A 264,756-nucleotide genomic window follows, 5' to 3' on the forward strand; every position below is an offset into this window, starting at 1 on the left:
TCTCCGACAGCGCAAGCCAGTAGTCTGCGCTTGGTCCTGCGGGAATGCAGGCCAGGCCAGCAGGGCCCCTTCTGGAGGCTCAGGGGAGAATTCGCTCAGCTCTTGCAGCTTCCAGAGTCGCCCAGGATGCCTGTGGGTGCCCCACTCCAGTTCCCGCTTTCGCTGTCACACTGGCTTTGCGCCTTCTGTAGACAAACCCTCCCTCTCGTAAGGGCCCCTGAATTACACCGGGTCCAGCCCCACAGTCCAGGGTGATAGATCCGTATCAATACCTTTAACTCAATCATAGGAAGAGGCCCAAATTGCTCTTCCTTACGAATCACACAGTCACATGGAACCTCTGTGGCCTCCTGTCTGGCTTCTTTCCCAATCTGGGTCTGCCCATGTCGTGCTTCTTCTCTTTCTATGGCTGATAACACCCCACCGTGTGGACACAGCGCGCGTGGATTATCTATTTGCTGAATTTACTGTCTCCAGTCCCTGTGGGCCTTTCAGGATGTTCTGTGTCTACATCACCTGAGAGCTGGAGTGGCTTCCCTCTCTCCAGCCTGGACGCCCTGTATTTCCTTTCTTGCCCAACCACTCTGGCTGGAACTTCTAGCCCCAGGTTGACCAAAGTCATGAAAGTGGCATCTTTGTTTTGTTCCTGACCTTGAGGCAATTAAACATATTTTGATTTGGCCAAATTTTCTCATTTTCTTCAGTGTACATGCACCACTCATACACTTGTGTAATTAAAAAAAAAAAAGAGAGAGATGAATTTCTAAAAACAAGTCAACGCCTAAAAATGTTTGGGTAAATCGAAAGACCGTCCTTCCTCCAGAGGGGAAAAGAACCTAAAAAATGATTGTCTGTTTTTATTGTCAAATTCAGCAAAATAACAAACTAATGTCAAGTATGATTTAAAAGCTTTAACAGATGTACAGCCCTCATCGGTGGTACACAAACCTGGTCAGACCTGGGCTCGGAACATGGCAGTCAGCCCCACCGATGGGACCCCGCACAGAGAGGCTGAGCTGAGCCCGCCTCCTCTGAGGGTGCCCGCTCTCTGGTCTGAGGGGCAGTACCATTCCAGGCGGGGGCAGGCGTGCGGCAGCAGGAAAGAGCTGGCCCACCGAGGATACAGGGTGAATGACTGCGCATCTGTGAGCCGAGCCACCGACAACTGAAAAGTCCATCTGCCGCCACGTGGATGGGCCTAGAGATGATCACTCTAAGTGAGCTAAGTCAGACCGGGAAGGACAAACACCGTGTAACATCGCTTACCTGTGGGGTCCCCCAAAGTGATACAAATGGACTTATTTACAAAGCAACAGACTCACAGGCTTAGAAAACAAATTTACGGTCACCAGAGGGGAGATAAGTTAGGAGTCTGGGGTTAATAGAGACACACTGCTGCTGCTGCTGCTGCTGCTGCAGTCATGTCCGACTCTGTGCGACCCCACAGACGGCAGCCCACCAGGCTCCCCCGTCCCTGGGATTCTCATACATAAGAATAGATAAGACAACAAGGACCCACTGTTATCTTAGTTATACTCAGTATCTTGTAGTAACCTGTGATGAAAAAGAATCTGAAAAAGAATACGTATATAGTGATAAAGAATCTGCCGGCCAACACAGGAGACGTGGCTTTGATCCCTGGGTCAGAAAGTCCCCCTGGAAGAGGAAGCGGCAACCTTCTGCAGCATTCTTGCCTGGAAAATCCCATGGACAGAGAAGCCTGACAGGCTACAGTCCATGGGGTCGAAAAAGAGTCCGACACAACTTCGTGACTCAACAATAACAACCTGTGTGTGAAACAATGTGAATCAACTATACTTCAATTAAAAAAGGGAACAGAAAACACGACGTGCACACCCATGTTAAGTAAGAATAAGAACATTTTGAAACAACAACATCAGAAACATAGAACAGGAATACACTAACGAAAGGTATTTAAGACCTCTATTCACACTGAAAATAGCAACGCATTACTGAAATCAAAGATTTAAAGAAACAGACATATTAAGTTCACATTTTTTGAAGACAAAATTCTCCTCAAACTAACCTTTAAAGTCAATATAGTTCCAACGACAACCATTCTTTCACCAAATTTTTGGGTAAGTTGACACTGGCGTATAGTTAAGAAAGTAAACAGCCATGTCCCAGACTGGGAGAAAATGTGTGGGCACAAGAATCTAAGAGACGAGTATCCAGGACACCCGTGAAGCCCTACTGCCCAAGGGCAGAAAGACAAACGGCCTGATTTTAAACAGGGCAAAATATCCGAGCAGATACTTCCCAGGAAAGATATATAAACGGCCAGTAAGTATAGGAAGAGCCTGCTTGACATTATCGTACATGAACACAAACTAAAAGGAGATGGAACACAGGAAGCCTTGCGTGTATCTGGCTGGGGTGGAAAACGGTTTCTACACAGTAAACAGACTGGCAGTTCTTAATCAAGTTCACACTTAGCCTAAGTTCCAGAAGTTTCACTCATAGGTGTCTGCCCATGAGAAGTGAAAAGACACGTGTTTGTATGCAAACGACCACGGCGGCTTCATTCACAGTAACCAGAGACCGGGACTTTCCCGGTGGTCCACAGGTCAGGACTCCACGCTCCCGACGCACAGGGCACGCGTTCCATCCTGGTCGGGGAACTCTGCCCTCACATGCCGCGTGGCGCAGCCAAAAAAAGAAGAACTGGGAACTGAAAACAACTCAGATGTCTCCTCCACCAATAGGTGAACAGCTGCGAGGCTGTCAGACCACGAAGCATCATCAGAAACAGAACGAACCCTGATGAGCAGAGACAGGAGTATCCTAAATCACGGTTCTGAGGAAAGAAGCCAGAGACCGAAGGGTGTGAGCAGCAGTTCCAGAAGCTACATGCAGGGCAAGACCAGCTCTCCGGTGCGGGAGACCTGGCCAGCCGCTGCCTCGGGGGTGTGGGGACCGGCTGCCCGGGGGGCTGGACGTGCTCGTCTGAAGACAGCGCTCCACCTATTCCCTCAGCGGGCTGACAGTGCGCGGTTATGTCTGAGAAGAGTCGAACCGAAAACGGGGGGCTGTAACCGCTCTGTAGAGGCAGTGGCTGGGGGGGGCCCTGGGACTTCGGGGTGCTGTCCTGCTCCTGAGTCTCAGTGTCGGTGACACCAGTGTGCTCCTTTGTGAAGAATTCAATAACCTCAATGTATTTGTGCCCTTTTCTCCGTCTAAATTACTCTTTAATTAAAATAGCGTTAAAACACATGCATTTGGAGAAAGAGGTGAGGTTGTGAGCAGGCGCGTACTCACTTCCCTCACTGCTTCTCCCGCCCAGTGTGGACCAGCGTCAAGCTGCCTGGTCAGGCAGCCGTTGCCTGCAGCACAGTGAGGCTGAGTCCCAGGACAGGCCTTCTGACCTCAGGGCCCCGAGCAGGCGCCCAACACATTCACAGTCTGTCTCCACCCACTCTCACAAACAAGATGGATCTCCTGACCGACAGGACCTCTCCAGACTCACCTGCAGCTCGTGGTGCTGGAGGGATGAACACTCAGGCCAGGAGGCGCAGGACAAGCACTGTGGCCGGGCTCACAGCCCCGCCGCTGAACCCGAGATGCAGGCAGGACAACCCCGGCGTGTTGTATTCAACCTTACAATCACCAGCTTAAACATGAGGACGTGCGGACTCAAGATCCCGAAAGAGACTCGGGCGGGCAACATCCCTGACCTTCCTTCCAGGTGCGGAGGACGCCCTGCAGCCCAGAGGGAGGGGCCGAGCCCTGGGGACCTGCCACACCCCAGGGACCTGCGTCCACCTGCTTGCTGGGCCCTCGGGTCCCCGCACTGGGCTCTGCCTTCTCCCCTGGGGTCCCCAGCACTACAAACCCCAGTCTGGCAGCCCAAAGGCTCCAGGAGATGAGGCTGGGCCTGGGGCCTCATGCTGACGGTCCCCTTGAGAGAGCGAGATTCCCGACAGTGCTAAACAGGTGGTAGGCACGGCCAGCCTGCAGAGCTTGATTTCCCGTTTCACCGTGAAGATGGAGGAAAAGCTTAACTTAGGCCGGGCCATTCTTCTGAGTGGTGTTCCTGACTTGTCAAGAGGACAGAGAGTAAAAGAAATGAATAATTTTTGGGAGCTTGCCTGTATATTACTTGATCTGACAAGTTATCTGAGAAATTTCAAACGATCTGAAGGAACAGAACCAAAAGAAAGGATATTACACCAAGAACTTTACTGGCAACACCTTTTTAATAGGTCAAAGTAACTGTACAGTTCATTATATTCTTCCTGAGAATAATTTATATCCCCCAACAAACTAAAGGGAGGGTGTACTTTTCAAAATTATGTAACAGAATGGATGGTAAAACTGGACATCAAAGGGAAACCAAGTCTGTTTCACCCGATTCTCTCCTGGGAAGACAGACATGATGAAGGGTTAGTTAACTCCAGTGGCTGTAAAATAGTCAACATGGCTTTAATCTTTCTTTATAAATTATATAAAAATGGAAAACAGGGATGGTTCCAGAACTTCTTCTCAATGCAGTTTGGAGGTGCTCTGGTACAAAGCATTTCTGCTTCCGAGAGAAATAACATCGCTACAAAAAACTGGCACATTATTCTGGTGAAAAAAGACAAAAGTTTTTAGTGTGTTCTACAGCTAGTTTCCAACCAAATGTTTCACACACCCACATGAAAGTAAAAGGCAGGAAGGAGGAGAGGGTAGTTTTTTTTTCTGAAATGACTCAAGTCTTCAAAATATAGCTTTTATATCCTTCCTCTGTAAAGTGGTATTAGCATATTGCAACTGGAGAACGTTCTGACGACAAAACTCCAGTCTGGATAGCAAGTCTGCGGTTGGCAAAGGGCTTCTCAGCCCCGTGGTTCCTGGAACCCTCCGCTTCCTCCTCTTCTTCCAAAGCGAGGTCTGGCCAGTTCAGGAATCAGCGTGTCACTGCCTCGGCCATTTCCACGAAAGCGTATCCTGACGTGAGCACAGCCTATCCTTCATCGTTCTTGAGCTTCTCACATACAACTTTTACTCTCAGAAAAATGCTGCACTGTGGATCCCGGACTTTTCTGAACACCATGATTAAAGAGCTGAAACAACAACAACCCAAATCAAAACGCAGTTAAACTTATGAGATTTCCAAGCAGCCGTCAGTCAAAACGTTGGCGCTGGGCGTGCCTGCGCCGGCCGGGGGGCCTCGTGGCGGGTGGGGCAAGGGCGGGTCGTGCTCAGTGCGGCCTCGGCTGCCCCAGGGCCTTCAGTCTGGCCTGGTCGATGACGTCGAGCAGGTTCTTGGCGTCCACGGCCAGTGCGTGCGCGGCCGTCAGCATCTGCTTCTTGTACTCCTGCTGCAGGCTGGTCATGACGTACTGCTGGGCCAGTTTCATCTTGTTGATGAGCTCCCCCAGGTCGGAGTTCAGCAGCTTCTGGGCCATCTCGATCTGCAAGGACAAGAGGGTCAGGAGAGCTGCCTGTGGCCACTGCTCAGGGGTCTCAGGAGCTCTTCTTAGGTGCCTCCTAAGAAAGAGACTCCTTCTTCCCTGGAAACGAGACAGAACCGGGTCTCCGCCGCCAGGCCTGCATGCCTCTACTGCCCCTGCCGTGGGACTTTCCTCTGCTCCCCGGGAGGTGGTTCAAGGGTGTCAGGAGGCCCGCCCCACTTGGATGTCAACTCCAGACCCTTCCGAACAGATCAGAGGGCGAAGTGGGGGTCGCAGTGATCTATCCACCTGCTCTTTAAACAGTCAGCGAGCACTTCCTGTGTACAAGGCCCCCAGAGCTGTGGACACAGGGACGATGAGAGAAACCACCCCACAGAGACGGACCCGGAGAAGAGCAGGTCCCAGCTCTGAAGAGCAACAGAGACGCCTCGGGGGGCGCGCCCCTCAGCCGGCCGGGACTGCACCCGCTTGCTGGCTTCCACCGTGAAGGGCTCACGGCCCCCCACTCACCGTGCTCCTGCGCAACGCAGCAGGGGGAGGCCCAAGGGGTTTCAGGAGGGGGAATGCCGTAACCCAGAAGGGGCGCTGGTGCGTGAAGGGACTGAACCGAGGTGGGGAGAGCTCGGAGGCAGCGTAAGCAGCTGAGAGAAGCTGTGGCTCCTCAGGGAAGAGGGGCGAGGCCATGAGGAGGAGAAGCAAGGCCTGACCCGAGACGGGACAGCAGGCTGTCTGTGCGCGTGTGCGTGCGTGTGTGTGCACGTGCATGTGTGGTTCATGCTGGGCAGGGTGGAGGGTGCACACTGGTCCCACTGACGCCGCAGGAAGAACGTGCTGTTGGGGCAGACTCCCGCAGAGAGCCGGTGCCCAGGGCTCGGGGGGCGCCCACTGACAGCAGAGGGGCGGCTCTGAAACATCGGGACCTGTAGGCGTCGGGAGAACTGCCGTGGAGAAAAGGTGTCTGTGAACACACACTGGCGGGCAGCTTGGGGTGGTCACACTCAAGGCAGCAGAGAAGAGCTGTGGGGGTGGGGGGCAAGCAAGGTTGAAAGGAGGGAAGTTCTGAAATCCAGGGGTCTCACCGGGGAGTCAGGACTGGGGGCAGGGGACGGGGGGTGGCCTCCAGGATCCCCGGCAGGAGAAGTAGATAAATGCTAACACTGGGTCCAGAGGGACCCAGCCAGGCAGACGGGTGGGAAGGCGGGAGAGGAAGCAGGAGAGCAGGAGGCAGGGAGCTGTGCACAGGAGAGCCAGCGACAGGGCGGGGCCGTGGCAGGCCTGGCAGCTACGGCTGCGGTCAGACCTGGTCATGTGGGGCCTCCCCGGGCGCTCAGGCGGTAAAGAATCTGCCTGCAATGCAGGAGACCCGGGTTCGATCCCTGGGTGGGGAAGATCCCCGGGAGAAGGGAATGGCCACCCAGTCCAATATCCTTGCCTAGAGAATCCCAGGGACAGAGGAGCCTGGCAGGCTACTGTTTCCTCACTTCTGGTACCTGGAGTTTCCTCATTCTGATGCAGAATTCTTGCTCACTGTAGAAAACCAATTAAAGTTCTAATAAAGCAGACAAAAGAGCTAATCTAACTGGAGAGAAACATAAATCTACACGGTGACAATGGTCAGAACCATTTTCCAAAATGATATTAAGTGGTGTCGTGCAAGGGAATCGATGTCACGTACAGAAGACCCGCGCAGGAGCTGTGCCCAGCTGCCCCGCACGTCCTGACACCTGCCTGGGACATGGCTTCCCGAGGGGATGCAGCGGGGAGGGGGGACCCCCAGCCCTGAGGCCTGGTCCCGTCGTGGGGGACAGCGAGTGCCTGAGCAGCTGGCCCAGGAGAAGCACACAGACACGTTGGGGTCAGGGGCCCCGCGAGCCCCGGGCTGTCGCCCACCAGAGGGAGAAGCCAGAACGCGAGCCTGCCAGTAGGTGTGAAACCCCAGTCGTGGCGACCGTGCCAAGTAAGAGAACAGCCCCGCCGTCAGGAAAGGCGAGCGGAAACACCACAAGCAGGGGGGTGACACAGCCCCTCCCAGGGGGCCCCAGAGAGGCAGACGCCAGCGAGCAGACACACAGAGACTGCAAACGTGGCCCAACGGGGAGACTGGGGCGGGGGGACCTGAAAACTCCTGGTGCTGTTCTGGAAACTTTCTGTAAGTCTGAAATCATTTCAAAATAAAAAGTAAAGAAAAAAACTAACAAAACAAAAACAAGGCCTGCTGGGCTGAAGGACAGACCATGGGCCCCCAGACAGAAAGCAGAAAAGTGAACACAGGAGACAGGGCCGGCGAGGCGTGGGAAATGAGCAGGGCCAGGTGCGGGTCCCCAGACGCTACTTATTTACTGGTCACAGGTTTTATATCGCGGCTTTCAGCAGGAATCCAGGACCGCTCACAGAGGAACTCGAGGAAACTCCGCCCAGCCCGCTGCTCCGTCTGTGCTCCCGAGGACTCCACGGGGCCCGCAGTCCTGCACCCCTGCTCCTACCCGCCCTCAGGACGGCCCGTTCTTCAGGGCGTGGGCGCCAGTCACCCATCGCGGCCCCCAGGATGGACGGGTGGTCCTCAGAGTCCCTGACTGGGGCGCTGGCCGGAAGGTCACGCCCTGCAGAGCAGTCACCACAGCCCCCCAGGGCCCACACGCTGCCCCCTGGATGAGGCCCTACCTCTCGGTGGGTGCTGGCGGGCAGAACAGGAATGGTCTCATCCACCGTGGCCAACAGCGTCCTCAGGGCCAGGCCGACTTCCTAACAGACAGGAGACCACACCAGCGTTAGGATGCACACCAGGCAGCTCCACGCCAGCCGTGACGGTGTCTCCTTCCAGCGACAGGACTTTCATTTCCTTTTCAATACTTTGGGGGAAATTTCTGTATTTCTTTTCCACAGTCCTGAGCCTGATCTCGTTATGAGGCAGATTCAGATCTCTGGACACCCACTGCTGTCCTGTCCGGGGAACAGGGGCTCAGGCAGGGAAAGCGGGCCGCGTGTGCAGAGAGACTCTCTTCCCTCCCCGGTGCTTTCCGCAGCCTCAGGGGCCAGCCGGGAACGCTGTGGCTGCTGCTACACGTGGGAGCAAATGCCAGGTGGCACCAGCTCTGGGGGCCTCGCCGACCCCGGGGCTTCATCCACTGTGCACACGGGGCACAACAGCCCTCCCCTGGCCACTCAGGGTTTAAAGGGATCAAGTGTAATCAAAGGTGGTATGACGCCACGGGGTCAACTACGGAAAGACTCAGGTGCTAGGTTATGCCCGCAGCATGGTGAGACCAGTGAGGACAGGCTGCTTATTACCGCTCGATCAACCGACAAGAAGTATCACACAGCGTAAGATGCAGCTTCTATAAAATCACCCTAAAAAGCTTTATTATGTACCAAATCCTGGCTGCTTTTGTATACAGTTGAGTTTATTAGTATTTAGGGAAAAAAAAATGCCTGTGGTTCCTGCAAGTTGACCCTTAAGAACGCTGGCTACAGTTGCTATGGGAGTAGGCTACAAACTCAGCCAGAATGGATTAACTGGGCTGCCCACAAAATAGCACGACTTCCGAGCAGCTATTCCACACTGGGGTTTAAAAACAGCTGTTCCAGAGATGGCTCACTGGTACACTAAAAAGGTTGTTCAATCCTGGAACTCTACAGAAAAAGGAATAATCCTGTTAAAAAATGAGCAAAGGACTTGAACAGACATTTCTCCAAAAAAGATAAATCGGGAACAGAATGACCACACAATCCAGCAATTCCACTTCTAGGTGAATGCCCTACAGAGCTGAAAGCAGGGTCTCCCCGGATTACCTGTCTGGCCCTTTAAAACGTAACCACCTGCCCTGCCATGGCGGCACCAGACTGTCGGCGTTCTCCTGCCGCTGTTCTCACCCGAGACCCCCTGAACCAGCAGCCGCTGTTGATGACTCCTCTGCACAGGATGCTCCGGGACCGAGGTCGGGAACAGCAGTGGTCACCGTGCGGCACGGGCCTTCTGAAGCGGCGGGATGGATGGGCCTGAGGGCCGCAGGGACCGCAGCCGTGCGCGTGACGGGGCTCAGCTCACCTTCACCATGGGGACGTACTCCTCCGGCGGGGCGGGCTGAATCTTGCTGGACATCTCGATGACCGCTCTCACCAGGCCTGTCACGTTCTCATACACCCTGTCGTTGGACCGGTCCAGGTTGGCCGTGGGAGGGGGGCTGATCTCCTGGGGCTGAAGCTGCCAATACAGAAGCCAGTTATCTTTCCCTCGTCCAGCAGATGGCAACGTATCACCGCAATGCGGCTAGGAAGGGTCTTTAAGAGAGATCAGAGCAGATCACTTAAGGGATCTTGTCTTAGGGGACACACTTCAGTCTGAGGATGATGGAAAGCAGTTCATCCAAGTGACAAATGACTAAGGCACAACTTTTTCTAACTTTGAGCTCAGTTAAAGGAAATGAGAGGGAATCGCACGCATTGTACTCAAAGCCCCAGTTCATTCAGAGAGGTGATTCACTACCCTAAACCCCCAAAATCATTCACCAGAAGAGGAAGAACCCGGGAACCCCACGCCTCTCTGAGGACTTATGGTTATAACAAGTGGACAAGTGCAAGTCTCCTTTAAACGGACAACCTCTGTGTGCTGAGCGCTGCTGCAGCGGGAGCTGTGCGGGTGTTGCTCTGTGGGGGGCCCCTGTTCCCTCACCCACAGTCGAGATGGGGGTGAAACGAAGGAGCACATGTGAAGGTGCCCACCACAGGGCATGGGCACACAGGCTTCAGCAAGTGCTACCCAAGACAACCCGAGCCCTGAAGGCTGCGCTGAGGCCCCGGAGGAACCGCCAGTGCGTTAAAAGTCAAACCGGCCGCCCAGGCACGGAAGGACAGCACGCGTCTATCCTGACGAGACCGAGGGGCAGCAGCAGCACTCGCCCATGTGGACCTGCTGCCAGCGCTCAGCCATCTCTGACCCCGGGACAGAAAGTGAAGGAGTGCTCCACCACTGCCCAGATGCTCGTGGTCACTCTGCGGCAAACACACGTGCTGCTTTGGGGGCAAACCAAGCGAACGCGTCCTCCCCGGGCTTCCCGCCTCCTGGTCCAGATGAGCATGCAGAGCAGGGTGTGACGGAGAGCTGGACAGACACGCAGACACCATGTGCTTACCCTCCATGGCTATTGTCGAACGGAAGGTGAGGACAAGTTAAAGGAATTTGTCAGAGAGAGGGAAAAAAGAAAAACAGTATTAATAAAGGCAGCAGACAAAACCCCCATAAAAACACACGAGCAGAACAAGAGGAGCAGGTTTCCGCCTGTTGCTTGGCTCGCGGGCGAGCCAAGCGCAGCCGCCGGGCGGTCTGTTCAGGGCACCCGCGTACTCAGTAGGGGCCTGCCATGCACCATGCTTGCTTTCATGAATAAATGAGGAAAACAACATGCAAAGCCCGAGCGTGACAATCCGGCAGCCGTGCAAGGATCCACAGAATTGGGGGTCTTCTATAAAGAAAGAGGCGTATCTATGCTGTGTTCACACAACACTGCCCGCTGGACTCCTGAGGTTCAGGAGGAACGGCACACCCTCAGTCCCTGAGCGCCCCCGACACCCGACATCCTCGGAAACAGGCTTCGACCCAGCCGTCCCGCTGTGACAGAGATGCCCGACTGGGGGCTGTATTTAAAGATACCAGGAGCTTCATTTAAAAACAAACGAACAAAAAATACCCCTCATTTGAACCAGTTCTTATGGCTGGGTTCTTCCTTTATTTTAAGTCTAGAAATTTTATTTAATGTTTTCTTTTCTCTATAGCTTTAGAGCTATTCTACTGTAATATGACCGACAAAGTTAACTGAGAGAAATATGGATTTCTTGACTTTTCTTTAGAACTGTCTGAATTCTGTACCCTTTGGTATAGAAATTCAGCAGAATCCTAAATTCTGAGGTCCAATCCTCCACGCTGTGTGCGCGGGAAAGGGGGAAGTTGTTAGTAACAGCATCACTTCCGAGAGCAGAAGCGTTGGCACTGAGATGCTGAATGTGGCGGGAGAGCCGGCTCAAAGGGCATCAATCAGGATGGAGAGGGGGGCTTCCTCAGGTGTGGCAGCCGGGGCTCCGACAAAGAACCACGACTGGACTCCTGGAGGAGAGGGCGGTCCGTCCTACTCTGTTCAAAGCTCGTTCCTTTGTGTTCATCCTTTGCCCAGCTCTTGTGAGGGCAGCACTGTCATCACACAGCCAGGGGCCACTCCCGGGGACCCTCCCACAGCACCAGCTTGCTTTGCAGACAGCTGACACTGGCCTCCTATTTTCTTGAGCTTGACCACTTGGAGGCCCCTGGAAGAAGGTTAGGACACACCACCAACCCACAGAGACACAGGTAATCCAACCACTCGCGGTGGGAGGGGTCGTCCTGGAAGACTTTGGTAATTCAGAGCCGAAATGTAAAGCCACCAAGCAGAAACTGAGACTGGTTTCTGGCTATTATTTGGATGAATACCAGGTAAAGGTAAGCATTTCTGTATTAAAGAGAGAGCTTCTTTCAGACTGGATTTGATAATAGAGATAAATAATTCACACTTATCAATCAGAGTGTATTTTAAGTAAGCACACTCTTTCCACAAAGACTTCTACTTGTTCAATATCCTATATATACCCTGTAACAAGGTTGTTTCCCCATTATATTTATTCATAATGTTAGTCCACATGTTAAAAATGAACACAGGTCAGAGGTCTAAGCTGGTGTCTGATCTACTTTTAAAGTTGGTTTTTCACTGCAATACAGGCCATTTTGAAATTTTCTTCTTTTGCTTATGAGAATGAAAAAATTTCCCTAACCCAATTTCTCTCTTCGTTTTTAAAATTTATATAAATAAACCACATCAGGAAAGGGTTTGTCCTTTTCTGCTCCTCTGTGCTGCTAGCGGAGTTATGGGCCCGGAGGCCTGGCAGCTGGGGAAGCCAAGCCCCAGGCCGTCCCCAGGACCAGCACTCTGGTTTCTGGGAGCTGGTGACCTGTCCTTGGACAGGGGTGCCTCTGGGCCCATGCTAACCTCCACACTGCCCCTGCAGGGGCCAGGATGGTCCGAGAGAGCAGCCTCTAGGCTGCAGGCAGATGCGCGCCTGGACATGACGTTTTCTCTGCCTGGACAACCTCTCTGACTCTCCTGCCTCTATGAGGAAATCAGCCCCTTGGCTTCTGGTGTAAACCTGGAGAGGCAGCACACAGCATGTGGATGGAAAGTCAGGTCTGCAGCTAAATGCTGGGTCAGCTATAGGGAGGCTGTACCTTTGAAATGCCCTTTAACCTCTGGGAACCGGGGTGTCTCACGTGAAAGCTGAGAAAAACGGTAAGACCACCGATCCCGTGAGGCTGATGTGAGCTTTAAACTACACAGGACAAGTTCTGCCACAGCAGCTGGCACTCAATAAATGGTGGTTGTCAATGAAACACAGCTTATCAGGATTGATCACAGCTACTGGGTTCTAATATGTACCTTTTTCTAGGCACCATGAAGAAGGAAAAAATACCAGTCAACATACCACCTTGATTTTAGAGATATATTCTGAGAGATAACTGACCTAATGGGGAGTGGAGGTGCCCCTCCGCTTGAGCGGGCACACAGCAGGCAGCTGCAGCCGCAGCACACGCTGCTGGGCATACACAGTTGCGGTCCCGGTCGGGGAAGGATCGAAACCCACACCCCACTCCCCCGCCGCCCCAAGCCACGTGGACGGACTTGGAGACACTGTGCCTGCTCAAGGTCTCGCGTCCCCCAGGTGTCTGGCTCAACTCCTCTGTACCATCAGAAGGTATCCTAGCACTTTACCTCAAAGAAACATCCTGTCTGATAAGAAAACACTCTTGAGATAGGGTCTGACTGAGGCCCTGGACTATCACGTGAGAGAACACAGGAAAAGAGTTCCCAGTAAGGCTGGTCCTGACTCCGAGCGGGGTCTGGAGCTGATGGAGGAGCCCCCCACCCCACCGCACATCACTGCAGGGTCGGCACCTGGGATGAAAGCTGCTCACCTTGACGCCCTCGTTGTAACTGTCCCCAGGGCTGCCGAGGCTGGCCAGGCTGCCCAGGTGCCCGGGGGCTCCGGGACGCGGCGGCTTCTTTGGTGGTGCTGCAGGATCTGGTAAAGGAATGAGCCCCATTGAGTAACGTCCGTTAATGGAAAGGATGGAAACGACTCCCAAATAAACGGAGTTATTACAACAGGCGCTAGTCTGAGAGAGGGCCCCCTGCAGGGGTGGGGGTGGGGTGTTTCTGGCGCATTAGAGCTGTAACTCCTGTTTTCCAGTACTTCAGGCGTGGGCTGAATTTGGTAAACATCACACATGCTGTGGTCTGCAGCGGGAGAAGCATGAACACATCACGAGGCATTCCAAAGCTAAGAAACTACACTCCCTTCAAATTACACAAACTGTGTGATGCACAATCCATTTTTTAACTTACCTGGTTTGCCCACAGGCTGATATATGTGCTGGTTTCCAGTCTGTGGGGAAAAAAGACACGGGGTCAGTGCAGTAGGGTGCTGCGCCACAAGGCAACAGCCGCCCCGTCCAGGACGCCTGAGCTAAACACTGGGTTCAAAGGCTAACGAGACGGTTGTACCTAACATCCAGGGGGTGTGGGGTCAAGGTGGTCACAATTTCAGCATTTCTTTAAAGAAATTATATCCACAGACGTCTCCAGTTGGCCTACAGGAGTGTGAAATCTGTGTCTGCATCTGGATGCACGGCCCCCCGCGCCCCACCCCATCACAAGAAGGGGAGCTATTGGGGACAGCAACGAGAAGAGGTTTCACAGCACTGGGACATCTATGTTGTCACTATCGCCTGAAGGAACTGGGGTGACACGCCCTCTGCTCTGCACTAGCCAGAGGCCAAGCCAGGAAGCCAGACCACCCCAGGCAGGCGCACAGACAACCAGCCCTCGTCTAGACCGCTGTGCCTACAGCTGCGATCAGAGCCACCTATCCTAGGCTGACTGAATGAAAAGAAGTATGTTCAGAACCCTACCCTACTTTTGAAGAGAGACTTGCCTTGGTTACTCTAAAACAATAAACTGGCTACGATACAAGTATTTTAAGGTGCTTTCCTTTTTACTGAGCAGAGACCCACTTCTTTAAAACACAAGGATCAGGAGACAGCACACAGAGCCACAACTGCTCCTCACCCAGGACCGCAGCAGCTCCCGCCAGGTCACTGAACACTCCGTTTTGAAGATGACCTGATCACAGTATGGGGCTTTATTTCAGGGTACTCTGTTCTATTCCACTGACCTACGTGTCTGTCTTTGTGCCAGGACCTTACTGTTTTGATTACTGCAGCTTTGCAGTATAGTCTGAAGCCAAGAAGGTGCTTCCTTCAGCTCTGTTCTTCCCCAAGGCTGTTTTGGCTACTCAGGGTCATTTGTGTTTCCATACATGTTTTAAATGTATCTGTCCTGGGTCTGCTAACAACGCCATTAGTGTCTTGACAGGGGCTGCACTGGTCGTTTTAGCCGCATCACTTCTTCCAGTCCAAACCCACAGCGGGTCTTTTCAGCCATTTGTATTGTCTTCAGTTTCTTCCATCAGCATCCTAGTGTTCAAAGTACACGTCTTTTGTCTCCTTACGTTAAGTTTATCCCTAGGTATCTTATTCTTTTTGATGTGGTGGTAAATGGGATTATTTCCCTAATTTTTCTTTCAGATAGTTCATTCTTAGTGTATAGAAATGCAACAGATTTCTCTATGTTAATTTTGTATCCTGTAACTCTACTGAATTCATTGATGAGTTCTAATAGCTTTCTGGTGGCATTTTTAGGATTTTCTGTGTATAGTATCATGTCATCTGCAAACAGTGACAGTTTTACTGACCTGAATTCCTTTTATTCCTTTTTCCTGTCTGGTTGCTGTGGCTAGGACTTCCAATACTATGTTGAATAAATGTGAGGAAAGTAAGCATCCTCGTCGTGTTTCTGATCTTAGAGAAAAATGCTTTCAGATGTGTGTCATCTTTTCAACATAAGGAAGGAGCCCTGTGTGTGGAGATGTTAAATGGGGGACTGTGTGATTTTGCACATGTGGACTAAAGAACCCCAACATTCTGTCCGTAGAGCCCACTGTGTGTGTGTGTGTGTGTGTGTGTGTGTGTGTGTGTATGAACACCAAACACTCTGTAGAGCCCAGTGTGTGTGTGTGCGTGTGCACACGTGTGTGTGATGGGAGAGGCCAAACCCTCACATGCTGGTGACTGGCCACATCTTCCAGGGGCCAGGTATTAGGGGAGCTGGATTTTATAGCACAGACTAGGGAAAACTATGCATTCTCCAGCTGGCTGACAACCTGGTCTCATGTATGTATGTTTTTACATATGTATGCACACATGTGTGTATGTATGTAGGCAGGCATGTGTCTAGAAATGAAGTGGTTTATATATACCCAAAAGCCTTATTAGGGTGGAAATTTATCTCCTTAATTCCATTACCCAGCAAGTGGCAGTTTCCCTTTTTTACTGGGAATTTAAGTTTTTTCTTTTATTATTATTTTTCTCTTAATTTATTTTAACCAGATATCCATTGATGGAAATCCTAATAAAATAATTTTAACTACTCTCCCCTAAAGAACAGGGAATATTTCTAGCAGGCTTTAAATGTATTTAGAATAATAAGAAGCTAGGTCTTCAAAGAGAATTTCAGGCATTTTCTCCTACAACATCCAGGAGAAAAATTTCCTGATTGAACAAATTTTCTCTGACTGTGGAAACTTTTATAAAACACGAAATAAGAGTATACAAATTTGGCCAGATGACAACTTGTAGTAACAGTTAACGTGTGCACGTATTTCAGTATTTCAGCTTACTACTGAAAAGACTGTGTTAGTGATGGGGAGAAATTCTGTGTACTGTATTTTTAATAACCTTGGCTGGAATGCCGGTTTCAGTTACGGAACGAGTCACTGTGTTCTGTATGACAAATACTAAAAAGCGTGGACACCCCAAGACACAAAGAGGTCCCAGTCCTGACAAGGATGCAGGCAGCTGCTTACCAGGCCCTGAGGACCTCCGTCCTCCCTGTCGATGCTGCCTCGAGAGAGCCGCACGTCAGGTTTCTGGAGAAACAAAAGCAAACCACACAGTTTCATTTTCGGCTTGAAAACCACTGATGTACTTCTGTACTAAGCGTCTTGAAGAGTTGAAAGTTCCAGAGTTTCAGAAAGACTCTCAAAGCCCATGGGTGACAAGTGCAAGTCAGTGGGCCCAGCAGAGCCCCCTTCTCTGCACGTGTGCACAGCTAACAGAACTGGCCTGCGCCCTGCCCCACGTGACACACGAAGATGTGGGCCTCACCTCTCTTCCTAGCAGCACGCTTTCTTTCCTGAGAAACCCCTGCCCCGGGAGCAGGCACCGATGACGTCTTCCTGGCAGGTGGAGGCTTATTCCTATTTGGCTGTCTTGCCAAACCAGCAAATGGTCCGGTGATGGGTACCCCCCACCGCATGGTGCACCCAGAATTCGAAACCAGACAGAGGAATCTCGACTTAGTAAGAGTGGGTGAATGTCACTAACAGAAGACTAAACAAAGTAGGCCACACGCTGTGAGGGTGTGGGGCCTGGTGGGTTTCCTCCTCACGGAAACAACGCCGCGCAGTGGCCCCAGCCTGCCCCACCACGGTGCGGGTTTCACGCAGCCCACAGGCAGACACGCCGACACCTGCCCTCTGTGCCAGACACACTGGCCGAAGCCCATCTCAAGGTACGTTCCCCTTGCCCTCTCCAGGCTGACCACTCATTTCTTGGTCTCCGTCAGTGCACCGTCTCTTTCAGAAACCCTGTATTTGGCAGAGATGACACAGGAAAAACGACTCTTGTAAAGGAAAGAACGTCCTGATGAGGGCCAGGTGCTGAGGACACTAGCCACAGGCGCCTGTTAGAGGTGGTGACAGAGAGATGAGCTTGGTCTCTCGCTTTACTTAGATGTGTTTTCAAAAGTGAAACCATGTCATATAATTCCGTAGCCTTCATATGACATCACACAGCGGAAACTGGCAAACATGGGAAATGTTGCACAGTATTCCAGAGTGTGAATGTTGTCACACACAGAACAAGGTGGAAGCAGCCTGGGTGCTGGCACTAGCCATCTGATGTACAAATTCACTCTCAAAGGAAAAAAAGTACTCAAGCTCCACTGTCCTCAGAGTAGAAAATGCCACCAAAGCAGAGCAATGTATGTATGTAGGGTGTGGGACTTGGGTCAGGCCCCTGCGCTCTCGAGCTGTGAGACCTGGGCCTCAACCTCTTCATCTGTAACACGGGTAGTAGGTGACACCACTCGCTGCATACCACCCCAATCCTCGTCAAGATTAAGCGAGGTAGTGCTGGCAAAGCACTGAGACCGCCACGTATGTGTGAAGCACAATAAAACAGCTCACCTGCTGTTTGCTGAACATTTGGGCCGTTTTCAAAATTTCACGTGCATGAACAGGCTCTGGGTGAACAGCTCTGTGTACAAACCTTTGACTAAATTCCTGAGCACTTCCTGGGCACATGTTTCTGACAGCTGAGTTACTGAGCCACAGGGTTTGAACATGCGAAAAGCAGAATGTGTCAGCCACCAGGTTGCATCTCTGTCCCGCGCCTGCCTCTGTCCATGAGGCCCTGTGCCCCAGCACCGCTGGACTTCACTGAAAACCCGCGGCCAGTCAACAAGCGAAGTGCCACCTGTTGGGACTCCCCCGCCCCTTCCCTACATGGCACAACGCCTGCTTCTTCTCACCACACAGGTGCTAAGCTGCCATGGACAAGGGGCTTCACTTCTCCTGATCCAGTTCACCTGTATGATTATTACAAGGACTAAGTAAGTGTCTGGCACAGAAATGGTTTTTCCAGTAGTCATGTATGGATGTGAGAGTTGAACTACAATGAAACCTGAGCACTGACGAATTGATGCTTTTGAGAGTCCCTTGGACTGCAAAGAGATTCAACCAGTCAATCTTAAAGGAAATCAGTCCTGAATATTCATTGGAAGGACTGATGTTGAAGCTGAAACCCCAATACTTTAGCCACCTGATGTGAAGAAGTGACTCCTTGGAAAAGACCCCGATGCTGGGAAAGATTGAAGGCAGGAGGAGAAGGGGACGACAGAGCATGAGATGGTTGGATGGCATCACCGACTTGATGGACATCAGTCTGAGCAAGCTCTGGGAGTTGGTGATGGACAGGGAAGCCTGGTGTGCTGCAGTCCATGGGGATGCAAGAGTTGGACACAACTGAACGAACTGGCACAGAAATGGGCACATATGAGATGTTTAGCAAATATGTGCTGAAGGAAGGCTTCCAACTTGAAGTCCTCTCCCCGTGCACCACCCTGTCTTCAGACCTGGACCATGGAGGAAACACGGAGGGCTGTGTCCTGGGTGGGAGCAGAGTCCCGTCTGGGACTCTGTGACCCCGTCCTGATGCTTATCTTTCACTCCCGCTAGCTGACTCTGCCACGAGGGGGAAAACAGCTCCAACATTCATTTCCTTTCTCAGAACACAAAGCAGCTTTTATATACTCAAAACGTTCTCATTTTAAAGTTAAAACCCTGCCTTCAGCACAGCCCTGCATTAGAGAATGACCGTGCACACAGCAAGCAAAACAAACAGGGAGCAAAGCTTTTCTCTTTGAAAGCAGCACCCAAGAGGAAAGCAGGACCGCCCAGCGCGCTGAGGCTCTGATCAAGGCTGCTGGCTCTCTCCTGCCAGTTTGCAGGACAGCTTCCACCGCCGTGGAGCCATCTCAGAAACTGCACAGGCTGCATGACATCAGAGAAGGAGGTGGGGACATGCCACCAAGATTCCACTGTAGGTCGCGGCCCTGTGCTCTAGGCAAGAGCCTGCCACCCTGACAAATGTGTGCCAACAGAGGGGGAGGGACCTGAGGGATGCGCGACTCTCCAAAGTGCTCGATAAAAAGTCACCTCACACAACGAGGTAGGGCCTAAAATTGGATGCTTCCATAAACAGCTGCTGATTCTGATCTATTAGAAAAGAATCTGGGAATCACTACTGACAAAGCAATGTTAAGTTTTCAAAGAAGAAGGTGACTCCTCCACCAGGATGCAAGCTGACCCCGGAACGGCATGGCAGCTCTGCACCCGGCACAGACCGAGGACCAGGGTGGGTCAGAACAGACTTGTTGGTACCAGGGCGTTATGAGACAGAAGCAAGAGGACGAGCATCTTCGGAAATTTCTACAGCAATCTAAATAGTAATTTTTGGGTCTTTTGGAGCTCAAAATAAAACTTTCTGTATCTTTAAAAAATTTTCCTTTTTTCTAGTAACTGCTTTTTATTTCACTAGAGTATCAGGTCTATAATGGTTTAGAAAAAAAAAAAAAAAGGTTGGGAGCGGCCTGCAGGTATTCTGGTTGAGGTGCACAGTCCAGACTCTCAGCAGCACCGCCTCCCAGCTGATAGAGAGAAAAGCCCTTGGAGAGATTAACGGTGTACTTCCCCCCGCTCCACTGTTCACAGGTTACATGCTTAATCCTCAATTCCACCCAACAGAAAAGTGCCCTTTACAGAGGACATTGTAGCTACTTCACAGATGAATACGTTAAAGCGTAAAGCGGTAAACAGCTATGTGGGTCACAACAACTGGGACTCTCAGCCCTCATCCGGCTGACCCCGAGTCTAGGCTCCTGCGCTCAGTGTGCCCTTGCCCCGGAACGCTCTGCAGCTGCTAGGCCGGCCCTGCACGCCTCCCCGGCTCCGTCCTCTCTGCCACAATCGGGGGCTGACCTGGGGGGTAGGCCCGGACGGCAGGAAGGATGGAGGGCCCCGGGCGGTCACCCACTGGTGGCCACCAGCAGACTCTGAGTCAGAGAAGGACAGGATCAGAGCCAAGTTTTAGAAACATCACCACGGCTGGGGCAGGAGACACAGCTGGGAGGGGACAGGACTGCAGAGGGGCCAGGCGTGGCATTCATTCCCCCACCTCCTCACCTTGCTCCCCGGTCGGTGGGGCTGCGCCTCGCCCACCAGTCACCCAGGCTGACGACTTGCTTGCTCTCAGCTCCCCCGCCCCTACCCCGCTACCTGACCCAGAGCTGATGCGGCGGCGGTTAGGCAACTTGTCTCATGGCACCAACACTGTTTTGATCTTGAAACCGTAACAATGACAATGATAAACCATTCTTGCTTATGAAGATCAACAGGAAACTCTAATGAAACATCACAAACAAGATAAACCAGGACCTTAAAAGGATGTCAACCATGACTTACTGGGGACTCCTCTCTGGAATGTGATTCCAGCATAAAACCAAGCAAAATGCTTCACACACTTCATCATGTTAAACCTTTTAAAAGGTTTTTAAAAGTTATTTTTTGAAATACAAAGCCAACATTATATTATAGACGTTAACTTTAAAAATAAAAGCAAGAAAAGCAGGCAAGGACTTATTTAACACCAAAGTTGGCAACAGATGCTTCAGGCAATATGAGATACATAAGATAGAAAATAAAGGGAAAAAATGTTTTTAAAAAGTGACAATGGTGCATTCAGACAGCCCAAGGAAGTCAGTCAAAAAGATTTCATGTGATAAATATTGTTATATACAAGGTAACTTCCTAAAACTCAATGCATATTCATATACAAAAATAATAACTAAGAATGACTCAGATGGTAAAGATCTGCCTGCAATGCAGGAAACCTAGGTTCGATCCCTGGGTCGGGAAGATCCCCTCAAGGAAATGGCAACCCGCTCCAGTATTCTCACCTGGAAAATCCCACGGACAGAGGAGCCTGGCGGGCTACAGTCCATGGGGTCACAAGAGTCGGACACGACTGAGTGACTAAAACAACAGTCAGTGAGAATGAGACACCAAGCTGCCAGTGAGGGGAACTCTGAATGAACAGGCAGTGATTTAGCAAGGCAAGAGCTGGACTTAGAGGAGATTCCGAGGCTGTATGGGAGGAATGAGGGTCAGGAACAAACGGCGCAAGTGTCATGAGTTCAGGGGACCAGGACACCACGCCTGTCACAGGACGCGGCACTGACTGGAGCCCTGTGGCGCAGGTTACACGGCTCACTAATGTGTCTTGAACATGAGTTGGAGGCTACTGGACTGACAGAAAAGCTCTACGTACGGAGAGGAGGGTATGCGGACTTACACATTTACCAAAACTCATCCAACTGTACACCTAGGATCTGCATGTCTGTGGTATGTAAAATCTCAGTTAGAAGGAACAGACCCAACAGCTGACAGCCGGCAGAGTCTCCACTCTTGATTCCGGACACCTGCCATCACTCAGACAGTGGAGCTGGGCTTAGGCATCCAGCTTCCCCACAGACCAGCTCTTCACGAGGCTGAGCACGCCTCCTGGGCCTGTCCGCCTTGAAACCCCAATCTGTGTGCGCCTGGGCACCACATGCACCCAGCTCCACACAGTGCCCCCGGCTACCCCGGCTCAGAGCAGCTCACAGCCTTGGCCTTCCTCAGCCCCCAGGAGCAACCACAGACCAGACACCGGTACTGCAATACATTCAGCTTAATCTGGAGAGTTTGTGACAGTCACTTTTAAAATACAAATCAATGAGGGCAAATAGGCTATCTGTCTTATAAACAACTGGCTGTTGATTTAAGTGTTTCTGTGCCTGAAGGACTCCCAGAGTCCTGAACACGGCTGTATCCCCCTCATCGATGGTGTCCTGTCCCTCAGCACAGAGGGTGATGAGAGGCCCCAGGGGATGTTTACGGCCCAGGGGACCAGCCCTGGACCCCCGGATGTGGGGCTGTGTGAAGGCTCCCCGAGTCCTGCTCCATCCAGCCATCCTTCTCTTCCGCTACTTCGGGAAGGAGGGCTGACAGGGGAGGGCTTGGGAGACTGAGGCCCCCGTGACACACAGAGACTGCTGTCACCACTCCTCTGTCCCCAGGGACTTCTGAGGCGCTGCTGGCAAGAGCTGTCCCAGGAAGACGCTTCCTGCCAGGAACCCCAGAGGTGTGTGGGCGGAGGGCTGTGCCCCTCAGACCGTGAACTCGAGGACCCAGGAAGGCAAGCCTGGGGCCTGCCCGTCTAGCCACCGGCCTGCAGTGGCGAGAGGCAGTGTCTTGTGTGCAAGCGGCCGCTTTAGCGGGAGTCGTTTCTGTGTGAGCATGGCAGCCATGCAAAGCCACAGAAACGGTTCTATGTCTGAGCCCGCAATGCCACTGCTGATGTCCTAGAAATATACCCGGAAAAAGTCAGTTGGGAAAAGCAAACAAGCAAACAACCCACTACTACAAGTCTGAGGGCACCAACGCTCCTGCTCTGGACAAGATGGACCCTCCTGCCATCTGGCGGGACAGCGGGTGCCCCGGGGCTCGAGGAGTGGAAGCATCGCGCGTGCGTCAGTTACCAGAAACCTCTCCTCCTTCTCCAGCCAGCGCTGGTCCTCCTCCATCTCCTGCTGCTGCCGGATCAGCCGCTCCTCCATCAGGTGTGTGGGCAGCGCCTGCCCGAGGCCGCGCAGATCCAGCGCCGCCGAGTCCTGGGGGTGAGGGAGGGGCGGTGAGGAGGGTCACTCTCAGGCGTCCACGTACGGTGCTCTTACTTTTTCTCTGTATGTCTTTCCAAAAAAAATTAAGCAGAGCAGCAAGGGTGGGGGAAATAGGCTCTCATGCTCTGCTTGTGGGAGCCGCTTTTCCTTGGGCTTCAGGTTAACGTGGCTGACGCAACTTTAACAGGTATACAACTGTTCTCTTGCAGGGATATATTTTAAAGAAGTAATCCAAGATGTGTGCACAGAACGCTTCATTAAATAGAGCAAAAAAAGTGGAAACGATCTGGAAGTAAAACAGTGGGAGGAGGGTTAAACGTGACACACGCATGTTATGAGTGTAAGGCATGTTTACTCCAAGGGAAAGAACATGAACAGCAGACAGCTACAGACGTTCTTGGGATTTAAAGAAGTGTTTTTTAACACTACAGGAGTGGTTCTTGGTTTCACCAGGAAAACTTAGTAAAAATTAACATGGGTGGCTGAGCTGGAGGCTCTGTCTGTCCACTGGCCTCATGTAGGGCTCTGTTTTTTCAAATGAATGGACTAATGATGGTAGCATCTCTTTATTTTTTAGTTAAAAAGATTCACAGACCCAGAGAACATCTGATCTTAGAATCATCTAAACCGAGAAATCTTAGGATTCAGAATGAAAGGTGCCTTGGGTACAGCCTCATCAATTAACAAGGCAAAGCCCAAGGACGTCCAATTTACCTCCACGCTGGGCTGCCACATGGATATCTCCTGTGGTCTGTGATTCCACGAATCTGTTTGGTCCAAGAGAGATGCCTGACCTGGGTAGATGCTGCCAGCCATGGCTGTGACTCCATGTGGGCCAGGGTAGCCAGAGACCTGCGGATGAGCGAAGCGGCTAGGTCACGCTCTGACACAGTGTGGCTTCTGCATGGTCCGGCTTCCAGGTGACAGGAAGTAACCAAGACTGCAGAGGACAGTGTGGCAGCGGAGAAACGGCTCCCCAAAGGCCTGATGTCCAAGGCCTGATCCCTGGGACCTGTCAACACCTTACTCGGCAAAGGGATCGCACAGACGTGATTATAAGTCAGGACTCCTTTCGGGGAGGTTGCTCTGGACTACCCCAGTGGACCCAAGGAGATCATAAGGTCCCTAAAATGCAAGTGGGAAGCAGAAGGGAAAAGAAAAGGGGGTGTGACTACTGAAGAATGGTCAGGGAGATACTGGGGTTTGGATGATGGAAGAAGGGGGGTCTTGAGTCAGAAGTGCAGGTACCTCTAAAAGCCAGTAAAGCAAGGAAATGGACTCTCAACTATGGCCTCAAGAAAGGTCATCTGTTAGCTTAGACAGCCAGTGCAAATGTACACTAGGAAAGCACACATTCTCTACTTTGCACACTTCTTACAATGCTGAGCGCAGACCATCCTCGGATGCAGAAGCAACAGGAGGCCAGAAACACGGCTAAGCTGTCGCTCTATAGGCCCCTTCCTGCCCAGCTCACCGTGATGCCCCCAGCGAAGAAGAAACAAGACCCCCGCAGGCCTGTCCTCTCATGAACCAGGGCAGGTGGTGGGAGAGACACGGCTGCACAGGCTGACAGTGATGGCGCAGGCAGAGAAAGAGTGTTTAGTTGGATGTGGAGAAAAACAGCAAGGCAGAAGGAAGTAGGAGGCGTTTCTCTGTACGGTTCTCGCTCAGTCAAAAGAAGGAGAGAGAAAGGAATCTCTCTCCTTTTGCTTCCCTAACTCATCAGGCTGCTTCTGGATGGCAGGACTGTCAGCAACTTTTTAATGAGATAAAGTGCAGTCAAGTCTGCATTTCCAAACATCAATACACCCTTCAGTGAAGATCTCTAGGTGCTGATTTATATCAAAATTCCATACTGATGACACTCAGTAAACTTTTAAATAACTTATATAGACAGCTCTCACAGTTTATTTGAATATTTTAATCAAAAAATATTTTACTAAACATGAAATGCTATTATCAGTTACTATGTTTCAGTCAGAAGGGATATATTACTGCCAGAGAACTTTTAGGAATTTTCACAACAAAGAGATTTCAAACCATCTAAGGCAGTTTTTCTATATAACTCCTAACCACGTGCAAGGATCAAATGGCAAAGGATCAAGGCAAAAAGGCCTGCGGGAAATGCCTTATCACTGTTCTTATCAAGGTGAGGAAACCTGGCGCTTGGCAGAGAATTGTTCATCTGTTTGATGACAAAGATATACGTGTCAACCTATCAACATCAGCGTGTATAGCGTACTCCCCACTCTGAATGTGAAGAACGAAAGAATGCAGCTGGCACCTGGCGTGGACGCATACCTGGTAGTGATTGGTCTGTACCGTGTGCTGCGGGCTGGGGTAGAATCCTTCACTGGACCTCGGACTGGGGTAACCAGGTCTGCTGGGCTGTGGACAGATCAACAGAGCATCATATGAATAGTGTTCTGATTGTTTTGGTGAATCTGCCTTTTGTTAAAAAGAACAGAAAAGAACAATTTTATATAAGAGCTTAGTTGGAAAGAATGACATAGGGTGTGAAGACATTTCATTGGGGGTAACAGTCTTCTCAACAAATAATGCTGGACATCAGGATACCACATGTGAAAATGAAGCTGGATCCTATCTACACAACATACACAGAAATTCATTCTAATGGATCATATCTCTAAACCTAAGAGCTAAAACGATAAAACTCTTCAAAAAAGAAGGCTCAGGAGTAAATCTTTGTGACCCTAAAGTGAAAGTCGCTAATCACGAGGCTTTGTGACCCCATGGACTAAACAGTCCATGGAATTCTCCAGGCCAGAATACTGGAGTGAGTAGCCTTTCCCTTCTCCAGGGGATCTTCCCAACCCAGGGACTGAACGCAGGTCTCCTGTGTTGCAGGTGGATTCTTTACCAACTGAGCCACAAGGGAAGCCCTTTGTGACCCCGGGTTAGGCAATGGACACCAAAAGCTAGTCAACAAATGAAAAAAAGATAAATTGAACTTGGTCAGAATTAAGAACTTTCGCATTATAAATAACGAGGTTAAAAAAGTGAAAAGACAACTCATGAATGGAAGAAAGCTTGTGGGATCTTAGTTCTCTGACCAGGGATTGAACACGCCAGGTCCTAACCACTGGATTGCCAGGGAATTCCCATAGAGTAGTTTTTTAATCTTTTTGAGCCACACAGTAACTGGACCACTTAGGTTCACTGTGTAGGGGGACCTAGTCATGAACAAACACAAGGGAAGGGGTAAGTCCACACAATAGAATAAATTTTCATCAACAGCAAACAGGCAGTGGGGCAGTCTGCTGACCCGTGTTAAAGGCTAGAACAATTTCCGATTACAGAAAAGAGCCTCAAAATATACACTTTGAAAATGTCCTAAAGAAAGAAATGTGAGGCTATTTAAAATTTTAAGCTGGCTTCACCTTTATTCTGTAATACAAGGAAGCCAAACTGCCTCCACCTCTGCCCAAGAACTTATTTACTAGCCGAGCTTTCAAAACTCAAGTCACGTGAAAATTATTAAAAATCACAGAGATTGAGATACAAAATCATGTTTAGGTGGAAAAGGTTCTTCAATTCTGTGAGTTTTCGGGGACTGCTGTATTGTTTGTGCTCATCACCATCCACACAGAGTTCCTCACACTTCTGGAACCAAAACACGTGCTGAGAACACACAATCTCATCTGGTCGTCACGACACCCCTAAGAGGCAGGGAACACTAGTACCCCCACTTCACAGATGAAGAGAGTGAGGCCGGGAACAAGCAGGGAACCTGCTCGGTCATCTGAGCCACTGGTGAGTAGATCCACTTGATTTCTGGGCCTGAGAAATGAACTCCGAGGCTCTCCAGTGCCGAACCATTCCACAGCTGTGGCTGAGAAAACAGGCAAACCTCTATACATGCAGGAGGCCTGTGGAGGCCGCAGGAGCTGGGGTTTATAGCTTTCTGGTGGGTACCTGTTGTTGCTAAATGAGGAGAGACAGAAATTTTCTGGTCTCGTCACTAACTGCCTCAGAGGGACCCCTCAGAATAAAGCATGTGGCCCTCCTTCCCTGGGCCTCAGTTCTCCCACTGCTGGAGGAAGCCCGACTACAGAACCCTTCACCTCTAAAGTTCTGAAGAACTTGGTCAATAGCCTGCATTCACTGTAAATGTGTAATAATATTTCCTGTTACACAGTTTAAAACAATGACCAAGAAAAAAAATAGGTACAATATTTACTAGCACATTGTGTTAAAACAGATTTCTGAACACTTTTCAAAAAGGGAATGAACTGTCAGAGTTCTTTTAATATATTTTTAGCTCATCAAATGTCAAATAGCAGTTCGCCATTAACTGCAAAAAAGCCTTTTATGTATACTGTCCAGAAAATGATCTGAGCTGTATTATTCTCTGCAAACAAGCTGGTGTGTGAAAACACCATTCTGTCCACGGCAAAAGGAGGACAAAAAATCCTGACCTGAGGGGAACGATCGAGGGCCTCCCAGCCCCAGCATGGCTGTGCAGCGCGAAGGTCTGGTCACCGGCTGCAGGCCGGGAGGATGGAGGACAGGGCCGGGATGCTGCTGACCGACCTCAACAAGCGGATGCAACGCGCTGCCTGCTCCACAGACAACCCAGCTGCTGGCCACAGGCGAGAAAAGGGCAGAAAATGTGCTCCAGGTTCTCAGCAGAAGAAAACCAAACCCCAAGGGACAAGGTCAGGTGGAAGCAGACTCCTCTCAAAACAAAGCAAACTGCAAAGCATTTACGGCTTAGGTCCCCAACTTCTGCAAAGAGAAACCCCTGAGCCAGGCATGCTCACTTCAGCCTGACGATGAGGGCGGGGGGCGGGTGGTCAGGGAGCTGGGAGGTCACATCTAATCCAATCATCCGTGGCTTCAAACAGCTGGAGGCTGCAGCACAGATTAGGAAAATGAGTGCACAGGAGGGTGGTACTCAGAGAAGCAAATAAGAAACCAAAGTTGCAGTGCTGACCCTTAGAATAACCTGCTGTTTGGTTTTCTCCACAGATAGCATGCAGCTGCCTACACCAAACCCTCAAGAGTCAGCAGGAGGAATGCCAAGGTGGGGTGGGGGCCTCGCTACCTTGGGCGGCGCTTCGTCGGACCCTCCAGAGTCCCAGGACGCGGTGACCTGCCTTCTGGACTCCATCCTCATGCGCTCTTCTTGCTGGACCTTCTCTTCCTCCAGGATTGTGCTGGGGAGACAACACAGGGTATGAGGGAGCTGCTGCTAGGAGCTGAACACTCGGGACCCGCCCTGCCGCCAGGAGCCCCAATGAGAAAGGGAGAGAGGATCGGGTTTCCAGCTTCCCAGAAGGACTCCAGAGAAGCCTGGATGCAAAGGGCAGGTCCGCTTACAGCCACAGCCCAGGTAAGGAAGGACAGCTGGCTGGGAAGGGAGAAGCTGAAAAACCAGAGCGGAGCCAGGATGGACGGTCTAGACGTCCAGCTCCCTTCAGCGGGACTGCTTCCCTGAGCAAGCCCCACGGAGGCACCACATCAGCGCTGTAGGAGACACGCCCCAAACGGCCCGGACGACCTTCCTGCCAGCTTTCACTTTAACCAGCACTTCGTCTCGTCAGGAAGAAAGGAAACTCTTCTGAAATTCCTTCTGCCTTTGCACACGCAGCTCAGCACCGGGTCTCGCGGCTGCTCACCCGCCAGGCAGCTCAGGGCTCGGAGCCCAGGCGCCGGCCCCCCACCCGCACCCCACCACCCCGGCCCCGGGCGGCAGGGACCTCGGTCCTCCGGGCGCAGACAGCGGCCCCCACCAGCCACCCTGCAGCTGCATATGGAGGCTGCTTCAGCCCCAGCCTCCCAGGGAGGCGTCCGTGAGAGGGTGAGATCAGCTGCCCCAGAGCCTCCCCTTCTAATCTGGGAATCGCTCGCCTGTTTGCAGAAGAGGCTCTGGCTGCCCTGCCCGAGGTGAGGGCAGGCTGCTTCTCACGCAGCTACAGCAGGAGAAGATGCACAATCCATCTCCCGACCGCCCTGAGTCAGCAAGCCCTCACTACACATGGGAGGTTTTTTTTTTTTAAAGGGAAGGGAATGTTTTCCTCAATGACCACATCAGCACTTAGAGAAAAGCGAAATTTAGTCAGAAGAGCTCATCCCCTCTTCAAAATATGATTTCGGTTTCCTTCCCACTCCATGTAGACGATCGTGGCTGAGAAAACAACACTAAACTTTTAAACGACAGGGCAGGACCGGTGGCACCCTCGAGGCCGCTGTGCCCGAGAGCCAAGACCGTGGGGACCTGGCTAAGATCCCACGATTCACGGGTCAAAATGTGCCGTGTATACCTGTCTGAGAGGCTGTGGCCCCTGCTGCACTGAGAACTCCCCGTTCCCACGCGCCCAGAATGAGCACAGACCCTGGATCACACTGTTGCAGTGATGACGGGACGGTGGGCACTGAAGCCGGCACGGGCCGAGTGTGCGCGCGGGCCACCGAGGAAGACGGTGCGCCTCAGGCCCACGCCTCACAGGGGACACGGGCATGCCAACGGGAGCAGGGGTCCACCGGCATGAGAGAGTGCCCCCTCCGATCACGAGCACCCTGCTCTCAATCACTTGACCCTCAAAATAAGTAACAGACTCCAAATCAGAATTTCCAAAATTTCTGTAGTTTTAAACAGCTGAAAAGTCCCAAAAATCCAAACAAAAAAATCAAGCAAAAAATAAAAGCAAACCAAACTGTCCTTATTTCTAACTTCCTCAAATTGTTAAAATAAGGCAAGCTGTGAGAAGGCCAAGTGTGACATATTTTTAAAGGCAATGGGAACTCTACTTCAAACAGCCCCATGAAGGCACTCTACGTCTGTCTTCTGGACTGGGTCACCGTGACCTGAAGCTGACTGCCCCCCACAAACACCTCCAAATGGGTCGTGGGAGGCCCTTGCCGTCGGGAGACCCCTCGGGCCCCCCCTACCCCGACCCTTGCACCCACACTCACGGTGCCCCTCTTCTCTGACCCACTGACTCCCTTCTGAGTCCTCCTTCTCAATCCTTCACCACCTGCTACACTGGACAGGAACGCAGGGTAACCAGGCGGCCTCGTAACCAAGATAACATGTCAAAGTGTTTCTGAGAAGAAGTAATTTGTTGCTTAGAGCAGCTCAGAACATAAATAACTCATAAAGAATCTGGTTTTACAAGGGAAAGACTCTTCCATAGATGGAGTAAGAGTGCCCATGAAGACATTTCTGAGCTTTTCTCTTTACAGTCGCTGCGGAACCCAGAGCAAAAAAACTGGAATGCGCACAGTGTCAAGGAGGTCAAATTTAAACATATTTTCCCAAACTACAAATATTTTTAGTAGCAATACATTCCATTTGAGAGCTTTTAGCTGCCTAATGTGAACTGGCAAGGAGCCCACATGGTTCTTCCTGGGACGGTGGTTTCTAAGTCTCAAACCCGCCGAGAGATAAAGCAATAGAAGATAGTAAGACTTCTCATTTAACAAACATTAGAGCATGTGATAATCATTCTTTGTTTTATCCACGAGCCTTATCTAGGAAGAGAATTGGGAAGAGAGGGAAAAAACTATTTAACGTGAGTTTTGTTTTTACTTTCCTCACTTTAGGAAAAAAAAGTCAAACCAGTCGCCGGCTCAGAGTAAAAGGACGTGAACATGTGAAAGCACGCTCTGACTCCCGGCAGCACCCGTGCGAGCCTGGCCTCCCAGGCTCCGCAAGCTGCCGTGGAGCGCTTTCCCAGGATGTGACTTCACGTCTAAGGTATTTTCATGGAGAGCAAGAAAGAGGTCTGACAGCTACTTCGTTCCCACCACGAAGCGGAGATACTAAAGCAAATCTCCAGCGCGAGCTTTCGAGTGGACAGGGTGACCGGTCCTGAGGGGGGACCAGCTGCTCCCACCATCCCAGCAGAAGGGACAGAGCTGGGAGCTGGGTAACCACAGGCAGCCAGGGCATCTCAACTTGTGTCCTCGTACATAAAGAACAACGACGCTGCCCATCCCATTCACTGTTAGGATGGAGAGATAAAGCAGGGGAAGGAAGCCAGTAGGGCATTTCAGTAAATGCTATCTAGTTCTGTATTTTTACATGCCTTGTTTTTTTTTTTTTTTTAATCTATTTCATTTCTACAGTGTTCTTCCTGATAGCGATTACACTGCTATTCTTTCCTTTGAAACCACATTTCTTCTATGCTTAAATAACTTAAAGAAAAAAAAAAAAAGATCGCACTTTGATCACCTAAACATAATGATTTTATGATGACATCACAAAATTTGCTTTGGATAGAAAATCAGTCTGGATTCATAGCTACTTAGGCTAATCTGGAAAATACCCAGAGAAAGAGCACCAAGAAACCGAAGGGGAAAAAAAAAAAAGCCAAGAGGGAAATGGCTTGTTTTAGCAAGTTCATGGGAATACCAGTTTTGAAACATGATCTCTTATAATTACCCAACACTGCCTCACCACAAAGGAATGGAATTGACCTTTCAACAAGCACTCCCCCCACCCCCGCCTGGGGATCTTTGCAGAAAACAAGTCTGGAGGCCTGAGACGAGGCTGGAATTGTGGGATGGTGTCTCTGCAGCCACAGTAACCTCTGCAGCACGGGGTTCTCCTCTCCTTCTCTTATAAACACACACAGCAGACCCAGCATCTCGTTTCACGAACACAAAATCTGCATTTCGCTCTACTTACTACGAGCCTCAAACTTCAGGAAGTTATGCACTTCTGCTTGGCTACTGTGTCACACGTCTCAAAATTTTTAAAAGTTATTTCTACTAGAAATCTTACTTTAAAATGGTAACCTCTCTGGTATTTTGGGCAAGTTGGAGAAGCTCCTACGTGACCCCTCCTCTTGCAGAGACTAGGTCAGAAGAGAGAACCTAGACAACACCTAGGACCTGAGACAGCACTGAGCAGTCAGGTCTGGGGGGAGGGACGCTAGGAGGAAAGAATGGCACCGGGTGAGGCCCATGATGATGGCCACTGGCCAAAGAACCGGCAGCCATCCTAGTGGTTTGAAGAACCAGAGGACTGAGTTTGGGTCACCACAGCTGGTGGAAAATGAGGGGGGAAATGCCAGGAAGAAGACAGCCAGGGAGGGGGTACTTCAAATTCTGAGTATAAATTCTGCCTGAATCACTTGCTGACCCTTGTACCATGCACATATAGGGCAGGCTCCAGGCGGCCCAGCTGAGACTGAACTCAGCGGAACTGAGACTGGAGCTCATAGAATGGAGAGAGCTTGCAATTGAGACCTGCCTAGTTAGCTGCCTGCTAAGTCAACCAACCAACCGGTCTTCAGAGGAATGACACTGAATCCGGAGTTGCCACAACTTATCAGCCACAAGTCCAGGGCATAATCTAAAACCACGTGATACACAAACACACACTAAAATGTAACCCAGTCCAAGAGGAAAAGAAATCTAAAGGAAGCTGACTCCAATGGTGACTCAGAAATTGTAATTAGCAAGCAAGGACTTCAAAGAGCTGTTATTTTCAAGGACATATAGGAAAATTCGTTCATAGTTAATGAAAAGATAGGAAATGTCAACAGAGAAATAGAAACTATAAAAAAGAGTCAAATGAGAATTTCATAACGAAAACCAGAATATCTGAAATAAAATCTCCATGGGACCGGATGATCAGTAGGATGGAGATGAGAGGAGAGTCAGGGAGACTAAGGATAAATATATCAACAAAATTTATCCAGTCTGAGGGACTTAGAGAAAGACTGGGGGAAAAGAGAGAAAGAACAGAGTCTCTGGACTCTGTTGAAGGACGCTATCAAAAGATTTAACATACACAGAATGAAAGTTTTAAAAGTAGAGAGAAAATGGAACAGAAAAAAACAGCTGAAGAAATGACACATTTACAGACTCAAGAGGTTCAGTGAAGCCCAAATACAGTGAATAAACCCCACCCACGCACATCCTAGTTATAAACTGGTGAAAACCAAAAATAAAGAGCAGATCATGGAAGCAGCCAGAAAAAAAATGACACATGACATAAGTTGAAGAATAATTTGAAAGACCAGTGACTTCTCCTTGGAAGATAGTGAAAGAAAGCTTTAAGGTGGTGAAAGGAAAAAAAAAAAGGAAAAATGCCATCGGTTCAGAGTTCTGTATACAGTGAAATGAACCTCAATTCATTTTCAGATTAAAAAAAAAAAACCACCACCCCAAATTAACCAACAGGTTCATACCACAAGAAATGCTAAAGAAGTTCTTCGATAGATAATTCAAGAAAGGTCTTTAGGGAAGAACAAAGAGCACTGTTTGGAGTTAAATATAAGATTTCCCCCTTCAGTTCAGTTCAGTTACTCAGTCGTGTCTGACTCTTTGCGACCCCATGAATTGCAGCACGCCAGGCCTTCCTGTCCATCACCAACTCCCAGAGTTCACTCAAACTCACGTCCATCGAGTCGGTGATGCCATCCAGCCATCTCATCCTCTGTCGTCCCCTTCTCCTCCTGCCCACAATGAATCAACTCTTCGCATGAGGTGGCCAAAGTATTGGAGTTTCAGCTTTAGCATCAGTCCTTCCAGTGAACACCCAGGACTGATCTCCTTTAGGATGGACTGGTGGATTTCCTTGCAGTCCAAGGGACTCTCAAGAGTCTTCTCCAACACCACAGTTCAAAAGCATCAATACCACAGTTCAAAAGCATCAATTCCTCAGTGCTCAGCTTTCTTCACAGTCCAACTCTCACATCCATACATGACTACTGGAAAAACCATAGCCTTGACTAGATGGACCTTTGTTGGCAATGTCTCTGCTTTTGAATATGCTATCTAGGTTGGTCATAACTTTCCTTCCAAGGAGTAAGCGTCTTTTAATTTCATGGCTGCAGTCACTGTCTGCAGTGATTTTGGAGCCCCCAAAAATAAAGTCTAACACTGTTTCCACTGTTTCCCCATCTATTTCCCATGAAGTGATGGGACCAGATGCCATGATATTCGTTTTCTGAATTCATTTCTTTGAGCCAACTTTTTCAGTCTCCTCTTTCACTTTCATCAAAAGGCTTTTTAGTTCCTCTTCACTCGATTTCCCCCTTACTTTCCTTGAAATGCTATTTAAAACACAAAGTGGAATCTTATGAGATTACTAACAAATATGAATATATATGACATCTAGAGCAGAAAGGATTGAAGTGGTAATTTCAAGTGAAATACAAAGATTAAGTCTAAGTAGACAGCATCACCAACCAACGGACAAGAGTTTGAGCAAGCTCCAGGAGACGGCAAAGGCCAGGGAAACCTGGCGTGCTGCAGTCCACGGGGTCACAGAGTCGGACATGACTGAGCGACTGAGCTGAACTGAGCGACTGAACAACAAGACGGTGAAAAGTTAAAGATGTACAGTGTAATACTTAGAGCAATCACTAAAGTCTGACACAAATGGTATTTCTAAATTGCAAGTTTGGGAGGGGGGGCGTTAAACAAGAGGAAGAGTCGCAGAAGGTAAGCCCGTGGCTTTGCAGCACCAGCCCCCTTCACCGAGAACGGACTGGGTGCCCCAGGGGCTGCTGCGTCCTCCAGTCTAGGTGAGGTGCCCGGGGACCCGGGACCCACAAGGAGCCAGCGCTGCTCCCACTGGTCCCGGAGCCCCTGCACCCACCTCACCTGCCTGCCCCCTTAACCTGCAGCCACTGGTCCTCCACTGTCCAGACAGGAGGGCAGATGTCCATGTCTGCTCCATTCCTTCTCCAGGTTTTCAGGGAGAACCCTGAAGACGGCATTCGGGGAAAGGGAATTAGGAACAGAGAGAAGAGAACTGTGCCAGAAACAGGGGTGAAGGGAGGGGTGACGGCAGCTGCCCCGAGAGTGTGAGGATTTCGCTGTGGGCACCAGGGGCGGCCTTCGGATAGTAACGGGTAAACGTGTGGATTCCAGCTGCGCGGGGAGCTTCATCCGAAGTTCTCTTACAAACAAGACCAGGCGGGGAAGCCAACAGAGTGAGGAGGAGTGCAGGGGCGGGGCAGCCAGCGACCCCCCTAGTGGGGAGGGGCCACCCCAAGGTAGAGACCAGGACACTGGTCCTGGGCTGGGGAGAAGAGGGCTTGGGTCTTGCACCCATCCTGTGTTGGCTGCATGATCCAGGCAAGTCACAGGGTATTTTGAGCCTTGAATGAAAAGGGCAACGGTATCTCATCCTTGAGAATTATGGTGAGATCAGCAAGGTAAATGGTCTGTGAAGCCATGTAAATACAAAGGGTTAACTTTTATGAAATTTAAGTTCAAATCTCACCAGAAATTTGTTTACTTCATGCAAAACCAAGCTGTGGAGCTGAAGGTAAAGCAAAGCCACACCTGTAAAGGTCTGAACATCAGGGTATGGGGTCCCCACAGGGAAGGAACAGGTATGATTAATTTTTCATGGAAAACAGTTTAAATTGTACATTAAGTTCCTATTAAGTTTATATTTACTATTTATTTTTTATTACTGGGAAGGCTAAGGCCCCAGACACTTTACACTGTAAATACAGGAATAATTGAAAAACAGGCTACTCTTCTAGATAAGATCGAGACCAGCAAGATGGCAACGAGAAGGAAGACGCTGGTATGATGACTAAGGGGGAATTCAGACACCACCTTTGAGAGGAATTTTGGGAGCAGATACAAAACCACCTGAAAAATACACTGAAGAAGCACAAGTAATCTCATGTTATTAGTTAAACCTAGAGTTTTTAATCTAGAGTTCACATTTTAGGATAAATGAAGAATCAGAAAGGATTTAAAAAAAAATTACGCCTGTAGAAGACGTCCATAAGACATCTACAAAATGTCAAAAAGATGTGCCTTTCATTTTGGTATCTGGACAACAATAGCTACCACTTTTAAATGTGAATAATTATGTTTTTTAAAACAGCAACTGATCATTTTCTGTGCCCAAGACTTTCAGGTCCCCTGTGGATGTTCAGATGAAGCTTTGTTTTTACTATTACTTACCAAGTATGTGTGCCCACCACAAGTATGAAAACTAAATGCATTTTAGATGACTTTATTTAGTTCTGGAGTATAGTAGGACTCCTGATTCCACTCTTCCAGGGAGTCTAAGTCACTCGCCCAAGGTCATGCATGTGTGCTCAGTCGCTTCAGTTGTGTCCAACTCTTTGTGACCCCATGGACTGTAGCCCCCCAGGCTCCTCTGTCTATGGGGATTCTCTAGGCAAGAATACTGGAGTGGGTTGCCATGCCCTCCTCCAGGTCAAACAGATTTCTCGAAGGCCAGTTTTGTATAATAAAGTTAAGAAGCAAACACGACAATATCAAGTTGTAACAACAAACACACAACAGCCAGCACTGCCCCAGACCCAAGCTGAAGACAAGGCTATGTGTTGCGGACACGGGATGAGGACCCAGCAGGCAAGCGCAGGCCCTGGCTGATGCACACCGGGCAGCTGCCTCCAGCTGCCACAGGGCCCCCGGAGACTCACCCTCACGGAAACTGACAGCACTGCTCCCACGGACTCGGGGACCACAGAGGGCCACAGCAGCCAAGCGCAGCACACGCAAGACGCAACAGCACAACAGTGATGGCCCATGGGAACTATGCCACCCTTCAAAGTCCTTGGGGGGGGCCCCTGTGCCTAAGCCAGAGACGCTGCCTTTGTTCTGCGGGACTTTCTCTGACACTCAAGCAAATTTAAGAAAACCAGCTGCAGGCATTCCGTGTAACAGTGTTTTTCTTTCTTCTTTTTCCTTTTAAACTAAACAGTGTTAAGAGTTTGCCCACCAGTCATAATCATACCCAGGGAGCTTACTGACTTTAGCTGGGTCTCAGATCAAAGTGCAGAGCGTGACAGTTGACAGCCTGTGCCCCAGACTCAGGTGGACTTGCCTTGAATCCCAGGTCGTGACCCGCGGTCAGTCAGCCACGTGGCCTGTTTCCATTTCCCCACTTGTAAACTGATGATGACAACATCATCCACACCTCCAAGGACCATGAGGGTTCAGCTGAAGTACTGTGTGAGAGTTGATGGCACTCAGTCCACACTGGTTTTCAACGCTGTGATTTCTACAGGTGACTGCAGAGGATGCAGACCTGCTCCCAGTGAACACAGTGTCGGTTTACCGGGCTTCCTGAAGCGCCCAGGGACTGGGGAGCCTTCCCGGCAGACACTTACTAGGGCAGTGTTCTTTAGGATCGAAAAGATCAGGTAAATTTTTACATACCACTTATATTTGTTTGTTTAACCTACCCTTCACACGTGAAAGTGACATGCTTAGAAACAAGGATCAATTCCCAAAGGTTCAAAGAAACCACGGCTGGAGCAACAGGAGGTTTCATCACTGCTGGGGATGCTGCACAGGCGCATCCACTTAGAAAAACAGGCGCTGTCGGTACATAAAGCTACAGCCTGCACGCACGCGGATGCGTGAACATGCACCCACCAGGCACTTGTGCATATGTGCTCCCCAAAGACACGTCTGCTATGTCCACACAGCAGCAGTCTTGATGCTGTCTGTGTCTCAAAGCTCCAAGATGCAAAGTAGTAGAAGAGAGAAACTACGGTAGAGTCATAATTGGTGCACATACAGCAACGAGAATGAGGTACAACCAGCTAAATAACACGGTGATCTCAAACTAAGTCTTGTGCAAAAATAAGTCATAAACAAAGAAGTACACACTGAATGACAGCATTTACGTAAAGCTCAAAACAGGCAGAACCAATCGATGGTGAGCGGTTACCCTCGGAGGGGGCGCTAATTGGAAAGAGGTCTCTAGTGGGTTTCTGGGGTGCAGGCAGTGCTGTTTTCTTGTTCTGGTTACTGTGCCCAATTTATGAAAATTCAATAAGTTTACTTCTTGGCATGTCTCTAAGTTCGCATCTTTGCATGTCAACAAAAAATTTTTTAAATAACCAAAATTAAGGTACAAAATTTAAATGGATAACTTTATTTATTGCATTCATTTGTTGAAAAGGGATTAAGAAGCCGCGCGTTAAATGCTTTCCTGCGATAAAGCTGACAATCTCTTCCTATAAGGAAGCACAGATGTCTTAAGTCACACAGAGCACTGCTCACTATGCTAACTTTGAACATAACCTCCAAAGGGGAAAATACACCCGTGGTTTATGTGGTCTCCTTGGCACAGTATCCGCCACATGATGAACTGAACCAGCAAGGGACTAAATGATTCCTTCACTCAAAGAATACTCAGTGCACTCTTATAACTTGTCAGGAACACAGTGCGAAGTGCTAGGGCATACACTATGAGAAATGTCCTACTGAGGGATTTCTTACACTTGCCAACAGGCTGCTGAGAGTTGGATCTCATTCTCCTCAGTGAGGCACATTTACGAACAAGGACCCAGGACAGGAGGAAGACCGGCCTTTCGGTCAGAGCTGAGCCATCCCAGTAGGTCCCCTCTGCCAACAAGAGTCTCTGAGAGCCACTGTTCTTAACTTAGGACACAGTGAAAACAAGCGGCAGTCCTTTCCCAGAGGAAAGGAGCCCCCAAGAACCTGAGTCTGTCTGCAGTGTTTCTCTTACGGCAGACAAGGAGAATGGGATTGGGGAACATTTTTAAGTGACCTGGGATAAGCATTACCCAAAATTTATTATTTTCTCTGAATCTTGCATATAATAAAACTTTCAGAAAAGTCACCAAGATTCTATTTTTTTGTGATTCATTGTTACATATAGCTATCCAGGCAAGCTATTATGTTACAAAGTTGTATTTTATTTGGCTTATTTGGTAGCCATATTCCACATGTTCCAAATACAAAGTTAAGTTTCATTTCTGACTAATACAAAACAAACAGGATAAACTAATACTCAAGGACCTGTGCTACCTGTTCACAAGAAAACATCTATAAACTGGGACCTGATGTTTTTATACATGTGCATGTGTGTGCGTATAAAATACTTGTGCTTCGCCCTCAACCCTCACCCGGGACGCTCTGGGGAGCTACCCCACCTTCATGCCATCCTCCGGCCACGTCAGCACTGCTGTGTGCCGAGCATGGGCTCGGCGGCTGTGTGGTCCTCACTGGGTCCCAGAGCCTGGCCTGGGGGTTGGGCGACACCAAGGTGAGTATGACGATCCCTGTCCTCAAGGAGCTTCAGTCTAGTAGGGGATGAGACGTACTAGACTGTGAGCTCCTCGAGGGCAGGAAAAGTGTCTGGTCCTCCTGCCCAGTGACCAGCACTGGCCCAGCCACGTGGTGCCCAGTGTTGGGGCAGCTGGCTGGACCGGGCCACGGCCGCCTGGGGCTGCGCAGGGCGAGCATGGCCAGAAGCAGCCAGAACTCCGGGCAGCCTGCGGGCAGAGCAGGGAGGAGGCCGAGGAGGATGCCAGGGCCCATCTCGGCAGGTGCAGGCAGGTGCCTTCCAGGTGGAGACGTGGGTTAGCGTGGCCCCAGTGTGAGAAAGGGCAGGAGGGCACCGGCCGAGACTCAAGGAGCCCCAACTGCTACTCTGGAAGCCTCTACCTGACGGGGTGGCAGGAACCCACTGAAAGCTGTCCTAAGCAGGGAGCTCGGGTAAGACTGACGGGTGAGGCGTGCGGGGCGAGGGGAGTAGGTCTGTAGACACGGAGGTGAGGATTCCCTAGCTGGTCAGCTGGTGTGCGCAGGCAGGCAGGGAATTACTGATGGCTTCCCGATGCTGGCGGAGACAAAGGCCCCACCATGACCCACAGAAGGCATGGGCAAGAGCCAGGCAGGAGAAGCCACAGCAGCTGTGCTCCAGGATACACAGTGCCCTGCAGCGGGGAGCCCAGGCCTGGGGCCGGTGAGAAAAGGTAGAACAGAAGCCAACGGCAGATGCAGCTGGGAGCAAAGCCACAGGGGGTTAAGACAATGAACCCAGAAGGGGCTCAGGGGATGAGGAGAAGTTGGTCGATACCCTGAATGACGGGGAAGGATGCGCCGCGGAGTCCAGCATCAAAGTGGAGAGGTTCAGGGACAGAAACTGTCAAACTCTGAGGAAAGGTCAACAAGGAACCAAACACATGTAGGAGCAAATCATGAAATACAGCATGTTTCAAAGTGGGCCCCAACACTGGCAGTGCATATAGCTGAACCGTATGGAGACTTTCAGCCTGGAGAAAGCTGTCTCAAGAGACCTGAGGGGCCATCACAGAGGGGCCCTGCAGCAGGACGGAGGTGGGCGGGTGGTGGGCGTCGCGGGAGTCACGGTGCGGCCAAGGACATCGGCCCCCGCCTCCGCCGGACTTCAAGATCCGGGGTCAGGACTGTGCCTGCTCCCTCTGGACCCACAGAGCCTAGCCTAGAACGAGGAGACACAGCACAACAGCTGCCGACTGGACAACTGGCTTCCACCTCGCACCCAGGCCCTGCTGCTCCCTCCTGGAATCATTTTCTGTGTTGAGCCGCCTGTACTGAGCCAGGCTGGAGGGTTCAAGCTCTGGTGGTGAGGGCAGGCTACAGGAGCTGCCCGGGATTCTGCACCCTGACATTCAGTGAGTTTTATGAAAAAAGACTGAAATACAGCAAATAAAGAAACTTACCTAAGATCAGGGAGTACCCCAAATAGGAGGCAGGTGATTTGGCACATTAACCCATGGTACTGGCTGGCTGGCTTATGTGTTATATTAAAGTGTCCTGCTGACTCAAGTATTAAGCCTCAATCTAGACTTAATTCAACAACTGCTTCCTGAGCACGGATGAGGTACTGGTCCTAAGCTCTGCCTCGAGGCTACAGGAATGCGTAAGCTGCACGAAGGCCGCCCAGTGGACGGTCAGCTCTGCACAGCCCCTCCGGACACTCAGCACACTGAGGAGCGCCGTGTGCTCCCCCCGGGGACGGGGCTGCTGTAGGCTTGGGTCTAGCGGCGCCTGGCACAGAGCAGGGGCCGCAGGAGGCAGCCCCGGAGCGGGCAAGGTGGGTGTCTGAGCTACGGTAGATAACACAAGCTCTGAGAGGACACCACACGGGTGGGTCTGTCTCTTTTGTGGGTGGGTGGGATTAGGGAGGCGACACCTGAGCTGGGCTGTGAAGATTGAAGAGGGGCACCCCGGGGGCAATGGGGGTGCAGGGGGGTGGAAAGAAAGGCAGAGAACAATGCGGGAGGTCCAGGCGGTCAGAGGCGGGGTGCGGCTAGAGCGGAAAGCGGAGTGTGTGCAGAGAGATGAAGAGCTGAGCGGGGACCAGGTCAGGAAGGACCCAGGAGCGGTGCCGAGCAGTCAGGCCAGGGAGATCTGATCACCTTCTCAACTTTAGAAAGACTCTAAGACACGTGCTTAAGACTAACGAGGTATAAATAAACACAAATCAGTAACGTAATCATGCTTGCCCAAGATGTACTGAGAAGAGGATCTGCCAGGGAGAGGCGGCCAAGGCCTGCCCCCACCCCTGCCCCAGCCCGGCCCCCTACCCCACTCCTACCTGAGCTGAGCCTTGAGCTCAGTGAAGCGGGGCCGCCGGCTGGGGTCGTACGCCCAGCACTTGGTCATGAGGCTGTAGAGAGTGGGAGGGCAGTTGGGAGGCATGGGCAGTCTCTCCCCGTTCTCGATGCGCCCGATCACGTCATTGTTCTTCACGCCTTGAAAGGGCTTCACGCCATGCATCAGGATTTCCCACATACACACACCTGTGGGGCAGGAGCAAAAACACAGCCGTGAACTTAGCAGGAGGAGGGCAGTTCCCATGTTTCAGGAGTGACTTCAGAGCTGGCACACGGGCCAAGTAAGGCAGCATTCAGTTAGCTCTGCTATCAAACAGAAACGGGAACGTTAGTTTAGTAGGATGGGAATGATGAAACAGTATTATCAAGAAAAAAAAGAGGTTTGTAAGAGGTTTATCTCTCTAAAAAAATCTACACTAGAAGACACACCGCCCCCCAGCTACAGTGGTATTTCACAGCATACCTCAGTGAACCAATTTAAAGAGGCTGAATGCATTTTAGATTTCCCTCCACTTTAGTCCAACCTGCTCACAACCACAGCAGCTGACCCGAGGCCTGACAGAGAAAACCCTACAGTTCAAGTCTTAACGCGTTCAGACTCTCAGATTCCTCTCAAGGCCCCATCACTTGGCGCACTGGCCAGGCAGATGTGCCTGAGAACACGCCCCTTGGAGCTTCTGCTGGTGCTGAACTCTCTAGATTCAACACTGCTCATCATCTTCATCACAGCTCTCCTCTTGCAGGTGCCTTTGTGAGTTCCTCGCCCTGCCCGCCACCCCCGACCCTGGAAACTCCCGTCTGCCCCACCACAAGCGTGGCCTGTACACCTGTTGCCAGGGCAGGGGCAGAGGGGCTGTGACTGTCTTTCGGCATCTTCAGCACCTAAGCTGGTGTGTGCCTCAGACAGGAAGGCACAACTTCACGTCAATGTGAATTAGATCTGAAATTAGCCAAAAGCCAAGGATTTTGAACAGTGTATGACCGCCCCCCTCAAAAAAACTGCCTTACTTCTGTTTTTTTTCTCACCAGTAATTATGACAATATCACTACTAATGACAACACCGGGTATCATTTCTTGAGACTTCAATGCGTGTCTGGAACCCTTCTTTGAAATTTACATCATCCTTAATCCTCACACCTTACATCTTTTTAAAAACTGTTGTTTATGAAATCTAAGATGCTATGGATTTTAAGATGCATTATTATATTACCAGAAAAGGAGGGAATATGCTGCCAACTAAATTATAATGTGATCCTTTGTTACCTCTTAGAATTATTTTACTCTTACCAAAGAGCTCTTTTAAACTCATTCAGATAAGAAAGTAGCACTGATATGAACAAAACCAAGTCTACACACGTGCATGCGAGTAACCACATAAACACCCCGAGTGACACCAACTGTGAGGTGCCACTGATGCATCACAAATCCTAGTTCCAGAAATGTGAAGAAAAACAAAAAACAAATAGGCATCTCAGGCCCCGAAATGAGGAATTCCCTTGAGACGTTAAGCAACCTGCTCCATGGGTCGCAAAGCAGACAGTGAGGTCTTAGGATCTGAAGCCAACTGGACTGCAGCCCCTTCTCCAATCTCAGGGCACCGTCTCCTGTCTGACTGAATTCCTTCTTTCACCTAATATGGGTTAAGGCACTAAATGGTTGTTGAAAGGCAACAGCAAGGAAGCAGAAGAAAAAAATGAGAACACATACTTGAGAAACATAAAGTTGTTTTTATTTACAGGAAAAAGAAGGTGCATAAACTTAACAGATCATCTCCTGGGAAGCTGTCTGAAATCCAGCAGAGGAAATACGCACAGAGGACCACGCACAGGATCGACGCGGGAGTGTCGTGACTGAGAGAGGAGGCGCAGGGAGAGCGGAGAAAGGGAGCCCACGTTGGGGTGGCACACCTGCCGCACACGTGGAAAGGGGACAGTCAGGTGACCCTGAAGGTCAGAACCAGTTTCAATGGGAGGAAAGGATGTCAGGATGAGGTGTCTGGAAAGTAGGGCGGAGACGGAGCATCATCCACACCAAAAAGGTGAGTCATTTAAAAATGCGGCTGGGAAGAGGGAAGAAGTGCTGCAGGATGAACGTCAGCCACACACACGCATGCCTGGGGGCTCTGCAGGGACACAGAGGGCAGGAGGCGGGCGGCAGGGACCACCGGGGCTGGCAGGGGGGACATCGGAGCAGCAGCGCTACAGGACGCGAAGGACAAGCTTTCAAGCCTTGAGACAAGCTGGGAAGGAGGTCAGACTCCAGAGAGAGGTGAAAGGCAGTCAGTCTCAGACACGCCAGATTTGGGGGCCATCACGTCACCCGACGGGCAGGTCAACCGTTTACATCACTCACGTAAAAGTAACGCCACACAGAAGGCTGCAGAGAGGAGGGAAGGGAGCAAAGAGCTTACCCCATGAGGGAGGAAGAGGTCCGCGCTAGATGGGTGAGGACGGCGTGTGATGGTGGGGGTCGGGCAGGGAAGGGCAGACCAACTTCCGACTCTGACCAGACAGCGCGAAGTTTATTCCGTAGAACATACGAACTGTAATTTTAACCACAGAAGTTCTCAAATACTCACCAAACATCCACACGTCACTAGCTGAGGTAAAACGTCGAAAATTGATTGACTCAGGAGCCATCCATTTAATAGGCAATTTTCCTTTGGAAGCTGGAAGATTAATTTGAGAAAGTAAAACCTCCCTGTTATCTGCTTAGGGACCTCACAGTTAGAGCCAGCTGAGATTTCCACTATGGGGTCTTTGGGAGAACCACTTTTCCCTTCCTTTCAATGCTAGTCACTTGGGTGATGTGGGGAGGCGGGGAGAAGGGCAGGATGCAGCCAAGAGCTCACAGCCAACAGACTTAACAGTCCAAACCTTAGCTCAAGTACTAAGAATATGAAAATTAATAATAACTTGAAGAACCAAGTCAATCTGATTCTGAGATTGGCAAAATTAAAGAAAAAAATCACATCAGCTAAATTTCAGCTCAAAAACTAAAGGATGGAAGTCTCTAGAGTCAGTAGATTGGAGCTCTTTAGGAAGGCTGGGAGGAACTGTGTTCACTGAGCCAGGGTGCCCACCCCTCCGCTGGGAGGTGGCGAGCTGTGTCTACCAGGCAGAGGGTCGGGGGCTGGACATCTGAGTTGATCCCAGCTGTCAGCAACTAGAGATAAAGCTGCAATGAACAAACACCAGTTTTGTGTAAATGTGGGCTTTCCTTTCTCTGGGTGAGATGGCTGGGTGTCTCTTTCTAGGTCAAATGAGAGTGCATGTTCAGTTTTTTAAGAATCTGCAAAACTCTTTTCCAGAGTGGGTGTATCATTTGACATTTAACACCCTCACAAACAATTCACAAGTAACTCGCCTTGCCTTCTCCATGTCTGCCAGCATTCCATGTTACCACTACTATAACCATGGCCGCCCCAACAGGTGTGCCCAACACCCCCAGTGGCTCACTCTGCACTTCCCCAGGGGTAACGTGCCCTGTGCCACCTGAATAGCCTGCGGAGGAATCTCTCTTCATATCTTTTGCCCCTTTTCTACCTGTGTTCTTTCCCTTTTCACCTGTGAGTTTTGAGCGTTCTTTCTGTAGCCCAGGTAACAGTCTTTTGTTGGGGATGTGGTTAGCAAACATCTCCTCCCACTCTGTAACTGGTGGTCTTTCCATCCATCTGCCCAGGTCTTTTGCAGAACAAAAGGTTTTAACTTCTGATGAGGAACAAGTTATTATTTTTTCCCTTTTATGCATGTTTTTGTTGTCAAATCCAGGGACTCTTCGCCTGGCCCTAGATTCAAAATATTTGCCTCTATTTTTCTTCCTAAAAGTCTCACAGTCTTAGGTCTTGTAACTAGTCTATGATGGGTCTGAGTTAATGGAGAGTAAGTGTAGGTTGTGGGCCATTTCTTGCCCAGGGATGACCAATTGCTCTAGCGCCTTCACCGAAAAGGCTGTCGTTGCTCCACGGACCTGACTACACACCTACGTCAAAGCTCAGCCGAGCACATTAAAAGGTACTTTTTTTAAGAGCTAAAAATCACTGAACATACTTCCTACTTGTCGCTCTGGTTTCTTACCTTTATAGTAAGTACTATCTTCCATATATCGGGATAATCCAAAGTCTCCTAATTTTACGCAATCATTTGAGGACACCAGAACGTTCCGAGCAGCAATGTCCCTGATAAGGAAGAATGTGGAACAATAAATTTTAATACGAGAGGAAAACCCCACAAATTGATCTATGTTATATAAAGACACATAGGTACTCTGAAAGACAGCTTATATATAATACAAACAGGAACTTTATTATACATTGACAAAGAGAGATGCTTTTATTGTTTTACTTCAAATATATTCCTTTTGGCAGATATTTACTCACTCAATAATATGGTGATTAGTATCCTGAATAATGGCAAAGAAAACTCTCAAATAATGAAACCACTTACTACTTTTCATACAATCACACTGCCCACTGCAATAACTGATGGACAGTACAGGGCAGGGTGTGTAACCCTACTGTCACTAACAAATCTCATTAAATACAATTAAAATGATCTTCAGAACACTTCCAACAAAAAATACTAGGCAAATGAACTGTAAGGGCTTTCACTTGTACTCAAATGAGAGACCCAGATTAAGAACAGAAATTCTGCACAAGGCCAACAGATGTTACTTATGACGCTATGGTGTCCTAGAAAGTTCCATGACAATATGTTTTAGGTCCACAGTGCCACATAGAGGCTGTCAACAGTATTTGTGGAAGGAACCAGTGATCTGCTTCCAACTCCATGTGAGGAAAACCCCTCAACTCCATGAGTCCCATGCCATGGCACTACACAGGACTTTCAGTGCCGTCTGTGTAGGAGTCAAGAGGGGCAAAGGGTCTCAGGCACCGTAAGAACCTCCTTCCGCCCACCCCCCCACTCAGAGGCAGCTCACCAGCTTCATGACTGGTCTCACCTGTGTACAAATCTTTTACTCTCCAGATACGCAAGGGCTGTACTAAGCTGATAGGCATATAGGATCAAAGACGCTAGATCCAAACTGTATTTCCTTACTTGCAGAAACGACCGCAGCTTTTTCAACAATGACCAAAAGGAACAAGAAAAATAATTAGTGTCAGAGACTAAAAATCAACAGCAGAAGAGCTACATTCAACAATGATCTGGAAAGGTCCAAATGCATTTTTATGAGAATGCCTTCAATTCTATCCTAAAAGAAAAGAAAAAAAACCCCAAAAAACAGGCATAATGAAAGAGACACATCATCTCAGAAATCATGCCTAATTATTCTTCATTTGAGATCCAATTGCAAAAATTAGAGTCCTCATGATTACAGACACATTTCTGGAAAAATACAGAAAGATGGTTCCAGGGAATGAATTAAACCTGTGGTATAAAATACCACCAGATAATGAGAGCCGGAGAACAAAAAAAAATCTAGTTACAAAACAAGCCTCCTCCACAACCACGGTCAGCCCACCTCCCCAGAACACCCCCCACCCCAGGCCGACCTGAGCACAAGGGTATGAGGACAAAGGGGAGGCAAGAAGTCCCCCCTTCGCCGCCAGGGAATCTTGGATGAAGAAGGGTAAAATGGTTACGTGTTTACAGGTGTTTAAGCACTAGGCTTACGGGTCCATACTACGACCAACAGGACTAATTCGGCTAAATGCTAATATAGCAAAGAAGGGAGATGAACTCCAATCCTACACAATCTCCCTACACATAAAGTGAAGTGAAGTGAAGTCGCTCAGTCGTGTCTGACTCTTTGCGACCCCATGGACAGTAGCCAACCAGGTTCCTCCGTCCATGGGATTTTCCAGGCAAGAATACTCGAGTGGGTTGCCATTTCCTTCTAGCATTACTAATGATCTAAGCCAGAAGAATTAGCAAATTCTCCAAAAACAAAAGCAGAAAAATAATGTGAACAAACAATTTACTATGTAAACACTCCATTTTATGTAAACACTCCATTTTATTTGGAAAGGTGTAGGAAAGGAAGAAGAGAAATCCTAGAGGCCTTAAGATATTTCCTTCACCAGAAAGCTTTGTCAGGACTGGAAGTGGCAGGTGACCAAGTGGTTATTTTTTTCCCCTCTCTTGCTGTTGCCTAAAGAACATGCCCAGTGATTTGAGAGTGAAAGAAGCAATGTTAGAGAGGTTTGGGTAAATGAATGCTGAATTTAGGTAAATCAGAACCACTGTTTCACCTTTGGGGGATTTCACTTTGCAGTGTCTTTTAGACCATCTAATGTTAGCCACAGTTTCTTCTTAGAGCCTCACAGAGCTGTCATCAGAGCTGGGGAGGAGATCAGGGGGGCCACCAGCAGCGCCCTGTTCCCAGAAGGCAGGGCCGACACCATCGTGAGAGGACGACGGGCCCAGGCCATCTCTGATTCCCAGAAACTAAAACCCCGATTCTCACTAAAAGCAAAACTGCCTGGTGTCCTTCCAGAAACAAGTAATGTGCACAATGTGTTAGACGGTTAAACTAGTAGATTTCAGCACCAACGTCACGTGCAGACATCTGGAAGGTTTACCCCAAGCAGGGCCCAGGGAGCCGCCTGGAGAAGGACAGAGGGCGGGGCCCAGCCGGCCCGCCCATCTGTGACTCAGTGGCCTGGGTGGGGCCCCGCGTCCAGGGGGTGGTGACACACCAAGGAGCGTCTGCATCCTGGAGGAAGTCAAATAAGGACATCTGCTCACGCTCTGCTACATTTTAAGAAACCGGGACTCACGTTAGTTGGTCTGAAAGACACTGCAAAGTGAATTCCCCCAAAGATGAAGCAATAGTTCTGATTTACCTAAATTCAGCACTCATTTACCCAAACTCCACTAACATTGTTTTTTTCACACTCAAATCAGTGGGTGTGTTCTTTAGGCAACAGCAAGAGAGAGGGAATAAAGAGAACCTCTTGGTCACCTGCTGCTTCCTGTCCTGACAAAGCTTTGGGGTGGGAAGACCCTGCTGCCTGCACTGAGCTAGGGGACTACTTGGGAACTTAATGAGGACACTATACTACCATAGTGAAAGTGAAAATGAAGTCGTTCAGTCATGTCTGACTCTTTGCGACCCCATGGTCTGTAGCCTATCAGGCTCCTCCATCCATAGGATTTTCCAGGCAAGAGTGCTGGATTGCCATTTCCTTCTCCAGGGGATCTTCCCGACCCAGGAATTGAAGCCGGGTCTCCCACATCGCAGGCGTATACGCTTTACTGTCTGAGCCACCAGGGGAGACCCTTGGCTTCCCTGGTGGCTCAGAGGGTAAAGCATCTGCCTGTGATGTGGGAGACCCGGGTTCGATCCCTGGGTCAGGAAGATCCCCTGGAGAAGGAAATGGCAATCTACTCCAGTATTCTTGCCTACAGAATCCCATGGACACAGGAGCCTGGTGGGCTATAGTCCACAGGGTCACAAAGAGTCGGACACAACTGAGCGACTACACTATTACACCATACTACTATACTACGTATACGCACACATACACTCTCCTATGTATACTGTGAGAGTGTACGTCACACACTTTCCTGCGGGTGCAGGCGCGGCAGATGGGGGCGGGTACCTCTCCGAGTGTGCACTAGTATACGCACACACACAGACACTCATATACTGTGAGAGTGTATGTCATGCACTCCCTTGCAGGTGCAGGCGCAGCAGGTGGGGGGCGGGTACCTCTCCGAGTGTGCACAGCTCCATGATGATCCAGACCGGGTTCTCTGTGATGACTCCGATCAGCTTCACAATGTGAGGGTGGTCAAACTGACGCATTGTTACTGGGGAGAAACAGGTGTCCACCGTCATTGTTTTGAAGATCTTTCAGTTTCCTGAAGACGAGTTCAGCTAAGACTCGGGGCTAACGGGAGTTCGCTGGGGGTCCAGTGGTTAGGACTCAATGCTTTTCACTGGCTGAGAAAACCTCCTCCTCTTTTCCAGGGACAAATCTGACCTGAGGCTAACTTTCCAGGTTTTCCTCTGGAAAGCTGACCGAGCTGGAATGTGTGATTCATTTTCTAAGAAATACCCTTCATGGTAAAACCACCTGATTGGTAAATTGCTGGTGGGGCAGCAGGCGCTTTCCTCAGTGTGAGTGCCGCTGGGCGTCCCCTGCAGGGCCCCAGAGTCCATGCCAGTGGCTTTGAGAGGATTTCTCCTTGACCCGAGAGGCTCTGGCATCCATCGCTGTGGCCGCATCACCTCCCAGCACTATCAGGGCTAAGTAAGCAGTTCCTGGACCACTGTGAGGACTTCCCTGTGGGGAAATGCCAGCATGTGGCTTCCAGGCCTGAACTCCTCTCAGAAAGTCTGACGCCAGATGTGGCCTATGGCCGTCACGTGAGTGTGACTGCTTTGCTGAGCCTAGGATGACCAAGAGGGCCCTGCACAGGTACACATACCTAGATGTGGGGACCTATTTTTAAGCATGTACACATTTCTAACATCAGGTTAAGGAAGTCACCTGCACAGCACGCTAGAATGACTGAGACGCAAGACAACATTCCTGGAACTATAGAACCTCAAACCTGGAAGCAACCTGACAGGCAACCTAGTGCAGTGCAGTGGTCCCTCCAAAGCACCTGGATTTCACAGCCTACTGAAATGAAAAAAATTTTTTTTTAAATTTTGGGGACCAATTCAGGGTTGACTTTTATGCTGCCAAGCAAGGACACGAGCAACAGAGCAGGAGAAACTGTCTCGTCATACCCACTCTAGTACGGAGCCCAGTGTGGACTGCAGCTCAGTGCCGGCTCCATCTGGGGAAGACAGGCCTCTCTGCTTTCACTCTGCACACCACACAGCTGACCCTCCATATCCACAGGGGATGGGTCCCAGGACCCCTGGAGGGGAAGCAAAATCTGAGGACGCTCAAGCGCTTCTGAAAACAGCGGAGTATTTGCATGTAGCCTGTGCACAGCCTCCATGCACTGTGCCTCCTGTAACACCTAATGCAACGTAAACACCGTGTGTACAGGCGCCAGAGCACAGCACAGCCAGGTTTTGCTTTTGGGACTTTCTGGAATTCTTATCAATATTTTCAACCCACAGTTGGTTGAATCTGTGGATGTAAAACTTGTAGATATGGAAGACTGTATATCTTTATCTATATCTATAGATATATGTATATATCTATATCTATATATATATCCTGCCATTGCACCCAAGGACCACACTGGCTCTTCTTGCAGACTGACCACACCCTCACTTAACAGAACTCAAACCCTTAAGGTATTCTCCCCTCAATTTTTCCCACACATCCCCAAAATAGGACCTGTTAGTTTAAACCAGAGAAACAAACAAAAAACACCACACACATCAATACCTGGTGCAAAACCCACAATGTACTGCTGACAGCCACCTCGTCAGCACAGCTCATCACTTCAGTGCAGCGTGATGGCCTGGGACAGACGTTCAGGAACCCGGCACATTTACTCTTATTTTCAATTGACTTACCATCTCTTTCAGTTTTGTGCTACCCTTAACATATAGTTAACAAGCTTTTCTATTTCCTCGGGGTAATCATTAAGAACACTGCACAGAGCAGGGCTAAGAGGAGACGGCGGCCGCCAGGAAACTCTATCCGCGGGACTGAAGCCTGCCAGGCGCAGCAGTCTGACTCACCCAGGGCCAGGAGCGTGGGCCAGGGTGGCTGCTGGCTTCCACAAACCAGAGTCACTGCAACAGTCTTGCTCGCTCCTTTTTGAGTTGTTTGTGGCTCTTCCACACTCTGACGGCAGAGCTGAGCAGCCTCGACAGGGACCACCTGGCCTGCAGAGCCCAGGATATTTGGTACGTGGTGCTTTATAGAAAGAGTTTAATGACCCGATCTAGTCCACGCTGCCACACTTACATGTACAGCCTGTCAAAGCCCTACAGAATTTTAGGTATACTGCCTGTAGCATGTTTCTCTGAAATTTCAGCCTTTCAAAAAGAACAAGGTTAGTTTGACCTGACTACTTACAAAATGCTAAAATTGATTTTTGTAATAATGATTCCAAAGTCTTACAAAAATCACAATACCTACTCGCAAAAATTTTAGAGAAAGGTAAGCAATTTTTAAAAATGTGCAATTTTGAAAATATATAATGCACTTTACCACCAAAGGAAAAGCACATAGGCTGTTAGGTAATGATGGCTGATACACAGTCTATGTTTTCTCAGCCTCGACGCCCTAAAGAAGCACACTAGTTGAGATGGAAGTCATCGCCAGGCCCTCTCTCATACTCCAGTCAAAGATCAAAGAACAGGATCAGGACTTGCTCTGACTTGACTGATGAAGTGACCATCTGGTTTATTCCATGACTTATCACTTATTGGGCTGCTGGGTGGTAAATATTTATTGAAATTCCATGTACATGTGATGAAAGACACCAAGATTCATTCATGCAACCAAAAGCTACAACCACCTTCTGTGAGTTAAGCCCTGTGTTGGCTCTGGGGCTGAGCCGTGAGCAAAACAAACACGGTCCCTGTCCCCACTGGGACTTACAGTCTAGAGGGAGAGAGAGGCATCGTGTATTTAATTATGGACACTTGGGAAGGGAAAGACCAGGCTCCCGTGACAAAGCCTCTGAACGAGAGACCCTTCAACTCTGCTGGTCGGGAGGAACAAGCCCAGTGGAAGCAGGATGAAGGACCCAGCCAGAGGCAGGCGGGAAGGAGCCGACAGGTGCACACAGGCAGGACCAGGGCCTGCTTTCCACAGGGCTGTCCTCAGGAGAGGACCTGACTCTACAGCGGGCCCTCAGGATGGTCTGGGCCCTGCTCCCCACTCATCCTCGGGTTCCATCCTGCAGGGACTGTCTGTCCTGCTCACCATCCAACTCCTGGACCTGCGGGCATCACTACGTCTGCCCAAGCCCAGAGTGGAGATAGTTACGGTACAAAGTGCCAGGGGATGAAGGGGCAGTTAGTCAATCTGCCTTCACACCCCAAATGTGACAGCTGCCCTGGAGAACTCTGTACCCATGAGCCTCAACAAATACAGGTATGAACTGCATGGCAACAGAATAAATGCAGCTGCCTCATAAAAGTCAAAAACATTGTTTTTCTTACTTCTTCAGAGACCGTTTGGATTTCACAGACAGAAAGTCAAAATGGAGTCCCACAGAAATGTCTAGAAACTTACAGGCTTCTTGAAGGAACTTCTCTCTCACACTGTCCGAAGTACAGTTTTTACATGTTTTAATTGCAACTGCCAAAGCTGGATTCTCCTGTGATGGGGACACATGGAACAAGAGGTCTCTATGTTAATCAGTGGGCACGTTTAGGAAAGGCAGTTTATTTTGCAACTCTGTGGATTCTGGATCAGACAGAATCAGAACTATAAAATCTTAACAGTGGGAGGAACACTTAAAATCCCCTGTAGAAAATCCCCAGAAAGCAGACATGCAAGTGAAACGCTGCAGGTGACTCATGTCCCACAAACACCCACCCCCCTCACCCATGGTGCCTCCGGGACTCCTGCAGGGGCTCAGGCTGCACCGGAACAAGGGCCGGCAATCCTGTGCACCACCAGCTGATGTCCCAGCGGAGGATGCAGACAGACACCATGAACAAGACGCTGAGACGTCGCAGAGGTTAGAAGGTAAGCTCCTGGAGAGAGAGCGGAGGGGGGACAAGAGCAAAGACCTGCTGGAGGGGCAGGGGTGGCCCTGTGGCTTCTACCCTGAGTGAGAGCTCCCCGTCCCGGGGCAGGGTCTGGGCAGAGGAGGGCCCTGTTGACCTTGGCCAGGAAGGAACACTCCAGGGAGGTGAGGGGAGGTGTGGATGTGGAGGGCTGGGGGGTAACGGGGGAGAGGATGCCAGGCTGGGCAGGAGAGGGCAAGCTGGGGTCTCTGAAGCTGACCAGAAGCCCAGCTCTGAATGTGACGGGCTTGAGATGTGGTTGGGACAGCGAGTCACACTGGGGAGTGGGCGTCAGCACTGGGTGGGGCAGGGACGGGTCCTGGAGGCAGCCACAGTTCAGACAGTGTTGGAAGCACAGGCTAGACAAACCCCACAGGGAGAAAAGGGTGTGAAGACGGCACCCCCCAGCCCCTCCACACCGAGAGGTCAGGGAGAGGGGCGACACGCCAAGGTGCAGGGGGTGGCGAGAAACCTAGAAAACACGTCACCCTGGGAGCCAAAGAAGCTGAACTTCCTCATCCAAGTTCAAAAGAAAAGCAAGAAATAAGAGGTCACTTCACGCAAATCAATTCAAAAAACACCAGGGAAGATTTTAACTGGAAATGTATGTGTTTATCCTATCCTTGGCTTTGGGTGGTCCCTTCCAGAACCATCTATTTCTCTTATTTCAGGTGCTCTGTTCACCACCCTCAAAAAAAAAAAAAAAACCACCTCATTAGAACAGCAACCTGATTCATAGTATGTATTCAATAAATATTTGTGGAATTAACAAACACTTTGAATATTATTCTTTTAAATGGAAAGGCTCACTTACAAGTCATGGCCAGGGTGTGTCTTTTTTTTTTTTTTTGCATATCTTAAAAGTACCCTCAATTGCATTAATTTGTTTTAGATTTCATGCTAACTGCACACTGTGATTCTAGGACATGCTCTCAAGCAAGAGTGACATAAATGGCCACAAGACTGTAACACAGACTCGGGGGACCGCAGTCCCTCTCCAACCCTGAGGGAGGTGTGCCCATGTGGCAGGACCACCCCGGAGGGAGCAGTCGCCAGGCCCCCAGAGGAGAGGTCTGTCTGCTGAACGCCTGAGCTTGGGGCCTTCTGACAGTCTCCAGTGACACACCACGCTGCTCTGAATTTGAGACGGCAAACTTCTAGGACCAGAACCATGACTTCTACCTCTGTGTGAACCTAAGGCTGACTGATATATTTCAGAAATGATACAAAATGCCCATTTTTACAAGAGAACTGAAAAACAACAAAAACTTTTCTAAGACCATAGATTAGTCACTCCTGTCAATTCACACTCAAATATTGAACATGGTGCTTTCTTAAGACAGTAAAGAAATGCAAAAGAAGCACTGCCCTCTAAAGATGCATGGCTTCAGATGGATGCTAAGCCTGAGATTTCGGGGCAGCATGTGGGCAGAGGGCTATAGAACTGTTACTGATGACAGAGGCTGAATGAAAGATTAGAACGAATAAAAGACAGACCCAGCTCTCAGGAGCTAATTTTGCCAGTTTGGGTTTCTGAACATAGCAAGTGAATTGACGTATATGATAAGCCTTGCAGAGGACAATGGCAAATACCCTGAAGAAGCAGGGCCTCATGAGGATAGACAGGAGCAGGCCATGCAGGAGGCGGCGCAGGCACGGCAGGGAGCCGCCCGACAGGACCTACCGGGCTCGTGTAGGTGCCCTGGTGCACGTCTCCAAACTGGCCCTCTCCGATGCACCGGCCGAGTTCTATTCTTTCTCTCTGAATCTCGTAGTCCCTGGCTGCAAAACACGATCCACACACCAGAAGACACTTCAGTGCAACATTCCCAGTGCAGAAAACATGGGACACATTTCATCACCATCGATGAGTAAGAATTTCACTGGTGGCACATCATTCTATGAAAATGCTTTAAACAGAGTGGAATTCTCTTAAACGAGTATTTTAAAAGGAATTTATGTAACTGTTACGGCACTGCTTAAATTATCAAAATGATGAGTTTTACACAAGGTAGGGTTTTTTTCTCATATTTTTGAATGTCTGATTCAGTTGATTAATTCAATAGTCTGCTAAATAATTGCTCCAACTTTAAGTTTATATATGTTTGATTAATATATACTATTAGTTCAGGTATTAATATATGAAGTCTAAAAAATGGTTATTTAAAGCAATTATTTCACAAGTAACTAAAGTCTGTAGACATGGAAGGAAAAAATTGTGGCATGAATAAGTTTGTTTTTTAAAAGTTTAAGAGTGTTCCACTTCATTATAATCCTATCTATATTATTCACAGAGCTAAACGAGTTTAAAGAGGTAGCTTCTAGGACCAGCTTTAAGTCAGAAAATTTGGGAACGAGGTTGAATGTATCACGTAATAGATTACGAGTATTTTATATTTTTGACAGCATCAGCCTCAAATTAATGTAATCAATTGTCATGATTTATACAAATCCAATTATTTGGAGGCACATGGAAAGAAACTACCCACTGGGGACCTAGGTGATGATTCTAATCCAATGACCTGCTTGGTATTTTGATTTCTTCTAATTTGTCAAATTAGAAATCACATGGAAAATTCAACCCAAATTTTAGATGGTCATTTTCCTCTTTAAAATCACTTTAGCTGGTAGTTCCATTGATTTAACAGCATGAGTAAACCAATGAAAAAGTTTAAAAATAAAAGTTAACTGGAAACTGAGACATCCCGTATCATTCCATGGGTTGCAATTGCAAGCAAATGCAGTTATTTTAAAGGAATCCTGTTACCTTCATCTATTCCATAGCTTTCTGTATAGCAATTAAGAGAGAAAAAAAGTGAAGACCTTGCTTAGAAATAACTAATAGCAATCAGGTTAACAACAACAAACTTGGAGAGTACATTTCAATATTTACTTTGTCAAATATTTTGACTACTAACAGGAGTTAAAAAAGAGGACCAAACATGAGTGACAACACAATATCCTCAAGCTAACGCAATGTGATACGCAACGCTTTGCGTTTCTATCCCACAAACTCCTTATACCATAACCCGTTTTTCTGGGGTTTAGATAAAAGCTATCATGTTGGACATCTACTACTCAACTATGAATAATATACTAATAAAAATTTGGATAGTCTGCAAGAATGTACAAAAGACTAAGTGGCTAACCAAACCTTGAAACCAAAATTTAAACATTTCTCCAAATTGCTACCGTGAGTCACAGTAAACCCATTTAAGTCTCAACTCTTGCCTCCGTTTCAAATCACCAACCCAGGAGCCCTTAGAAAGAAGTTCAGCCCCCCCACCCCCACCTTTTTCCCCGCAGGATACCCACAGGGTTGAGTTGGACTGGGCTATTTCTCTCTATTTTGGTATATCTCAACATGTGTAGGAAATCTATTGAGAACAACTTTCAAAATATTTATATAACAGGGTAAAGCACCTGAAACATTTTACAAACACACAGAGCTTTACTAAAACCAGGATATTAGATGCTGAATTATTAGGCCTTGAAGGCTTAATGAGGACTCCTAGTCAGGCCTCTTTAACAGGTAGGGTTAACTTTTTTTTTTAATTGAGACACGCCCTTGAAATTTCCCAGAGCTGGGACTATATACACCCGACCTGGAGAGCTGGGGCTCCCAGGCTCTCCTCACCAGCATGCCGCATGGCAGAGAAACAGAGGGTGACACTGCCGGGCTGCTGCGGGGCGAGGGGCGGCGAGGAATCCTGCTCTCCCCACACCTCCCACCCCAAGCTGGAAGGACTGGACGCAGGAAGCTCTTTGTAATTGCTTAGTCAAGGGCAATAAGAAATGAAACCTCAGAGGGGAAATGTGATTCATTAAAAGGTGTGCATTCAAAGAACTGTATGTGTGTGTGTGTTTAAATACTAATTTCCTACAGACAGGAAATGCTTTAATCATTAAAGGTTATATATTATCACAGAGCAAGAACATAAGATTACAAAATCCCCATAACTGAACTGACTTACGATAGATATTTGAGTTTCAGGCTTCTGACCTGGCAGTGGGCACGGAAGGCTGCAGAGAGTATTTCTACTATGAACTCAATAAGCTATTAAAACGACAATAAACATCTAAAACATTTAAACACAAGATATTTAAAACTCTGTCAAATCTGAACAGGAGCAAAACCAAAAGCTACTCACTGGAGGGCATGGTGTAAGTGTCCTCTTCATCTATGATCTCGGCATAATCGTCCGTTTCTGTAGGACAGGAAACATGTATGTTGGAAGAGGTTAAATCTCCGACCCCCTGGCCTTGAACTAATTTGAGAAGGCAAAATGATCTGCCTGCATCCCCTGCTATGCTGACATATTCTTACAACACTATGACTCAATTTTTGTGCACACATGAGTCATTTATGGAAATAAAGGTGACATCATGGTCCACCATGTCATAATACACAGACTCGTTCCTCAGAGAGCACACAGACTGACACAGAAAACCCTTGTGGAAAACAGAAGACAGGAAACGACTGTGTGCACGACTCAAACGCACCGAGCAGCTGGGCTGACCGTGAAGCCCGCCTCCCTACACCCAGCACACGTGTAGAGCCCCACCGCCGTCTGCTGGGGCTTCTCCAAGCACAGCTCAGACTTCATTCGCAACCAGACCTCACAGCATATTCTCCATGTTCTTCGGAAAACAAAATGGCATGTGGACGTTTGAGATACCTTACTTTATCTGTTCAGGGTGAAAGCAACCCAGGAATTGCTCTTGTAACTTTTCACTCAGATATTTGAACAGTGTCTATTCATGTCAAAAGGGTAAAAGATGTGTCAAAAATAATAAAATCAGAATAGCATAGAAACCGAGTTCTTCCCTGGTGTAAGTTCCAATGCTTCCACCAATTCCTCTCAGTAATGCAGGAACTTAACGACCCATTTCCATATTAATGGTGGGAAAACTCCTTTTGAGGTAAACACGCACTCACTTGGATAATAATTACACTGGAAAATCACTCGGGTCTTCTATGTTTTTCTCGTACTGCAAAGAGGAAAACCTTGAGTAGCTCTGTGCACAGGGTTTAAGCTGCTGGGCCAGGAGAGGCTCTAAGTTCTAAAGAATTAAAAGTGCTCTCTTCTGTGCTTCCATTATTACTTCATTCAGATATTAAAATTACAGAAACCAAAGACAACAGAGACTATATACTGTTTATAGTCACTAGAACATCAACTATTCTGCATACTGCTATGCTAACAACTGAGATCAAATGTAAAAGTAGTTCGAAGAATTCATTTCTCAATTTGTCATCATCATTAAAAGTAATTCAAGTAACAACAAATTCAACTGGCAGAACATAAAGTCCATAAACAGGCATTCCTTTAGGTATTTGGCAAATGTGACCTATTCCTAAGCCCTGTATGACAGGTGGATAATTTATATTATTCTTATGTGTTTATAAATATTACTACTTTCAGGATTAAAGAAAAAAATTATTTAATCTATCCCACACCTTACATTCCTACATTTCTCTCTCCTATCCTGTTCTCAGTGGATACCAGGAGTGGTGGTGGTTTCTAGGTCCACAGCCTTGCTTTCGGGTAAGGTGGCTGAGCGGAAACTGCGAAATGAAATTTGGGGACAGAGTGTGCCGCCAAGGCTGGGGTGAGGAAGAGGACTAAGTGGGGGACCGTGTCAGGCTAAGGCCACACAGGCGGACCTCAACCGTCCACACTGTCGGCAGTGTGGCGACTTGATCTCCTGCACCCACAGACCACCCCCACGGTCCTCTTTCACATACACCACACACCCACCCCGCTCAGGGGCAACACACATCAGCTGACCCTGAGGAGGCTGGATTCTGCTGCAAAACTGCCCAGAACTCTGGCTGTGCCTCCCCTGCCAGCCGCCCTGTTACCACAGCTGCCCTGGAGTCATCGTCAGCCCCTGCCCTGGGCTCTTGGCTCCACTAAGATGTCAGGGGCCCAGGACTCAGCGGGCTTCCCAGGGCCGCTGGGGCCACTGTCTGCCTGTCCTTTGTTTCCCTAAAGAACAGTGTCTGCCGTCTGCTCAGAGACCCCTCCTGGCCCCCAGCCACTCTCAGTCGCGCTGCCCAACGTGCTCTGCTCAGGGCCTGTCACTACCAGCTCTCTGCTGGTCCTCTGGATCTTGGGAGCGGAGCCCCCGGGCAGCGGGCCCTGCTGCAGCTCATCCACTGTCCTGTTCTCAGCCTGCAAACCAGAGCTGGCACTGGGGAGGCACCGGGCGAGCGCTCACTGAACAGAAACAAGGCGTGCACTCCAGGCACGCAAGGGGGGCTGCGAGCCTGAGGCGGCGGGGCCAGGCCAGGCAGAGCTGCATGCGGGCGCCCACAGCCCTGTCTGTGCTTCAGCGGTGCCCTCATGTGTCCGATGAGAACATGTCTGCCTGCGGGGATTGTCATGAGGATCACAGAGACACACATCAAGCTGCGGTGGGCCCTGAAGACAACGGGTGACTGAGGGCTGTGATCTCCTTGGTGCCCTCTGCTTCTGAGGCCTCCCTGGCAGGAGCCCTCTGGGTGGGGCTGCAGCGGCTCCCAGGACTGCCTCTTTTTATAAAACCCTCGGCAAACAGACAACCTCTGAACTGCTCTCAGGGAGAAAGAAGAAGAAGGCTCATACATCAGGCTGGCACACAAAACTGATTTGGGAAAAAAACAAGCTGCATACACTTTTGTTTACACCATCACAAGAAAGAGTCTGCAGTTTTTGTGTCTTGGTGTGATGTGAATGCTACAAAAAAAAGCTCTGGGGATTATCCAAAACACCCGGGCATCACTCGTGATGAATGTGGGTGTGGATACTGTGACACCAGGTGAACAGGGAGCTCTCGCTGCTGTGTTCTTCTCAGGCTGGTTCTCACGGGGCAGGGCCAACATTGGTGAAGGCACATGCACCTACAAAGGTTTACCGTGACCTTCTACGTAGGGCTTTTCAAGTGAGATACTTGGCGGATTTCCCCAAGAACTCTTGATATGGATTTGGTTCTACTTTCCATTTTTCTTTCCTGGTTTTTAGGATGATGGGCTAGTACGACACTGATATGAGAGGTACTTTTTCATACTCAACGGTCCCTGAACAACTGGAGTCCACTCTGATGAAACCATCTGGCCCCCAAATACGGTAGGAGGAAAACATAAGGGAAAAGGAGGCAGGTTGAAAGATCTCGGCACAAATGAAGGGAAGAGCTGAGTGTGCTCCACTTAATCATGGTGGCCACGGCTAACGGAGACCTGGGCACCTGCCAGACACCATCACAAACAATACACGCACCATTGCTTAACCTCGGGAAAATCGTACATGGTGGGTCCTGCTCTCATCATCCTGTTTCCCAGGCTGGAATCTGAGGCCCCCAGAGGCCCTGGAGGGGCCCTGTAGGAGGGCGCCCGGGCCACTGCGTTCCAAGCTCTGCTGTTTGTCACCTTCCGCATTTCTGGGGGCTTCGTCTTGTGAGACCAGACCCCCTCCGTCTTGAGACCTCAGCGTGCTCCCCTAAGTGTGCTTGGGGACTTCACCCCCAATGTGGGTCCAGCTTTTGTTCCAGGGCTGTGCCCAGGTAGGCTTTTGTGGATCTGTGTACTTGGGAGACAATTTCAGACCATGAGTTGAATATTTCAAAATGAACACTCTGAAAAATGGAGGCCTCTGAAACCATGGGTAACACTGTAATCTGAAAGGTTTTTCAGACCATGAGTTGAATATTTCAAAATAAATACTTTGAAAAATGGTGACCTCTGAAACCCTGGATAACACTGTAATTTACAGTGTTTGTTTTCATAGTATGTGGTAAAATAAAAATGATGGGAAGACATGTTAAAAGGACAGAAACTGACAACTGAAATGAGGAAAGAAAAGTATCAAGTTCTCATTCTCAAAGATGGTGAGCGAGACCTAGTAAAGTCGCTCCAGAAACCTGGACACGCACACGGGTTCTGCTCTGTCACCCAAAGGCCTGATGCATCTTGGAGGCCCTGGGAAGGGCCAGTCTGGAGCAGGAGGGACGGGGCAGCGGACACTTGGATGTAAATATCAGAACTGGACCAGGATCTGCAGCCCACCAACCTCCTGGGTGCCCTCAGTCCCCTGGTGGGGAAGGGGGCGGGCGGTGTGAGTCTGTCCCCACTTACACCGCCAGGCCTGTTGCCCTCAGGGGGCCTGAGGACGCACCGCCCCCAGAGCAGCGCATGCAGGGGGACGCCACTGCCCAGCAGTGCAGTGCGACTGAGCGATCACAGCTCCTCACACCACCTGGACAGGCGAACCTGCGGTCAGCCTTGGAGGCTGCACGGACAGCAGGCGGAGGGGGTGGGGGCCAGGGGGAGGAGGGCCTTCAGGAAGCCAGGAAGGGTGCTGCTTTGCTCTGTGACGTTAACCAGTGCTGTGACCTGCACCAGGGTCGGCACACTTTTTCTGTACAAGGTCAGAGAGTAGGTATTTTAGACTTGCTGCTCACAGTCTCCACTGCAACCACTTAACTCTGCCGCTTAAATTGCAGGGGTGAGCAGACTGGTCATGACCGAAGGTATGACTGTGTTTCGATGAAACTTACTGATGGACACGGAAATCTGAATTTCACATAGTTTTGATGCCACATTCTTTGATTTTCCTCTCAACCATTTAAAAATACATAATAAAAAAATACATAATAATCCTTTTTAGCTCAAGGAGCAATACAAAAACAGGGGTGGGCTATAATTGGACTTTGGGCCTTAGTTTGTGGATCCCTGCCTTAGACTCAGGGATTAAACCCTTAGGGCTCAGCAGACTCACCTGTAAAATGAGGATAATACTCACCCTGATTCATAGTACTGGGAAATCCAAATGTGGGGAAAGTGCACCAAAAAGTTTTCTTTAGATAAACAACGTGGTAATAACCACTTGCTTGTACTCATCTGTTTAAATTTGTATGTTTTCACAGTAATCCTCAAACCACCACCGAGGCCTCTACACATGAAGCCTCCAGGGGGCAAGTGCTTTGCTACAGGTCACCCAGCTGGTGAGCTGGCGAGGCTGGAGCCTGGGCCCTGCCGCCCATCCAGAAGCCCTGGACAGTCAGTCTCTCACCCCTCTGCTCACCAGTGAAGACAACACCTAGCTACACTCGGAATCCCTGCTGGGGGACTCGGCAGTCACACAGATAAAGGGCAGACACACAGGGAACCCTCCACGGAGGAGCTTCCAGCCAGCCACCACCAAGCAATTAGCCGGGACACAGAGCGCAGAGCTTCCGGCTGCAAGGCCCGGGAGGCTGACACCCTCCCCGTCACACGTAGCTCAGACCTTTCGCTGCAAGCACTTTGCCCATAAGGATCACGTCACCAACCCAACAGACAGGAGCACAGACGGAAGCTTCAGTCAAAGCATTTTTCTCATTGAATAGTGAGGAAAAGTGTAATCCCCCTTAATTTTAGTTTATAAAATCTCACTCCTTATTATAAAAGAGTACAAAGCTTCATGCAGGCAGCACACAAGGGAAATGAAAACAAGACACTGCACGTGACTCTTAACTTTCTAGTTTATGGAGTGGTGTCCTCGACTGCCTGAAAAAACAACCGCTACAGACAGTTCCGCAGCTGCTTCAGTCTCTGTGACTCTTAGAAATACTTTTCCTCCTGTCCTTCCTGCCACGCCACTCCCAACTATACACACGAATGTGGCAAAGTGTGTGACCCTCTCCCATTTACTGAGGAATCACACAGTTTTGACAATTTCCCTTTACCTTTAGTTCTAATAATGAGATCCCTAAAATTCTCTATGAACATGCACAACTCAAGTTTACCAGTGAGACGTGGTAAAGAAGCCGACGGTGACCCTTCTTCGGTTGAAGCCCTGAGCAACTCTAAAGAGATCACCGGTTCACACCATCACTGGTTTCACACATGCTCTGTTGGATCTAAGCCACATTTTGCCTTTCATTAAAAACTGAGTGGTATTTATATCCATAAATAATCATCTCACATTAGTAACACAAACGTGAAAATAAATATTACCGTCCCCACTAATTTCATCTGTGGATCCGGGTGGCATGCAAAGAAAGGGAGAGGAAGGGAAAGGGGAGGGGAGGAGAGAGAGGAAGGGAGGGGGAGAGAAGGGAAAACACTATTAAAATGACAAGCAAATCAAAGTGTAAGGAAAACACAAAAACCACCCCCACCCCAGTCTAATTCAAAAGGTAAAAGAAAGACTGCAGGATGGAGGAGTCAGCATGTTTACTTGACTTGAGGGCATTAGTGCAAGTGTGAAGCCTCCTCACATTACCCCAGGAAAACAGCAGTTTAGGTGCATTTCTGCCGCATTAAGCAAAGCTAATTTGATTGCTTCTCACCATTAAATGTTAAAGACAAGTCTACTATCCTCAAAGAACGTGCATCCTCTTGGACAGAAATGGGAACCGCGGGTCATTAGTGTGTGCGCAGGGAACAGCCCTCAGAAGGCCTCCGCAGGGAGCCCCGGGGCTCCGGCCGCTCCTCCTGGGGCTCTGCCGATGCACTTCCACTCACATCTACACAGCGTCTGCAGAAGAACCGTCCAGGTTGCTACACCCTCACCATCTCCCTCTCCTAGATAACGCTTCCGGGGCCCTGGCTGCCCGTCCTCTGCAGCATCCCTGAATATCTGCCCACGAAGCAGGCAAGGAGACCCCGGGGCTCACTGGGACCATCCTCCTCCATCACTCACATGCTGTGTTAGGACACCCACGAGGCAAAGGTGTGGTACCTGCCGGCCCCTTTGGGAAAACACTGAGATCACACAGGAAGAGACTCCTCTCCCTGTCATGCATTTAAACACCAGCGAACAGGCAGAGTCTTCTATCAGGACGGCCCACAGACAGTCACCTTGAACCCCAGCCCACAGCCCCTGCCGGGCAGCACTACACTGACCCCGGGGCAGGCACCATCTATAAGCATCATTAGGCTGCCGCCTGGCCGCTGTGATCAGCTGTGGTTAAGAGGAGAGCCTGTGCAAAAGCTGAGTGCAGTACCCGCAGAAGAAGGTTCGTGGGCACAGAAGACCAAGGGGAGGAAGCGCCTAGCCTTCTTAACCTTAGGTTGGCAGTGACTGACTCCTTATACAGAGGCAGGAGGAGGGAAGAGAAAAACAGAAACACATTATTTCAATACCAGAGAAAACTTATGTTACATTGTAAGGCATAGCTATAAAGACAAGTACAAAGTTGCAATGCTTTTATGTGACTACTGGTACACTTGATTTCTTAATATAATTGACTTGAGAGACATTAATATTTTAAAATGCAGTTTTCCCTCTTAGGAAAGAGTAGCACTAGATACTGAAACTATAAGCAAGACATGAAGAGGTTGGCCAGATCCACAAAGCCAGCGGAGCGAGCAAAGGTATAGTGCCTTTACGAAGAATAAAGCTGACACACGACGGCACAAGCAACAGAGACCGATGGACACAGGCTCTCGTGAGCAGCTAACGTTCAACTGCAAAGAGAACAGTGCAGAGAACTAGCAGCTCTTGATTTGTAAAAGAGCTTTATCAGCACTTTCCCCCAAACCATCAGCAAAGACACAGACCTTAAGTGTACACCTCAAATAAACTGCTTTCACATAAAAAACTGGAGCCAGGGTATCTGAACACAAGGCTCCGAAGCCCTCCGTCTACCAGCATCCGCTCCTCATTCACTGTCATTCATGTACTGAAAACTCTCTTGAAAGTCAACTCTCTATCAGGCACTTGCTGGATGAAGGAGACACATGCCAGCCCTCCTGGAGCTGGAGACGTGACAACTGCGATGCGGTGAGGGCAACAGCGGACACGTGGCAGTGGGGTCAGTACAAGGGCGGCCCCACCCTCTGATATGCATGGGCGACACCACGTGACGGAGAAGCCGCAGCTCCACAGGCTCCCGTCAACAAAGGTGAGGACTCCAGGGGCAGGCCCGGGGAGGGCAGGGTCAGGATGAGGATGGCGGCAGCTTGCTGCCATCAGTCCACGTTAGGAGCGGAAATGAGAAGAATGGAAACAATTTGGTCACATTTCCGCAGGGTGTGTTGTGATCTCAACAACCTGAGTCCTTGAGATCTGCCCACCTGCCTCCCTCAGCCCATACCCAACTCCCTGACCAAACTCCTCTCAACCTTAACGACCAGAGTACAGGAAATTCAGGAATACAGGGGCCAGAGAGCGACCTGCTCAGCACAGCGTCACAGAACTGCAATCGGCCAGACTCAGGGCGTGGGGCGCGGTGTGAGGGACGTGATTTCCTCCACAGATACATACAGACAGTGCACAGAGACTGGAGGGGTACACAGCCAAGCTCATCCAGCACCGCCTGTCTGACCCCCAACTGGACACCACCAAGAGTGACAAGGCCTTAAAACTAAGGAATCGCAACACGGAATGACAGTTGGCATTAAGGAATTACTGTTAGCTTTCTTACAGTATAATAAAACTGCTTTTAAAAAGTCTTCATCTTCTAGAAACACTTACAGATGACTATGCCTTAGAGGTGCTTTAAGACAATCAGAGGCGGTGGTTTAGTCTCTAAGTCTTGTCCGACTCTGCGAGTCCATGGACTATAGTCTGTCAGGCTCCTCTGTCCACGGGACTCTCCAGGCAAGAATATTGGAGTAGGTTGCCATTTCCTTCTCCAGGGGATCTTCCCAACCCAGGGATCGAATCCAGGTCTCCTGCGTTGCAGGCAGACTCTTTACCAACTGAGCTATGAGGGAAGACAATCAATGAGGAATAAGAGGGTGGAGGCAGGGATGAAGTGACTGGATTTTAGTTACTGAATCTGGGTGATGAGTATCTGGAGATTCACTACCTAGTTCTACTCTCTCTACTTCTGTATTATATTTGGAAATTCCCAGGATAAAGAGTTAAGAAGCTAAAAATTCAAAAGCACAACAATATCCATTCATTCACATGATCCCTTGCATGTAAAAATATCATATACATTTTATCTTATATCATGCAGTTTGATTTTTAATAAACCCCACAATTATTATGCATCCATGACACATGACTAGAAAGCAATGAGGTCAAATTCCGGAATTTATATTTTAAAAGTTTCAAGCCTTCCTTTAAAATTTTTCTCTATGAATGAAAAAAAGAAAAAACAACCAATCCCCAAAATTGGGTCTTTGGACAATATCTGTTTTTATATTTAATACGATGATACTTGGGCTTCTTGTATTAATAATAATAAATTTTAAGATTATCAAAGTTTATTCATTCAGTTCAGTTCAGTCGCTTAGTCGGGTCTGATTCTTTGCAACCCCATGGATTGCAGCAGGCCAGGATTCCCTGTCCATCACCAACTCCCGGAGCTTGCTCAAACTCACGTCCATTGCATCGGTGATGCCATCCATCCATCTCATCCTCTGTTGTCCCCTTCTCCTCCTGCCTTCAATCTTTCCCAGCATCAGGATCTCTTCCAATGAGTCGGTTCTTCACCATCAGGTGGCCAAAGCATTGGAGTTTCAGCTTCAGCATCAGTCCTTCCAATGAATATTCAGGACCAATCTCCTTTAGGATGGACTGGTTGGCTCTCCTTGCAGTCCGAGGGATTCTCACAAGTCTTCTCGGACACTACAGTTCAAAAGCATCAATTCTTTGGCGCTCAGCTTTCTTTATAGTCCAACTTTCACATCCATACATGACTACTGGAAAAACCATAGCCTTGACTAGACGGACCTTTGTTGGTGAAGTAATGTCTCTGTTTTTTAATATGCTACTTAGGTTGGTCACAGCTTTTCTTCCAAGGCTGCAGTCACCATATGTAGTGATTTTGGAGCCCCCCGAAATAAAGTCTGTCACTGTTTCAATTGTTTCCCCATCTATTTGCCATGAGGTGATGGGACTGGATGCCATGATCTTAGTTTTCCGAATATTGAGTTTTAATGCAACTTTTCACTCTCCTCTTTCACTATCATCAACAGGCTCTTTTGTTCTTTGCTTTCTGCCATAAGGGTGGTGTCATCTGGGTATCTGAGGTTATTGATATTTCTCCTGGCAATCTTGATTCCAGCTTGTGCTTCATCCAGCCTGGCATCTCGCATGATGTACTCTGCATATAAGTTAAATAAGCAGGGTGACAATATACAGGCTTGACATACTCCTTTCCCGATTTGGAAGCTGTCTGTTATTCCATGTCCAGTTCTAACTGTTGCTTCTTGACCTGCATACAGATTTCTCAGGAGCAAGGAGAATAAGATGGCTCATCAGCCAAATATTCCCAAACCCTGGCCACCATGAGGGACGCTTTCCTACAGGCCAGAGCTTGGAACATACAGGTCAGAGTGCTCTTGAGGAAGCAGCAGCACACAGCCCCTCACTGAGTGGGGCCAACAAGGAGCAGCAGGGCACACTCTACTCTGGAAACTCCGTCCACAGGGCCTGAGGACAGATCTGTGGCCTGGAAGTTTACCCGAGTAAATATCCTCTGTAAATTTCTGTTGCACTCATGATTGCTCCGATCTCATTCGGATTCTTTTTCATCTGAAAGTGTCCCCGCTGGGGGTCCTGTATGTGTCTGCCCATCTCCAGCCTGCAGCTGAGGAGCAGGAAACCAGCCTGGCTCTGGGTGCTTCTTCAGGGCATTAGCCTACAACACACGCTGTGGGTAGTTCAGAACCCATGGGACTCCTGTAGAAGCCAGAGAGGAGAGGGCTGCAATCAGGCAGCAGCCTCAAATCTCAAGAGAGGCAAAGGGAGTCCAAACGCTGTAACAATAGTGCGAGGAGGGAGAGTCCAGATGCTGTAACAATGGTGCAAGGAGAGGTCCTGGGAGGAAGAAGACAGCACAGGGGGTGGGGGGTGGGGGCAAAGGTATTCTGCCGATCACGACTTCCTCATTCAGGTACAACACGATCAATCACCCTGCCCCCACCCAGCCAGAGACCTCTAAACGTCTCTCCTAACCCCACACTGACCGCAGGACTCTAGTTATGACTGTCGGAATCAGAAGCATTTCCAGTAAGACAAGTACTGTGAATAAGTCAAACCCCCAATACTTACCACATGAGTGGGTGAATGAAAGTCGCTCAGTCATGTCCGACTCTGTGACCCCATGGACTTCTGTCCGTGGAAGTCTCCAGGACAGAATACTGGAGTGGGTAGCCATTCCCTTCTCCAGGGGATCTTCCCAACCCAGGGATTGAACCCAGGTCTCCCTCACTGCAGGCGGATTCTTTACCAGGTAAGCCACCAGTGCACATAAAAACCATCAGTTGCATTAGTTTGATTAAATTATGTCATAAGACACATAATTTACAAAAATTAGCCTCACAGGTAATAGGCCAGCAACCTCCAACTTTTTTGGCAACAAGAACTAGATTTAAGGGAGACGGTATTTCTATGACTCAAAGGGAGGGGGTGACTCAGGCGGTCATTTGAGTGAAGGGGGGCAGAAGGTGAAGCCTGGCTCCCTTGCCTGCGGCTCACCTTTTCCTGGTTCCTAACAAGCTGAGGACCCAAGGACCAGGACTGGTCCGCAGTCCGGGGGCTTGGGGACCCCTGTACTAGGCGACAGTACTCTAAATTAGGGCACTTAAACAATTCCTGAAAGCTTTCACTTAAAATCAAGCTTTCAGTATAGATGGAGACTACCTTCTAAATCAGTTACCAAAAGTGAAACTAGGCTGTAAACCAGATGAAAAAAACTCATTCAAACTTGAAGGTAGGGCAGATATTTGGATTCCAACAGAACAGTCAGAAATGAGTCAACACTATGCTATTGCTATTCCTGATAAATGGAAGAAGAACCACCCTGAAATCGGACTCAGACTCTTCCAGGAAAATACTCCTCCCTTCTCACACCGACACCTCCTGCCTTCCAACATCTCGGTGTGATGTGATGAGAAGACAGTGGGTTTCAGAGCCCAGATCTGGGTTTCCACCAGACTCTCTGCTTTGGCTAGCTACGTGAGCCACACCTCACCACCCTAGCTCACCTGTGAAGTGGGAAAAGGAGGAAGACTGTCCTGAGGCTTAAACAAGACAATGCTTGTGAGTGTGCATAATCTCTGAGCCTCACTCATAGGTAAGTAACTACTTGTATTTACAAAGCAGTGGCAGCGCAATGAATGAATTGCAGGCTTAGTGCTTCAGAGACAGTGAGAAAAAAGGAGAAAAAAACGCAATTATTAAAGATAGCATCACTGACTCAATGGACATGAATTTGAACAAACTCTGGGAGACGGTGGAGGGCAGGGAAGCCAGGCGTGCTGCAGTTCATGGGGTCGCAAAGAGTCAGACATGACTTAGCGGCTGAACACCAACCCACATACCACCTAATATTTTACAGAACTTCACAAACTACTTCTACATATATTAAGTAGCTGCTTTAGAATTTGTAACGAAGCAGCTTAATGCAAATGACATTTATTTTGTCAACTTTTAGTTTAGGATAATTTTTAGTCACTATGTGTAATTTTAAATAGCTAGAATGATGCTGCAAGGTTAACAACTAAACCAGAAGAATCGGTTACAAAGCAAAAAAATTTTTTTTTTTAATTTATAATAAACATCCCATTGCAAAGTATCACTACAGAGTGATACATGTGTTCACCACCAAGGGCTCAGCAGAGACAATCAAACCAAACATTTCTAACAAAAGGAAAAGGTCATGGCCTTGGTTGTGGTGACAGACACAGAAGAGAGAACACGGTCTTCTGATCTCCAGCCCCGTTACCACAACCCAGACATGTGACAGGAGCCACGGGCACAGTGAAGTGGTTGTCACAGACATCAGCATTTCTGTTACACTTAAGGTCCCACTGCTTCACTAGAGGCCTGGTTATTTAAAACAGACAAGCAGAACCTTGAAACACAAAAACCAACCGAAAACCAAAGTTTCTGCTTTTGGAATATTTAAAATTCAGCTTCATTCAGTGAACAAAGCACCGGCATTCCGGGGAATCTTCATCCACACAAACGTTGCTCAACCCCCCCACCTACTCCAGGTGCCCCTCTGACACACACAGACCCCTTAGGACAAGCGAAGGCCTTTCCATGTACTGCTAACTGCGCTCCAGAAGAAACACGGTTCCTAAAATCATACACATAGGCTAGAAAAGTTGACTCTAGGCCCTCCGAGAAGGTGCCCAGGGAAATGCTCTATTCTGGGGGCTATTTCTATAAACCAGCTCATCTCACGCTTACATTAGAGTGAAACTCTAGATCTCAGAGACAAGACTGCATATACTGGACATGGACTGTAAACTGGCTCATCTCACACTTACATTAGAGCGAAACTCTAGATCTCAGAGACGAGACTGCATATACTGGACATGGACTGTAAACTGGCTCATCTCAAACTAACGTTAGAAACTCCAGCTCTCAGAAACAAGACTGCGTATATTCAACATGGACTGAAACTGGACCCTACTGAGGATGGTCTGAAACTCTACTTCCTCACAAAGAGATACGCAGGAGGGCCTGGAACCCGTGATCATGAGCTGGGGACTGTTTGCTGACATCCAGACTTCAGCCTTCCCACTGGCTGGCCTCTGGACCCCTTGCCCCAAACTGCCTAGGGGTGCATGCAGAAGGGTTCATCATGACCAGCACTTGGGGAGTCTGTGAGCCCAGCAGCTCTCGAGGCCACTACCCACTCTGAGGGTCCCTGCCTTTCTCCCTGTCCCCCCACCAAAGTGCAGTCCTCCAAGCCCTAGCACCAATCTCCGCACCTTGCTCAGGCAGCCGATTCACCTAAAAACAATCCCTGAGCACTCTGTCCTAGACAGGAATGACAAATAGAACATGTCTTTGTCTATGATGGAGTTGTGGTCTAGGGGATAAGGTTTCTAAGCTCGTATCTATTTAAAGATTATCCACAATAGTGGCATGTATGGCAGGCGAGACAACTCTGAGGAAGGAGGGTCCTGGAGTAGGCAGGGAGGGCTTCAGGAGGGGGTGGCATTTGAAGCCAGCCTTAAAGACTAGGGAAGAGCTTCTCAGTTGTGACTGTATAAAAAATAGAGGAATCAGGCAGTCCCACTTTCTCCATCTTCCCAGCTGATTCTTCATCTGTACTTGGGGTCATCTCCCTTAAATTATTACTGAAAGGCAACATAACCTAGAGGGCAATAACGACCTGAGTTCAGTCCTTGCTCCATCGTTTTCAAGCTGTGTGACACTGAACAAGCCCTCTCTGTCTTTCCTCCTGTCTGTGAAATGGGGAGACGATAAAGACCTGGGCGGTCGTCACAAGGATTAACAAGGTAATGTCTAATGCTATGCACAGCACCTTGAGTGCCTAATAAGGAGAGAGCTGTCACCTCTCTGCTGGGTGTGCCCTTGCTTGCCCTGCCCCGGCCTCTCAGCTGTCTGGCTGGTGCTGAGTTTGCCAAGCTCCCACTGCAGGGCCTGGCGCTCACTGTCCCAGTGTCCGCAGGCCCCAAGTCTCACTGTATTCAGTCAACTGCTCAGAGGGACGTCCCTGGACCCCTACCCTCACTCTGCATCTGCCTGCTTGATTTCCATCCAGCGTCTCCGTCTCCTGCACAGAACATCAGGTCCACACAGGAGCAAGCTGGCTCCGTCCACCAGTGCACCCCAGCATCTGGAACAAGGCCTAGCACAGAGCAGGCACTGAGCAGCACCTGATGATGGACTTTCTAAGACTGGACTAATAGCCACCTTGCAGGGTTTGCTGGGGTGGGACAGGATAGACTATGACAGAAAAGCAGGTCATGACTGCTGGCCACAGTCAGGCTGAGCCTCAGCCACCACCACACCATCCTGGAGACAGATCGGCTTGTGGCGTGGGGAACCGGCGTGGCGCTCCACTGAGTCTGCGGGTGGCTGAGGTTAACCACAGCACACCCGCGTGGTTTCCAGGCTACCAGATAAAAAAGAATCTTGAGGTTTGGCAGAAGTCCTGGTCATCTAGGTGTCACCTTAACAGCTTAAGAGCTAAGTGCAAGGCGCAGCTCTTGGCCAGCCATACTGCTGGGATGGCGTGTTCAAGAGTCTTTGCACGCTGTGAGTCCAACTCCATGGAAGGGAGCAAGTCATGAGCGGGGTGACGGAGGAGTGACAGGAATCTAAGAGGTACGTCCAGTCACTAAATATTCATGGGACATGGAACGTTCTTTGTGGCCTGTGAATGAAGGTTTGGTGGTTCCGTGAACCACCAAAGTGGTGGCCACGTGTGGAACAGCATCACTGACTCTGAAGAATGGAAAGATTTTGACGTGTGATGATGAAAAGGCTGTGCTGGCCGGTGGAGCAGTCTGAGCAGAACTACAGGGGGAAGGAGGTGAACAGAGGGGCCAGACGCTCGACAGAACTGTGTGAAGACCTGTATGGAGGACGGGGGCGGGCTGCGCAGAGACGCTGGGAAGCCTCGGGGCCGAGCTGAGCAAAGATTCTGCCAAGGGAATCGCCTACCTACATTCAATAAAGGGGGGAGTACCCGGAGAGCTGCTGTAGAGAAGGGGCTGCAGCGTGAACTCCAGTCCAGGGTGCCTGGGGAGGACAGTGAAGGCGGATCAGGACGGGGGTGCTGGGAGAGGTGACACCCACAAGTGTCTTAACGGGCAGCTGTGGAAAAACGCTGAGGACATTAGGAAATGGAAGAAATGAGACCCGAAGCTTCCGTGAGGCCTGTCGTGTGATGAGCTTGGCAGGGTGTGTCAGCTCAGCATCGCACAGAGCGCCTGCAGAGCACAGGGGCGCCCAGGTCGGTGAGGACCACCGGTGCCTCCCAGCTGGCCGCCCAGGCTCGCTTCCAGTCCAGCGGGGGAGGGCTGGAGCACTTAGGAATGACTCAGCGCTGGCTGGATAGCTCCTCTTCTGTGGAGCACGGTACAAAACACCCTCTGATGCTGACAAGTTCTCCGCCACCAGGCCACTCGGGTGGGCGGTGGCATCTCTCTCCAACTAGATCACAACCCCGAAGGGCCTGCTCCCTGCCTGCCAAATCTCCTGTGCCACCACAGACTGGAGATGCCAAGCTACTCAGCCCCCGTGCGTCACCCTGGGCTGAAGGGAGGCTGCCGGCGTCCGGCACCGCCCGGCAGCACAAGCTCCGGCACTAAACAAGCCTCTCCCCACATCAGGAAGGGGTTGACTCCTGAGCCGCAGGGCTCCCCCTACACACCTGCCTCACGAGGTTCCTCACTAGAGGACCTCTGCTAAGCACAAAAGCATGAATACCAACACAAATATTTCTTGAGAAGGGGGTTGTGGGATGTTTATGGATGATAAAAAAAATAAGCAATTATATTTGTATGCTGGAACATTAACAAATAATTCAGTCATCAACTAGGCAAATGCACAAAACTAAATTTTAGGTAAAAATTCACTCAAGGTAAATTAAACTAACAAGAATTAGACTTCTTCTAAGTCAGACTGTCAGACAGTAGAGTTTTAGGAATCTGTTATTTTAGAAATGTGACATAGATGAGAACATACTATATATGTGTGCATATGGATATACACGTGTATATATACATGTATATACACACATGTTTAGCATGTGTATTTTAAGATGCCAAACCTGGGTCCATAGAAGATGCTTTTTCCCACCTTTCCTCTATTTTCTACATTTTTAAATGGGGGGGAAAAGGCACATGTATTTTGAGAAACATATCAGAGAAAGCACACCATGCTCATCACACCAGTAAATAGTTAAGATACTGCTTATGTCAATATCTTAACTGTATCTTTTAAAAAGCAATATTCAAACACCATTTTATGTTAATTGTTAACAAAAAAAGCTGTTTATAAATATTCCACATCTCTTGAACTTCAAAAAATAATAAATACACAAAGCATATTATGTTAATTTTTGAACTGCAAGCATAAATTATAATGGCAGCTTCGAAAGCAAACATTTTCACTCTATAATTAACATGGCATTAAAACTGAAACATAACTTGGAATTCTAAGTAATTTGTGAGTAATCTACTACTGTAAAATTATACAAATTTTAAAGTTACTTTTAAGTTTTAAAAATTAAATAAATTTACTCTTTAACATTCATAAGCTAGCCTAGAAAGACATAATCCTCATAAGAATGAGCAGAGGTCAGACACACGGGGCCCCCTCCCACCGCTGTGGGCACCCCGCTGCCGCCCACGTGGCCTCTTACCTGACACGGAGACCGCATGGGTGCGCACGCCCTGCTTCTCGCTGTTGGCCAGCCTGGAACAGAGGTGCAAAGCGTGAGCGCCCCACTCTCCAGACCACGCTGCTGGCATTCACACGCACGCCAGCTGCCCAGAACCATGACGGCTGTGCCCTCTCCCAGGGAGACGGCACAGTCCAGAGGGGGACTTTGTGAAATACCAGATTCTATCACCCGAGGTCCTTAAAGCCTGCTTTAACGTTTTAAAGACCAGAAGTGCAGGCCGACGAGGGAAGGAACGCTGAGCCACAACACTGCTGAGCGTGTAGCGCATGGCCTGAATCACTTCAGATGCTGGGCTGCCGAGGGGAGACGCCCGCGACTGAGGAGTCCTCTGGACACGGCACTGGCCCTGCCGCCGTTTAGAGTGTGATCAAGAGCAGGCAGGATGGTGACACATACTGTCATTATTTACAGACTGACACAGGTAAGGTTAACACATCTGGTTATTCATTTCATGAAATGGCTCAACAATGGTAGTGTTTTACACACACATCCACATAAAATCATATTTTGGTCAAAGGTTTTAAGCACATTAAAAAAAAATCCAAGTATAGTTCAATTCAAACTTTTCGAAAAAGCATAAAACAGAGAGGAAAAAGGAACCCTATAGTCTTCAGGTGTCAAAATTATTTTGCTCTTTTCATAAAAGAAAACTTTTTTTCTGATACATAAATATTTACTCTAGAAATACTGAACAGGAATTTTCCTTAGTAAACAGAATTTATATTGGAAATCTTGGAGCTTAATATATCCCTTCTGAGAACTAGAAATATTCAATGTGCAACTGCACAACCTCTAGGAAGTGTTAGTCGCTCAGTTGTGTCACTCTCTGCGACCCCACGGACAGCAGTCCACCAGACTCCGCTGTCCATGGGGTTCTCCAGGCAAGAATACTGGAGTGGGTAGCCATTCCCTTCTCCAGGGGATCTTCCTGGCCCAGGGATTGAACCTGGGTCTTCTGTATTGCAGGTGGATTCTTTACCCACTGAGTGGGGAAGGTTTACAGCACAAAGCCATACACATCAGTTCTTTTACTGAATTTGCTACATGTTTGAAATGGTATGTCTATAATAAAAGTTTAACCAGAGTGTTCTAACAAACCACCAGCTCCTCTTCCACTGCAGCCACCTGACTGATCGTAATTCCCTCTCAACTGCATTTATTGGGAGGTCACAGGTGCACGTTCCTAATACACAGGCCACGGTCCTCTGCCTCTGTCCCACAGACAGCATGTTGCGTCGTCCTCTGCTGTCGGCTGGGGCACTTTTCTGAATCAACCTGCTCACAAACACCTCTCTGATCAGTGGTAACAACACGTCTGCCGCTCTGTGATTTGTGGAAATTCTGCTCCTTTCTAGTATCTGTTAGCACTTCTAATCTACTCCCTTACTCCTCACTTTTATGTCTATATTTACAATTCCTGTGCATTTAATCCACAAAGTCATCTCTCAAAGACTTTCTACAACTGAAAATATTATGAGCACGAATTTCTTGCCTGATTTTATAATTAATAAACATTAATAATTTTAATTAGTTAATATCCATTAATTCATAACATTAATACATATCTATTAAATGTTGTTGGGTTTGTGAAACAATGCCTAAAAGCTGAGAGAAATGGTCTCACCCCCCCACCACTTGCCTGCTCAGCAACTGTGTACCTACTGGGTGCCACCTACTGTCCCGTGTCAGGCCTACAGGCCCCCTGACCCCGGCCATCAGTGAAGCCCAAGAGTGAGAGCAGCAGAGAGGTGACTGTTACTCAGATAAGTTACGGAAAAACACAGGGCTGCTTCCAGGACTGGAGTGATGGGGGGTTTTCAGATGAAGTGATGCAGGGTGAGACCTGAGCAGGGCCCTGCTGAAGGAGGGACGTGGGCTCCAGGAGCCGAAGGGCATTCAGTGTGGCTGAAGCTTGAGCGCGGGAGCAGAAGCAAGGCTGGAGAGGCCGCACAGCCTCTCCCCAGACGGCTGAAAGATATGGGCATTTATCCAAGAGCAGCAGTATCCACACAGGACTTTGAGAGGAAAGCTCCCTCCCGATGCTGCAGAGAAGACAGGCAAAGGCATGCAGAGGATGGGAGCCAGGGGTCTGCGGCGCTGTCCTCTGAGGCTAGCCCCTGGCTGGTGTCGAGGAGGGCTGCCACCATCCCTACTGATCAGGACAGCTCCCTGTCCTGAGGCCAATGGTGCAAATCATATGGCCCATGCTGAGCTCTTGCCTTCCGTTTGGGAGACTGGAATCTGGGCACACGCCAAGCACAGGGTGCACACGGGACCAGGCCCACGTAAAGGCGGGGCGCTGAGTCTCTCACGAGCTTCCCTGGGAGACCACTCTCCATGTGTCCTGCCTGCGCCCCTGAGAGAGGGCCCCCGGGGCTGCCCGGCCCCTCTGAACACCAGGCCGTCGCACTCTCCCTGGGCTGTCATGCATCGCAACCATGAGAGCCTTTATGTGCCGAGTCCTGGGCATTCCTTCTAGAGAATCCCTGCACGAAGTGGTCCAGGGGACCCCGACACAGGAGTCTGCTAGTAGAGCCCAGACAGGTGCTAACAGCTAACAACCGGGGAGGGTGGTGGGCAGGTGAAGTGCATGGGCCTGACAGTTCGGAAGCAGAAAGGGAGGGACTGGTAGTGGAGGAGAGGGAGTGACAGGTCAGAGGCGCCCAGGCTCTGCTCCCTTAGCCCCTGTGCAGCGCCAGGGGCATCTCCTCAAGTCCCTCCCTCTGAGCTCTCGGCACCCAGCTGCATACCTGACTGTGAGCGTGGTGCCTTTCATGTGCTCCCCAATCCCTAGCACGCTGGCTGAGGACAGAGAAGCTTGGGCCTTCTTCACTTTTACAGATTAAAGTATCTACTATGAAATCCGTGACACAAACATGTTTTAAAATTAACCTAAGTTGCATATCTTTAATTTTCTCACTTGTAAAATAGCCAGAATGGTACTGACTTTCAGGTCTCTGTGCAGACTGCCATTGCCTATATAGTAACCATCTGACAACAGACCCCTCTCCTGTTATCACTACTATTCTTGAGCTTCTTACTGAACTTCAAGGGAAGATTCACTTTACACTTCTGACTAAACCTAAATACTTGTAAAGCAATTATCCTTCAATAAAAAATAAATGAATTAAAACAACAACAACAACAAAAAACCTAAATACTTTAGATGATTTACAACTGATTTCTTTCTGGAAATACTTGCTTTCTGATTTCCTAATCATACATGCAGAAATTTCATTACTCAGGCAAATGTAAAATAAAGCATGGAGACTTTCAGTCTCTAATGCAACGGACTAACAAGGCACACAGAGTGGTACTTACTTTGGTATCGATGGCAAAGCCCGTTCACCTTCTGTGGAAAAAAATGAAAAGAGAGAGATGAGATTCCTTTGGAAAAGACTGTATGTACAAACCAAAGAAGATGAGTCCTATCCCAGAATTTTAGCAATAATCCTTTAAACGCAGCTGTTATATGCCTGTGATGGGTTAACACAGCTTTATTTTCAGTATTTATGACAAACATGCTGTCTGCAGGTGCAGACTACAGGAAAGGCACTGCCTCTCAAAACCAGGCTAAGGGATAAACAGAAGAAAGCTGTTCTTCCCAGGAGACGTTAGAGAAGAAAGAATTTTTCATAATCAAAGCCAACATTCTTTACAAAGACTGAACACCCTGCATAGGTTTGGCTACTCCAAAACCTATACAGGGAACACAGAAATTCAAAGGAAACAAACCCACCGGCTCTGTAGCTGCCAGAGGAACGTGGGTCCCGGGCAGCCGAGGGGCCAGCAGCCTCAGAGCCTGAGGAGGCCCAGGGACGCAGCTGGGGGAGGTGCTGGGGCCCCTACACAGGGGCCGACCCCCACGATGACGGCTGGGCTCCAGCCGGGGCATCACAGGGGAGCTCAGGACTTGCTCAGGGGCTGGGGAGACGCGTTCCCCAGCTGTCCTTAGTGAACCAGGAAGCACGGAGCCCCTGGTTTAACCTCTCTTATCTGGATTAACCTGGTGGTAAAGCCAGGTTAATTTCCCACCAGTCCCCTGGCTGCCTGGGAAAAGGGTTACTCTTGTCTTGGTAATGTGAAATTATGACCCTAATTTGCACAATTCTTTCCTCTGAGGAGAATTTAACTAAAAATTGAAAAACTGCCACTGAGTTTTCTCTAAATTAAAGGAAAAGTTAGGTAAGGCCCCACAAGAAGGTCCGGGGTAACAGAGCAACTCTGGTAGAAGCTGGTTCGGGCACGTGGCTTCTGACTCTTACAGTTTTCTGCCCCAGTGATACCACCTATAAAAGCACTTTCTAAATTGAAGCAATTATGGTGGATCACAGAGCTAACAAAGTGCACCTGGGCAGAGCAGCACTCACGTGTAGAACTGAGACGTCACTTAGAACTGTTACACTCACAAACACATGCGTGTTGCTTACCATGAAGCAGCTCATAACCTAGAGAGAACAGACGGGTATGTATGCAACTGTTCCTTAATGCGTGTACCAGGAAAATGGTGCATCAGAGTTGTAGAAACATATTTTACACTTATTTGAAATTTTAAGAAACTAAATTAGAAAGTGTACATATGCTCCTGTCCACATATTTCTAATTATAATCCATTAAAAACATTTGACTTTAAATATTATTTCAAAAAAAAAATAAGTATTATTTCAATTAGGCAATATAACTTAACTTTAGGAATCTATTATAAAATAGTCACAAGCACATATGCTGTGATTTAGAATAAAGTAAATTATCAGGCTTAATCATCTATAAAGACCACATAAAATTGATAAAAGCCTCGGACCCACTACGTTTTTATGAGAAGCGATTTCATTTATGCTGTCTTCATATGAATGAAGAATTTAATGTGTCTCATTTCATGAGATTTGATATCAAAATGTTTCTTCCAACAGGGGAAAAAAGTCAACTAAAAACCAACCCAAGAAGATGTTAAAGCCTCAAACATTTAACGCCTAACGTCTGAATGTTATTTTTTCATATACCAACAAATTGATGAACAATATTTTGGCAAATTAGGGTGAAATAAAACAATTATTTACCAAAAAGAAGATAGGTGCTATAGTACATTTAACATTTTTAACACAATACTATCTTTATGTGAAGCAACTTTCCCAAAACATTTAAACAATGCTTGCAAGGTATATACCTTCATTTAAATGAAGCACAAAATGAAAACTCAAGAGCTCATGAATGCAAAAATTTTAAATGAAAGGAGCCTTTAGATATTTCTAAAAGCAACTTCACTACTGTATTTCACATTTAAAAAAGCTATCATAACACACACTCCATTTTAGGGGGAAAATAAATAAATAGATTTTATTGGTTTGATCATGGTGGAAAGAAACAGTTCTGCCAGATTATTCATGTCCTGGAATTCATGCACTCACTGGCCTTTTGGCTGATGGCTTTAGTATGACATCCTGACACTAACAAAGGTTTAAACAAAGATTCCAGCGATGCCTCTGCTTCATCCCCCACCCCCACGCCCTCCACCTGCTGTCAGCACAGAGAACTGGACCGCTGGGCAGCACGACTCTGCAATGTCTACACCAGGAGTGCAGGGCCTCATCTGCATCCCTCATGTCTCCCCGACTCCTCCTCTGATCGTCCTTCCCACGGGGTGGGGGTGTGCTGGCAAGGATCTTGTGTCTGCCTGCCCAGAGCGGCAGCCTGATGGGGGCAACTGTGGACACGGACCCACCTCCCACGCTACAAAGCAGGTACTGCTCCTCCTTAAGGATGAGAAGTCCCCAAGCCCAGGCTCATCCAGTGCGTCATGATCACATGGGAACAAGCAGATATCTTTGAAGTGTGTGACACTGTGGGTGCCCTGAGCCACCTCCAACGGAGGCCATTCCCATCCTGCTTCCCGCAGAGACCACAGAAGCAAGTACCACTCTTCTCGCCTTCCTGGACGGAACTGAGGCACAGGAAGCTAAGTACTTAGCAGATGGCACGCGCTCATGATGTGAACCCATCGGTCAATGTAATTCCAAAGCCTGGTTTTTTCCTGCTTTGTTTCAGAAATCCAGACCCTCAGAAACACTGTGTCTTAACCCTTTGCAAAAGGCTACAGAGACTCAGCCCCGTTCCGAGGATTCAAGACATCATGCTTCAGACCGAGTTTGTTCTCTGACTGCTCTAAGCTTTTGAGAGCTTTAACAAATAGGAGACTTTATCTATACGAGTTATAGGGGCTTAAAAAAAAATCCCTTGAACATAATCCCAAAAGTTTATTTAAAAAACACTAATGGTAACTGAGACAATACTTTAAGGCTGTCGCTCAAATCAAAAGGGTCTGAACACAAACCATGTGTCCTTTAAGCTCTGTCCAAACCCAGCTCGTAGGCTGTGAGCTGAGTCGCTGCCCTAGAAAAGCAGGAATACAGATTTGCTGGGCTGAATTATTTGTTCGCTCTTCACGTTCAGAGTGGCCTGAAGGACGGGCTCGGGCTGCGGGCGAGCCTGGCGGCGGCGTGGAAGGCTAGGGCAGGGGCGGCTCACCTTTCTGGGGCCGGATGATGAAGGACTGCGTGGCCCCGTGCACCAGGCGGCAGTACCCGTCGATCAGGTCGGCCATGTTCTCGGCGATGGTCAGGGACGGGGCCGTGACCGTCAGGGGCTGGACAGGGGAGAAGAGCCAGAGAGAGCGGTCATTGTTCCTTCCGCTCCTCAGAGGGCCAGCTGTGCCGTGACATCAGATCGAGACGCACTTGAGCCCAGAGGAGAGTGGGAGTGAGACGAGATCTGTCATCAGGTCTCAGTGAGAAGAGAGGGTGGTATTTAAGGATCTTATTCCTAGAATATGTGACAGAAGGCAAAGCCAGACAAAAAAGAAAAAGACACTTAAATCGCTTAGAGTCACTTTCTAGAACAAAGAGGTGGGGGAAAAAAAATGTTTCCTACAGAAGGTCTGGCCCCTTAGGCATACTCTAATTAAGAATTTAGAAAATTAGTAAGCTCAATTACGGCTTCTTTTAGAAACTAGACAAGTGTGGAGTAGACTTTTATCAACCATCCATAATTTTTCTAACCTTAAAGAAAATTAGTGGAATTTCATTATTTTGAGCATGCAGAGCATGCTCTACCTAAGAGCTTAGAAATCACTTTTTTCAAGGCAAAACACACAATTATGATACATTTCCTAAAAGACCTGTCATTAAATGTTATCCAGGAGATAATCAGAGTGGTATTTTTACTTTCAAACACAATTACGTCCTAACTCACATAGTCTTCATAACTTCCTTCTAAAGGAACAACTCAGCTCACCTGCATCATCCCAAGTATTGTTTGAGGGCAGCAAACAGAAAGGAGGACAGCCTGAAAATCATGGTGCAGACAGGAAATTACTGAGAGATTTTCAGGAAATCTGAAGGTTTCAATATTTCAGGGCATCAGTGGTATAATTCTGAGACTCAAATGTACTGCCCAGAGCCTCAGAAATGCCAGGATTCCAAAGCAGGAGGAGCAAGAATGAGATGAGAGAAGCCTCGAGAACAAACCTGCCCTAGCAGGGGCGGCAGCAGCACAGAGCCCAGGGGTGAGAGTGGGGCCAGGGCAGCGCCCCAAATGGGCTTCATGCAGAAGCAACCCTGTGTGCGCTGCTCCCACCCCCCCACAGTGAACATCACATATAACACCGTCCAGGAAATAAGACAGTAGCACAGTTTACAGAATGTATATAATTTTAAGAGGTTGATTTTCTTGGTAATTCATGATAATATTCTAGTTTTTCCACAGAAAGACTACATTAGTTTTTAAGTGAATCGATGCATTTGAACTATGGTGCTGGAACAGACTCTTGAGTCCCTTGGACAGCAAGATCAAATCAATCAGTGAAATCTAAAGAAAATCAACCCTGAATATTCATTAGAAGGACTGGTGCTGAAGCTCCAACACTTTGGCCACCTGATGCAAAGAACTGACTCACTGGAAAAGACCCTGATGCTGGGAAAGATTAAGGCAAAAAAAGAAGAGGGCAGCAGCGGATGAGATGGTTGGATGGCATCACCAACTCAATGGACATGGATTCAAGCAAACTCTGCGAGACAGTGCAGGAGAGAGAAGCCTGGCATGCTGCAGCCCATGGGGTCACAAAGAGTTGGACACAACTTAGCAACTAAACAACAACAATTTGTTATGCAGGGCTTCCTAGGAGGCTCAGCAGTAAAGAATCTGCCTGCCAAGAAGGAAACACAAATTTGAGCCCTCGGGAAGATCCCCTTGAGGAGGAAATGACAACGCACTCCAGTATCCTTGCCTGGAGAATCACCATGGACAGAGAAGCCTGGCGGGCTACAATCCGTGGGGTTGCAAAGAGTTGGACGTGACTGAGCGACTGAGCACACACACACACATCTGTTATGTGATGCTCATTACGTAAGAGAGAGCTGAGATTCTGATGATCCATGAAAACTTCATCTATATCCTGAAACAATCCTTTCAATAAAGGGCTAGTTTAGAAATAATGATTGTTTCAGGATATGGCAACCCACTCCAGTATTCTTGCCTGGAGAATCCCATCGACAGAGGAGCCTGGTGGGCTACAGGCCATAGGGTCACACAGTCAGACAGGACTGAACAGACACAGCATGAGCAGAGGCTATCTCCTTTATCCCCCTTACCTCGGGCGCCCCTGCGATCTTCAGCTGCAGCGTCCCTTTCCTGTCCTTGTCTTCACTGTTTGAATACTGGATAGTCTGCACTTGGTTGAAGTCGGCCAGGTGTGTGGGCTTTGGGAAGAAAAGGCAAACATTTGACCACAGATGCCAGACACTCGTGCACTATCCCGTGTAATCTCCGTGGTCCCCACCCCACCTCGCTGACAGGGTGTCTGGGGAGCCTGACTGTCCACCTCGCCCAGGAGGAGGGGGCCTTTCTCACTCTGAGGAGCTGGCGTGGACCTGCCAGGGCCGCCTGCTCACCTCACGGTCAGGGGTGTGTCTGCCCTCTGTGCTCCTGGAGGCAGAGGGGTGCTCGACCTTCAGGGGCTGGACGAGGGGGCGCCGTGCCCCAGCACGAAGACACGCAGAGGAGGAGGGAGGGAGCCCCTGACCTGACTCTCTGGGTGACAGTCTCGGTCTCAGGGAGCATTCTGCCCTGCTTCTCTCAGAGAGAGGGACCCATGCCCACTCCCAACACACCATGAGCAAGGAACGTCTCTGACCTGTTCTGGGGTTCTTCTGAGGGTTTTGGTGCTGGGGAGACAGCGGGCATCTAAAGGACCCTTCCCACAAGGACACACCACCAGCTCATTTCCCAAGAGGAGTGGGCTTTTCTTCTCATGCAGATACAACGTGCCCATCAGTCCCCACCCTCAAGCATTTCATGACAGCCGTCAGTCTGCAGGGCCAAATCCCACGCATTTACTCAAGACTCTCGGCCTGCTCAGGGCCGCCTCCTCTCAGGACACAAGTGCCAGCCCCTTCCTGCCGAGGTGAAGCACACTTACATTGCAGCCCTTGTCTGTGAGGTAACTGATTCCTTCCTCGGGGCCAATCGCCAGCTCTACTGAAATAATCCAGCTTGACTTGAAGGTGAAACAGGTGACGGCAAAGGCACCAGGAGGAAAAAAAGGTATTTTAGATGAAGAACCACTGAAACATTAAAGGACCAAAGCAGGGGCCAGACAAGCTTCTACTCATCTCTGTCATCAAATAACACAGAACGTGCCCAACGCCAGGCCTTCCTGCTGGCACTGGTGGTGGAGAACCTGCCTGCCACGGCAGGAGACACGACACAAAGGGACTCAGGCTCAGTCCCTGGGGTGGGAAGATCCCCTGCAGCTCCAGGATTCTTGTCTGGAGAATCCCACGGACAGAGGAGCCTGGTGGGCTACAGTCCAGGCACAAAGTGTCGGACACGACTGAGCGTGCACACATGCATGTACAACTCCATGGTGCAGCACCTGCTGAGCCTGAGCAGGGACAGACAGACTGAGCTCATTCTGGTGAGCCTCAAGCCAACAGTTTCTTTGGGAAGATTATCTGCGTAGGTAAACTAGCCCTGAGAGAACAGTTAATCAACGAATCGCTGGGATGGGATTGAAATAAATCTAAATATGAACACAGGCAAGCTATTAAAAAAGGACTGTTTTAGTCTCACGTTGACATATTTTCTTTTTGTATTGTTCTCCCACTGTAGAGTGGTAAAATATTCTCATGTTAAACACGGGACAAATTAGATCCCAATCAGAAACTGAGGTATTCATGGAAAAGACAAAGAGATTCCACCGAGTCCCCTACTGCAAATCCCCATACTTACACCAAGGGCACACTTGAAGCATTCTTTATCAAATCTGTACACCGGGGAGAGGATCTCAAAGAACTTCAGAATACTTTCTTCCCTGTTAAGGTTGGCAAACTGTCTAAATGTTTGTTGGATCAATTTTCTTAGTGTTTTGGCCTGTGTGATAAAACCACAAACATCTTTTCAGAGTCAACAGTAAGTGAAGACCACAGCAGTAACCCCCAACACCCAGGAACATCTCTTCCCCAGCACCACGTAATACCACCTGCATTCACCAAACATCATTATTTATCAGAGTCTGGTCCTTTTTAAAAAAATAATTATAGTAAAATACACACAACATATAATATACCATCTGGTGGCTCAGATGGTTAAAAAAAATCTGCCTGCAATGCAGGAGATCCAGGTTCAATCCCTGGGTCGGGAAGATCTCCTGGAGAAGAAAATGGCAACCCACTCCAGTATTCTTGCCTGAAGAATCCCATGATCAGAGGAGCCTGGTGGGCTACAGTCCATGGGGTTGCAAAGAGTCGGACACGACTGACTAACACTTCACTTTCAACTATTTTAAAGTATACAGTTCAGCTCTGGCTCATCGGAATCGGGGGTTCCTGCGGTCGGCAGAGGAGGGGGATGACAGCCCTCACACACCCCACACTTCCCGGGCAGTCGACACGTCCTTTCTGAAGCAGTCTGGTAACAGAAATCAAATACCTTACAACTATAGCCTTTGAGAGATTATCCTTTGGGAATAATGAAAGAACTAGGTGAAGACCTAGCAATGAGGAGGCTCCGTGCGGAAGTGTGCAGAGGACCCCATGTCGGGGCACACACACACACACATGTGAAAATAAGACAGCCCGGCGTGGTGGAGACACAGTCACAGGAGCGCACAGGAGGCGGGCCTCACGCGGGGGGCACGCATGAGGGAGGCAGGGTGGGTCGGCACGTCTGTCCTGGGCGCATGGGGCCGAAGTGCTCCCACAGGTAAAGCGGCCGCGGGAGAGCTGCGTGGGTGGAAGCCTGCACAGGAGGCCGACAGCTAGCTGTAGCCAGGGCCGGGGCTCAGATAGGCAAGCCAGGGATGGGATCCCAGGCAATCTGAAGAGGCCACAGAGGCTAAACCAAGGAGAAGCATAGTGAGTTCCAGGGCAGCAAGGACTGAATCTCAGATGTTGCCTAGAATGTGAGTGGTCAGTCGTGGACGCTCTGCAAAAAAAATCCAGGGAGTGCATTTTGGGGAAGACCCATCCAAGCTCTGGGCCACAAACCCAGGGCCTGCAAAGGGCCGCTCTCACCATGGCTGAGATGGCGTCCAACCACCGTTCTAACTCGAGGCTGTGCAAACAGTCTCTGACTCTCCTCTGGAGGATCACACTCACCCACCTGAGATCTCCACGACACCTGAAACCTGATGGGCCGCCAAGAGAACCTCCCTCCCCACTGGCCGGGCCAACAAGACTGTGCTGATTGGCTCTGCACCCCGATGTCCCTCGAGGTGCCCAACCTCTTCGGCTCCGCCCCCTCGCCACTTCTGCTGCAGTGTCCCCATGTCAGAGACACAAAGGGCCGTGCGCTGCCCCTGGCGAGCAGGGGTGAAGTCATCTGCCCCACACCAAACAGAGTCCAGTCGATGGCTTGTCCTCTTTTCCAAAACCCTCAGCCACAGGACACGCATGGGGTCAACTAACAGCACACCTGATCACTGAACCTGCTAGAAAACTTCCGAGTAACTGAGCAAAGATGTTTGAAAGTAGTAATTATGCAGTGTTAGCAGACAGTCCGAGCTATAGTTTACGGATCTGCTCGCCCAGCTGAACCTGGGGGAAGCGCAGCATGCTTACTGAGCGCCCACCCCGGCCCTCGCTTTGGCTCGCTGTGCACGCATGCCGCCAGGCGAAGGTGCAGGGAGGCACAGTGGCGAGCAGCGGCTGCACAAGCTGGCGTGCCAGCTCGGGCTAGCTTCCTGGGACACAGGGCCACACCCTGGCTTCCCGCCAGCCAAGAGGGGCGCCTGGTCAGGAGTACCTAAGCTTTCTCGGGGTCTCTGCTTCAGTGAGGCCACCCAAGAGGACCAAGAGATCTCACATACAGCACCAGTGCTGGGCAAGAACTAGAAAATGCTTGCTGTCTGAGAGGAGCCCCACATTCATTTCTAAGAAGGATGTCTTAGAAAGCATCAGTTCTTTCCTTCTTTTTCAGTGAGGAAAAAGTTTTACAAAAACTGACTCCCTAGAATCTCTTAATATTAATAAATATACCTCCCTATTTACAGGGTTTCAATATCCTCTCTGTGTTTGAAACAAGGCATCTGTCAGTGACAGCTAGTTGGTTTTCAACAAGTCCATACACAAAGAGAAGGCAGTATTACTAGGATGAAGCATCAGAAATTGTTGCTATTCAGCCTTCTGAACAACATTTATCAGATGCTGCTCTTAGTAGAACAATGGCCTCTGAGGGCCTCCTGGATGAAAAGGTTAATATAATCCTAAAGAAAATATGCCAGAAAAGAAAAATACACTAAGAAACAGGAATCGAGGAGTTACGTTATCGCCCCCTCTCCCAGATGCCAACTCTAGGTCTGTAAACAAGTGCGTGTCAAGTGTGTTTTTCTAAATTGAGTTGTAACTGACATACAAGGCTGTATTAGCTTCAGGTGTACAGCATAACGATTAAGTACTTGCACACATCAGCACTGTGAACCGACTGCCACAATGTCTGGTTAACACCATCTCACACTGTTAAGCTTTTTTTTCTTGTGATGAGCACCTTTAAGACCTGCTTTCCAGCAACTTTGAAGTATGCGACACAGTGCTAGTAACTAGTCAGCGTGCTTTACATCACATCCTCGGGACTCACTTGTAACTGAAAGTCTGCACCTGGTGACCCCTGCACCCATCACACTCCCCCCATGTCCCACCACCTGTTCTCTGTATCTAGGAGCTTGATGTTTTTTCTTTTTCTTTTCATATAACTTTCTCCGTCTGACTTCACTGAGTACAACATTCTTAAGGACCATCCATGTTATTGCAAATGGCAAGATTTCCTTCTTTTTACAGCTGATCATATTCCAGTGTGTGTACGTGTGGATCACTAAAGCATGCCTCCTTTCCAGCTTCCATGTGTGTGCGTGCGCGCGTGGGTATGTCTGAAGAATGCCTCCTTTCCAGCCTCCACGTGCGTGTGTGTGTGTGCACACGTGCGTGTGTCTAAAGCATGCCTCCTTTCCAGCCTCCTTACAGGGGTCTAGACCGGGGGGCACTCTCCGTGCAGAGGCCAGGACTCAGAGGCTGAGTGAGTGCTGAGCCGGGTACTTCTGTGCTCACCACTGGAACGGGAATGATGAGTAACTTAAATGCTTCTGGGAGGGGCCTAGGAAATCACTCTATTACTCTGAAGTACAGATACTTAACTGTGGATCTCGTAACATTTCTAATCCTGAAATGAGATTTCTACTGTGAATTATACTCAAATAAGCTGAAATCTGGCTCTTTTATTTGTGACATAATTTTAGATTTACAGAAGAGCTGTAAAGACAGTGCAGAATTCCCATCGACCGCCCCACCCCATGCCCTGAAGAAAACAACTCACACGACACTGACGCAGCTGTTAGACACGAAAGCAGTGCTGCCAGGAGGTCCTCTCTGAGACGCTCCCGTCTGCCCACGGACGCCCCGCTGCTCCCAGACCCCACGCCACACTTACGCACACCCCCCGCCCCCACAGCTGTCACAGCTCCCTGATACTTGTGAAGAGTAATAATTACAATTTCGTAGACAGTTAGTTCCCTCATGTTGCGACTGACTTAGTTTTACTGGTCCGGTGTTTTTAAAAACGTGCCTCTGGCACTAAGATCAAAGAGAGAGAAGTTTTAAATATCTTATAAATTAATTTTAATAATCAGGCACATACACCCCAATCCTATTTGCCATCAATCAATCAATCATAGCTTTCAGTTCAGTCGCTCAGTCGTGTCTGACTCTTTGCAACCCCATGAATTGCAGCACGCCAGGCCTCGTTCCATCAAATATAAGGTAAACTTTTGACACTTCAGGGTCAGCATTAACTACAAAGGATCTTCTAGAAATCCAGATATGAAGGGGAAAGGCACAGAAGACAAAGTGGCTCTTGGAGAACCAAATATTAACTGATCAGGCCATTCTATAGGTTAGTCTGGAAGAAACAAGAAGGTGTGTCACGGGGGTCTCTCACCTCAGCTACACGTGTATCGCAGCGCCTGAGGCCGGCACCTGGGGTGGCCTATTTTGAGTATGAGGACCCATTTTAAAAGCAGGATAACTTCTTGAACTCCCAAATGCCAGCAGCCATGCCTCTGGGGGTTACTGCTTCCCTGCACACAGCTCTGACCAGACTCTGCACGATTCTGAGGCCGCCCCGGGATGCACACATGGCCACTGGAGGGCCTACCAACGTGACCCAGCCACCTTCACACCCCTTCCTGCTTTCTAAGGCTGCACTGGGCCATGCGAGATTCTGTCCAGTGACGGGGCAGACGCCCTGAAGAACAGTGTCTGACATTCGTGAGCACCTCCCCTCCAGTCCACCCAGCAAAGGGCAGACGGGTGCACAGGGCAAGCTTCTGTGCCCATGCTAGGGCCTCAAGCTACAGATCAAACTGAGCCCCACGCGACTCAAGGTGTCAGGTCAGAACCTTCACCAAAGCAGGCCAGCTCCAGAGCCAGCTTCTGAACCACTGTGCTTGGGCGTCAGTGGACGGGATGGTGTCCACACGGCTGCTCCAGCGTGGAACGTGACCTCTGTGACACAAAGTCACAGCAGCAACAGCCACAGTTCCAGAGTTTATAAGTTAGACTGCGACAGGTGCTTGTGTTATGTGTGTGTGACCCTTGGGTCAGGAAGACTCCCTGGAGGAGGAAATGGCAACCTACTCTAGTATTCACGCCTGGGAAATCCCATGGACAGAGGAGCCTGGCAGGCTATAGTCCATGGGGTCACAAAGTCAGACACAACTGAGCGACTAACACACACACACATATGCACACACACACACACACTGATGTGCTAAAAAGCCACAGCAATCCTACCTACCCTATTTCCTTTGTTGTGGAAATAAGAAACCAGGTCCCAAATCATGAGGCTAGGAAATGGCAGAGCTCCTCTGAGTTGGACTCTAACTTGACACAAAGCTCTATTCTCACAACGCACTCGACCGTGTTCTGGAAGGGCTGGGGAGCCACACATCATATCCCCGATGTCCCCTCCCCTGCGGTGGGAGCTGCAAACAGAGGCAGGAGCTGACATTCTGCAAGAAGTTACTAACAGGAAGGAGCGTCCCCCAGTCAAGAGAAGACAGACCTTCAGAGTGCACGTCTAAGCAAGCAAGCACGCACACACACACAGCAGCACCTGTGGCTCTGCACGTGCTGCTGCTTTACTTCTCTGAGTTGAAACTGAGACTGTGAAGACTGAGTTGATGCATTCACCACTGTGAACACAACGCTCCTGGTTTTGTACTGAGTGCACACACAATCAAGACACAAAACCACGGTTTTCTGGGAGAAAGCTCCACCTTTAAAAGTCTACTTCCCATGAATACGACTAGAGTAACTGTCAGCTTCTTATGTTCAGACTTTTACAGGTAAGAGGGAAGAGCACGTGGCACGGGGGAGGTATCTGCCTAACACGGTCATCTGAGTATGATAAAGACGATGCTAATTACCTTGACTGAATCCAGTAAACTCCTAGGGAAAAACCGCTTTAAACCAACATCTTTCCTGAAATACAGAAAGAAGTGAATTAACAAATGATACCACCAAATCAGCACATATAATGACACTGTTGCAAGAACATAAAGGAAGTTTATTTATCCTTCCACACATTATTCAAGAAGGAAATACATATATTAAAGCTCCAAATGACTGGCATAGTCATGGAACACTTGGGACAAGTAATTTTCTAGATGTGTGCAGAAAACATTGAGACAAGTTGGTTTAGGCAGAAAATGTTTTTGTAACCCTTAACTATTACAAACCCTCTAAATATTGCCTCTTTTACAATGTGTAAATAAACTGCAGTTTTTTGAACACTCTTTGAAAGTTAGCCTTATAAACCTCAATTCCAGCTGGATAATGCTATATTTATACAGAAAGTAGGCTGGCCTGATTAGAAAAAGATTTGAGTTATACCAGGGATGCTTAAATTACCTTAGATTAATCCTAAAATCTGATGATCCTTAAAAATCAACATTAGTCAATGTTTAAAATCTAAGTTTCACACAGAAAGCAAAACAAAAAGAGAAATTAAGTGATTGGCCTAAGGTCAAAAAACTGAACGTGAGGACATGTTGGAAGTCCCAGTGATTTTCTTTAGATCAGGCTACAAAACCAACCATTAATAACAAGTGCCTCACGGCATTCTGACCGAGAAAACAGGTGAGAGAATGGATCCTTCTCACGGGAAAGACTTGAAGGCTAAAGGAGAAGGGGACGACAGAGGATGAGATGATGGGACGGCATCACAGATGGCATATGAATCTGAGCAAACTCTGGGAGACAGTGAAGGACAGAGGAGCCAGATGCAGTCCCATAGGGTCACAAAAAGTCTGACACAACTGAGCAACAACAAAGTTTCTACTTATTGATACTTTGGATATAAGTGAGCCAGGCTTTTTGGCCACTAGGTGGCAATCACGCTAGTAAGATAAAGCAAAGCCTCTGGACATGAAAGATGATCAGGAGACATAGAAGATATAAAAGGATCATGGACAAAAGTGAAATATAAGTATCTTTTACATTAAAAAAATAAAATGAATATAAAATATAAAAAAATAAAACAAGGATGACTTCACCCTTAACTATAAGTGAGCAGGTACTACAAACAAAACCACAGAAAACAAGTCAGAATTTATGTGGTTGACTGCATATCCAAACATTTTAATCCCCTATTTCACACTCTACTAGTTAGAACCTAAACCAGCGAACTCCTTGCTAAGTCCTGGTCTCAGATCTCATATCCTTTTATTATTCTATGACGATGATGGCGATGACGATGTTTAGCACATCCTTACAAAATCCTTGCTCAGCTCCCATGACACACTGTTTACTGGTTTTACTAATCAGCAAATTCACATAACTCTTGGCTTGCCATTCTTCTAATCACTCTTGCTTATAACTTCCCCTTCTTATCTTCTCAGATATGAACAAGGGGAAAGTGTCCACCCAAGTTCTTCCCTCTCTTGCTGCCTCCTAACAAGACAGGAACTTAGCATTCTAAGGATTTCGGAGCTAATCACTATGGGAAGTGGCAAAATAAGCACATAAAAGATAAACTAACACCACAGAGCATTTTCTTCCCTGTTTCCCTTGTCAGGGACTTGCTTTATGCAGAGAGTTCTGCCCTGGAATTTCGGCTTTGCAGAAGGATGGATCTTAATGCCTGGTGGATCTTAAGGGCTGTGACTTAATGCCTGTCGACCTCAGGTGACACCTACGTGTAACATGGGGCCCACTAACTCCTACTGACAACAGTGGTGCTGAGAGGAACGAGGAGGTGTTAGGGACCTAGAACCCTATGGGGGCAGCTTCCTCTCCTCTGGAAATACCACGGTTGCCCCTGCTGTCTGGTGAGAGTCTGGTCTACGTGCCTGACCAGCCGTGGTCTTGAGCAGAGGCAGGTGTGACCTAATGCTGCCGCGAGCGGAATGGGGAAGAACCGGGGACACAGGCAGGTGGGTGAGTGGACAGCAGACTCGGGAGGTGCTCTGGATGCAAAGCAGTGCTCAGGAAAAGGTGATAGGGGAAGGCTGATGCATGGGGACGGGGAAGGCTGATGCATGGAGACGAGGAAGGCCAAGGCCAGCTTTGGGAGGCCCAAGGCTGGAAAAACCTTATTCACACATATTAAGTGAAAGTGAAATTGAAAGTCGCTCAGTCGTATCCAACTCTTTGCATCCCCGTGGACTGTATAGTCCGTGGAATTCTCCAGGCCAGAACACTGGAGTGGGTAGCCTTTCCCTTCTCCAGGGGTTCTTCCCGACCCAGGGAGTGAACCGGGGTCTCCTGCATTGCAGGCGGATTTTTTACCAACTGAGCTATAAGGGAAGCCGTTAAGCTTATTATAAATGAATTCTCATGTCAAGGAATTAATTTGTTTCTCCTTTGGCACTACTTCTGAAAAGATTCAGACCTTGTCTGTTGCTTTAATTAATACTTTGTGGACATCATTCCTCTTAGATTTAAAGCTCAGGCAAAAAAGCAAACCAAAATCAACTTTAAAATATAACTGTAATGCAGATTATCATACAGTATCCCTATCTTATCCTCATCCCCAAACTCTCAAGAACTGAGTATCATTAAGAATACTACTAAGGTCCCTTAACCTCTAAAACGATACCTTACAGTCTTTTACAAATGGATAAATGTTAAAATTCTCTAAGTTTAGGAGAAACTGTCGTTGCTTCCTAACAAACCTCTCACCCTAGGCTACCAGGTGGCATCTATGGATGATGGATGGCTGGCAAGATTCAAGGGGCCTGGCGCCCTGGTGATAAGGAACACTGATTGCCTGGCACAAAGAGAAATAACCTTCTATCCTGGTTAAGCCACTGTCAATCAATTCATGCCAAATCTGTGAGCTTTCCCTTCATCAATATATTATCACAGCCAACTAAAGAAAGCATTAGATCACCAATGACAAGAAGGACAATTAAAAAAGAAATGAAAGCAACGCACCATTAGAATCAACCTCAGCTAATTTTAAATCAATTCACTGAGGAAATAGCAACAGAATATCTAATATTCTGCAAAGTGCCAGAAACACCAGGAGCTCCCTACATCAATACAGCTTACTCTAACAGAGGAGAGACAGTCACACCAACAACTACAGCAAGACACCTTTCTTTAAAGAGCAAACCACTTCATAAGGAAATGAGCAGAACTGAAAAGTTACGTGATTTACTTAAAATACTTGCACAGTACAATTCTGTACTGTGGAGAAGAATCATCGGTACGTAAGTCTTCCTTCTACAATGTTACATTAGGAACCATAATTCTAACACTGTATTATTAGCTTATTTTGGTTTCATCTGTCATCGTTAGCAATGCCATTTTTCAGCTAGATAACAAAACATTTTTCTTAACACATCCCATCTGACTCCTGTCTGTGATTTATAAGAGACATAAGTAAAAGAACCATCTGTGTGCACTCCAGAATGCGCCCTTGCACTGTGAGACCCCAGGAGGCCAAGTTTTGGGGTTGGGAGCTGGGGTTCCCCTCTGCCTACAGAAAAGGCACCATGGTTCTTCCAGAGTGGGAAAGACATAGAAAAAAACACTGATTAACTCTCTGGATGATTTAAAGAAAAAGTACAGAAAGTTTTACATTTCCCACTCTCCAAAGTTGGGCTGATTTTTTTTGCATAATTGAAAATAGCTATTTTGAAATGTGGTAAAGTTGAAGGTTCACTATGTTATAAATTACTGAGATTGTCCATAAATTTTCTGGCAGAAACCAAGAAGCTATATGGACTATTTCAGTTTTTCTCCTTATGGGTAAGGAAAAAGAGAACCCAGAATAAACTAATAAAGAACAAGTAACATTCTGCACTCCTGTATAATTCTTTTCCATACCGAGAAAAAACATTCACACTTCTAAGTGGCTCCAGGCTACTAACAAACACAGTAGAAAGGACGGTGCCGACCGGCCAGACGCCTGGCTACCCATCCCCGGACAGGACTGCCTCAGCGAGCACAGAGCACCACCCCCGGCCTCACCGTGACCACAGCCTTGCACGGGCCTTTCAACGGCCGCAGCAGAAGACAGAACAGAGGAAAGACCACAGTTAGACTAGAGTTGCAAACAGAGTGATGACGCTGTGAAAGGCCTGCACTCAACATCCCGGCAAATTTGGAAAACAGCCGTGGCCACAGTCCTGGAAAAGGTCAGTTTTCTTCCAAACTCAAAGAAAGGCAATGCCAAAGAATGCTCAAACTACCACACAATTGCACTCATCTCACATGCTAGTAAAGTAATGCTCAAAATTCTCCAAGCCAGGCTTCAGCAATACGTGAACCATGAACTTCCACATGTTCAAGTTGGATTTAGAAAAGCCAGAGGAACCAGAGATAAAATTGCCAACATCCACTGGATCATTGTAAAAGCAAGAGAGTTCCAGAAAAACATCTGCTTTATTGACTCTGCCAAAGCCTTTGACTCTGTGGCTGTGGAAAATTCTTCAAGAGACCACCTGACCTGCCTCCTAAGAAATCTGTATGAAGGTCAAGAAACAACAGTTAGAACTGGACAGGGAACAACAGACTGCTTCCAAATCGGGAAAGGAGCATGTCAAGCCTGTATACTGTCACCCTGCTTATTTAACTTATATGCAGAGTACCATCATGAGAAATGCTAGACTGGATGAAGCACAAGCTGGAATCAAGATTGCCGGGAGAAATATCAATAACCTCAGACATGCAGATGACACCACCCTTATAGCAGAAAGTGAAGGAGAACTAAAAAGCCTCTTGATGAAAGTGAAAGAGGAGAGTGAAAAAGTTGGCTTAAAACTCAACATTCAGAAAACTAAGATCATGACATCTGGTCCCATCACTTCATGGCAAATAGATGGGGAAACAATGGAAACAATGACAGAATTTATTTTGGGGGGCTCCAAATTCACGGCAGATGGTGATGGCAGCCATGAAATTAAAAGACGCTTGCTCCCTGGAAGAAAAGTTATGACCCACTTACAGAGCATATTAAAAAGCAGAGACATTACTTTGCCAACAAAGGGCCATCTAGTCAAAGCTATGGTTTTTCCAGTGGTCACGTATGGATGTGAGAGTTGGACTATACAGAAAGCGGAGTGCTGAAGAATTGATGCTTCAAAACTGTGGTGCTGGAGAAGACTTTTGAGAGTCCCTTCGACTGCAAGGAGATCCAACTAGTCCATCCTAAAGGAAATCAGTCCTGAATATTCATTGGAAGGACTGATGCTGAAGCTGAAACTCTTAATACTTTGGCCACCTGATGCGAAGAACTGACTCATTTGAAAAAACCATGATGCTGGGAAAGACTGAAGGGGGGAGGAGAAGGGGATGACAGAGGATGAGATGGTTGGATGGTATCACTGACTGGATGGACAAAAGTTTTAGCAAGCTCCAGGAGTTGGTGATGGTCAAGGAAGCCTGGCATGCTGTAGTCCATGGGGTTCCAAACAGTTTGACACGACTGAGCAACTGAACTGTGAATAGAGTAAAGCTACCCTCCAAGAACAAGGCAAAATAAAGGAAATGACAAGATGACAAAAGCAGAATTTCACCTCCAAAGACACATTAAAAAAGAAATTCTAAAAAATGTGCTTTAAGAAAAAGGGTCCTTTTATTAGAAGACAGGCTGAGCTACAAGACAGAGTCCAGCCAACACAGTGACACAAGCAGGCCGCAGGGCTCCTCCTGACACCCCACAGAGCTGGGGGCGGAAGGCAGCCACAGGCAGGGATGCGGCGCCAGGGCTGAGCAGGCACCGGGACGTCCAGTTGTGCCACTCACGCCCTGGCTCTCACCAGAAGCCCCCATCCCCACCGCCGCTGGAGCCCCCTCAGCAGCCACCTGGGGGCTTCAGGAAGCAGATCGAGACAGTCCAGCCCCCCAAAGTCACTGTCAGATACAGAACACAAAATGGCTGGCATGAAAAGCTTGAAGAAATAAACAGCACAATCCTTATCTGTCCTTATTTAATTTGTTAAGAGGCAGAACATATGGGACATGTGTATCCATAAACACACAACCACAAATATTTAGTACACTATGTTAATATATTAGGTTCAGAAGTCAAGTGATGAATTCCAACTAAAACAAGACAAACTGCTCGGGGTGCTAACTCATTTGTTACAACTGATACAAAAAAGGCACTGCAAGATAACTATCCCAGCTACTACCACAAGCTATCATCTCACACGGTTCTATCTGCTCAAGACTAGTTCCCCAAACATTCACTGCTACTTTTATTTTAAATGAGCATATCTCCCCTGTAAAACCTTGTTTCCAAAATGATGGCAGATTACATTTTCACAGTGTGACACAGCTTGGCTGACCTGCCATGTCAAGTCTTATGGACAGCCTTTCACTTCACTGCAGTAACATCCTCCAAACAGCACAAGAATTTCAGTAATAATATGGCAGGAAAAGGTGCTGGCAAAAAGCTGCACCATCGCTAATGAAAATAAAACTGGAAATAACAAATACCAAAAATTTTTGCTGAATTAATTATCAACAGACAATTTGCAGAACTTTCAGCTTCCCAAGACATAAGCCCCACTTTGTCCTTTATGCATTTTAAACAATCTAACAGTCTAATGCCCACTAATTTCACTACTGGAAAAACGTTCAGTTATCCTAAATACTCTGATACACGAGCAACAAATAACTCCCATATTTTAACTAAGCAAAAAAGAAAAACAAACTTAATAAACTTAGAGACTATAAATAATAAATCAGTATAAATTAGAAGTGAAACTCCATCCCAATATGGTTAAATCTACAGAGACAGAAAAGTTTATTATTTACGTGTTAACAAGCCAAAGACTTGTTAACAAGTCTTAAGACATTTATCAACAAATTTAATGTTCGCTAACCCCATTAATGATTAATGTCATCAAGAATTCAATAATAGATTTTTTTTTAAGTAAAGATAAACTAGTAAAATCTAAGTCTGAAAAACGACTCAGCTCTGAACATGCACGGGCAGACCTAACGCCACACTTACTCCAGCACTTCGTAGTTAGACTTCTTTTCCAGGGCGTTGCCGCGCATCTCCCAGTACGATCGCCTGAAGCAGAGAAGAGAGACACTCACAGATCTGCGTGGAGAGCGTCTGCGATGTTAAATGACTAAAAACTACTGCGCAGCTCAGTCACAAACATTCTGACAGTAAACTACCAGGAAACAATAGACTTGAGTCTCCACATTACTCGTCCTCCATTAGGCAGCAGCAATCAGCTAACACACTGAAGGAAAGGGTCCAAGTTCGCTTTCCAAGAGAAAACTGTAAAGGAGACCAGTGAGAGACGGCTTCCCCCCCCTCCCCCCCGCCGCCCCTGGGATATATAATTAAGGTTGAAAACAAATGTTCATGAAGCTGCTGGCACTTATACTTAATGATCTGTGGGTCTTACAGGAACTGTTATTTCATAACTTTATACAATATAAAAAACAGGGATCTCCTGGGAAAAGTATCACTGTTTTGAGTACACATAATCAAGTTTTAGCTAATTTAACCAACTCATCTTAAACTGGCAGCCTGGGGTAAATTTTAATTAAAATCATAGCTGACAAAGGTAGAAATATTCTTTTATTCAAAGTTTAAAATGGTGGCACAGAATACATGACAAATGCTAACAGAAATAAGAAATGCATTCTCAGCTTCCCATTCCCCACAATGGTAGCCATTAGACGCAGGTGATGGTTCACGTTCAAGTTTAAAGCAGTAAAGCTGCACGTCTGAGTACTCAGTGTCCGCCTCAGCTAGTGGCTGGCACGGGGATCTCAGACACTTCCTTCATCACAAAAGGTTCTCCTGGGGAGCTCAGCCTTAGACTTGCTTACACACTTGTGCTCTTATCATTCCATTCTAACTATCATGAAATATCATCTTAAAAGATTCTAGAATTAGCAACTTAACCTAATTCAGAATATTCTTAAATTTTACCAAAGTTTTTATTATTTTATTGATAATCTTTACGAGGAAAAGGAAAATACCTAGAAATAAAGGAAAACATTGCTGAATAAAGACCTTGATGTCTAGTCATCTTCTTACCGTATTTCTAGACAACCCAACTTCAGTGCAATGTCCTGGTCCACTTGGTCAGCGATCTCTAACATATAATCGCTCTTCACCTACAACAGAAAGGAATGGGTACAACAGTGTCACTGTAAGAGTATGCTGCAGACCTAGTAAATGTGTGCGGGCATCGTCCCCACACTTCATACGCACTGTGTCCATAATGACCCCTGATGCTGGGTGTACAATGAGCAATGTCAGAGAACAGTGAGTCAGTCTTCTATTATGAAGAACTTTTATCACCCATGAGCACTTGAACGTCATCCGAATCACGGAACATCAAGCGGTTCTCTGTACCCTCTCATGTTGTTGAAGGTCCCTTTCCATGCAAACTTGTGTTCAAATTTTCTGAACTCAGACTGCAGCCCCAGCAGCATTTCTGGACCTCAACACAGGAGCAAGGAAATCTGACACTGTTTCAAAATCCATTGAATCCTGCAACTGACATGCTTCCACCTAACCATCAACTGTAACTCGTGAACCTGGTGCTTGAAGTGGGACATAAAGAGAAGGCTCTAACAGAAAGTGACAGCTGTCTTCCGAGCAATGACTATGAGGGACTGAGGTCAGTATCTGAGGGTGCTTATCAGTGTGAAAGTATTTTCAAAGATGAGACACGTAAAATCTCACAGACAAGCATCAGGAGACCAACATCTGCAACTGACTTTGATGGCAGAGAGCACTCATTTTGAACCTCAGTTAAGTGAAATGTTACTTCTCCCCTCACAAGGAACTCATTCTTCTCGTTAGTAGGCCTATCTTACAAATAACTGCACTCCATTATTAAATTATGAATATCACCAGTACAGAACTCAGTGTAAATCAGTCTTGTCTCGTTACACAAGTATTTCAGGATACCCTCCACTTTGCCTCTTGAGCCTCAATCCTAAAACATTCACCTCTGGCCCTTTCCAGAAAAAAAAGAGTGCTGATCTCTGCTCTAGGAAAAATTCCAAAGATCCTCTTCCTCTACGACTGCTACCCAGCCTGTCAGTTCACCTGCTCAAAAGATTTCTACTCCCCAGTTAACTACTCCGTCCACTTCGTACTGACAGTTCATCATGATAAGTCCCCTTGAGAAGACCCCCAGCTCCCCAACCTCCCTTACCCCTTCACTTTAACTGCTTGGTAAAAACAGCAAACACTGAAGCCCACCGCCCTCTCCCTCTGCACACTTACTGCTGAGCAACTAGAGAAGCCCTGCTGTGTGTTTGGCTTTAAATTCATGATGACAGACCTCAAATGGCACAAGAAACTGCCTGGAAGCTCTGCGATGCCTGCCCATGAAGCTTGGCAACACACAGATGCGTATTTTCTCCAGTCAACCTGCCACATCCCTTTCTTAAAGATAAAATGAAAGTCTTCTCTTTAAAGCTCCAGCACCTAGAACCTGAGGGGCGGCTGTGCTCACCTACTCACGCCTTCTCCCAGGACGGGAGCGAGGCCGGCTCAGCCAGCAGCAGGCAGCCACCTGGCTCTGATCTAAACACCATTTCTTCTGAAACCTCTGCTCTGTTTTCTGCCTTAGCACCCACACCTGGGTAGTCGAGAAATACTGACTGACTGAAGAGAGAACCCATGAATGAAAGAATAAAGTCATCAAACTGGGATGTGGATACCTCTGTGTGTGAATGCTATTTTCCATGAAAGAGTTACAAGCATTGATCATTTCTGTTCCTTATACATAGCAGGCACTTAATGATGCCTACTATGATTCAATGGAATGAATCAATGGAAATGAATTACTCAACATCTCACTAAAGTAAGTAAAAAGCTTTGATTCTAGAATCACTCTATTTACACTTCAGCTGGCTTCTTCTATACAGCAAAAAATAAGTCTGAATTCATAAAGAGTTTTATTACTGAACACAAAAAAATGAAGAGATAAAAACAGTATCTATGTGAGTTAGAGAGACACCACAGTTGTTCAGAGCGACGTGTTCACTGGGCTCTCAGCTTACGGTTTGGTGCACACCTGGAAGCAACCACAGCAGAGCATCAACTGCACGCTGAAGAAAACACATGGTTACAAAACTGCCTTAAGATAAATCACTAGGACTTTCAAACGCTATTCAAAGGTGGGAAAGTGTAATCACATGTTTTATTCATTCATCAAAAGCACACTCATATTAGTTGGAAAAAAAACAGAGGGAAAATTACTTCAACCATCTTTATGGAAAACCCCTTTATGTACAAACATGACTTGAAACTTCTGAGAGTTGTTTTTCCTACAGCAATGACCTACTACTCTTGACTGAGAGCTGCGTGCCCACGGCCTGAGGTCCGTTTGAGTCTGTGTTCTCTGCAAGGCGTGCTGATCCACGTGGAATGAGCCATCTCAGAAGAGCCTCCCCCTTCCCCAGCTCCAGAGGGTGTGTTCTCTGAACCACTGTGCACATCACAACCTGATGCTGTGTGCTCGTGAAATTTTCTGCAAGACGTAGGGTTTTTAACACTCAGTGCTCATTTCTTTACAAAGCATTTCTTGACTAACTTTCATCTCCTACTAACTACCGGCAGAATTCATTGCTTTCTTTTGTGAAATAAGTGCAATTCACTGAAGATTTACATGTGTGTGATATATACTTGCTTCGAGTAAAGATACTCATTGCCACGTCAGATAGACTTATGTATGACTCTCATTTAATCTTCAGAGCATCACTGTGAGCAGGACAGTACTATAATCCCCAATTTAGAGCCTTAGAAAGGGCCTAAGAAGACTGACGGTGACAGCAGAGGTACTGTGTTATATTCAGGGGCTAGGTAGTACGCTGTTTTAGATTCATTATTTGTAGTCTGTACAATGACTCTTTCTTAAGACAGGCTTTGGTCCTATTTTATACATGAAGACCAGAAAACTTAATTACTCAAAATTAATGTACTCAAGGTCACACAGCAAGCATTAAAGTTAAAACTCAAAACCCATCCACTGACCCTCACTACTCAAGGTGCAGTGTGTACCTACACCTCCTTGTGAACTCTGAGAAAGTGCAGACATTCTCCACCAGAAGGAAGATTAATGACCAGTGAGGACCACAGCGCATCGCCCCGGTAGCCCAGAGTCTAACACAATGGCTTCACACGATCTCCTACTCCATCTTACCCCTTGCTTTCCATCGTGTTCTCCTCTTATACCACGGATTACTACTGTTTACGAACTCCAAATCCAGCAAATTTGCAAGTTTTTTCCAAGCAAAGACCTTTCAAAGTTGTTTACTGTATTAAATTGTTTCCATGTTGATGTCAATTTCCTACTTAAAAAACAGGATGTATCTGGACTTCCTTCTGTGGGCAAGTATTATATTTACATTCATGAGCTTTTTCATCTTATTAAGCACAGGTTTTACTATAAAAACCTCTCACATTACTAATAAAAAATTCTAATCCTATGCTATGCTAAGTCACTTCAGTCGTGTCCGCCTCTGTGCGACCCCGTAGACGGCAGCCCACCAGGCTCCCCCGTCCCTGGGATTCTCCAGGCAAGAACACTGGAGTGGGTTGCCATTTCCTTCTCCAATGCATGAAAGTAAAAAGTGAAAGTGAAGTCGCTCAGTCGTGTCCGACTCTTAGCGACCCCATGGATTGCAGCCTACCAGGCTCCTCCATCCATGGGATTTTCCAGGCAAGAGTACTGGAGTGGGGTGCCATTGCCTTCTCCATCTAATCCTAAATTACTCCATGATTTATTTCATGCGCCACATCAATGCTTTGACTACCTCATGAGATTTTTTTTGGTCTTATTTTGGTCTCTTCTGAATGCTTTGTCAGCTACATGAATTTATCACACAGACCTGAAAGTCCTCAGTGGCGTGTGTAAAGAAGATGGGGCCGAGGGCAGACCAACGTGCAGAGAACCATCACTGCCTGCTGCACATCACCATTCATACGCTACGCCACCTGAGAGATCCCAGGTCGTCAGCCAAGTTGGCTCAACCGTCAAGCACTCCTCCCTGTGTTCTTCCAGTTCGAAGGGTGGAGAGTCTGCGTACAAAGGAACTCAAAGGCAGTTCTCAACTAAAACAAATTCTTTGATCTTTCTCTTCAATACATAAGCTTAAAAAATATATAAAGAAGTATGCTATCTTATAAGTCAAATGCTTTTTCAACAACTCACTAAGTCATTTCACATAGCATTTATTAATAATAGGTAGTCGTTTAAAGGCAAGCTAAAAATACCCGCAGGGAAGAGTGACTGATCGAATAATCATTTCTGCTTCCTATTTGTAAAGTCTTATATAGAGAAGATACACAAAAAAATATGGGTTGAATAGTATTGGGTTGGCCAAAAAAGTGCTTCAGTTTTAAACTAAAACTAAAAGACACATTTTCATTCTCACCAAGAACTTCATTGAACAGCATATTCACCCTTTTATTTCACAAACTTGTGCCGTTTTTCAAGCACCTTCATAATTCCATCTTCCCAAAACTTTTTACCTTTTTGTGCAAAGAACTGTTCCAGGTGCCTTTTACAGTCTTTCAGGGAATTAAAATTTTTTCAATAAGGGAATTTTGTAAAGACTGAAATAAATGGAAATCAATGGAAATGCAATGTCTGGTGAATACGGTAGATGAATGAGAACTTCCAGCCAAGTTGTAACAGTTTTTGCCTGGTCATTAAGAAACACGCAGTCTTGTGTTACCCTGATGGAAGATTATGCATTTTCTGTTGACTAATTCTGGTTGCTTTTTGTCCAATGCTGCTTTCAGTTGGTCTAACTAGGAGTAGTACTTGTTGGAATTAATTATTTGGTTTTCTAGAAGAAGCCCATAATAGAAGACTCCCTTCTAATTCCACCATATATAAAACTTCACCTTCTTTAGATGAAGACTGGCCTTTAGTGTGGTTGATGATGTTTCACTGCGCATGCCCCATGATCTTGTCCATTCCACATTATTGTACAGTGTCTACTTTTCATCACCCATCACAATTTGTTTTAAAAATGGAACACTTTCATTACACGGAGAGAACTGCACGTGGAAATACGGTCAAGGAGGTTACTTTTGCTTAATTTACGTGGAACCCGAACGAACCCGAACACAAAGTGATGAACGTAACTGAGCTGGTACAACTGACTTTAAATGCTTGATTTGGATATTTTGAGTATGCTAGCTAACTCCCATGTGGTATAACATTGATTGCTCACAAATAATGTCTTGATTTAATCACCATCAACTTCAACTGGTCTACTCGACCGTGGAGCACTGTCCAGCGAGAAACCTCTAGCAAGAAACTTCACAAGCCACTTGTGACACCTTCAATCAGCCATAGCATCTTCTCCAGACACTGAACAAATTTTTTTCTGCACTTCAGTTGCATTTTTACCTTTCTTGAAATAATAAAGCATAACATGCTGAAAATGTTGTTTTTTTCTTCTATATTCAATATTAAAATGGGTACACAAAAATTCACCAATTTGGTTATCTTTTTTTAAATGCATGCTGATATGATAGCTGTCACATATAACATAACAAAACTTTTTTGAATGAAGTTAAACACTACTAAGTGCTACTAGAGCCATCTTATGGAAAAAACCAAATGAACCTTTTGGCCAACCCAATATAAGCATGACAGAGTTTACCTAACGACAACGATAAAACTTTGTTAATCACCAAAAACAGGAGTGGAAAAACAGGGAAAAAATGTACGTTATTAAATCTACTTAAAGACGTACAGAAAATACATCTTCTAATGAGTCAGACTTAGACTTCTATTTAATTTTAACTTCTTTCTGGAACAGGACAGCTGATAATTGCCACATTGAACATTTCACGTTTTAAAATAAAATTTCCCACTTGCAGCTGCCATTTCAAAATGTTTTAACTGACAGAAAGCTTTACAGCCAAGAAAGTACAGTTAACAAAATCATTTCTGATAATTATCTGAATAAAAATGTGTAAAAACTAAAAATTGGAGTAAAAATATCAGAAAGGTTGATCAACAAAACAAGTGTGTCTTGGCCCCTCACACCTTTCTGCAGTTTAGGTTCTAAACCATAAAATTACCATAAAGCTTCCCACTGCAACTCTTCTTGCCAAATAAGCCACGAGTTCTGTTACCTTTAATGTTTTCTAAGAGCCACTAAATGGATACACTCATTTTAAATCTTAACATACTTGTAGGAAGAAACAGTGACAACAGACGCAGGCATCTCAGAAGCTCAAAGTGTCAGCGGTGCCAAATGGGTCCGACATGACATCAGCATTGTTGATGCAAACCTAGTTAATATAACAACTTCTTGACCGAACAGGGACATGGCCCTTCAAACTAATGGCCACCACAATTTGCAAAAGGTTGCCAGTCAAATACACTTTTAACAAGTCAGAGAAATAAAGAAGAATAAAATGTTATGTGGCAAAGGAAAAACTCAAATTCAAGGCAAAACATACTTTCGTGCTTTATAATAAGTCATCAGCTTTGGCATCAAAAAATTATTTGTTTAGGAATAAACAATAAAAAAATCAGAGAATCTCTGGCGGGGTTCGGCATCCACACGTCCAGCGCAGGGGCACGAGCTTGACCCCTGGTCAGGCAACTAAGATCCCATATGCCATGCCATGCAGCCAAGAAAACTTATTTTTTCAGACTCCTGCTCTACAGTGAACAGGGTTATAACAAGATTCTAGTTTATTTTTAGAGTGTGCTGATTAATATCTTTCAGAATGTTCTAAAATGGGTCAAAGCACACAGTGGCTCATTTGTGATATGTCTCACTTGTAGTCACGTTTAGGACATCTTTAAATGTAACCGTGTGCATCCACAGACTGATCTCCCACCAGGAAAGCGGCACTCTACGTCCACTGACACGTCGCTTTCCTCACGACTCCACCCAAAATAAGGGGCGTGATGAGCAGGGGCTTGGGCAAGGCTTCAAAACAGGAATAATAAAATTACAGTAGTTTATTACAAGCTTTCTTTCTCTTTCATGGGATGGAACTGATACAGAGAAAATCTTAACATAATTCTTTTCTTTCTATTCTGATAAAAGAGCCAAAATAATAATAAATGATAAAGAAAAACCAGACCACCTGACCTGCCTCTTGAGAAACCTGTATGCAGGTCAGGAAGCAATCGTTAGAACTGGACATGGAACAACAGACTAGTTCTAAATCAGGAAAGGAGTTCGTCAAGCCTGTATATTGTCACCCTGCTTATTTAACTTATATGCAGAGTACATCATGAGAAACGCTGGGCTGGATGAAGCACAAGCTGGAATCAAGATTGCCAGGAGAAATATCAATAACCTGAGATATCCAGATGACACCACCCTTATGGCACAAAGTGAAGAAGAACTAAAAAGCCTCTTGATGAAAGTGAAAGAGGAGAGTGAAAAAGTTAGCTTAAAGCTCAGCTTTCAGAAAACTAAGATCATGGCATCTGGTTCCATCACTTCATGGTAAATAGATAGGGAAACAATGGAAACAGTGACAGACTTTATTTTGGGGGGCTCCAAAATCACTGCAGATGATGACTGCAGCCATCATTGTAAATTAAGAGAAATTAAGAGAAATTAAGAGATGCTTGCTCCTTGGAAGAAAAGCCATGACCAAAGTAGACAGCATATTAAAAAGCAGAGACATTACTTTGCAAACAAAGGGCCATCTAGTCAAGGCTATGGTTTTTCCAATGGTCATGCATGGATGTGAGAGTTGGACTATAAAGAAAGCGGAATGCCAAAGCACTGATGCTTTTGAACTCTGGTGTTGGAGAAGACTCTTGAGAGTCCCTTGGACAGTAAAGAGATCCAACCAATCCACCCTATAGGAGATCAGTCCTAAATACTCATTGGAAGAACTGATGTTGAAGCTGAAACACCAATAATTTGGCCACCTGATGTGAAGAACTGACTCATTTGAAAAGACCCTGATGCTGGGAAAGATTGAAGGTGGGAGGAGAAGGGGATGACAGAGGATGAAATGGTTGGATGGCATCACCGACTCAATGGACATGAGTCTGAGTAAGCTCTGGGATGGACAGAGAGGGCTGGTGTGCTGCAGTCCATGGGGTCAGAAAAAGTCAGGCATGACTGAGCGAATGAACTGAACTGAAATAAACTGAATTCTTTTAAAACACAATAACAAAAAACACTCAGAAGTGTTCACTATTTCCCAGTGTAGACCCTAAAGATTCCCACACGTGAAGTTCAACAAAATACCAGGTTCATAAAACACATGCAAGAAAACACGCCACTGTGAATAAGAGTCAGCACAGCTCACACAACGGTCCCAATTTCCTGTTTGTTACTGACATGTGCCCATGAGCACCCTTGCACATACGCACACAGGTGCATCTTATTTCTTTAGAATGAATCCTCCGAAGTGGAATTATTAGTTCCAATCTTATGAAACTGCCAGTATGCAACTTAACTTACAAAACTGTCAATGTCAATGGTGTCACATACAAATCTGAATCTATTTAAAGCTCTTGGTATTCTTGCCAATTCATTAGTTCCGACAAATCATAGCGTTTTTCTTTTTTCTTCCATCTTGGTAATTTCGGCACATCTACCTAGCCCCACGTAGCATCAGTTAAGCCTGATCCACGGGTCGAGATGAGAAGTAACACCGGCCATCAACACAGGAAAGGGGCATTAGCTTCTATTTTCCTGTAAATCACAGGTACTTGGTAGGACATTATAAAAGCATACATGAAACAAAAGAATTCTCAGGATCTTCCCGACCCAGGGACTGAACTCAGGTCTCCTGCATTGCAGGCAGATTCTTTACCATCTGAGCCACCTGGGACTAGACTAATTATTAGGATGAAAGTGAAAGTCGCTCAGTCGTGTCCAACTCTTTGTGATCCCATGGACTATACAGTCCATGGAATTCTCCAGGGCAGAATACCGGAGTGGGTAGCCGTTCCCTTCTCCAGGGGATCTTCCCAACCCAGGGATCGAAACCAGGCCTCCAGCACTGCAGGAGGATTCTTTACCAACTGAGCTATCCTGTGGCTCAGTTGGTAAAGAATCCGCCTGCAATGCGGGAGACCCCAATTCAACACCTGGGTCAGGAAGATTGGCTGGAGAAGGCATACACTACTCACTCCAGTGTTCTTGGGCTTCCCTGTGGCTCAGCTGGTAAAGAACCCGCCCACAATGCAGAAGACCTGGGTTCAATCCCTGGGTTAGGAAGATCCCCTGGAGAAGAGAAAGGCCACCCACACTCCAGTATTCTGGCCTGGAGAATTCCACGGGCTGCATAGTCCATGGGGTTGCAAAGAGTTGGACACGACTGAGCGACTTTACTTCACCTCAGGCTGAAGAGAAACTCTAGGAATGGATGAAAGCAGAGGGGGGTGGTGGGGCGGGAAGGTGTGCATGCGGAGCACACGGGCAGGACGAGGTGTGTCCCATCCCACAGCAAGTTGCGCACACTCAGATCGGGACTCATGCGTGATGTGCTGAGTCCTCAAAGCTGGGTCCTGTCTACAAACCGGAACTCCAGGGTGGCAGACAGTAGGGTCTCATTTCATCAACATAAAGACTCTCTTCAGGAGGTGTCATATACCCCGTGAAGAAACTCATGGAGGCACCTGGCATCATGGAGCTGTGACATGTATGACCGGCACGGCACACCTCCAAGACGCCTCACACCCCTCGGGCTTTACAGGGACCACTCACCTGAGTCACAGAGACTGCACTGAGACACGTCCCATCAGTAAAGGAAAATCTGGGATAGGCCGGCGCGGGTGCTAGCTTTTAATCATATACACAGAAGCAAAGGCTTCTGAAAGGAAAAACTAGGACAACCTAGTAACAGTGTGAAAGGAACAAAAACATTGCTGACTTTCAGGTTAGCCTAGAAATTATAAAAAGGAATAACTGAGAGCTATTTAGGCCCGTCTCAGGCATCCTGGAATCAATGTCACTGAAGTAGTCACAGATGCCTTCAGTGGGTGGATTAATTTTTCAAAGAAATTACACCAGTGATTCAAATCATCTACAAGAGAGAAGAACAGAAGTATGTCGCCTATCTAAACCCATCAGCCTCTTCCTTCTTACTTTCCTGCTCCAGTTTGTTCAGTCTCTGAGTCCATCAAATCCACCCACTAAATCTGCTTACTACCACACCGTTCTACCTCCCAACTTTCTAACTTCTTGCCTAAATAGCTAAAGAGCCCCCAACCTGCTTGCAGCCTTTTTAAGATCCAATCCACCCCGAGTACTGCCACCATATTGGGGTGGGCTTATTTTAAAAAAAAAAAATTCCGATCAAGACATTCCTCACTTAAATTCTATAAATACTCCCAACAATCTGCAGGAGAGAACCTAAAACCTCTCCTTACACGGTGTGGTCCCGGCTCTCTCGCCCATTTCCTTTCAAACCACTTTAGCACAGATTTCAATGTACTGTGTTTTATAAAGCTCATCTCTTCCTCAGCTACAAAGTTCCTTAGACGACATCTGGCAAGGGAGCCGCCTGGACTCAACACCTCCCCTGTGCCAGCACCCCCTCCAAGGGACGTCACGTCACTTGGGCTTGCCAACAGCATAGGACCAAACACAAAGCAACTGCTTACAGGAAGCCCACTAGACGGAGAATTCAGAGTTTACGCCACACGTATTTACTGCCTAACTAAAACCTTACAGGGGATTCAGAATTTACGCCACGTGTATGTATTCTACCCTTATGGGCAGTAAGAAAGCTACTTTTAGTTTAAAAAGTCACTTCTGGTTTTACACAAACTGCTACTGAAATTATAATGGGGACAGCTGGCTCTGGATAAACATCTGACAAGTTTCTTGATATTCAGGCACCATAATTATACTTGAATTAAAGACAGAGCAAAGGTTGTATCACTTAGGACTTACTGTTTCTACTTAAAATAAGTCTTAAGATTTGCCCAAGTATACAAAAATTCACAAAGTAACAAAACTCCTAATTTCTTATGAGGTATAAGAATCTCACTGCCATACAGTGACAAATTTATATTCTCCCAAATGTTAGGCTTAATCTAGTTCTAAAACAAAACCACGAAATAAACAGGATTCAAAGAAACAAAGGAAAAAAATGTATTAAAGCACTCTTCTATACCTGTTGATAGAAGAAATTCAAAGTTGGCTTGTCTTCAGTAAACTGGTTTAGAAATCCTTTTGGCAAATAACGAATTCTCAATTCATATCTAAAAATAATTAACAAAGGAAAACAATTAGAAATAGGTCATTTCTTTTTCACAGTCCAAACAATATTGAGTATGGCACTGCCAATTACTGAAATATTACTCTAAAAATAAGTTTAAATATAATCTGTAAATGTTTCCTTTTGCTGCAAAAAATAAAAAAATAAAATGTGCATGTGAGTGTGCTACAGCCCGAGGTTCCCGCAGGAGACAGAACCTGACGAGATACCCAGAGGGCGCCCGAAGTCCCTCCAGCCCCACAGCCCGGGGGCAGCACCACGCTCTGCGCCTGAAGGCGAGCTCTCCCTGCCTGGAGTCACACAGGATGTGTCTGCTCCCTTCAGGAGACTGCTCCGTCTCCTGCTCACGGCAGCACGCCAGCCCTGCACTGTGCAGCACACCCCAGTGACTCATCCACGCTACCCTGAAGGCTGCTGAGCACTTTCCACCTCGGGGCTATGAGGAATAATGCTATGAACACTTTTTATAGTCCTCTAAAAAAGCAATTTTGCTCACGAAGCCAAACCTCGAGAATGACCAAAACAAATTTCACCAGAGCGCTGTCTCTGTACCTCATTCTGTATGTACGTGTGTGTCCACCCGTATGCACTCTCGCAGGCACGTACGCATCTCTGCTGGGGGTACACCAGCAACACATCACTGGACCACAACACACATGCTGTGCAGAGCAGACACGACGGAAAACAAGCTGCAGGGCTGTAGCAGCGCGCTCCACTTGCACGCGCGGGAGCCGCACAGGCGCTCAGGTTCCGCATCCCTCACCTCTCCCCGCGTGTCCAGTCTTTCCGTGTTAGTGGCCCTGACGTTCACTGCAAGAGCGCACCCTGGTTTCAGTCAGTAGTAACAAGAACGGGCATGTCTCTGGCAGCCGGCCATTTTGGTTATCTTCTTTAGTGAAGTGTCTGTTAGGCCTTTTGTCCTTTGTTTCTGCCAAGCTGTCTGTCTGCCCCCACCCCACTGATTGGTAGGTATTCTTTACAAATTTTGGATGTGAGGCCTTTGTTAGACTTAGTGAAGATATATCTTCTCCCACTCTATAGCTTGCCTTTCACTATTTTAACGATAATTTAAAAACCTATTTTTTCAATCTTCTAATTTTAATGGTATCTTTTGTTTTTATGCAGTCCTATTTATCTTTTTCTTTTCAGTAAATTCTTTTAGTGTTTTGTTTACAAAATATCTGCTTACACAAAAGTTACAGAGATTTTTTTTCTAAAAATTTCATAAATTGATCTTTTAAAATTGTATTAAGCTCATGAGGAAAAGAACACAAAGGAATCGATACAATTCTTTTGGTTCAGTTAAGGGTGGTTCAATGCAAGGTACACATACACAAGTTTTGCTGAGATTTTCAAGGGTCTATCTTATTAAAATACACAACTGTCAAACAATAAAGTTCCATTGTACTTTGAATCTCAGGAGTTCAATAACTTTCTGCAGGCATTCTCATTGGACAACTGTTGACAGAAGCAGAATAATTTCATTTTGAGTTTAGGACTTAGCATGCACCTTATAGGCACCGTTTCTCTTAATCGACATAATAATCGGAGAACAAGAGCGTAATTATTCATATTCAGCAGAGTAGGAGGATGACACTCAGCAAGAATAAGCAGTAGGCAGCCAGTTTCCAGGCTGGAAGCTCCAGGATCAACAGGCTGCAGGAGGCTTTGGTATTAACATTGCCCCAGTTTAATGATTAAAGAAAAAAAAAAAAAACTGGCAGCCTGGCTACACGTCCAGGCTTTTAACATCATCCCGACGACGATGATGATGATAGCAAATAACGTTCAGGGACTACTCGGGATGTCACAGAAGTCATGACAAGCATTTTAACCAGATGACCTCTTCTCATCAGCAATAACCCCCAGGAGAAGCAGAAAGAAAGCTCTGCATCAAGACCACCTGCACCTGGGTTCTGGTTCCACTCCTTGTTCGCTGTCTGCCATCACTTCTCTGCGCCTCAATTTCCTCACCCGACTCTGTGCGACCCCATGGACTATACACAGCCCATGGAATTCTCCAGGCCACTGGAGTGGGCAACCGTTCCCTTCTCTGGTGGATCTGCCCGACCCAGGGATTGAACTGGGGTCTCCTGCACTGCAGGTGGATGGATTCTTTACCAACTGAGCCGACAGGGAAGCCCTCGTCAGGATGCTGGGAGAAGTGAAAGGGCTGTCACTGCACACATCACAGCCGTCTCAACGGCTGATCCACCGTATTAGCCATTACTCAACAAATATTTCGACACCAGTCATCTACAGACGCAATTCCAGAGTCTGGGAAGACACTGGTGAATAAAACAGGCAGGAAGTACCAGCCTTCAGAAAATTTCTATTTTTGTGGTGGCAGCCAGACAGCAGATACATTAAGTATCTCTGAGGTGGTAATGTGATAAAGACAAAAGCAAGGTAAGGGGAGTAACAGATGATGAAGCAACATTCTGTAAAGGGAGCCAGGGAAGCAGGCTGACTCAGGACACCTGAACACAGATCTAAAGGAAGACAGGAAGGAATCAGGGCAGTAAGGGCAGGAAGAAAACAAGTAAATGCCCCGCGGCCAGAGGCTGCCTGGAGGAATGCAGCCGCAGCCCCTGTGAGTAAAAGGGCTGCAGGGAGGGGGGAACAGAGGCGGGCAGGCCACACAGGACCCTGCTCGTCACAAACCGGGGCTCGTCCTGGTGGGAAAGGGGGCCCAGGGGCACTGTGGCCAGAGCAGTAACAGCAGAGACCTGGTGCCCAGCCAGGCGGGGCTGTGAAGAGCAGACAACAGGGCCACAAGGAGGCCGGGAAGGGACCAGTAATAGTGACCAGGTGTCCAGTTCACCCCATCTTCCTAGATGGGGGAGAACAGACTTTGAGGACATCCGGTAATAGTCAAGGTCCCACAGCTGTTAACAGGCAGCCCTGGGATTCCACTTCAGCAGAAACACGCCTGAAGGCCCAGAGGCAGCGTGAACCTAAGAGAAGACACCTATGCTTAGAACACAGAGGAGTGTACGTGGGTTGGGTCTTGCTTGTGGGGTTGGGCAAGGTCTCTAGATTGTGATGGGGTTTCGTGTTCCCTGCTTCAACCCACTACAATCTAGCATTTCCTCCCTCACAGCCCTACTGGAACTCCGCTCAAGTCTGAGTTCAATTCCAGTCCAGTCACCTCACCCCAGTCCTTAAACCCCATACCTGGCGCCCACTGCGTCCCGGCCCAGCCACGCCGGCATCCTCTCTCCTTTCTTCTCCAGGAAACTCTCCATTTTCCTCATAGTGAAACTTCCACTACTATTCTAAGAGCCTGCCTGTGTCCTGATAAACATTTCCACGTCCCTGCTCTAGGCCACTCCATGATTTCTGAACAGCGGCTAACTACAACATGCCCCAGATAAGACTATCCTTTGGCTTCTGCTTCTAAGTAATTGTTATTGTTCAGTCACTGAAATCGTGTCTGATCCTTTGCGGCCCCATGAACTGTAGCTCACCAGGCTTCCCTGTCCTTCACTACCTCCCGTAGTTTGCTCAAACTCAAGTTCATTGACTCGGTGACGCCATCCAACCATCTCATCCTCTGTCGCCTAAGTTAATACATTACCATTGACGCTGCCAACACCTAACTTCTTCAGTCTTATCTCCAACTGTGAGCACCAAGATACCCACAAGTTCCCCAAGATACCCATTAGTTCACTAATGAACTAATGATGGGGAAGAGTAGGAAATGTTTTTGAAAGTTGAGTCGGATGAATATTCAGATAACCCTAATACTGAGAAGGCTCAGCTAGTCAGACTGTGTGTAGTGAAATAAACAAAAGTACAATTTCAGGAAACTACACAGATGACCCTTGGAAACAGTGGGGTGTGGACAGCTCTTCTTACACAAACTTTCAATTTTAAAAGCCTAGAAGGGAGGATAGAAATAGAAATTCACCATTTGGCAAAAATTACACTAATAATACTGCAAAAAAGAATCAATGATGTTGAGTGGGCGAAAATACAATGAGAAACTGCAGAGTCTCTGTATTTCCTCAGAAGATATTACTTAATTACAAAGAGGGGGGAAAACAACCTTCTAGCAGAGAAACCTGGCCACCACCTTAAATCAAATGATCCAAGTTAAAGCCACCAGTAAAATGAATCTTATCATCATCAAAGACTCACTGATAAAATGCTAAGTGAAAACAACAGCTTGACTGTGGTGCTCTTCCCCAAATGCTTAAGCTCAATATAATCATGGGAACAAACCCAAACTGAAGAACACAGCACAACCACCAGCCAATGCACTTCAAAAGGGCCAAGGTCACGACAGACAGAGGCAGCCTGAGGACCTGCCGCAGATGGGAGAAGAGCCAAGGCGACGGGACACGCAGGTGCACGATGCTCTGATGGGATCCCAGGCTGGAAGACGGGCACCCTGGACCCTGTGACGTCTGTGGGTCAGTTAGTACTACGGCAGCAATGTTAAGGTCCTGGTTTCAATAACTGAACTGTACTTAACTAAGGTTTTAACATTTAGGGGAGGAGGGCTGAAGGGTACACAGGATTTCTGTGTACTGTTTTTGCAACTTTTTGATAACACGTTGAGAATATAAATAAATTCTCACAAACTTTAAGACAGACTGTCCTGTAGATGTGTTAACAAAATACCCACCAGAGCCAGTTTTAAACCAGCCTGGTCAACGAACATCAGCTTTTTGTAGCCACAGACCAGCCAGAAATCTGTTCATTTTTGTGCTTTGGTGCAGAAGTATCCAGTAAACGTTTAATTAATCAATCAGCAAATTTGGAAGTCCATCCTGTTTTTTTAAAAGATGTCACTTCCAAACTTGTCAGAATGTTCCTCTATTTACTGTCTTACTGATTTAAATATTCTAAAGAACTCTTGTTGAGTTCAGTGTCATAATGAAAGACTAGCCTTTCAAATTAAGGTATATGCACAGATAATGTCATTTCAAGATAAAACAGGAAACTATCAAAATACAATCTAAAACTTCCTCAGCTATCATTAGTCATTTTCTTTTGTCATCTATGAAAAAAAGATACCTTTCATCTAAATAAAAGACTTTTTTTCCTCCTCCTGCAAAAGGTCTGAAAAAAGAATCATGTCTGCAGATCGAGGAGCTGTTCATCGGCCGTGAACAGGAGAATGTGAACCACATCTGATAACAAAGAAAAGGACTTTCTTTTTCACTCACTCTGCAGAAGCCCCACAGTTCTCTCTCAAAAGCCAACAGAGCCTCCTCTCAGGCCTGGCTCTCAAAGCCCTGAATCCCACACCAAAAGGACCAGGCCCTTTATATCTGATTAACCTGCTCAGAAGTCCGACCACTCGGTGTAAGTGCTTTCAGAACACCAAAATTTAGCTAGCTAGAATTCCATTATCTAGGTACGAAACTTTAAAGTTTAAATCTGTTTGGGGTAAAGCTCTCAAAACTGCATGGCACTTTTGGCTACACGACAAACTAGGAAGGGCATTGTATTCGAACTTCTCTGGCTGACTCCAGAGCCTGGCAACCACCACCCACTCAGCCGGCATCTCCCAGGACCCTGGGCACAGGCGAGCAGACTGTGAAGGAAGCAGGCTGCGTGCAGCACAGGGGCTGTGGGCTCTGCCACAGACCCAGGCTCCACACAGGCTCCTGAGGGCCCTCACGAGGCTGGAGGCTGGCGCGGTCCCCGCAGAAGCCCTGGACTGACCATCTCCTCCTGACCCTGTATCAACATGCCCCATATTGTCTCACCCACCTCATGTTTTCCCAACAACATTCTTTTATGTTTATTTTGCTTTTTACTTGTGTATGATGCTGTATGTCATCCTCTGGGGCTTACTTTTTGTTTTTTTAACTGAAGTAAAATTCACATAAAAAGCAACCATTTCAGGGAATTCCCTGGTGGCCCAGTGGTTAGGACTCGGGCCTTTCACTGCCAGGGTCCAGGTTCAATCCCTGGTCGGGGAAATAAGCTCTCACAAGCCACATGGCATCCCTAACTTCCCCCAAAGCAGCCACTTTAAAGTGTGCAATTCAACAGTATTTAGTTGCACCCACAACGCTGCCCCGGGACCGCCTTCTGTCACACACCGTCACCTGGCTAAGTTTCGTCCAGAGTTCCAGGTCGCGATGCTTTCCTCGTTCTGACTAGCGCAACACTCCACTGTGAATATTCTGTCACTGGCTATTCCATGAACGTCCTCGGGTCTCCAGCCTAGTATAGAAACGCAAGTCTCTCAAGGACAGAACCTGAAGTGGAACAGCAGGACCAAGGCCATGTCATGCGGAGGCTAAGCTGCAGGCAAGATCCTGAATTGGAAAGAGCGCAGCCACACGCAGCCCTGAGCACACAGCTGTGGTGCCTGATGCTACTCTGCACCCGCTCTCAGGCAGCGGTTACTGGCCCCGCTCAGCCATCGGTCCGTGCTTCAGGGATGCCTCTCCAGGCGTCCAACGGTCAGTGAGCAACCTTTATAGTCCAGCTCAGCCATCAGTCAGTCCGTGCTTCAGGGACCCTTCTCCAGGCGTCCAACGGTCAGTGAGCGACCTTTATAGTCCAGCTCAGCCATCAGTCCGTGCTTCAGGGACCCCTGCCCAGGTGACCAACCGTTAGTTAGTGACTGTTAGTGGTCCCACTCAGCCTTTGGTTGGTACTACGTGGCCTCTTCCCAGGCAAGCAACGGTCAGTGAGTGACCTCGAGAGGTCCAGTTCAGCCAATGGTCAGTGCTTCAGTGGGCCCCTGCCCAGGTGACCAACCATCAGTGAGCGACCTCAAGGGGTCCCGCTCAGCCAATGGTCAGTGCTTCAGTGGGACCCGGCCCAGGAGACCAACAGTCAGTGAGCGACCTCGAGAGGTCCAGCTCAGCCATCGGTCAGTGCTTCAGTGGCCCCGGCCCAGGTGACCAAAGGTCAGTGAGCGACCATTAGTGGTCCCGCTCAGCCACTGGTCAGCCCAGATGGTGAGCTAGGGGGCCCAGGGGGCAGGCCACAGGCTGTGTCCTGCAGGATTCCAGAGTCCTCATCAAGGACACCCACTGGCCGGGCCCAGGCCTTGAGGTGGCAGCGACCCTCTCCCCCATCCCTGCCTCCGCGACCTACTGGTAGCAGCAGCCTGCATAGCATGTAGTCTGCAGGACCTGCCCCTCCCTGCCTGTTTGGGTGGCCGGAGGAGCCTGAAGGCCCTTTGGGTCCTGGGCACCTGGCTCCCTCAGTGATGACAGCTGGGCAAGGTGTGGGGGCCTGGCCCTGAGGGAGCCACCAGCTGGGCTCACCTCCTCTTAGCCAGAACTGGACCTCGGAGAGGGAAAGCTGTGCCTGGGGACCTGGCCCTTTCTTGTCAGAACAGAGAATAACATTCATCTGGTGGAGATTCACAGGAGCATTGTTACCTGGCCACGACCTGACCTCAGGAACAAAGGATCTGGCACCACGCAGTTTGCAGCAGCTAGCCCTGCCCCTCCCTCACTTTTCCTAGAAAATGGCTTTGCGGAAAGCTCTCATAGAGCTTGGGGTTTTAAAGGCTTGAGCCACCCATCTCCTTGCATCGCCCTCAATGCGCCTTCCTCTGCTCCAAACTCTTTGACGTTTCAGTTTGTTTGGCTTCACAGTGCGCTGGGTACCCAGACTGGTGTTTCAGTATCATCATCAGATCCTTAACCTTTCCCACTATTAATACTGTTGGACAACTTATTAATACTTTTTGTTAACCAGACAGTGTAGATGGAATCTACTGGTCCAGATTCATACCTCCCTGAGCACTAAGGAAGCTGACAGTGTCTTCCTGTGATGACAGGTCAAACCTGTCTACCCTTTTATGAAAATACCTTCATGTTTCTTGCCCATTTGTTGAGGAATTTACAATCCTTATATTTATCAGCAGAACTCCTGACACCATCTTCTGTCAATTACACGAGTTGCAACTTGTTTCTGCATTTTTCCTTTTGGCCACACCTCATAACTTGTGGGATCTTAGTTCCCCGACCAGGGATTGAACCCAGACCCTCAGCAGTAAAAGCAGCTAAACCACCGGAACACTGAGGAATTGTCCTTTCTGCACTTTCTAAACATACATCTTTTGATATACAGAATGCTTTCATCTCATAAAGGGCAAATTTGCTATTCTCGTCTTTTAAGAGTGAACGTTTTTGGGGGATTAAGAAAATCTTCCTGCTCTAGGACCAAAGACACATTCACTATATGCCCCATTAAAGACACATTCACTGTATGTTTCATTAAACTTTTTTAAAAACTTGATCCACCTCAGGGGGATTTCTGTGTATTGTTCAAGGCAGGATCTAATTCTGTGGTTCCTCTTCCTATGAGGACAGCCATGTATGAAACCAGCCCTTCCCTTCCCCGATGACATGTCATGACAACTCTGTAGGGCCACCCTGCCTGAGACAGTTACTACCAAATGTGTGCTGTAGGTGCTTACAGAGGTATCTGAAGAACTGAAGACTCAATTAAACAAGCTTAGATCTCAGGTTTACTTAACAATATGAATAGATCCTATAGCAGGTAGTGCGAAAAACAAAAATCTATGCTAAAAAACCTCATAGGAGTAGAAACTAACGTCGTTATTCTGATGAGTCCTGGCACTTTCGTTTCAGGGTTCACACCCTGCTCAGAACTAAAGCCAGAGCTGCAGCCGCCCTCATGGACTGAGAGAAGAGATCTCCATGCTCTGTCTCCTGTAGTCACACACCTAACACAGGCAGGGAGAAGAGCTGGTGCACGAAGCCAGTTTCCACTCTGCCACCCATTTAAGCTGTGTGACCATGGGCAGGTTATCAAGCCTCTCACACAATGTCTGACGCCCAATAAGCAGCAAGCTAATATGAGAAGACTGTTACTAAGTAGTACTATTTGGTTCCTAGTTGGTAATTTCATTATCATTGATTCACTTCCACTTAAACTGTATTTTACCGGGTGCCTACTTTGTCCCAGGCATGACCAGAACCCAGCAGTAGAGCAGTGAATATGATGGAGGCCCTGAGGGAGAAAGACTGTCCCAGGCAGGCAGTGGGCTCTGCAGACAGAAAGGCTGGAGAAGGCCCTGGGAGGACGCGACAGTGGAGCACCTGCCCTAACAAGGGGAGGGCCAAGCCGTGCCAGGAACAGCAGAGCAGCATATACAGCAGTTGACCATCGAGTTCAAAGGCACTAGGGACAATCTGCTTGGCGTGTTTAAGAGCCAGTGTGGCCAAGGTTGAGCAAGTGCAAAGTTGGAAAATTAAAAGGCAGAGAGAGAAATGAGATAAGAGCTATTCTGTTCAACAAGAAGGCAGGCAACAGAGAAGAGACCATCAAATGAGACCCCAACCCGAGTACCTATGAAAACTGAAACTTCAAAGAGACCACAGCTGCTCGAGTGAAGGTAGGGGAGCAAGAGGTAGAGAAAAGACCAAGAGGTAACCACAAACTTGGAGTGAGCTCCAGGTGAGTGGGGGCTGGGGGAGGAGGTGGTAGCTCCTGGAAGTTTCTGAGCGGGAATGGTTTACACATTTCTTTGGATGTTTACATTTTAAAAGATTTGTTCACAAATTCTGTGAGCTCAACCTTATAATGTATCTCGGTACAGCTGCTTCTCGCTCCTCCAAGTACTACTCTCCTGGTCCATCATCTTCTCTGACTTTTTCCTGGGTTATTGTAGTAACCTGTCCATTGGTTTCCTGAGTTTATCCAAGTAAAGTGTGAATTTAACGCCAAAGGCAGGTCTAGGGAGGCTAGGAAGAGGTCAGTGGAGCAGCCCCAAATATCAAGGTCAGCAGGAGAAGACAGTGACGGTCAATGAAGCAGGAGGAAAACCTTCACCAGAAGAGAGTCTGGTATCCAGGAGGCTGAGTGAAGAAAGCACGCTTGGTATCCACAGGGGCTTGGCTGCAGAACCCCACAGACACCGAGAGCCTGAAATGCTCGTGTGAAATGGTACAGTCTGTGCACGAAAGCTGCACAACGTGGCACAAACCCTCACACACTGAGAGCATCGGGATTATTTACAATGCAATATACAGTGTAAGTGCTACGTAACCAGCTGCTGGCACAACAAGTTCAAGTTTTGCTTTTTGGAACTCTCTGGAATCCGCCCTCCCCCCGCCACCCTCACACCCAGAATTTTGGAACTGTAGTTGGTTGAAGCCTGGTTCCCTGGTTGTGGAACCAGGGAACCCACAGACACTGAGGGGTGGCTGTACTTAGACAGGACTAAGTGACTGGCTGTAGCCAGGAGGTTCTGCAGAGGGCAGACTGGACAGTGAAGGGGCAGAGCCCATCAAAGCCAGGCTGTCAGGAGGCTGGGCCTTTTCCTTTGAACCATAAATTACTTAGAAACATGTTTTTAAGTTGCTTAATACACAGTTACATGCAGGATCCTGTATTTCTATATTAGAAAAAACAGTTAAATACATAACTTAAAAACTACTGTTTACTTACTACTGTTTGTGTTCTTCCCTTTAATTATTAAAAAGGTAAGTCTTATTCCTTTAAGACTGGTTCTGCTTTATATATTTTGAGGAGTTTATAAGTTTAAGAGCTACATCTATTTCTATACTTATTAAATTATTGGTGAAATGAGCATTTCACTGTTACGTGGTTGCCCTCTATATCCATAAGCTTCTTTGCCTGAAAATTTATTTCACAGGGTGTTAACAGCACAATACTGATCTTTTTTTCCTGGTTATTATTTGCCTGGTATATTTATACTCAAGTTTTATGTGAGTTTTTCAAATTGAAAGTCAGGGCTCATTAGAAGGCAGGAAAATTCTTTTCACTATTCATTTATTAATTCATTTTACTAACGTAGAACAAAACAGAACACTGCAGAGAAAGCCTTTAGACCTCAGCGTAAATAACAGCGCTGAGTACAGTTTGGTGAAATGTGTGGGTCCGGGACACATAAACAGCTCTGAGACACACACACAGGCATACACGTGTGCTAGATCTCACGGCAAAACACGTGGTTTCCTCCAAGTCAGAGAAAAATGTTTGAACGTCACTGTCTGGATACATCATGTGAACAGCAGATAGCTTGATTTTATGTTTTAATCCACTCTAAATCCCATGGATGGAGGAACCTGGTAGGCTGCAGTCCACGGGGTCACTAGGAGTCGGACACGACTGAGCGACTTCACTTTGACTTTTCACCTTCATGCATTGGAGGAGGAAATGGCAACCCACTCCAGTGTTCTTGCCTGGAGAATCCCATGGACAGAGGAGCCTGGTGGGCTGCTGTCTATGGGGTCGCACAGTCGGGCATGACTGAAGCGACTTAGCAGCAGCAGCAGTAACCTCTGACAATCATTCACCGTTAGCATCTGTGCATCTCACTTGTGATTTCTATCCATCTTGCTTCCCCACGCTTCTGCTTCTTTCCTTCTTTTTGACCCCCACATCTCTCTACTATCTACTTGCCCAAGGGCCGTTCCAGCCCCTCACATTTAGCTGACAAAGCTTTGCTCTATCACCCCTGTTCCAACCTGCACCCAGTACTGAGCTCTACTTTTTCAGTATAAAAAAATCTGTTATCATTAGTTCTCCTTCATGAAGCCAGTGCTCACTGATATCTGTTCTTGAGGTAATTTAACTGTGCAAACAAATCTAGACTGCCAGTTACATTTCCTCACCACTTTGAACATATTATACCACCATTTTCTTGGCATCGATGATGCTGTGAGAAGTCTAATTTTTCTCTGCTTGTTTTTGACATCCTTTCATTTTCTTTTATACAACACTATTTTGCTATAATCTGTCAAAGTATGCATTTAGATTTACCCAATTTGAGATTTTTCTGTTAATCCTACATTTAAGGACTGATGTCACTCACTGATTCTAGAAAGTTCTCAGCTATTTTCCCTTCAGATTATTTCCTCTTCCTCATTCTTTTTATTCTCTTCTTCAGACTTCCTGTTAGAAAACGGTTGACCTTCTCATTCTTCATGTTACATAAATCTGCTTTCATAATTTCCATCTGTTCATCTCTGTGCTATGTTTTGGGAGAGTTTTCTCAGCTCCATCTTCCTGTTTACTAATTGTTCAGCTATGTCTAATCTGCTGCTTTATCTATCCAATGACTTCCAGAACTTCTGTTTTGTTCTTTTTCAAGTCTGCTTGATTATTTTAACAGCCTCGTATTCCCACTAATATGTTAGAACAGTTTGTATTAATCCTCACCCTCCTGAAGCTATCACACACGTATCACTGGTACCTCTGATCACATCTTCTTCTTTCAGCACCTCCACCGACAACCTGTGCACCTTCACTCATCTCAGAAGCCCAGCTACACTCTCAGTTTTGAAGATCACATTATTCCCATTGAGATGGGCATGCTGATTCTAAAAACCCACTCTGTGAAGTCAGATGGCTAAATCCAAATGGAACCTGTGCCACAAACTATGTGAATGCAATTTAAATCCATTTTGTTGTGCCTCTGTCTTCATCTACAAAATAAGGATAACAAGTCTTTACCTCCTCGGGTTTGGGTAAATGAAATACAGAGTTTACGAATTATAACAGCACACAGCTGGCACAGTGCCTGGCTCCTAACAGCCACTCGATGGTGACAACACACCAACGTCATCATCTTCACCACCCCTCATTCGAGGAGGGTCAGTCAAATTTTCCTTACTTATGAGGATCCAGACTCCACTGAATAAAACAGTGCCTACATCCTTATTATTAAGGTTAAATAAGCTGGCTTCAAAGAATGAAAACAAAGCTTAGATACCCCAGGATCTGCATTCAACAATTTACTGAGGACTAAGGCTATTGCTATAATGAAGGCTGCCTCTGACATGTCTCACAAATTCAGGACATTAACAGAATTGTTTTATTTATTTTTTTAACAGAATTGTTTTAATTAAAAATACCTAGAGATATGTTCAGGTAACTTTTAGATATTCTTAGTTTTTAAACACTTGTTTAATTAACTGACCAAATAGATGGAGATCAAATCTTTTTCAGCCATTGTTGAAAAGTAACCAAACTATATTCTTACAGACTATTTTGTCAGGTCAATTCCAGCTAGCTGACAAATTTGAAAATTATATTTCTCTGATAAGCTGTAATTGGGATAGTATTTTTATTCAACTAAAGATTTACTCACCTAAAAATGTTTTTCTTTTTAAATGTCTCATCTTATCTATTTAGATCCTTGAAGTGAAAGTTACTGACATTTGAATGCCCTCTTTACGCTATAATCATCTTTATTTCTGTAGCACTATCTGTAAAAACAGGGGCTCCTGTGGAAGAGCTCCCTTATACTTCCCTCAAACGTTAAGTGTTTTAGGTACACAATTTCCTACAAACACCATGGTTTACTGAAAAGTGAAAAAAAATTATTAGGAGAGAACCAGGGAAAGGACAATTATAGGGACTTCTTTTATTTCACTTCGAATGATTTTAGTTTCATTGAAGTCAGTATGACTTCACTTTCCAGCATCCATGTTGTATGTGAACATCACACAGACACTGACTCTTTCAGGTGAGCTGCGATCACTGGGCATGACAGAGTGAGCTCTGCAGCACATTAATACGGTAATCAGGTGTGGTCACTTCCAGGCACAGAAGGGTGCCAGCAGCACAGGAAGTAGAAGCACTAGGACCCGGGCAGTGCTCAGAGCAGAGGCTGGACACTGAGAGGCTGGATACAGAGGCAGAGTGGGCAGTGCTCAGAGCAGAGGCTGGACAGAGCAGCACTGGCAAGAGGAGGGTGAGGGCAAAAGACCGTCACAGAATAACGAAAGCAAGGAGACGGCTCAAGCAAGCCCATGCCAGGGGTGCCCGAAGACGGGCTACACAGAAGTGCAGAAGGGAGCGCTGGCTAACAAGTACCGGCCACCTCTATGTGTACGGGAGTCCCAGGGACCATCAGTGAGAAAATTAAACACAGATAACCATCCTCTCATGTGTGCTTCTATATGCAAAACAAACCACGTCCGAGTCGCCCCAAAGTAGGTTTGTAATCTTACTTCCACTCCTCTGGTGGGTGGGCAAGTTCATACTTCTCCCTCACATTGGAGACACCCATATCCAAATGGAGCCAGTGAACCTCCTCTGACCGCAGGTGACTCAGGCGAAATCCATAGCAGGCCACGTGCTTTACTTTGTGACTGTCCACTATCTTCTGAATGATGCCCTAAAACATACCCCCCACAGAAATGACTGTTATAAACAAAAACTGCATGCTAGAAATTAATGCAATGTTCATTTCTTTCAGTTAATTATCAGAAATCTTTGGTAGAAAAAGAGCATCAATTTAAATACATCACTTAATTTTACTTAGGAATCTTTTTTCACACACAGTATTTTTATGAACACAGAAAAGTGTTTTTAAACCACAAGAAGAGGCACTGCCCCTTTCTTTACTGACTTCTGCAGCTCCACCACTGCATCACCCCAACTCATTCACCCACATGGGCCACCCCTTGGGGGGCTTCCTAAGAATGAGACCTGGGGAGGGTTATACTTTCCAAACCAAAGTATTGCTGAGAACAAGCTGCAACCTTAGTATCATTTGTTTTTTTAAATACATATTTAGGAATACATAACTAAAGTCATATTTCTGATAACATTGATGACACATAAGAAGCTACCTCAAGCTGAGGCTAACCATCTGCTCTCTACTGGTTAATATACAGCAATCTCCAAGAGCCCCCAACCTAATGCTTCCAACATGTTATGTCCATGAGTTCAGAGGAGATGAGGGGCAACCTCTGAAGGAGGGCATCAGAGAACGCTCCCTAGAGAAGATGGCATTTATCCCAAGCTGTGGCAGTCGTGTGTACACGTCTGTAAGTGGGCAGCACACGTGGGCAGACCCACTTGGGAATACAACGGAAACCACACCCCGTCCTTCCATGAGGGCGTGTGAATCACAGTCCACTGCACTCTGCTCAATCTTTTAGGCCATTAGTAAGTTTTCTTAAATGATGCGGATATTAACAAGAAAATGTCTATTAAGAAAAATCAGTACTGTCTACTAGAGAAAGCACTGGTTTCTAACAATTAGCAATTAACTGAAGTTATCATATAACTTACAATGTAAAAGTTCTGCACACACTAGTATTTCTTTTCTGTGACACAATGCTGTTGATAAAACAATTAAGGCTGTTCCCAACCCTACCCCAAAGAAGAGATAAACAATAACATGTCCTGTATACAAAATTGTCAGGGACCTAGGGAGTCCACACCACGGACAGGGTGTGCGCCGTGTTCCCACACCTGCCGACCGCCCTCGTGGACTCCTCAGTCCCCAGCACAAGGCTGTGTATGCAGCCCAGGACTGGCGGGGGGAAGATGAAGAGAAAGGACCCGGCTGAAGAGCCATCCACAGCTTCAGAAGAAGAAGAACTCTCACTGGATCTATAGCCTACAGAACTCAAGCAGGGGAACTGAAAGTGAAAATCGCATCCGACTCCTTGCGACTCCGTGGACCATATGTTCCAAGGAATTCTCCAGGCCAGAATACTGGAGTGGGTAGCCTATCCCTTCTCCAGGGGATCTTCCTGATCCAGGAATCGAACCGGGGGCTCCTGCATTGCAAGCGGATTCTGTACCAGCTGAGCCACCAGGGAAGGGGGACTGGGATGAGCATAAAGCATCCCTCTGGCTTCTGGATTCAGGGCCGCTGAGAATTCAGTGCAGGCTGAGCACTACTAGAGGGCGTCCTGAGGGGCACTTGGGGAACTGGGAGGACAGAACCCAGATCTAGCCCCAAGCTCGCCTGCAAACCTGTGCTCTGGGGTGTGAGCTCTGTCTACAGAAGGGACATCTTTTTCTGCTAATTCTCTGAAAGGCGACTTGTGCAGCCTCTCCTTGCCAACATCCAAATCCCTGGGGGGCAAAAGACAGGAGCTGGCGCCTCTTTCAAGCTCCCACAAAAGTGCCTTTGTCTCCTGCTGCTGCTCTGCCAGCTCACTACCGAGAGCACACAGACTCTCGTCACCCGGCCGTCGCCCCTCGACTCTACATCCCCCAGCGGCAACAGCTCCAGAGCAGCCCTGCTCCTGCGAGGGCTCCGCACCACACCTGCGCCTCTCGTCCTGTTGCTGTGCTCCTGGTTGGGCAATCCCTCCACACCCAGATGCAGGGGGTTAAGGCAGGGTGCAAACCATTCCTCACGCTCATGCTTGCCGTTGACACCCCAGGAGGAACCCCACCTTCCCTGGGTGTCTGCCCTGGTGACCTCTCGCACAGGTTACCCTCATGTCTCTGACTCATGCACACACACTGGAGCCCACCTGCAGAGAAGCGGTGTAAATTACAGGGATTTGATCCAAAAAATGTGGTGCTGACTAGGGGGGAAAGTAGGTTCCTAGTCTTGAAGTCTTAATGGAACAGACAGTATTTCTGTCAGTTCACTTGATCACACTGCCAAAAGACACCAGAATAATTTTAAGCCTAGGCTTGTGTAACCAGAGTCCCCAGACTGTAGGATCTGGTACCTAAACCTGATCCTACAGTTAGCAATTTCACTCTCCACTAAAAAAAAAAAGAGCAATAAACACAGACATTTCCTTTTATTTCACTTTTTGCTTTCCATTATGCTTCCATATTGATTTCGGTTCTACTTCTCATTCTCCAGGACTCTCAGAAATGTCACTTCCCATTCCATAGGGATAGCAGCCAAGACTGTGAGTATAGAAGTACTTAAATATTTGATGCTGAATGCACGTAAGTACTCAGTAACTAAGTAAGTAATTCTGAGAACCAACGATTCGGTCTGGATAACTGAACAACTTGAGAACTAAATACTCCAACACCACCATATCCACAACACACTCACATACGTCAGTATATGTGTGTATGATTTCTGGAATACGTATCTTTAGGAAAGGGACTGTCTCTGGAGCACTGACAGGATGAGGGCTTTTAATATGCCACTCATGGGATCCAAATTAAATTTCTCATCCTGGCTTTAAAGGCTCATGATAAACTAGTCCTACAATACACAGAACAATACTTAGCTACTCTGTAGCCTCTGTTGACTCATTTATATCACAGCCCAGGCCTTGGAAACACATAAATTTTCCTGACTGAATTCTCATGTTAGATATTCACAGGGTTCTTCCCAAATTTGAAAATAAAAGAAGCCAGTGTCTGCATGGTGCTCACATCTCATCACGAACACAGCAATTCAGCCATTTTACTACTGGGGAAGGGTTATTTTCTTTTTTAGCTTCCCTGTTTTGGGGCAAAATGGGGATGGAAGTGCAGGTAATCCTGCCACAAGCACCCTTCCAGCTGTGGCCACACACATGTACAAGTGCTGCTTAGAAACAGATGCACGGGGTCAAGAGCTAGTGACAGTGTGATATTTTGATAAGTACAGCCAAGCTGCACACCAACAACACTATACCAACTACAACTGACAACATTACAGACTGTGCTTCATCTTACGCCAACACTGATCTTAAAATGCTTATCAATTCATCTGTCAACAGACATCCAGGTTGCTTCCATGTTCTAGCTTTTATAAATAGTGCTGCAATGAACAATGGGATACATGTGTCTCTTTCCATTTTGGTTTCCTCAGGTATATGCCTAGGAGTGGGATTGCTGGGTCATATGGTGGTTTTATTCCTAGTTTTTTAAGGAATCTCCATACCATCTTCCATAGTGGCTGTATTAATTTACATTCCCACCAACAGTGCATGAGCGTTCCCTTTTCTCCACACCCTCTCCAGCATTTGTTGCTTGTAGACTTTTTGATGAGGGCCATTCTGACTGGTGTGAGGTGACACCTATTGTGGTTTTGCTTTGCATGTCTCTAACAATGAGCAATGTTGAGCATCTTTTCATGTGTTTGTTAGCCATCTGTATGTCTTCTTTGGAGAAATGCCTGTTTAGGTTTTTTTCCCACTTTTTGATTGGGTTGTTTGTTTTCTAGCATTGAGTTATATATGTGCATTTTGGAAATTAATCCTTTGTCAGTTGTTTCATTTGCTATTATTTTCTCCCATTCTGAGGGTTGTCTTTTCACCTTGCTTATAGTTTCCTTTGCTGGACAAAAGCTTTTAAGTTTAATCAGGTCCCACTTGTTTACTTTTGTTTTTATTTCTGTTACTCTAGAAAGTGGGTCATATAAAAAGGAATGCATTTGAGTCAGTTCTGATGAGGTAGATGAACCTAGAACCTATTATACAGAGTGAAGTGAGTCAGAAAGAGAAAGATAAATATCATTTTCTAACGCACATATACAGAATCTAGAAAAATGGTACTGAAGAATTTATTTACAGGGAGACTCAGCAATGGAGATACAGACATAGAGAATAGACTTACAGACATGGAGAGAGAGGAGGAGAGGGTGAGATGTATGGAAAGAGTAACATGGAAACTTACATTACCATATGTAAAATAGACAGCCAATGGGAATTTGCTGTATGGCTCGGGAAACTCAAACAGGGACTCTGTATCAACCTAGAGGGGTGGGGTGGGGAGGGAGGTGGGAGGGAGGTTCAAAAGGGAGGGGATATATGTATACCAATGGCTGATTCATGTCGAGGTTTGACAGAAAACAGGAAAATTCTGTAAAGCAATTATCCTTTGATAAAAAAAGAAAAAGAAAAAAGAAATTCAGGAAGGCAAGGGTGTAGTGTGAAAATGAGAGAAGAGACAGATTCTGCCAGAGAAGCAAGAGGAAAGAGAAATGCCCAGGTACACATTTTATTTTATTTTTCCTTTTTTTTTCTTAATTTTATTTTTAAACTTTACAATATTGTAGTAGTTTTCCCAAATATTGAAATGAATCCGCCACAGGTATACCTGTGTTCCCCATCCTGAACCCTCCTCCCTCTTCCTTCCCCATACCCTCCCTCTGGGTCGTCCCAGTAAAAATCATTCTGGCTCTAGAGAGGAGAAATAGCTAAAAAATAAAGTTAAGGACACCTAATAAAAATAATTGCAGCATTTTAAGGGGAAAAAGTGGTGGTTTGAATAAGGGGAGTAGACACAAAAATGGATAGAAATAAATGTACTTTAAAAATATTTTGTAGGTAGAATAACCAAGATTTGGTGACCTTGAGAAGATATCCAACACGAGGATAAAAGAAAAGGAGATTAATGCATTCTGCCTCAGATAGATAAGATGTTTATGTCATTCAGTGAAACACAAACTCATGTGAAGCGGTTTGGAAACAGGACGGCGAAATGACAAGTACATTTCGATGGATTCAGCTTTTTAGAATATCCAAGTAGAAATGCCCAGTAAGCACTTGGTTATATGGGTCTGGAGTTCAGGAAAGTATGTTAACTGATTAATCACAGGGTAGGATCAGTATACTCTTATTCAGTAGGCTAACTCAGGGCATTTCTAGTCACTCACTCATTTAATAAGGATTCACTGATAGCTACTTGGTCTGAACATTCTTGCAGATGTGGGGTTCTGAGGAAGGCAGACACAGTACCATCCTTATGAGGTTTGGAAACTGGAAGCAGAAGGTAGGGAAAATAGCAGTGGCACCTGAAGCTATAACCACTTCCGTAAGCGGGCTGAATTTGTAGTGCACAATCAGCAAACAGCGTTATTATTTAACCACCACTTCCTTCAAACAGACTCTGTAAAATTTCCCTTCTTTTGTTTTTTTTCCTTTACAACAGTGAACATCTTTGCTAGGTCCTGTGGCTTTTAATCATTTCCATTTATATAAGGAATTACACTCCTTTGAGTCATATATGGAGACTTTTTCTGTAATTCTGTAAGTGTATTGTATTATGAATCTAACCTAAACAGTGTCTCCTCCTAATAGCAAATGATACTGAGAGAGAGAAAAAGAGAACACTGAAAAACTTAAAAAAAAAAAAAAAAAAGTTTATCAATTTGATGGACCAAGATTGGCAGGGTTGGGTGGGGGGGGTGTTTTGTTGTTAAAATTTTAATTTCCAAGGTTACTAACTAGTGAGATGAAGCTGTCATTCTGTTTTTTCTGGAAGTTCCTGTTAGGATTTGCTTGGTTCAACTTGGCCACTTATCATTTAGACAGTGCTCTGAAAGGAAGTGACCCTCTCCTTCCTTGGGTGGAGAGCACTCGTGCAGCTCTGTCCTTCGCGTCCATTTACTCATGATGTGTGCCCCTGCCCTACTCATTCAGTGATCACCTAGAGAGCTAGGTGCTCTGGTCTGGTGCCAGCGATGCAACGATGGCAGGATGTGAGCCTGACCCTTGAAAGTCAAGAGCTGAGCAGAAGGACGTGACAATGAACAACGGAGCAAGAGAATCCGTCTGTGAAGAAGGTAAGGCAGGGAACAAGAGAAAAGGGGTATCTGATGCGTTCAGCTCTCTCCTCATGGATAACCTGAAGCATTTCACTGTTTATTAGAGGAGACATCTGAGGCCATGAGCATAATTCTCAACACTGCCCATCTCATCATTCCTATGAACAGCCAAGTACACTCATCAGGACGACGTGTCTTTTATTATGTCCAGCGGTCACTGTTCTCAGTGCACTCTCCTTCAGGTGCTCTTCACATTCAGGAAACCAACAGGTTCCTACCATATTCTCTGACCACACCTGTACAGGTCGGAACCTATCATCACTCAGCAAAACAAGATGCAGAAATCCAGCCCTGCTCTGGAGAAGGCAGCACATCTCCTGCCCTTGGTCCAGCAGCAGACGCGGGGCCCTCCTAACGGTCCTCAGGACAAAGCAGGCACTTCTGTTTTCATGATCTACAGTCACCCTCGGTTCCTCGTTGCTGCCATAACAAATGGCCACAAACTCAGGGACTGAACTAACACAAGTGTGTGACTGTCCAGCTGTGCAGATCACAAATCTGAAGTGGCTGTCACTGAACTAAGACAAGGCATCAGCAAGGATGTGCTGTGTTCTGGAAGGTCCGGGACAGGTGACAAGGAGCCAATCCCGTAGGTCCCTGGGGGCCCCTGAAGAACAGGGAGCTCCTGGGACTTTTGAGCAGATTACTGACGAGAAGACTGAAGACCGGCACGTGAGAGAAAGACAGGAAGCAGGAAGTAAAAGGGGTGGTGCCAGGACAGAAGGCCGCAAGGCACAGCGGGAGAGGAGCAGGCGGGGCTCCTGCAGGGCTGGCGTTCACTCCAGAGAGGACAGTGTGGAAGGCTCCGAGTGGAGGAGTGATGTGCTCTGGCTCTCGTGTGAACAGGATGGCTCAGGTGGCCGGGCTGTGAATAGACGGGGCAGGGACAACGGGGAAGGCGAGCAGGAGACCGCAGGGCTCCAAGAAAGGTGTGCAGGGGAGGCCCTGGGAGGTGTGGGTTCCAGGTACATATAAAGACAACATGGACAGGACAAGCTAACATACTGGACGCTGGGTGTGAGCAAAAGCAGTGAAAGACGCTGCACAGGGCCTACTTACCTAAAAGAAGGGGAAACCCTTCATCTGAAGCACTGGATGGCTCTTCTGGAGAAGAAAAGTGAAGACAGAGAAGAGAGGCAGAGACACAGTGTGGGAGTGTCAGGTCTTCAACTGAAGATGAGACCAACCAGAACGGGGTGCCGTGTGGACTAAGCAGAGCGCAGGATGGAACCACGGCCACGGCTGTAAGGACTGACAAAGACCTAAGAGGCCAGAAGGGGCTGGCAGGTTGGGCCTGGGCCAGCCTCTGGCATTCACTACAGGACTTCCTTCCGGGTCCACATCTCTTTGCGCTCCAATATGTCATTTACTTGAGTTTTCAAAGACAGCCTACAGAATGAACTTTCCACGTCCTTATCGCTCTTATAGACACCTTCATCCCACCTGTTGGTGGCTGACAATGTACCTGGTTTAGACTTCAGAGACACAAGGTGTGTCCCCCAGGGCCTCTGAAGACCCTGTTTCAGTGCTACCCTGCATCTGGCATCGCTGGTAACAGTCTGATGTAAACATCGCCCTTCTTCCTAAGTAGGAGACTTCTCTGGTAGAATCTGGATCTTCTCCATACGCTAACCTTGGCTCTTCTGCACTGACCCCAAACTTATCTCCAGAGCTGCCTGGAACATGGCGCTGACACTAGCCTATGGTCAAGAGAAGTGATGTTTGTGACCATGAGCTACTGATTACTCGGGCAGGACACACGAGCCTGTACCCCTGCTTAGGAATCATGCCTGCATTTACAACTTGCACCTGATGTTGGCGCCACATGGCCACAGGCGAGGCTGGTTATGGAGACGGAGCGTGCCCGTGTGCCCATCTCACAGACCCCACCTCCTCACACCCAGGAGCTGCACACGTGGCTGGTGACAGCCCGGAGTGTCAAGGCCACGAGGCCCAGGCCTGTGATGTCCACAGCCCTTCAATGAGCACAGTTCTCCTACTGCGGCTGCTCTATACACTCCACCTATTCACAGGGGAGGCCTGTGAATCCTGTCAGCAACCACTATATTATTAGTGTGTAATTAGCACATATATGTAATAGGAGTAAAATTTGTTAATTAAAGAACTGAAAACCTCTGTAATGAATTATAACAAGAATCCTGAGTTTTCCTGGTAAAAAGGAATCTGCAGAGGTTTTGGTTCTCCTGAGTTAAGCAGCCTCTCAGAAAACTACTTTCTACGGAGCATAGCTGTCCAGCAGGGACATAACGCAGGCCACGTACACCATTTAAAAATTTCTAATGGCCACATTAAAAAACTGCAAAAAGGTACAAGTGAATTTAATTTTAATGATACATTTCCTTTAACCTAGTATGCCAAGAACAAAACTAACAGATTACTGATGAGATATTTTACATTCCTTTTTCATATTAAATCTCTGAAATCTAGGGTTTATTTTTACTTTGTTGTTGCTGTTCAGTCGCTAAGTTGTGTCCAACTCTCTGTCACCCCATGGACTGCAGCACACCAGGCTCCCCTGTCCTTCACTATCTCCCAGAACTTGTACAAACTCATGTCCATTGAGTCACTGATGCAATCTAACCATCTCATCCTCTGCTGCCCCCTTCTCCTCCTGCCTTCAATCTTTCCCAGCATCATGGTCTTTCTCTACTGAGTCGGCTCTTCGCATCAGGTGGCCAAAGTATTGCAGTTTCAGCTTCAGTCCTTTCCAATACACTTAGAAAACATCAAGTCAGACTAGCTACACTTAAGTATTCAGTAGTGGCATACAGCTTCCACATTGGGCAGTGCAACGACAGGGTCTGAGACTCAATCTAATTACTAAGCAACTCTAGATAACGATAAGCTATCTCCTTTCAGAAAATGGTTGGCCTTCAGATCCATCTTAATTTACATGAAAATCCTGCATTTTCAGATGTTACAGCACTAGATAAAAGTGGGTTATGAGTAATTCCCACCTGCCATCACATTGATCCAGTATCATGTGGATTTCATGCTATTCCCGGGGAGGGCTGGGGTCAATCCATGCCAATCGAGGTTTCTCTGCCTCATGCTGAAAATCAATCACCAACTGCTAAGACTTGCTAAATTCTAAACACTGATCAATTACTGTGAAGTAGAACAACTTGCTCTTTGGCCTCATAGATTTGCTAATATTGATCTTCACAGAAGTCTGAGAAATATGTTCTCATAACTTATGTGTTTCTATCTGATTTAAATTTTTCTTCACAATACAAATGTTTTGATGCTGGTAAGGTTCTAACACTGGCTGAAGGCCGACACGTGCCCAGTGATCACTGGTTCTTTCCACGGTATAAATCCTCTCATGTGTAGCACGCATATTAAAACCACAGCACATCTGTCACGGAGCCTTCCCAAAGTGAAACTCCTGATATAAGAAACTCTTAACATCTCCTAAATGTCTTGGGAAATTCATAACCTTTGAAAGGCTCCCCTCCTGCACAATACTCTGAAATCTATTAAGGTTGATGCAATGGTTTAAAGAATTTCCTCTCTTGTATCTGAAATTTATACAACTACAAAATGCCCTAACAGCCTTCCCATAGACGTTACATGTACAAGGTTTCCTCTCCAGAGATTGCATTTATAAGGTTAAATATGAAACAGAGCTATAGATAAACTAGAAAAAGTCAGCAAGTATCGTAAAAAGTTTGTGAAAAGAGACTATTTCAAGTACAGCACATGGGTAGATAGTGACACCTATTTCAATCCTAAGTGAATGACTCTTTTAATAATCCATTTGAATAGTCAGTATTACAGTACCATAGATGTAACAATATTACATATAGTTTATATGTAATATATAGCCTTAAGTCTAAGTTCTACCACTTCCTTTGTTGTACTTAAAAATAGTTAAGGCGTGTAAGTTAACGAGTAGTAAATTAATCTCGTTATAATAAAAGGGAAGGAGTATATCTGATGGTCCTCCTCACTGGATGCTTGTCCTCCTTAAAGATGAATATGGACTAAGCAGAGGAGCAGCAGGGAGGAGGGGCTTCCTCAACACTGGATCAAATAAACATCCTGACAGCTTGCATTCCGAACTTGGTTTTCAGAGTCTGGTGATCACTCCTTCCTCTCAGCCACCTCTGCCTACGCAGTGCTGCCCCACAGCTCTTCACCACCCACTCTCACCAGCGCCCGGAGGGAGCTCGTCCAGCGACTCCCACGTTCACATGCAGTGACGCCCCGCGGGCCTGGCCCCCGGGACCCACCCGCAACAGACTGGAGGCCATCCAGGCAGGGTCTTTCACATCCCCAGAACCTCGTCAGGCGTGTGTATACAGGAGACATTTGTTTTTTAAGAATCTGTCCTGTCTGGAATCGTGCAAAGAGATTCAAAATTACACTTTCTAGAAAACAATTTATTTTAACAGAATTAGAGGCTGTTTTAATTGTTTTGTTTCCTTACATACTTCAAAAATTTTCTAAAAAGCAGGAAAGAAAAACAAGTCAATGGCATTATATATGATGCAGTTATTTTTCTAAGAAATTTTACATAAATTAAAACTCTAGTCAGTCACATATTAACTCAGTAAGTACTACAGAGAAAAGCTAGCATCGCTGATATATTGGAATAACAATTATTACCCTGCCTTTTCGGTGTGTGCCATTAACATTTAACCTAAACACACACTGAGGGTGTATCCCAGGAAAACATACTCACCCTGACGTCGGTTGCATCTCCATGCCTGATAATACTGGCCCAAGTGGTTGGCTCACTGTTGCTTTCAAAATAATGAAAGACCTTTAATACTCGCTCCATGGCCCCAGGAGAACGCTCCACACCAGTTCCCAGGTGAGTCTTGGTACTTGAACTCGGCGTGTGATTCAAGTTTGGGTCAAGGTAAGCAGCAGCCATTCTTTTGCTAGATGCTAGGTATCTGTCATATTCTGGAGAAGAAAATAAGTTTTATCAGTGTACAATATTTGAAATCTACTGGTTAAAACGGATTTTACTGATACACTAATGTAACAACACTGTTCTTTGCTCTCTCCCTATGACGTGTTGTGTGCAGGTGAGCCTGAGGAGACCTGAGACCTGCACCTGGATAATCACTCTTTCCCACCACCAGCCCCCTCCCGCCACTCCCCCCACCTCCACCCAGAGCAGCACCTGATTCACAGCAGCATAATAAATATTTGTTAAACAAATTACTTCAAGTCTGGGAACCTTATTTCACTTCTGTTCAAAACTTGCTGTTATCTATAAACAATGTAACACCACCACCCCCTTTAAATCACAGACTCTAAATCTGTCAGAAATATCTCATAGGAAAGCAAAAGGTGTTAATTTTACTGCCTATTTTCAAAATCTTTTATTTTAGTGATCTATTTTGCTCCCCAAATTAGACAGTAAGGATGAATAAATATAGTATCAATTGCTTCCTGAAAAGAAACATGCCATCTTTGGAGTGGTCAGAAGAAATGATACACTAGTGGTAAAAAATCACTACAGTTGACCCTTTAATAAGGCAAGTTTGAACTGCCCAGGTCCACTTCTATGCAGATCTTTTTCAATAGTAAATAAACACTACAGACCTACACAATCCCTGGTTGGCTGAATCCCCAGAAGTGGAACCGCAGGTGCAGAGGAGCCCTCACACAGGGGGCTGAGCACAAGTTACACACGGACTTTCCCTGCACGAGGGCTGGCACCCTTACCCTACGCTGCTCCTGGGTCAGCAAGATGCGTGATAGGGAGCGTGTCAGGGAGGCGCTAAACCAGAAACAATGCACAATCCAGATACCCCTGTGGCCAAAACTCAATGGCAAAATCCTAAACCTCTAAAAAGTAGGTCTAAAGTTTTTTGGAGGATAAACCGTTGTGATGTCACCATGATAGAAGCTGCTTTCCATGACAGAATGTGGTTCTGCTTTATCAATTCAAGCTTTGACTTGCTTGTCAAAATTCCATTTGTGCTATAAACTCTCAAATTGGCCAACACCTCCACCTTATCAAGCCTTCCTCGACCTTTCTGGACAGTTCCATGTGCAAGTCTGTTCACCACCACCCACCCTTACTGGTGGTGTTCCTATCTGTCTTTCTGCAGGACTGAGGATTCAGACAGCCTGGCATGTGGGTTGGTCAGTCTGTGGGACAGTGTCCACTATGGAAAGAGAAGTCCTAAGTGCTGTTCTCTGCTATACTGACTCCTCTGCTTCCAAACAATTAAGAGAATTCTCTGCTGTTTGTGTGGTTCTCTACTTGGTTTTGGCCCATGGCTGAAGACATACAACTGGGGCTGCCAACTCTCTGTCTCTAAGTGAGAAGAGCCTTCACCCTCCTTCACCAGAGAGGTGGGCTCCAACTGGAGTTTGTAGCTGCAGCCCTCTGCAATCTGTGGCTGGCTGCATTTTTTTGACCTTTTCAAGATTAACCTGTTACAGGCACCTGTAACTGGTTAATATCTTTTGAATATCTTTTTCAAAAAACTATCAAAGAGGAAATGAAAAGGTTTTTAAAGTTGGTTTACTTGTGTAATTTAGACCCCTATTCTTCAAACCATCAGTGGTAAATGACCAGCTTTGTTTTCATTTCCAACCTGTCACAAACCATACTTTGTAAAATACAATGGAGAGGAATTTCTAGAAAAATGAAATTTAAAAATAGAAGACATACAAAAGCCAAGAACAAAACTTCTATCATTAGAGTCAGTGAACATAAAACTACCATCCAGTTGCTATGGTTTCCAGACGCCTGTGCCAGATTCTGCCCGTACTTGGTCCTACACTGTGGACAGTCCCAGCAGAGCCCCAGTCTGTGGGCCACCATCAGTCAATTCCCCGCTCAGGCACCAGGCTGCCTGGGGCAGCAAGAGGCCAGCGCCCGCTGGACTAGGAAACAGGAAAGCGGACAGCCTGTCAGTGGTGGCTGCCGACCTTCCAGCTTCAGGACTCCCTTTCACTCACAAACTAACTTCTTTCTTGGGAGAACCAAGGCAATCCCAAGGCAGGTAGGTGTGAGGACACAGGAGCTGACAAGCCTTGGCACTGACCCCAAGGCTCATTGCACAATCCAGTATGAACGCTCTGTGAGACAGCACATTAGAAAAAGAAAGAAAAGGACGAGGACCACAACAAGTCTTACTCCGGAGCTGCCTGGCTTACGTTCACTGTACATACTAAGATCCCACCAAGGGAGTAATCTCAGTAAGCTTGTGATGAGCTGGCCCTTTAATAAAGCTGGAGATGCTTGCCAAATTATGAGAAGTGAAGAACGCAAATTGCTACAGCTCAATTTTTTTTTTTAATTAATGACATCAACTAGCTTGAAAAGTTTTAAGAATTTGATAATAACCCTAAAGTAAATCCTTAAACAACCTAGACAAGTGTGAAAGTTTTGTCCTTAATTTTGTTCTTTCACCCATGATTGGGGTTTGTTTTCTCATAAAATGACTAACCTGGGTATCCTAAATGTCCCACAGTGATTTTACTAGACAGAGAAGCTAACATTATTTAAATGTTTGATATTGTAACATGGAAGGATATATATGAAACTCTAGTACTTTGGCCACCTAATGCGAAGAACTGACTCATTGGAAAAGACCCTGATGCTGGGAAAGATTGAAGGCAGGAGGAGAAGGGGACGACAGAGGATGAGATGGTTGGATGGCATCACTGACTCAATGGACATGAGTTTGAGCAAGCTCTGGGAGTTGGTGATGGACAGGGAAGCCTGGCGTGCTGCAGTCCATGGGGTCACAAAGAGTCGGACACAAGTGAGCGACTGGACTGAACGGAACTTGGTATTATGTCAGTGTGTTACACTGTGTATTTTCAAACTCGCCCCTTTCCCAGTGCTCTTCTTCCAATGTGACTCTGACGCCTCTTTCAAGAGGCACAGTCTATGTTCCTTCCCCTCAAACTTGAACTGGCTTAAGACTAGGCTAAGATACACCCTAAGCTAGGTCATTAAAGGCAACACCAAAAAAAAAAAAAGGAAAGAAGGAACCGAGGTTCCCACGGTGGCCCTGGGATGCTCACTCACAAAGTCCACCACCACACTAGACAGAAGTTCAAGCAACCCAAGATCAGAGCTCCAAGAACCACAGCTCCACTGAGCTTCCCACTGATGGGCGGCATCACCTCTGGAAAACTGAGACAGAGCCCCCTCGAAAGACCCACGGGCTCCCAGCTGTGCTGCCGCAGACAACACCATACAGTTGAGACGAGCCGGCCCTGCTGAGCCCTGCCCAGACTGCAGACCTGAACAGAACAAAAAGCTCACATCATCTGAAGCCATCACGTGTCAGAAGTCTTGTTTTCAGCAACAGACAAGTGATACGGTGTATGTTCAACTAACGTATGCAGCAGTGATTCTTCCTTCACCTGGAAGTGTGGGACATAAAACGACAACCAGAATGCTTGCCTCCTTCTTTGCACTGTTAAAGATACAGAGTGAGCATCTTTTCAGTGCCTGGACAAATCTCACATGCCTTCCTAAGGTTGGGTCACCTTCCTTCTACATTTTATTCTTTGTAATTTCAATGTCATGAAACACCTGAGTGCTTCTCTAATGCAAACTTTTTGCCATGTCACTTCCTCAGTGACATCTGTTCCTGTCACAATTATTTTCTTCACTTAAGTCAATAAGACATAATAGACACCTACCTTTACTAAGTTCTTTTGGCTGCAAATCCAGAACGTCTGGCTCAAAAGCAAAGTCAACATTCCTAGAGTTGGCTATTTTTCCTGTAACTTCACGTATGTTCAATTAGAGTTCTACCAAGTTATTTCCACCAGGTAGTTAAAGTTTTTGCCATACTGTGTACTTAATTTCTAAGATCCCTAATTAGTTAGAAACCTTAAAAGTAACTGAATATTGGAGACTTAAAAAAAAAAATCCTAAGGAAATCAAGAATGGCAAAATATAACATATATGTAAAATCCAAATTAATAGAGTGCTGATAAGATAAATGTATTTCAGATTGAAAATTAAAAGCATTCAGAGTATGGTAACCTATTTGTTTATATTTTAACTGTGACCTGTCGTGGTGACAGAAATCAATTCAGGTTTCCTTTCCGGGGGCACCGACTGCAAGGGGCCAGAAGGGAGGCTGCGGGGAGCTGATAACCTTCCAACACGGATTCGGAAGGGGGCAGAAAACCTGGGCCAGGCTATGTAGGATTTATGTACTTTACTGTATGGATGCTGTAACTTCAATTACACATCTTTATTTACAAATATGAGAACAAAAAAGGTTTGTCAGAAGACTCTTATCCAACAACTGACCAAAAGAAACATGCAGTGCCAAAGCACACTAGTTAAAATTAATTGCTCGAGCCACAGTCACAAATCCAGCACAGAAGCAATTCACATGGACACATTTTATAAATGCCAACTGTTCTCGGTATCTGCATTTCTGCCTCTGCCACTCTCTTACTGGCACATGAATGTGCTATTTTGAAAAACAAGTAAAATATGTGATGTTTGCAAATATGAAAATACTCATTTACCATCTTTTTATGAAAGGAGTTTTTAACTGCATTTATGATATATGGCCCTACATATACACATGTACGCATACTCAAGACAGATGTCTTTAAGACTCTATTGAAAAATATGGGACACTATCGCCAAAAAATGCAAAGATACTTATAAGCACAAATTTTTACACGTGGCTGCAAAATTCATTTTTCCTTAAAACTGACACATGAAACCTAGCTCTAAGATTAACAGTCTAACCAGTACCAACATTCATTACAAACAATTAAAACTGCCACTTACTGAGTGGCTCTACATGCAAGGCATAAACACAGAGTCTCATTTAATTTCATTTTCACCACAACTGTTAGAGGCGCACAGTCCTAGCTCCATTAGCAGGTATAAAGTCTAAAATAAAAGTCACCAAAGTCCAGGAACACAAAGCTACTCAGTGGTTGGGTTGTGACTGTCTGAGACTGAAGCTCTGAAAAACTCTTTCAGTTCAGGTACGCTGTAGGGGCCCATCAAGTGGCCTAACGACATTCTCTGCCCCTAAAATCCTAAAGCTCAGTGACACAGTCCACTGCTCTCAGCAGGCACGGACACACAGCTCTTCACCACTGCGTCCCAACAACACTGGCAAGCATCGAATGTATACGACAGATCACGGATGACAGGGAGAATGTTGTGTGAAGCAAGACCCCAGCCTGCACAGGACTGTCAGGGAGAAAGCCTGTGAACTGCACTTCCTGTCGCAGGCACACGTCTGCCACAACTTCTCTGGTGTCAACTGGCCATGGTGGAGTCACACGACAGGAGGAGGGCCATCTCCCCAACGTTGCCAGTGGCATTCCATAAGCAGCTACTGGGATGAAAAGAATGGATGGCAGTGTGGCTGGCTGGAGCGCTGGACAGAATGGGTGCCTGGGTGAACCCGTGCCACACGACACAACCCCCCGCAGGTCTCCTGGGAACAGCAACGCTGAGCCTGTCGCCCTGGAGCCAGGTGACTCCCAATTACCACTGAACACATTAAACATGACAGACTTTCTCAAACACTTCTTTGTCACTAAATCTCCCAGATGAAAGAAACATGGTTAAAATGTTTTTTCTGTATTATTTTATAATTAAAATACTTAATGATGTAAATTAAAGTAGAATTCATCAAAGCAGATGATCAAAATCAATGTAGAAAACATACATTAAATTATTCCTTCAGCACTTTTAAGTTCACGTCTAATACACCACATACAGCATCAAAAAGCTTCGCCTGTTTAGGAAAAGATTCCCTCAAGGAGTCCTTCACACAGCAGGACCGCCATGACCCGATCGCCCCTCTCACACAGTTGACTTGTCTCTTTCACACGGCAGCCCTACACGGTGGCGCCCATCAGTCACCTCACTTACATGTGTGGTCACTAAGGCACAGAGGTTAGGCAACTGCCCAAGTCACACAGCTGCGAGTGTGCATGCTCACTTCCACACCAGATCCCAGCCGGTCCAGGGGCGAGCCACAGAGCCTCAGCACAGCACACAGAGGGTGTGCAAGCCCCTGCCCAAATGGACCCCACGCCAAGCAGTATCACCATGCGATCCCTAGGCAAGTTCAGTCAGCTAGGTTGCTTGCATCAAAAGCACTGAACTACCTTCTAATTTTATTTAGTGTATCAGGTACTTTCCACCTACGAACTCGGCCTTCCCTGGCCCTACATGTAATGCACTCTTCCAGGAACCCCTGACGAGAGGTCCTCTGAGAAAAGCCACCACAGACAAGTGCACTGAGCACACGGTGCTGGGGAGAGGCCAGGGAGAGGAAAGGTCCAGCTCAGACCTGGGACACGGTCGGGGTTCCTACACAAAGTGAGTTCCAAGCTGGGGTCCTGAGAGCGGGCATCAAAACCTAAACCTGACAAAAGACAAGGTGGCTGGTGTGGCGAGAGCGCCCCGGGAGCCAACACGGGGCCAGAGAGGCTTCAAATTCAATCAGCAGGGGAGCAGGACAAGGCCCGGTTGCAGAGGCAGGTTCAGAGCCTGGCCGCTGTTAGGATTTGCACCTGGGCAGGCATTCAAGTCTGTTCGGACCAATCTGAAGGCTTCTGTTATAACCCAGACAGGACTGACTATGGCCTGAGACCAAAGATTTGAAAGCTATAAAAAAAATCCAAGAGGACAGGATTGATCAAACTGCATTTCTAAGACTGAAGGAGACAGTGGCCATTTTTCTGGCTTGGGCAGCTAAGTGGGAAGGTGATAGCATTCCACCGAGATAAGGAACATAAGAGGGGCAGACCTGTTGGTGGAGGGGCTGGGCAGGAAGGAAAAGATCAATTCCGCTTGGTATTTGTTACTGGGAACAACAAGCCAGATGAAGGAGGCACTTCATGCCTCCTGTTACAGGAGGGAACCAGGGAGCCGGGACTTGTGGACGTTTCCTCTGGAAGCGGGATGAGGGGAGGGCCACCACAGCTGCTCGCAGGCTGGGGAAAGGGGGCCTGACACACGCCTCGGACATCGTGATGCGGGTTCTCTAAGCCGTCTAAAACACAAACAGATTTCCCAGCTGCACTCCTAAGGAAGAGGAGTGAACCTGCCTGGGGAAAACACTCCCGCTGGTGCGCTCTCTCCCACAGCGGCAGGGGGTGGGGGGTTGAGGGGGGCGCGGGGGCGCGGCGCAGCACTGGGCAAATCTAAACAGCATGAGGCAAGCACTCCCCGTCTAGAGCTGACCTGCTGTTCACAAATGAAGAGCGACTGTCATAACATGCAGAGATTGATCTCGACTGTCTGATTTGAAACATGCTATTGTAAAGGTCACTCATGAGACAGGGGCCAGGGCTCAGAGGTCTACTTCAATTATTATCATGCCGCATTTATGCCAGGACTGTTCTATGCACTTAAAAATTAAATCATTTAATCCTCTTAATAACCTTCTATTCCCCACTTTCTGGATGTGGGAAGAGAGAAGCAATTTGCCCAAGCCCACAGGCCTGGTGAACAGGGCTCAACCAGGCAGGAGAGCTGCAGAGGCCAAGCCTTTGCTCAGCAAGGCCTGCCACCCAGGTGTGCTGAGTCCGCACCCTCACTTGACAACTCGGTCACTAGCAGGCCGCAGCGCTGCCTGGCAACACAGCAGCACACAGCCGAGCAGCCGTCCTCACCCTCCGTCGCTGCCACCCCCACGCCCCCATGCAGGCTCTGCCGAGAGCCAGCCGCAGGGGGCTGCTGCTCCTGCCTGCTCTCTCACAGCCAGCTGCCCCGGCCACTTGTTCCTGCCGGGCCCCTGTGGGCAAACGCAGGGGACACACTTCCCTGAGAGTAACGGGTTCTGCACAAACATTTACTGAGCCAACTTCTGCTGCTGCTGCTAAGTCGCTTCAGTCGTGTCTGACTCTGTGCGACCCCATGGACTGCAGCCTACCAGGGTCCTCTGTCCATGGGATTTTCCAGGCAAGAGTACTGGAGTGGGTTGCCATTGCCTTCTCCTCTAGTATGGATTTAAAAAGCCATAACTCTAACCTGAAGAGCATTCAGTCTAGTTAGGAGAGCTGCACACACACACACACACACACACACTCTGTCTCACACATGTGGCTGATGACCGCTATAACAAGTATTATTTAAAAATTAATTGTAAACACTATTTTTAAAGATCAGTATCACTAACCATAAAGCCACTAGAAAGAACTCAGTAGTTATTTAGTTTTCAAAAACTCTGCACCACCCTTCTCAAGGCTTCTGGCCACGCAGACCTCGGCTGCTGCAGGCAGACAGTCACCTGCCCAGGAGGCTCCTGACCTCCTGAGCGAGGAGGAGGCCGAGAGCAGGACAGACCGGTTCCCTCCTAGGTGTGCATTTCACCGCAGGGGGGCAGGGGAGCATGCGCTGGTGAGGAGAGTGAAAGGGCAAGCAGGGGAGTAGCAGGAGGGTCCCATTTCACACAAGGTGGTCAAGGGGGTACACTCATGTCTTACTGCTCAAACCAGGAGAACTGGCAGGGCTGAGGGTGGTGAGTGTTAAACAGATAAACCGGGGCACACACTTTCCCCACCTTGCCGAGAAGGGCATATCTAAGCCAAAACCCCATGTCCTGCTAAAGCTCTAGAGCCACGTGTGGAGAAAATCCTGGGAAGAACGAGCGGCCCCTTCCCCAAACACAATGAGGATGAGTGAAGGGTCTGAATCCCCACTGGACCAGCCCTGTGGGTGAGGGAAGCAGTGCCAACAGGACTCTAAACAGGAGTGAAGAGGGTTTACGGCGATGCTCCGGCCACGACATCAGAATCCTGGACATGGAACGCACCCCTGCTCCTCACCGTCCCCTCCCTCCCTGCCCTCCCTGCAGCAGCAGAAACCTGTTACTGTCATGTTCCTGGTTTACCATAAACCCATACACCAGACACACCTGCTCCCTGAGGGGGACACAAACAACTGCACCAACACTTACACAGTGAAGTCCCTACGAAGCGAGGAAAGGGACCAGCACCAGGGAGACACTCAGGGAATCGGAGCCGGGTGGCTGGGGCTTCACAGAGGGAACTGGGACCGGAGACGTGTCCCAGGAGGGGGACTCGCATCCACACCTGAGGAGGAGTTCAAAGAACTGACGGATGGCGCCCGAGGGTGAGGGGGCAGAGGCAGACGATGTGTGCCTCCCGTGGGGTGGGGTAAGGGGAGGACGGTGCCTGGGGAGGAGGCGACAAGGCCCGAGGCCCGGCCACGGAGTCCCGGGCTTCAGAGGTGGGCAGAGAATTAGCAAGGAGAGCCCTCAGAGAAACATGGTGCAGGGCAAGGCTTCCCTCCTCACCCCCTCCAATGGCCTTGCGCAGCTCAAACTACCGTCAGTGGAGAAGCCCAGGCTCTCCAGAACACGCCCACATCATTCTCAGTGCCTCTGTGTGCGATCCCTACAGCACGGAAGACCCTCCCCACGCTCTCAGCTGGAATCAAAGATGCCCCAGACTCTACCAGTTCAGGTTTCTTTTTCACTAAGCAAACAACTGCTGAGTGCTGTTAATATGTCCCACCATGGAGAATCAAAACATAACGAGACCTGAGCCTGGCTGCAAGAACCAGGTAACAGGAGACAAGCAACTAGGCAGAGCTGTGTGAGTCACCAGCTCTCACCCTGTGTGAGGGCAGGGCCCAGCGAGAGACAGAGGGCCATACGCGGAGCAGAGGCCTGAAGGCATCACGGGTGAAGAAGGAAAGTTCCAGCAGGAACAGCAACAGCACAAGAGGCCAACAAGGCCAGCCCAGCAGGGGCCTCTCAGAAAGCTAGGTGCGCACAGAGCTGAGAGGCTGGGGCCTGCAGGAGCTGGGGAGGGGAAGAGAGAGCAGAGGAGAGGCGGGCAGGGCCTGCTGCATGTGCAGGGTGGACGGGACCCACTGCGGTCAATGTGCACTGGGGGCTGCTACATGGGGGCACTGCTCCCTGTGCTGGGCACTCAGAAACTCAGGTGTCCTCTGGAAAGCATCTGATTTCTTTGACTGTAAACATGCAGATATCTAGATAGTTACACTGTAACTATAAAATGGTTTATACAGTTATATAAAAATATACTTTTAACCTATCTCCCCCACAAGTCAATTAGCTCCTCAAGCTGTCAGACCACATGGCTGTGGTCCCACAGGCATGGCAGAGGATCAGGAGGTAATTCCCAGAGCAACCATCAGACCCTGGGAGCCGACCCAGACCCATCTGTTGAGAGAACTAGAATGCAGCACGTGTGCTGCTACAAGAGGAAACGCAGAGACCAATTCACTGCTTTTGTTGAGCAACTTCTAAGGCAAGTGGATTAGCTGACTCTACATAGAATTTGCTCATTCATTAGGTAATATTTATGTATGCCAATTACTTGCCAAGCACAAAGAAACTTGACACAACCCCTGACTTTGTGAAGTTTACCAGCCAGCAAAAAGATCAAACAAGTGCAATACACTATGATCGATAACAGTAAACACAAGACGGAAGCAAAGACTCAGGAGGCAGCATCAGAGAGAAGCTGGTTTAGCGGAGACCTGAGGGCAGGCTGGAGCTGGCTGGGCAGAGGGGCGAGAGAAGAGGCAATGGCAGGTGCAGGAGGCACGAGAGCAAAGACTCTGGGTGTCCTGGGCGCTGAACAGTCAACAGGGATGAGCGGCCAATGGCCCAGAGCTGGAGACGAGGGCAGAGCCAGACGAGGCGCCCTGCAGGCTAGGTGAAGGGGCTGCAGCTTCACCTCATTCTAGAGAGAAGCCACCAGGCAGTTTTAATAATATCACCAGATTTATGTTCCTACAAAATCCCTCCAGCAGGTATGTGAAGGCTGAACATGTGAGGACATAGGAAGACAGACAGGAAGCAACTTCCACAGCCCAGAGCGGGGGAAGGTGAGGAACCGTCAGGATAAAAAGATGGATCCATTATACACGGAGGAAGGTATCAGAGAGGCACCCTGGGTCTGGTGGCATGATGAACTGAGTGGACGGAGCTTTGACACGTTTATTAGACAGAGGATCTGGGGAGGAACTGATTTCAGTGGCAACAAATAAGAAGTTCCTCTGCGGCTGGTATCAGATGCTTATGAAAAACATGTAGATATCAAGAGACAGCTGACCCCTGGACTCTGAGACACAGAAGAGAAGAAGGGTTATTCCCAGAGATGGACAGATGGATGTTTAAAATACTGATATAGAAAAAACATGATTTTAACCACAGGATCCAGAATCACACAAAGGAACTATTAATAGTATATTCAATTTCAATCTCCCACTGAAAGACAGGGGTGGGGGGGAATCAACAGCACATTTGTTCCTGACAACCAAATCTGACACCTCTCAATCCTTCCTAGTCTTTCAAAAAGACAAAACAAACAATGCACACACTGAGCGAATCAAAGAACTTTCCAAGGAGGACTTTCTGTGCTTAGTAGCCTTGCAGCCAATTACACGGCACTGTAAACATTTACACTTACTTCAATAGTCTGAATTCAAACTGTCTTCAAGCGTAGGAAATTATGACATAGTTGAATACAATTTATAACAACGTCTTCTTAAATATGTTAAAACATGTTAAAATACACTCTTCCTCAGGTGCAATCTAAGGCGGGTTCCCTAACATTAACTTCATCAGTACAATAATGTTATTACAGAAAAGACTCCAGACTCTTTTAAGGATAAAGGTTTCAGGTCAAAGTACACGAATATGGGTCCTACTACTCTTAGCCTGTTCTAGTAAGGATCTCACCCATCTTATATCTGGCCATGGCTGTTCTATGAAGTTAATGTGACCGATCAGAGCCAGTGTGAGCTTCAGGACATCCAACTGCAGACCGAGCTTTGGATACACAGTCTCTGGGTTTGAGGTCTGTCTCTATCTAAAAGTAGTGATTTTACACTTGAAAATAACCAATGCAGCCAATTCCTGCATAGGAACACTGCTGTCTATATCACACAGCAAAAAATAATCGGGATGAACACCTACGGGTGAGAGAGTAAGGAGAGAAGGCAGAGTGGCCTGTCCTGAGACCGCGCCTTCGCGCTGATACCCACGGGGCCCTGGACTCGGTCCCAGGAGTGGACAGGGCACAACCCCCCCACCGCCCCCGCCCCCCGCGCTGTTAAAACCTGCTCTGCAATGATCCACCTGAGAAGATGCCTGTTCCAGCCCTACAGGCAGGCGGACCTGACCTCAACACCCTCTCTACCTTTTCCCTCTTGTGTATAGGTGAGCTCTTTTCTCACACCCACAGCCCACCTCTATCAGAATGATATTCCAATAAAAACACCTCTATTTATTTACTCTGCAGTCAGCAAACATAATGGAAAAATAACTGCCTGCAATCGATTGCTCTGGGACAAGCAAAAACACTATAATCTCTTCCAAAGTTCATACTTCTAGTAAGATATTTAGATTTTTTTTTTCAATAATAAAATATTCACTAGTAAAGTAAAGCAGCGTACCCATTTTGGTCTTATTCATATGTGAATTCATATGTGCATTCTTAACTTCTAAACGTGTTCCTCAAACACGTGTTACAATGAAATGCTACATTTTGTGTTTTGATTTTTATATAACTGAAGCCTCTAACCACATTACAAGCGAAAGCTAGTTATTCACAGCCCTGCCAATCCTTAGAGACAAGCCCACCTTGCAACAACAAGGAGTTTCCAAATAAATATACAATCTTTACAGTGAGTAAAGGAAACCAATTTTTGAAATAGGAAAATCTATGTTATTCCTTTTCCTATAGTCCTGTTTAAACTAAAAATTAGTCTCTATCCTTTAAAAACTTCCACATGGAAGAATGAATGAGGACATCTTAATTAAAACTCAAAATAAAACATGAAACTAAGAGACATAGGACAAGCTATAGAAAAAAAATATTTTACTCACTTAAATGCATTTTCATAAAAACAATTTTATTTACTATTTGAAATGCTCTCTAAATGGTTTTATGCAATAGCTGCAAACCCATAACAAATAATTTCCATTTTTCCTTAAATTTAACTGTAAATCTATTTGAAATAAGTCCTGATAAACTCTTATCCACCTTTTTAGTGCAAAAGCATGTATCTAAATAAAACTTAAACTGAACAGATCTTTAAGTTATTTATACCTTTAGCCCAACACACTGGAAACGGACTACAGCCGCTCTTCTCCATAGACAGCGCCTGGGGTTCCAGGGCCCCTCGGCCCGCCACTCCCAACAACATAAGCTCGGTCCTAGAGAGACCATGCCAGGAGTCCGCACACCAAGTCCCGGCTCATCACTCCCACTGGACTTGCTTCGATCCACATTCAAGACTAAGCTTCCCCTCTGCGCTCCTTTTTTCAGAGCTTGAGGCAAAATTTAGGAGGTGTTCCTTCTGTAATATTTTCCAGCAGCTTGAAGAATGCCTCTCAGTTACAGAATCTTCTCAAGCTTCTGCAATCTGAAACACAGACCGTCCTGGCCGGATTAAGCTCCTAAACAGAAAGAAACCAGCAAGTAACGTGACCCCAAGGATCTCTGTTCCTAGATTCATTCAGGGAAGGAGGGCGAGAGGGCGGGGAGGAGGGGACAGAAGGAGGAGGGACAGAGGGAGGAGCCCCGGGCAGCCGGGAGCCTGCGCCTTATTAATATGCTAATCTCACCCTTCTGTTCAATTCATCTGGCTGACTTCTGTTTACAGAACTGACAGGCGATTCTAAAACTGGGTAAGCTGCAAATCAAGTCTGACCCAGATCAGGTCTGTAGGTGCCTGTGCAAACCATTTTTGTTTTCAAAGTAGTGCTTCTGGCATTTTACCAGCCTAATTCTGACCTTACAGTTAAAAATAATTACCTTAATGAAGTAAGAATAATTCTGAAAATAAAATCCTGATCAACACTAAAACAAGTCTGTAAAAACTATGTCCATAGGAACCCAAATATATTTGAGATTAAGGTATTTCTTCAGATTGATACTTGAAAAGTAAGTTTGTAAATTTATAAAAACTATCTAGAAAACACATAACAACAAGAATGTGAGGTTGCTAGGTACTTTCAAAATTAGTTTAATGGAATATTGAGGGATCCAAGATGCATTTCTTTTTTTAGCTTTAAAATATAATGGTAAACTCATACTGAACAAGCAGGAGAGAAAAACACTCTAATAACCTGTAAGAGCAACTTTCTTTAAAAATGCAAAGCTACTTACTTTCTTCATTCAAACTGAGAGATAATTAAGGTCATCTAAAAAAGCCAGCTATTTGAACACATGCCACACTTAGTATCTGAGCAGTGAGATAATATTATCTTAGCAGGAAGATAATAAATAACTAGGCTCCTAGAACCTTGCCTGAGCACAGTTTAGCCCTCTTAATATATGGGTAATTTTGTTAGTAGACAACCCCACAGGCTAATAAAAAGACAAGTACTCTACTTAACTGTGAACAGGATCTTATGACTTCACTAACTTCTGGGGGTGGCGGGGTTACTGAACAAAGGCTGTGTCCAGGGATGCCTCAGGGCCGGGTGCTGGGCTTCAACAGCTCGAGATGCTGCTCTGTCTGCAGGCTTTACCTTCAGGCTCCTAACTGCAGGCCTAACTCAAGTGACTGCCCCTACTCCACAGTGAAAACTATCATTTACCACAGAAAACTCTAAACTCAAGCAACAGTGGGAAGAAAGGGGGCTCCAGGAAACACAAGCAAGCTAGCCAGAAAGAGAGCAGAAGAAAGAGGCGGACAGATCCGGGGTTTGTCCTGAAAACCAGCCCAGCCTGCCCCGCTACTGAGGCGAGCCGAGGACAGAAAGGCCCACTGCCGCCACGGGTGCGTCGAGGCACATCCCAGGTATCTGGGCGTCCGGTTCAGCCCCACAAGCAGGGCTCAGGGCTTAATCTGAACCATCAACCAACAGACTACAAATGGCCCGAGCAAACTGGGAGTCTCTCTTGGAACGTAAGATTCTCAAAAATGTCAAAAACAACTCAAAGCTACCTTTCCTTGTCACCAATTGTATTCCACACAGCAGATACTGATCACATCTAATTTTCACATCGAAGCAAAAACAGTGCCACCACTGCTTCAAAAGATGAGTAAAGACAGGGCCTTTCAACCAGGCAGAGGCATGGCCACTAAGCCCACCCGCTGTCCCGGAACAGGGTCTCCACCCACAGCCCAGAAGGCGAGGCGGCAGCTGTCCAGAGCCGGGGGGGGGGGGGGGGGGGGGGGGGCGGACATGGCGCCCAGGGAGAGAGGGCGTGAGGGGGGAGCCTATGGTCCAGATGAGACAACCAGCGGCAGCGGCTTTCTCTCCCTCCAACCAAGCTAACTGATACTTTATTTCAGTGTCCGAATGTCACCTTCTGGGGTACAAGGTCTAAAAGCTGGAAAGATACAGAGAAGCAAAACTTCTCTAGGACAGGACCAGAGGCAGCCTGACGAAGCAGCAGCTACAAGGAAGTTCAGCGCCTCTGGTGGTGGTGGGTCAGTCGCTAAGTTGTGTCCAACTCTGAGACCCCATGGACTTGTAGCCTGCCAGGCTCCTCTGTCCATGGAATTCTCCAGGCAAGAATACTGGAGTGGGTTGCCATTTCTTCCTCCAGGGGATTTTCCAAAGCCAAGAACTGAACCAGGGTCTCCTGTCTTGCAGGCAGACCAACTGAGCTACAAGGGAAGTTCTCAGCAGCCTCAGGGCTGCTGAAAAGAAAAAGAAAAAGCCGAGGGTATGAAAGCAGAGAAGGCTGCAGGTGCTCTGGGAACAGCAGGGCAGCACCTGTGAGTCAGGCCTGTGCCAGCTGCTCTCACAGGAAACGCCTGACTTCAATCCTGAACACAACACCAACAAAGCATTTCCTCCCCCGTGTCTACAGAAGGGGATCCTGAGGACCAGGTGGACCTGCCTCAGGCCGAAGAGCTGAAAAAGGACGAGTCCTAGCCAGGTTGGTGATATCTCTACTCCTGTTTTCTTTTTGCTAAACATTTAAAACAACTCCTGCTTTTAAACTCCCAATCAGTGACATCTTGAAAAGAACAGGAAAGGCCTATAGTTCATGGCAACAGAAGTGAAAAAAGTAAGCAATCCCTTTAAGCTCTGATTTATTTATTTATGAAATTCTACATGTTAATACAGAAAGTTCTTTGATATTTAAAACAACTTCTTTGTAGTATCTGTCCAGCTAAGAACAACTAGTTAGGTGTAAGTCCACTTAACAAGTAAACTCTTAATTAAAATTTACAAGAAAGATTACTATTTGCTCAGGCCCCAAGCCTTAGTCACCCCAACTCCTCTCTGTCTCTGAGGATCAAAGCAATCCATCAGCAAAACCCATTATCCTTGCCTTAAAACTATACCTGGGCCGTGACCTCTCCCTGCCCACTGCCCTATGTCTGCTGCTGACCTGCACACGGGTCAAAGCCACAGGCCAACCCCGCTCCCCCATCTCCAATCCGGCTGCCCCATACTCCACTCTCAACCCAGCAGCTGCAACTGACCCTTCCTTTCAAAACAATCAAGCACACCATTTCACTCCTTTGCTGCTGCTGCATGCTGCTAAATTGCTTCAGTCGTCTTATGGCTCCACCGTCCCTGGGATTCTCCAGGCAAGAACACTGGAGTGGGTTGCCATTTCCTTCTCCAATGCATGAAAGTGAAAAGTCAAAGTGAAGTCGCTCAGTCGTGTCCGACTCCTAGCAACCCCATGGACTGCAGCCCACCAGGCTCCTCCATCCATGGGATTTGCCAGGCAAGAGTACTGGAGTGGGGTGCCATTGCCTTCTCTCACTCCTTTGCTAAAACTCACCAAAAGTTCTCCAGATCCCCAAGCAGGTAGCCTACACACTGAGCATGGTCTTCAAAACCCTGAAGGCTGCCCTCCCACCCACACCTGGGGTCCTCACCAAGCCCACCACCAGGGTCTTCTCAGCTCCAACCACACTGACCTCCACTCTGCCTTGAGCCCACACCAGGCGTGCACGACCTCAGGGCCTTTACACGGCCTGTCCCTCTAGGTGGGACACTCCTGTCTCAGATAACCACAAGGCTCAAATGTTACTCACTCCACTCACCTCGTCTAAAAGTCCACAGCCATACTCTTAACTCCAGTTCCATCTGCCCCAAAGCATACACACCTCCTACAGCCCCCCGTGACTTGTTCCTGCCCTTTGTCCCCTGCCCAGCTACCCCACCACAACGTGCTCTCCACAGGGGGAAGGACATCACTGAGTCTGTGCACTGTCCCCAGGGCCTCACTGCTAATACGGTCAGTACAATGTATAGGCCACACTCCACACCTTCTCACCCCGTAGGTAAGGAGGAGATGGCAGAGGGGCAGTCTAGGTTCTAGGTGTCAGAGCCCAACACTAAGCTCCGTGACAGCATGGCCGGCCTTGGTCCTGGGCACTGCTTCACCTCCAAGACCCAGCACAGGGGTTTGAAAAATATCCACAGAATGAATACGTGCATCATACTTGTTGCAAACCTTGCTTTTCCTCCCAATAAGAATGGAAAAAGAAAAACTGATATGAATTTTAGGAAAACCATATGGAAATGTCCTTCCCCATCTGACATAAAAAATAAACCACACAACTGAAGTATTCTGATACTCCGAACAGAACTTCCACTGCAGATGTTAATAGAACCAAATGATACTAGTGTGTAAGATTAGATAAAACCACTGGAAGGCTAGCAAAGAATGCTATAAACAAAGTTAGTGAGCAAAAGAACACTTCACATACTGTGTAGGTCTGCCCACTCTGGCTTCCCTACAGAAACCTGGCCTGAAATAAGAAAGTCACCAAGGGGGACTTCCCTGATGGCCCAGTGGTTAAGACTCTGCTCTTTCCATGCCGGGGAGGGGGCGTTATTGTCCGATCCTGGTCAGGGAACCAAGATTCCACATGACCCATGGTGCAGCCAAAAAAAGATTTAAAAAAAATTTTTAAGAAATAAACAATCTTTAAAATAAGAAAGAAAAGAAAGTCACTGGGAAAGAACTATTAAGAAACAAACAGCTTACAAACGTCACAACAGCAGCTCACAAAGATGCAACCCTGACGTTCAAGTTCTCATACACTTCTCACAGTTTCCAGTTTGCCTTAGGTTAGACCAAAACTCCTCGGCAGTACTTCTTAGAAGAGTAAAGCACTGGTAAATGGTTTTATGTCAACCAACAAGAAGAATTTGTAAAAACATATAATGTAATTCACATTATATACACAATTCAAAACTTATCTTCTCTTGCCTTTCTTTATGCCTCATTAATCAAAAGTTACAGATTTAAATAAGATCAACACTTTTACCACATGGTACGTCCATTAGCGACTGATAAGTACAATATACCCAACTTCCGTCAGTTGGGTGCCTGTTCTAAGCTTACTTCCATTCAGACTCAGAGAATTATCTGTTCAATGTCACTGTGACTCACTGTCTCCATCACAAACACAGAAAAAATTTTTTCTTAAAGTTTTAATATCAATAAAAATTATGACTTGGTAAGAACTAAAGAAACTTAGTCTTAACAATGGATATAATTACCTTCTGAAGACAAACAGACAATAGGTCTCAAAACACAACATACTCCAAAAGGTGATGGTACTGGTATTACTTGTTTTCCCAGCCAAGTTTCATGACAATTACCATACCTCCCTTCCGATACTCTGGAGGAGCTCTGGGGAAGTTGAGGAAGGCACTGACTTGCCACTGGAAGATGCAAAGGAGCCCCAGTTCTACCCGTGGGACAAAGAAAGAGTCATTTCACCATCCTGAACCTCAGTGTGTTCACCTGAAAAACAAGGACAACGACTATCACTTACTGAAGCGTGAAAATGTCAGTCACCAAACAGCAGAGCAGCAACACGAATGATAATGAAAATATGATAATAATGATGCCAAGTTAATGCCTACTATGCACCAAGCCCAGTTCCAAGTACTTTTAAAATACTGACTTATTTAGTTATTAAAAACCACTCCCACGAGGCAGACTCTATCACCTCCACTGCACAGATGAAGAAACTGGAGCACAGAGAGAGAACTTGTTCCAGGTCACAGGGCTTCTAGGAGCAGAGCTGGAAATCAAACTCGGCAGCTAGGCCCACAGTCTGTGTTCCCTGCCGATCTGCTCAGTGTGCATGCGTGCTCAGTTGCTCAGTCATGTCCAACTCTCTATGATCTCATGGACTGTAGTCCACCAGGCTCCTCTGTCCATGGAATTTTCCAGACAAGAATACTGGAGTGGGTTGTCATTTCCTTCTCCAAGGGACCTTCCTGACCCAGGGATTGAACCCGCTTCTCTGGCGTCTCCTGTACTGGCAGGTGGATTCATTACCACTGTGCCATCTGGGGAGCCCAACTGGCTAAGTGCTTTACACCTATTTTCTCAATTAACACAACCAATGATGTAGGTGATGTTTAAATCCACAAGTGACACGTGAACAAACTGAGGAGCAGAGAAAGGAAGTGCATACCTAACATCAGGCTAGCTGGGCGGAGCCGGGGTAGCACCGGCTCTCGGATACCAGCCAGACCACACCCTTCAATCACTACCCCAGGGATGCTACCTGCAGAGGCTGCAAAGCGTTCCAGAGAGGGGCGGGAGGCAGGCCCCACCTGGCCTCCGGAGGATGACTACTGGGTCACGGTGAAGACCAAAGGGACAAGCAGGAGGAGAAGAAATGTGCCTGGGGGCAGAACACAAGACAGGCCCCTCTCTCCCCGACACAGCACCCCACAGTGGTCCCTGGTGTCAGCAATCCTGCCCAGAACACACTCAGACGAGATGCTGAGCCTGCAGCTGGTACCTGAGAGACGCATCCAAACCACCAGGAGACACCCACCCATCCTAATGGATGAACCCACACTCGAGAGATGAGACAGAGGGAAAATGTCTTCTAAAAGGGCAGAAAGCCCTGAACCTATTATTAATCTAAATAATTCTGAACTAGAGAGTTCCCAGAGACACTAGTTCATAGTCATTCCTTATTTATTTTCCCACATCAAACATCAGCACTAAATTCCAGGTTAAGAATCAGTTGAGAGTTTATGAGGGAAAAAAAGGACCCTGCAATGTGTGAGAAGATGCTGCTATAGTTTTTCAAAATACAATGGGCAGCAGAGGCACAGTAACACAGGGTGAGAGAAGACATTCACCGAACCGAAATTTTCGACCTAAATATATTTAACATGTTATGAAGTACAGGGCAGTTTTTGTGTATGCTGACCAAAAAGACACAAATAATCAAAGGCAATCAAGTAGTTAAAATGTTGAAACTGTTCAACTGTGAAACTTTTATTGAACAGGCATATGCATATCCAAATCACCTCATCATTTCATCACCATGTGTTTTTTACCCTACAAATCCAATTTATCCATAGTTTGACCACTCACCTTATTTAGCAAACAGTGACAGTATCAAAGCACTGGCTCCCGAATTAGGTAACTGAAGCAGAAAGAGCCCAAGAGAACCTCTGGCGTCTGGTTAGAAACCAGGCCGTGCGGCTGCAGGTTGTGAGCAGACGGCTGTAGCTAAAGGGGGCGCTGGGGCCAGGGGGACCCCTGGTGGTAAATGAGCCTCTTCTACAACCTACATTCCTCAGCTATAAAGAGGGACACATCAACCACCGACATTTTAAATTATCCCTCACAGTGGCCTGGAAAAAGAAGGTGTTTCTACAGTGTAATCCAACAGAAGCACCCAGCACGGATCCAGTCCCTCCTCCAGTCATACTGAGTAAGAGGCACCACTGAGGCTTCTCTCCGTCCAAACACAGCTGCACAGTGGCTGGCTTCCTTTGTCCGTCTCCCGCCTCCATGCCTCTGGTCTTGTCACACTGGTGTCAACAGACACTATTCCAACTCAGCAGAAGCATAGAGAGTCACTTTTTCAATTCTACCTAAAATTTTTTATCATTAAAAAGTTATTAAACTCAGCCATAAAAAAGAAAGAAACAATGCCATTTGCAGCAACATGGATGCAACTAGAGATGACCATACCAAGTGAAGTCAGAAAGAGAAAGACAAATACCACACGATACCCCTTCCACGTGGAGTCTGACATATGGCACAAATGAACCATCTACTAAAGAAAAGGCTCACAGGGAACAGACTTGTGGTTGCCAGAAGGAAGGGGAGAGGGAGGAGCCGCGGGGGGTCTGGGTTGGCAGATGCAGACTGTTACATTTAGAATGATAAACAAGGTCCTAGTGTACAGCACACAGAACTATCTTCAATATCCCATGTAAACCATAATGGAAGAGACTACTAAAAAAAGAATGTATGTATGTGTGTAACTGAGTCACTTCTCTGTACAGTAGAGATGGGCACATTATAAATCAACCATACTTCAGTTTTTTAAAAGTTATTAAAACCAACGCCACCCTTATCAGGATGATTATTACTATTTTTTTAAAAAAATATGAAAATAACAAGTGTTGGCAGAGATGTGGAGAGACAGAAACTCTTGCATACATCAGTGGGAATGTAAATGGTGAAACTGCTACAGAAAAGAATGGAGGTTCTTCAAAGGAGTCAAAACTAGAACTACCACATGATCGAGCAGCTCCACATGGGGAGCCCTACATCCAAAAGAACTGAAGGCAGGGTCCTGAAGAGACCGCACCCCTCTGTTCACAGCAAGTATCCACAACAGTCAAGAAGCAGGAAGCACCGTGTTCATCGATGGCGGGACGCAGAAGTGCAGTGTGATTACAGCGGCGCATCACTCAGCCTCTGAAAGGAAGGAAACCCTGTGACCTGGGACATGAGCACAGGGCCTGTGTATGTGCTGTATGCTTCCACTCATGCGAGGCACCTAAAGTAGCCAAGCTCATAGGAACAGAAAGTAGAACAGTGACTACCAGGAAGCGGGGAAGAGGGGAAAGGGGGTACAGAGCTTCAGATTTGCAAGATAAGCCTAGAGATCTGTTTCACAAGATGTTCATACACTTAACACCACTGACCCGCACACTTAAAAACAGCTAAGATGGCAAATTTTATGTTCTGTATTTTTTGCCTATCCCAATAAAAAACTTAAAATGTTAAAACCACTTTAAAAGAACGCATCTCACGTTTTACAACAAATCCGCAAACGTGACACAATTACGTCTACCTGTCGACGGAGAAGGCAATGGCACCCCACTCTAGTACTCTTGCCTGGAAAATCCCATGGACGGAGGAGCCTGGTGGGCTGCAGTCCATGGGGTCGCACAGGGTCGGACATGACTGAAACGACTTAGCAGCAGCAGTATGGACAAGGGGGAAAGTATGGAGACATTAGAACGAGCCTGAAGCGCAAGAGGAAGGAAAAAGAGAGACAACAGCCTATCCTGGACCAGGCTGGAGACAGGCCCAGCAGTGCTGACACTGGTGCGGCACGGGACGCGGTCTTTGCGCGGCTCACAAAATACCCCTGAAGAAAACCTGGGATCACCACTAGTGTTGCCATTTGCAAGAACGAGGAAACGGGCTTACAGAGGTGCAGGACAGAGGATCCGATGAGACTTTGTAAAAGTAAGACCACACGTGACTCCAAAGCCAAGACAGTCACCTTTCCATCTTCTTAAGCCTGAAAGCCCCAAGCTGTCCATTCAGTTTGTTTGAAATATTCCTTGAATTCTGACCTTGCCACACAGTAGATATGTGACCTGGGGCACTGTTTTTCTTTTTTAACTTCTCTTTGACTTGGTTTTCTCATCAGTTAAACGAACTTTAAAATGGCATCTACCATTCACAGCTGTTAGGAGAATTAAATACCATCACATAAAGGGCTTTGACATCATCAGGGCATTCCTTTGCATCTTCTGGGCTGGCACAGTGACTTAAGAATCGCCAGGAACCCAAGAATGCCTAGGACAGAGCCCGGGTCCCCAGGGAGCTGAGAGCTCCCAGAGGACAGACACACAGGTCCCAGTAAGCACGCCCCCGGCAGGCTGGTTGGGGAAACCCCCAGTGAACTTCCTGTGCCATTCCAGGCTTAAACAATTCAGAGGTTTATCTGAAAAACTCAAACAACTGGGAACTGCCTCCATGCTGACAGAAGGGGAATGAGCAAATAAAGATGAGTGACTACATACATGTGTTTAAAAAAACGGTGTTTGCTGAAAATTTTTCATTGATACCGAAAATACTCATTAATTTTTTAAAAAAACAAACATGTTCTATAGAGAATTAAGGTAATTCCCAGTTCTAAACTGCAAGGATTTTCAAGATATATATTTTAAGTAATAAAAATAATAAATTAACACAAAAAATAACTATTTTAAAGAAACGATATCTAGTAAAATTCCCATTATTTTTCTAAATAACACACAGTCAAACAACACATCAAAAGAGAAATTGAAAAAATGTTCAGCACAGGATTGACAATTAAAAACAGAAGATCAAAATCTTTAGGATGGAGTTGAAAGAGTATACAGAGGAACTTTTTAACTTTAAGCATTTATATTTAAAGGGCGAAAACATGAGTTGTCTGGGTTTTTTTTTTTACCTTAAATGAGAAAAAGCATTAGCAAATTAAACCCAAAGTAAGTAGAAGTTAAGACAGAACAAGGAGCAGCGCTGGGGCAAAAGGAAAAATGAATCATAATGACCCTGTCTTCATGAAAAGTTTGGTTCTATCCATCAGGGACCTTTTGCATTGATTCTTGACTTCTAAAAATACTGCTAAAACATCACTTATCTTGATGACTGAGAGTTTTGGGGTCCCTGAGAAATGCCTTATCAGAGTCCTGCCCACACCTTCCCATTCCCACACTCCACTTCCGCCCACTGGCCCACCCGCCATAATCCCAAAGCTCCCCACATCTAGCGCAATCACCTAGAGCTTCGTGAAACTAGAAACATTTCTGCCCAAGGCGTGTTAAGTACAGTCACTCGACTTTAAAAGTTCCCTCTGAGAACAATAAAAGGATTCAATACTTCTTTTTAAACACGAGAATCACAGTAACTAAACTGTAAAAGCATATCTATTTTCTGGAAACAGTTGCGATGCCATTTTTTACACTGAACCAACAAACTCCTGAATTCATTAATGTCTGACCTTAAAAGGAGGAGGCAAGCCCTAAAAATGAGTAAGCAAAATCTATGCTTGCTTAAGGCTGTTTGCACCTCTTAAGAAACAGCAGAAACCCTTCTTATTTAGGTCCTAAGAGCTGGAATAAGAACAGCAACCGCTCAAATTCACAAGCCACATGGGCAGAGCATGACGGCTTCACAGGAGAGGAGAGTCTGTAACAACTCACTTATTCAAAGATTCCTCCTTCCCCCTTTTTTTGAGATGTCTGAATCCAAGGGAGGTGCAACAGTGTGTCCCCTAGAAAAACAGGAAAAGTGCATAAAGTACAGTAATCAGAGAGATGCTGGGGAGTGAGAACAAGGGGGGGCTAAGACTTCAGAGGGCGAAGAACCACAAAGCTGAGCGGGTCTCCTGCAGCTCCTTTGAACTTTGGTGTTTATCTGCCAATCCTGTGAACAAGGAGGAGGCTGAGAACCCTGGCTCAGCATCCACAGAAAACTGCCGCCAGGGGTCAGAGAAGCATGAGAGTCTTTGGCAAGCTAACAACCTACAAGCAAACGTGTCTTTCCTGCCGCACATCACTCGGCAATGAAAGGAAGGTACTGACACAGGCTACAACGTGGATGAAATCAGAAAACATCATGCTCAGTGAAAGAAGTCCAGCGTAAAAGTGTTTAACGTGCATACTGAACACTGTATAAAATTTTCAACGTAAGTCCCACGCAAGTTTTAAATCTAAAAAATGATTTAAACATTTTACCTTTACCTACAGCTCTTCAATCCATAAGATATTCTAGAGAACATTTTAAAAAAACTTCCTAGAAAGATCATCTTTTAGAGAAGAAATTTCTTCAGTTAAATAAAGCCATTATACAGCTTATTCTTCTTTGGGAATATGCCCTGTGCACACATCTTTAACTAATATTAAGTGGTTCACTCAAAAGCAGAAAGCTAAACATCAGAAACAGATGAAAAGGTATCTAACAAGAACAATTGAAGACATTCGAGTTCTGACTGTAGGGGAAACATGAGATCTAATTATAAAACATAGGAACACGGGTCTCCTATAATAAAAGTTACTTAAAATATATATATCAAATTTACACATTTTAAAAAAATCTATTTTGCTTCCCATTATGCGATTGGGAGAAGAAGGGCCAAAAATCTGCAAAAATACTTTAAATTTTCTTTTTATAATCATTACTGCATACTTCTATAGTTATTTCCTGGGGAGATTTTAATTACTTCAGTTGTGCCTTTGCTGCTGCTAAGTCGCTTCAGTCGTGTCCGACTCTGTGTGACCCCGTAGATGGCAGCCCACGAAGATACCCCGTCCCTGGGATTCTCCAGGCAAGAACACTGGAGTGGGTTGCCATGTCCTTCTCCAGTGCATGAAAGTGAAAAGTGAAAGTGAAGTCGCTCAGTCGTGTCCGACCCTCAGCAACCCCATGGACTGCAGCCCACCAGGCTCCTCCGTCCATGGGATTTTCCAATCAAGAGTACTGGAGTGGGGTGCCATCGCCTTCTCCGAGTTGTGCCTGTAAGTAACTCCAAATCTGATTTTGCTTTAAAAAAAAAAAGTTATGAAATAAATATGTCTGTATAAAATGCACTTAAAGAATTTATGAAAGAACATGCATTTATTTTTTGCTCTACATACACAGTCTGGATATGATTACAGGTGGCTTAAAGCACAGTCCTCTCACTGGGATCCTTGAATTACCACCTAAGAACTCAGAGTACAGGAATTTCCTAATGTATATGTCCCAAGCCTTAAATGGAAATCAAATATTATCTTTAAGTAAAAAATAGAAGTATGAATTCATCTAACAAGAACAAAAGAGAACACAAAAATAACAGCATCACCACCTGCAGCGTTTCCTGTAAAATGTAATTACACATTCCTAGTCCCAAGATTTCCAGGGCATTTACAACTCTTTCCATGTGACCTCGAAGTTACCACCTATACTTGCTACAATATGATCTCTACACACAGTTGCTGACTGAAATTCTTTCTTCTGCTGAAAACTATACTCAGGACAATCTCATTCCACAAACTTAGTCAATCTCCACCTCACTCTCACAGTTGTCTAAGAAACCCAAGTCTCCTTTCTGTACACAATCTCCTCTCTGTACATCTATCACAATCCACAGTAAACCCATTTTTGTCTCCTTTACAGAGTCAGGCACTGCAAAAAGAAGGCACCCTTGGCGTCTGCTGCACAGCTAAGGAAACCACTCTGCTCTGCCGTCTGGGAAAGCTCCCGACAGCAGCCGCAACGTGTCCTGGAGTAACACCACCATCATGATCACTGCACAAATGCCATGCAAACACCATGCTTTCTACCCTCTTCCAGATAAAATCCACTTAAGAACTGACACCACTTTCACAATCAGAATATCCTGCAAGAAAAGCTACACCCTGCTCCCTTTCCCATCTTCTTACCTGAATAAAAGTAAGGTCTGGGGAACCGGTGGGGTTGGGATAAAAAAGAAAGGCAGATACGTTTTCTTCAGCCATCTAGAAGTATGTGTCACATGGAAAACTCCTCAGTGCCCAATGAGTGCAAGTTTATGCTGAACTTCGCACCTAAGTCAGGTCAAGTCAAAGTTGCTCAGTCGTGTCCAACTCTTTGCGACCCATGGACTATACAGTCCATGGAATTCTCCAGGCCAGAAAACTGGAGTGGGTAGCCATTCCCTTCTCCAGGGAATCTTCCCAACCCAGGGATTGAACCCAGGTCTCCTGCATTGCAGGAGGATTCTTTACCAGCTGAACCACAAGGGAAGCCCAAACTAAAGATTTACTCTGAAGATTAAAAGTCACACTCAAGTGAACAAGTACATTTTTAGTAATTTTTTAAATCTTTTATAAATTATGACAAAATTAAGCACATATGTGATCCGTTTTCTCAAACATGTTAAATATCCCTGTTACTGACATACAAGGCAGTGAAGTTCAGCTTTGAACAGTGAAAATGCAGCTCCAAGACTGACCAAGTCTCACTTGCCCTCAGCTACCAAAAGAGGATCAATTTAGGATCAAGAGTGTTAGGTAGGTAGAATAGGGAAAAGGAGTCCAAAATGGCGGTGGCTAAAAGACAAGGAAGGTCAAAGGAAGGTCCGAGGACCAGAGTGAAGACTTCAGGCAGAACAAACAGCACTCCTGGCTAAGCCCAATTTGCATAGGGCAGGCCCAGGTGGAGGAAAAAACATATAAAAGGAGGAGCCAAAGCGCTTTCTCACGGACTCTCTCCCGCGTGCGTGCACTCTCTTTCTCTCTCTCTCTCTCTCTCCTGCTATCTTCTAAATAAAATAGAGCTGTAACACTGATTTGCCTAAGAGCTATAACACGGTTTGTCCAAGACCTGAGAGCTCCAAATCTTTGTTGTGACCAAAGAACCGAGGAACGTACACTCGCGTGACAGAGTTTCCACGTAAACGCAACAGGCAGCCTGCATCAATGCTGCAGGTCCAGAAGAAAACTACCACTGGAAGACCCCCCAGTCTTTCCCATTTAAATCTAAAGAATGAGTCTGTTCCAGGATATGTCTACTGTGATACAGAGGTTATGAGAAAATGTCATACATACACCCAAACACCACTATTCTATCAAGCTTTTCTATTTCAAAACCACTGTCACCAGCAGGCAGAAGCTACGCAGTAGGCACACACTCCATCTTATGACGCGTCACTTCATAAGGCTCACATAATGAAAAATCAGTATTTACGCTGTACTAATCTCAATTTCATAAACTAACAAAGATATTTTTTAAGGGCGACATTGTTACTCAAATGTACATCAAAAACTGTAAGAAGAGCCAAAAATGATTCCAAATTTTCAACCAATCATCTGCAAGACTGGGGGAAAACCTCTCCTTCAGCGGTGCAGAGCACAGGACTGGGGTCACGCAGGTGCTGGGCACTCTGCTGGCCAATGAAGATCTCAGGCATCTCCCTTCTCACGCTCATTCACCAGGCCCCGATACACTCACTGCTCACTACACTAACACATCGCTGACGGATGGGCAAGTGGCGGGAAGAAAATGACCTCTGCTTGAAGGAGCTGGGATTAACGGTTATGTTCAGGACAAACAACACAGCGTGTGTTAAGTCAGGCAGGAAAAGCTATTTTGCATGAAACACAATGCAGAATACACCAAATATCCCATATCAGTACAGTAACAAAACAAAATGGAAATTAAACCAAAAAAAAGAACAAGCTTCCCTCTGTCAAAATGGAAATTGCCTGAGATTCTGTAGATAGTAAAGTCAGTAGCTAGGAGCACATCAATGCTGTATACTGTCACCCTGCTTATTTAATTTGTATGGGAAGAGTACATTATGCAAGATGCTGGACTGGATGAAGCTCAAGCTGCAATCAAGATTGCCGGGAGAAATATCAGTAACCTCAGATATGCAGATGACACCACCCTTGTGGCCAAAAGCAAAGAGGAACTAAAGAGCCTCTTAATGAAAGTGAAAGAGGAGAGTGAAAAAGTTGACTTAAAACTCAACATTCAAAAAATGAAGATCATGGCATCTGGTCCCATCACTTCATGGCAAACAGACGGGGAAACAATGGAAATAATAACAGACTTTATTTTTTTTGGCTCCAAAATCATTGCAGATGGTGACTACAGCCATGAAGTTAAAAGACTCTTGCTCCTTGGAAGAAAAGTTATGACCAACCTAGACAGCATATTAAAAAGCAGAGACATTACTTTGTCAACAAAGATCCATCTAGTCAAAGCTATGGTTTTTCCAGTGGTCATGTATGGATGTGAGAGTTGGACTATAAAGAAAGCTGAGCACCGAAGAATTGATGCTTTTGAACTGTGGTGTTGGAGAAGACTCTTGAGAGTCCTTTAGACTGCAAGGAGATTCAACCAGTCCATCCTAAAGGAAATCAGTCCTGAATATTCATTGGAAGGACTGATGCTGAAGCAGAAACTCCAATACTCTTGTCACCTGATTCGAGGAAGTGACTCATTTGAAAAGACCCTAAAAAAAAAAAAAAATTAAAAGACCCTAATGCTGGGAAAGACTGAAGGTGGAGGTGGGAGGAGAAGGGGAAGACAGAGGATGAGATGGCTGGATGACATCACCGACTCAATGGACATGAGTCTGAGTACAAACTCTGGGAGTTGGTGATGGACAAGGAAGCCTGGCGTGCTGCAGTCCATGGGGTCACAAAGAGTCAGACACAAGTGAGCAACAGAACTGAACTGATGGAGAAAGAATGGATAGACAAAACAGGATAGACTCTTGCAAGGGAACACTATACTCAGCAACAGAAAGGAACCAACCACATAGCAATATAGATGAATCTCTACTACATGGGGCTAAAAATCACCTTTCACAGTTATACGCAGCGTACCACTCTGCTGACATGAGCTCCTAGAACAGGCAAAAGTGACCTGAAGTGGAAGGAACACAGAAGTTATGGGGGGAGGGGAGCAGCGAGTGGTTGGGGCAGGGACTGTGACCATGGAGGGGCATGAAGGAACTTTCTGGGGCCCTGGGGCCCTGGGGCCCTTCCCAGGCACTATAAAGCCTTGCTGTGTCCTCCATTTCTTGTTTCAGCCTCCAAAACCTTCCCTGAGTTGCAAAGGGCAGATTCAAACAGTTACTAATTAGGGGAATGCAGAACTAGAGGAGGAGCAGTAGAAAGATCAGTGTGTGAATAAAGCAGGGTCCTGGTTCCTCCTCAAAGGGTAGATAACACGTAACATCTGACACAGGTCTTCTACAGCAACTAAGGGCCCCACCCAGGTAGAGGACTGTAACTTCAGGCTGAGCAGAACCCAAACTGCATGGAAGCGGAAGACTGATGATTGAGATTCCTTGAACACAACCTGTTACCTCTCGCCAGCCAATGAGAGGAGGGCCACACACCCTGCAGTCGCCTTCTCCCCTGGAATTTTGCCCCAAGAACCACCCAGGATTCAGGTCTTTTGAGCATTCTCCTTGCTTGGCCCTGCAATAACTTTTCTCTCCTTCAAATTCCAGCATTTTAGTTTATTTGGCCTCCGTGTGCGTCAGGCACAAAAACTTGGGTTCAACAAGAAAATGACAATGGTGTCTACATTTTGGTAAGTGTATGAGCTGCAAAGGCAATGTTAACTTTTGTAAATTTGGTAATTTGATAATTCCATGAATACATCGTGGTCATTCTGTTCTTTTCATACTGTTCATGGGGTTCTCAAGGCAAGAAGGCTGGAGTGGTTTGCCATTCCCTTCTCCAGTAGACCACGTTTTGGCAAAACTCTCCACCACAATCCATCCATCTTGGGCGCCCACGTGACACGGCTCACAGTTTCACTGAGTTGGACAAGGCTGTGGTCCACGTGATCAGTTTGGTCAGTTATCTGTGATTGTGGTTTTCATTGTGTCTGCCCTCTGATGGATGAGGATAAGGGGCTGGTGGAAGCTTCCGGATGGGAGGGACTAGTTGTGGGGAAAACTGGGTCTTGCTCTGGTGGACAAGTCCATGCTCAGTAAATCTTTAATCTTCTGCTGACGGGTGGGGCTGTTCCCTCCCTATAGCCCTGCTTTGGCAGAGGTAATGGTGACCTCCTAAAAAAGGGCCTATGCCAGCACCCTGTACCTCCCAGGCCTGCTGCAGTCAGTGTCCCTGGCCCCGCGGCAGGTACTGTGGACCCACGCCTCCACCGGAGACTCCGGAACACTCACAGGCAAGGCTGGCTCAGTCTCCTGTGGGGCCACTGCTCCTTTCTCCTGGTGCACACAAGGTTTTGTTTGTGCCCTCCCAAGTCTCTGTCTCCCCAGTCCCGACTCATCGCAGTATCTAAGCGGTAAAGGGAGTGAGCGCTGCAACCTACTCTCACAGTAAATACACGTGTGCACGTACCTGGAAAGACAGAAAGAGAGGGTGGGGTGGGGGAAGGGAGAGAAGAGGAAAACAGGGTTGGGGAGGGCCTGCAGGCAAAGGCAACAGAACGTTAGTTTAACATCTGGTGAATCTAGGTGAAGTGCCATATTCAGGAGTTCCCTATACTACTACATCTTATAACTTTTCTATAAAAGAAAAAAATTTTTTCATCTAAAAAAACAAAACACACTGTACACTTGAAACACTGTAAAGCAACTATACTGCAATTTTAAACAATTAAAAACCAAAACCCAAGGAGCAGCAAACTGGAAAGGGTGCTGGAGGGTTTCTGAGGCAGTCAGCCCAGCGCAGACCACTGTCACTTTGCTGTTGAGCCCAGTTCACGCGCCCATAGCACAGGGAGGCCCAGCAAACCAGAACACTGGAATCCGAGGGAGAGAAACAGGTTTACCGCAGACAGAAAGGCAAAAGCTGTGCTACCGCACACTGAAGGCGACAAGCGTTCACACTGCAGATCCCAAGTCACCCAGAAAGGCTAAAAGTGAGTCTGATGACTTTCAGTACATTTTTTAAGAAGACCTGTAAGTATCCTTTGAAATACATAGGAAAATAAACACGGTTACATATTTTTTAAGTGTATAATCCACTATTTTTTTCCTATTCTGCATATACAGTAACTTTAAGCAAATCATACCAAAACCTCTCAGGAGACACTGCATGGTACACCCCAAACGTGTGCAGCAACAACACGAGCCAAATCAAAGCAAACACCCCGCAAGCCATCCCCGAGCTCATGCAACAGGAGCCCCACAGCACCTGGAAATGCCATCAACTGAAGCAAACACCCCAGCCTTCTCCTCGGCCTCTGGACCAGGATTAAGTTACCGCGGGGTCCAGAGGAAGACACAGGGATGGAGCCAGACAGCAAAAAGTAAGCAGGACAACTCCACTCTCTCCTCTGTCTCTCAGTGTGCTGCCAAGAGGCCACTAGCGGATCTGGGCCATGTGCTCACTGTACAGAGGGCGGCAGGCGGGAGCTGCGGTGAGCGGGGCTGGACACACACGGTGGGAAGCTTCACGTGTCCAGGGGAGAGCAAGGAGGGCCGCAAACACAGAGGGGCACGTGCAACAAGGGGCAGAAGCCCGCTCCGCTGTACCACTGACTGCTGTGACCACACAGAGCGGCACCTCCCATCATAAAACCATGAAGTCATCATTTAAAATAGTGGCCTTCTTACTTTCCAAAATCAAACAAATTTTGATTTGTAAATAAAAATTAAAACCCTCACACACAAACTTCCACTTTAATTTCCCTCCCCACTCTATACATAAACAAGGGCCTACTGGGAAAAAGTGCTGAATAACTGCTCTGGAGGACATCAGAAAGCACCACAGAGCAGTAACAAGCAACTCTCCTGCATGCTTCTAAAAACTGTACTTCAATTGCAAGTCTTAAGCTCAACGAAGCCTATGTGTATCATTTTCTGTGTGCATTCTTGGTATTTCTAGCAGTGTAAAATATACCTGTATCCTACAATTACAGCTGACCGAACAAAACAGCTGAAGACTACATAAATTTGTCTCATTAACCAGAGAAAACATTATTTATTAATTGTAAACACTGGTAAAACTATTTTTCTCCAGAGCTACAAGAACTTGAAATCCCCTAAAATAATTTAACTTTTAAAACACTTTTAACTTATGCTAATTACGCAACATCTGTAATATACAATCATGTTATATGAAGATAAACTACATACAAAGGCTTTAGCATACAAAACTCAGCCAAGGACTTCAAGGTTACATGGTTTCAGAAGCTGTGTCTATGGCTAAAATCTACTTCACTTAAACTTCCAGGATACCTTGTCCAGAAAAATAAAGTTTAATCCAGCCTGAAAGAAAACCTGAGCTCAAGTGCATACAGTATCTGTGTGTATACACACAGAAGTCACCTATCTTTGAAGCCTGGGGTATAATTTCCATACAGGAAAACCTCCGGCTCAGGAGCTCTGACGAACGTCCTCTGTGGCGTGGCCACCGCCAGGCGGAGGAACGGCCGCTTTCTGTCGCCCAGAGGAGTGTCCTCATGTCCCCGGAAAACAAGTCTCTCTCTGGCAGCCCCAGGCAGCCACTCACCTCATCTCTGCTCTCAGAGCTCTGCCTTAACCAGAATGTTACATCAATGGAACCCCAGCAACACGAGCGCTTCATGTTCTCAACGGGCAGAATGCTTTGGAGACACACCACTTTGCTCCTATGTTGGTAGTTAGTTCCTTCCTGTTGCTGCTGCTGGATAGGATTCCACTGCAGGGGTGGACCCCAATCTGCTCATCCGTTTTCCAGCTGATGGGCATTCAAGTTGTTTTCCATTTTAAACGATTATGAATAAAGCTGCTATAAACATTCAGGCACACGGACATAAATTTTCATTTCTCTTGGATAAATACCTCAAAATAGGATTACTGGATTGTATGATAAGTATATATTCAACTTTATAAGAAACTGCCAAATTATTTTCCAAAGTGGTTATACTTTGCATTCCCACCAGCAAGGCAAGAGTCCTGTTTCACATCTTTGTCACTGGACACTGTCACCTCGTGCCGTCTAGTTTTACTGTTAACCACTCTAACTGCGTTGCAATGGCACCTCAACGTAGTTGCTGTCTGCCCTTCCCCAGTGAGTAACGGTGCTGAGCATTTTTCTGTGTGCTTATTCTTATCCTATGAAATGAACGAAATACCTACTCAAACCTTTTGGCCATATTTTCAATTGAAATTTTCACTGAGATCTTTTCTTTAAAACTGAATTATAGGGACTTCCCTGGTTGTCCACCAGTTAAGACTCATGCGTGCCAAGCAGGGAGTGCAGGTTCAATCCCTGGTTGGGGAACAAAGAGCCCACATGTCATATGGTCAAAAAATAGAACTTTTTAAAAAAACTGAAGTATAGTTGCTGTACAATATTATCTAAGTTACAGGTGTACAATACAGTGATTCACAATTTTTAAAGGTTATGCTCCATTTATAGTTATTATAAAACACTGGCTATATTGCTCATTTTGCAACTTACTTTATACCTAATAGTTTGTACCTCTTACACCCCCAGCCCTCAACTGTCCCTCCCCAATACCCACTCTCTCCAGTGGTAACCACCAGCTTGTTCTCTGTAAGTCTGCTTTTTTTGTTGCTGTATTCACTAGTGTGTTGTACTTTTAGGTTTCACATATAAGTAATAACATACAGCACTTGTCTTTCTTTGACTTATTTCATTTAGCATAATACTTCCCAAGTTCATCCACCTTGCTGCAAATGTTCTTTTAAGAGACATCTACCCTTTCTGCTGCTGATGCTAAGTCACTTCAGTCGTGTCTGACTCTGTGCGACCCCATAGGTGGCAGCCCACCAGGCTCCCCCGTCCCTGGGATTCTCCAGTCAAGAAAGAACACTGGAGTGGGTTGCCATTTCCTTCTCCAATGCATGAAAGTGAAAAGTGAAAGTCAAGTTGCTCAGTCGTGTCCAACTCTTAGCGACCCCATGGACTGCAGCCCACCAGGCTCCTCCGTCCATGGGATTTTCCAGCCAAGAGTGCTGGAGTGGGGTGCCATTGCCTTCTCCGTCTACCCTTTCTAATAGACAATTAAAGAAGAAATGCTGAGGAGTTTGTATATTTTGACTTCAGAATTCATGAGGAGTAGACCAAAGTCTCAGAGAAGGCAATGGCACCCCACTCCAGTGTTCTTGCCTGGAAAATCCCAGGGCCGGGGGAGCCTGTTGGGCCGAAGTCCATGGGGTCGCTAAGAGTCGGACATGACTGAGCGACTTCCCTTTCACTTTTCATTTTCATGCATTGGAGAAGGACATGGCAACCCACTCCAGTATTCTTGCCTGGAGAATCCCAGGGACAGGGGAGCCTGGTGGGCTGCCGTCTATGGGGTCGCACAGAGTCGGACACGACTGAAGCGACTTAGCAGAAGCAGCAGCAGCAGCAGACCAAAGTCTATAAAAATTTCCACAGGAAAAGTTGTCTCCCCACTTCTAGGGATAGGAACGGACCCATTTCCCTAGTTTTCCCAGTATTTGATGAAACCACCTCTCTGCTCAGTCTGAGCTGGGAACCCCGGACTATGAACCACCTGCAGAGCTCTGTACAAACAGCGGTGATGCAGGTCAGCACAGGCGACACAGACACGCCGAAAACACGCACCATGGTCGATGCGCGGCTGACAGCACAGAAAGGAGGCGCGGCGCTTAGGGAAGGGTCTGCGACTCTCCACTACGAAAGCAAGACCCACCGCAGGACCATCAGGGCATGGGAACTTGAAAACTTGATGACCACCATATGAAACCTTGGGCAAAAAGTTTCTTAACGTCTCCAAGTCCAGTTTCTCTATAAAATGGGAACAGTAAGTGCTACCTTACTGAACTATTATAAAAAATTAAATACTAATCTGACACAATGACTGACACATAAATGGCAGCTATTATGATTATGACTATTTCCTTCACCCAAATTTCTGAATCACAATGTAAGACTGGAAACATAAAGACACACTCTTCACAGAGGTATGAGCATTAAACTGAGGCCTCACACAGCAGGTAACGTGCACACAGAGGACCCACTGAACTCAACGCAGGGTCCTGATCATACACGAGAACCGCCAGGCATTTTCAGAAGAGCTGCCCTGGAGCTGGCAATCACTGAGAGTCTTTGTGGACCTTATTTGTCAAGATTTTGCCTCAGCACTTCAAATGCAGTGATACTTCTTTCAAAAGGCTCCAATCTAACCACCCTGGGTCTTGCATGGCCTCGTCATGAACGCTTCCTTCCCTCCAGGATGCTACGACCATGCCACACAGGTGGGACTGCTGCTCACACACCTTGGCGATATCTCCAACCTCTCTGATGCCCACACGCCCTGGTGAAGCCAAACACGGAGCAGCTTCTTAAATGCCCTGTTCATGCCTGACAACCAGAGCAGCTCAATAGCACAGCCTGGCTCCACTGACTGCTCTGTACAGCCAGACAGATGCCAACTGTATTAAGTTTTTGTGACAGGTGTTCTATAAGGATTTTTTCCCCATGAGTCAATACACAAAATCAAGTTTCAGATTATCACTTGGATTCAGGAGTTCTGGTGTCTCCTAGGCTCAGATTTGGGGATATTAAAAATGTATAACAAATGTTAAACAATCAGAATGCCACATTTCCCATGAAGCCTGCTTCCATCTCTGAAGGGTGCAGTCTCTGCACCGTCCAGCTCCACCTCTGTGCACTTTCTTCCCTCGAGCACCCACCCCTGCTACAGCCAGCCATTCCTATCCTCCTGCAGGCCCCTCTGGGAAGGCACTCTCCCGTGCTCCGCACAGGACCACTAGGCTCAGTCACACACCCCACATCAGAAAACGAACAAACCACCCAACGCTGAAGCCGCAGATGACACGGTTCCACATGGAATGCGGCGTCTTGGAGGTAACTTCCAGAAAGTCCACAAGGGAAGACAGTTACAAAGGGGGGTGATGCAGAGTGGAGCTGGGGGCTGGGGAGGCTAGGGAACCACTGCTTCCAGCATGATCTCGCCTGCTACCATCTTGGTAATTACATGAATTAACAAAAATCCACCCTGCCGTCCTTCCCCACAGCCCTCAGGATAAAGCTCCAGCTCCTTACCTGGGTTCCGCACCCTCCTTCACAGTCAGGCTGCTGACTACCCTCCAGCCTCACCTGCGCACACTTCACCTGTCAACACCTGCAATCACTGCTCTAAGTAAGCTACACTCACATATCCGCAAAAACCAAGCTCTCTCGCCTGGGCCTTTGCATGAGACGTTTTCGCTCCTTGAACACTTGTGTGCGGGCCACACACTCTCATCCTCCGGGGTCCACGTGGGCACTGCAGCCCCTGGGGGCCTGTGCCGACCAGGCTGGTCCCGGGCCTGTGAGCACGGACCCCCGCACTCTCTGCACACTCTCTCCCCATGGCAGAGGTCAGCACCCCAACAAAACCGGTGTCACACAAGAACACGAACCATGTCCATCCTGCTTAGCACCTAGGGAAGTCTCAGGACGATATCTGGAATTCCAGACACTAAAAAACAGGTTTTTTGAGTAAACGGCCCCAAGAACTCAGAGTCCAATCTATCTTAGTTGTACTCACTTGTCCTGATGCTTAAAAGACATCTTTATTAACAAAATGGGGGTCTTCAGAGGGTCTTGAGGCAGCCTTCCTTCCTGTCTACCACCTTCCCACAAACGTTAACCCTGAAAATGATCTCCACACATATTTCAGTGATTCAACTCCTCCAAAACTTTTCTGCACCTTCCTAGAATTAAGGTTGCAAAACACCTCCATCCCAAGTTCCTGCCCTCCAACACACACACCAAATCAAACAAGAACCAAGAACCAACTCTGGCAAAGCAGCTCCAGAAGCAGAGCTGCTCTGCAGGGCCCAGGAGGACCAGGAGCTCACGATGGCACACTCGGGGGGATGGGGGTCTGGCTCTTAGCATCGCAGCTCCAGGCTGACTTTGGGGGAGGCAAGACGGACTCCTACTGTCTGACCATCTGTCTGGAGGAACACCAGTTAGACGGTTATCTTTCTGGGCTTAAGTATTTTCAAATACTGGTGGGGAGGGGACAAGCCAGAATCAGTAGATTATCAGCAGTCCTGGTGCTAAAAGCTCCAATGAGCTGGAGAAGAGGCCCCTGGCTCATCAGGGGCCTGCCTGACGTCTCACTGCCCTCCCGCCAGGCCTTTCTTCCGCTCCATCGTATTTCAAGAAGAATTCTGAGTGCCTTCTACTAAATATTGCCCCCTCATGTAAATATTGTCCCCTGTGCTGTACCTGTACCAAGATGAGGTATTTTTAAGCTCTAATGTTGCTAAAAAGCTACACTTGATATTCTGCCTTATTTGGATCTACTAAAAGAAGTTATTTTGTGGCAAGCATTAAACATTCCTTCATTCAGTATTTAGTACAAACCACCTATGAATCAAACAAAAGATGCAGAAGTGAAATAAATTTTTTTTTATTTCCAAGACTCTCAGAAACAGATTTGCACCCAAGTGGACGTTACAGTCACAGGAACAAACGTATCATCTGGATGGAGGGGGATGCAAAGAGCTGGGCTGTGACCTCATGACCTGCAACACCATCACAGCACGCAGCCCAGGCTCCTCCCACAGCCAGTAAAGAGCGGGGCGAATTGGAAAAACAGGACTAAGACTTCCGGGCCTTGCTCGGAAATTGAAACTGCATGACATAATTTCCCTTCCCTAATACCTAGCCTCTGTAGAGACAGAAGCTGCTTGGGGGAAAAGAGAACAAAGCAGGAAAGTGAACCGACCCTCAGAAGGAAGTGGAAAAACTTTAACCAGGGCCCTGCCACCTGGACATCCAACACAAGGACACTGGCCAAAGTGAAATTCAACACAGTTATAAACTGTCATGAGGTCTGAATCCATCAAGTTCATGAGGCTTTTACCAACACAACATATTGGTACAACAGAGTGCTGACCAACGCCAGCACCCCAGGAGACACACATTCATTTTCTCTGGCTGCCTGTCCTCAATTCACCACCAGACTCACCAGAGAGCAGTCCTCAGACATCAGACAAACTGGGATAGAACCTCAACTCTACCACTTCCCCACTGTGGGGCATGAAACAAACCCCACAGCTAAAAACGGCCACATCATAAAGAGCCCAGTTTCTCGGGCCCAGCTTCCCTCCCAGGGAGTGACCACTGCTGACATCTGTGAGCACGTCACATACCTCTCACCTCCTGTGCCTGGGGAAGGGCTATCATCACGCCCTACTGGATGGGAAAGCCAGGTGTAGGCAGTTAGTAAAGCGTAAGTAGCTAAGCTGCCATCTGAATCCAGAGCCCCTGAGAACCAGGTATCAGAGGACAGGGCACAGGCTGAGTCAGACACAGTGTGCGTCCCAGCTCTGCACTGGGACCTGTAGCCTCACTGTCCCTCAGTGACGCAAATGTGAGAGGGGAGAGGACCCATCAGCAGGCATATCATGGTATTATAAGGTACCAGACCCCATTCCGGGCTTCCCAAGTGACGCTAGTGCTAAAGAACTTGCAGGAGACATAAGAGACATGGGTTCGATCCCTGGATCAGGAAGATCCCCTGGAGGAGGGCATGGCAACCCACTCCGGTATTCTTACCTGGAGAATCCCATGGACAGAGGAGCCTGGTGGGCTACAGTTCATGGGTTTGCAAAGAGTTGGCCCTATTCTAAACCATGTGATGTTATTGTAGTTGTTAACCATATATACAAAAAGGTATATAAAGTACAGAAGGCACACATATAGAAGGGACTAAATGACTTCTATTTTTCCTCCCACCTTCTCTGCAAAATTCACTACCTCTTGTTTGTTTCCACTGTGTGTCAAAAAAACCCTATGACAGGGGAAAGAAAAATCAAAACAAAACAAAACACCAAGACACAAGTGTAGCAAGAGAATCAGACTCACAGTTCAGAAGGCCACCAAAACTCCGTGAGGAAGTCGCACGACGACTTACAAACACTCCTCCTTTCTCCTTCCTCTTTCCATAGCAGTCACCGAGAACCTGACAAGGAAAGACAACATGCATTTACAAAACCACCTCTCCACCACTTTTTCAAAGAGCCACTGTGTTCACCCCTTCTCAGAGCCAGTCTCATCACCTACGACACATGAGGGTAAAAACACGCCATCAAGTCCGTCTTCAAACCTACATTTCAGTCAAGAAAATACATGTGAAAACCTGGAGACTACTAAAACGTATCAACAAGCATGCATTAATATGACACAGAGTTAGCTAGTAAGCTCAGGGAAAGATCACCAACAATATATACATCTACTTCACCCTCTCCCACTAAAATTATACTAAAGAGGTATTAAAAAAAAATTGAATAACAAAACACAGCTCAGGCAGAACTGACAGGGCAAAAAGAGAATTCTGGAGCCTGTGAGAAAAGCTTCTCACACGGAAGATAAAGACGAAAACAAATTTTTTAAAAACGGGGAAAAAAAAAAACTTGGAGGAAACAGAAACTATGAAAGTTTGGAAGCATAGTAAATGACTCAGCAGGCCAAGAAAGCCAGGTTCTAAGCCAGCAGTGGAAAAACTAAGACCCGATTCCACTTCCACAGGGGTGTCCCAGAAGGCTCAGAGCGGGCAGCACCGGGGCGGGCAGGACAGGGCCTGGCCACTGCTACTGCTGCTAAGTCGCTTCAGTCGTGTCCAACTCTGTGTGACCCCATAGACAGCAGCCCACCAGGCTCCACCGTCCCTGGGATTCTCCAGGCAAGAACACTGGAGCGGGTTGCCATGTCCTTCTCCAATGCATAAAAGTAAAAAGTGAAAGTGAGGTCGCTCAGTCTTATCCGACTCTTAGCGACCCCATGGACTTCAGCCCACCAGGCTCCTCTGTCCATGGGATTTTCCAGGCAAGAGTACTGGGGTGGGGTGCCATTGCCTTCTCCAGGGCCTGGCCACAGGGAGCAGCAAGTCTGCTCAAGCCGCAGCCAGAAGCTCAGCCCCAGGCGTCCGAGTGCTGCCCCATCCCTGATGGCCACTCCCAGGAAAAGCAGAGTGGCTCTCAACTGAAGGCCCCCTGCCCAGCTGGACTACACACAGGGGGACTTCATCACCATACAAAACTCAACGGTGGGTCCTCGAGCTCCCCACCCCTCACACACCCACCCAGCCCCCAGATTTCTGTAGTCAGAATTCCACACGAAAGAGACTAGAGAATATTCTTGGGGAATATAATCAGACCAAGAAGAAAGACCTGAAAATACACTGGGGATCCCCCAACAAATCGTCCACCCCTAATACCCTGATGTAAAAGTCAAAAGGCCCTCCCCATGGCAAACAGAAGGAAAGGGTTCTGGAGGATTGGGAGGTAAGGAAATACTTGAGAGAAACAGAAACTCTACAATCAAAAACCTAGAGGTAAGAAGATGCTGCAATCAATAAACAAAAATAGGATACTCATGAATATTCAAGAACATGAACACAGAAGCAAAAAACTAAAAAGAAGGTTAAGTTAAATTCAAGACATCTCCCTGAGAGCAGGATAAAAAAATGAAGGAAGAAAGGGAAGGACGGTGGGACAGAAGTATACTGGAGAGAAAGAATAAGAAAAATACATCAGCCAAGACAGTTTCGTGGATAACAACACTTCCAGAAAAAAAGAACAAGGAAACAGAAAGGAGAAAAGCATCAGCACAATCACTTGAAAAACTTTTCCCAGAACTGAGGAATGAAGTTACCAGAATGAAGGTCCCCAGTGAATGAGCAGAACAGTAGATGGAAAGAAACCCACACTTCATGGCATTTTAAAAGAGCTGGCCGAATTTTTAAATTCCTACAAGCTTCTAAAGATGGGAGGGGAAAAAGTTACATTGAATAAGAAATTAGAATAAGCTTCTGAACTGAAAACCAGTAACATGGAGCACAGGAAGCAATGGATCAGAGCGACGCCAACAGAACTCCACACCAGCCACACCTTAATCACCCTCCTCAATCACGCTCACGCCCTAACCTTCTGCCCCAAGCGTCCTACCTCAGGAGGCCACTGGAGAAGGTCCTCCCCCAAAATGTAAGCCTAACGAAGTAGGAGGCAATCACAGGAGAACAGGAGCTTCAGCAAGGACCTGACGGTGGAAGGAGCTTCCAGAACAGGAGCTCCTGTGGGCCAGGAGAGGAGGACAGTCGGAGCAGAGAGGCTCAGGAGGAGGGAAGGTGGGAGGCGGCCCGGCCCCGCCCAAGACCCCGATCATCCTTCTCAAGTGGTTCACTTCTGGACGCAGTGGTCAACCAAGACAAAGAAGTCAGTCAAGGAAGACGAAGACAAAGGGTACCCCAAACATGAAACCCAACCCTGGAGAGAAGCCGAAGGGCAAGAGCAAAGGACGACCGGGGCAACGCTGCAGGGAAGGCATGAGAACAGCCGGCTGAGAACACGGGAGAACAGAGACCTCCAGGAAGCCGAGCCCAGAAAGAGGACATGAAGAGTCCGTGTGCCTGACTCTGTGGAAGGTTTACTAAAAGGCTGCCACAGAGGATGTGGAAATAAGCAGCAGGTATAAAGAGAACTAAGAGCCCGGGGGCTGAGTGCTCCGAGGGGGGCGATGACCCCTCGCACTCCCTGTGGTCTGTCCACAGCACTCACCCTCGTCCTGTCGTCAGTGACCCACGCTCCTCTGCCCCGCGCTCACCTGGAGACCTGCCAAAGGCCATCTCTCAGCTGTCACCTTCCAGAACCCACCACAACGCTCGCTACAACAGTGCGCACAAGAGCCAAGGGTGTTCTTCGTTTATTCACATACTGAGAATCTACTCAACACACCTGGCATTCCTCCAGGGAACTAGAAATCAAGACATAGAAATAGAAGACTCCTGTCCTTCAAGAGTTTAGACTATTTTTATTCCTGAGAAAACAATTATTTATCCTATATCCTCATCTTCCCCCAAAGATGAAAAGTTCACCAGTGGCTCACAGAATTTCAGTACTCCAGCTACCACTAACAGAATGGGACCCCAAGACACAATGGAGCTTTTCTGACACGGCGTGTGCCGTGTAATATGAAGTGTCGACCTGAAGTGGGAACGTGCTTCCTGTATTTAGGGCCTGAGACCCTTCTGGATCAAGCCCAGTCTAACTCTCCAGAGTCTAACATCTTTCATCGGTGTCTCTGAAGAAGCCTACATTCGGGCGAAGTTAAGCTACTTCAGTTTACAGAGCACGTGCGCCCTCCCTCACACCTCTGTGCCACCGGCAGTCCGTCCACCGGGGCCTTCCTGCCCGCACTGAACAGGAGCGTGTCTGGAGGGGGCCACGCCCCTCTCTTGGCTCCCCCAGTCCTGTCACTCACCAGAGGGGCCTCTGGAGTCACTGACGTGCCGTGCACAGCACCAGGCACTGAAGCACACATCAGTGAACAGCAGAGACACGGTTCTGCGCCCAAGCACCCTTGGGGTGTAGCTTCTGGTTTAACACGTGTGTGTTAGTCACTCAGTCGTGTCTGATTTCTCTACAGTCTGATGGACTGTAGCCTGCCAGGGTCCTCTGTCCATGGAATTGTCCAGGCAAGGATACTGGAGTGGGTTGGCATTCCCTTCTCCAGGGGATCTTCCTGACCCAGGCATTGAACCCCGGGCAGACCCTTTACCATCTGAGCCACAAGGGGTCACCCACTAGTGTGGATGTCAAATCCGACCCCACGTGTCGGCCCCTCCCTCCACTCAAATATGAGATTCTAGGAGCAAGACAGCCTCCTTCAACTCTGCAGCCTCAGGACCCACGCACTATTAAATAAAGCCAGAGTGAAGTTCTGACTCCAGTTGGTTGCAAGAGGTAAAAAAACCCATGTGCTCTTTAGAAGCTCTCTGCTTTTTTTTTTTTTTTTTTTTTGCGGGGTGGGGAGGCGGGGGGTGGGGGGGTGGGGCGTGCTTCTTTTCTATTAAAGCAGTACAAACCTGAAAACATCATTCATTAAAATGCAAGTCTCCTGCAACTGTCTTTCTTCTCCTTGCTGTGAAAGGCAAAACATCCCAGTTACTCCCCAGGTCTGGTTTTTGTTCCCCACTGTATACCCCGATAATATACACTGTATCAAACACCTAGAGCACTTAATCAATAAACATATGCTTGATGCCTGAGTGACAATGCATGAATAAATGAATGGATGCACTGACTTGTGAGTGCTTTACAACTGCTCTTTGTTTCATTGTAAGGAGAATTCAAGTAGGTAACAACATTCCATTTTATCACCGGAGGGCTGTTCACTTGTCATGTTAGTAGTGAGCGACTCAGCGCCCGCTGTGTGCCCGCACTCCTATTTATCCCATGAGCTAATCTATCTTTATTAAGAATATGAAGCTCTGCATCTTAGCAAACATACAAAACTGATAAAATATAAGCATAAAAATTGAACTAGTTCAATAAGAGCAGAAAATCAAACATTTCCCAAGCTGTATAATTAAAATGCATAAGTAAAATCTTTTGCTCCAGACAGATAAAGAGAAACTAAACTTGCCTCATTATATAATAAAATATACTACCAGGTCCCTGAAGATGGCTGTAAGGTGGATAAGCTACACCTTTCTGGCACAAACAGGTGTTTTAAGATGGGTATAAACAGACACCTGGGATACTCTGAACCCCTTTCCCTTTCTAACAATGTGAACTAAAATTTTCCACCAGTCACACACTCTAAACCTACGTTTCAATAACAGGTAAAATATTTCCTTCTACCACCCTGCTCATCTTGTTCTCATTTCAACGCACAATCCAACCTGGCCAGCTTTCTGACACCCACCTCTCACTAAGCCTCAGAATCAAGCCTGATCATCATACAGTTAGTTTCAGCCTTTCTCCTGAGCATTTTGCAAGTACCAGCTCCTCACAGTCCTAACTGGTTACTATCAGTGTTCCCATTTTACACATAAGAAAGCTAAGTCTTAACGAATTAAATTCTCCAGGTCACACAGCAAGCAAGGGAGCAACCAGGATTCAAGCGTTAGCTGGCTTGAAAGTGTTAGTCACTCAGTCGTGTCTGACTTTTTGCCACCCCATGGACTGTAGCCCACCAGGTTCCTCTGTCAGTGGGATTCTCCAGGCAAGAATACAGGCGTGGGTTGCCATTCCCTTCTCCAGGGGATCTTCCCGACCCAGGGATCAAACCTGGGTCTCCTACACTTCAGGCAGGTTCTTTACCGTTTGAGCCACAAGGGAAGCTCAAAACTAGCTTACCAGCACTCTTAAAACTGATGGTGCTATTCTGCTTTCCCAAAGTAACCAGATAATTTACTGTTAAAACAATGAACAAGATCTGGGCTTTCCAAAGCAACCACGACAGAGAATTCTTCCTAAAGCTCAGTAACATTCAACACGACACTGACAAATTCTAGTTGGCTCGAATCGAACATATAGGCTGCACCCCTGGAGGAGAATTGGTCTTTTTGATGCTAAGTGTTAAATAAGGCCCAAACCCACTGTTTCTTAACCCACAACACTGCAATAATGTGAGTTAACTGTGAAGGTCTCCAATGTCCAAAATACACAACCTCTTCATGTGCATCGCCCTTCCTCTAAGCTCAGTCTACCAACAGTTTCATACTTAGGCAAGCTGGAACCTGTATTCTTAAAAAAAAAAAAAAGGTCAGAACCAACTTTCTAAAAACCAAAAATATATAAAGAATGTGAATATATTATGAAAATCATCTGGGCAAACAAAAGCTTCTTTACGCTTCAAACTAATTTTCTAGCCAAAAATACTCTAATACTGCACGGTGGCGCTGCTCACAGGTGGGCATGCCATGTCTCGGGCATCTGCGCCAGGGCTGAACACAGGGTTTGCCATCCATCTGTACTAAGCACTAAGTGAACACAGTAACAGGAAATAAGAGGCGAAGTTACTAAGTTCTGAAAAACCAACACTCACAACACCACCAACAGACTGCCCCACTTTCTTCTCAGTGCTCAGATGGCTCCTGCTCACTCTAACCAGTCCATTCTAGAGCCCCCAAGGCGCTGTCCTTTCTCCTCCTGGCCGAGCTTACCTCTCAGGCAAGCTGAACAGAAGTGCTGTCTCCTGCCAACAGCTCTACAATGTGTGTTTCTCGCTCAGACCCGCTGCCTGGCTGTCGTCCTGGACTGACTGCTGTCACCCTGCATCCCAGCACCACAGAGAAGCCAGAACTGCTTCCTGCCCCAATTTAGGGCTGGAGGAAACTCTTGCAAGACTGATAAGATGAAGGAGAAAAGTACTCCCCAGAGGCAGCTGTGGGCAGGAGCATAGCTGCAGGTTGATATGGCAGCCAAGACCTCAGGTACGTTCCAAGGAGAATTTCAGCTGCCCCAGAGAGAGACTCCAAGAACCACCTGCCTCAACACACTGAGTTCAGTGGCAGCAGCACCAACTGTCCATATCACCGCTGAGCCCAGAGGAACCCGGGGACGCACTCAGTGTGAGGGCTGCTTCCCTGACCTTTGACCCTGCCAGCCCTTCCAACACAAGTGATGGATTCTAATTCCTGTTGAGAAAACATCTGTAGTGGCTTCTGAGTTCCTGACCAAACCCTGACAGATATACTGGATCTGGGACCAGCTGCAAGCTGCTCAAAGAAGCGAAAGGTTGCCCAAGGGAACTGCTCAAAATGCCCAACAGAGCTCAGGCCTGATCTTCCCTCACGAACCTCCTGTGCAGTCCTCCACGTTTATGAGCCCTGCCTTCCAACGGCCAAGGCCACAAACAGTGGACACCACCCCTGACCCTTCCTCCCACACTCCCCACCCAATCTTGTCGGCTTTTCCTGCAGAACATGCCCAGAAACTGCCCCTGGTGCCATGGCCCCCAGCACTATGCCGACCTGAGCTGCCGTCATCACTCACCCGAGCAGGAACAGCGCGGAACAGAGGACCCCTGCGCCTGCCCCAGCCACCCCAGCGCTTGTTCTCAACACAGTAGGTGACTCGGCATCTCAGTCAGACACACTACGCCTCTGCTCACAATCCTAGATGGCTCCTCGGTTTACACCGATGTTCGCACGGCCAGAGAAATGTGTTGAGAAAAAACCTGCTCAGGACTATCAGTAAGAACAGATGCTCAGAGTTGAGGGTGCAGGAAACAGCATCAACAGTCAGTCACAGAACAAGGCAAACAACTCTGGGGGCTTTCCTTGGCTGCTTGTCAACAAATGTTACTCAAGGAGTCGATGGTCCTGAGGAACTGGCTTCCAAGAACAATGTATGTGGACTACAAGGGAGAATATTTTCAAAGAACTGGACAAAACACTAAATTTAGTATTACCTGAAGCAGAATACAAATGCTGACTGAAAGTACATGGGAAGCAGGAAAAGGGCTGGCTGGACAAATTTACAAAGATCGTGAAAACGTTAGGATGTTTAAAGCATTTAAACATGGTTATTTCAACTACAGTTATTCACTGGGTTCTTCATCTGCAGGTACCCTGTGCAAAGTTTTCTAATCTCTTGTGTGTTGCTGAACCAGCAGCATCAACAGCAAAGTTCACTGAAATAGTCTGACTTGTCCTTCCACACAGCAGTTTAGCAGTTTGGGGTAGGTTTTGTTGTGACTTGTTGACCTCAGAAGCATGACTGAAATTGCTCTGAAAGAGACCCTCTGTCGACTACTACTATTACTGAACACTGTAGTCAATGAAATTAGCTTTAACTAAAGACTGGCTAAGGGCTTCCCAGGTGGCGCTAGTGGTAAAGAACTCACCTGCTAATGCAGGAAACCTAAGAGACAGGTTATGTCTGCATCAGGAAGATCCCCTGGAGGAGGGCATGGCAACCCACTCCAGTATTCTTGCCTGGAGAATCCCACGAAGAGAGAAGCCTGGCAGGCTACAGGCCATGGGGTCGCAGAGTTGGACACGACTGAAGCTATTTAGCATGCACAAAAGACTTGATAACATTTCTTAATGAACCCAACCTAAAATTCCAAGGCTGCTTATATGAGGCCCTTCTACTGCAGTAAAGTCATTTCAATGACAGCCAACATCTGAATCACAAGGAACACCACGCTTCTTTACACACTCCCCAAGCTACCAGAAGTTATGAGAAGTGAGATTTCCATTCCCACACAAATTCACAGCAGATATATTTTCTGAGTTTAAGCTACAGTTCCAGCAGCATTTTTTGAACCTTGATGCAAGTATAATGAAAATTTACATATTTCAAAATCCATTTAACTATGCAGTTGAGGCCCCCCCTTCCAACCATCAACCGGAAGTGATTAATCTGCAATACGACGACACGCTAAAAGGCAAATATCAAGAAGAATCTAAGAGAATTCTATAAATGCCTTCCAAGTAATGAATATGCTCAATTAAAATGATATACTCCTGCACGGTATCAGGATCTGAGAGCACCGATCGGCATAAAGACATTTTCAAAGATGAAATACCTCCTTGTTAGATCAGCATTAGGAGACAAACATGTGTGACTGACTCTGATGACAGGCAGCACTAGCTTTAAAACTCAATTTAAAAAAGTGTTACCCCCCGCTCCACTTCCGCCCCTGAAAGAGAATCCCATTCTCTCATCAGGGGACCGATATCATAAAAAATCATGCTCAGTTATAATTTGGATTCTGTCCAAGAAAAAAATTCTGTGTTCTCTCTTGTTATAGAAGTATTTACATAATATCCTTGATTTTGTCTATTAGTCTGGAAAACCTAAACTATTTCTCATGTGCCCATTCACATAAAAGCTTGACAATCCCGGTTTTAGTCAACCAACATCCTCCACCACCCCGTCTTCTGCACACAGGAACAGTTAGGACATATTTCACCCACCCTCAACCTTCTCCGTTGATTTTCTTTTTGATTTAAGTCTACCATTTTACATTTATTCCTAATAAATTTTAATTTTACCTTAATGATTTTAGCACTTCATTACAACCTGTCAAAATATTTTAAAATTCTGATTCTAAAAATGAGCTATCTCCCAGCATGACTCCTGATCTTTATTCAAGTTCCAAAGGAAAACATTAGGACAGGTGTCAAGTGTGGCACACTTTTGGAGACATCTTCACTTAGGAGCAGAAATTCTGATTTTCTAGTTTTGTAGTAAATTATACCACATGTGGTTGCAACATGTATCCCTAAAAGCAGTAATTTCTTGAACTCCCTAGTCATGACAGAAATAATTAACTTGTCTAACGATAATTAGGCTTCACACAGTAAAGGGTGAACTTCACCAGAGGAAAGGCCAGGGCCACGCACAGCTCCCAGGAAGTTACCTCTGCACCCCGGCACCTCCTGCCTGATGAGGCTGCCGCAGTTTAGCTGGGCCTGAGGTCACACATTTCTAGGTAGAAACTACCCTCAATTTTGGTAATGGCAAATCCTACTTAAAAGGGACACGTGCCCACCTCTCACAGGCATGTGACTATGAAGAGAAGCCTAACTGTAAACTTCAGCTCTGCCCACCTTACAACAGCGTGCTGAAAACATTCTGTGCCTGTCAGAGTCCCACACACCTGGTCGGCCTCCTATGTACCAAATACATGTCTTGCTGTCTGTCTCTGGAGGAGAGGAGAGGTGGGGGAACATTCTAACAGCCAGTTGAGATGGCTCTATATGGAGTCTAATGGGACTGCATGCATTTGGGGTTTACCTGGCAGTTTGCGATGTATTACATGGAAAGTAAAACCATGATTCGGATGATTAGCCTAAACCTTTGAGGAGCGCCAGATGTATACAATCTATTAAGAAGTGGCTCCCCTGGGTGCTGGGCTCCTCCTTAGTAATCCAAGAGCCCTGAAGTTCTCTCTGCAGGGAAAAACACACAATTCTGCTTACAACTTAATTTCTGGGGCTCATGGACCCAGGAAAGAATGTTTCCTCCTCAAAGCTACCGCGGCTGCTCGTATTTCAGAGCAAACAGAGCTTCATGAGCGGGTCACCTCAGGAGAGTTACCTGGGACCCCTCTTGCCGCCCGGCCACGCCATGCGCCTGGTCGGGACCCAGAGATTAACTCAGAAAACGACTTCAAATCACCCCCTTCTCTCCAGCTACTCAGCTGCACCCTTGATCGAGGCTTTCCTCACTTATTTGTACCACATCATTATATGATCAAAGGAGCGCAGACTGAAACTGAACCCTGCCCTCCGCCGGTTCCCCTCCAAGTGAGCCAGCTGGGCAGCCATTTCCTGAGTGACAAGCGCCTGCTTCCTGCCTCCCCTCCAGAGCACATCTCTGTAGGGCCACAGCGTTCATCCCGTCCCAGCCTCCTCCCGCCCCACACATCTGCTCTGGATCAGAAGCAAGTGCAAACATCCTGCCTTCCACACCAAGCTCACCGCCCTCCTCCCCAGCCCGTGCTGAGCTCCAGATCTGACAGGAACAGCCCACTCCACCCCTGCGGCCCTCACACCTCCACGCCTCTGCACAGGGCGCTCCTGCTTCCCACTTTCCACTGAACTCCTACAGATCCTTTCAGACACCTGCAGAGGCCAATGCATCTGGTCCACAGCCAGGTTTTGTAAGGTCCCTGCGCTAAGAATGTATTTTTTACCTTTGTAAGAGGAAAATTCAAGAAATATGTGGCAGGCCATCTGTGGCCTGCAAAGCCTGAGGCATCCACTGCCTGGCCTTGAACAGAGAAGTCTGCCGACACCGGAGCCTCACCGGCACTGGGGCCGCATCCTCGGCCCTCGGAGCACCGGCCGTGCCCATCGCTGACCTGAGCCCGCCCCACGCCACCCGCCTGCATCACCAGGGCTCAGTGCTGCACGAGGCACAGGCAGGGGTTCACAAATGCTAAACAAACAAATGAGTTCAACTGACCCGTTCAAGAAGCAGCCAGGGAAACATGTGAGTGGAAAGGCTAGGCCTGTAGTGATCCAGCACTATGTAAGTCTGAAAAAGACCCTGATCCTGGCACTTGACATTTGCCTCACTTTACAAAGTAGCCGCACACATACCCGCAAAGGCAGAGATTATAGACACTAGACTTTATAGATAAGGGCTATCTGAAACTGAGACTCTGACAAACTAAACAACTAGTCAAAAGTCACAGGACAAAAGGCATAGGGGTAACATTTGAACCCAGGCCTTCTGCTTCCCAGATGAGAGACTCCTGCTAAAAGAGCTGCCTCTCTACACAAACCATGATGCCTAAACCTCTCAGCTGCCAATACCTGAGACATTGGGGGAGGAATAAAATTTAACTTCTGACCTATTATTTAATTTTGATACTTTTCAAGTCAATGCTACTTTTTGTAAACAAAAATGAAATGAATACCCAAAGTAAGCACTTGGCTAAAAGACCCTGCTATAACCACAAACTAAAATTTTCTTCCTTTTCTTTCAGTCTTGAGAAGGTAAAATTAAACAGCTTAATTAACAAATGCCACTGAAAGGAAGCAGCTGCAGGCACAGCGTGAACCCCCGCCGCTCGGCTAAGCTGAAACAAACTGGCAGTCGAGGCAGTCACCTGTCCTCAAGCTTCAGAGTCCAAAAGCTGCTACCGTGCACTAACACCTCAACTTCAGGCTGGAAATAAAACAAGTGTTTCCAGAGTTTTCAAAAGTGAGATGTACCTAAGTGTCCAGAACTTTGAGAGTTAGGGTCAAGATACAGCCAAACTGAACTAGGATTTTGGGCTTCTCAGGTGGCGTGAGTGGGAGACAGGAGACACAGGTTCGACCCCTGGGTGGGGAAGACCCCCCTGGAGGAGGGCATGGCAACCACGCAAGTGTTCTTGCCTGGAGAATCCCATGGACAGAGGGGCCTGGGGGCTACAATCCACGGGGTCACCAAGAGTCAGACATGATTGAAGCAACTGAGCGCACACATGGATGTATTAAAGATAACATTAATTTCAAAGACATGGTTCCATGCAGAACACATTTTCTTACTACAGTCCCATTTTAGAAATAAATCACAGCAAGGTACAACAAAGAATAGTCATTCATTTGGAATTTATCAAACACTAAAATAAATTATAAGTTATCAAAGGAATCTTTATGGAAGTCAGAAAACACAGGGACTTCCCTGGTGGTCCAGCAGCTAGGGCTTGGCACCTTCACTGCCAAGGGCCTCGGCTGCATCCTTGGTGGAGGAGCTAACATCCCACAAGACGTGTGGCATGGCCCAAAAAAAAAAGAAAAAACACCTAAATATCAAACATATTTACTGAATGGAACAATACATGCTTTATGAATAAATAATAAAAATATCTCATATCAAACTGTAACCCTTCAGTAAAGAAAAATTCCTTAAATAAGACAAAAAAACTAATCATAAAGAAAAAGACTGATAGAATCAACAATGTTAAAATTAAGAACCTTAGTTCCAAGACATCTCAAAAGGATAAAACACAAACTGGAAAAATATATTCACAACTTACAGTGACAAAGGACAGTAATCCACACATGTAAAACAGCTACTAGTCAATAAGAAAAACGTAAGAAGAAAATCAGGCCAATGTCTTCTCTTCATAAGAAAGAGATATAACCAATATATTAAAAGATTATTAACCTAATTAGTACAAAGAGAAATTCAGTGTAAAGCCACAAACAGATACTATTACATAACTACCAGAACGGCAAAACTGAAGAAGGCAGAATCAACTACAGCGCACTGGCAAGAATGCAGAGCAGCCAGGAGTCACCTCCCTGCATCAGTGGGATGCGAGTTGGCAGGGTACCCTGAGAGCAATCTGGCAGGAAGCAGGCAAGCTGAAGGCTGGCCAGCCAGAACCGGCATCACACCCCACGTGGGCAGGCGAGACATCCACGCACGTGGGCAGTAGAGGCTGGAAACAATCCAAATGCCCATCAACTGGAGACCACATTACACAACAGAGAAAGTGAACCAACACTGACCACGGACAGCCCTCCAACAGGTCTTAACCACAGTGCTGAGCGGAAAGAAGGCCAGTCGCAGAAAAACAAATGCAGTGTGATTCCCTAGTAGAGAGTTCAACACAAACAAAACTGACACAAAGAAATGATAAATGCAATATTCATTCACTGACCGCTGTTTTAAATGTTGGGGATACAGTAGTGAACATTTTGCTCTCAGATCTTCTGTCATAGTCAAGTGACAAAGAAAATAAAGGTGAGTAAAATAACAGTGGTAGCAGGGCTTGAAGAAGGAGGTGGTAGCTCAGGAGGCTGAAGGAAGACGGCTACACAGGCTTACAAAGTAAGAGGGGGCCGTGGTAGGGAACAGGTGGGCTCAGGGCGGGAGGGGATTCTCCATTGTTGCAGCTGGCCCACAGCTGCCAGGCTAGCTTTCTTCTCTAAACCAGGGTGGCTGCATCGTTTGTTTTTGTACAGCCCATGAGTTAAGAACGGTTTTTAACTGTGTATGATTAAATAAATTATTAAAATAATAACGAGCTTCCGTAGTAGCTAAGTGGTAAAGAATCCTCCTGCCAATGCAGGAGACGGGGGTTCAATCCCTGATTCAGGAAGATCCCACATACTTCAGAGCAACGAAGCCCAGGAGTGACAACCACTGAACCTGCACTCTAGAGCCCGGGAGTCACACCACTGAGCCTGTTCTCTAGAGCCCAGGAGTCACACCGCTGAGCCTGCACCCTAGAGCCCGGGAGTCACACCACTGAGCCTGTTCTCTAGAGCCCACACTCTACAACAGAAAAACCTGCACAGCAACAAAAACCCAACACAGCCAAAAGTAAACCTAAATTTTAAAAAAAGAGTAATAACATTTTGTTGCATGTGAAATTACATGAAATTCAAATTTCAGGGTCCAGAAATAAAACTGTACTGGAACACAGACCATTCACCCCTTTGCCCAGAGTTCACGACTGCTTTCGTACCACAACAGCAGGGCCGAGTCCTGGGCACAGACAGAAGCCTAGATGCCCTCAGAGCCTACATGTTCCTGCCTCGGCCTCTTCCCCCAGAGCGGCCGGCACCTCTGTGGCCTCGGGCGCCTTTCTCTGGGAGGTCAGAGCACTCTTGGTCTACAGCTTACTCACACCTCACACATGTTCTTCTCTATCTCTTCAATGTTTAACAAAAGCATCTCCTGAAAAGGACTAACATACTAAGCGCATTTCTCTGATGAGTTTTGCTCTATTAAAGCTTCATGCTGCTTCTCCATCCTAATGACTAAGTTTTAAAAAAAAAAGACACACTGCTATCAGGAGCATTAAACGAACACTGCAAAGCAAGCGACGTGTATTTTGACTCAAGTACAAGAAAAACAGAAAGAAAGAGAGAAAGGGAGGGAGGGAAGAAAGAAGGAAGGGCCATTCCACCCCAGGTTCTGAGGCTGTGGAGAGATCCACGGCCTTGCTTAACACCCAGCTGGTTAGGACTATTAGGTGCCTCTGAGCATCACCAACTTTAAAAAGCTGTACACTGACACTTGATCCCTTTCTGTTCCAAAAGAAATGTGTCATAAATTGTTATGTCACATTTCAGCAAGAGCCATGATATCTGGCCAACATAAGCATATGTGTTCAAAGCAAGTTCCTTCATGTCTTTTAAATGTAAACCAGTACCACCGATCGAGTTAACATTCTTAATGAAGACCATCATTAAACGTGGTAATGAACATGGAGAGTTCATTACAACATTGTTTTTGCATATGTCTGAAAACTTCCACAAAGTTTTTAAAATAAAATTGAAAACTCACATTTTAACTTGATCACTGGGAATTAAGTATAATTCCCAGTAATAAACTTAACCACAATAAACTTAAGGATGTCTGAGGACTTTCCCAGCAGTCCAGTAGTTAGGACTCTGCGATTTCAATGCCAAAGGCCGGGGTTCAAGTCCTGGTCGGGGAACTAAGATTCCACAAGTCGTGTGGTGCGGCCAAAAAATAAAAGTAAAAAGAACTTCTCTTCATTCAAAAGACAAAAAGAAAAAAAGAAAGAAAACCCACTGTGTCAGTGAAACTGCACGACAAAGTGGGGAGAGAAAGTGGAAAAATATATAACCAACAAAGGACCTGTGTCCTGAACATATAAAAAAGTCTATGAATAAATTTTTTAAAACTAATATAAAAATACAGGCACTTCACAAAACAGTGAATCCAAATGGCCGGTAAATGTTTAGAAAGATGTGTAACCTCATTATAACCAGGAAAAGGCTGTTTAAAACCACAAGGCGGTAATACTGCAGAAGCCACCAGGAGAGGCGGGTAGGGGAGCCGGCAGGAGCCCACGCTGTCATCAGAGGGGAGGCTGCTCAGGGGCCCAGGAGGGCCATCCACGGACACCCACTGAGAAGCTGCTCTCAGCCAGGCATGCCAAGGGCAGTCAGCTCTCCACAACCTCAGGTCCTCCATGTGAGGCTGAAAACACTGGGGAAAAGCCCAGAAAGTTCCAAACAGGGAAACTTGAACTTGCCGCACTGGCAGCAATTTACACAGCATTCCACTGTGCCAGGTACTGTCAGTCATCTAGAGACGTTTATAAAGTACACAGGACGGTGTGCACAGTTGTATATACGGGACTTGAGCACCCAAGGAACCTGGTATCCAAGGAAGGTCCTGGTCCCAACCCCTCGGACACCCAGGAGCGGGCAGCTGTACATTTAACCAGAGTCACATTAATGGGAGACTACTAACGAGAACTTTAATTTCACTTGGCCAATTTTAAGGAGACAGAGATTGTTCCAAAGAGCTCTCTCCACCAGCTCATTTCTATTATTTTTGCCTTCATGGAGCTGCACAGCTGACTGAAAGATCAGGGAGGGGACAGAACTCACATGCAAACAACCTCCTCAGTGTTCTGAGACTACATTTAATTCCATCGCCTTTGATAAGTGCTTCTCTACCTCTGTAACAACTTTCACAGTTACAGACCCCCTTCCCACAAAGCCCCCACAACAGAGCTACTTGGTTTAGTCTGGGTGACTGACTCCTCCCAGGACCCCAGCAGGAGGTACCCTCCTTCCATCATTACACAATTACTGACCGACCACGTAGCACGAGAAAAGACAACAGAGAATCCTTGTTCCCAGGCTGACAATATGCTATTTACCAACACATGCATCTAACTCTGCACAAGGCCCAGGGTCGATCCCACGGTGGTACACTAACTTTTACTCAGGCTGCCTCTCAAGAAAAAAGAGAGGCAAAACCAAATTCATGAAATTCAGGTACAAATGTAATGCTAGGCATGGAATCAATTCATACAATACCACTTCATCAGTCACCCCAAGACTTGGCAATCACCCTGATTCTAGCAAAAGCTAGCCAATTCTTCAGCACCAAAACAAAACCACCAAGGAACGTGAGCCTTCACACTCACATGCACACACTCCCCTGCTATATGCACGCATGCACACACTCCCCTGCTATTTGCCAAAAGCCACAAGTCCAGGAGCCATACAAACTGCTACTGCAACACGAGATTGTTCATTTAAAATCCACACCAGGATTCAAAAGAACTGAGTGGGCTCAGCAGAAAACCTTCAAAATCTCTACACAAAAGGAACTATGAGGTCTTCTCAAGACTCCAAAAACATATTTAAGAGTACCGTTCGGAAAACAACCTTGTTAGCAAATCTAAAGAGGTCAAAGAGACCATACTCATACATACCTCTGCCATTTATGGCTTATGTTTGCCTGCTACAACTTGTGTTTCTCTTAAGCCCTCTAAGGCAGTGGTTCACAAACAGCAAGCACCGAAAGCACAGCAAGCTGGAACTGACAGCCGGCCCTGCCCCCAGAGCCGGAGTCAGTGGGTCAGAAATCAGGCTGGAGCCTCTGCACTTCTGACCTGGGATGACCCTGAGAAGCACTGCCAACAACCTGGAGCTCCCCAAACCCTGCAAGTGTGTGTTTCCCCCCATGGTACAGCGGGACTAAGGGGGAACTCGATGAAGCAGAACAAACTACTCTCTGCTATCCAAATGCTGACACCCCAAATGACCGAAAGGTAAGGGACCTGTCATGGCAAGGAAAAGCTGGCATACTATATAACTGGCAGGCAGCAACAGGAAATGGGTTTTTAAAAATGGTTTCAGGGCATAATGTAAAACTCTTGTACGGCAGCCAATGAATCCAGCTGATTAGTAAAAGACACACTAGAGCTTCTGGACCAGTAATCAAGGAGCTTTTATAAACCCCACTCATTCTGTGTCACCTTGAGTAGTCTTCTATGCCTGCAGAATTTAGGATGCCTCCTAATGAACACAAGATCAATTAATACAGTATCAGTTTCTATAAAAGAACACTTCAAAAACGTAAAGGGGAACAGCAGTATGTTTTCCCTAGTCCAAGTATGATGATAGCAGTAATCTAAAATAAAGCAGACGGAAGTGAAACAAAGATAATCCAATTCTTCCCTAGTATCGAGTTTTACATGGTTTTAAAGGGAGGTCCTTCACCAAGGCAAGCAAAGCCACAGATGACTGGCTGATGTAATAGCTGTCCTCCAACCCAGGTGGCTCAGTGGGGAAGAATACGCCTGCAATGTGGAGGACCCAGGTTTGATCCCTAGGATGGGAAGATCCCCTGGAGAACTGAATGGCAACCCACGCCAGCATTCTTGACTGGAGAATTCCATGCACAGAGAAGCCTGGCAAGGTATAGTCCGTGGGGTCGCAAAGAGTGGGACACAACTGAGTGACTAACACACACACACAACTATTAACAAGTTTCAGTTCTTCTCAATAAATATTGTGCTGGGCACTGGTGACCCAACAGTGTGAAAAACCAAGTGTCTGCCTTCATGGTGCTTAAATTCTCATGAGAAGACACACAAGCCACTAAATATATATAATGTGTACAACTGTAAGCTCTTCCTTCAGGCCAGCAAAGACAATTACACGGTGCTTTGGTTACCAGTAGACACAAGCACCACGGTTCACAGCAGAATCCAAGCTACAGGACTTTCAGTATAGACAATGGAGGCAGAAAGGAGATTCCAGGCGCAGAGAGCCCACAGACAGGAAAGCTTAGGTTCTTCTAACCCTTGGTTTTGGTTCACAGGCCCCAAATAAAGGAGCAGAGTATGTGCCGACTCTTAAAAGAAGAATGGAAAATTCTAAGTTGGTGAGAATGAGCACATTAATTTCAGAAACATTTATAGAGCAGCAGTGTGTCAGAGATTATAAATACCAGGATTACCACAAGGGGCTCATACCTGTGTGAGAAATGTGCAATTTGTTTTTCCCTTACATACCCCTTGCTTCCCACAAAACTGTCTTCAAACAACACCCACCCTTCAAAAAAAGTCACCAATGAAAAAACTGTAAACGTGGAGGTTACTAACGCACATCCTTTGATAAATAAGAAGGATCGGTCACTGCATCATGCATTATACATTTTATCTACCTGATTCTAAACAGATGTCAAATAATGAAACAATCTTGGTATATTCATCAAAATGGTTACTTACACTATGTTAACCAGATGAGCACTTCATAATCCAAAGTGTCAGGTTCAAGTGAAAATATAATTACCTAGACTTTCCCAGACATGGTCATTACACTAGCACTCTATTTACTCCCACCGCAGGAGACCGGGTTAGAGTTTTACTGGCTGCTGCTCTTCCCACCAGGGAGGCTGCACACAGGCTGTCAGGAGCTCACACTGCGGTCCCCCAGGTCCAGCCAAGCTGGGTCCACCCCTGTGGGCTGAAGACCCACAATGAGCGACTGTACCTCTAGGCTTCCACTGTTTCATCTGCAAAAGGAAGCTGCAGACCCAAGTACCGCTCTAGTTTTCTCAAGGAATAAAGCAGATAGAGCACTACAGCACTTGGCTCTGCCCTGGCACACGGTGTCTAACACGTGCAGCTTACAGGGCAGAGCTTCTCCAGTACTTAACTCATCTATAAAAAGGCAGTGACACCCACCAACAACATGGGCACCCACCAGGTGCCCAGCGATGTTCTTCCCCTCTCACTGGATAATATTCAAATATATAACTTAAGTCATTCTTCTGGATCTGAAAAATGAGTTTACAGTACACGGCAAGGTATGTAAGTAAGATTTAGGTAGGGCCGCTTCAGGTAAATGCAAAGTGTGTAAGCAAAAGCCTGCACGTCCTTCATGTCCTTGTGGTGATGCCACTAGCGTTTCCCTCTGAGGTTTCCAACTGCTGAAGAGTGGCGACGGTGCCACTTGGGGAAACACTTCCTACTTCTGTCTATAAATCACTTCATTAGTGTTTACGCAAAGCACACTAGACTTAACAGTTTTGCTAAAATATTCCTTTTTTTTTTTTGGCCACACCATGTAGCTTGCAGTATCTTAGTTCCCTGACCAGGGACTGAACCCAGGTATTCTGCAGTGAAAGCATGGAGTCCTAACCACTAGACCACTAGGCAACTCCCTAAAAATTCTATTTAAACTGAAATTGTAACTGTATTTGTGCATCTGAATTTTATTTCCATCATTGAGCCTAATCAAAAAAAAAAAAAAATGCAATTGTTATAGCTATGAACAGAGGGGGTTCCTCTATAGATTTCCAATCAGAAACACACTTGTGTAATTCTAAATGGTAAGATTTGGCAGAATTCCTAGAAATTAATACCAGAAACTGGTAGACATGAATTTCATTTCTCTTGCATTGAGTTGTCTTTTGGTAGTCATGAAAAAAAGGGGGGAAAAAAAAAAATCTGCCAAAATGTCAGTAGAGAGAAAAAGCAATAAAAGACTCAAATAAATCCACTAGTAAACACTGAAAATGGAGAAGGCAACGGCACCCCACTCCAGTACTCTTGCCTGGAAAATCCCATGGACGGAGGAGCCTGGTAGGCTTCAGTCCATGGGGTCTCGAAGAGTCAGACATGACTGAGGGACTTCACTTTCACGCATTGGAGAAGGAAATGGCAACCCACTCCAGTTTTCTTGCCTGGAGAACCCTAGGGATGGGGGAGCCTGGTGGGCTACCGTCTACGGGGTCACACAGAGTTGGACACGGCTGAAGCAACACAGCAGCAGCAGCAAACACTGAAAAGAAGGGGGAAAAAAACCCTAACTCCTGAACGTGGCTGGGTGAGCGAGAAAAACACAGGTGGCCCAAGGGGACCCACACCTGCTCTCCCCCCACCTCCCTCACCCAGGGTCCTTCTGAGGACGGGTGAGCAATGCAGCATCTGAAGCTTTCTGTGTGTACATAAACTTCTTGGAGCTTAGTACTATCGACTCAAGTAAGGCCATTTGCTTTGCCCAAACTTTCTTACGCGAACATTTTAAATAATCTATACAGATGGCATTGAAAATTCTCAAAGATTCCTACAGTAATTTCTTGCTAATTATTTAAGGGATTTTAGTAAGGGGAAAACTAATGAAAATATGTTCTTAAACTAGAGCATTAAGGCAAAGTAAAGTACTTCAGAAACTAAATTTTTCTGATTTACTAGCCAGAAAAAAAAAAAAAAAAAACCTCATTTCACAAATATGATAAAAATAACAGAACGTTTTACCAATGGCATTTTTTGCAGATCTAGAACAAAAATAACAACAAAAATTCTAAAAATCTGTATGGAAATACAAAAGACCTCAAGTAGCCAAAGCAATCTTGAGAAAGAAAAACAGAGTTGGAGGAATCAGGCTTCCTGACTTCAGACTATACTATAAAGCTACAGTAATAAAAAATAATAGAACTTTTCATGCCACTGAAATTTAAAACCAGATTTATTCTAGATGAAAATATATCTAAACTGAAAATGTTTTATTTTAAAAGTTAAAGATTTATATATTGTATTAGCTACTTGAATTGCATCTTTTATCCTTAAAACAATATTTATTTTTTTGAAAATTAAGACACCTCAAAGTACATGAAAAAAGGTTTCCATAAAACCTTTAGAGATATGAGCTAAGATCCCACCTCCCTAATTCAAAATAACATGCAAAGACAGTAACTTTCAAAGTTTTCTTTTACTATCCATACCACTTTATTACATCACAGACTACATATGTATCACAAAATACAACAGAGTAATTTCTTCTGAGGGAACTCACCAGTATTTCTCTTAAAAGGGTAGGCTTTAACAATACAATTTTGTTATTTAGACAATTTTGCCAACCTTCTAGTAAGAAAAGTTATCTAGCTGAAGAACCTAGTTTTGAGAATTGGAACATTAATGTCTGTACTTTCCAACAAAGGACACAGCGTTACAGAAATGAGTTTCGTTAAAAACTAAACTGGGCTTCCCTGATAGCTCAGTTGGTAAAGAATCCACTTGCAATGCAGAAGACCTTGGTGCGATTCCTGGATCAAGAAGATCTGCTGGAGAAAGGACAGGCTACCCATTCCAGTGTTCTTGGGCTTCCCTTGTGGCTCAGCTGGTAAAGAATCCACCCACAATGCAGAAGACTGGGGTTCAATCCCTGGGTAGGGAAGATCCCCAGAGAAGGAAAAGGCCACCACTCCAGTGTTCTGGCCTGGAGAATTCCATGGGCTGTATAGCCCGTGGGGTCGCAACTGAGCGACTTTCACTACTCACTAATAACATTTTCATGATCCTCACTGCCACTCCTCACTCCCACCTTTCCCAGGCACTTTAGACCGTTACACTAGCGGAACGTCACTCCTGATCTAACACTTCATGACTCACTTTCGGGGACCCACGGCCTCAGCTTCATAAATACTAAGTTTTGGATGCAGGGTCTTTATTCAGCCAAGCACTTGCTCCTCAATGCATCACCTCTGAATGATGTACAAGTCCTTCTGTTTAGTCCTTTCCTTAAGTGTTATGTGCGGGCGCGTTTAAAATGGAACATGTGTTTTAAACAGTATTTTCCGGTGCTCATCATTAAACTGGATTATTTGATAATGACCTGAAAAATTCTCCAGAGAAGAATCTATAATATTTATCTTTAGTACATGAGTGTTCAGAAGATGCTAATGGTAAACTTGCCTAGCTTTTCCCCTCCAAAGACAGCCAAAAACATGAAACCATATACTCATAAAGATACTGAGACAGTATTTTTATGAATTGAAAGTTGAAACACAAACTTCCTTTCAAAGTTTCATGTGTTTAAATACTACAGGGTTTTAAAAATTAACTGAACAGCACAATTGGACCAAAATATTATCCAGACTACAGCTCAACAAAGTAAGCTGAATGCTAACTTACTGTGAACCTTAAATCACGTCATCCACATACTTTCCTCCCGCTTTTCAGAGGTTGTCAAAAGACAGGACGACTAACCTGAGGGCTTGGCTGCGTCATTTCAAAGAAGAGACTTATTTTCATTACCCGTTTGACAAAAAGTTTTAAAAGGGTGAGGCTCTGGTATTTCATCTCGAACAGTGATGGCCTGTTTTTCCAACCACGAAGAAGTTTACATCCTAAGTAAGAATCCCAATGATGGTCGTGCAGATTCAGATAAGTGCAGATTCTCAAACTCTGACACAGCCTTCAACTTGACCGTATTTCAAGCGGTTCCCATATTACCACAATATTACTATTATGTTAGTCTCACTGCCAAAAACCCAGCTGCAGGCTAACTGAACAAGAAGACTGCTGAAATGGCTCAAAAAACAACATCAACAACAGGAAAAAACCTTTACCCTTAGTGCATTAAGCTACAAAATGCTGCAGTCAAATAAAACCAAGTATTAATAGCAGCGTACACGTACACACACACACACATCCATCCTCCTCTGAGGAAGAAAGAGGTGCTAGGGAAGGACCCGGAGAGAGAGACAGAGACAGAGCCAGCTCGCAGCGGAGTTGGGGGCTGGGGCGGGAAGAGGAGGAAACTTGGGAAGCGCAGCGAGTCCGGCCAGGTCTACGGCGGCCGCCGGAAAAGCTCCGGGCGGCAGAAAACTTGAGTGCGGGCCGCGGGGCCGCGGGCGGCCGGCCGCCCCGCACGCGGGCTCGAGGCCCGCCCGGCCCGGCCCCGGCCCGGCCCCGGCCGAGTCCTCTCCCGGCCCTTTTGTTGTGGAGGCCCTCGGCCCGCTCCGGCACAGGCCAGCCGGCCTCCCTTCCCGAGCCCGCACGGCCTCCAGACCCTCGGACTCTCGAGCCCGCGGACCCCCGGCCTCCTTGCGCCCCCCCAGAGCCCATGCTTCCAGGAGCCCCCGGCCTCCCCCACCAGCCCCTGGCCTGGAGACCCTCAGACTGTCCGGGCCCCGCACCCCTCGGCCCGCCGGGGCGCCCCGGCTTCCCTCACGCCCCTGCCTCCCGGGGCCTTGGCCGGCGCGGGAGGGGCCTGTCCCCGCCGCACCCGCCGCCGGGACAGGGCGGTCCGGCCCCGCTCGGCCCCTCAGCCCTGGGGCCGCCGCCCTGCCAACCAGCAGCTCCGCGAGTCGGCCTCACGCCCCGGCCCCGGCCCGGGCCCCTCACTCACTCCGACCGCGGCGGTGCCGGCAGGCGAAAGCGGACGACGACCGGGCGGCGCCGCGGCTGACGGGCCGCGCTCCCTCCCACGCCTCACGCCGCGGGCGCACAGCGGTCCCGGCCCGGCGGCGGCGGCGGCGGCGGCGGCGGCGGCGGGCTCGCGCCCTCGGGGCCGTGCTGCGTCGGCGCGGGCCGCGCGTGCGCGGCGGCCGGCTGAGGCGCGCCCCCGCCCCACCCCCGCCGCTGCGCGCGCTCGGCCGCGTCCCTGCCCCGAGCTTCCGCCTCCCGGGAGTACCGCGCATGCGTGCCGCGGCCCGCGCATGCCCAGCGCGCGGCCGGGCTCGACCCACCGGGCTCGCGCTGGGGAGACGCCGGAGCCGGGCTGCGGGCGGCCGCGGGCGTGGCTGCGGCCCCGAACGGCAGCCCCGGGGGAAGCCCTGGCTGGGGGCGGGAGCGGCACCCGGCCAAGCGGACGCCCCGAGGCAGCAGCTCTGGGCCGACGGAGTTGAGGGGACTACGGGGGAGCCCTCGCACCCTTTCCCTGCCCGGAGCCCCAGACGCAGCCCTTCTGGAGGCACCGCTCCCCCGGTCGGCAGCCCCACAGCCGGTCCCCAGGGGCCGAGGCACGGGTGTGGAGCCCCGCTGTGTGCCCGCGCCGGCCCGGGTCCCCTCCAGGCTTCACGCCCACCCTACTGGGGACCCTTTGCAGAGAGGGAGCGGGTTCAGGGGCGTCAGAGCTAGTGCTGGGCGGACCCGGGTTTGATCTTGGAAGGTGGACCTCTGCCTGAGCACCCGCGGGGCGCTGACCTGGGCCCGGAACCCCGATGGCGCGGGTCCCCGAGGGGCTGAGGCTTGAGACTCACGAGGGGATGGCAGGGAGGCAGCTGCGATGAGAGCAGGTTTTGCCAGGAGTACGACGGGGGAGTGGAGTGGCGGGGTGGGGGTGCTGGGTAAGAAATGCAGATGGCTAGGAGCCTCGCAATCTTGCTCAGGTACCTGGATCTCCTATACTTTAGGCAGCAGGGATCCTTTGGAAGATTTTAAGCGGAAGTGATATCTGATTTGTGTTCTTAAAAAAAAAAAAAATCACGGGCACCCTTGCGGTAGGAAACGAAACCAGAAGCAGAGCAACTTTCATTTTTCATAGTGTCCCTTTGATCCCCGCCACAAGGCGAGAGGCGGGATAGGCACACAGTTCTCCTTTTGAAAGGTGAACTCCCTGAAGCTCAGAGAGATGACCCTCTGTTCCCTTCTGAGAAGCTGTAATCCCGTTATCACTAAATCAGGTAGAATAAAATGCTTTCGCTTAGCAAGAGTTCTGCAATTTTTAAACGTTTCCTTTTATCGTTCTTTCGTGAATATGTAAGGTTTTTTTAAAACTACATTTAAGATCTTAAGAAATGGTGTCTCTTGATGTTAGCCCCAGGGCCTTTGCACTGGCTGTTTGCTCTACTTGGAAATCTTCCCCTCTGCTTGGATCTTACTCCCTCACTTCCTTTCGGCTCAGATGTCACCTCATTAGATGTCAACCCTCTCTCTCTGTAATAGGAACCACCCACCACCCCCCACCCTTTGACACACAGGCTCCACCGCCTCATGTGCTCTGTGCTTTGGACATCACAGCCCTACAGTGTGTGCTTGCTTATTTCTGCATTGTCTCCTCCCTCCACTAGAATAGTAGATTCTCTAGAGCGGATTTGTTTTGTTCACTTCTGGGACCCTGGCACATAATAAAATATTTGTTGAGTGGTGAATGAAGCTTCGCGTGGTGTGAAGTAAGGAATTATTTTCAGAAGTATAAGGATGGAATGAGAATAGAAGAGGACTGAAGGACAAAAAGGAGTTATATTAATGATATCTTTGGGGGATTGTGCTTAGTGTGTAGACTAAAAATGGGCACCAAATTTTTTATACTTCTTCCTGAAAGAAGTGGAATCTACTTTTTCAGGTGGTACTAGTGGTAAAGAACCCGCCTATTGATGTAGGAGACATAAGAGACACGGGTTCGATCCCTGGGTCAGGAAGATCCACTGGAGGAAGGCATGGCAACCCATTCCAGTATTCTTACCTGGAGAATCCCTTGGACAGAGGAGCACAGCAAGATACAATCCATAGGGTCGCAAAGAGTCGGACACGACAAGCGACTGAGCATGCACGCATTTGGACCGATCTTGTTAACTTGCTTTGACCACTAAAATGTGTCACAGGTGATGTATGATTTCTGAGCTGAAGCCTCAAGGGGCCGTGCAGTTTTCACTGTCTTAAGCCCAAGTGTGCCTACTGAGTGGTGACTGAGGCACCCAGGCCAACAGGCTGCCAACCACCAGGAAGATGAATGACGCTGCACTGGGCCACCCAGCCCCAGAGAAGCTGTCTGACAACTGCAGCCACCTGAGACCCAGAGAAACCTAGAACTTCCAACTGCACCCAGACTGCCTAGCCAGACAGTTATAAGCGAATAAAATAAAAGATTGTGGTTTTAAGTCTCTCATTTTGTTACACAGCCATAGACAACTGATACTTTGTTTCCTCAACTTTATCATGATATGTTTGAACTTTGTTTAACTCTCACTTAATAAAGAAAGAAAATAGGGAAAGGGTGAGAGGAAGAAGCAATGCAAATAAGAAGGGCAAAGAGGTACAAAAGGAGGAAGGTAAATAGTGAGGAACGCACTGTCTAACAGACCCTTCTTATCCCTGGAGCATACCTGCGGTGCCTAAGTGCTCAACCTCTGGAGATGGAGGAACAACAGAGCTGACCCAGGCTCAAGTTCACCAGCGTCTGATGTCGTAGGTTGCATAGCATCTCTGAGCCTCACTCCTCTGTAACCGGGGCTTACAAAGGATGGGGAGCAAATGGACCATCCCGTAAAACATTCAGCAAAGTGCTTGGCATTGTATACCCTCAGCGAGTGTTCTTGCTTAGCTGCAGCATCAATGTACAGATTACCAATCTTGATCACAGACAGGATACCCAAAGGACCCCACAGAGCATAGTGTTGCCAAAGGTCAACTGTACTTGGGCTCTGTGAGTCAGATCCTGTAGACACTCTCCAAACCTCCTAGCAACTCTGCCCCATGGATGCTGTGATCATCATCCCCATTTTATTGATGTGAAAACTGTGGCTCAGAAAAAAAGCGAAGCCATCAGACAAACAGCACGGCTGGAATTCAAAGCCCCAATCTGTCCAACTGTGAAGTCTGTGCTCCTCCCTCTCCCCGCGAGCCTCTGCTGCACTCGGCCCTGTACAAAAAACAAAATACAGAACGCCATTTGGCTTCTCCCTTTCTGCACTGCGCCAGATGGGCCAAGCGCTGACCTTGTGTGGGAAGCTTTCAGTAAGGGCTTCCTGTGTGGTGGCAGAGCAGCTGCACCGACCCTGGGAGCAGGTCTCCCTGGAGAAGCCCCTCGGTTCTCTCATCTGGAGGGGGCTTGCCCCCAGGAGGGACTCGCTCACCACAGGGAAGCAGAAACAGATTTAAGGTCAGAAGGTGGATGCACGGTAACAAGAGCACGCAAGCTGATGACCGAGTCCCAGGTTTCTGCCCACTTCGTGGCATTGACCAGCCTGCCATCTGCCTAAAGAGGCTGCGGTGACAAAAAGTGGGACCCGGAAGACAGGTGTCTGGCCCACCACTAGGCCCATTAAGATGTGCCCCTGGGAGCTGTGGGCCTGGCCCTGGAGTGCCAAGGATCGGAGACTACTCAGGGACCAGGCAGCAGGAAGCAGGGGAAGAAGAGACAAGGCCAGGAAACCTGGGTTCAAATTCCAGCTCCCCCACATGACTACCCAGTGGTCCTAAAGTAGCCACTCAACCTCTTTGCCTCAACCTCTTCATCTGTAAAATGGGGAGGGGAGGAAGACCAGAAGGAAAGGGTCGGGGGTATCCCTAGGAAAGATGTCCCGAGGGGAAGCAGGCCAAAGGAGAGGCAGCACGAGTGGCCAGAAGGCAGAGTCCGTCCTCCACACTCTGACCGAAGTAGAGACGAGATGGGCCCCCACCACAGGGTGTGGCTCTCCTGCCAGGAAACTTTTGGGCTCACGGGACGCCTAGACAGTGTACGCATGTTTCACTACATGTTTGAGGTTTCACTTCCCTAGGGAATTTAATGTAGGAAGTAGGCATGTGGGGTTCTTCTCGACCACTAGGGTGGGGAGAAAGGGTCACGCCCCCCAGCAGTGCCTGCAGTGGGCACGTGTCTCCTGTGAGCATCTGGGAGCAATTCATCCCAGATGGGAGGAGTGTCCCCAGCTGAAGTTAGGGGCGCCCCAGCCCCCCTGCTCATACAGATCACCCGCCCCACCCCACCCTCAGGCTGTTCCTGGTTCCTCTGATACAAGGAGCTCTAGCGGGACCTCTTCCAGGCGCCGCCTCCACTCCACACCCTCAGCCTCCCCTGTTAGTGAAAGTGAAGGGACCCTGCGTCCAGCAGCGGACACAGGTCTGCTCTCAGGCCTGGGCCCCCTGCTCACTTCCCAACCCCCACCCCCACGGCACACACACACACACACACACATACACACACACACACACACAGAGGGGACACCCTTCCCCTGTACGGTGCTGAACAGGTCCAGGCCAGGGACAACCCCTTGCCCCTCCTGACCTGAGATAGCCCTTTGGCCCAGAATTGGCAGTTAAAGCTCAAATCAGAGTGTCCAGAGCTCCCATGCCCCAGCTACTGCCCCTCACCAGCCTCACAGAAGAAAGGGGGCCATGTTTCCTGGGAAATTCTGCTCCCAGGCTATCTATCATCTCATTTAATTCTCACAACCACCTTGGCTACATCCCAGTAAGTGCATTTTATAGATGAATAAACTGAGGCTAGAAGGGGACGGCTACCCAGCTCAAGTCTACCCAGCAAGTAAGTGACAGACACAGGACCCAAACCAGCTTGTGTGGCTCTGAAGCTGCTCTCAGGCACTGAGTTCCCAGCTCCATGCTCATATTTTCCATTTCCATCAAGATCTTGACTTATGCTAATTCTCAGTGATCCAGAGCAATAGTTTGGGAAAACTACCTCAAGTAAAAGATCAGCTTTTTTTTCTTCCAATCCATGTGAACTGATACTTTTGTAAAATGCAACAAAAATAAATTATTAGAAATAAGTGATTAACAGATAAATGCGTGTGCATGCTCAGTCATATCTGACTCTTTGCAACCCCATGGACTGTAGCCCACCAGGCTCCTCTGTCCATGGGATTCTCCAGGCAAGAATACTGGAGTGGGCTGCCATTTCTTACTCGAGGGGATCATCCTGACTGAGGGATCCAACCCACATCTCTTGTGTTTCCTGCATTGGCAGGCAAATTCTTTTCCCCTGTGCCACCTAGGAAGCCCAATTAATAGACATATACTACTGTATATAAAATAAACAACAAGACCTACTGTATAGCACCAAACACTATATTCAATATCTTGTAATAACATGTAATGGCAAAGAATCCAAAAAAGAATATGTACATTTTTCCTGTTCTTCCAGTCACCAGTATAAACAATTGGTATCTCTTTTGATATGCGGTGCTTCTGCATCTGTTCAACATGTGTGATATCTGCATATACACACATCTACACAGTTAGAGTACCAGAAATGATGGAATATGGCAAAGTATTCTTCAACCTCTTTGTGAACCATTGTGAATACCACACTGAGATGGGGAGATGATCGCACAACTCTGAAGGCACTAAAAGACATTGAATCATACTTTTTCATGAAAAAAAGAGGGACCCGACTCACTTCAGGTCCTGAAACTGCAGCTTCAGGGTGACGAGGCCTGACTACGCCTTGCAGCTCCAGGTTCTGGTCTCACATAGGTTTTCTGTTGTAATAGCAAAGTGGTCCCCTCCTGTCCCCTCAGCAAACTCTGGAGGAGAGTCAGCCCCTTTTCCTGTAGTTTCAACCCAAGTCTCAATGGGTCTGGCTGGCCAGGCTTTGCCAGGTCCCATGCCCACCACGGAACGGAGAGCAAGCAGCCTTGCTCAAACCAGACCTAGAGGTGGTGCGAAGGGAAGGGCTGTGAGCAGGCAGAACAGCAACCGTTCCTCCTCACCCCTCTCCTCTGGTCATAAGACCCCGCTTGCCCCTCAGGACACGCACTGCCCACATTTCACATGGTCCGGGGACTGTGGTCCCCTCTTCCCCAGGCGGGTGGCTGTCTCCCAGGATATAGCCCTGGCGTCCAACAGAGAGGGAAGCAGGCCCAGCCTAGGAGACAGCTCACTGCTGACCAGCCTGCCGTTCCTCTTTCAGTTTTGGGGATGTGCTGCTCACGCCTCCCTTACGTGAGCCAGAATCAGCATGTAAAATTACGGACACACAGCAAGCCCTCAATTAAAAATAAATATTAACACTACTGTCTCTTCCCAAAGTGTCTTTTGACATCGTTTCTTCTTCGGGTCTGATTTTTAGAACAGTTTTAGATTTACAGAACAATAGAACAGAGTTCCCATATGCCCTGCGCCCAGTTTCCCCTGTTATTAGCATCTTACATTAGTATATTTGTCGTAATTCGTTAACCAGCACTGATGCATTGTTATTAACTGAAGTCCATAATCATTCAGACTTCCTTTGTTTTCTCCATTTTTCTGTTCCAGGGTCCCCTGTGGGAACCCACGTTGCATTTAGTTATCGTCTCCTGACACTACACTGGAAACTTGAATTCGGCCATGGTGGGAATAGTTACACCGTGAAAACTGGCAAACCCTGCCAGTCAGGGTTCTCCCCTTCCCAGGAGCCTGTAGCTGAACACTTGATAGCACACCACTCTCTGTGTATACGCTGTTCCATCTGATGAGATGATATTGTCAGGATTTGGAAACAAATAACACGAGGATGTAAAAAACAAAGCTTCTTTTTAGTCTGACAAAACAAAATTAATTCTAAGCACCTGTCAATTCTGTACCCACTTTTTGCTTTCTCTTAGTGAGCCTCTTAATAATCATGCTACAGTTTTAAGCATCTGTTAGATACTAGGCATATGAATCCATAATCTCTTATCATCACTTTCAAGTTAGATGTTATTATTATCCTGGTTTATGGAGGAGAGAACAGGCACAGAGAGGTTGCGAGACTGCCCAAGGTCAAATCTGCTCCTGCCACAGGGCCCCCCATGTGGCTGGGCGTGTACTTGCCCCTTTCTAACCTGAAACCACCTAAAAGTCATCGGACATGTTGCTGCTTTGAATTACAATGGGTCTTCGCATCTACCGCTTCTGCTTTTCCTGAAATGTCATTTATCCTTTGGTTGAGGCTCTTTTCCTTTTCATCGGCTCCAGCTTTGTGCTCTTGCATTTAACTGTGACAGCGATAACGGCTTTTTCTGTAAAGTTATCAAGCCAAAGTCAGTGGTATTCTCTAACCTTCAATGGATAATGAATGTGCGTGACAACCCACAGGCCCTGCACACACTTCAGCAGCGGGGTTGGAAGGTATTCACAAGTATCAGAGCGAAAGCTAAGTAACAGGAGAAAGGCCTGCCCCTACCCTCGGAAGACGCACACCACAAACGCCATCCCCTGGTTCTTACAGCCTCCTTGTCAACAGTATAGCTGGTAGTGAGGTCACTCTGAGCAGAGGCTGAGGCCGGGCAAGGTCCGTGGCTCCCTGAGGGCATCAGCAAATTAGCACCAGAGACACGAGGGGGATAAGAGAAATGGGCAAAACCCAACCAAGAACAGGGATCACTTCATGCTGAACCCAGTGTTTCCTGAATGACTGAACTTAGGTGCTCTGACTTTGTATTTCTCAACTTGCCTAAGCTGTAAATTCCTTAGGAGGAGAAACAAAGTGACTTGAACTTCCTAAAAAGAAAAGGGAGTTCCTCTGTCTTCACAATGGAGACCGTTGTCCCAGCCGCCTCCGAGGGGTGTTGTAATGAGTGGACCACATGTGCGTGGGAAAGAACTCCTGGCTTCCTCATGGTACCTCTCGCTTGCATGACATCCTCTGATAGGTGGCGGTTTAGTCATTAAGTTGTGTCCGACTCTTGCGACCCCATGGATTGTAGCCCACCAGGCTCCTCTGTCCATGGGATTTTCCAAGCAAAGATACTGGAGTGGGGTGCCATTTCCTTCTCCAAGGGATCTTCCCCCTGGGTTGATCTTCCCAACCCAGGAATCAAACCCAGGTCTCCTGCATTGCAGGCAGATTCTTTGCTGACTGAGCTATGAGGGAAGCCCTCTGATAGGAGGCACCTAAAATTCCTGTTGGATGGACACAGGAATGCTATGTTAGCAATCATCATTTTTGCTTTACTGTGTCCATAGTTTGTGATTCATCCACAGCGCCCAGGACTCTGACCACCTACAAATGGACTCTGAAGATACATTTTGACACGGAGAGACTCGTTTGGCAACCCAGAGATGCCTCCACTAGGGGCTGAGGACATCCAGGCTGGCCTGGGTTGGTAATTACCATCTCCACCTGGAAAAAACCCTGGTGACTCAGCTGGGTGGAGATGCCACCTATGCCTCGGGGACAGGAAAAGAGCTGGGACCTTGGAGGCAGCGCCCTGGGGATGTCAACGCGGATTCCCCGTGCTTTGCAGGAAAGAGCACAGCATGGAAGCCGCCAGCTGCTTCTCCCGCCCAGCGGTCCCTCAGCCGCCCTCTGTCCATGGACTTCCGTGAGTTCCAGGGCGGTGGGGAGGGGGGGAGGCCTTGAGCTCTGAAATCCTGTGAATTCACAAAAGGGTGACATTTAGTCTGTGACAGGCATTAGCAGTCCCCCACAGGGAGCTCTCCGGGGGCAAGGACAGCCTTGTTCTCACACAAATCACAAAGCCGGCAGTGAGTGCTCCATAAATAAGCCATTTTGCCTGCTTGAAAACAATGCTCTAAGAAAATTCCCACACCTCCACCGGACTGACTTGCGGCAGCGGGCAGATTTCAAGGACAAACAAATCACGAGGCACTTGATGTTACAAACCAGCTGAGGTCTTATGCAGATTAGACCAGAGCCCCAAATCGGCCCATGAGAAGGCAACCTTGACACGGGCATCTGGAACAAAGGATGCTGAATTAGGACCATGGCAGGCCAACGCGGCCGTGAATGAGGGATTGTGGGAAGGACTTTGATGTAAACCCAGGCAGAACCGTGTGTACTTATCTCCCAGGGGATCCACCCACTTTGATGCAAGTGGGTGGCCTGTATTTAAATATGGGGATTTGTTTGCATTCCTCAAGAGAACAGAGGCTTTGGAGCTGGAGGGATGTGTCATCCATTGTCTCCTCTCTGGGTACAGATACCCAAGTCAAGGGCTCCCGTTCACAGAAGCTTGGTCGTTTGCCTTGAAGGGTCGGGAAGCAGAAGCTGTGACCTCCGAGGACCCCAGGCACCACTGAGACGCTGCCTTCTGTGTCATCCTTGAGGCCTGTCAAACCTGGGGCAACTTCTGCTTCCAGCTCTCCTTCCAACTGTTAAACTGAGCTACAAACATTCATTGAACACCTGCCAGGTGTGAGACGCTAGGCCGAGTGCCGTGGAAGGACAAGGAAGTCCGCTACCTGCAGTGCCCAAGGCCTGTGCGGACCCCAGGGGCACCAGCTGGTGGGATGGGGCAGGCGGGAGCCGCTTCTAGCGGCGCGGTCCTCGGCCCAGCCCCTCCCCCTCCATTCTGTGGCTCCTTGTGGGTTCTCACTCAGCCTCCATGGTCACCCTGCGGGGTGACCCTCATATCGACACCTTGGACCAGGCTCTTGGCCAGAATGCCTAGCTGAGAGGCCAAGGGGCATATCAAACTCGACGTATCCCAAAAGGAAGCCCTCCTCTCGCACCAGGTGGTCCTTGCTCCTGGAACAGCCTCTCTTCACAGCCTCTGTCCTGCATCCTCAACTCCTCCCTCTGCCCCAGTTCCCTCCACCCAACCCATTACCAGTCTCTGTCTCTTTTACCCCCAGAATCTTTTCTCATCCATCCCGCTGTCTTCATCCCTAGGTGGTCACCCACCTGGATTCCCCAGGGCCAGTGTGGTTCCTGGCCTGGGTCTCTGCATCGTCCCCTGACATGAGGGCTAATCTGTATCCGTCCAGTACACTCCTTTTGCACTAAAGTCATCCAGAGTCCCTTTCTGTTGCCTGTGCCCAGATGACCAGAATCAGCTCCCTCTCAGGCCCCCTGCACAGCGAGCCCTCACCAAGCTTGGCCACCTGGCAAGTCGCTGTGTCTCTTGGCAGACTCAGGGTTCTCACTCTTTGCCTCACTCTTCCTCCTGCTTCCTTAGGACAGCGACAGTCACTCCGTGTCCAGATCTCAAAGGCAGAAAGGCTTCTGTGACTCAGTCTGGTCAACTCAGTGGGGGACTCTGCCTCTCAGGAGCCCCTCAGGGCCCTACGAGCACCCCTCCCATCAGTCTGTGCCCAGACATGCCTAAGGCACGACGGCAGTAGATAAAACCGTCACCTGCACCCACCTCATGCCTCACAAAGCGTCAGTGCCCAGGCAGATTCTCCCAAGAAAATAGACAGTCCTTGCTGCCAGGGGGTACCAGTTACTGAAGCCACTACCTCCCCTAGAACCATAGCTAACCAGCCGTGCGCAACTGTCCGGGGAGCCAGAGTCAGCCAGCCTGGCAAAGGGGAAGAGTGCATCTTGTCTCCGCTGCTTCTTTTTTTTTTTTTCGCTGCTTCTTAACTGTGTGACCTTGGACAATCACCTAAGGTTTCTGAGTCCCATGAAAAATTAGTGGAACTTTCTTTTAAGACAGTTATGAGGAGGGAGCAAGATCACATGAGGTGCACAGAAGGCGTTTGACAAATGACAGCCATGACTGGTCCTTGGCAAATGGGAAAACTCCCCGACCGTCTGCCTCCTACCCACCGCCCTTCATCCGGGCATTTGAAACAAGGGCTGGGGCAACTCTGGCCTCTCCGCAGCCTTTCCCATTGAGCGAGGAGCGAGGAGACTGGCCGCTGCCTTGAGCAGGCTTGCTTCCCACTCTCCTTCTCTGCCTGGCCCACCCTGCCCTCTGGTCACAGGAGACGGAGGAGTGGACGATGCAGGGTTATAGGACAGGTCCTGGGAAGCCTGGGGCGTGACCAAGTGTAATTCGTACCAGGGTATATAATGGTGGCCGTGAGTCAAGCCTTCTACTCATGTTCAGTGTTATTCATAATAAACCTGCTATTTGAATCTCCAGTGTCTTTCTCACTTGGTCTTGAACTCAGGAGGGAAAGAGGAAAGTGTCACTGATTTAGCAACTGCTTGGATAGCGTTAACGTGTGCCCTGCCCTATTCTAAGCACTTTAGCAATCTTAACCCATTTTTGGCCTAGTGAAGTGAAGTGAAAGTTACTCAGTCGTGTCTGATTCTTGTGACCCCATGGACTGTAGCCCGCAAGGCTCCTCTGTCCATGGGATTCTCCAGGCAAGAATACTGGAGGGGGTTGCCATTTCCTTCTCCAATTTTTTTTTTTTTTCGCCTATGAGATATTAATAGTTAGTACTATAACCCCCATTTTACAGATGAGGACACTGAGGACCAGAGAGGGCAGCTGGCTGCAGGGCCCAGCGCTCAGAAGTGCCTGAGCCAGGGTTTGAACCCAGGCAGTTGTGAAAAGGAGCTATTTCCTGCCATATCCGTAGACAAGGATGTGACAGTCATCAGTGATTCCAGCCCTCCAAATGTGAATTCCTGAGCCCAAAGGGCACTCTGGAAAGAGAATACCTGCGCTATCTGACAGCCAGCTCTCGGGCTGTAGCCACTCCCTACGGTGAGCCCTGAGGAACTCAGGATGTCAAAACACAGGATACTGGCCCCAGGTAGCCGAGATGCATATGCTTGTGTGAATGTTAGCCACTCATTCATGTCTAGCTCTTTGTGATCACATGGACTGTAATCCGCCAGGCTCCTCTGTCCATGGAATTCTCCAGGCAAGCATACTGGAGAGGGTTGCCATTTCCTCCTCCAGGGGATGTTCCCAACCCAGGGATCAAACCCAGGTCTCCTGCATTGCAGGCGGATTCTTTACCACCTCAGCCATCAGGGAAGACCGATTTCACTGAGCCTAGACTCTTGCATCTTCCCATACGTAGAAAAGCACTAAATTCCTCAACTTGAGATATCTGGTTTTCTTTAATTCACAAAATACTTTTGATGTTCAGACACCCTGCCCTTTGCTGCAAACTTCTATGTAAATTGACTCCTCCCCCGCCTCCTCTGAGCAGTTCTCTCGGGGTCATTTGAGATGCTGTCTCCCAGACTCGAAGTCCTAAAAACTCCCACCAAATAAAACATTAACTCTCAACTTTTGTTAGCTGCCCAGTCATATCTGTCTCTTTGTGACCCCATGGACTGTATGTAGCCCACCAGGCTCCTCTGTCCTTGGGATTCTCCAGATAAGAATACTGGAGTGGGTTGCTATTTCCTTCTCCAGGGGATCTTCCAGACCCAGGGATCGAACCTGGGTCTCCTGCATTGCAGGCAGATTCTTTACAGTCTGAGCCACAGAGGAAGCCCACGACTTTTAGGCTGTGACAATTTTTTTAGTTGCCAGGCCCGGCTCCGAATCCACCCTCTTTGCCACTGCTCCTCTAACATTGATTCAATCCACCAAGCATTTTGACCTGGAGAATACATTAGTCTTATATATATCCCTCTTTTAAGACAAAGCAGAGGCTGGGAGGAAAGAGATAAGGAACACGTGCTTCCTGGAGCTCTGGGTCTGGCAGACTCTGCCATCAGTGAGGATCAGGGTAACTCTGAGCAGGAGACGGGTAGGTCCCGAGAGAGGGGTCACAGGAGCACCCGGGGGTCCCCCCCTCGTCTGCACGCCTGGAGGCGGAAATGACCAACCGGACTTCAAAATACAAGCGCCACTGTGAACAAATTTAATAAACACATGGAAATACAGCAGAAGAGAAAAGGGGGGAAACGTCACTGCAAACCAAAGGCCGGCAGCAGTGTGAGCAGGGGCCCGGGACCCCACAGTCCTGGGAGGAAGCACCTCGGAAGTCCCAGTGCCGCGGAGACAGGTTTGCTATTCAGAAGCGTGTGGTCCGATTAATGAAAATCGAGCGGCCGGGTGCACAGGCACAGGAAGGACTAGCAGCAGTCGCTGCAGCGAGAAGAGGCTGTGCTGTGACCTCGCTGGCCCGAGCCGGGAGGGCCTGGAGCGCAGAGCTGGGCAGGTCTGACGGCTTTGCCGCTCCCGGCTGCGTGACCGGGAACCTCCCGTGCCTCCATCTGGGGGAAGGGCCCTCTAGAGCGCGCTCCCGGCTGCGTGACCGGGAACCCCCAGTGCCTCCATCTGGGGGAAGGGCCCTCTAGAGCGTGCTCCACACCGGCTGCCACTGTGGCCTCACTGTTCCTGCAGGTCTGGAGGGTGTGGTTCGAGGGGCGGGATGGAATCCGGTCAGACTGGGTGGGGATAAGAGAAGTGTTTCCAGCAGGACCTCAGACTTCCTGGTTGTTCCCCTGGAGCCAGAGAGGCCCGAGCAGTGACCTCCTGGAGCGCGTGGACGAGCCCTCACAGAGCGCCACGGGGGCCTGGCCACTGGCCTGGCGCTGCCACCCTGACCGATGGGCAGGGCCACGGCCCCAGGAGGTGGGTGGCCCGGCCCAGGCCCACCCTATCCGGGCAGAAGGCTGGCTGGAGGGCTGGCTTCCCGGGCGTGTGACCGGTGCAGTCCCAGAGGGCCGTGTGCACCAAAGGGGGATTCATGCCTGGGGTTCAAGGCTCTGCAGTCACCGTGCTGAATTCTCAATAATTTCATCTTTGAACCCGTGTTTTGTAAGTGAGGTCCAGGGATACCAAAGCGGGCTCCAGGGGAGAGGCTCATCCCCGCCCACTCCTCCCGCCCTGGGCCCCACGCTTCCCCAGGCACCTCCCTGCCTCTTAGTGCCCAGGGCCCAGTCCAGCCACATCCTTCCTGCCCCCACCCCCAAGGGTGGGGCACAGCGGTGGCTGTCCCTGCTCTCAGCTGGCAGTACCACAGGATCCCCCTCTGCTCTAAGTACCAAATGTGTCCCCGTGCTGAGGGTACCTCCTGTGAGGGTTGGGGTGATGGCCCCTGGGAAGGGGAGAGAGGTTTCCTGCCTTCCTTTTGCCCTGGGTCCTGCAAATTGCTTAGCCGGCCCAGTGTGGCTGGGGCGAGACAGAGGAGCCACCACCTTAAAGGCGGCTCTGTGCTGTCCCCCACAGGAGGGAGGGCTCACCCTCTGCCCCTCCGCAGGGCAACAGCGTGGCTCATCCCGTAAACTTCTCAGCCTCCGCTTGAAGCCACCACTGGGTGATGTCCACATGCAGAAGGACGCTTCCTAGGGCCTATGCAGACTACATTACAGCTTCCAGGAGGAGCAGTGCCTGGCTGGGCTGAGAAAGGTGCTCTCCAGGCTGGAGGAACACTTGCTTCGATTCCTAAGCTTGGCACCTTCCTGGTGTTCAGGGCATCCAGTGCTGGGCTGGACCAGACTGAGGCTACATGGCAGGGGAAGCTGCTGATGGGGCGGAGGAGGACAGGCCCAGACTGCCTGGCCTTACACAAGAGCCACAGAAGTTTGGATTTTATCTTTCTGGCCAGATCTCAAACTTCATCAGCCGCCCAGGAGCAGAGGCCAAAGTGGCTTTATTGAAACAAGACATTTCCTTGAAGTTTCATAACGTTTCCTGACAAATATGTGAGTCGTATTGCGTAAGAGCCCCGAGCTTTGTTTTATTATAAAAAATATCTGGAGGGTCAGAGTGATGCAGGTGCTCCAGGGGAGAAAAACCTTCCTCTCCTCTAGGAAACACTTCCTCTCGGGGGAGAAGCCCAGGGAGGGGTCGAGGGAGGGTAATGGATGGATGATCAACACAGTCAGGAACTGGTAGAGCTGTGCAGTCATAAACAGGTGTTTTCAAATATGGCCATGGATGTGCAAAGATGCATAAGACACAGTCTCTCCATAAGATGCTGACATTCTAGTAAAGGAACAATCCCACATGTGCTGATTATATTCATTTCTTACAGTTGCCATAACAAAGGACCATGCATTTAGTGGCTTAGAGAATCACAAATTTATTCTCTTACAGGTCTGGAGGTCAGATGTCTGATATGAGTCCCGGAGGGCTAAAATCAAGATGCTGGTTCCTTCTAAAGATGCTGGTTCCTTCTAAAGATGCTGGTTCCTTCTAAAGGCTGCAGAGGAGATTCTGATTCCTTGGCTTTCCGGCTTCCAGAGGCTGCCTGCAGTCCTTGACTGATGGACTCTTCTTCCATCTTCCAAATGCATCGCTCCAGACTCTGCTTCTGATCACATCTCCTTTGCTGACTGACCCTCTCACCTCCCTCTTATAAAGACCCTTGTGATGACACTGGGCCACCTGGATAATCCAGGGTGATCTTCCCTCCTCATGGTCTGTAGCTTACTCTCATCAGCAAAGGCACTTCGTTCATGTAAGGCCACATCTCCACATGCCCAGGGATTAGGACACGGACCTCTTTGGAGGATTATCACTGTCTACTGCACTCAGGATGACAAACAAGTCAAAGTATCAACGTGGGACAAAGGGATTTAGTGGTCTAAAAAGGGAGCCGTGACATTTGACTGTGGCGATCTGGGAGGACTCCGTGGAGAAGGTGGTCTCTGAGCTGAGATGACAGAGTGGCGAGCATTCTGGGCAGGAGGCAACCCATGAGCCGAGGTGCATGCGGAAGTGGGGAGGCCGAGGCTGCCATGGGAGAGCGAGGCGCTGAGTGGGCATCGGGAGAGTAGAGAGGATTCACAGGCACACCCATCGCGGTGCCTGTCAAAGCCCCAGCTTGCGAGAGCAGCTCAGGGTGGGCAGCTCACGCTCGGGGACAAGCCCGTGGGGTGGCCATGCCGCCAGCTTGCTGTACCTAGAGCTGTCCAAGCAGGCCGGCTGGTCTGTCCCAGGAGCTGAGGCTGGAGATATGGAAACAGCGCTGGCGCTAGTAGTGGGAGCAGAGTTCAGAGGCTCCACAGCGAGCAACCCTGATGCAGGAGGGGCAGATAGACCAAGAGGAAGGAGCAGGTGTAGGAAACCTGGGGTGAGAAGGCCGCTTTTGGCAGCAGGAGCCCTGGGGGGAGACGGGGGCCCCTGAGTGCCCCTCCTGGCTCTGGAGAAGCCAGGCCCAAAGGTTCCGTGCTCTCCTCAGCCTCCTGGCGTTCCTGTGTCCCATCCTGGTCCCAGCCCCTTGGCAGCCAGAGTAGGGTGCTGGTCCTGGCGACCTGAGACACGCAATAAGCAGACCAGGCCAGGAGGGAGAGCAGGGAACCCACGGGCAGGCTCGTCCTGATGGCCTCCCCGCTCCCCCGACACAGACAAGGCCGTCCCTGCTGCCCGCAGTGACCACCAAGGCCCTCCTCACTCACGCCCTTGGCTCCACGCCCTGCTCCATCCCTGGGTGTGTGCGTGGTGCCTCTGGACCTGAGCCACACTGGAGCCCGGCTTCCTCCAGACAAGGCGAGGGGGCTGGGGAGCGCTGTGCGGGGGCCCTCGTGGGTGCTTTAGAGCCGCCTTACTGAGTAGTTACACTGTCCCCATTCTACAGGCTAGGAAGGCAGGTAGGTGACTCTCCCAGGGCCACGTGGCCATAGAGAAATCTCTTTCCGAGGGACCTGCCCGGAAACCTACTGTGATTGCAGAACATGCCAGTTCACTACTCTATTCACCCAATGTTATTAGTGTCTACAAAGAGCTAGTCATGGAGATATCCACACACATGCCACACAGGCGCTACTGGAGCTTATGCAGGTGGTTTCAGATGCTACAAAGTGCCATAAGAAATGGCAAAGGACTCTGGCGGGGACCGATCAGCGGTCAGGAAAGCCTTCTCTCAAATAAGTCTTTTGAGCAAAGTACAGAATATTAAGAACAAGCCAGCTGGGTAAAACTCGGAGACAAGAGCATCGCAGGCAGCTCGTTAAATGTTTATTCATCTATTTATTAGGGGCACATGTTCAATCAGGGGGCTGCACTTAGAGTGACTTTGGGACAGTAGTCGGAAGTGGCTGTCAAGGCAGGAGCAGCAGAGAACCACAGAAACCAGAGAGGGGGCCTCGGCCTGGCTCCCCAGCCCCGCCGGCCTGTGCAGCGGAAGCTCCCAGCGTGCCTTGCAGCCCCCCTGCCCAGTGCGGCCTCCGCCTCCATGCGTCTCTCCCGGTTCAGAGGCATCGCCCCTCCTTTTGCAGCTCCACTAACACAGGTGCAGGGCCCAGATCGACTCCCTCCCACACGCCACGCCTCCTTCTTTTTCTCTGCACACAGACTTCCCACCACCTGATTCAAGGCTCAGGATGAGTGTTCCAGAAGCTGGAGGGATGCAGAGTTGTCTCCCGCACACACAGACGCCATGGCAACCGCAACTCCGTGACAACAGCAGAGGAAGCCAGGCTGGAATTTGCCAGCCCAGAGAGCGGACCACCTGGGAGACCAAACCCTCCACATGTTGCCCCATCTCGTGCTCACGTCCAGGGGACTTCTGCACAAAGCAGAGGTGACGTTTCAGCGGCATAAGAATAAACAGTGGGCACCTGTGAAATCCCTTGAAAGTGTGCATTTACTGTCCCAGAGTGACAGAAGAGGAAGAAGCAACAGGGACGAGATTTGCACTGATGGGCAAGGTAGGTTTTAGTGATGGGATTTTGTGTCATCCACAAGGGCGGAGATTCGCCATACAAAAACATCGGTCCGTTAGTTTATCTCCAAGATTCCATTTTCAAGCCCATCAATCCCCTACTTTCATCTACTTTCCACGGAGGTGAAAAAAATCTGTATATTTGAATCAAAGGCCCCAATATATTCAAACTTCTGGGGCTCCATAGGCCTGCCCTTCATTCTAACAATAATAATCACTTTCCTACAGAATATATAGCATGTTCTGGGAACTCCAAGAGGCCCTTCACATGTATTATCTCACTCTTTGCAATGGATTTAGGAGGAGGAACCACAATTATTTTCTTTTTAAAGATGAGAAAGGGTGCTAAGAGGTGTTAAATCCCCAGGCTCATCCAGCTGGAAGGAAAGGGAAGAAGGAGCTGAGGCAAGCCCGCCCTGCTCTAGAGCGTAAGCCCTTGACTGTCACTAAGGGGTCAAAGCAACCTGACTGATGTACTGGTACAAACTCACCTCTGAAGTTCTCTTGTGTGTTGGGAGGACTTCCTGAACCACATGCCGCTGCGGATGGAGGGTCCAGCTGTCTGGGAATGCTGAAGTCCAGCCTGGCAGACCCCGAGGCTATAGCACACACTCTAAGGGGATGGAGAGAGAATGCTAGGGTGAGAGTCAGCTGGACGGCACTGTGGACACGGTGCCCCGCGGCAGTGACTTGCTCTGCATCAGGTCGCCTATCCCTTCACAAGTGGCTCTCCTGGAGCCCACAGGCCAGCCCAGGCCCTACTTGGTGGTCTCCCCCTTCACCCTTCTCCAAGCCTGAGTCCTGCTTGAGCTGCCAGAGCGAGATGAGACAGTTTGGGGGAGGGTGCAGCCTCCCAGGGCCCAGTCGGCTCCTTGTGCAAACACGGGTGAGAGAACGTGGGAAAAGCGAACCCCGCTTCTGTGTGCATGACCTGTGACCCCATCTGCTGGAAACGTGGCCCCCAAGCAGACCAAACCCAAACCTGAGAAGCACCCATGGCCCCCTTCCACAGCACATGGAGACTGATCGGATAGCAAGGTCTGGAGCAGGGGGTTGAGAATGACCCTGAAGTTGGAGCCCAAGGGCCTGCACATGTCCACATCCCTCCCCTAGGCCGCCCCACCTGACCCAGAGACAGACCAGGGGCAAGGGTGGGGAAGGGTCTTGGGAGTGGAACTGGAAGAGGGTCTGGTGAGGACCACCTCCGGGCACCAAGAGTGGGTGCGGCAGCCAACCAGAGCCTCCTGGAACCCAGGACCCAGTAGTGGGGAGCCCACGGCCAAGTCCAAGCCCAGGGATCGAAAGGTTCTCACTCAGCACTCAGAACTTGCTGGAAGCAGGACAGAGGGAGACACCCAGGAAGGATTGTTTTCTCTTTGTGCGTGTTCAGTTGCTTCAGTCGTGTCCAACTCTGTGCAACCCTATGAAACTGTAGCCCACCTGGCTCCTATGTCCATGGGAACCTGCTCCGAAAACCCTAGCCTTGGAGACGACACTGGGACCAGTCATAGTGAGCCCCGGGGGCAAGGCAGCAAGTTCCCCTCTGTTGGGAGAAGTGTAGTTGTGGGTTTAGGTGCAAAGAGACACTCCCTGCAGGGCTGCGAGGCCCGGGTCATCTCCCCACTTCCTCCTGGCTCTGACCGCGACCGACCGCAGACAGCACTTTCACCAAGATTGCTTCCCCTCGAGGTGGGCAGGTCTGCAGAGGCGAGGAAGCTGGGGCAGTCCGGCTCACGGCTGGCTTGGCTGCAGCTGCACCAGCCCGGGCCAGCTTCTGTCCCGTGCAGGGTGCAAGGAAGGGAGCTGAAAGCGGGGTCAGGGACACCTGCATTCTGTCACTTGTTCGTAGCCTGGTGACAGGAATGGGCCTGGGAGTCCAGGAGTATCCATCCTCAAAGCTGCTGTAACGAACCCTGAGAACTGTGTCCTGCCGCTGACCTGGAGGCCAGAATCCAAGACCAAGTGCACGCAGCACACTCGGGCTCGGGACTCAGGCTCCAGGGTGGGCTCCTGGCCTGCGTCACCCCAGCCTCTTCCCCATCTTCACAGGTCTTCCTCCCTCTGGGTCTGCATCCTGCCTCTTCCCACAGGGACACCCGTCGCTGGATCGAAGTTTCACCCTAAATACAGGACCATCTCAAGATCCTTAACAGACACAGGCTTTTTCCACGTTCACGGGGACTGAGGGGTGGTTAGGACTTGAACGTATCTGTGGGGAGACACACTTCAGCCCCCTGCACGCGGGGACAATGATCTGACGCCTGGAGAATCCCACGGACAGAGGAGCCTGGCAGGCTACAGACACGACTTAGCCACTAAACCACCACCACCACCATGGATGGGGAAGGGGCAGGGTGGGAAGCAAGAGGGCTGCTCCACACCTGCAGGAGGGAGGGGTTCAGTGTCCCCCTCCCCCAGCGGCAGCCCCCCCACCCCCCACCCCAGGGTCCGCCAGGCACGGATCTGCCTGCCCTGCCTCTCCTCTGCCTGTCTGCACAGAAGGCGTGCTCCTGGGGGGTGGGGGGTGAGGGTGCATCTCCAGGCAGCTCTATGCAAGGGGTGAGGGGGGGCAGCTGTGCAGGGGCTCTAGCCCCACCCTCTCCCTGCTCCAACTGTTCCCCTTCCTTTGTAAATTCCCGGCTGTCTCCCTCCTCCCTTCCTCGCCCCCTGCCCTCTCTCAGCTCCCCTTCCTGACCTCTCCCCTTTTTCTTCCTCCAGGCAGAAGGTGAAGGCTATCTGCTGGGAGCCCTCTTGGGAGGCCCCCAGTGGTAGTGAAGGCCAGAGGGAAGGTCACCCTGTCCTGAGCTTCTGGCCACAGCCACCCTCGGTCACTAGGTTGCTGTGGCCCGGGCCGGCCTCCCCTCTGTCAGCACCCCTTGACCTCACTGAGGCACCTTCTCCCTCCATCGGTGCATGTCTCCTGAACCCCCAGCACGCCCAGCAGTTCCCTGCCAGCTCAGTGACCCCCTCTTCCTGCCCCAGCCCCCCTCCAGACCTCAGGTCCCCGAACGCTCCAGCTCCTTTCTTGCACCTGTTACCCAGGCAGCCTCTCCCCTCCGAGGGGTCCATGGAGGCCGGCAACTCCACTCTTGGGGTGTGAACCCACCCCACTTCTGCCCCTCCAGGCAGCAGGACTCCTGGCTCCTTCCCGGGTGGTTACCTGGAACACAGGGACCCATCTGGTTCTGAGTCAGAACTTCTGCTTTCCAACAACAGATTCGGTCCCTCTCCACCTCCCGACTCAGGCTCTCAATTGATTCAGAACGCTGAGGGGAGGGGAGGTGGGGGAGTAATCACCTCCGTCAGCCACCCCACCTTGGGATTCATGGCTGTTTCTTTTTCTGTCTCTGTTTATTTTTGTCTGTTTTCGCCGTAGAGAAGGAAGAGGTGCAAGAGGGCAGCCCTGGGTCTGGGCGATTTGGGGTGGCAGCGCCTAGATGCACAGTGATCGCAGGGTGACGCCTGTCCCCTTCAAGGGGAGAGAGGGTGCAGCTGGGGCCGTGGGGCCACACAGCCCTCAATGGGGGGCTGCGCACGTCCCCCAACCCTCCTGTGCTGACTGTGACCTTCAGGCTCAAAAAAGTCAGCGCTTCACAGGACGAGGGTGTCCTTAGCGCCCTGGGGAGGAGCTGCCTGCTGCAGCCTGTGGTGCTCAGGGCCAGGGGTAGTGGGCATCCAGGATTCCCCACCCTCCTGCCTGTCCTTCTGGGCCCCTCTCTCCAGCTCGCTCCAGCGGAAGCTGTGCTCCCCTCCCTCGCTCCCCTCCCTCGAGTATCACTTCCTTCGGAGGAAGCCTGCTTTATCCATGGAGGTGCAAATCCGGCTGGCTGCAGGGAGGCCTCTTGAGGGCTATTGTTTGGCACTTCCGTCTTGGCAGGGGGCCTGGGTTGCAGAGCTGCCCAGGGTCTGGACTATTCCGGAGGCTCCCTGGCGGGGAGTGCACTATGCAACCAGTCAGTCGGTTAGTCAGTCAACACACACGGGCTGGGGACCCTGAGATAACTGTGACTCAGGAGATAAGGCTGTGATGGAAGACCCCAGGGCTAGATCACTTGGAACCGTCCAGAACTCCTCAGGGGCCTCTTCCCACACCCACGCCCACAGACCCTCCACACCGACAGAGACCACCATGGCTGTTGTTGCTTTAATTGTGGTAAAATGCAAATGACATAGAATTTGCCATTTTCACCATTTTAAGCGCACAGCTCCGCAGCGCTGAGTGCACTCACCTCGTGCAGCAGGCACCAGCCTCCACCTCCAGAACTCTTCCGTCTTCCCACACTGAAGCTCTGTCTTCATTAAACACTGGCTCCCCACCCATACAACTCCCAGCAGCCCCATCCTCTTTCCCGACTCCATGAATTTGTCTGCTCCAGGGATCTCACGTAAGTTGGATCACAAGTGTCAGTCCTTGGGTGACTGACTCATCTCACTGAGGATAGTGACCTCAAGGCTCGTCCAGTGCCAGCATTCCCCTGTTTTTAAAGGCTTAGTAATATTCCTCGGTGTGGCCCACTTCTGTGAGCCATGGACATTCGTGTTGTCTCACCTTTGGGTGTCTGTGGATAATGCTGCTGTGAGCACAGGGGTGCCTGTAGCTTTGAGACTCGGCTTTCACTTCTTTTGACCCAGAAGTGGGATTGCTGGATTGGACGGGGAGACAATGACAGAGGCAAAGATGGAGAAAGACAGACAGAAAAATGATGGCCTTTCTGTTGGTGTGGGAGGTGCTGGTGAGAGAATAATTTGAATATTAAAATAGCTTTGTTTGTATCTTAAGCTGGTAGATTTGGTGGAACCTATTTAAGTAAGTAAATACCTCTTGGGCTTCCCTGGTGGCTCAGATGGTAAAGAATCGGCCTGTAATGCAGGAGACCTGGGTTCCATCCCTGGATTGGGAAGAATTCCCTGGAGAAGGGAATGGCAACTCACTCCAATATTCTTGCCTGGAGAATTCCAGGGACAGAGGAGCTTGGCAGGCCACAGTTTTGGCAGGTCACAAAGAGCTGGACATGACTGAGCGACTAACACTTTGCCTCTTACCTTTAAATACCTCACAGGCTGGTGCAGGAATTAAGTCCAATGTTGAGAGCAACACCACAGTGCCTGGCCGGAGAGGGCAGCCCACACATTTTTTTTCTTTAATGTTTATTTATTTGGCTGTGTTGGGTCTTAGGGTCGAACCTGAGCCCCCTGCATGGGGAGCACGGAGTCTCAGCCACTGGATCACCAGGGAGGTCCCCACATCCGTTTCTTTTCCATTGCTTCCTCAGGCCTCCACCACCCTGAGCATCCAGTCTGTGCCCCCAGGGCCGAGCAGGGCTGACAGACAGTGGGCGCTCAGGCAGTGTCTGTTAAGTGCACAGCCAGCCTGGGTGCTGAGCAGCTCCGCTCACGAGGGAGAGCGGCGGGGCCCTGGCTGGTCACCTGGAGTGGCCCTGAGCCAGGCCTGGCTTTCCAGCTCTTGCAGGCGCGGGTGCAGAGAGAGAGGAGAGACAGACGGAGAGAGACAGAGATGGAGAGAGAGGGAAGGAGACGGAGGGAGAAGGAGGGAGAAAGACAGAGGGAGGGAGGGAGAGACAGACAGAGGGTCCCCCTGTCACTCCGGACCGCAGGCGGCGGACCAGCGCGTGTCCTTCCAGCCCCGCTTAGGCAGCCTCGGTGGAAGGTTCCTTGTTCCCCGTCGCTCACCTGTTGAGCTCTGTAAAGGCTTCTTTTAAGTCTTGGGGTGGAAGCAAGCGCCAAATGCTGACATACGAGGTGATGATAACCATGTGTGGTTCAAAGAAGACAACCTAGCGGAGCCTGGCTAGCCCTCAAGCTAGAACCAAGCACTGGGCGTGGACGGCTTGTGCTTAAGGTTGGTTTGGGCAGCTTCCAAGGGCAGTTCAAGTTGCTTTGGCTTAAGAGACCTGCTCATGCCTGTGTGCGTGCATGCATGTATGTGTGTGTGCTATGTGTATATACACACGATGTGTGCATTGTGTGCATGTGTGCTGTGTGCATACATGCGATGCGTGTGTTGTGTGTATGTGTGTACTGTGCGAATGTGTGTGTATATATGTGCTGTGTGTGTGTTGCTGTTTGTTTGTTCAGAATAACCGACAAGGCTCTGACCCCACGGCCCTTACTTGGACATTGGCAATCACCATGTGTACAGCAGTTTTTCTGTCTCCAAATCTTTCCATATTGATTACCTCATCTGAGCCTTAGAACCCCCAGGAGATGTTTTGTAGATGGAGAAACAACTGCTTACAGAGGGAACTCGAGGTCACAGCCCTGGGTCAGGGAGGCTGGGACTAGAACGTGGGCTCTAGAGTCCAAGTCCTCGGGTTATTCCATGACCCAAGATTAAGATGTAAAATCTTACATTTTCACTCACCTGATAACATACCCTCAAGAGATATAAAGAAAAAACTGGCACCCTAAAGTTAAGGATTAGGATATAGGATTAGAGGAGCCAGCAACTAATTGCTGCCAGGAGGTTAACAGAGGCTTTACTGAGGAGGAGGGGTTTCAGCTGGGTCCTCAAGGCTGAGCAGGAGTTTTCTAGATGGACTTACAGCAGGAATAATAAGAACTATTTCCTGAATCCTTTGCTTACACCACATCACTCAACTCCTACAACAATCCTGTGATGTGGGCTTGTTAAATTCCCAGCATTTAAATGAGGATGCTGAGGCCAAAAGAGCTGAGGTAGTTTGACTAAGATGATGAAGCCAGTGAGTGATGAATCCAGGGTTTGGACTGAGATCTGTCTGCTTCCAGAGCTGGGTGCTTTACCTGGAGGCTACCCTGTCTCAAGTGTAATAGGCGTCACGTTTGCTTGTTTTAATCACTTGTTTGACTTGTGTCTGAGACTCCCTTGGACTGCAAGGAGAGCCAACCAGTCCATCCTAAAGGAGATCGGTCCTGGGTGTTCACTGGAAGGACTGATGCTAAAGCTGAAATTCCAATACTTTGGCCACCTCATGCCAAGAGTTGACTCATTGGAAAAGACCCTGATGCTGGGAGGGATTGGGGGCAGGAGGAGAAGGGGACGACAGAGGATGAGATGGCTGGATGGCATCACCCACTCGATGGACATGGGTTTGAGTAAACTCCGGGAGTTGGTAATGGACAGGGAGGGCTGGAGTGCTGCGATTCATGGGGTCACAGAGTCGGACACGACTGAGCGACTGAACTGAACTGAACTGAACTTGACTTGTGTCTGAAGTATTTATTTGAGGAAGACAAGAAATTGAGTGGCCTCAATTGGGCTATCAATTGTAAAGAAATTCTCAAAAAAGTCGAACTGTAATAGATGCCTTCTTATCTGAGACACGGACAAAACACACACCTTCCAGAATACTGATATGCCTACTGCCAACTAGTGGCGGCATATATAATTGCAAGGAGAGTGTATGAGGACGTTTTACCGAGTAACCAAAAACCTAAATAGAGAGACAGTAAACGTTGGAACCTGGCATCAAGTTGTTCAGTAAATATGAAGAGATTATTGCCAAGTGGTCTGCCACTGGTCTTGTTTCACAGTGCCCATGATTTCTTTTTTCCCTATTTTAAAAGTAAGTTGTTTTCTTTTAGAAATTAAAGGGGAGAAATAGCAATCATCCATCATCTCGTCATCTCAGTACTCAGTTTCCACTACTAATTCTGGCTGACAAGTTTGATAAGTTTCCTTCCCATCTCTCTTTTTAAGGAAAAAAAAGTCATATTAAAAAATAAGTGACACCGGTTCATTATAAAGAATTCAAAACATGCTGTAAATCCCCAAAACAGAAATAAAAAACCAACCCAAATCCAACCAGCTGAAAATAACCATTAGAAGGGACTTCCTTGGGGGCCCAGTGCTTAAGACTCCTTATTTCCACTGCAGCGGGCCTGGCTTTGACCCCTTGTCAGGGAGCTAGTACCCCGAGTGCTGCGTGGGGCCCAAAAAAAAAAAAAAAGACCCATTAACATTAGATGAACATCATTTTGAACAACTCCACAAATACACAAAAACCAGAAGGGTGAGTAAGGGACAGATGGGTGGAAATGATTTTATAAAACCAGAAGACTCATATCTTGGATTCTATTTTTAATCTAATTTTACTTGACTTGAACAGAAGAAAAAGAAAAGGGAGTTCATAGAATTGTTGAATTCATATAAATATTCCTTCTATAGAAGAGACATTTTCCCTTAAACATCCCTCTAAATTTAAGAAAGGAAACTGTGGAGTTATTAAAAGGTTGAAGTCCTTTATGACATCTTTCAAGGTCATATTTCTATTTCTATTTGTATAGACTCACTGCTTGCTGTGAAAGATGAGCTAACTGGGCCAGACACGTGGGCACGAGCACACAGTTCTGAAGATCCTGAAGTCCTTGTGTGTGCCAGCTGGGAGACGTGGGCGGTGGACCCTCTCCCCAGCACTCTCCCCCTGTCCTGGCCACCCTGGTCCCACCCCCAGGACCAGTCCCAGCCCCCGTCTCCCCAGGATCCACAGCTACGGAGCAAAGGGGACCCTGGATCCTTCTCCCAGGGCCCCCTTCAACACCCCCACCCCAACCCAAATAGCTTGGTTTTCTTCGGTTTCATCTGTTTCAAGGGGGTTGAAAGCAGTTGGAAAACCACTCCCCTGGGCTAGCACACGGGCCTTGCAGCTTTGCGTGGTCCCCGAGTTTCAGACAGCAGAGACCTTTCTGCCTAAGCCCACATAGCTCATTAAGAAGTGGAAGAGCATGTCTGTAATCACGGTGTAATTACCTTGCCTCCTAATTGGTAGCAGACACAGGCCTGCGGGTATGGAAAACTCCCCAGTGAGCTGGCTCCAAACAGATGAGGCAGAAGGTGCAGGCGGCCAGGAGTGTGTGGAGGCTGAAGGAAGGGGGCGAGCTCTGCTGGGGCTCCGCTCCGGCCGGCCCAGAGCCCAGGTCCTCACGCTCAAGATCGCTGATCCTGTGAGGTGTGCACTCAAAGCTGTCTCCTCTGTGCAGCCCTCCCTGTCTGCTCCCACAGGCACACTCCTGCACCACATTCATCAGAACCAGTTGCCTTGTTCTGCGGTGTGTGGTCCTTGTGCTTGTCTCCCCATTAGACTAGCGACTTTCGGGGGGCACGGGCCTAACACAGTTGTGAAAGAACGAGTGATGGAAGGCATGAATGCATGGCCACCTTTGGGTCTGGGGCCTAGCTTGTGGGATGCACTTCCACAAGAGGTGGAGGGCCGGGGGAAGGCAGCCTCTCTGGGGCTTTGCCATGACTGTCTCAAGGTGCAGAAGCACCTCGGGGTCATCGGATGTTCATTTTCTTCTGATCCCTGGTGGCTCAGACAGTAAAGAATCTGCCTGCAGTGCAGGAAACCTGGGTTCAATCCCTGGGTGGGGAAGATCCCCTAGAGAAGGGAATAGTGACCCACTTCAGTATTCTTGCCTGGAGAATCCCATGGACAGAGGAGCCTGGCAGGCTACAGTCCATGAGGTCGCAAAGGGTTGGACACGACTGAGTGACTAACACCACTTTCACTTTTTCTTTTCAGTAATAATAATGACATTCTCGGTAAAATTCAGATAGTCACAGAACGGTGCAAAGTGAGTGCTACGCACTGTTCTTTCCTCCCAACCCTGGTTCCCATTCTGTCTTCAGAGGTGACTTCTGCTGGACCTACTTGTCTTCAGTGGAAAGTCTGGGGAGACCAATGGGTCTGACCAGTTCTGCTCCCCACTTGAGATGGGTCCAGCTTGCAAGAGGGGCTCCGAGGTGCACACGTAACACCCTTTGCCTTGGCCCATGTGTCCCTCTCAGCGCTGCCTGTGCCCCAGCTGGCCGGCCCCACTGCCGAGGGCTTCTGGGCATAACCTGCTCCTCCTCTCCAGGTGGCTGGCGCAGAGTCTGCTCGTGGCCAGTGACCTTGCCTCCCTGACCCTTGATCTCTTCATCTGCAACTCCTCAAACTAACTGCCAGGGTGGTTGCGGGGGCTGAGACCCAGCTCAGACCTTGATAAATACCCATCTTTTACTTCCTTTTCCCACCTTAAGCCCGCCTGTGACCTATGATGGGCTTGGAAGTAGCAGGCCTGCTTGTGCTTCAAGTCTCGAGGTGCTGATGAATGTGTGCGTTTACAGAAGCCTCCTGAACCCAGCGGCGGTCTCAGCTCCGTTCAGTGGCTCAGTCGTGTCAGACTCTTCGCGACCCCATGGCCTGCAGCCCTGTCCGTCACCAACTCCCAGAGCTTGCCCAGACTCAGGTCCATCGAGTCGGTGATGCCATCCAACCATGGTGACAGTCTATAACCTGTTGATTCCACTCTGGATCCTCAGGGAACAGAGCCCAGTGAGCCGGGACCGGGGAGGAAGCTGTCGTCGGCCACAGAGGGGTGAGATCTGTGCTGGCAAGTGTGAGGGGCAGCGGTGAGCAGGAGCAGCCTGCCTGGGTGGTGAGCAGGAGCAGCCCGCCTGGGTGAGTCCGTGTGAACGGGGGAGGGTGGCCTGAAGGACGTACAGCTCCCCATCTCCCCTCCCTCTTTCCTGCCTCCCTCCCTCCTTTCCCACCTTGCGTCTTCACTGAGCATCTGCCTGGCCCAGGGGCTGGAGGTTCAGGAAAAGGCCGACATGGAAGTTTGTATCCCTAAGACCTCCCAATCCCATGGGAGCGTCGCGTCCAAGTGCAGCAAGGGAATGGCTGTGATGAAGGCGGGTGTGGGAGGCAGCGGGAGCCTCTGGACTCAGGGAAGCCAGGACGAGGAAGGGCATTGCAGGTGGAGGGAACTGCAGGCACAGAGGCTGTAAGGAGCCCGCCTGGCCTGCAAACTGCCCAGGACTCTTCCCTGTGAGCGGTGATGGGGAGTCAGGCCGGTCCAGTGGGGAGGTTGGGGGTGGGGGTCTGGAGCCCTTGCTCCGGGAAGGGGCTGGGCCGGAGTCCTGTGACTCACATCCGGGACCCTCTGCCTCCTTGACCTCCTGTGCTCCCTGGCTGCTTGGGGAGGAAGTAGCCAGGCCTCAGCTGACAGAAAGAGGCTTTGATGTTGGAGAAGGGAGTGAGGAAGGAGGGGCTGGGGTGAAGTTCTGGATTCCGTTCAGGAATCTTCTCCTCCTCCGACACCATGGCAACCAGGCTGCAGCTGGGGGAGCTGCCTGCGGGGGTGGGAGCCTTGGAGCTGCTTGGATGGGGGTGAGCCGGGCTGGGGGCAAAGACCTCTTGCTCTCACTCCCCGCCGGCCCAGCCCAGGGAGAGGGAGAGGGCGGCTCTGGGGGCTGGGCATGCCGCTCCCCCTGTCTGAGCCTCAGTTTTGGGGTCTGTAATATGGGGGTAACAATGCAGTATCCAGCCCAGGTTCTCTGGGAAGCAGACATCCCAGCAGGGTTAATTAGGGGAGCACCCTGAGCAGCCCTCCCCTCCCTGAATCTCAGTGTTCAGGGCGGAGGAGGGGAGGGCATCACCATCGGGGAGACCTTGAGCCACGTGGCCACACAGAAGTCTCCACACCCGCTGGGCTCATCTCTGAGGCCCAGGAGCCCAGAGGAGACGGCGTGTGGCTTGAATGGAGCGCCAGGGTTCAGAGAGGGCAGGCGGGTCCGGTCTGCCACCCACAGTTGGAGGTCTGAGTGGGGGTCTCCTGGGCGCCCCACTACCCAGATCCACCCCCTGGCCAGAGTACCAGGGCTGAGGAGATGGGAGAGGGATGAGCCCTGTGTCTGTCCTGGGGCTGCTGAACGAATGCCTGAGATGGACTTGAAAACCCAGAAATTCATCCTTTGGAGGCAGGAATCTGAAATCAAGGTGCCAGCAGGACCCAGTTCTCTCCGGAAGCTTCCAGGGCACGGTCCTCCCTGCCCCTCCCTGCTCTGGTGGCTCCCCATGTCGCGTGGCTGAGGCCACCTCACTCGAGTCTCTGCCTCTGTCCTCACGTGGCCTCCTCCTGGGTCTCTGTCCCTCCTCTTCTTACAAGGACACCAGTCCCTGGATCCAGCTCCCGCCCCACCCGATCTGACCTCACCTTAACCACTGACATCTGCCAAGGCTGTTTCCACATACAGTCACATGCTGTGGTTCTGGGTGATCATGAATTGTGGGGGCACACTCTTCAACCCACTACAAGCCTCATTTGGGCAGCATGGGTGGGAGCCCCAGGCCAGTGTGAAGCTAGGGTCCTGGGGAGGGCCCTTGGGGTGATGATCAGGGGACCCAGAACGTGGGCTGGAGTCTGTTTTTTGAGGTGGGAGTGGGTCAGTGTGTGTGTGTGGAAAGAACTGGCAGACAGAAGGTGGGACTGAGCCAGGAGGGTCCCTGCCCCACCTCCCCACCCTGCCACACACACTCGTACACCCCCCCACATGTACACAAACACACATGTACACAAACACACACAGGTCCACACATGTGCGCGCACATGTACACAAACATACATGCGTACATGTATACACACACCCACATGTACACACATGTATACACATGCACACATGCGCGTGCACACAGGCACACAGGGCAGTGTCATTTCCCATTTTGCCCCCCACGGCCAGGACCTCCCTCCTGCTGTCCCTGGAGGCTCCTCCCAAGCCCCAGCCAGTGACTCTGAGGCCCAGTGTGACCCTGGGCCCAGAAATGTGGGTGCCTCACCTGGACAGGGGGTGGGTGACAAGGGGTGTGCCCCTCCAGGCTACCCCCCTGGAGCCGCAGTTGCCTCCTCAGCCAGATGGGGTAACACTGTGAGGGGTTGGAGGCTCCACAGGGGGACTGGGAGTGACTCCAGTCCAGGAGCAGCCCTGCTCCAGGAGGGATGAGGGACCTGTGAAGAAGCTGGGGCCCCCCAATGCGGGGGCTGAGCGGGCAGAGCCCCGGGTGCAGACCTCCTTCCCCTCCCCCCTTCCCCTCCGCCTTCCCCTCCCCCTTCCCCTCCCCAGCCCCTCCCCATCTCCTCCCCAGCCCCTCCCCATCTCCTCCCCAGTCCATCCCCTTCCCCTCCCCCACCCCTCCCCGCCCCTCCCCAGTCCCTCCCAGCCCTCCCCCAGCCCCTCCCCAGTTCCTCCCACCCCTCCCCAGCCCCTCCCCAGCCCCTCCCCCAGCCCCTCTCCCTACTCCGATCCCCAGCCCCTCCCCATGCTCTCCTCCCCAATCCCTCCCCCTGCTCCCCTCCCCAGCCCTTCCCCCTGCTCTCCTCCCTAGCCCTTCCCCCAGCCCCTCCCCATGCTCTCCTCCCCAGCCCCGCCCCAGTCCTTCCCCAGCCCCTCCCCCAGCCCTTCCCCGCCCCTCCTCCTGCTCTCCACCCCAGTCCCTCCCCAACCCCTCCCCCTGCTCTCCTCCCCAGCCCCTCCCCCAGCCCCTCCCCCTGCTTTCCTGCCCTGCCCTTCCCCCTGCTCTCCTCCCCAACCCCTCCCTCTCCCCTCCCCAGCCCCTCCCCAGCCCCTCCTGCTCTCCTCCCCTTCTTCTGCATGGGGGCCTCTCCTGCCCTCCCGCCCTCCTTCTGCCCCAGTTTCCGGGTCTTCCCAGTGGAACTCTGAGAACAGGCAGCTCCCGGCCCACCCCACTGCCTCCCTTCCTCCTCCCTTCCCAGGAACGTTTGGGAACGAGGCGGAATGAGGCAGGTGGGGGCCCGTGAAGCCGGGCGGACGTGGGCTGCACACAGTAGGGCCACAGGAGTCCAGCTCCCGGCTGCCAGGCCCCTCCCAGGCCAAGTTCATCTGGGGAGGCCCGGGGCACCCCAGGTTCTCACCTGGCCTCCCACAGCCTCCCCACACCCAGCGCTCCCTGCACAGCCGCCCTCCCCTGGCCCCGGGTCCCCATCCCTGTCAGCGCTAACAATGACAGCAGCCCCCACCAGGGCCCACCGCTCAGCCCCAGGCGCACCGTCTGGGTCCTGAGACGCTCTCCTTGGTTCTTGTGCAGGAAGTGGGTGGCCAGGGCGGGGCGGCCTGTGAAATCCAGACCAGGGTCCCGCTCCCCACCCACCTGGAGCTGCACTCTCCTAGCAAACGGATACTACGCCCCCTGACTGCCGAGTGGGGACCCTTGTGCAGGCCTAACCATTGACAGTTTGGAGATACTGGGGTGCTGGGTCAGAGCAGGCCTCGGCTTGGGCCCAGCAAGGGAAGCCCCTCCCTCACCCTGGCACTTGGGAGTCTGCCCTCTGTCCCGCCGTGTCCCCCCAGCTGGTGCCCTTGGCTCTGGTGAGGTGGGGGCCTCATGTGGAGACTGCCCCCTTCCCTCTCCATCTGTGGCTCAGATGACGAAAGACCATTATTTATTCTTTGGCTTCCGCTTGCCTGCTGCTCTGGCAGATTTTTTTTTTTTTTTTTACCTTGAAAAGAAGATGGATTCTGGATTCTGCACAAACCACCCAGCTGACTTCCTGCACTAACTGAGGAGAGATGGTGCCTGGGGGAGTTGACAGCCGGCCCCCTGGAAGAGCCGCAGCTCCTGCTGGGGAGGAGAGGGCGGGATCCGTAGACGAGAGGGTCCCCACGCATTCTGCGCTCTGATCTCGTTCCCAGGGCCGTTGCCTGCTGCCCCTGGAGGTCCCCCTGCGGCCTTTCACTAAGTTGTCTTTGGCCAACCTCTGTCGCCGGTCACCAAGAGAGGCCTGACCAAGGAGCCTGCCGACGGCAGCTGAAGGGTCCAGAGGCTTCTCTGCCCCTGACCGGGATGGCACTGGCCTTTTCGCTGGTCCTCCTGTCTCCCCTCTGGCCCCCTCCAGTCCCTCTCCAGCCCCAGGCCACAGAAAGGTTCCAAGCCCAGCCCTGGCCTATATACCCCCTTGAGTTCAGCCCGCCAGCGGTTCTCCGTGACTAGCAGCCTCTGCCCGCCCCTCCGGAGCCTCCCCCTGGGGCAGCAATTCTGAACGCCCTGTGCCTCTGCCCACTTTTTCATGCCTCTGGGCCTCCATTCATGTGGTTTCCTCTGATGGAACGCCTTTCCTGTCCTCCTCACCTCCTTGCCCATCATCAGCACCTGTCCTCGAAGCCAGGCCGCTCCTACGGGGCATAAGGCAGGACGGGCAGCGTGTGGGTGCTGCCACACCACCTGTGTGCTCACCCCAACTCTGCCCCTTACTGCGCGATCTCAGGCAAGCTCCCACACCTCTCTGTGTCTCGGTTCCTCGTGGGTACAAGCGAGAATAACTGCCCCCACGGGCTGCCGGGCGGCTGTGGTGAGTTAGGCGTGTGTCTGCACGTGGGCAGCTCTGCAGAGCACGAGGTGTTGTTACCATCAGAGCCCGCGGCCTGTGGCCCTGGGAGATGATGGCCCCGACGGGGACCTCCCGGAGGCAGACCCTGGCCTCTCCCAGCACTGTGCGCAGGGCCTGGTCCTGAGGCCAGCGGCACCCCAGAGCTCAACTGGGACCTGTCCACATGTGGCAAGGGGGACGGGCCTTGGGCAGCGCAGTGACCGCCTGACTCCAAACCAGTTTCCAGCCTCCCATGCCCTCCCCACCCCCAAACCGTAACTGTTGCGGTCTCCACCCCCATAGCTCTCCAGTCTCCAGTCTCTCCTGATGCAGCAGGGACCGGCGTCCCCTGGTGGCTGATGCTCTTTACTGCAGAAGGTTTTCACCAATGAATGACGACCTTGGCCAGATGTCCTTACTTCGTAGGTAAGAAGCAGGCCTTAGAGCCACCAGCTCACTCAGTTGGAAAGTGGCAGAGCCTGGATTTGGAATCAGGACTGATGCCCCAGCTGATACGAGGGTTCCTGTTTTTGCTTCCCCAGGAAGCTCTGAGTCCCTCTGCCTTCCCTGTGTGCTAAGTCTCTTCAGTCGTGTTCAACTCTTTGCGACCCTAGGGACAGTAGCCCACCAGGCTCCTCTGTCCATGGGATTCTCCAGGCAAGAATACTGGAGTGGGTTGCCATTTCTTCCTACAGGGATCTTCCCAACCCAGGGATTGAACCTACATCTCTTACATCTCCTGCATTGGCAGGAGGATTCTTTACCACTAGTGCCAGCTGGGAAACCATCTGCCCTCCCTTCCTCTTGCCAAATGTGCCCATCCCAAGGCCCCCCCAAGTCACATCCCTGGGCTGGGCATGAACTCAGGCCGACCCAGGGCTGCTAGGAGCTCCTGGAGAGTGAGGGTCAGTGCAGCCAGAGATAAATGAGGTGCTGTCCTGCTTCTGGGGCCACACTCTGGTGAACAAGTCAGTGCAGAAGTCACTCAGTATGCTGGTTGGATGACTACACGGCTAAGTAAGTGTACTCAGCAACTGGCACACAGCTGTCGTCTCTCCCATTAGTAAACTCTTACTCATCCGTCAAATCCGTGTTCAGGGTCACCTCTTCCAGAAAGGAAGCCTATTCTGAAACCCTTCAAACAGGTCTCCGAGCGCATTTCACTCTAGGGGAAGACGCTGCAAACAAAGCGCTGTGGGGGCAGTCACTTGCAGAAACGGCAACAGAGGAGGAGGAGTGAAGGTGCTCAGGGGAGGCTTCTTGGAGGAAGGGGTAGGTTTTGGAACTAGCCGGGAAGGGGGACATATTGGAGGGTGGTGATGCTATGGAGGGGACTGGGTAAGGGAGCTGCTCACCTCGGGTTGCCCTCAAAATACCACAAACAGGTGGCTTAGGGCAACAGAAACTGGTTGTGTGAAATCAAATGTTGACTGTGTTCCCTCTGAAGGCTCTGGGAGATGATCCTTCCTTGCCTCCTCCCGGCTCCTGCCTGCTGCCAGCGGCTCTTGGAGTTCCTGCCTTGGAGCCGTTACTCCACCTTCTCTTTTCTCCATGTGTGCCTGTGTCCAAATCCCCCTTATAAGGACAAATCCACCTTATGCTGCTGCTGCTGCTAAGTCGCTTCAGTCGTGTCCGATTCTGTGCGACCCCATAGACGGCAGCCTACCAGGCTCCCCCATCCCTGGGATTCTCCAGGAAAGAATACTGGAGTGGGTTGCCGTTTCCTTCTCCAATGCATGAAAGTGAAAAGTGAAAGTGAAGTCACTCAGTTGTGTCCGACTCCTAGCAACCCCATGGACTGCAGCCTACCAGGCTCCTCCATCCATGGGATTTTCCAGGCAAGAGTACTGGAGTGGGGTGCCATTGCCTTCTCTGAATCCACCTTATAGGGTCCTCCTTATTCCATCTGTGCATGTGCGTGCTCGGTGGTTCCATCGTGTCAGACTCTCTGTGGCCCCATGGATTGTAACCCATCATCTGCAAAGATCCTACTTCCCAATAAGGTCACATTCAAGGTACCAGGGGGTACCTTTAGCAGGGAGGAGACACAATTGGACTTGTTACAGTAAGTGAAGGTGTGGAGGTTGGGGAGACTAGTTCACATGTGAGAAGATTGGGGGTCAAATTGGGGAGAGCCAAGGAGGCAGAGTAGGTGAGTGAAGATGCTAGAGATGTTCGGGGGTCATCACAGAAGGCCTGATGCCCTGGGGCTGAGGCACTGTGGGGAATGGGGTCAGCTAGGAGCCTGGAGAGGCCAGATGGGGTCATACCAGGCCCAGGGCTTAAGCCCTGATGCAGAGGTGGGCTTCAAGCTCATCGGTCACTTGCGTCTCCTCATTTAACCTTCATGACAGCCCCTTGCTGCTGCTGCTGCTGCTGCTGCTGCTGCTAAGTCGCTTCAATCGTGCCCGACTCTGTGCAACTGCCTAGACGGCAGCCCACCAGTCTCCGCCGTCCCCGGGATTCTCTAGGCAAGAACACTGGAGTGGGTTGCCATTTTCCTTCTCCAATGCATGAAAGAGAAAAGTGAAAGTGAAGTCGCTCAGTCATGTCCGACTCTTCGTGACCCCATGGACTGCAGCCCACCAGGCTCCTCTGTACATGGGGTTTTCCAGGCAAGAGTACTGGAGTAGGGTTGCCATTGCCTTCTCTGATGACGGCCCCTTAGGTGGCTGCTATTGGCTCCAATTTACAGAGAATGGGGCTTCTCCAGTGGCTCAGTGGTAAAGAATCCACCTGCAGCGTGGGAACCACAGGAGACCTGGGTTTGATCTCTGGGTCGGGAAGATCCCCTGGAGAAGGAAATGGCAACCAATGCCAGTCTTCTTGCCTGGGAAATCCCATGGACAGAGGAGCCTGGAAGGCTACATACAGTCCGTAGGGCAGCAAAGAATCGGACATGATTGAAGTAACTTGGCGTGCACGCACGTACAGAGGAGGAGAAAAGCTTAAGGGCTCACACCTAGAAGTGCTCAACTAGGTTTGAACCCCCTGAAACTCCAGGCCAGTGTGCTGTGTCACAGAGCTGCCCGGCAAAGGTTAGGATTTCATGTTTGATTTGAGGACCTGTATCCTGCCACAGCCTTTGCATCTTCTTGGTTCACAGAGCTGGAGATGTCGCTGGAGACAGTGGCCTCATATCCCATGACTTGGTTTATATGCCCTCAGAAGTGTCCCATGTGGTCAGTTTATTGTTAACCTGCTTTGTGAGTATTGGTTTTGTCTGGCTGGCTGAATTTTGAAGGAGATTCAACAAAATCAGCAACAGCTCTGGTCCTCGGCAGTGAGGGAGCCGGCTGGGCCCCTGCACACACCGGCTTGCTTAAATCTCCCAGAGCTGTGCAAGGCCAGAGAACCAGATCCACGGAGCTCCTGGTTCCAAGTGGCAGAGCTGTGCACCAGGATCTGTGTGATGCCAAGTCCATGCTCACGGTCCTCATCCCTACAGATGACCTCTGACCAGCTGAGCCCAGCCAGGCAGGGGACAGTCTCCCTCCCCTCCTGCGAGGATCCAGGAGAGCTGTATGAAGCCCTCCATATCCCTTGGCTTCACCGTGGAAAACAGTATGGGAATTCTTCAAAAAACTAAATGTAGATCTACAGACCCCCTTTCTGAGTATACACCCAAAATCATTAAAAGCGGGGACTCAATCAAATGTCTGTGCAGCTGTTCACAGCGTCGTTATTCTCAATGGCCCAAAGGGGAGACAACCTATTTACCCACAGGCCAATGAATGGATAAGCAAAGAGGGTCCACACACAGACCAATGAGCGGATGAGTAACAGGGATCCACACACACTAGAAGATATTAATATTCAGCCTTTAAAAAAGAAGTTCTGGCAGATGCTACAGCCTGGATGAACCTTGAGGGCAGTATGCTCAGTGAGATAAGCCGGTCACAAAAGGCCAAATGCTGTAGGATCCCACTTACATAAGGGACCCAATGTAGTCTTGTTCACGGAGACAGAAAGCGGGATGACGGGGGCCAGGGGACGGGACAAGGTGGGGCTGAGGAGTTGGTGCTTCATGGGGACAGAGTTTCAGTTTAGGAAGATGGGAAGTTTCTGGAGGACGATATGATGAGGGCTGCACAGCAAAGTGGATAGCCTTTTTACAGTAACAATGTGAATGTACTTAATGCCATTGAGAGGGATACTGAGACATACTGTACAGTTGTGTTATGCCGGCTTCCCTTGTGGCTCAGCTGGAAAAGAATCCAACTGCAGTGCGGGAGACCTGGGTTTGATCCCTGGGTTGGGAAGATCCCCTGGAGAAGGGAATGGCTACCCACTCCAGTATTCTGGCCTGGAGAATTCCATGGACTGTATAGTCCATGGGTCGCAAAGAGTTGGACACGACTGAGCGACTGTCACTTTTTTGTGTTATGTATATTTTGCTGCAATAATAATGAAAAAAAGATCCATGGGTTTCAAAAGCCCATCTTAGGCTGACTTTTCCTGAGGCTGGGAACGGTGAACCAAGCCTCTCACCAGCAGAGTGGGAGGGTCCCCAGGGCTGCCCTGGGCCGTTACTTGGAGCTCTGACCTGGGGCAATGACTGAGAGGTAAGGGAGATCAAAGCCCTCCTCCCGGGTCTTGGGCGGTGGGGGGTGGGGGGCGGTGGGGGGGGTGGCGGGGAGGCGGGTGTAACTCATCCCCAGGGTTATGAGTATCACTCTCCGGAGTCCCCTCCTGGGACATCCCCTGAGAGCCCTCCGCCTGGCATCTCCCCCCCAATTCCCACCCCCGCGTCCCCAGGAATCGTCGTCCAGGGGGCACTGCTGGGGACAGGAGCCAAGACCCCCAGTGCCCCTGCGTGGCATGGCGTTATTTCCATTGTGCTGACCTGACTCTGCTTATTCATTCTATGATAATCGTGCACACATGTCATCTCCATCATGCGGCCCGTGTGCCTGTGGAGATGCTTTCCTAGAAGCGGGATGGCAGGGTCAGAGGGGCCAGAAATCTGGGCTGTGGGGCTCAGAACTGAACGACCCCCAGGTTCACGCAGCCTGGCTCTTCTCCCCATCCCCACCAGGGGGCGCAGCGTCCCACCATAGGAAGGGCAGGCGGGGGCGGGGAGGCGGGGCCGGGCTTCCCAGAGCTGGAGAGAGCAGTTGGTCCCTTCCCTTGTGCGGGCCGGTCTTGGGGCGGCAGGTCTCGGTACAAGGTGCGAGTCCAAGAGCTGGCCCTACTCAAGCCCTTCCAACTGGACCCTCACCTGCTGTCCTGGGCAAGATGGGGGCCGGGTCCGCCCGCGCCCCAGGAGGGCCAAACCCAGGGTCCCCGCCCTCTGGGGGGCCTCATCCATTCCCTTTTATTCCTCCTGACTTGTCGGGATGTTTTGAATTTGCTATTTAGTGCTGTTCTAAGTAAAGAAAAGTTAAAAACTGACATCATTGGCATTTTGAATAAACACCAATAAAATTAATAATACTAGTAAAACAAAGTTTCGCGTTTTTTGCTGTTCGTCTGTGTTGCGCTATGCACACTGTGTTGTGAAGTGTTTAGCTTGTACGTGGGCTCATCAAAATTACACCGTTTGTATTTGTTTGTGTGTGCAGATGTATTTCGTTTTCACCAGGAGAGCAGTGCATAGAACTCACTCACCGTTTCAGTTGGCAGGCGCTCGTTCTGCTCACAGGTGGACGGGTGGACGGTGGTCAGGAGGGTGCGAGGATGGACGGATGCTGGAGACGAGTGGGTGGATGGGCAGAGGGTGCGTCCACCAGAGCTCTGTGCTCAGACGTCGTGTGCACGCAGGGCACCAGAAATACGTGTCCTGCCTGGGCTTCCCCTGCTCCTGTGCCCCTTCCACCGTCCCGCCACACTTCACTCGTGAAACACGAGCTTAAAGGAAAAATTATCAATGATTTCATGATGGTGACAGCAGACGAGCTGTGGGGGTGGACCCAGTGTGACTGGGCGCATTGCACGTCCATGAAACTGGTCCTGTCCCGAAACGTCCAGGAGGAGAAACTAAACATATCCTTATACAGAGAGTGCTGGGACTCAGTGGAGGGGTAAACGTGTGCGAGTTGCTGATGTAGATTCAGTGACAGACTCCAGACGAGTAGGAAGGGTCTGCCCTTGAAGTCAGACCCTTGCCAGCTCTGCCACTGACAAGCTCATAGAGGCAACTCTCAGCCGTCCACCCATCTACCCCTCTATCCACCAAGTCACCCATCCCTACCCATCCATCTACCGACTCATCCATCATCCGCCCATCCACCTTCTCTCCGCCCACCTGTTCACCCACCCGTCCACCCATCTACCCACTTACCTATCTGCCTATCCATTCATCACCCACCCATCCACCTGACTACCCACTCCTCCATCCCCCGAGCTATTCACCACCCATCTGGCCACTCATCCACTCACCTTTCATCCACTCATCTATCTGTTCATCCACATTTCTGTCCATCCATCATCCATCATTCATCCATCTACCAATTCAACAAATGTTTTTCAAAGTCTATTAGGAGCCAGACTCTGTGCTGACTGTGCGATAAACCTGGTCTCCTCTGTAAGGTGAGGCTTACCTACAATGATATCACAGCAGGGTCACGCTATAGGATATTTGGCACAGAAAAGGCTCAGAGCAGTTTAACATGGAGATGGGCCCTGACTCTCCAAGTAACATAGATGCTACCACGATTCAAGCCTTTGATTTCAGCTTTGAGAGAAGAGCACAGCCCCAGCTTTGCTCCGGGCCGGCTCAGGGCCTTCTGGAAAGGGGTGGAGGACGAGGGGGCAGGGCCCCAGAGGCAGAGGCTGGGGGCAGAGCTGCTGCTCTGCGTGGCAGGGAAGGACTGGGGACAGAGGGTCCTCTGGGCGCGGCCCCCGTCGGAAGAGTGAGCCCTGTCAAAAGCACTGGGAGGCGGGCCCTGCTGTGCCACTTTCAGAGGGTGCAGTGCCCACTGCTAAGTGACAGAGCTGAGACTCGGCCCCAGGCTGAGGGATGAGCCCCGTTCCTGGCCGAAGACCCTCGCTCCTTGGGATACTCCTCTCCACTGCTCATAGGGCCAGCTTCAGCAACGGCCTATTTTAGGTGCCAGCTGCTACAGGGTTTGATCTTGCAGCCGGCAAACAAGAACCAGCAAAGTCTTGCTTAACCCTGTGAGCAGCGGGGCAGGAAAAAGGGAAGGAAACGGGGCCGCTCTGAGGACATGGTGAGTACTAAGCGCAGGAGGGGAGCCAGCACTCCTCATAAAAGCCAGAGGTCCATGCCTTCACCCCATTCTACAGGTGGAAAAACTGAGGAAGCTCCTGGAGGTAAAATGAGCTGCCTGGACCCCTGCATCTCTCGTACCCCATAGCCCAACACCGCTGTGACCAGCTGCACCACCATCCTGCTTTCCTTCCTGAGTTGCACTGATTGCCCAGCGATGTGATAACCAGAGAGGAAATGAGAGAGAGAGACGAGAAAGGAGAAGCCCCACCCCAGCTCCCCACTGCTTGGTTCTTTCTGGGCTCTGTGCACATCCAAGCCACGTGTGGAGGTCGCATTAGTCATTGTGGCCCTAGGTTGCAGGACTGCTTTCAGCCAAAAGCCCCTTCATTTCCCTGTGGCCACACCAGCTGTGCAGGTTTTGCAATAACTGCATTTTTTCTCACGTTAGAAATTCTATATAATTTTTGCAAAAAATACTTTAAAGCAAAAAAAAAATCGCTTATAATCCCACTGCCACCCAGTGGTAAAAATCCTTTGTTCATTTATTTATCCATTCAGAGTTTATCCACATTTATTGAGGACCTACTATGTGCTGGGCATTGTCAAATCTGGAGGGGATGGCAACAGAAAAAACAAACATTCATGTATAGAGAGGGGCTCTGGTATGACGTCACCTCATCCGACAATACGTCATGGCGTGCCACCTGTGTGTGCGTGCTCAGTCGCCCGGTCGTGTCTGACTCTCCTCTGTCCGTGGGATTTCCCAGGCAAGAATTCTGGAGTGGGTTGCCATTTCCTCCTCCAGGGGATCTTCCTGACCCAGGGACCGAACCTGCGTCTCCTGCATCTCCTGCATTGGCATGTGGATTCTTTACTGTTAGGCCACCTAGGAAGCCTGTGGCTGCCTTGCCAGGGGTATCTCAAAGCAGAAGGCCCCCAGGAACCTCCCTGGTGGGTGTCATTTAGACAGAGGGCAGGAGGGGCTACCACATGGCAGATCTCCTGGCCCAGTGCACCAAGGCACAGTCCCATCTGCCCCGGAGCGAAGCCCAGCTGTCAGGGTGAGTCTGGGGTGTGTGGGTGACATACTGCCCTCCTCTGGGCTGTGGTTCCCCATTCTGAGACCCTCCCAACTTTGCCCATCCTAGGGCACCTGCTTCTGCTGTCGAGCATCTCCTCTTCAGAGGCAGTGGGCTGCCAGCCCCCCACCCAGGCCTGCAGGGAGGGTGAGGGGTGGTCCAAGGCTCCCCTGCAGACCCAGGACAGGAGGGAGGGGTCAAGGCCTTCCCCCAGGCTGTGAAAGCGCCAGCTGGGGGCTATGTGGTTATGATTGCGCCAGGGGAAGGGGAGGACCCAGTGCAGCCCCAACCCCAGGCCAGCTTTCCCAGGGGGCATTCTGGGCCCCCAGTCACAGATGCAGAAGCTGGCCTGGGGTCCGATTGTGTCCCAGAGACACTGTCTGCTCCCTCTGGGCTCAGGGTGCGCCCCTCGGGAGAATGAATGAGTGAATGAATGAAGGAGTGGGCTCCCTGCAGCCCTGGCTCTTGTGCCACAGCACAAGAAGGTGGCCGGCTGCCAGGTCCGCATGCCCAGGTCTGGGAGGGGTGGCTGTTGAGCGGAAGCCTGCTCTCTGCAACCTCGGTCACGTTACCCCACTTCCCCATCTGGCAGGCCGCTGGGTGAGGTTCCCCGGGTTCTCAGGGTGATTGAATGAGATGCCCCCAAGGCCCCAAACACAACGTCCCCGAGTGGCAGGTGCCCTACGGATGCTCGTTTGCACCAGTCCCCACTGTCGGGGGCCGTCTACGCAACCTCTCCAGCATGAGGCTGATGGAGAGCTTGTGAGGTGCCCTCGCCAGGCATGTAAGAGCCCAGAAATGAATAAGGTGCAGAGTCTGCCCCCAGGGTCTGGGGGAGACCCCAGGCATGAGCAGGGTCACGAGGGAGCGTCCCCAGAGGGCCAGTGCCAGCCCCGAGATCAAGTTCCTAAATCCCTCAACCAAACTGGCCAACAGGTCTGTGAACACGCATGTGCACACACACACACACATGTGCACACAGGCAGCCACATATGTATACACATACACAAGATATAAATGCACACACACAGACACACATGCACACACACTGCCAGATACACACAGATGTACATACGGGCACATACACAGGCAGACACATATGTATACACACACGCACATACAAGCAGGCATATGTGTACACACAGACACACATACATGTACACACAGATACAAATATGTACACACTTACATGTGCACACACAGACAGACTCCTCTCTGCTGCTTTACTTTTCTGCTCTGCATGTGTCACCATCTAACACACTGTTATTTTACGTATTTTTCACAAACTCTGGTTCACACCTCCCGGGACCATAGGCTGGCTCCGCCACTGCTGCTGTAACAGAATGCCACAGACTTGGCGGCTTAAGCAACAGTGTTTATTTTGCCCGGTCCTGGGTACAAGCAGCCCACAGCCAGGCTGCCCTCATGGCCCGGTTTGGTGAGCCCCTTCTAGGTGTGCAGACAGGCTAGCTCCTCCTCCTCTTTGGTGGAGGCCCCGCCTTCCTGACCTATGACCTCCCCAAAGTCCCAGGTCCTCATTCCATTCCATGGGGCTTAGGGTTTTGGCACAGAACTTAAGGGACACAAAACTTTTGGCACAGACTTTAGGGGCTTCCCAGGTGACTCAACTGGTAAAGAATCCGCCTGCAATGTGGGAGACCTGGGTTCTATCCCTGGGTTGGGAAGATCCCCTGGAGAAGGGAATGGCTACCCACTCCAGTATTCTGGAAAATTCCACGGACTGTATAGCCCATGGGGTCCAAAGAGTAGACCTGCCTGAATGACGTTCACTTTAGGGGACACAGCAGGCAGGCCGTAAGAGCCGTGTACCAGCTGTACTGGTGCTATGTGAACCGGGAACTCCCACACTCGGGGGCCTCATCTACCAGCTGCTGAGAGGGGATAGGAATGCACCGCCTTACTGTGCTGTGACAGTCACAAGACTTAGTATAAACATCCTCCCAACTGTGAGCGTTAATGCCGAGTCTCTCTGGTCATCCGTCTCCCCAACCAGGGCGGGACCCTCCTCAGTCTGCTCTCCACCGCACCCTCACCCTGGGAAGGCCCCCTCACAGCTGATGCACACACAGAATTTGTGGAATGAATGAGCCACCCCTGGAAGCTTCTTGGGCTTGAATTTAGAGTGTGAGGGGCCCAGGTAGCCCTAGGGCCTCTCCCATCTAGCAGGAAGTCAAACCTGGCTCAGCCTGGCTCAGGTCAGGAGTGCCAACAACTGGGTCAGGCCAGACCCTGGGGAACTGGTTTGAGAGTCTCTTCCTGTTCCAGTTTTGGGGAGGGTCTCTCCTCAAAACTCTGGAAGCTGAGCCCTGCAGCCCGCAACCTCAGTTCCACCCCGCTCCCTTCCCAAGTGGCATCAGGCACCTTGGTCTGACCCCAGTGCCCCTGTGGCCTGCCCAGACCATGAGGCCACATCTGGACCAGCCAGGAGGCAGGCTGGGCCGGGGGGCGGTGCTCAGTGGACACGTGGCGGAAGCTGGGCTCCTGGATCAGAGAATCCCCAGGTCAGACCCCAGCACCCCCATTTTCTTGCTGGGTGATCCTGGCAAGTCGCCAGGCTCCCCAATATGTCGGACAGAGGCAGCCCATCCTCCGTGGTCGTTAGTGGGGTTTCCAGTTCTGCAGATATTTCTGGGGAAAGCTCTGGGGCTGGACGCCACGTGGGTGGTTCCTGACTTCGGTGCTTGTCTTTGTCCCTCTGGGGCCACTGCTGTGTCCTAGACCCTGCCCCAGGGGCAGGCCATGGGGTCTGCCCAGACGTCTCACCTGTCTGGATCACACCTGTCCTGGCTGACAAATGCGGAGATGGCCCTGTTCTGGTCACCTCTGGGCACAGGTGCACACCTCTGGCCGTGCACTCGGGGCTGGACCTCGGAACCCCTGTGGGGTTGCCCCTGCTATGCCGCTCCTGGCCCTGGGGACCTGTGCTCTGTCATGGTGATGTTGTTCAGTCGCTCAGTCGTGTGACTGAGTCGTGACTCTTTGCAACCCCATGGACTGTAGCCCACCAGGCTCCTCCGACCATGGGATTCTCCAGGCAAGAACACTGGAGTGGGCTGCCATCTCCTCCTCCAGGGGATCTTCCTGACACAGGAATGGAACCTGGGTCTCCTGCTTTGTCAGATGGATTCTTTACCACCTGGGCTGCCCGGGAAGTGCCCAGATACAGACGTGACTCAGGCCTGGAGTGAAGGCCCAGCTTCCCCTCTGCCCTTAGTTTCCTCCGGGTTTTCTGCAGTGCTGTCACCAGGGACTTGGCTGGGGGCAGGGCAGAGCGAGCTGGCCCTGCCTCTGCTGGAGCATCCCAGGGGGCGGGTGTGGAGCCTGGCGCACACACGCCTCATCTATGGGGCCCTGCTGAGCCTGGAGGTGAGAAGCGGCCCTGCTTCAGCTCTTCATCTCCCTGTGAGTGGCTCTGTCATCCCTTCCCCAGGCTGGGAACCTTGAACACTCACCCCAGCTGTAGCAGATCCGGGAAGGCTCGTGGGTGCAGGAAGTCTGGGGAAACCCGCGGTGGTTAATATCTCAAGAATATCAGCCCATTTATAGCACCGACTCAGATGTGGCCAGAGAGACGGGGGTGACAAGGGACAGCCCAGGCACTGCTCCTGAGGGGCCCGATCCCCTCTCTGAGGGGCCAGTCCTGTTCTTATTGGGGGTGGGAAGCCTGCATGGATATTGAATGGGGGGGTGCTTTGATGGTCCAGGGAGAGAGGGCACAGAGCCTAACTTGGGCAGTGGCAGGTGGATGAGGGGTCTGAGTGCAGATTCAGTAGGGAGGGGCAGTACAGTCTGAGTTACTGGGAGAATCAGGCGCCTCCCCCACCTCCATCCTGGCCCAGTGCCAGGTGCACAGTAGGAGCTCAGTAAGTGAGGGGAGCCTCTTGGCCCACTCGGTGTCAGGCGTGCTGCAGGCGCTTTCACAGCCCACGATGTCATCTCTGGAGGCAGAGTCCTCCTGGCCTCACGCCAGCTGAGGGTCCTTGGCAAGTTGCTCCACTCTCTGAGCCTGGCACCTGGTTGATCATCCCTGCAGGGCGATCAGGGGGAATAAATGGCAGAGGCATCTGAACTGGACAAATAATTAGCTAGAAAACCCCCAAAAGAATAGTGTTTACAAACAGACTTGGCCAAAGAATTCCTCCTGAGCCCCAGATTACAAGTTCAGTTCAGTTCGGTTCAGTCGCTCAGTCATGTCCGACTCTTCGTGACCCCATGAATTGCAGCAGCACGCCAGGCCTCCCTGTCCATCACCAACTCCCGGAGTTCACTGAGACTCACGTCCATCGAGTCAGTGATGCCATCAGGCCATCTCATCCTCTGTCGTCCCCTTCTTCTCCTGCCCCCAATCCCTCCAGCATCAGAGTCTTTTCCAATGAGTCAACTCTTCACATGAGGTGGCCAAAGTACTGGAGTTTCAGCTTTAGCATCATTCCCTCCAAAGAAATCCCAGGGCTGATCTCCTTCAGAATGGACTGGTTGGATCTCCTTGCAGTCCAAGGGACTCTCAAGAGTCTTCTCCAACACCACAGTTCAAAAGCATCAATTCTTCGGCACTCAGCTTTCTTCACAGTCCAACTCTCACATCCATACATGATCACTGGAAAAACCATAGCCTTGACTAGACGGACCTTTGTTGGCAAAGTAATGTCTCTGCTTTTGAATATGCTATCTAGGTTGGTCATAACTTTCCTTCCAAGGAGTAAGCGTCTTTTAATTTCATGGCTGCAGTCACCATCTGCAGTGATTTTGGAGCCCCCAAAAATAAAGTCTGACACTGTTTCCCCATCTAATTCCCATGAAATGATGGGACCGGATGCCATGATCTTTGTTTTCTGAATGTTGAGCTTTAAGCCAACTTTTCCACTCTCCTCTTTCACTTTCATCAGAGGCTTTTGAGTTCCTCTTCACTTTCTGCCATAAGGGTGGTGTCATCTGCATATCTGAGGTTATTGATATTTCTCCCGGCAATCTTGATTCCAGCTTGTGCTTCATCCAGCCCAGCGTTTCTCATGATGTACTCTGCATATAAGTTAAATATGCAGGGTGACAATAGACAGCCTTGACGTACTCCTTTTCCTATTTGGAACCAGTCTGTTGTTCCGTGTCCAGTTCTAACTGTTGCTTCCTGACCTGCATACAGATTTCTCAAGAGGCAGGTCAGGTGGTCTGGTATTCCTATCTCTTTCAGAATTTCCCACAGTTTATTGTGATACACACAGTCAAAGGCTTTGGCATAGTCAATAAAGCAGAAATAGATGTTTTTCTGGAACTTTCTTGCTTTTTCCATGATCCAGCAGATGTTGGCAATTTGATCTCTGGCTCCTCTGCCTTTTCTAAAACCAGCTTGAACATCAGGAAGTTCACAGTTCACGTATTGCCGAAGCCTGGCTTGGAGAATTTTGAGCATTACTTTACTAGCATGTGAGATGAGTGCAATTGTGCGGTAGTTTGAGCATTCTTTGGCATTGCCTTTCTTTGGGATTGGAATGAAAACTGACCTTTTCCAGTCCTGTGGGCACTGCTGAGTTTTCCAAATTTGCTGGTATATTGAGTGCAGCACTTTCACAGCATCATCTTTCAGGATTTGAAATAGCTCAATTGGAATTCCATCACCTCCACTAGCTTTGTTCGTAGTGATGCTTTCTAAGGCCCAGATTACAAGTAGGTGGGAATAATTCTAGGGTTTTCAGGTTCTACCCAGGAAAGGGGGCTCTGGCCCCTCTGATCTCAGTTTACCTAAATCTATCTGCAGTTTCACCACCCACCCCAGCCTGGGGCAGCCTGGGAGGTGAGTTGACCAGGTTTTTCCAAAGGAGACCAGATCTGCATGTCAGGTCTCTACATCCAACTGGGAGGAAGGAGGACATGAGTGGGCAGCTGAAGGGCCTGAGAGCAGGTGAGCCCCAAACGACCCCCTGCCATGCCCATGGTCACCTGCAGCATAGGGAGCCATCTGAGGACAGGCGCTTGAACCACAAGGGGCCTCACCCGTCTGAAGGCAGGTGGAAAGGACTGCAGGGAGGTATGGGGGCTGGGCCCCCTCGAACCCTCAGAACTGCCGGGGCGCCCTCCAGGTCGGGGTCCACACTGACAGGAAGCTGCTGAAACAAAGTCAAATTGAGCAGGACAGGGAACAGAGACAAGAAGGAGAAGGAACAAGCAAAGGAGAGGGAGGGGAGCAAAGCTCAGCAATCTCAGAGAGTGGGGGGCCACTTTTCCAGATGCCACGCGACACGTCTTGAAGACTCCAGGCTGGAGAGGGAGCTATCCTGGGCCAAATAGCTTAAAAGCTTAACAAACAACTAAGATCACACAAGTATAAGCAAGACGAAAGCACTGAGATAAATCCCACACAGGGTTTAACACTTTTTAAAAATTATTATTATTTTTTGGCCTCGAGGTGTGGGATCTTAGTTTCCCATCCAGGGATCAAACCTGTACTTCCAGGAAGTCTCTAGAGTTATTTTTAAAAAAGACAATTAAGGACAGGATAATATCCCTAGTCGGACACGACTGAAGTGACTTAGCAGTAGCAATATCCCTAGTAAATAATCCTTCTCAGAATTCCAGGAAAACACAATAGATAAAAATTGTACTAGGTTTGCAGAATCTGAAAATACTCTGTGTAACATGCTGCTGCTGCTAAGTCGGCTCAGTCGTGTCCGACTCTGTGCGACTCCATAGACGGCAGCCCACCAGGCTTCCCTGTCCTTGGGATTCTCCAGGCAAGAACACTGGAGTGGGTTGCCATTTCCTTCTCCAATGCATGAAAGTGAAAAGTGAAAGTGAAGTTGCTCAGTCGTGTCCGACTCTATCGACCCCATGGACTGCAGCCTACCAGGCTCCTCTGTCCATGGGATTTTCCAGGCAAAAGTACTGGAGTGGGGTGCCATTGCCTTCTCTGCCATGTAACATGAGGAAAGCAAAAAAGTAGCCATCTATCCAAAATGAGCTAAAAGATGTTGAGGAAATAATAAAAGGCAGGAAAGAACAATATAAATCAGAAATGGGAAAAACCAAGACACAAAGAGAATTCAGGGGAGACTTAAAACAAAGGAAAAAGAATTTCAGAAATAAAGACAACACTAGAAAGAACACAGTAGATAAAGTCTTAAGAGAAATTTAAAAAGTGAATGGGAGAAACATTTTTTAAGTGAGAGAGATACAAAGATACAGACGAGAAGTGTTTGAGAGAAAGCTAACCCCTTGTCTACTGAAGTTTGGCAAAGAAGATCAAACACTTGAATATTAGAAGTCCCCAGGGAAGACAGTCGTGGAAAGGGACAGACAGACACTCCCACCGTAATTCCAGAAAACCTTCCTGAGCTAGGAAGGTTCGGAACTACGTGTTTAAAGAGCTTACCACGTATTTGAGAATCTCCAGCCAGAGTAACCAACACCAAGCTATGCCCTAGGAAAATTGTCAAGCTGTAAAGAAGAAGAATCCTTCTGGAATCTAGGTCCAGAGAGCAAGGGACTTATGAACAAATGAAAATTCAATCGTCCTGACTTTGCCATAGCAATGCTTTCTGCCAGAAGATGTAGAGAAACACACTGGACACTCGAGAAGGAACACATGAGCTGAATACTGTATAGCTGGCAAAACAGACTTTCAAGCATAAGAGTCACAGGCAATGGGCAGCCTGTAAGAAATTAGGAAATATTATTGTAGGGTAAGGGAGCTAGAGAAGGCGAGGTTCAGAAAAAGAACAAGACCGGCACTTTACAGGAACAGTTCACCTTTAATGAGGCGAGAAGGGGCAGCAGTCAGATTAGTGAGCTGCTGCACTAAGCCAAGAAAAGAGTAAGTATATATAGGCATGTATGTGGAAATCTACTGGGGGCCTGTTCTTCTCTAAGGTTGTTCGGAGTAGTTATCTCTTAAACGGCTGGGGCAAGGAATTCTGGAGATCTGCAGAGGCTGGGACCAACTGGGAGCTGGGCGTAATCAAACTTAATGTCCATTTTTTTCTTTGGGTGAGAGAGTTCTTTGTTTTGCATAGAATGGTGGGGAGGACCCGGAAGGGAGTTTTAGCTCCAGGCTATTTTGAGCCATGTATCTTTCCTTCAGTTAGAACCACAGTCTCAGGGTCCTGAGGGTTCTATCAGAGGCTGAGTTTCGGGCAGCGGATGTAGACCAAGGCTGGGTGAACAGAGAGCAGCACCTGACCGCCTGGACTCAGGAGAGGCAGGAGGCGTGGAGGGAGGGAGCAGAAAAGGGAGAGCACGGGGAAATGTCATTGTTTCAGCAACCGTATTTGTGCTGGTGATATTAGTATCATCATCCAAGACTGTTGAGCGTGTGGGTGTGGGATAGAACAGATAAATAACTGTGACATAGCGTATATTTATATATTTGATTTTATATTTGTATTTACACCTGACCTGCCTCTTGAGAAACCTGTATGCAGGTCAGGAAGCAACAGTTAGAACTGGACACGGAACAACAGACTGGTTCCAAATAGGAAAAGGAGTACGTCAAGGCTGTATATTGTCACCCTGCTTATTTAACTTCTATGCAGAGTACATCATGAGAAACGCTGGGCTGGATGAAGCACAAGCTGGAATCAAGATTGCCCGGAGAAATATCAATAACCTCAGATATGCAGATGACACCATCCTTATGGCAGAAAGTGAAGAGGAACTAAAAAGCCTCTGATGAAAGTGAAAGAGGAGAGTGGAAAAGTTGGCTTAAAGCTCAACATTCAGAAAATGAAGATCATGGCATCCGGTCCCATCACTTCATGGGAATTAGATGGGGAAACAGTGCCAGACTTTATTTTGGGGGGCTCCAAAATCACTGCAGATGGTGACTGCAGCCATGAAATTAAAAGACGCTTACTCCTTGGAAGGAAAGTTATGACCAACCTAGATAGCATATTCAAAAGCAGAGACATTACTTTGCCAACAAAGGTCCGTCTAGTCAAGGCTATGGTTTTTCCTGTGGTTATGTATGGATGTGAGAGTTGGACTGTGAAGAAAGCTGAGTGCCGAAGAATTGATGGTTTTGAACTGTGGTGTTGGAGAAGACTCCTGAGAGTCCCTTGGAGTGCAAGGAGATCCAACCAGTCCATTCTGAAGGAGATCAGCCCTGGGTGTTCTTTGGAAGGACTGATGCTGAAGCTGAAACTCCAATACTTTGGCCACCTCATGAGAAAAGTTGACTCATTGGAAAAGACTCTGATGCTGGGAGGGATTGGGGGCAGGAGGAGAAGGGGACGACAGAGGATGAGATGGCTGGATGGCATCACCGACTCAATGGACATGAGTTTGGGTGAACTCCGGGAGTTGGTGATGACAGGGAGGCCCGGTGTGCTGCAGTTCATGGGGTCGCAGAGAGTCGGACATGACTGAGCGACTGAACTGAACTGAACTGAACTGAACTGAACTGAAGAGCCGGAATTCTGAATGTAGAAGACAAGTGATAAGGGGTGTAATGTAAATGACTTTAAGTCAAAATGCTGGAGGCCTCAGTTTTTCACTGAAGTATCAGTTTGTCCCGTGCGTGCAAGGCAGATTGTTAACCACTGACCACCAGGGAAGTCCGGCACTTTATATTTAAAGAAATATTGGTATATTTCCTAATTCTGTCTATGGAAAAAAAAAACAACAACGTAAAATAAAAAAACAAAAGTAACCCAGCAGAAATTAGAATCCTGGGAATCCACAGTATGGTCTTGAAATACAATTTCCTACAAAAATAAACCAGGGCTTCTTGGAGAAATGATTGGTTCCAGGGCTAGGGTAGGAAATACACAAGATGAGCCTGGACCATCTTGACACACCAGAAAGAGAAAAACCTGCCAAAGACTAGGGTCCCGTAGGAAGGATTCAGCCTGCAGGGCTGTCTACTGGACAAAGATGGGTCCGGGTGAGCCTGGAAAAGGGCAGTAATTGCAGTCGATTAAAACTTTCAATGTGTGTAAATCCATGTGTTCATAGTGATAGTAAACAAAAACCCTGATTGGTAAGCTGTGGAAGATGAAAGGGAGAGAATCAATTATCCTAAAAAACAGTCAATAAAAGGAAAGACAAGTATTTCAAAAAGGAAGGATTAAAATATATTGTCTAGAGATGGATATGGGTGATGAGAATGTAAAACAAGATCCATAGTGAAGCTGTTTCTGTAAAAGGTAGGACAGTGCTGACTTAAGGGCAGGCGGAGCTATTGTTATGTGGCCTATGGGGCAGCTCTGGGGGGACAAAGGTCTCTTTGTGGACAGGATTTGGTTGAGATCCTTGGGTTTGGACTTCTTAACCTTGATGCTACTGAAATTTGGAGCTGGAGAATTCTTTGCTGTGGAGGGGCTGTCATGTACATTGTAGGATATCCAGCGTCACCCCTGGCCTCTACTGGATACCAGAAGCACCCCCACTTCCCAGTTGTGACAAGTGTTTCCAGAAATTACCAAACATCCCCTGGGGACAAAATTTCCCCAGTTGAGAACCGCTGGTTTAGAGAACCATAAGCAGATGAGCCATGACTTAGAAACCAGGAACTTCTGGGAGGGTCTCTGCTTATAGGAGCTTCTCGCCTTTCTTTAGATTTCAGGCCTGTGAGAGGCTAGAGTGGCTGCTGGCCCAGGCCTCACAGGAGGCCGTTTCCTGCTTGACCTTGGGCCTTCCTGCAGGCATGTATGGAGTCCAGACCAGGGCCCCATCCCCTCGAGAGGCCCATGACCTTGGCTGTGGCCAGAGTCAGGATGAAGGCTGGTCACCGACACGCACTGGTGTCAGAGCACGTGACCCCCCTGCCCAGACCGAGGAGGAAGCTGGGCTGGGCAGGGAAGGGCCCTGCCCGCACCACCCAAAGGTCAGTGGAACCAGCACCTCGGGCCGCGGCCACCAGCTTCAGGATCAGCAAGCCCCTATGTGACGGCAGGCGCTGGGGTGTCATTCCCTGTGGGGCACCTGCAGGCACAGTCCGGCCGGAACCGGGGTGTCCTGATTCCCAAGGAACGTGTGACTTCCAAATCTTCATTATGCACCTGGGCTTCCCTGGGGGCTCAGTGATTAGCAATCTGCCTGCCAGTGCAGGAGAGTAGGGTTTGATCTCTGGGTCGGGAAGATCCCCTGAAGGAGGAAATGGCAACCCACTCTAGTATTCTTGCCTGGAGAACTCTACGGGCAGAGGAGCCTGGTGGGCTACAGTCCTTGGGGTCGCAGAAGAGTTGTTCAACGTAACTGAGTGACTGAGCACACATTAAGCACCTACTGTGTCCTGAGAACTTTCTTTTGTTTGGCCCCACTGAGTCCCTTCTGCGTGCTTAGGCCTAGACTCAACCCACCCTCTACACCACTTCCCTGAATTCTAGAAAACCCCATGAGTGGGTTCCTCGTGGGCAAATAACCGGAGGAGTAGATGGCTGGGCCAGCCTGTGTCCTGGGACACCTGGGACAGATTGCAAACCAGAGAGAGTCTGGGCAGGAAATAGTAGTGACAGACAGGACAGCTGCCACTACCACGATGACTCTGGCCGTTGTCATCAGCTATTTCAGGAGAGACGTGAGCAGTCCCAGGGGCCCAGACCAGGGAGACCTGTGTTCTTGGGGCCCCCCAGTCCCCCTGCTGTCCCAGGGCTGCGAAGCAAGATAGGACCAGGGAAGCTTGCTTTGGCCTCCCCACCTGAGCTCCACTGGGATTTACCCGAGCTTTCATTTGAAACAAAGAATTGTACTGTTTAAAAACAAGTTATCAAACCACAAATCTAGATCATTTATGATTAAGCCAAAATGAGTATTAAAGGCAGCTCCTGTGGGTGCTCGCAGGAAGATGGAGTGGGCCGGGGAGGCCCGGAGATGAGGGGGTGGGGCAGCTGATACAACCACAGTCCCCGGCTGTGTGTGCAGAAAGCCATGCCAACCCACCCCACGCCCTGGTCCTCTTGGGGCCTAGGGGTTGAGACTTTGGACAGAGCTCAGTGGGATGGCTTGTTTCTGCTCTACGAAGCCCAGGGCCTCAGCTGGGGCCTCGGCTGGGACGACGCCAGTGATGGGGGGTGACCCAGGCGGCTGCAGGCTGGTCCGTGCCGGCTCAGGTGACCCAGAGACTGGACTCAGCTGGACTGTCCTCTCCTGTGGCTCCCCTTGGAGCTTGGGTTTCCTCCCAGCGTGGTGGCTGGGTTCCAAGGGGGAGCGCCGTGAGGGGAAGTGGGTGATGGGCTCCGGTACTCAGGAACCGGACAGAAGCTGCGGGGCCCCTGGTGACCCAGCCTCAGGGGTCATGCACTGTGACCTCTGCTGCATCGGTCAGAGTACTTGCCAAACAGCTAGATTCAAGAGGGGGTGCAGACCCCTCAACGGGAGGAGTGTCAAAGGTTTTTCAGTCATTTAAATAAACAGCCACGCTGACATTTATCGAGCCCTTATTCTGTGGAAGGCCCTGTGCACACGCATGAGCTTACACAGCTGTCCACACGTTCCTCCCGGGAACGACCGCTAAAGGCTTGTGAAGTAGTGATGAGGATCAGTCTCCTCTTACAAAAGAGGAAATGGAGGTGCAGAGAGGTTAAGGAGAGCCCAGCCCAGGACCAGCAGCTGGAAGAGGCCGTGACCAGACCCATGTTGCTCTGCTGGCTGAAAACCACCCATTTTTTCCGCTGCACTCAGATTAAACTTAGCCCCCCACCCTGCCTGGAGAGGCCTTGCATCAGCTGGTCCCATTGTCCACGCTCACTGCCCTGGTCAGCCATGCAGGACCCAGCAACCCCCACCCACCCTCCCAGCCCCATCAGCGTCTCTGCCCAGCAGTTTCCTCCTCCAGTAGCCCCCTTCTTATGTCTTCTCCTGGCTGCCCCCTTCTCATCGTCTGCATTTCAGCTCAAGGGTCCCCTGCTCAGGGGTCCCCTCCCACTTTCCACTGCATCCCAGCCCTTGATACAAACTGAGACTATTCCATTGCTGTATTTGTCTTATTGTTGGCCTCTGCTGCTACTGCTAAATCTGCAAAATCGCTTCAGTCATGTCCAACTCTGTGCGACCCCATAGACAGCAGCCCACCAGGCTCTGCTGTCCCTGGGATTCTCCAGGCAAGAACACTGGAGTGGGTTGCCATTTCCTTCTCCAATGCATGAAAGTGAAAAGTGAAAGTGAAGTTGCTCACTCGTGTCCGACTCTTCACAACCCCATAGACTGCAGCCCACCTGGCTCCTCCATCCATGGGATTTTCTAGGCAAAAGTACTGGAGTGGGGTGCCGTTGGCCTCTAGCCGCTAGGAAAAAAGATCCGTGAGAGAGGAGACTGTGTCCTTCTCATCTGTCGCCATCCTCTCCAGGGACTAGGCAGGCCTGGCACACAGTACGTGCCCAGCACCGAGTGGGCACCCAGTAAGTAGAGATGAGTGAGCGTCTGACTCAGCGCCCAGCCTCCCATCCTCTGTGGAATTCTGCATTTGCCCCGCCTGCCTCCATTCACTACGTGTCCACGTGTCTCTGCAGACTACTGATTTTGATCTACTTTAGATACTATTTTAGATAGACAGAGCATGTACACTTTTAGAGCTTCAAGTTCATTGTGTCCAGTTTTCACCATGACCCAAGCTGGTCCAACCTGCTCATTAGACAGATGGAGAAACTGAGGCTGTGACTTGCCCAAGGCTATGTGGCTGGCCATTGGTGGCCCCAAGACCATCACTGGAGCCCCCTGGGGGTTCGGGTCCACTCACTTTACCACTCTCTCCTGTTTCCACATCCTGGTGGGAAGTGCAGTTCTAAGAAGCCAGTGACCTGAGTGGGGTCCCTCGGGTTGTAAGTGCAAAGCTGGGGCCAGGACCTGTCCCTTCTGTGTTCCTCCAAGGCCTCCCAGACCCTTCCCTCCAGACTCGCTCCCCCTGACTGCACTAAGAGCCCGCCTGCGAGAGGCCCGGGTTAATGGAGCCTGAACTCCAGGAACTGTCCCCAAGAGTAGCCAGAGCTGCTTTAAAGAGAAAAGACCTCCACGAGAGGACCTCCAGCTCCACACTAGCATTTCCTGTTTCTGGAGCACAGGCCAGCGCCCTACGTGAGCCCTTGTGAGCCCTTTCGGAGCAGCAGCTGAGCGAGGTGCTCCCAGGGGATGGGCGGGTCCCTGGCCTGCAGGTTCTGCAACAAAGCAAGGAAGCGTGATGTCACCAGAGGGAGGTAAACAGACGGATGCTTCCTCTTTCGCTTCCACGGGCTCCTGTCTGACCCAGAAGGTTCTCAAACTACAGAAAAATTTTCCTCCCTGCCTGGACAGGTTGTCAGCTAGCACTTCTGGAGTTGTCTCTTTCTGGAAAGGGGAGGGTTCAAACCAAACCAAACCAGCAGGAAGTCCCAGAATATTGTGCTGGAACCCCAGAGGTGGAAGCCAGGAGGGCATCTGACACCGGCCCCACCCCCAACCTCACTTTACAGGCGTAGAGGCTGAGTTCCAAAGGGTTCAAGCGAATCCAGAAAGAGGATTCATGACCATGGTGAACAGACAAGCCCTCAATACTGTGGCTTTGCAGGGGATGGGTCAGAAAACTACTCATTCCAAATGGGATCTGGGCCAGAGCGGGAAGGGGCCAGGGCCGGAGAGCTGCCGCTCTGCCCTGGCTCTCTACTGGCCGGTCCCCTTACCTCTCTGAGCTCAGTCTCTGAGCCTCTCCGCTGGAGTAGTGGCTCCTGCCTCGTAGAATGACTGTGAGCACAAATGAGACAACAGATGTCACGATCCCAGCTGCCTACTCCCATACTCTTGCCTGAAGAATTCCACGGACAACCCTGACAGGCCATAGTCTATGGGGTCGCCAGGAGCTGGACACAACTCAGTGACTAGCACTTCAACTTTTCACACACATCCCAGCTTGGAAACTGGCCCAAACTAGGTCCTCAGTACTGTTTTCTATAAAATAAAGATAAGAGTGATAGCTTCCATAGCCGTCAGGAATAGATTAGGCAACACATGTCAGAAAACCTCAAATAACAATGGTTTATGCAAGATAAAAGCTCTCTCATGTTAGAAAACCCTGGAACTGCACAGTCCAGGGTTGGTGTAGAATGCCACAGTTACCAGATACCCAGGTGCCTTCCAGCTTTCTGCTCTGCCATTATATCACCTTGTCATGCAAAGTAGCTGCTAGAGATCCAGCCACCACATCCCAGCTCTGGGGGAACAGGAAGAAACAGGGTAGTGCATAAGAGCCTTCCTAGAAGCTGTGCCCAGTGGCTCCTCACTCACTCTTTTCACAGAAGGCTGGGAAGTTTCCTTTTACTGGCTGGGCACTTTGCCATCCCCAGTAATTGTGACTCACTATAGTGTACACCTGTAAAGGTTCTGTTAGTAAGGAAGAAGGGAAGAGGAATATTAGAGCGATCAACAGTGTCTTATGGTTTTATAAAGTAGACATCATTGTCAAAATGGCACTTTATTACCTGTAATCATGAGCCAAATATAAGGAACAGTTATCTGAATATCAGGAAAAAATTAAAATAGGTTTTTAAAATGACCCCTTTTTCATGAAGATGGCTCTGAAAGCAAAGAAGGAAGTGCCTCACTGCCCCAAAACCACAGCAAAGGCTTGGAAGGCCCAGGACATAGAGCAGCAGGGCTGCTCGGCCACCGAGAGAAGAAAGGTCTGCAGGACACCCGCCTTCGCAGCCCAAACCTCTCTGCAAAAGTGCCCCCAGGAGCCACACCTCTGAGCCCTGGGTGGCAGAGGAGGGATGGAACGATGGCTTAGAAGGACCTGGAGAATTTGCTGCTACTGAAGCCAGTCTAGTTCAGTGGGAGGTGGGGGTGGGCAGGGGCTGAGACTGAACAAGCCAGCCTGCGGGGGCTGGAGCGCCGTGCTAAGGGGGCTGCAGCAGCAAATCCGCCTGAGCAGAGAGGTGAATGACGACCCATTGTGTGCTGCCCCGAGGAGGTGAACTAAGATCCCACATGCCATGGGGCATGGCCAAAAAAAAAACCCCAACAACCAAAGGGACATTCGCTCTTATCTGGCGGAGTGTGGTGTGGATTCAGTAATAAAGGATGTAGATAATTCTAAAATGACAAGGGGTACGGTTATCGATCTGCAGATATCACTTCAAACACCAGTGTTTAAAAAAGAGCTCTGTGAGCAGCTTGTGGTTGCCAAGGGGGAGGGAGGGAGACGGGGGGACTCGGAGCCTGGGGTTAGCAGATGCAGACTATTAACACAGAGAATGGGTGGGCAACAAGTTCCTGCTGCACAGTGTGGGGAGCGGTATTCAACAGACTGATAAGCCATAGTGGAGAAGAATGTGAAAGAGAATGTATACACACATAACTCAGTCACTTATCAACTTTAAGTTAAACAAAGTTAAGTTAAAATTTTGTTTAACTTCAATTAAAATAAACAAAAATAGGAGTTCTGCTGTTTTGCAAGTTGTGATACCTTGTTTATCTCATATATATGATAAATATATTGCTTACGTGTATATATATTAATAAACGCAGGCTCAGTCACTCAGTCATGTCTGTCCAATTCTTTGCAACCCTATGAACTGTAGCCCACCAGCTCCTCTGTCCATGGGATTCCCCAGGTGAGAATACTAGAGTGGGTTCCCATTTCCTCCTCCAGGGGATCTTCCCCACCCAGGGATCAAACCCACGTCTCTTGAATCTGGTGGATTCTTTACCACTGAGCCGCCTGGGAAGCCCATATATATATATATAATTTACATATTTCTCCCTAATTTTTCCCAATTAGAATACAGTTGAGCATCTGTCAGGTCTGAATGAGCCAGGAAGTGTAACCAGGGCATGGATGCTCTGCTTTCATGATAAGGTGGCAAAACTCAGAGTGGAAGTGAGACGCTTTCCTTTCCGAAAAACCATCCTCCAGGACTCGGGATCTCTCGCCAATGGCAGCCAGCATGGTGACGCGACAAGATGGCCTTTCTGACTGGCTTGGGGGTTAAACAGACTTGGGGAGATATCACGGCATGAGAGGAACTTGGTCTATTCAAGAAGAGCTTATTTTTCATAAACGAATTTTAGTCTAAATAAAGACTTCACCTTAAGGGAAAGAGCAGAATTGCATGTTGACTCGGCACCTTCATTTACATGTCTTTATAAAGCGCTCAATAAAAATAGGTTCGAAATGATTGTAAGAAATCCGCCACAGTGCACGCTAAACTGTAGGCACCATCTTTAGAATCCCTCCTCCCGCTTTTCTGTTTAGGGGGATGAGGTTCCGGTCCATGGCCCAAGATGCCGTGGGGAGCTGGCCCTGGGAACATGCCTCACCCACCCCAGCTCAGGGTCCCCGTCAGCCACCGAGATGACCACCCTGTTGGACTTAAAGAGAAACACAGAGGCACAAGACAGGAAGGGAGAGGCATAGAGGGCCCTTGCCCCGTGCCGGTCCGTCTCCAAGAAGGAAAAGCAGACACCCGCACTGAGCAAGACTTCAGCACGCTTGGGGGCAAGTATGTGGAGCAGCCCCCGAGATGTGAGTCTGAGTCCTGGGCCCCCACTGCCTTGGCACGTCACCTCGGTTAGGTACCTGGCCCTCTAGGGAGGTTCTGGAGCGTAGGAACCCAGCTGGCTGTGTCTGCGTTCCTGACACATGCTGCTGCTGCTGCTGCTAAGTCGCTTCAGTCGTGTCCGACTCTGTGTGACCCCATAGACAGCAGCCCACCAGGCTCTGCCGTCCCTGAGATTCTCTAGGCAAGAACACTGGAGTGGGTTGCCATTTCCTTCTCCAAAGCATGAAAGTGAAAAGTGAAAGTGAAGTCGCTCAGTCGTGTCCGACCTTCAGTGACCCCATGGACTTCAGCCTACCAGGCTCCTCCGTCCATGGGATTTTCCAGGCAAGAGTCCTGGTGTGGCTTGCCATTGCATTCTCCGTCCTGTCAATTAGTATCAGTGTTATGTGCACGGATGAATTTGTCTTCCGAACTTCCTTTTCAAGGATCATTACAGATTAGGGCTGCGGCGCAAGAGAAACAGAATGCCAACCACAGACATAACCCTACAGCCGCGTTAAACACACTGAAAAGAAACAGATGACATTCATTTTAATAGTTCATTCATTTAACTCAACTTATCTAAGGTATTACCATTTCAGCTGGGATCAATGAACAGATTAATAAGGAGGTGCTCAACATTCTTCTCCCGTGCTGACTTTGAACTCGGGAGCAGCTCCCTTCACCACTGCCCGAGGCGGTGCCGGCCCACGTGTGGCTGATGTCCTTTAATCTGGGCAGCACAGAACTAGAAAAGCCCAGCGCCAAGTACCAGCGAGCGTGGGCAGAGGGACAAGGGCAGGGCGGTGTGTGGGCACCGCATCGGAACGGAGCAGCAGGAGGCAGACCTGCCAGGCGGTGCCCTCTCCTGACCCCCTGGGGCTCCACGTCCTGGCCTGGAGGCCTCTGCTCCTCTCTGGTTCCAGGACCCGGTCCAGGGCCTGGCCTGGGGTGGGCAGCAGCTACTGAGGAATTTTTGCAGCAAGAACATCAGGACCTGCTTGAGGGACCCCTCTGGGGCCAGAGGCGGGTGAGGGGCAGGCGGCTGGGCACTGCGGCCGCACCTCCCTCCCTCTCCAGGGCCTGGCGCGGGAAGGAGCTCCCCAAAAGGAACCTGCAGTGGGGCAAGGGCCACATCTCAGGCAGTGACATTTTAAATGAACCCGCCCTCGGCTGACTCTCCCCAGGCCTTCATTTGAGGCTGATATCACACCGGCCCTCCCCCTGACTCTCCAGTGGGGAGCATTCCTAGATGTGGGAGCGGCTCCTTCCTTCCGTGAAGACCTGTGTGTAGTTCCTGGAAAGGCTCCAGGTGCTTGGAAAGGATGTCTCAGTGGGCCACCCTGGTGGGCGGGTGCCAGGGCCAGGGAGACTCAGGGCCCGGGTCCTTCCTCGCCCTGGCCACCCTCCACCAGGTGGCTGTCAACATCCCCGAGCTCACACACACACCCACAGACACGCACACACGCATGCACACCAGGAAATGCCAGCTGAGACAGAGGGGACTGGGCAGCAGCTGGGCCTCAGGCCACTGCCCCTCCTGCCCGTGGGCTCAGCCTGGCTTGGGGTTTGGAGGTGAAGCAGGATGGAGCTCGGAGATGACCTGAGCTTCCCTGGGGAGAGGGAGGCTTCTATGATGAGGCTGGAACTGCCCCATGAGGCTGGGCAAGCCGGCACCCCTGGAGAAGGCGTCCTTCCCTCTAGTGGGCGCAGGACCACCCTCCGGGCTGGTGGGAGAGCGCGTCCCTGAGCAGGCTCCTTAAGAGCCTCCATGGACTAACTCCTCTCTCAGGAATCTGTCCTTGTGACGGGAAGTGGGTGCTTCCAGGTTTGAACTCTCACTGACCTGGGAAGTAAGAGTTGAGTGAGTTTGGCCAAGTGGTCTGAAAACCCTTTCTAATGACAACGCTCCAGAGTGTGAGGCCCTAATAACTTCCAAGCAAGCACCATTTGCAGAGGGGTCTGCATAGGGCAGGTCTGCCCCCCGCAGGGGTCTGGGCTTTCACAGCTGACCCACCCAGGGACATCTGCCTCCCCACGAGGACTGCTGTGTGCTCGAGGGTAAGGGGCTTACCTTGCCGGACCGTGGGTCCTATCTGCCAAATGAGGTGACACTGGTCATGGGCGGTAGGGGTGATGGATAAGAAAACACATCTGTGCACATAAAGCATCAGTTAAGTGTGTAATCAGAGGCCATTGGTGCACTATTGCTGTGGGTGGTCTCTCGCCTCCCTCTAACCCAGCAAGGCTCTGCAGCGTGCTGGGGGTCCCAAGGAGGGGAGAATCTGGGGCAGAGTGGCGCAGGTCATCAGCATTTCCCAAGGGTCCTCTTTGCCCTCACCCCAGCCTCTCCGGGTTGGCATGGCCATCACCCTCACAGTTAGCGAAGGATGGACGCTGAGGCTGGTCATGGGTCCAGTGCAGGTACCCTTTCAATCTGATGGGTGCTGGGCAGGACCCTGTCTCAGAAGAAGTTCCCTCATGAGCAGGGGCTGACCTGAGGCCCTGGAGCCAAAATTAACCGAGAGGTCAGGCTGGTTCCAAGGTTGGAGCCCGAGGGCAGGCACAGGGCAGATGAGCCTTATGGTCAGAGGGACCTGATGAGATTTCAAGAGAAGTAACTGGGTGGGGAGGGCCGTCGCCCCAGCCTGGGTGCAGAAAGCAGGGAGGGAGGGCTTCCTGGAAGAGGAGATATCTGAGCCAATGAAAGGTAAGTCAGAGTTATCGGAGAGAAAGGAGGGGGGCGTGCATTCCAGGGCGGTGGGGACAGCAGGTGCAGTGGGAGACCACCTTGAGTGACCTTGGGCTTCCCTCTGGGGCCCCCAAGTGGGCTGGTACCTGACTTCTCTTTTCCCACCCATTTACTGTCAGCTATCTATTTTTATTTGTCTTGATTCCTAGTCCGGATGAGTTAAGGCAGCTCTCACATCTGTCACCTTCCCCTCCGAGCGCACAGCGGCGGCCGGACCGCAGCTTCCTGTCTGCCTTCGCGCAGCGGAGGACAAGTGCCATCACCCAGCCGTGCAGGCCCTGAGCCCACGCCTCCCGGGCAGCTCTGCACAGCGGCTCCGGCTCTGCAGCCACAGGCGTCTACGCAGGCTCCTGGCACCGGGGCCACGGGTTCCCGGGTCTTCCTTCTACCATCCTTTCCTGCCTAGAATTTTCTTTAAGGGAGACACTTCTTGGGGGGCGGTCTGGTTTCAGAGTAGACATCCCCTGGGCCGCCAGCCTGCTGGGGCCCCGAGACAGCCCCGGAGGCAGCGGACTGTCCTCCCTGCCTCTTTTAGAGGTCACTCGTTTTGTCTTGCATCTGTCCTATCTCAGCATTTCCCTAGCTCCAGGCCACCTCCTCAGGGACCAGGGGGCTGGGGTAGTTTCTTGGTGATTGAATTTAGGGAAGTATCTTTACTGTAATTGTATTATGTTAAACACAATAGAGTTCCAGAAATAGATGAAACCATCGACTTTCTCTTTTTTTTCCTGATAAGGTGTTTACAAAGGACACGTCCATCCATCCTCATACAGACACCCCCAGCCCCACCCACTAAAGGAGCACAGACCCAGCCTGTCCCTGCGCTGAGGTTGCGGTCACCACACTCGGCTCTCCAGGGTTTCCTTATATGTGTGTGTGTTTTGTCCACGCTTATTAAATGACATCATAGTGTCTATTTTCCTGTGACTGTTCTTTTTACTCACTACTGGGTCAGTGAATCACTGCTAAACGTCACCCCGTGGTACAGGTGGACGCTGATCAGTGGTCAGCGGAACCTTATGCTTTTGTCAACTACTCCTTGTGCACCTAGCACTTTGTGCCAGACACAGAGCTGGGCACTGGGAACTGATAAGACAGGCTAAGAACAGTGTGCCCGGGGTCATCCGGCCATGAGCACTGGGCAGGATCCATGTCAGGGCAGATTCTAATTCAGCTGTTGGTTGTGGTTCAGTCCCTAAGGCTCCTCTGTCCTCCATTATCTCCCAGAGTTTGCTCAGATTCATATCCTTTGAGTCGGTGATGCCATCCAACCATCTCATTCTTTGTTGTCCCCTTATCCTCCGACCCTCAATCCTTCCCAGCATCAGAGTCTTTCAATGAGTCAGCTCTTCTCATTAGGTGGCCAAAGTATTGGAGCTTCAGCATCAGTCCTTCCAGTGAACATTCAGGGTTGATTTCCTTTAGGATGGACTGGTTGTATCTCCTTGCAGTCCAAGGGACTCTTCAGCTCTGCTACCAGCCAAAGTTGTTGCGCATGGCAGCGGTCAGCATACAGTTGGCATAAATGTTTGTTGAGCAGAGCTAAAGGTTTTTATTTGTAGGAGGGAAGGCTGTTACTTCCATTTTGCAACTGACAGAATGTAGCATCAGCCCAGTGATTTTGAAGCCTGGCTTAGGTCGCCCAGGGTGCCTGTAGGACCACAGCTGCCTGGGTTTGGCCAACGCCCGGCCCTCCACAGCTCAGGGAAGGGCCCGGCAGAAGGGTTTGTTGAAACGTTCCATGGAGTCCTTTCCTGCAGCCAACATGAAGACTGTGTGCACTCTGCAAAATCCCGCGAGATGCTGAGGGCAGACTGGGCAGTCTCCACGTGGGCTTGGGCGGTCTGCATTCCCAGCACACGGCTTCCTCTTATTCATTAGTTTTTTAAAGAGGAAGCAAAGTTTAATGATGGGGTATGGCTGGTTGGGCAGGAACGCGCTGCTTGGGCAGGGCAGGCTCACTGGGCAAGGGGGCCCTTCCTGCAGCATGGTTACCCTGACGACCAGCAGCACCTGCGCTGTCTGCTGTGACCCCATCACCTCACATCTCTCCGTGATGTGGGCATCACCTGACGCCCTCTACCTGAGCCTACATGCCGTCTATCATAACTGCCCTCTCTGGCTGTGTTACATTCTCCCATCCTTTCTGCCACAGGAGAGGGAAGAAAGGGCCCAGACCTCCCCGCCCCACACACACAAGCGGCCTGCAGAGTGTCCCATTCGATGTCCACAGGCCTGCCAACGTCTTCTGTCCCGGAGGCTCCTCTGCCCGCCGCCTGCCTGTTCCCCGTGCGGTCTTCCTGCACGAGTGGGAGGAGGTGGGGTAGGGCAGGGGCAGGTCAGGTAGCCTGCAGGGAAGCCTGAAAGTACCACGCATCTGGGGGGAACGTGGGCGAATCTGGGGAGCACAGGAGGGGCACAGGCAGAGGCGGGGCTGGAGCGAGCCCCCAGGGTGGACGTTTAATCCAGGGGTGAGTGATGGCTGGCCTGCCCAAACAGTGACAATGCCCACATGCTGTCGTGTGGACAAGACCGCTCCTACTGATCACTGATCACCTACTTTCTCCCTTCTTCAAGGGACAGAGGGATGTTGCCTTGAGAATGTCTACCAGTGTTTGCCAGACCAGACTTGTTTTTCCCCTATGTCTGTGGTTGTTACGGCAAGGTTTTTTCATTGGAGACCATTTCGCTTTCATATCAACCACCAAGTCCTCAATAAACTGGTTACGTTTGCATATTTATATCTACATATGAAGATATTACACCCTATCACATTTGGCTCTGAAGCAGCAAAGGAAACAGTAGAGAAAGCTGTGTATCTGGGCACTAAACCAGCTGGGGAGACGTGGGAAATAGAGTGAGGTCACAGCTTTTTCACTTTATCCATCCATCCACTGATGGATGTTTGGGTTATTACCTTCTGGCTATTCTAAAAATGCTGTTAAAAACATGGGAGCACAAACACTTGAGTCCCGGCTTTCAGTTATTTTGCACGGCTATCCAGGAGCTGAACTGCTGGATCAAATGGCAATTCTACGTTTAATTTCTTGAGAAACAGCCATACCATTTTCCACAGTGACTGCACCATTTTACATTCCTACCAACAAGGTACAAGGGTTCCAATTTATCCACACCGTGGCCAACAGTAGTCCTTTTTATTTTATTTTTTAATAGTAGCTATCCTAGTGTGTGTGAGGTGGGGTTTGATTTACATTTCTCTAGTGCTTAGTGAACACATATTCCTGTACTTTTTGTATATCTTCTTTGGTGAAACATCTATTCAATCCTTTATACATTTAAAAAAATTGCGTTGTTTTGTTGTCGAGCTATGGACTATTAATCCCTATTAATCATATATCTGATAATATATGGTTTGCAAACATTTTCTCTTATTCTGTGGATGGTCTTTTTGCTTTTTCCACATTGCCCTCTGTTGCACCAAAACTGTTTAGTTTTGATGAAATCATCTACTTTTCTTTCATTGCCTGTGTTTTTGAGATCAGATGCAAAGCACTGCTAAATCCAATGCTATGAAGATCCCCCACCATTTCCTATATTTTTTCAAAAGAATTGTTCAGTTCAGTTCAGTTCAGTCGCTCAGTTGTGTCCGACTCTTCGAGACCCCATGAATCGCAGCACGCCAGGCCTCCCTGTCCGTCACCAACTCCTGGAGTTCACTCAGACTCACATCCATCGAGTCAGTGATGCCATCAGGCCATCTCATCCTCTGTCGTCCCCTTCTCCTCCTGCCCCCAATCCCTCCCAGCATCAGAGTCTTTTCCAGTGAGTCAACTCTTCACATGAGGTGGCCAAAGTACTAGAGTTTCAGCTTTAGCATCATTCCTTCCAAAGAAATCCCAGGGCTGATCTCCTTCAGAATGGACTGGTTGGATCTCCTTGCAGTCCAAGGGACTCTCAGGAGTCTTCTCCAACACCACAGTTCAAAAGCATCAATTCTTCGGCACTCAGCTTTCTTCACAGTCCAACTCTCACATCCATACATGACCACTGGAAAAACCATAGCCTTGACTAGACGGACCTTTGTTGGCAAAGTAATGTCTCTGCTTTTGAATATGCTATCTAGGTTGGTCATAACTTTCCTTCCAAGGAGTAAGCGTCTTTTAATTTCATGGCTGCAGTCACCATCTGCAGTGATTTTGGAGCCCCCAAAAATAAAGTCTGACACTGTTTCCACTGTTTCCCCATCTAATTCCCATGAAGTGATGGGACCGGATGCCATGATCTTTGTTTTCTGAATGTTGAGCTTTAAGCCAACTTTTCCACTCTCCTCTTTCACTTTCATCAAGAGGCTTTTGAGTTCCTCTTCACTTTCTGCCATAAGGGTGGTGTCATCTGCATATCTGAGGTTATTGATATTTCTCCCGGCAATCTTGATTCCAGCTTGTGCTTCTTCCAGCCCAGCATTTCTCATGATGTACTCTGCATAGAAGTTAAATACGCAGGGTGATAATATACAGCCTTGACGTACTCCTTTTCCTATTTGGAACCAGTCTGTTGTTCCGTGTCCAGTTCTAACTGTTGCTTCCTGACCTGCATACAGATTTCTCAAGAGGCAGGTCAGGTGGTCTGGTATTCCCATCTCTTTCGGAATTTCCCATAGTTTATTGTGATCCACACAGTCAAAGGCTATGGCACAGTCAATAAAGCAGAGATAGATGTTTTTCTGGAACTTTCTTGCTTTTTCCATGATCCAGCGGATGTTGGCAATTTGATCTGTGGTTCCTCTGCCTTTTCTAAAACCAGCTTGAACATCAGGAAGTTCACGGTTCACATATAATCCTTACAAAAATGCCCAAAGAAGTGTTGATAGACTGCACTCCTTATAAATACTATTAAAAAATAACTTATGGAATCCAAATTCCATTCCAGAAAATTAACCATTTCAAGGTAAACAACTTCAGTTCAGTTCAGTCGCTCAGTCGTGTCCGACTCTTTGCGACCCCATGAACTGCAGCCCACCGGGCCTCCCTGTCCATCACCAACTCCCGGAGTTCACTCAGACTCACGTCCATCGAGTCAGTGATGCCATCCAGCCATCTCATCCTCTGTCGTCCCCTTCTCCTCCTGCCCCCAATCCCTCCCAGCATCAGAGTCTTTTCCAATGAGTCAACTCTTGGCATGAGGTGGCCAAACAACTTAGTGTCATTTAGTAAATTCACAGTGTATGCGTGCCTCCTATTTCTGCGTCAGAAGCATTTTCATACTTGTTTTCCCGCTTGATCTGCACAGTAATCCTGAGAGCCAGGCCGAACGGTAAACAAATTACACAGGCTGAAGGGGAGGGAGGGGAAACTATTTCTGAAAGACTGTTGCCAGGCAGGTACTGTGCCAGCAAGTTCTTTAACTCATCAACTTAAAGAACTCAAGTTCTCACCTTGACTCTGAAGTGATACCCACCCCGGCTGTGAGCTTGTCAGCTGGGCTCAGCTGCTCCCTTCTTCCCTCATCTGGATGTCAGCCTCTAAGTGACCCTTTCACGCACTGGCGATTTCAATTGCTGGCTACGTCCATTTCTATCTCCAGTCCATCAGCACTCTCAAGAATGGGGCAAATCTTACTGCAGGCACTAGGAAGTCCCTAGGGAATGAGCAACAGGGGCTCATCAGAAAGCAAGAGTGAGGTGCTAGGAGTCCTTTCAAGGTCACCTGGTCCCTTCTCCAATGCTAATGATGAGGAAAGGAAGGCCCTAGAAAAGGGGGAATTGCATAGCCCCGTCCACAGCCCGGTGGGACTTTCTTAAGCTCCCCTCCTTAAACCCTTCCACCTGCAGAAGGAAAAGGGACACCTGCGCCTGTGTGAACCTCACCAGGTTCCCACCGAGATCGCTGCCTCGTGTTTACCTCCTGAGTCCTGGCCACACCCGGCAGCGTGTGAACACACAGGAAGCCAAGGCTGGGGCGGCGAGGAATGCGACCTCAAGCTCACTCGGGGCAGACGCCAGCCCAGGTCCCTGCACGCCCACGGCTCTGCTGTGCACACCTCCAGCAGCGTCTGTGGGCCTCCTGAGGACTGCACGTTCTCAGGTGACAGACTCCACCCTGCCCTCCGCTGAGGCCTCCAGCAACCCCAACACAGTGGAGAGAGCCAGACGAGTGTGAGCAAAATCGGTCTTTCCTTTAAAGTCAGTGGCTGCCATTACCCGTCACGGCTTACCAATGAAGGCCAGGGATGTCAGGGCAGCCGCCAGATCTGACTCATGATCTTAGATGACTTAACAGTGAAACACAAATCCCGAGTGAGTCAGGCTGCAGCTGGTGGGGCCTCACCAGGCTGGAAACGTTGAAGGAATCCTTTGGCCTCCGGATCCACCCCACCCCAACCCTGTTTCGATTTTGACCTTGCTTTGTTGTTATTGTTTGACATTATTATTAAGCATTTCAGGGTTGTTTTTTTTTTTTTTTAAGAATCATATATTATTAGAACTAGAAAAGTTCCTTTGCCATCATTTCCCACCCGGTTTTACAGATGCTGTCCAAGGTCTGCTGGGAGGCAAAAATAGGACTGGGGCCTGTGTCCCCCCCGAGTTCTGTGCCAGTGACCGGGCACCGAAACCAGCCTCTTGGCCTCAGCCTGTGGCT

The 264,756-nt window shown here is 48.7% G+C and overlaps 1 protein-coding gene and 3 long non-coding RNA genes across 55 annotated transcripts; 3 read left to right on the plus strand and 1 right to left on the minus strand.

The window, feature by feature from the left end:
• Positions 1 to 4,198: 4,198 nt before the first annotated feature.
• PTK2 (protein tyrosine kinase 2) lies at positions 4,199 to 197,148 on the minus strand. Of its 50 annotated transcripts, XM_086337458.1 has the most exons (37): positions 196,983 to 197,148; positions 173,687 to 173,783; positions 152,977 to 153,116; positions 147,486 to 147,835; positions 134,128 to 134,354; positions 123,115 to 123,281; positions 109,073 to 109,160; positions 98,015 to 98,094; positions 96,965 to 97,027; positions 89,922 to 89,976; positions 84,236 to 84,376; positions 83,424 to 83,501; positions 82,597 to 82,704; positions 80,477 to 80,594; positions 77,276 to 77,306; positions 73,913 to 73,965; positions 63,827 to 63,910; positions 62,835 to 62,852; positions 57,007 to 57,063; positions 55,623 to 55,643; positions 54,540 to 54,637; positions 52,356 to 52,440; positions 48,905 to 49,005; positions 46,190 to 46,305; positions 45,307 to 45,407; positions 43,809 to 43,898; positions 41,211 to 41,415; positions 27,960 to 28,071; positions 25,193 to 25,279; positions 23,606 to 23,743; positions 22,751 to 22,882; positions 16,416 to 16,478; positions 13,838 to 13,877; positions 13,408 to 13,514; positions 9,463 to 9,618; positions 8,079 to 8,159; positions 4,199 to 5,417 (listed from the first exon to the last, which is right to left on the minus strand). In XM_086337458.1, the coding sequence occupies exons 4-37, from the start codon at positions 147,580 to 147,582 to the stop codon at positions 5,205 to 5,207; spliced, it is 3,411 nt and encodes a 1,136-aa protein (XP_086193584.1). In that variant the 5' UTR covers positions 147,583 to 147,835; positions 152,977 to 153,116; positions 173,687 to 173,783; positions 196,983 to 197,148; the 3' UTR covers positions 4,199 to 5,204. The 50 variants fall into 50 exon arrangements, with proteins under 50 accessions (XP_086193584.1, XP_086193585.1, XP_086193592.1 ...); XM_086337459.1 differs by lacking the exon at positions 173,687 to 173,783; XM_086337466.1 differs by lacking the exon at positions 147,486 to 147,835.
• On the plus strand, positions 28,068 to 31,505 carry LOC147359727 (uncharacterized). Its single transcript, XR_015141165.1, has 2 exons — positions 28,068 to 28,247; positions 30,461 to 31,505. It is a non-coding gene; the product is annotated as an uncharacterized LOC147359727 (long non-coding RNA).
• Positions 197,149 to 197,916: 768 nt separating the features above from the next.
• LOC147359728 (uncharacterized) lies at positions 197,917 to 199,455 on the plus strand. Its single transcript, XR_015141166.1, has 2 exons — positions 197,917 to 198,258; positions 198,921 to 199,455. It is a non-coding gene; the product is annotated as an uncharacterized LOC147359728 (long non-coding RNA).
• Positions 199,456 to 209,658: 10,203 nt separating this feature from the next.
• On the plus strand, positions 209,659 to 214,456 carry LOC147359729 (uncharacterized). Of its 3 annotated transcripts, none has more exons than XR_015140368.1 (2): positions 209,659 to 209,944; positions 211,984 to 214,456. It is a non-coding gene; the product is annotated as an uncharacterized LOC147359729 (long non-coding RNA). The 3 variants fall into 3 exon arrangements; XR_015140369.1 differs by lacking the exon at positions 209,659 to 209,944 and adding an exon at positions 210,368 to 210,516; XR_015140367.1 differs by lacking the exon at positions 209,659 to 209,944 and adding an exon at positions 210,381 to 210,702.
• Positions 214,457 to 264,756: the final 50,300 nt, after the last annotated feature.

The sequence above is a fragment of the Bos grunniens genome, chromosome 14 (assembly GCF_055505025.1).
Source record: "Bos grunniens cultivar Pamir isolate PY7600 chromosome 14, Bosgru_T2T1.0, whole genome shotgun sequence".
Taxonomy (NCBI): domain Eukaryota; kingdom Metazoa; phylum Chordata; class Mammalia; order Artiodactyla; family Bovidae; genus Bos; species Bos grunniens.

Bases quoted from the DNA above. Each gene is read 5' to 3' on its own strand.
- PTK2 (XM_086337459.1), bottom strand. From the start codon at position 147,582: ATGTTGTTGGGAGTGGCGGGCCGAGGGGCCCTGGAACCCCAGGCGCTG. The intron at 89,977-96,964 runs GTAAGTGTGGCG...TCTGTATTTCAG, and splicing joins TCTAACTACGAAGTGCTGGA to GAAAGATGTTGGTTTAAAGC. The intron at 54,638-55,622 runs GTAACAGGATTC...CGTGTTTTGCAG, and splicing joins AAGCTATGGAATAGATGAAG to CCAGGGACTACGAGATTCAG.